At 39.7% G+C, this 288,358-nt stretch overlaps 9 protein-coding genes, 3 long non-coding RNA genes, 3 other non-coding genes and 2 pseudogenes across 27 annotated transcripts; 10 read left to right on the top strand and 7 right to left on the bottom strand.

Moving 5' to 3' along the window:
* Nucleotides 1–46,743: 46,743 nt before the first annotated feature.
* Nucleotides 46,744–49,478, bottom strand: RPS12 (ribosomal protein S12). The gene is made up of 6 exons (XM_045499663.1): nt 49,394–49,478; nt 49,221–49,271; nt 48,926–49,042; nt 47,770–47,872; nt 47,247–47,348; nt 46,744–46,833 (listed from the first exon to the last, which is right to left on the bottom strand). Exons 2-6 carry the CDS (start codon nt 49,232–49,234, stop codon nt 46,771–46,773), a joined length of 399 nt encoding a protein of 132 aa, XP_045355619.1. The 5' UTR covers nt 49,235–49,271; nt 49,394–49,478; the 3' UTR covers nt 46,744–46,770.
* On the bottom strand, nt 46,953–47,082 carry LOC123610070. The gene has a single exon (XR_006718095.1). It is a non-coding gene; the product is annotated as a small nucleolar RNA SNORA33 (small nucleolar RNA).
* On the bottom strand, nt 47,437–47,513 carry LOC123610075. The gene has a single exon (XR_006718100.1). It is a non-coding gene; the product is annotated as a small nucleolar RNA SNORD100 (small nucleolar RNA).
* Nucleotides 48,626–48,698, bottom strand: LOC123610058. Its single transcript, XR_006718084.1, has one exon. It is a non-coding gene; the product is annotated as a small nucleolar RNA SNORD101 (small nucleolar RNA).
* Nucleotides 49,479–49,686: 208 nt separating the features above from the next.
* LOC123609029 lies at nt 49,687–51,720 on the top strand. The gene is made up of 2 exons (XR_006717575.1): nt 49,687–49,938; nt 50,064–51,720. It is a non-coding gene; the product is annotated as an uncharacterized LOC123609029 (long non-coding RNA).
* An 8,916-nt stretch (nt 51,721–60,636) lies between these two features.
* On the top strand, nt 60,637–88,271 carry SLC18B1 (solute carrier family 18 member B1). 3 transcript variants are annotated; one of them, XM_045499660.1, is made up of 14 exons: nt 60,637–60,883; nt 62,053–62,192; nt 66,249–66,344; nt 67,054–67,127; nt 68,408–68,555; nt 71,382–71,538; nt 75,949–76,085; nt 79,102–79,203; nt 81,429–81,520; nt 82,656–82,751; nt 85,422–85,496; nt 86,179–86,272; nt 86,364–86,413; nt 87,079–88,271. In XM_045499660.1, exons 1-14 carry the CDS (start codon nt 60,841–60,843, stop codon nt 87,143–87,145), a joined length of 1,371 nt encoding a protein of 456 aa, XP_045355616.1. In that variant the 5' UTR covers nt 60,637–60,840; the 3' UTR covers nt 87,146–88,271. The 3 variants fall into 3 exon arrangements, with proteins under 3 accessions (XP_045355616.1, XP_045355618.1, XP_045355617.1); XM_045499661.1 differs by lacking the exon at nt 60,637–60,883 and adding an exon at nt 60,981–61,161; XM_045499662.1 differs by lacking the exons at nt 67,054–67,127; nt 71,382–71,538.
* Nucleotides 88,272–91,802: 3,531 nt separating this feature from the next.
* Nucleotides 91,803–94,572, bottom strand: LOC123609955 (annotated as a pseudogene).
* A 365-nt stretch (nt 94,573–94,937) lies between these two features.
* Nucleotides 94,938–101,821, top strand: LOC123609026. 2 transcript variants are annotated; one of them, XR_006717573.1, is made up of 5 exons: nt 94,938–95,848; nt 96,020–96,108; nt 96,542–96,723; nt 98,230–98,363; nt 101,169–101,821. It is a non-coding gene; the product is annotated as an uncharacterized LOC123609026 (long non-coding RNA). The 2 variants fall into 2 exon arrangements; XR_006717572.1 differs by lacking the exon at nt 101,169–101,821 and having other exon boundaries at nt 98,230–98,460.
* Nucleotides 101,822–111,150: 9,329 nt separating this feature from the next.
* On the top strand, nt 111,151–123,325 carry LOC123609024 (vascular non-inflammatory molecule 3-like). 2 transcript variants are annotated; one of them, XM_045499657.1, is made up of 8 exons: nt 111,151–111,817; nt 113,685–113,778; nt 113,893–114,023; nt 117,441–117,633; nt 118,860–119,151; nt 119,957–120,330; nt 121,603–121,776; nt 122,688–123,325. In XM_045499657.1, exons 1-8 carry the CDS (start codon nt 111,783–111,785, stop codon nt 122,814–122,816), a joined length of 1,422 nt encoding a protein of 473 aa, XP_045355613.1. In that variant the 5' UTR covers nt 111,151–111,782; the 3' UTR covers nt 122,817–123,325. The 2 variants fall into 2 exon arrangements, with proteins under 2 accessions (XP_045355613.1, XP_045355612.1); XM_045499656.1 differs by lacking the exon at nt 111,151–111,817 and having other exon boundaries at nt 113,490–113,778.
* A 961-nt stretch (nt 123,326–124,286) lies between these two features.
* On the top strand, nt 124,287–217,137 carry LOC123609023 (pantetheinase). Of its 8 annotated transcripts, XM_045499649.1 has the most exons (11): nt 124,287–124,409; nt 141,861–141,972; nt 152,473–152,616; nt 161,825–162,074; nt 163,616–163,746; nt 177,337–177,529; nt 178,207–178,498; nt 178,942–179,303; nt 187,245–187,415; nt 188,499–188,677; nt 191,233–192,273. In XM_045499649.1, exons 4-11 carry the CDS (start codon nt 161,862–161,864, stop codon nt 191,246–191,248), a joined length of 1,557 nt encoding a protein of 518 aa, XP_045355605.1. In that variant the 5' UTR covers nt 124,287–124,409; nt 141,861–141,972; nt 152,473–152,616; nt 161,825–161,861; the 3' UTR covers nt 191,249–192,273. The 8 variants fall into 8 exon arrangements, with proteins under 8 accessions (XP_045355605.1, XP_045355611.1, XP_045355610.1 ...); XM_045499654.1 differs by lacking the exons at nt 141,861–141,972; nt 191,233–192,273 and adding an exon at nt 217,110–217,137 and having other exon boundaries at nt 124,288–124,409; XM_045499648.1 differs by lacking the exon at nt 141,861–141,972 and having other exon boundaries at nt 124,288–124,409.
* Nucleotides 165,645–185,804, bottom strand: LOC123609027. Its single transcript, XR_006717574.1, has 3 exons — nt 185,793–185,804; nt 169,476–169,485; nt 165,645–165,752 (listed from the first exon to the last, which is right to left on the bottom strand). It is a non-coding gene; the product is annotated as an uncharacterized LOC123609027 (long non-coding RNA).
* A 64-nt stretch (nt 217,138–217,201) lies between the features above and the next one.
* TAAR1 (trace amine associated receptor 1) lies at nt 217,202–218,928 on the top strand. Its single transcript, XM_045499658.1, has one exon. It carries the CDS (start codon nt 217,225–217,227, stop codon nt 218,227–218,229), a length of 1,005 nt encoding a protein of 334 aa, XP_045355614.1. The 5' UTR covers nt 217,202–217,224; the 3' UTR covers nt 218,230–218,928.
* A 24,949-nt stretch (nt 218,929–243,877) lies between these two features.
* LOC123609819 (trace amine-associated receptor 2) lies at nt 243,878–244,848 on the top strand. Its single transcript, XM_045500883.1, has one exon. The coding sequence runs from the start codon at nt 243,928–243,930 to the stop codon at nt 244,846–244,848; it is 921 nt and encodes a 306-aa protein (XP_045356839.1). The 5' UTR covers nt 243,878–243,927.
* A 12,293-nt stretch (nt 244,849–257,141) lies between these two features.
* LOC123609818 (trace amine-associated receptor 3) lies at nt 257,142–258,243 on the top strand. The gene has a single exon (XM_045500882.1). It carries the CDS (start codon nt 257,212–257,214, stop codon nt 258,241–258,243), a length of 1,032 nt encoding a protein of 343 aa, XP_045356838.1. The 5' UTR covers nt 257,142–257,211.
* A 9,083-nt stretch (nt 258,244–267,326) lies between these two features.
* LOC123609022 (trace amine-associated receptor 4) lies at nt 267,327–272,958 on the top strand. 2 transcript variants are annotated; one of them, XM_045499645.1, is made up of 3 exons: nt 267,327–267,682; nt 269,402–269,519; nt 270,456–272,958. In XM_045499645.1, exon 3 carries the CDS (start codon nt 270,514–270,516, stop codon nt 271,555–271,557), a length of 1,044 nt encoding a protein of 347 aa, XP_045355601.1. In that variant the 5' UTR covers nt 267,327–267,682; nt 269,402–269,519; nt 270,456–270,513; the 3' UTR covers nt 271,558–272,958. The 2 variants fall into 2 exon arrangements, with proteins under 2 accessions (XP_045355601.1, XP_045355602.1); XM_045499646.1 differs by lacking the exon at nt 267,327–267,682 and adding an exon at nt 268,333–268,528.
* A 6,072-nt stretch (nt 272,959–279,030) lies between these two features.
* Nucleotides 279,031–281,474, top strand: TAAR5 (trace amine associated receptor 5). Its single transcript, XM_045500881.1, has one exon. It carries the CDS (start codon nt 279,405–279,407, stop codon nt 280,416–280,418), a length of 1,014 nt encoding a protein of 337 aa, XP_045356837.1. The 5' UTR covers nt 279,031–279,404; the 3' UTR covers nt 280,419–281,474.
* A 3,554-nt stretch (nt 281,475–285,028) lies between these two features.
* On the bottom strand, nt 285,029–287,961 carry LOC123609954 (annotated as a pseudogene).
* Between the last annotated feature and the right edge of the window lie 397 nt (nt 287,962–288,358).

Here is a 288,358-nt window from a genome sequence, read left to right as displayed (position 1 = left end):
GTGCCAGGCACTAGTCTAGATTCTTTTCACACATTATTCATTTGTTCATTCAACAAATACTGATTTTACTGAGTATACTCTGTGACACTCACTGTTCATATGTAATACTCACTGAGAATATAGCAGTGAACACAACAGAATCCCTGCTCTCAAAAAATTTTAGACTTAATCATCACGATCGCCTCACTGTTGTTACCATTTTTTTAAAGAGGAAAATACCTCAGAGAGGTTAACTAATTTACCCAAGGTCATATAACTGATCAGGGGTAGCCTAGGCTTCTTAAAATCTCAGACTCTTTCCATTTGGCCACGCTGCCTCTCATTAAATCATTGACTATGGAAAGTGAGCCATATTTTTAGCCAGAATAACACTGTTGAAGAGCTGATAATCACTGATAATCCATGCCAGGACCTTCTCACATATATCAGTTCCTTGATGCATTTCCTATGAATGTAGATTACTTCCCAAAAAGCAATGCTCCCATTGAAACCAATATTGCCTAAAATACTTAAACAATCTTTGAAATTTATCATTAGATTATCACTAAATTGGAAACTAAAAATACTCCACCGTTCATAGAAACAATTTTCCAGGTGTTTAATATGAGATGAATGCAAATAATTTTGTTAAATTAAATCAGGCTGATTTTGTTCTTAATTTAATTCATTTATATATTGAGTGCCTATCGTGTGCCAGACAAGTGTTAGGTGCTAGGGTACAGAAATGAAAAAAAAAAATCCCTACTCTAATGGCATTCACATAAAATATATATTTTGTCATATGGTGGCAAGTACAATAAAAAATAACAATAAAGCATAGAAGAAAGCTGGAGTATAAAGAGCTAGGACTCATAATTTCAAATAAGCAGGTCAGGAAGACCTCATTGAAAAGTGACATTTGAGCAGACTCTTAAAAGAATTACGAGAATGAGCCACAGGGAGATGCAGGCAAAGAACACATCAAGTTCAATGTCCCTGAGGTGGCATATCCAAGCTCTCAGGGGTATCAGAATGAGAAGTAGCAGGCACCAGATTACATAGGGCTCCTCGAGATCATCCTGAGGAGTTTGCCTTTTACTCTGAGCGACATGGGAAGTCACAGAGGAATTTTGAACAAAGAAATGATATTATATGTCTCAATTTCTTGAAAGTATCCCTGGCTGTTATATGGAGAATGGACCATAGGAAGAGATAGGGTGGAAACAGGGAGACAAGTTGCAAGATGTGACAACCAAGGCGAGAGTCGATGGTGTCGTCCGTCAGGAGTAGAAGTGGCCAGATCTTTGGCTGTATTTTGATGGTAAAGCCAGTAGGATTTGCCAACATACTGGATGTGGAGTTTGAGAGAAAGGAAGAAGCCACGGATGATACCAAGTTTTTTGGCGCAAGCAATGGGAAGGATGGAGTTGCCGTTTACTGTGGGAGGGGCTGAGGTAAGGAGTTCAGCTTGGGACAAGTTCAGTCAGGGGCACGAAGAAAGTATTCCAAGGAAGTGACCAAGTACATCAAACACTACTGAGAGGCTGAGTGCTATGAAGGCTGGGAATTGACTACTGAATTCAACAATATGAAGGGCGTCAGTCATTGGGGACCTTGACAGAACTGTTTTGGTGGAATAAAAGGATCAGGGGTGGGGGAGGAGGCTGATTAGTCCACGAGACTATGGAGAAAGGCAATGAGAAAGGATTGGAGGCCACAAGTAAAGTCAAAGCTTCTGAGGAATTTTTTTTAGAAGCAGTGAAAATGAGCAAAACCTGAAGGAAAAGTGAAGTCGAGGAAGCTTTTCTTCACAACAGGTTAGGACTGAAGAAATAACATGTTGGTGTGTGGATGTAAATGACTCAATAGAAAGCAAAGGATAGATGGATGGAGTTTGTTCTTGCATAAGGAGAAAGGATGAGCTATCAGGAAGAAGTCGGTCTCAGAAGAGTGAACCGTTTATCCACATGAGCATGCATGCTATTATGATTGCAATCACGCAATATATTACATGATTTTCATAATTATTCATATACTATTGCTATCGCAATTAAAATTTTTTCAATTTGCTAAAAGGACTGCCTGTTTTTTCACACAAAGTAAATTTAATTTGTCAAGAAAGAGTAATCTTGCTCAATTTTTATCACCATTTTTCTAAATTTATTCAGCAATAAATGTTTCCATGTTTACACTAACGTTTAATGAAGTAGTAATGTATACATGAATGCTAAGAGGCTCATTGTGTATCTAAAAAGGCATGGTTTTCCCCTAGAATCTACCCCCATGCTTCTCGGCTTCATACTTGGTGCCCAATTGATGAGTCAGCGTTCAAGAAACCCTTGGATTTTGCCTTCCGCTTGATCCATTTCCTACCTCACTGACATGTCCCCCCTCGGTCTTCAGTTAATTCTTTACCTCTTTCCATTTTCCATAGGCATGAGTCCATTCTTGGCTGTCTGTATCTTCTCTTTTTCAGCTTACCTCATTAGAGAATTTATGCGGTGAATCACCTCAACTACCCCTTCTATAATGTTTCTTCTCAATTTTACTTCTTGGGTCTCTTAACACGCAGTTGACAACAAAGCATCTACATTTAAAGGTTCTAGGGGCGCCTGGGTGGCTCAGACGGTTAAGTGTCCGACTTCAGCTCAGGTCATGATCTTGTGGTGAGTTCAAGCCCCGTGTCGGGCTCTGTACTGACAGCTCAGAGCCTGGAGCCTGCTTCAGATTCTGTGTCTCCCTCTCTCTGCCCCTCCCCTGCCCGTGCTCTGTCTCTCTCTGTCTCAAAAATAAATAAAAACATTAAAAAAAATTTTTTTTAATAAATAAAGGTTCTCGAATTACCTCAAAGAGACATCTAAAAGCAAACAAATTGGGGCGCCTGGGTGGCGCAGTCGGTTAAGCGTCCGACTTCAGCCAGGTCACGATCTCGCGGTCTGTGAGTTCGAGTCCCGCGTCAGGCTCTGGGCTGATGGCTCAGAGCCTGGAGCCTGTTTCTGATTCTGTGTCTCCCTCTCTCTCTGCCCCTCCCCCGTTCATGCTCTGTCTCTCTCTGTCCCAAAAAAATAAACGTTGAAAAAATAAAAAATAAATAAATAAAAGCAAAAAAATTATCTCTTGGTTTTTTCCATTTGTGAGCTATTCTGCCAGCTTCCTAAGCTTGTAACCTCTAGGGTAGGGAGAATTTCTCTATTACTTCCTCAAATGCAAATGGACAACAGAATGCTTTGTTTGTTTGTTTGTTTTTTAATGCAATTGATTTTGCTCTTTTATCCTGCTCCCCATGACCTTGGCCACCTCTCTAGGACACCACTTCTCACCTTTACCTGCATTCCTCCAATCAACTTCTAAATGGGTTCCTGCTCTCAGTCTCTCCTGGATTCAAGCCAATCTGCACACTAAAGGCCTGGATAGTATCATGAAAATGTAGATTTCATCATGTGATTGCTATACTTAAAAAGCTTTAAAATAAAAAGCAAACCTTCAGCAGTATGTTCAAATCCCTCCATCAGGTGGAAATTTACAAATTCAGCCTTACTGGTCCCATCATATTTATCTTTCGCCATTCTGTCATGTGCATAGTCCACTCAAAAGAGGTCGGGCTCCTTACTTCTCTTAATCCACATCAGGTGTTCTTTTCTTTAGTGTCTCCTTCCCTGAGAGCTATCCATACCCAGCATCTTCTTCATGGCCCAGATTCAAATACACACTCCATGAACTTGTGCTACAATTACCCGTGTCACTCTTCTACTCCCCTGAGATTAGCAGCAGCTTCAACTTGGAGAACCAGGCCTTGAGTCAGCAAAAAAAAAAATTCTCGGGCACCGAGATTTTGTTAACGACAGAAGTTACAACACAGACAAGGCTCTGGGAAAGACCCAAGGTCCCAATTCTTCATTCAAATTCTCTCTAGATTTCAGACAAAATTAGTTTCAGAATTACTTTAAAAGACTTTGGAGGGGCGCCTGGGTGGCTCAGCCGGTTGAGCGTCCGACTTCAGCTCAGGTCACAATCTCACGGTCCGTGGGTTCGAGCCCCGAGTCGGGCTCTGGGCTGATGATGGCCCAGAGCCTGGAGCCTGCTTCCGATTCTGTGTCTCCCTCTCTCTCTGACCCTCCCCCGTTCATGCTCTGCCTCTCTCTGTCTCAAAAATAAATAAACGTTAAAAAAAAATTAAAAAAAATAAAAAAAGACTTTGGATACGTCAATTATGATCAGCAAGAGTCGCCGAGTTTTATGTTTCACACCTTCCCGAAAACTAACTCTTGATAATTACAAAGGCCACAGATTATTTTTGTTTTGAAGTCTTTTAACAAAAAAAAACTTCCAAATTAAAAATAAACCGTTATTTTGAAAGCACAAGAATTTTATTTGGAGATGTGTAAATATGCATAATAATCTTATTTTTTTTTAAATTGGAAAACAAACCTTACACTTTAGAAAGCAAAAGATTGCAGGATCATATATTGTAGCTTTTAAAGTTATATATTTGTTGATTAATCATTGATCTGTTCTCTCAACACCTTAACCTCATGGACAATTCTATGAATTTGATGCTAAAGTGACATTCACTATGTTATAGTTTGACGATAACAATCATACATCATTTAGTCTCTGTAAAACAGAAAATCTTGCTCTAACATTTATAATCTTAGGAGACAAGTGGTATCATTTATTCCCATTGTATAGAAGAGGTTAGATAGATTGCCCAGCTCACACAGGTAGAAGTCCTGGGATTTCAGATCAAGTCTGTGTGATTCCAAAAGCCAGCTAGAAAACATTACCTCACACTGCTACCTATAACATGCTAGTCCTTACTCATTCTACCAAACCAAAATATAATTTTGACACACTTCTCTACCTAGGAAAAATGTATCCACAATAGAACTACAGTTAAAAAAACCCAACGTTTTCCTTTGATAAATATCACTCTATACACATGTATGGATTATACAGAATCCACTGTAGACTATAAAAAAAGTTAATAATTATAACAGTTGCATACTGTTTACTCATTGAGGCCCTGAGTTATGAATTGGGCTTGTTAATAGGAAGAAATTCTTGATAAAGAATTCTTGTCAATAGGAAGAAATTCTTGATAAAAAGTATATTTTGAATTTCAAAAAATTAGATGGAGCCAATGGTAAAGGGACAAGATGAGCTCTTTAAACACAGGAGACAGGTGGACAGATATGAAGAATGTGAAATAGAAAAGACTTAACGCCTAGCATAGAACAGGGGTTTCCCCAGACAAAGCAATGACAGATTGGACCGAGACAGTGTGAGAAGCTAGCCACGTGCCCGTAGAGACACTTAGCGCCATCATGAGTCTTACGGTTACTCAATGAGACCTTTGTAAGATAGGTTTTGAGAAACAAGCTGCCCATGCATTTACAATTAATTTGTACTTATGTGAAGCAATGTAGGCTAGAACCCTGCTACTCAAAGTACGGTCCAGCAGGGACCAGTAATATCTGAATCCCCTGGAAGAGTGTTAGAAATGCAGAATCTCTGGCCACACCATTGACCCACTAAAGCAGAATCTCCAGATGATTCCTTGAGAAGCCCTGTGCCTGTGTTCTAACACTGATTTGATCTGGCTATTTCCTTAACATGTAACTCTAAGCAAATCCTTTCATCTCCAGACCAAAATTGTCCATCTCTAGAGTGGGAAGGATCCCTGCCATACTAATCCAGAGACTGATAGAAGGATCAAAAACAATGAACTGCGTGAAAGCACTTGGTAATCTGTGAAGCACCATTAGAAGTCTCTCTCCCATCAAATGAGCAACTGTGTCCAACGGAACGCCAGGGCCCCCGGGCTGGTGCCTGGAATGTTTTGGCCACTTCCCTCCCAGCTGCCTCCACCATTTCTGTGTACAAAACCTCAGGGAAATGTTTCATTTAGGAAAACAAATGCTCAGTTTTATAACAATGTCACGGCCCTGAATTACCTCAGGAGATTCCTGGGGTGATGCCTGGCCCAGCTGCTCCAACTCAAGCCGAGGGATGTGCCATCATGCCTGGGCACCTACCGCTACTTCGTGACATTCCTAATTACTCTCTCCACACTCTTCTCATCCCTTCTCAGGTGGTGGACTGTTGTGGGAAGGCTGAGGAAACAAGGCAAGGCGGGAGTTGGCATTTCCTGATGTGGGCGTGTCAGGTCAAAGGTTTACAGGCCCTAGATGCTCTGCAACAACGAAAGCAAACTGTCACATAACAAACAGACCTTTCCGTTCCGTTGCGAACTGTCATCTTGGAACTTTCTAGCCGGCAAGTCTCCTTAGAATGAAGTTTTAAAGCGACTGAAAGTTATTTGTCTGAAATTGGGTTTTCCAGTACCCTGCCCCGGAAATGCTTAAGAAAAGGGGTTCCGAGCTCAAGGAAGTTTGGGGTCCTACACACCAGCCCTCCTTCTGAAGGATCACCAAAAAAATCTTGTCTGACTTCGCTGACCATGCATTTTCTCCAAACGTATTTGACTGCAAAACGCTTTCTTACCTATTACCTATTAACAAACTGCACTTTAAATAGTAGTTACGGTAAGAACACCCTTTGGGGCACCTGGGTGGCTCAGTCGGTGAAGCACCCGACTCTTGTTTCTGGTTCCGTCATGATCTCATGCTTGGTGAGCTCCAGCCCCACGTCGGGCTCCACGCTGCCATTTCAAACAAAGCCTCTATGGGATTCTCTCTCCCTCTCTCTCTCTGCTCCTCCCCCATTCATGCTCTCTCTCTCTTTCTCCCTCTCTCTCTGCCTCTCCCCCATTCACTCTCTCTCTCTCTCTCTCAAAAAAATAAATAAACTTAAACTAAAGAACATACTTTGAAAATTACTGTCTTTTTTGGTTACAATATTTAACATAATCTCAATAAGCACAGCAATCCGTAGCCTGGTGGATTTTTTTTAAGTGAGCTCTTCTAGACCAGAAGGTTCTTGACTACAGGAACTCTGTTCCTCATTCTCTGGCATTGAGCACCGTAGAAGGCATTTAGCCATCCTCAGTGAATGTTTGTTAAATTTTTAAAAATCACAACAGAACCCGGTTTGTTTGTTTGTTTGTTTGTTTTGCATAAGAAAATGCATCCTCACTCTTCACCAAAAAGACTCCAAGCGTTCTTGAACGGGTTTTGTGTGATGGATACGTACACCAAAATACTTGGCTCGGGCTGATTATTTGCTACTATAAGTAATACGTAAGGAAAGGCCGTCCTAAAAAAAAGGAATTTATACACAAGAATACTGTCAACTTAGTCTTCTCCGACTTAGTTCCCCAACATTTGGAAAATATCACGTTTCAATGCTTCCAAAGAACCAGAAAATACTTTTTTATAAAGGCAGGAGCCAATGTTGTACTCTATAAAATAGCATGGAAGGTGGGCTGTGAACAGGGCAGCCTCCAGAGACTTGGAATCACCACTCGAAGTTTATAGTCCTTAGTTATCAAACTGCTGGTAAAGCAGAAAATACATCCAGGGGGCCTCGATTGTTCTAAAGTACAGCTGGTTTCTCAGCATCACATCCCGGGCCTCTCTCCACTGCGTCCTGAGAGAGGCATTTTGAATCTGCAAAGCTACCAGAAAAAGAGGAACGGCGGGGGGGGGGGGGGGGGGGGGGGGGGGGGGGTGAGTGGGCAGGAGAAATGTGCATTCTAAACTAAATACAGAAACACGGATGCTGATGCTAACAAAGTTTCCTCAAGGAGAGAACCCTAGGTGAGCACACGTAACTTTGAAGTGACCCACAAACAGCTCCCTTTAAAGAACATTCTCCATCTCGCCCAGATTGTATTTCCCATAACGGGAAATAAAAGCCCTTCGGGCTCTGCTCAAGTGAATGATTTGCCACAGTCACCAGACCAAGCAGCTAAATATTCCTAGCAAGCTCATGTATTTATTGAATCCTGCTTTTAGAGCTTTTTGAAAACCTTGGCCTTGGAAGGATGAGAGAAATATAACCTGGAAGCAAAAGTCCAGTTTTCTTGGGCCCAGAAGGGGACTTGACAGAAACGGCTCTATTAACAAAATGCCCTTTGTTACAACCCCAAGGAAAAAAAGAAGTTGCAAAAAAAAAAAAAAAAAAAAAAAAAAAAAAAATGTGAAGAAAAAAGAAGTGAGCAAAAGCACTTTCTAAAGACTGCCCCAAGGGCCCTACTGGTTTTTCCCGAAATCTCAGGGACTGCCATTCCATTGTGACCCCTCTCTTACTTTCTTAACCTTCTAGTACGTTATACTCAAATGTTTCTCTGATGCTATTAATAATTGAAGGATATTATCTTAAGTCTCAAACTTAGATTTGGCATTTCTTTATTATCCTTAGATTACATCTTTATTATCTTTATATATTACACACACACGTATATATAGATAGTCTTTAATTTTTTTTTTTTTTTTAATTTTAGAGAGAAAGCACGAGCAGGGGAGAGGGGCAGAGGGAGAGAGAGAGGATCTTAATCAGGCTTCACGCTCAGCATGGAGCCCAACACAAGGCTCCATCCCATGACCCTGAGATCATGACCTGAGCCGAAATCAAGAGTCAGATGCAAAACTGACTGAGCCACCCAGGTGCCTATATTATCTTTATATATACATTATCAAACAATGGTGTTTTGAACTAACTTTGGGTTTACAGATATACCTATTCTCAATATAATATTCATAAGACAAATGCCAAATGATAAAGAAAAAAAGTCCAGGGGCGCCTGGGTGGCGCAGTCGGTTGGGCGTCCGACTTCAGCCAGGTCACGATCTCGCGGTCCGTGAGTTCGAGCCCCGCGTCGGGCTCTGGGCTGATGGCTCGGAGCCTGGAGCCTGTTTCCGATTCTGTGTCTCCCTCTCTCTCTGCCCCTCCCCCGTTCATGCTTTGTCTCTCTCTGTCCCAAAAATAAATAAACGTTGAAAAAAAAATTTTTTTTTTAAAAGAAAAAAAGTCCAAAGGAAACCCTATGAAATATGCACTAAGAATACGGCAGATCTAGAAAAGATACTTAACCTCTTGAAACTTCAGTTTTTTGAGCTGTCAGCTGAAGAATAATAGCATCCACAATATATACAGTATAGAACTTACAATAATAGAACCTACATTTGTAAGGATTAAAGAGGGTGTGTTTAAAATACTTGGCCTCGGGGCACCTGGGTGGCTCAGTCGGTAAAGCGTGGGACTTCAGCTCGGGTCATGATCTCGCGGTCCGTGAGTTCGAGCCCCGCAAGGGGCTCTGTGCTGACAGCTCGGAGCCTGGAGCCTGTTTCAGATTCTGTGTCTCACTCTCTCTCTGCCCCTCCCCCGCTCATGCTCTGTCTCTCTCTGTCTCAAAAATAAAAACACTAAAAAATTTTTAAAAAATAAAATAAAATACTTGGCCTCTTGAACGCTAGCTACTATTTTTGACGTTGCTATTGTTTTTACTATCATCATTATTATTATGGCCTTTAAAGTTAAAATGATTCTTAGTGGATCCCTGAAGATTGTTACTCAATAGAAATGCACCTGTGTTAAATATGGAGAAATAAAGGTATACAGCTAACGTCATAGCCTAAATTAGAATGAAGGACAGATTGGGGCCCCTGGGTGGCTCAGTCGATGAAGCGTCTGACTTTGGCTCAGGCCATGATCTCATGGTTCCTGCACTGGCAGCACAGAGCCTGCTTCAGACCCTCTGTCCACCTCTCTCTCTGCCCCTCCCTTGCTCACACTCTCGCTCTCAAAAATAAATAAACATTTCAAAATAAATAAATAAATACTCTATTAAAAAAAAGAATGAGGGACAAATTTTTCTGGGTTCTGAGACTATTCTCAGTTCCATTCTGATCTTTTTTTTAGAACTTAACCAACACTGACAAGTCAACACTTCTGAAAGGAAAAGATAAAGGAATCCACCAAGGGGCACCTGGGTGGCTCAGTTGGTTAAGTGTCCACCTTGATTTCGGCTCAGGTCATGATCTCGCAGTTTGTGGGTTCGAGCCCCACGTTGGGCTCTGCATTGACAGCATGGAGCCTGCTTGAGATTCTCTCTCTCCCTTCTCTCTCTCTCTCTCTCTCTGCCTCTCCCAGCTTGTGCTCTATCTCTCTCGAAATAAATGAATAACCGTTATAAAAAAATATAAAAAATAAATAAAGGAATTCACCAACAAGTAGGTCATACAGGTTTCCTGGTAAGCAAAACTATGTGAGTTGCTGTTCATATAAGAATAGGATTCATCCAAACCATTCAGTTTGAATTTGAGTATTTACATTAAAATTCATGTAAGATACAGAATTATGAAATATATTATAAACTTATATTCAATATATGTTACTATGACTCCAAGCAGGAAAAAGGCAAAAAAAATTTTTTTCAGAGGTAGAAATATATATATATATATATATATATGTAATATATAAAAATGTATATATATAAGTATATATATAAATATATATACATTTCCCCTATACATGATCTTTGCTTTATTCTGCATTGTGTTAGGAAAATTAAATAAAAATAACAATATTCTTATATTAAAAGTTTCATATTTTTTGTTGTTGTTGTTCAGTATCTAGAGACTCTGGAATATGGGAAACTTTCTCACAATTATTTTGGTAAAATAAATACGAACTTTCTGAAAGGCTTTTGCTTCATATGTTATGTTCAGTGGGATTTTCCCTAGGATTTTAGACCAAATACCAAATCTTCCATATGGTACGAACACCTGGCACATAATAAGTTCTCAGCATATATATTTGTTAAAATAAAGAATAAACAATTTGTTGTGAAGGTGCCCATAGGCCCTTGGGGCACCTGGGTGGCTCATTTGGTTGAGCATCCAACCCTTAAGTTCGGCTCAGGTCATGATACCAGGGTCATGGGGTTAAGGCCCAAGTCAGGCTCTCCACTGAGTGTGGAGCCTGCTTAAGATTCTCTCTCTCTCTCTCTCTCTCTCTCTCTCTCTGCCCCTCCCTCCACTTGTTATCTCTCTTTCTCTCTCTCTCTCTCTCAAAAAAAAAAAAAAAAAAAAAAGAAAAGTAAATTCTAAATGACTGCTGAATCTGAATGTTACCACTTCTTTACCAAATGACAACACAGAATTGTAATTAAAGGATTATAAAGTGGCTGGACATCACTCACTTGGAAACCCTTCCAGACTGCATTTACTTCTGTGCTGTGATAGAAAGGTTCATACACACTCCAGGTGGGCCTTAAAGAGCAGATCAGATGACGTATGCTTAACAGTATTTCTCCAGTGCAGGATAATGAATACAGACTTTCCTGAAAACCCCACTTTGAAATACACTGCCCCACCACTGTCATAATAACATTGCGTTTATTAGGTTTTGCGGTTGTGGTATAAAGGGTAATGTTTTTTTTTCCCCCTATATTACACATGATTTAATTTCTTTGCGTTAGAGATGAAAGTGATCTCGGGTACACTTAAGGCAAATGTATGTAAGGAGAGTGATAATGTATAATGATTGATAAATATCATGTCCCACACACGTTTTAGATATCCTTCCATATCTTTTGAAAGTATTAAGGTTGGAACGGACAGTAAATTGACTGAAGGCGGAACACTGGTGTGAAAATTGAACAGTGCTGGACAGAACTGGAGCGCAGGGGTTCTGAAAGACTGGAGAATAAAAACTAGAGGATAAAGACTCACTGTGTGGATGTGAAACACAAAAATGTAACGGAGTTTTCTAAACACAAAGTAATTAGAAAAAACATAATCAAACCCAGAAAAAAGGATGGTAAAGTCAGAAGGATGTCTGACTAATGAGCCAGAATATCAGAAAACTACAGGTATCATCCTAAACTTGAGAATTAAGCTTGCTCCCTACAAACTATGCCTGTCTGAATTTGGTAAAGTCACATAGCTGACACTATCCTAAATTAACAGGCAAGTTGGATCTTGATTGTAGGAAAAGCTCTTGATAAAGCCTTCCAGGATAAATTTGAAATAAAGATCACAGACCGTGTTTTAATCTATTTCTAAGACCTATCATATTTCCTGACATCTAGTAGGCACTTAATAAATTGGAAGAATTAGGAATGTAACCCAGTGAATACCACCTTAAATACATTAGTAGCTGGATCAAATATATTTATCAATCAATGCATTACTATAGTCTCCATTGAAAGCATCTGAGGGCAGAGACCACGTCATATTCTTTATCTTTGCATCCCAAGACTGAGCAAAGGATACATAGTAAGTGTTTTCAGATCAACTGAACTTGGAGGAAAATATCCAGTGGCTTACCACAGAATTCAGATGGGAATACTTTTAACTATGATGTGAATGAATGCCATAGAGGTTTAAGCTGGTCAAATATGTAGATGATACAAAGCTTGAGGATAGTTATTATTACATGAAATGCTGTAACACCTGGTTCATCTATGGGGCACCACCACACGTAAATTCAGCACTTCATGGGAACTATAGGAGCAATATTGAGTAAAGTCCGAACCATTAAAAACAACAGATAAAAGGTAATTTGTGGGAAAACTGTATTGACTGCTTTCAGACAAGACTATTTTTCCCCTCTGGATGCTATTTACACAGATACTGAAAATTTGAAATATAGTCTAAGGAAATGTGTAATGTATTTAGTTATGTCTGCTTTAATATTTTAGGCAAATGTGAAAAAATACTGATTAAAAAAAAAGGTTTGAAGCCTCATCTAAAAGCATATAAAGAAGCAGTTTCCTGACTGTCTCCAAAGAACAACACTGGTTAAGTGGTCACCGAATAAAATGTGCTGAAGGACCATCTAATTAAAAAAAAAAAAAAATTAATTGTTTTCCAGAGTTGTTAAAAATGATAACATAAATAGGTTCTGAAAAGGCCTTTGGCTGGGAAGGTACTAACTTAGAGGACAGTGGTCATCTGGTACCCTTGGAGCCTGAGACAGGGACTTGAAAACTTAAGAGACTCCACTTTGCATGTGAAAACCACTGTACTATGGAAGGAAGGGGATCTCAGGAGACCTCTGAGCCTGTCGCACGGCGAGTTCCCGGACCACGTTCCTGCAAGGGCTTTTCATGTCGCATGAGGATCACAATGATACAGATGCTAGCTTCAGCTTCCACTTGTTTGGGGTTTAAGCGGTTTATTTCCTGCCATTCCCCACAAAATATAAAGACCTATTCAGAGGTCAATTTCTATGTTAGAAATAGAAATATCTGACATATGCAAAAATGTGCCAAGAGTTAGATTTCTAACTGTGTAATTTTATCCTCTGTTTTCAGCAAGAAATTTAAAATTTTCCCCAAACTCATAATTTTCCTAGTACATTGTCATCTCAGTGTGACAGCAACATGAAGGAATACAAACTTTGAAGGGAGGAAAATTAAAACATTATTTTAAAAGAATAAGGACGGCCATGGAATCGTTCGGAGGAGTTTAGAAAAATAGTCCAATGACTAGGATTTTGCCAGATCATTTGCCAAAATGTTGACATGACAGTTCCCTCAAAACTTTGTCTTAGGTTTCCAAAAATGTCACCGGGGAAATTGCTGAAAGAATAAACAATTAGCTCTATTGCATACTGTGAAGAATAAGGTCTATATCCACTGTGCATATTCACTGTTGATAGCTGGGAAGAATTTAAATGACTTTCCTAGCATTCCTTCTTTCTTTTTAAGTATAAACTAACTCAAAAAATTAGGTAAAAATTGATGATGTAGCAATGTTTCTCTGGCTGCCATACAGTATGGGCAATGAGTTCTAGACTCCAATTTATTGGTTTGTCAGAAAGTTTGGTTATTTTCATCAATTTAGCTTTACATTTAACATTCCTCTGCTTAATTGAAACCATGCGGACACATTTGGTTAGCATCCACATTCCTTCAAAAGAAAAAAAGGGTACTTTGTTTAAAATTCTGCACAGTTAACCAGTAGGTTATATTTTTCTTGCAGTAACAATTAAACACGCAGTTGGCACTTAAGAGCGAACCCTTTCTAATCCCCATTATCAATAAGTACAACCCAGCTTTAACAAACAGCCAGTCAGCTTGTGGAGGAAAGAGCATCGTCCATAACTTTGTTTTAATAATTGAATAAATGGTTTTCCGGGGGCTAATCCCAGGGTTTTAAAACATGGCCTTTGGAAAATTATGACCATTTTAGAAGCTTATTCAACCCCTTTCTCTACTTCCTGCCCTTCTGGGATCCTGCCCCCAAGAGCTGGCAGAGGGTAAGATCTGAGGGGTAAGCTGGTAAGTGCTACAGTTGATTACTGCCTGTTCTTCTTTCTTTTTCCATCTCAGTGGGGAAAATTACTCTGGATGGGTTTATGAAGTGAGTTTAGAGAGTGTAGCAGGTTTCTAGGATTTGTACTTTCTCTGCTTTGGCAAAGCAATTCCAAATAAGCCAAAGATACAACAGCAGCATAGCCTGTATAGCTAAAATACAATGTTTTGAGGTTAACTAATTTAAAAAATGATGTCCGTCCCACTTTCCCTGTTAGGAAATGTGCAAAGAATAAGAAGGGAAAAAAGAAGAAGGAAGGATGACCAACAGGATGAATTAAAATGACTCCTAACTGACAATGACAGGGTGGGTCATTCTAGATCAGTCCATGCTCTCTGTGGAAGTTAGAATTGCCCTCTGCTATTTATGGGTAGGTCCACTGTTGGAGACAGAGCTCTCATCTTTCAGGACATATTTACTGAGCACATAGTATGTACTACTCCCCTAGGCACTCTTGCTACCCTTGTTGCCATTTCTGTAGCCATAGAGAGATGGACAAGACAGAGCCATGTCTCCCCCGCCAGGCACCACACCCCACCCCCCACCCTCTTTCTCCTCTTCCTTAGCTTTGTGGCCAAGCACTGAGGCCAGAGCATGGTTGCTCTTCCTGAATTGTAGAGCCCAAGGCAGGGAAGCCACACCCGACCGGAAGAAAGATAGTAAGGCCTGAGTGGCTAAGTCAAGAAAAGGTCCGGATGTCAAAGCAGTGAGGGAGTCAGAGAGAGTGCCAAGTGCAAAAGTAAGGATAGATAATAGGCCACCACGGGAACGGCTTCACTAGAACACCCATTGGCCAGCCTCCTGCCTCTGACTTGCTTGCCCTTCCCCCCCTTTGCACAAGACCAGAGCTTTCCCAGTGTGTAGATATGATCCTGTCACGCATCCTTAAAATATTTTAAGTGACTTCCCATTCATTGTCCTGGAGATAAAAAACCACAGCATAAAATGTCTATCAGAGACTTTTCCGCGGTTCCCTGCGTTCCACCTCTGTAGTCAAAAGTCCAGCCATTCTGAACTAACTTCTCCCCTCTAACTCCTGTGCATTTGCCCATGCTATTCCCTATGACAAGAGCAATCTCCTGCCCCATTCTGCTCTCCCCACCTTCTTGCCTGAAGGTACTAGAATTTCAGGTCTTTGTTTAAACGCTACCTCTTCCAGATAACCTTCCCTGACTCTCTATATCACAGAGTGCCTCAGAAGGCAGACCTGCCGTGCTTGTTTAAAGTATTTAGGGCTCACGCTCTAGTCACTGAATTAATTCTCTGGGCTAAGGTCCAAGGAACTACATTTTTAGCAAGCATTCTATACATATCATAAAGTTTCAGAACTAATGACTTTGGAATGATACAAAAAAATAATGACCCGTATAGCACAGTCATCAACCAATCAAAATGGACATAGCAGCCAATCAGAAATGTGCCGCAACCAATCAGAGAGGACTCTGGCTACCAATCTGTCACATTTACTAGAGTGTACTAACAATAATCAGCTGTCCCTATGCTCTGTTTCATCGTGTCTGACCTTCCCCCCGGATGGAATATACTGGCTGATGTTTACTGAGCACTTCCTTTGTGTCACGTATTTATTGTTTTACATACTTGTCTTCTATTACCTCAATTAACTTTCAAAATAATCTTCTAGGTTAGGTGCTACTATTATTTTCACTTATGGATGACAGAACTGAGACACGAGAGATGTTGTGACCTGCCCAATGTCACACAGCCAGTGAGTAGCAGAGCTAGATTTCAAACGATCTGGCCCCAGAGCCCTATCCTACACGGCACCTATCATGGTATGTCTGAGAACTTTCTTTAATTGCTAAGTCTAGTTATCCGACTTCTTCATTACACTATGATGCCCACACGGGTAAATCTGATCTATAACAGGCTGTCTATAAATGTTGGAGAATAAAATCATGCTAATTTAGTTTAGGATGAAGGGCAGTGGATGGGTGTGAGGCTTTGGGGATTGTAGGGAGACATGGTAGGGGAAGCACTATCCATGCACCACAGTCAGGAGTTTTGATAAAGTTTAAGTGTTATTGTATGTTCTTCCAATGACGCAGGGAAACCACATTCTTTCCCGTTCCATCCAAATGCCCCATGGTTCCCATATTGCTATCCAAGTTGCGAATCTTTGAGATTAGGCTCTGTTCTGTTTTTTCCCCTCAGTTTCCAGAAGAAATGCTTCAAGGATCCAGCTCTGCCTCCAATACTCTGACTACATCTCACCTTAATCCTGGACAGCTCCCGTCCTAGGCCTCTGAGATTTTCCACGGCTGGACTGGACTGGAGTATATTATCTGGTTCCTATTTGGACTTGGTCTTATAATTGGCACTCTCCCAGGGTGGGGAAACAGGGAGAGAAGAGGTTTGCAGAAGTAAAAGTGAGAGAACTCACTTTCCTAACTTCACTGTGACCTGAGAGCCTATTAACTTCTGATTAACCCCATTTCAGCACCTCCATCACCCACTACCAGCCGCCCATCTCCATCTCTGCCATTTGTTTACATCGAGCTTTGGTGTCTGTGCCACCCAGAACTGAGGTCCAAGGCAGTGATGGGAAGGAGCAGAGCCAATCTAGACAGAGATCTAGAGACAAACCAAAACTCAGACCCTTAACTATAGAGAACAAACTGGTGGTTACCAGAGAGTAGGTGGGTGGGGGGATGGGTGAAGTCAGTGAAGGAGATTAAGAGAACATGTACCATTTTGAGCACGGAGTGCCGTGTAGAATTATTGAATCACTGGGTTGTACACCTGAAACTCAGGTGTAACACTGCATGTTAACTATACAGGAATTAAGATAAAATTCGACTTTTTTTAATTTAAAAAAAGAGTGAATAAATAGAGATTTAGAATATTAGGAATAATTGAAATTTAGTGACTTAAACTGGCATAAGCAAATATCAAAATTACAGAATTTTCTTTTGTTTTGTTTTTGTTTTTAAGAATGGGTTGCATTGCTTTTAGAACTAAGAAAGTGTAGTGTTCAATGAATGGAAAAACTAGGGAAGACTTTTAAGTAGCACAGTGACAATCTGGAGAAGTTCCTTAGATAGCTACAAGATTTTTAGTCTGATTCCAAAACACACATTTCCATTATAATCCTGTTCACTGTTTTTAATCAGTTCGTTGTTCATAAAGAGAGCAAAGATTAGCTGAAATGTATTCCATGTTTGAGTTGCCACAGATTTTCTCTCCCTGCTCTAAATCAAAAACATTCAGTGCTATCCAATGAACCAGAGAAACTAAAAACTGGTTGGAAGGACAGTCAATGATAATCCCAAATGTCACTTTGGTTTTCTGGTGATTGGCCTTTCCTGTAATGTCCTCTATCAACTGGAGTCTATGTCTCAAAATTTTCCCTGGCTTACACTTCAGTATTTGGTTATCCCTTTTCAGAAGACAATTCTACATTCAGAAGACATACACATTTAATATGAATACGACTTTTAAAAAGCAAATTATTATAATGAAAAACATATACACTCAAGGATTGCTTATGTGACTCGAGTTTCATCTAGCTAGAGTGTTGTTGACATTGATAAACCATTCAACTTTTGCTTTTCTAGTTTACAAGGTCATTAGGCAAGTTCAATGGAACTTTAGTCTGTATGTGTGGGGGGTGGGGGGGCACATTTGAAGACTTATAATTTGTCAATAATTACACTCCTCCAATGAAATATTTTACATTTCTTAGTGAATTGACTCCCCAAAGACATTCTGATTATATTACCCACTATAAGAATAAAGTCTGGGCAGTTTATCATTGTCAATAGGTTTTTTTCCTCAGAGAATAATCTTTATGGAAAATACTATCACACATTTATGTTAATAACTTGGTTCTGTTAAGATAACAAATGAATCAGAACTTATTTCTAAGTTATCCATGTTAGATAGAGGTGCAATTAAGAAAGTTTTTGTCAATGTGAAAATTCTAGAATGAGGAAAGAAGTTGGAATAAAAGATTAAATGTAAGACCACTTAAAATCTAAAATAAGTGCTTAGCTAACTCATGAAAAAAATGTGCAATATGCATTATTGCCACATCCAGCGTGGATACTTAAATGGCAGCTTTTCAGAGCTATTATTTTGTATATTTTTCCTTGTGTTATTGGCCACTTTACTCTCTATAATCAGGAAATCAGTTATAATATTTAAAAGGATCATGCATAATACATTTAAAAGTTTACTATCTTGAAAATATAATTCCCTCTGGGAAGTTTAGTATGGCTTTCTTGGATTCTTGCCTTTATTTATATTTTAGAAGGGTTACATCCATGAGTGAGGTCTTGGAAATCTGGTAACCAACCAATTTTTCATGACACAGTGTAACTCCCTTAGCAATACGATGCTAAAACCAGGAAAGTGAAATTTCCTCCATTGTCTTTGGCTGTAGCTATGAGTTTCCTTTCAAAGAGACCACAAAGCAGGACTCAACGAGTTTAATAATCCTGATAGAACTAGAGTGAGTGAAAGTAATGAGCACAGACAGGGAAGCTGGGGAAAAGTAAAACAGTAAGAAAGTCGACACATGGAGGCAAAGACAATCAGTCACCAGTATCAATTTTACACTGGTTTATAAACCAGGATATTGGGGAGAGAGGGGGCTGAGAATGAGAGCGGGGAGGAGGGTTGTTTTTAATATAGTGATTTTCCTTTCGGTTTTCCCTTTTAATCCTGTGGTGTTGAAAGCGCAGCTTTCTCAAAGACAATCTGACCTATAGTCAACATTATAAATCACTCCCCTAACCTCATAAGCTGAAGGTCTGCAATGAAGATCTGTAATCAACACTGTAACTCATTCTTCTACCCACATAAGTTAAAAAAGAAGAAGAAGAAAAAGAAGAAGAAGAAGAAAAAGAAAGAAAGAAGAAAGAAAGAAAGAAAGAAAGAAAGAAAGAAAGAAAGAAAGAAAGAAAGAAAGAAAGAAACTATAACATCCTTATGGTCAATTCTAGAAAACAAATACCAAGATAAGGTGTTTTTTTTTTTTTTTTTTTACTCCAAAAACTTTATATTCAACAATACTACTTGAAGCTATTACTTGTTACTTCTGGGCTCCATATCTGAACATGAACCTCACCGACATTTTCTGAAATCAGTAAGTGTAAGGCACAAAGTAATAAGAATATTGTTAACAGTAGGATTAACAATTGAGTTATACCTCGAACTTTAAAACAAAATGAAAACTCTGCTTTTAAAACTCCGATTAACGTCATCAGAGTTTTTCTGGTTATCTTGAACTATTCCCATGTGCAGCCTTCACATCAACCTATCAATTTACTAGTAAATAGTCTGTTTCTGCATAACACAGATACAACCAACCATGAATGTAGGACGGACGATCTGTAAAAATCTAAGATCCAGAGTAGCCCAAGCAAAGTGTCAGAGATACCAGAAAAGTACCAAAGACAACAGTTCTGAGTGAAAAAAAACAACAAATAAGTAGAAAATATAGCATAAGATTGCAAACTAACAGCATGGTTCCAGATTTAGGAAACTTTATTGTCATTATATTCTATATTGGTCAGAACACTGCCCGATAACCTTGACTGTTTCTGGGTGTTACATTTTCAAATGGACAATACAAAATAAGACAGTGCCTACTGAAAACTGCTTGGTTTAGAAAACACGAACTATGAAGACATTTGCCAAAACTAATTGTTGTAAGAACCTGGGAAAGAAAAGATGAGGGTAGACTATGGTAGTATGTGTCAAAGGTCGGACGAGGAGTCTAGCCTCTGTAATTTCAGAAAATACAATCAACATTTGCTAATACAGTATTTCACTCCGCACAGAGCAAACAAAGTGGTAAAAAGAAATAGAGGGGGATACTACCACAAGCGTGCAAGGAGAGATGGTATGATGGTGTGCCAAGGGGGATGATGAGATTATTCTTAGCTTTTCACCCAGCACTGATTTTGTAGATCTCAATGTATGATTCTTTGCCTAACATAACACTTTATTTTGAAATTTTGGAGATCAAAAAGCCAGAAATCACTTAAAAATGTAAATCCTGCATATGTCAAGATGCATATCCAGTCTTTAATATTCATTATGCTTAGCCTGGGTTTATGACACAGTTCAGTGCACTCTAAATATTATCACAAATTATACACTTAAGGTAAAATAATAAGGCAATAGAGTCAGACACCGCTTATATTTTTTTAAACATGTTGATAACAGCCTACCAATAATATTTCCTAGCAGGTGAAGAAATAATATATGCAGTATGGCATGAGAAAAAAAATTAAATATAAACAGGGGCACAGAATTTGAAATTGGCAAGGCTGATGCTGTCACTAATATCGCATAGAAAATTTTAATGTCCTCTTACATCAGGCCATAATTTTAATAAGATTTTCTAATTTATTTAATATTTAAAAATTTAACATATTTGAAGAATTACTTGGTGAAGATTGGCTAGAAGCCTTTAAATGATTAAATTTGGAATGACATATTTGCAGGCATCTCTCTATATTCTACTGGTTATTATATCTCTCATCCCTACATGTTAGCACCTGCTCACAGAGTTGGGTGCAGACTGAGAAGAATCACAGCAGTCATCAGTGTTTAGGACATATATAGCATTTTCCACTTTCTCTGTCCTCTTACCTTGATCATCTTTTTCTTATATCACTTAACAACTCTTATTACATGTCCGCAACCCTTATCCGAAACCCTTAGGACTGCTTGTGTTTGAGAATTCAACTTGAAAAAAAATTTTTTTTATAAAGACCGTATGGCATACTTCCATCAGGGTCGGTGACGGCTCCCCATAATCAAACAGTAATATTTCTTCCACACAGCACATGGGGGTTCATGCGAAGAGAGATTAACAAAGACTACGACTAGCTTCACCTTTCTCCAGGTCAGGTTTTGCTGCCAACTGCGTTAGAGAAGACCTTTCAGTCTGAAGAGCTTTTTGAATTTCAGGACCACAGATAAGAGATTGAGGGCCTGTACATGTTCGTTCCTTGTCTGTATTCTTTCCATCCTCCCAGCTCGGCTCTGGGAGCCATGGAGACCTAATTGTTTCGTTTACCTTCTTCACTGTGTCTCTAAAGCCTAGAATAATAAAACACGCGAAGTCCCGGTAAAGAGCTGTCTGGTGAATGAGTGAATGAGACGGTCTGGCATTTGAGTTCTGTCTAACAGGAGAACTCTGTATTTTATACCAGATCTTCTCTCTTGGGAACTTTATATAGTAAGACACAGAGGGGGATACAAGCTGTGGGTTGGTGTAGAAACTGAAAAACAAGACGAAACAAAACTTCTAATGGACAGAAAAGATATGAAGTGAAAGCAAGGAAGCAACAAAAGCTGTAAGTAAACAGAAGCCATGAGGTAGAAAGAGAGAAGTATCAGAAATAACAGAAACCATGAAAGACAGACAGACAACTGAGTCCACATACTAATAGAGTTAAGACCCAGTACTAGTGATACCCTACACATCCTTTTAAAAACTTTCTAGGGGTACCTGGGTGGCTCAGCCAGTTGAGCTTCTGACTTCGACTCAGGTCATGATCTCGCGGTCCGTGGGTTCGAGCCCTGCACTGGGCTCTGTGCTGCCGGCTCAGAGCCTGAAGCCTCTTCAGATTCTGTGTCTCCCTCTCTCTCTGTCCCTCCCCTGCTCATGCTCTGTCTCTCTCCATCTCTGAAAAATGAATAGACGTTAAAAATGTTTTTTAAAACTTTCTATGAAGTAAAGAGTTATTGTTTGATTTTGTTCCTTGCAACCTGGAACAAACTAAGACCTTAGTTGAATCACGTAATTTCTCTGAGCCTCAAATCTTCATGTATTAAGTGATGAGTTTGGAGAGAAGATGCCAAAATTTCCTTCCACTTAAAATAATTGTGTACAGCAGTGTTTTTTTTTAAAAAATTTTTCTTTAAGTTTATATATTTTGAGAGAGAGAGACCACGAGTGGGAGAGAGGGAGAGAGAGAATCCCAAGCAGGTTCCATGCTGTCAGTGCAGAGTCCAATGTGGGGCTTGAACTCACTAACCGTGAGATCATGACCTGAGCCAAAATCAAGAATCCGACGTTTAACCGACTGAGACACCCAGGCCCCCCTGAGAGCAGTGGTTCTTAAACATCAGTATACAGGATCACCTGAGGGATTGTTTAAACCCATATTGCTGCACCGTCCCCCCCATACACACACACACACACACACACACACACACACACACAACACACACACACACACACAAAGTTTTTGATTTAAAAGGGTTGAGAATTTGCCTCTTTTAGATGAAGGTGCTGCTGCTGCTGTTGCTGGACGTCTGGGGACCACAGTTTGAGAACCACTGCTCCACTACAGAAACAGTATTTATTTTAAAAGGCACATGTGAGCCATTATCCACATTCCAGCGCCCTCTGCAAATTATTTGAGTTTGTCCATCTGTCAAAGCATGTCCAAGGTTCCCATCCACTCTTGATATTCAATTTGATTTTCCATCCTAAAATGCAGGCCTTCTAGCAAAAACCAAAGACAGAATCTCTTCTCACCAAGGAGCGGATTTCATCATAAGGCTCACTGTTTTGAAATCAAGTGAAACTCACATTTAATATTGTTTCATAGACACCCAAGACAGGCCTCAAGTAAGAGAAATTTCAGGATTCTTGTACTCTCTGGACCTACTCACTCACGGCAGCTGCTTATTTTCTGGCAGCCAGACATCTTTAATTACAAATGACACAGCACAGCCAATCTATGTCCCATTGAGTTTCAGGTTCTAACAAGGTTGCTTACTTCCCTGGAAGCAAGTTTTTATGAACTGAAAACTTCACAGAATAATTTTAATTGCTCTTCCAAAGGCAAAAGGCATGGCAAAAGGAAGCTTTGCAGCTTAATTTTTTTTTTTAACATCCAGATCAAAATAATCATTAGGGGAAAAAAAAAATAGTTCAAATGTGGCAGGTTCAAAAGTAAAGTCTTAGAAAATCTAGAACCACCAAATAAATGGAATGACTTTTTTGGACATAATTACACTTCAAAGCAAGTAAATACCATTATTCACTTGCAAAGACAGGAAAATAGGTGTAAATTGCTTTAAGAGCTTCATAGCTCACTAGAAAACTACTTGGCAAAATATTTTATTACCAAATGACACATGGGCAAAGCTACCCACCCTCTTTCCTGTGGGAGGAAGATTGTGGCGGGGTCAAAGCGAGCCTGGGGCAGTATTTTAGGTGATTGATCCTTGGGTGATTAATTATTACATATAAATATGGGTGTGACAAAGCATATAAAAGGCACTCAAAGTACACGTCTGGGTCACCTGATGCTCTTTTAGAAATGAACAATGGATCCCTGAAGACTGAACTATGCATGGTACCATAGTCAGGAAAAAGAAGATGGAAAATGAAGGATTAAAAAGCTTGACAGTGATTTTTTTTTTTTCCTGAAGCCAATTTATTTTTCTTTGAGCTAAAAGGTCTCTGCCTCAAGGCTGGCGTAAAGCAACCTTTCCAGGAAGCCACATTCATCACACCAAGGAAAAGCGCCACAGAGGAGACAGCATGATAAATACCCGGTTTCAGGGTCCCATGATAGAGTGTCCAGAAATGAGGGTAAGAATTTATTTATTTCTTTGGAGCCTGGGCTGTAGCTCAAATAATATTCTCAGCAAAGTTTGCTTCAAAACACCCAATCTATTCATTGGTTTAAGACATTAGATATATTAATTACATTATGCTTTGTCATATTCTAAAAAGGTTTATAGAGTTGTCTTCTAATCTAGGACACACATGCAAGTTATTTGTTATGGTGATTGCTTGCTTTGCAGAGTGTCTGCCCTTGACCCGGTCCCATAGATCAATGTCAGGACGAGTGAGGTCTCCAGCAAAGGACAGCATGAACCCTCTTCGTCAAGGTTAGGCTTTCGAACTTAAAGTTGGTCTGAGATTCTTCCATCAGACTGACTTGGGTTTGAATTTTATCTCCAAACTTAAAGTTGTGTGACCTTAAGTGACTTAACCTCTGGAGGCTTCAATTTCCTCATGCGTAAAATGAAGCTAATTTTAAATCATGCCTCAAAGGATGTTTGTGAGTCAAATGGGACGTATTATGCATAAAGTGTTTATGTCTGGCACATAGTAAGTGTTCAATAAATATCAGTTACTATTACTATTATTATATTATTTTTTGAAGAGTTTTTTAATAAATTTTTTAACATTTATTTATTATTATTGAGAAACAGAGAGAGACGGAGCATGAGCATGCGAAGGGCAGAGAGAAGGGGAGACACAGAATCCAAAGCAGGCTCCAGGATTCGAGCTGTCAGCACAGAGCCCGACGTGGGGCTCAAACCCACAAACCGTGAGATCATGACCTGAGCTGAAGTCGGACGTTCAACCTACTGAGCCACCCAGGTGCCCCTATATTATTTTTTTATAGTGGAGCATCTCTTAATGACTTTCAATTAACTGATTGGCCAGATTAATTCACCATGCTATCCATTCCTTCTGTTAAGCATATAGACTGACACCCACGGCATTCTAAATGTTGTCAACAGATTACACCTAAGAAGTCCTGCTCCTGCCAGTTGAGTTTTACGCTTAACATAAGTCAAATTGGTTTATTCCCACATCTGACTGTGACAGTTGGAATTGTTATTGGCTTCTAATATTTAAAAAATAGTATGTAGGGGCGCCTGGGTGGCGCAGTCGGTTAAGCGTCCGACTTCAGCCAGGTCACGATCTCGCGGTCCGTGAGTTCGAGCCCCGCGTCAGGCTCTGGGTTGATGGCTCAGAGCCTGGAGCCTGTTTCCGATTCTGTGTCTCCCTCTCTCTCTGACCCTCCCCTGTTCATGCTCTGTCTCTCTCTGTCCCAAAAATAAATAAACGTTGAAAAAAAAATAAATAAATTAATTAATTAATTAATAAAAAATAGTATGTAAATGTATGAAACATAGGAGCAAAAATATTGTTCTCTGTGGAACTAAGTTAAGCTCCTTGGAAGGATAGATGGAAAAATGATTTCTGCCAGATTAAGTGACAAAATCACAGGTTAAGAAAAAATCACAATAAGCTAGACAGCACTGCACGTAGATCACTCATAAGTATATTTAAGATCATTCTACATAGCTTGGCTAATGCTGATAAAGCTGCTATAAATATTGGGGTGCATGTACCCCTTCAAATCTGTGTTTTTGTATCCTTTGGGTAAATACCTAATCATGCAATTGCTGGGTCGTAGGCTGGTTCTATTTTTAGTTGTTTGAGGAACCTCCATACTGTTTTCCAGAGTGGCTGCACCAGCTTGCATTCCCAGCAACAATGCAAAAGAGATCCTCTTTCTCCGCATCCTCGCCAACATCTGTTGTTGCCTGAGTTGTTCATGTTAGCCATTCTGGCAGGTGTGTGGTGGTATCTCGTTGTGGTTTTACCAACAACAGCCAAACTGCGGAGAGAGCCCAAATGTCCATCAACTGATGAATGGATAAAGAAGATGTGGTGTAGATATACAATGGAATATTTCTGAGCCACCAAAAAGAATGAAATCTTGCCATTTGCAATGACATGGGTGGAGCTAGAATGTATTATGCTAAGCCAAATAAGTCCACCAGGGAAAGACAAATACCATATAATTTCACTTATAAACAAAACAGGGGAGCACAGTGGGAAAAGAGAAGAAAGGGAAATAAACCACATGAGACTCTTAATGACAGAGAACAAACTGAGAGCTGATGGAGGGAGGTGAGTGGGGGACAGGCATGATAGGCATTAAGGAGAACACTTGATGGGATGAGCATGGGGTGTTGTATGTAAGTGATGAATCACTGAATTCTACTCCTGAAACTAATATTGCACTGTATGTTAACTAACATAAAATAAAATAAAATAAAATAAAATAAAATAAAATAAAATAAAAGTAAAATAGACTTCCACCAAAACAAACAAACAAACAAAAAAAAACACAACACCAAAAGTGAACCCTAACATAAATTGTACACCTGGATTTTGATGATGTGTCAAATGTGATACGTACATCAGTTGTAACAAACGTCCTACTCTGATGGAAGGTGCTGGTGGTAAGGGAGGCTAGGCATGTGGGGTGGGGGACCTGTATGGGGAAGTCTTTGTACTTTCCTCTCAATTTTGTGGTGAACCTAAAACTACTTAAAAAAAAAAATGTCTAAGAAGAAAAGTAAATGACCATTGCTGGTCCCATCTGAACCAGATAAAAGAGTTTCAATAGTGTTATGCAAATACGCTTACTCATTAAGCCCCTTCTTAGAGGGGGCTAAATAAATAAGTTAAGGGAAGCAGTTATGGGTTTGTTCTGTGCTTTACCCACAACCATAATCAGTCATACAAAATAGCACGGGACCCACCCAGGACCAAAAAGTGTTGCATGAGGTAGCAGAAGAGACCATATAGAATAGAAGTTCTCTGGTGCTTCTCTACTAACTAGCAGCCTCAAAATTATCAGGAGAGTTTTCTGAGAGTACAGATTCCTAAGACTCATGTCCGGCATTCAGGTCTGGAGTAAGACCCAGAAAACTGTGGGGATTTTAAAAGTTTGCTAGAGGCTTCTGATGGATAACCAGATCTGAAAAAGATTGACATCGAGCAGTACTGTCTAATCTCCATATAATGCATGATACAAATGTGACCCACATTTTCTGGTAGTCCCATTTCAAAGTTTTCTAGTGGCCTCACTCAAAAAAGAAAAAAAAAATTCTTACTAACACTTTTAAATTTCTTAACAAAACATTTTATTTAATACAATGAACCCCAGATATTACCTTTCCAACATGTAATCAACATGAAAATCATTAATAAGATGTCTTACATCCTTTTTATTTCTACTAAGTGAAACCCAGTGCGTGATTTATGTTTATAGCGCATCTCGATTTGGACTAGCCCCAGTGCAAGAGTTCAACAGCCACACACTCCTATAGGCTGCCATATTGGGAAAAGCAGATACAGAGGGTAAAGGGGAAAACCACCTTAGTGATGTGGGTTGTCTTGATGATGGTAATATATTTGGATGGCTCACAACTACAAAGCCCTTAAGGAGAAGAAGTGATTAGGAGGGTCAAAAAAAAGATAATGAAACAGCATGGAAAATACAAGATGAATACGACAATATGGTTCTTGGAAGCTTCATGTCCTATACATCAAGGGAGTACACATAAATAGTCAAAGGGAAACAAGTGAAACTGATGTCCCTGTGCTCACGAAGGCAGAAAGGAGAAAACGCTCAATTAGACAAGAGTGAACGCCGTCTACTGTGCAACTCGTTTTTTTTTTTTTAATCCAAAAATAGAATTCCCACAGAGTCCATGTTCACACTTCAGAAACCTGGGGGACAGTAGAGTATGGAATAGAAATGCCTTTATAGAAAAAGTAAACTGCCCAGTATAAAGCAACTTGCAGAAGCATTTCCAAATGTTTTAAGCTGTGCACACACTTTTTGCATTTATCACGCTATTATGTTAGTGAAAACACATTTTGGAGGCTGAAATAATAAGTCCGAACAAAGAGCTTAACATAGAACTGATGCACGTTATCCTTTGGGAATTCAACTAATTTTTTTTTTAAGGATTTCAGCAGTAAAGTATTCTAACCAGGAATATCACAGCCCAAAACACTGTAAATCAAACAAAACATTTTTGAAGGAAAGCTCCTTAATTCCTCACCAACACTTGTATCAATGAAAAAACAATCAGAATAGAACAAATTCAATGTCAGAGGTTAATGGAGATGTGTGAGGTATCAGATTACAGACTTTTATTATACAGTATGTAAAAAAATTCTATAGTAGCCCAGTGTTTTGTCTCAAGCCTAACACTGCACCAACATTTAAATGTATTTGAATCTCACATATGAAATACATTTTCTCATTTTCCTCTTACCTGATGAATCAGATGGCACAAAATCAGCTTTTGAAGAAAGTATAGAGTATTTGTAAAATTCTAAGAATTCAATTTAAAACCAAACTCTTTCATATGCAAATTCATAAATACGTAAGGATGTAGTGATGTTCCATGGGGGGATACATTTTTTTACTCATTCATCCAGCAGAAGCACTGGGTTTTCACTGCTCTGTCAGGTGATACTTTTGCTCAGGTTAAAAATGGTCAAGGAGGGGCGCCTGGGTGGCACAGTCGGTTAAGCGTCCGACTTCGGCTCAGGTCACGATCTCATGGTTTGTGAGTTCCAGCCCCGCGTCGGACTCTGTGCTGACAGCTCAGAGCCTGGAGCCTGCTTCCGATTCTGTGTCTCCCTCTCTCTCTGCCCCTCCCCTGCTGCTCTCACTCTGTCTCTCTCTCTCAAAAATAAATAAACATTAAAAAAAAGTGGTCAAGGAAACTCAGGATTCAAACTAGAAATAAATAGTAACTTGATGACATGGACATTTAGTTTCCATACTCACACCCACAAGTCACAATGGCTGTATATGAATGATTAAAGAATTAATAGAGTTTTTGGTAACTCCTTTAGGCAGAGATCTAAAAGATGTTTGAAATCACAGCAATTAAGCTTTTAGCCAAGTAAACAGACACTCACTGTATTTCTTTGATAAGTTTGATAACTGACTATTAATTGGCAATAGTCAGTTAATCCCAAACAAAACAACAATCAGCTAAATGACCAAACATTACACTAAAAAGAGAAGTGTTGACTTATTAATATGCCAGTGGTTTGTGCCCATTTTTCAGTAGATCAATATTTACTTATTCAGTCAACTAATCCTTGCATTTTCAATATACAAAGCCCTCTGTTAGGTGCTGCACTGAGTTAAGCTAATAATAAAAAAAAATAATTTGTTCTTTATGTTCACTTTATGAGCACTGTGCATACTCACAAATACAACTGAAGATCAATGAACACACATAGGAAACATTATGCCTTTTGATCTCCTGAGCGCCCAGTCACTGTTGTCCCCAAGATAGATGAATGTCAGATTTTCTCCTGAAAGTCTCTCTACCACTGTCACATTGGTATATAAATTGCTTCCCAAACTGCACCATCTCATGTTTATTTTCATCCTTCTCTTTATTTTGGGTTCCTCTGGCCACCTAAGTGCCCTCTCACTTATCCTCCACAGATATCTTTCCCTTTAGAATTTTTTTTTTTTAACGTTTATTTATTTTTGAGATAGGGAGAGACAGAGCATGAACGGGGGAGGGTCAGAGAGAGAGGGAGACACAGAATCGGAAACAGGCTCCAGGCTCTGAGCTGTCAGCCCAGAGCCCGACGCGGGGCTCGAACTCCCGGACTGCGAGATCGTGACCTGGCTGAAGTCGGACGCTTAACCGACTGAGCCACCCAGGCGCCCCGATATCTTTCCCTTTAGAGCTATTTTGACACAGGTACACTGGTGATGGCCTGTTAATTTTATTTTACAAATCAGTATCACACAAGAATCACAGGACATGTTAAATACATGTAACAACAAAGGGATATCAAGGTTAGAGGGTGTAGATGTCAAGGAAACAGAAAAAGTGAGCAAGTATCATCACCTTTCTGTGAACCTCTGCCTGGCTAGAGCGTAATACTGAGGAAAGGGCGTCATCGGTCTGTTAGCTTCTTCAGAATGTATCCTAATTCATTTTGCTATCTTTGTGATGATCATCATGGACTTGGCCATTTGACCTCAGGCTGCTTTATCCCCTATTTGCAGATGTCTAATTTCAGTGAGTGAAAGTATTCTCTGTTGGGTGTTTTACACTGAACCTCCGTCCCCTCACATGTCTTTGGGTCTCTGCACAAATTCCACAGAACAGTCTATAATCCCCCTTGTCTTCTTTAGCTCCTTAAAATTACTGTTAGAATATCCTGTGTCCTTGTATCGGTCTGGGTCCCAGTGGGAAATAAATGGCATGCTCAGATAGTCTAAGTGAGAATAGCTTAATAAAGAGATTATTTATAGGGGCGCCTGGGTGGCGCAGTCGGTTAAGCGTCCGACTTCAGCCAGGTCCCGATCTCGCGGTCCGTGAGTTCGAGCCCCGCGTCAGGCTCTGGGCTGATGGCTCAGAGCCTGGAGCCTGTTTCAGATTCTGTGTCTCCCTCTCTCTCTGCCCCTCCCCCATTCATGCTCTGTCTCTCTCTGTCCCAAAAATAAATAAACGTTGAAAAAAAAATTAAAAAAAAAAAAAGAGATTATTTATAAAAAAGAGTAAGCACGTTTGGGGAAACAGTAAGGAGTGATATAGGGTCTTAGGACAAGTAAGACCAGAAAGCTGTCACTACCCCTGGAGAGAGTTGGGACAACGCTATTGTCCTATAGGACTGGGGTGAACCAACAAGAAGCCCCAGTCTAAACACCCCAGCCTCATCCCCTTCCCACCCTGCTGGTGCCTCTCCTTAGTGTGGCTAAAGTGAAGTCAATGAGAAAATAGAGAAAGATCATAGAGAAAGCAGAATCAGAAAATGTAGGGCCTTGTAGGTATTGTAAGGACTGTCTTTTACTCTGAGTGAGATGAAAATCCACAAGGGAATTCAAGCAGAGAAGGGAAATGATCTAATGTAAGTTTTCAAAGGCTTGCTGCAGCTGCTATTGGGGAGAACAGACTGTTGGGATCAAGGGTGGAAGCAGGGACTCTGCTTAGAAGACTCCTGCGGCTATCCAGGTGGGACGTAATACTGACTTGTACCAGAATGAAAGCAATGAAGGTCGTAAGAGATCACCTCACGTTGACTATATCTTGAAGTTAAAAACAACAGGATTTGCTGACAGAATTGAAAGTGGAGTATAAAAGAGAGAAGGCAAGGATGACTCCCACGTTTTTGACTTGAGCCATTAAGAGGATAGAGTTGTGATTAACCACAATGAGGAGGAATCAAGAATGGAGGGAGTTTTTGGAGGAAAGATGAGAAGCTTGGTTGAGAAGCCTTTTAGACATCCAAGTGGAGATGTTAAGTGAGCTGTTGGGTATATGCTATTTGGAGTTCAGAGGAAAGTTCTATTAAAAAGATGTAAATTTAGGGGAGCCTGGGAGGCTCAGTCAGTTGCACATCCAACTCTCGATTTTGGCTCAGGTCATGATCCCAAGGCCATGGCATTGAGCCTGCACTGAGTTGGGCTCAGTGCTGAGCATGGATCCTGCTTGAGATTCTCTCTCTCTCTCTCTCTCTCTCTCTGTCTCTCTCTGTCTGTCTCTCTCCCTCTGCCCCTCTCCCCCACTCATTCTCTCTCTCTCTCCAAAAAAAAAAAAGAGAGATATAAATTTGGAAGCCATCTACAAAAGTATGGATGAGACCACCAAGAGAGTGGGTGTGAATAGAGAAGAGATCCAGGAAATGAAACCTGTGGTCTCCAATATTTAGGTCAGAGACAGAACGACGAACTGGTAATGTGGACCAAGAAGGAGGAGTCAAGGAAGCAATCAAAAACAAAAGACAAGTAAAGGAAGTGTTTCACAGAAGAGACAGCGATCAACTCTCAAGTGCTACCAAGAAGTCAAGAAAGGTAAGGATTGAGAATTGAACATGAAATTTAATAACATAATTCACTGGTGACCCTGGGAAGAGAAGTTTCAGGGGAATTTTGAATGAAAACTGATTGGAGTGGTTTCGAGATGACCTGGAAGGAGAACTGAAAACAGGGAGTACAGACAACTCTTTTGGATAGTTTTGTTATAAATGGGAATTGAGAAGTGGGGACAGTAGCTAAAAAGGATGTAGGAACATATACTTTGCCCATTCACTCTGTCTCTCTCCCGACATCTCCTCTCACCTCAAATTTCCATCACCTCCTCCCTCATCTTGATTCTGGCTGGTGACCTTGCTTCCTTGTTTCAATGAGAGAAACAAAAATAATCAGGGAGGAACATCAACTTGCCACCACAATTTCTAACCTCCAGTCTGCAACATGAACCCAGTTGATTTGGTTGCATGCTTTTTCTGCAATGGCGTCCAGCTGTGTGGGCGTAGGAATGGAGTAGGTTCACTCGTATAGTTTTAACCAGTATTGTATTAACAGTATTGTAATAGCCAAGGTTGTGGTTTTGCTATGTGAGGATGATGAAGGGTGCTGGGAACAAGGACAAAATAATTATAAAATTGTAACGGTGATACCTTCCATTCTTTATGGCCCCTGAGAGCATAAGAACTGCCCTACTGTCCAAGGCTGGGCTCTGCCAGTTCAATAGAACTGCTCAATCTTGGCAGAAACAAGATGGCGACAGCTCACGTTAATTCTAATGTTTAGGGATTTACTCAAAACTTGTGGCTTCCTTTCACTATTCGTTTTACATTTTGCCTCTACACTTATTCAAACTTACTCTTTTTGGCCTCTATCACTCTTAGAGTAACATGGTATCTCCTCAATATGCAAAGTAGCTCTCTGTGTAATTCTTTCATAGATTAGCCTAAATTATAATGGTGAAAAGAGTGTGTTTGCTCAGTCTGCACCACACATGACCCCTGTCATAGAATTCAACTGTCATCTTTCCATAATGAAGAACCTCCATTTTATCCTAATCATATTTGGCAGTGCTTGTATCCCCAATACACAAAATATGACCACAGTTCATATTCATGTTCTCATTTCTTAAATACCTTTTAAATAAAACATCACATTAGGCATCGGGGAAAGCATAGAAGGATGCCTCCTACCTTCAAGAGAGTCTTAATCAAGGGATGCAATCTCTAAGCTAGCGTGGGTGTGCAAATGAGGGTTTAGAGCAGGTAAGAAAGTGCAGGGAGAGAAGCATGCAGAATCAGGGATAAGATTATCTGACCTCATTGTTCAAAGACCTAAACTGTCATTGAAAGAAAACACAACAACAACAACAACAACAAAGCACAACAGACCCAAAAATCAAGGAGCATTCAAGGCAGAAGGCTTAGATTTTGGAAATATTTAAATTTGTTTTGTTCCCTAGGAAACAAAAAAAAAATTCTACACAAATAAAAAGTAAGACATTGTGTTAAACATCCAGTATGCAAGTAGTGTGCAAGAATGGATGTCCCGTTTGAGAAACGCTGTTCAGAGTAATGTCTCCACACAGCCACAGCCAATGCTCTTAACACGCATACTATCTACAGAAGCACAAAGCCAGAGTTGAGGGCTGAAGTCAAGAGCAGGAATCTGAACAGACATAAACTCCCACTGGGCAGAACAGTTTTCTATAATCTTTCTAAATAATCTTCAGACCAGCTTCTATGAACCCCTTAGGACTGGGACCCTAATAAAGTTCATGGCCTTCGAAAGCTATTTATAAAACTTTTCTGAGACGGTTACACAAATATATTGTTTCAAGCACTATGTAACTCAAAGGTATAAACCTATTCCTTAAGGGATATCCAAGTTTTTAACAGATTTTAAAACTATCTTTATATAGCCTGGGGCTTTGCAAAGACAAAAGTGATCTAATTGTATTTTATATACACGTATATTTATTTAAATCTGCTGTGATAATTCTGTATCATCATAATAATAACCACCACCATTTATGTTCTGAACACTGGGCTAAGCAGTTGACACATATCGTTTTAATTAATCTTCATTTAAAAAAAAGCTATAAGATATTATTAGTATTCCTATTTTAGAGAAAAAGGATTGGGGTTTATAGAACCTAAATGACTTCTGTAAGGTCTTACGATCACTAATTGGCAAAGCCAGGATTCATACCCAAGTCAGTGTGGGCTGAAACAACCCGTACACGTGTGTGCGCATGTGCACACACACTCGAAGCCATTGTGTTTGCTTGACTTATCACTTTCCAAATGACTTGATTATGAACACCACAACTTCTACTAACAAATCTGATGCCCACTGGTTGGTCCTCCAAACCTACCAAAAACCTCTGTCAAATCTCATTTTAAAGTCCTTAGTATGTCAAAAGGGATGAAAACTAGCAGTCCCTTTCTTCACAATGTGAAAGAAAGCACATTGAAAAAGAAAGGTGGAACAGGTTTTAAGATTAGATATTCCCTTCCTACTACATATGGAGGCTAGGATAAAGCTCTTACTGAGTTATGATTAAACATCTATGGTTTTCATTTATTCAGACTCACGCTCAAGCCATTATTTCTGATATAGTAACCCTGTCAGTGATATAAGCTGCCAAGTCGTGGACTAAATTTCAAGTTCACCTTTGAATCTCTGGTCAACCCATAAAAGCTATATTTATGTATTTGTTAACCCTGGATTTTAATGGAAAAAGAGTTGGCTTATTAATAAAACGTTCTGTTTAGTACACAGAAGTCAAATTGATGCCATTGTGGGAGGGTTGCTTTCTGAAAATAAAACAAACACAAAAAAAAACAAAACAAAACAAAAACCAAAGCAAAACAAAAAACAACAAGCATGACTCTATGAAGCAGACTCTATGAAGACATGAGGAAATTAAAGCTCATAGGTTTATGAAAATGAGAAATAGAAATCCATATTTAAAGGTAGAGTTTTTTAAAATATGTTTTAAATAAGACATCTAAATATGTAGAATTTTAAAATGAAGGTAAAGGCTGGAATGCAATTCTCCAGTTTAAATTAATCCTTGGAGGGGCTCCTGGGTGGCCCGTCAGTTAAGCATCCAACTCTTGATTTCGGCTCAGGTCTCGATCTCAAGGTTCAAGCCTGGTGTCTGCTTCTGTGCCGCTTGGGATTCTCCCTCTCCCTCTCTCTCTGTGCCTTCCCTGGTCATATTGTCTCCCTCTCTCTCTCAAAAGAAACAAACATTAAAATATAATAATAAAATACAATAAAACAATCCTTGGAATCTTTTCTTTCTTAACCAGGGTAAAGACCTACCATAAGTAGCAAAAAAAAAAAAACCTTCTCTATTTAGGTCTTTGTTTACTCCTTTTTTTTTTTTTTTTTTTTTTTTGTAAAGCCAATAAATTTTGATTCTTCAGGCACTCTTCTAATAGCTGGTTAAAATTCCCAAAGGAAGCTGAGAAAGACTATGCCAAGTTCATCACACATAGAGTGCATGTAGATTGATTTACGGATATGTATCTTTTTCAGGATTGCAGCAAAATATATCCAGGTTGCACGTTACATGTTTGTATTCCTTGAAATTGCCTCCGCCAAGAAAGGTACCAAACAATACTGAAAAGAAGCAGAGGTCCAGAAATGTGGAGGCCCATGGATTTACTAATCTCATCACTTTCTCCCACATTAACATTTAACAAAGCAGTTAGTAGTACTTCTAGTGCTGGTGCATATATGCATTTTTATTGATCTGAAATCCAGGTTCCTTGTTCTTTATTATTAAAGTCTGTTTAGAAATTTGAGAAGAAAGAAAGCAGATACGTGTTTAGTGTTCTTAGAAAATTACTTCTCCAAAAAAAAAAAAAAAAAAAAAAAAAAAAAAAAAAAAAAAAACAGAGATTGAAAATCCCACAGCTGTAGGGCCAAGTTCTTTGTTAGGCATGTACAGCTTCCTAAATCCCATAAAAATCTCAACATCTGACCCATTTCATTTTTACAAAGGAAGGGACTACCACACTGGAAAATAGGCGTAAAATTCTGCAGCATTCAGAGGCATTAAACAGTTTTATTTCACATTTGTTTCCTGTGTATCCTGCTTGATAGACACACGGTAGCACCTGCTACTCTAACTCTACTCTCCATTGGCTCCCAACCTTCTCTTTTCAGAAGGGATTAGCAGCCGTCTTTTCCAGAACGTCTGAAGTAATGCTGCCATCTTCTGTTCATGGCACAGAATGTAATGAAATCACCCTCCAAAGGAGCACAAAGGAATGGAATGGATAAAAACGACCAATTAGAGAATGCTGGCTCTCTCCTAACTTTGCTCACCCAGTAGCTTAAGGCCAATTTTATTCATAATGGCGACGCCACAATAATTTTGTTTTAAATTAGATATGTTTTAGAGAGAAGCTACTGTAGGAGGTTGGGAGTGTTTATCGAGATGTTAAGGTGGTAGTTCTGATTTTTCTAAATACTGCTTCCATTATCAGTTACTTATTTTTTTTTTCAAACGAAACATAAATAAAGCATTTTAAAACTTTAAGAATAACAATTGTATGTGTTGAATTTTAATGGTAAAGAAAGTGTTTTCAAGAAATTGATTTCTCTTCAACGATTCTGAATTTAGAAACACTCACCGGGCAGAGAGCTGGTGGAAGGCAAGTTCAACGGTGACAAAAATTACAGTTTTATTGTGGAATTTTACCAAGGTACAGAGACAAGTGAGCAAATAAACGTTTCAAAAGTTTCTATTCAACGTTAACTTTTAGGATCTAAAAGCATACTCACCAGAGAGTTCCATATTTTCAAAAGTTATTTATTTATTTATTTATTTATTTATTTATTTATTTATTTATTTTTGCTCACAAACCATGAACACTGATGTTTGAATGCAATTGTCTCCTCAGATTTGTGTGGATGGGAACTGCATTCTGGCCTAGGGTAAGAATCCACGTCTCATGCTTGTAACTCAAAGAGATCATTAAGAGGTAAGTTCTTCTTGACAAACATTAGCAACATTCTGCCAACAGTATATTGAAGACTGGATATCTAATCCAGAACCATGTTTATTTTTTATTATTATTTTTTTTTATTTATTTATTTTTTTAATTTTTTTTTTCAACGTTTATTTATTTTGGGGACAGAGAGAGACAGAGCATGAACGGGGGAGGGGCAGAGAGAGAGGGAGACACAGAATCGGAAACAGGCTCCAGGCTCTGAGCCATCAGCCCAGAGCCTGACGCGGGGCTCGAACTCACGGACCGCGAGATCGTGACCTGGCTGAAGTCGGACGCCCAACCGACTGCGCCACCCAGGCGCCCCCAGAACCATTTTTAAAAGGAAAAGTCCAAGTCTCCTACCAATCAGTTATAGATGGTAATGCTCCTTCCTCCTTTAAAGTTATTTATAACCACTTCTGAAAAGTGAGACGAATTTATTTACCTTATTTAATGGCGAGATAAAGTAGCTAGCTGAAACCGTTTGTAAAATGCATCGTCATTATTCACTTTGAGACAAGTTTTCTTCAAGTCACTGTTTTCTGGACAAATATCTCCCCTTATCTTCCCTTTTTTTTTTTTTTTGTTTTTGTTTTTGTTTTTAAAGACACGTCTTTGAATCGGTTAGTTCACCTGTATATCGAGGGCCCAACAAGGGTGTCCACTGTAGATCTCTAGTTTGGGAACCTTCACTACTCTGTATCGTTGTTGGCCTGGATAATATGGAACAAGTGTGGGTCAGAAAAATACCACACAGCCAAACTCCAAGTGCAGAGCATTGTAAAGGGATGGCCTGTGGAAGATTATGCATGCACATTTTAGTTTTGTATAAACAATCTTCCACATCTGTATGTTCCTCTTGCAGGAGCCAACTAAATTGCCATCATTGACTTATTTATCAGGCAGTAAAATGTGTTTATGGACTTATAGTATATTTGCGGTTCTCATCGTTGATATTTTTCACTTACACATAGCAATTTACAAATATAATCCCTCTGCATATTAAGTACAGAATAGTTTAAAAGTGACAAATCCTGCAATCTCTTAGTTTATTCACATATCCAAAGGCTTCTTGGGGCATGCCCTGGGATTTGGGACTGTGTCTTCTCAGCTGGAAAAGGAAGGAATCAAACAAACAAACAAACAAACAAAAACGTTTCTCAGGTCCTTCCACCGTAAAAATTCAGATTCTAACTGCAAAGTGGAGTCTGCCACGGGAAAATGTAGCCACCTCAGGCCTAAACTCCAGACCTAATTCTCTCTGGGCAAGAGAAAGCATCTTCTCCAGAAATATAGGAAGAAAATAGCAAGGTCACATTTTGGTCAGCCCACATAGTTACCTCAATAAAATAACACAACCAGTAATGGTAATAGAGGCAAGGTAGCTACCGTGAGAAAACAATTTACCACAATTGCCATTATGATTACTTTAGATGACAATATTAAAGAAGGCACTTGTGTCATTATATAAAATACTAAAATTCCCTAAATTCTGTACCATTTAGCAATAAGCTAACTTTGGGAGGTGATCATGATAAGTATAATAGAAATATACTTTTTTTTTTTTTTTTTTTGCACTAAATGATTATTCTTAAATAGAGCCCAGAATTATGTAAGAACCCCTTTGGCAGTCTCTCTTCAAAGGACTCAAATCAGACACGCAGCAATTTGCGGATTGCCTAAGATGACAAAATGATAGAATGAAAGAAAGGTCTATTCTTTCTCTGCACAGTTGAACTCTCATCAAGGCATCAAGCCGACAAAGAATCAGAATTAAAGGCTGAAAGGAACAATTTACATGCTCGCCCACTCAACTCTACATATGGGGTTTGTTTTTGTTCTATATTATTTGTGTGTTGGGAAGACTGTGCTTGGTTATTTGTGTTCCGGTTTAAATAAAGTAATATAAATATTATTAAATGTATTTTCTCCTTAAGTAAGAGTTTGTATCACTCATCCAAACTGGCAGTTAATTTCCAAATTTGCCTTACAAGGAAGATGGAGTTAACCATATAGGTAGGATATAATGTTTTATTTTGCTGAGAAGAATTTTTGGCACACAAGTACAAGGGTGGGGACCGGCAATGATTGTGAGCACTTCCATTTCAATAAAAGACCACTGCAGTTGAGACTGTGATCACCAGGAAAGACAAGTACTGGACCTCTAGCCAATGCAATGCAAGTGGGACTGGTCAGCTGATACTCAGCTCATGTATACGTATTTTCAACTAATGACTTACAACGTTAAGTGATTGCTGACCTTCCAAAATCAAAGGCGAATGTCGACATTTTCTCATTTTTGTCACTGAAGAAAATAACGTGTGGAGTAAACTAATAAATTCTTGCCAGGGGCGCCTGGGTGGCTCAGTCGGTTAAGCGTCCGACTTCCACTCGGGTCATGATCTCACGGTTCGTGAGTTTGAGCCCCGCATCGGGCTCTGGGCTAACAGCTCAGAGCCTGGAGCCTGCTTCAGATTCTGTGTCTCCCTCTCTCTCTGCTCCTCCCCTGCTCATGCTCTGTCTCTCTCTCAGAAGTAAAATTTAAAAAAAAAAAAAAAAAATTATAAATTCTTCCTACTACGTTATAACAACATGAACATGTATTTCTCTCCCACTCCTCCCTCCCTCTCCTTCTTCCTTTCTCCCCTCCTCCTGCTTCTTGTTCTCCTCCTCCTCCTCCTCCTCCTCCTCTTCCTTCTTCCTTTTCTCCTCCCTCTCTCTACTTTCTTCCTTCCCTCTGTCTAGGAGGAAGAATTTCTTCTGCCCATCAACGTCCTTTTGGCTGGACCAAGAATCAAATTAACCAAAGACAGATTAACAAGAGAAAATCAAATTTAATTTCTTATGTACGGGAAATCCATACAGACATGGAAATTCAAAACACAGGCAAAATGAGGGGTATATGTCATCCTGAACTGAAGAGAAGGGGGTAGGGGCCCGGGACTCCAAAGAGAAGAAATGAAATGCACAGGAAGATGAAAAAGACTAAATGTTTGGTAAACGACTGTTTGTTGGGCCGCTCGGAAACAATGGGACACAAAGGACTTTGATCAAACAGGCCTTGCCAGTTTCCTCCCTGTTTATCATACCTAGTTCTTATTACATAATGTAGTTCTCTGTGCTGACAGCTCTCCTTGTGGACCAAGCAAGACCTCCATCCGTTTAGACAGTTGTTGGGGAGGGAAAGAGCTTTCCCCTGAATCTACTAGGTCTTGATGGCCTTTAACTCAAAATAATCTTCATGCCAAAGTGTTCCATCTTGAGGCAGTCTGCCCCTGGCCCCTACACCTCTTTCTCCTCTTTTCTTCTGTCTCTTTTCCCCTGTTTCCTCCCCGCCTCCACCTTCCTCTTTCTTCTTCTCTACTCGCACCCCACCCCCACCGAAATACAGCTTGCTTTCACAACGTCACCTTCACTTGCCACAAATAAACCGAACACCTCCTTTCAAGTTGTCTTTATGCGAGAAAGCCCTGGGTCTCCTTGTTCGGGCCGGTTTCTGCTTCATGACAGGAACCCCTGCCCGTTGCTCTCAAGCTATGACAGGGGAAACGCAGTGAGCGGTGTTACTGAAACAGAGAAGCCTCTTTGAAGACCAGCTCGTTTCTTACCTGTTTTATTTTTACTGCCACCCAACCCGATAGTTGCAAACTGTAACTGAATGTTAGCCAAACCTACATCTGTCCTGCACTCTATTTCCAACAGCCCTCCAGATGGCCGCCATGCTACCTGGAATGCTTTGAAGGAGGCGCGCTTCACGTGACAACCGTAGGCAACAATGAAGGTCATAACAAGTGTGAGTTTTATGCCTTGATCAAAGCTACTTAAAAACCTGCAAGCTTTAATAAACCTCGATCGCTCTCCAGACAAAGTTCTGAATCCTCTGTCTGCCCTTCAGCATGGCCCACATGATGTGTGCTATCATTTTCATGTTTTAGAGTAAAATTTCCAGATTCTTTACAGGACGGAAATTTAGAATGTGAGATTTCGGACGGGATGATTCCCGGATTCAGCTCGTGGCAGGGTGTTGGTGGTGCAGTGAGCATTGCTGCCTTCCGAAACGCAGCTTGTGGGTCAGAGTAGGGAAGGTTCTAACTTCTTCTTAAGAATGACATGGGGACTCCCTTCTGAAATACTGGCATAACTGCATCATTTTATAATCCATGTGTGGGGAAGCACCTCCCAGCGACTCACAACCTGCGCCCACTTAGCAAAACATCTGCTGACCCCTGCAACTCACCGAGTATAGCCGAGCATCGGATCCGAAAGCGAAGACAGGGCTTTTAATTTGTAGCCTCTTGTATGTTAATATTTTATTTCCCCTTTATGAATCCCATAGCTATTTCTTTCTTTACGTGCGTTTTGCTCCTGTTAATCTGGTGGCAGTGCTATGAAATGTCACAGGCCTTTCACTCAGTGTTTCTCTAACAAGCCAACCAGGTACAAACAGGATTTTTATATCCATTTGTAAATTTTAGTCGGGGGCAGCTGACTTGAGAGAAGGGAAAATAAAAAGACAAATACTACATTTGTGTAAGGTTTCGTTCACATCGCCTGTACAATACCGTGCTGTTGGCATGTGTCTTAATAAATAGGCTTCAAAAAGAAATCATTGCAATGTAAAAATAGTTTCACCGAACTCACATGCTTTTTACTGTTCCCAGGTCTCAAAGTGGCTTTTAAAGTGATTTCTCAGACTCTTAGAGCTCTGTACCCCATATTGTGATAGGATACATTTCTCTGCCCTGCTCCCTAGAGTGGAGCTGGAGCGAAGGCAGGCTGAGACAGCTTGGCACCGTTCTAGTCTAAAAGAGGCCCCGCTTGAGAGATTGACTACTGTTGCTAGAAAAAAAGGAACATGAGAAATTCATGTGTCAAAAGGGGCTGGGGAGTGTAAGCCTTGAGAAGAAACCCCACTACCTACCTACCTACCTCGCTAAGTAGATTGAAAGGTCAAATCTGTTCATCCAACAAAAAATATTGGAGGGCCTATCAGAGCAAGCAAGGTCCCAGCGATACAGCGCGGAACAAAGTCAATGCTTCCACTGAGTGACTCTGTGTTCTGTAATCTCCAAAATACCTCCGCTGCCCTGATACTCTCCAAACGATGCCCATTTTCCAAAACAGGCCTGAAACAGGCCCGCTGTGGGACAGGCAGCTCTCCACAAAGCTCAGTGTAGTGGAAGAGAAAGGAGTCTAACAAAAGCATACAATTATGGACCCAAACCTTTTCCTCTGGGAACGGTGGCAAGAGTTTCCGTTTCTCGGTTGTACATAAAATAACCACGGTCGCCACTCCTGACAGCCTCCCGGCACATCATGACCTCCCTGCTAGGGACTGTGGATTCTGCAATAGCAAGGCAAAGAACAAATGCAGCCAGTAGTAAACTAAAGCCCACTGATCTTCCAAGAGTGGGAGAAGAATCTTTTCCTATAAGGAGCCTGCTGTAGTTCTCGCCGCTTCCCGAACTGATGTGTCATCCCCGTACAGGGGGTCAGCGCTCGTCTCTGGGTTGTTCCAACTTCAGTCAGTGTGCTGCCGAAGCGAGCACCCTGGTTAGTGCCTATCGGGCTTGTTCCCCCGTTCGTCCCTCACCAGGCGCTAGCTTCTTACTGCCCTCTGCTGGTTAAGTCTGAGGTCAGCCTTTTTTGTGCTTTACCCAACTATTTTACTAGACGAGTCAATAAAGGCACTTGTTTACACAACATTAATTTTTTTTTTAATTTTTTTTCAATGTTTTTATTTATTTTTGGGACAGAGAGAGACAGAGCATGAATGGGGGAGGGGCAGAGAGAGCGGGAGACACAGAATCGGAAACAGGCTCCAGGCTCCGAGCCATCAGCCCAGAGCCCGACGCGGGGCTCGAACTCACGGACCATGAGATCGTGACCTGGCTGAAGTCGGACGCTTAACCGACTGCGCCACCCAGGCGCCCCCACAACATTAATTTTTTAAAAAACTTTTATATTTGTGATACTTAATGTTAACCCTGAGAGAGCCCTATACCATCATTTCCTTTCTTTAAATATGTTTTCTTACTACAAAAGCAACATATGTCGAATGAAAAAAAAAAAAAAGCAAAAAGCCCACATACCCACCTTGTAAGAAACAACCACTAAAACCTCGATGTATATATATTCCTTTATTTTTTTTTTTTACAAAATGTGGTCCTATCATACATTTTTAATATTGCTTTAAAATATAGTAACAAATGTCCTTCCGTACTGTCCATTTTTGTGGCATCATCATATCCCGTTATGTAATTGAAACACATTTTACTTAATCATTCCCCTAGTTCAACCCACAAAAGTATTTCCAATAGTTGTGTGGTCAATATACTAATAGCTATAATCACTCTTTCCTTTGTAAGTGGTCAATAAATGTGTCCATAACTAAGGGCATTCTGAATTGATGTTTATATTTTTTCTCTCCCTTTATCATCAAAAACCCGAAGAGTTGATGGGACCTCTTGGGTTGGCAGGGTCACAGGATGATCACCAGTGCCTCTACCTTTGCATATTTCACAATCTAGTTCAGTTCATAAAGAGATCTGAAAGAGATTGAGTTTCTACCTATAAAAGTACTTCTCTGTCTCCTCTCTGGCACTTTCCAAAGCCAGTTTGCCATAGAAATCAAATTAGGAACGGGAGGATGATGGTCAGTGACCACGGAGCCAAAGAAAAGCAGAGGAATCCTCTTAATACATGCTTCGTGCAAACCAGGAGGGAATTGAGAAGATTGCCCCTTTTGGGTAGATATAGAATCCTCAAGCACCCCTGCTCCCTCATTTTTGAAAGTTTCCAAGGCCAGATTGTACTGCAAGTTCAAGCAGCAGACTGCAGTTAGATTGTGCAGGTTTTAGATAAAAAGCTGGCTTCAACACCTTGCTTGGGATAATGCAGTTTGAATTTAGGTGTGCTTATGCTACTTGAAGCATAAACCATGTTTAAAAAGGACTCACAATTATTTTTGCCTGGGGAGCAAGCACCAGTCTGAATCCCTCTGAACACTCTGATGCATTAATATGTGGCCAAAGTCCCAAATATCACATCACCCTCTGAAAGAAGTGAGACCCCTCTGCCCCCAATAGGGAGTCAGGCTTCACTCAACAGGTTCCATACAGGAAGGTGAGACTCTGATGGCCTCGGTGTTGGACACCTCCTTAGCCCAGCCATCGTGCCCCCATTGCTCTTGCTGGAACTTACTACTAGGAAGTTCTCTTCTGGCTTGTGGATTGAGCTGAGGACCCTGGCTGGGAAGACAATGTCTTATCCTTCTCAGCCTGTCCTATATTCAGTCTGGAGCATTGAAAGTGGTGCTCGTTTCCTCTCCTTGGCTAAATAGCCTCACCTCCTCCTTCCAAGGGTCTCAGGAGTACAGGAAGAGAAACTAAAAGCTTGCTTGTGCTTAACGTATCCCTTGAACCTAACTCTGTATACTTACCTAAAAAGGAAAAAAAAAAAAAAAAAATTTACCACCAACTTAAGGACTACGTTAGCCCTAAATGGTATTTCCACTTCTTTAGGAAAAAAAGCCCAAATAATGGTTCCACTGCCTCTACGATCCAGCTGAAAATGAACAAATTCCTGTTTTTAACACATCCCAACTTAATTCGGCTCTTACAATTCCTCTGTGATGTCCTGGTTCATTTTTTTAAAAGTATTTAGCTTACCAAGAATACATGTAATAGAAGTTTTAATAAAATCAGGACCAAGCAAAAATAAAAACTAAGCTAAGGACAAAGAAAATGGAATATTTGGCTTGGAGGTTTCTTATTGCCAAAGCTAACAGGAATGAGTGTCACTGACCACGAGAGCAAGAAAACAGTATAAAGTGCTTAGCTCAGGGATCTGTTTGGGTCCATGAGGTTAGTCCTCAAGATTAAGTGCACACAGCAACTGGTTTCACAAAACTACCCTTTTCCCCAGTGAAAAATGAAGACAAGACGTCTGCTTCTACCCTGGCACCTCACCATGGTTGAGCTCCCTTGAGAATCCCACAGAAGCTACAGACGAATCCCAACTGTTGGGTTTAAACTGGGTTTTGAAGGATGAGTAGAAGACTGCCAAGTAGAGAAAACTGCACTTGAGGCAGAATGAGCTCACAGATGAATTACAAAGAGCCGTGTGGACTGACTGAATGGAGCCATGACTCACAGCAGTTAGCCGAGGGGCCACCACAATCCCTTGAAGAGTCTGCCATAGCTATACAAGGTAGAGGCTGGAGCTGAGGATGCCCCAGGCCTCCGCCTTAAGTTGGTACAAAGTAGAGGTCAACACTTGGTGCAGCGCTTGATACACACTAGATATTCAAGAACGCTACATCCTAACCGGAAACATTTTTTCACTTTGAGGCATACAAAACTTGAGCTACAAATGGGCGTTCACAGGATACCCCCTAGTGCATACCATTTATCTAGAGCGAATCAAAAACGAAACAGAGAACTCAAATTGGAAAGGAAAAGAAATCTAGAGTAGAAGCTACAGGAGTAGGATGTCCCAGGCCACGAAGGCTGCACGGAAGTAAACAGGACTATAGCCAAATTCTGTTACAAAGCAGCAAAAGGGGCTGAGGACTGAATCCGGCCAAAGTTAAAGTACAGACAAAATTACTCTAGAAAATGCCACCAAGAGGTAAAGAGGAAGGCTGTGAAGCTACTGGATTTGACCAGAAAGAGGTCTTGGTGACTACACTGACATTTTACCTGAGGACAGAAGACAAAAAAAGAGAACAATGAAGTAGAATAAGAGGATGGAAACCATCTCTAGTAGGATTCTGAAGAAGTGCCATACTATACAGGTAGTACTTGGAGGAAGATGTAGGATCAAGGGTAGAATATTCCTGAAGAGATTTGACTATGTTTTGCAGCTGAAGGAACAGTAAATCTGGTAATCCAAAGGAAAAAAAAAAAAAAAAATGCTAACGAGCCAGTGGGAGGGAACATTCAGACTAGCATCAGCGAAAAAATCAAACGCAAAGCTCTATACTCACAGCTGCTTTCCTTCACACTAACTACATTTCACATAAACCACTGAACCTAGTATTTGAAAGATAGGGTTTTCCCTACTGCATCAACAGCTCCAACAGTGCCAGATGCAGAATAAATGTTTCAGATGTTGGCATATACCAGAATTCAAAGTAAATACAAACCCATCCCCTTAAATACCAGCTGGGTCTGGTTGCTTTAATGTTAGCAGATTGACCCCATGCTACATTATCTAAGCGAACTACCCATGATGCTTTGTGAGTTATCATTAGTTCAAATTTCATTTGAGGCCATTCACTCCACCACTGTAGATACCACATGGAGGACAACTAGCCTCCAGCTATACCCGAGATGGCTACAAAACTTAAAGTAGATCTTAGACAAGGGCTTAACCCTGTAAATTCCCAACATGCAGAAGAACACCATACAACTTAGCATTCAACACACCTGGAGCACCTGGGTGGCTTAGAGCCCAACAGTGCAGAGCCTGCAAGGGATTTTCTGCCCTCCCCTGCTTGTCTCCTAAACTTGCAAACCCATCTGGCTCCAGTTGTTTCACATGTGCTCCCATACCTGCATGGCAATACTGGGAAACTATACAAGATAAACTCAAAAGTATACCCAATTTACATGAAATTGTGATGATATTTCCACGAATCCTACCTAGCTTAATAATTCATGCTCAAACCAACATAATCAACTCGTTCCAGGCTTATTGAAATACATGGGTCATCACCAATTCCCCCTGCATATTGTGACTTGAGTATCCTGCTTCTGAGCTTTAATACTTTAGTGTGACCTTCAGTCTGCGGTCACAAGTTGTAAAGACACACCCACCCCTGACCAGCCTCAGCCCATTACTCCAGGTCCTAGGCTGTTCTCGCCTCAGTTGTGGTGAATGTGCACCCACCCAAGAAGCCCTGGCTGTCACGAACTGATCACTGCAAAGCCAACTTTACTCAGGTCATTCTGTTTTCAGTTGTCAACACCGAAGTTACTTACTGGTTGGAGTAGGCCTTCATTTAGACACCAGGAGACAAATAACCTGCTTCTAGTAATTTGGCTAATTTTACAATGATTATCTTTTGTCTTTTGCTAACAGAGACCTTATTTTACTGCCCCCAATAAAGTAAAAATTAAAAAAAACAGGTGAGAAACAAGAGTCAAGTTTATTTGTTCATTTCTTGCATTTGAAGTATTCCTCGATGACATCCTTGGCCTGAGACTCTTTGCCATAGTCCTAAAAAATAAAAAGCAATTTTTTTTGACTAACATTAATAACTCTTGTTAGCATTAGTTATGGTGAAGCTTTACAAAACTAGTTCGTGTCTTATGAAAATGTTTCCCATCACTAAAATTTCTTGTAGCCATTTTCAGGGACCTTAATGACTTCAATGTCTTTAAGGCTCGTAACATGGCGTTCCTATTGCCAGCGTTTTTTAAATTTCTGCAGAAACACATTCAGCTAAGCAGATTCATTGGCCGGCTTCATTACAGCCTATTTTCCTTTTCTGAAAAGCTGAAAACGGACTCCGAATGTTGAAAACCACACATCTTTTTCGTTGAGGTTCTGGACTTTAACAATGAAAACTGAGTACAGAATTATGCAGTTTCCCAGCACAACCTTCAACCCAGAGATAAAAACGGACTTACCTTAACCACCACACAACTGCAACCAACCACTTTACGGGGTTTTCCCTCCCTGTCAATTTTACAGAGGCCGACCCATTCCCCTAGTTTCTTGTTGTCATCAACCTATTGGGACGGAATTAAGAGGGGGGGGGGAAGATCACCATATTAGCAGACATTAATAGTAAGGGCAGTAAGTCAAACAGAGACGGTAGCTGTAGTCAGATAGGGTGACATGGCAGTTTCCTCATAGCAGTTCAGTAGAGGGAGCCAGTTGTCATCATGTACAGCACCAAAATCACCCAGAAGCACTGCCACTTTTTTCTGTACCAATACCAAAATTAGCAATTCATTCTGCACGAATGAAACATTCCCATAAACTAGCCCAAAATACCAAGTTTAAGCCATGTTTTTCACAGCCCCAGAAATGACCCATTTTTATACAGAACTTGCTCTGGTATAATAGCTTTAACCCAAACATGACCCTAACTGGCTCTATTTTCACAAACCTAAAGCATCTCTCAACTCAAAAAAATGGACAACTTACCTTAATTAGGTTGATCTGGTGCTCAGCACAAAGGGCCTCCACCAACTTGACATACATAGGCTCATCGCAGTTGGATGCAAGCACACAAAGATGGGCTTGGCGCCTGAAATGCACAATCCAACAGAAACCGCAACTCGAATCTGAGCCTACTACTACCGACCCTTTACGAGAATTATCTTGGCAATGGCTACACTGGGGGAACACAAGCAGCACCCCCACTGGAGAACAACACAACTGCCTCAGTTTGAGAAGCCGGTCAAAAAGCATATATATTCACAGGTCTTTAGAACCACCAGGCCTGCAGTGATTCCCTAAAAATACCAACTTCACATACAACCGGTTTACCCATCTGTGGCCAAAGAAAAATCCTTTCCGGAGAGCCACTTGCACGTTCAAAAGGCGGTATGAGAAACGAACTACGATATGAGTCGTTACTGGCTACCGGCCTAAAAACTTAATACTGCCCAGCACTACCATTGTACAAACAGCGCAGGGGCTTCACGCCAGGACCTGAAGGGCCTCCGGCAAAGTGCGACTTCGCTGGGTTCAAGAAGCCAGTCTACACCAAGGCGAACTAAGAGATCTTAAAATTTAACCCAGCTGTAAGAAATTCCTAAAGGGCACGGATGCTCCACTCCAATAGCGAACACATACAGTTGTCTTGCCCACTTAAATAACTGAAAACCTAAACGGGTGTTTTTACGAATATTTCGTACTTAAGTGGATTTCTACAGCTACCACTTTCTGAACTCGTTTGTAATTCCAGTTGCTTCTGCAACATTAGCTTGAAATCCTCTAGTTTCACTCGAGGATACCTATCTGCCCTCTAATGTGAAATCAGCCCCACAACCTACAGGTTTGTCAGACTGTTAGGTTTCACTCATTGAAAGAGTGAAGGGGTATCCGACAACTTAAGTCATCATTCAAACACTGTAGTCTTGCTTTAAGAATAAAGCGCTCATCCCCACTCCAAACGAACCCACATAATTTAGGTGGGCCACACAGATCTGAGTTCTGATACCTTTTCCTAGGTTTCCTGTAGAACGGATGCCATTCAGAACTTTTGTGCTAACACCATGAACTTCACGCTTTCTCTCCTTGGCTGCAGTTTTGTTCCGGTTCCAACAACCCACAGTATTGAGACTGATACACGTACTTGTCTAAGGCTTTGGCAGCTTCGCGAATTCCACGTGCCAGGCCATCGTGGATGAGGGCGGTCTTCAGCACCTCTTGTAAAGCAGTATTAACGTCCATTACACCTCCAGCAGCAATGCTGAAAACGGAGCAAGTCAAAACCATCACTAAACTCCCCACACACCACCGGACGGCTTGGGACTCAAAAATCACAAACGAGGCACAGCAGGCGCCCTTAGAAGGCCGCGGCTGACCCTGAGACCCGACAGCAGGCTCGCTGCCCTTCCCCGCCCCCACGGCTCCGACCCTGGACTCACCCTTCCTCGGCCATGGCGGTGGGTTACGGATGGAGCCGAATCTTGACCGCACTGTAATGCAAAGAAAGAAAAAAAGGTTAAGAAACTAAGACAGCAGTTGAACAAACAACTCCGCGCAAACCCAATCCTGGCCAAAAGCACCACAACCACCACCCCAGTACCGTTCAACTCACCCCGAGCCTCCGCCTCCGCGCGACTCGGCGGCGGCAGGGAAAGAGGTCGTGCGCGCCCGCATGACGGTATTTAAGGGCTTCCCAGGACCCCCACCCCTAGGCGCATGTGCACTCCCTTTCACGAAAGAGGTGGCTCTGGTGGTGCCGGGCCTCGAGAATTTCTATTTCCGGATTGAGGCCAATCCGAGGCAAGATTACTCTTAGTCTTCCGACTCTCCGCGGCCGGTCACTGTTACGCGCAACAGGCACCAACGCGGGCAGCCCCACATCACCCTTCCCCGCCAGGGGCGTGGCCTACGGAGGCCCAAAGAGTGGGTTCTACGGAGCGCGAGAAGGGCCAAGCGCGCCTCTGCGTAGTCTTAGCTCCCCGGTTCCTTGTCTTCCTCGTTAAGTCAGTACCTTGTAATTTCCTGTCGAACCCATTAACTGGGCCTTCCTGCACGGCCCGCTTTCGCATCGCTTCTCAGTTACTCTAGACGTCTGCGAGTGTGTCGTTTTGTGCGTGTTTTGTTGTGAAAGGAAAGCCAGCACGTCTTCACTGCTAAGTACGCCGCAAATTCTTTACCGGCGTTGTATGACTAAAGTGGAACCTCTGGTTAGGTGGTTGGTTACAGTTTCTAAATGCAGTTGGTTCTAAAATTGTTTTGTTTTGTTTTGTTTTTAACGCCAGATTGTTACCGAAATTCGTAAACCCGCGCAGATCGGGATTCAGTAGGTGCATTTCATTAGGTGCATTTAAAACGCCCACGACGCGCCAGACACAGGAACTGGGTTCGGGATATAGTAAAGAGAGAACGTAGTCTTTGACAAATCCGGCATGAATTTCGCCATACAGACCTGGAAGAGTTAGGAGTGGAATCTGAGATCCCTGAAACTGACTTTTACTGGAAGCAACATTTTGAATTTTGCATTGATTGGTCATTCTCCTGTCCCCATTTCAAAACGCAAACATATGAAAAACGGCCGCATATAGTCAGTAGTGCTTTTGCCTTTTTTTTTTTTTTTGAACTTCCTCTCCTGATAAGCCCCCAAGCCTGTTGTTGCAGGATTTTTTTTTTTACGTCAATACCCGGGGTTCATCATTGTCTTGCGGCTTTGAAGAATGAAGAGGTGGAAACAAAATAAAATGAGCAGCAGGCAAAAGTTTATTAGAATGTAAGAAAGGAAGAAAAGTATGGAAGCCCTCTTTTCAGAGAGGTGGCATTCGAAAGTGAATGCCCAGGACCGTAGGCAAGGGTACTTGCTTTATGAGGTTCTGGTTGCCCTCCCTTCTCCCTGGTTCTTTCTTTGCTCCTACCCGTATTGGCTTGATAACTAGGCGCTGGGTTGTCCATTCCTGATTGGCTCGTTTCCATTGTATGAGGGGTGATCTAGGGCCATACCCTTCCTGGTGGGTCACAGGGTGTTGTGGTCTCGTTTTTTAGTCAGGCCTTTTGTCAGATTTCTGAGGGAAATCTGGGGGGTGGGTAGTGTCTGTTAGATTCTTAAGAGGACCCTTGTGCCTGAGGGGGTTCGCTGTGGGCCTACACTCTGCATTGTTCCAAAACTTGTGTTTTTCCCCACCCAGGGACCTTAGGTCTTAATCTTTCCCTCTCTGCCTCTTGTATCCTATCTTTTGCCTATCACTGTCAGCAATTATTAGGTGTTTGATAAGTGCCAGCACCATGGATACAGTGAGCAGATAATGTGAGGCTCCCCAAGTCTGTGAAGAAAACAAAAATGGGTAACATGGGTGCGGGGCAGAGTTAACCAGAACAGAGAGAGACTGGAGAGACTGGAAGCTTAATACATTTACATAGTTCGTTTTTAGCTTTGTGTGTGCTTTCAAATTTCCATTTTAAAAGTGTTGAGCTGCTGCTTTCTACTCATAACTCCTCCTAAAAGGATGCTGCTCACTTAGTTGGCGATTTAGTTACCTAGTTAACTTTTGCTTAAAAAAAAAAAAAAAAAAAAGCTGCAGGATTTTTAAGGATGAGATTTATTCCTGCCACTCTCATGTTTGTGGCCAGATTAAGATTTGAACTGAAGATTAGAATACCTAAAGGCCACAGGGAAGGTACAAAGCGGCATGGGGGTCAGAGAGTGGGGATGATGTGGAAAGACAAAGGATTGAAGGCTGTGGCAACATTTGAAACGGGAAAACACAGCAAGAACAATTAAAAGCATCCCAAACAGGGAAGATGAAAGAAATGGAGAGTAAGGGCAGAGGCACAGATGTCTCCTTGGCTGTTTTGGAAGTTATCCTACCACATTTGTATCTTTGAAAGAGAATGCAGTAGTTTCAGCAAATGTGTAATTAAAGTTAATAAAAGTTAATATGCTAAGCATTAGGTTTCATATTAGATGTCTTCCCCTCCCCCCCAAAACCCAAAGTGGGAAAAAAAAAAATGTTTAACTTTTTATTCATTTTTGAGACAGGGAGAGTGAGGGAGGAGCACAGAGAGAGAGAGAGAGAGAGAGAGGCAGAGACACAGAATCCGAAGCAGGCTCCAGGCTCTGAGCTTGTCAGCACAGAGCCCGATGCAGGGCTTGAACCCACAAACTGTGAGATTGTGACCTGAGCCAAAATCCCACGCTCAACCAACTAAGCCACCCAGGCGCCCCTAAATCTTTTTTTTTTTTATGTTTATTTTCGAGAGAGAGTGTGCACGCACGTGCACGAGGGCGGGGGGGGGGGGACAGAGGATGTGACGTGGGCTCCACACTGACAGCAGAGAGCCAGATGTGGGGTTTGAACTCATGAACTGTGAGATAATGACCTGAGCCTGAGCCGAAGTCAGACGCTTAACCAACTGAGCCACAGAGGCGCCCCCCAAAACAAATCTTAGAATGTGAGAATTTGGTAAAAACTCAAGAAACGTAAAAGGGGAAAATAATCATTCCCAAACAAGGTATTTACATAGGGGGAAAACAAGTACCTTTTAGCTTATGTTGTTGGTTTCTGTCTTCTAGAAGCTGGTAGTCTAAAATATCATGGGTCTATGCCTTAATATTTCACCTTATAAATACCTTTTCTATCAGTTATAAACCTCTCTCCTTAAAACCAGAGCTACAATTTTTTTTTTTTGTTTGTTTTTTAAAATTCTAGTAATATAGCTGTTTCTAATCCCAGGAATGAGCTTAAAGGACACACTGGTGATTCAAGGAATCTTTAATATAAATTATCCTAGTTCACTTGTTTAAGTTTACCTCCTTTCAACTTTAGATATTGCCAACAGTTGGAAGACAATGGTTACATAGAGACTAAAGGCCAGTTACCGATTATAATACTTCTAGACTGTACCCCAGTGTGCATCTGAAATACACATGAAAGTTAAATTCTGAAGTTTGCTTTAGGAACAATAAACAATAAGTAATTTTGTTTAGCACTTTCTATATGCCAAGTAGTGTGCTAAATTATCATGTATTTTCTCCCTTGATCGTCCTTGAGAGCCTATGTGGCAGTGGTCTATTTAGCCCCCGTTAACAAAGTAACAAAGCAAGCTCAGAGAGTTGCTGAAGATCACACAGCTGGTAAATATTGAAGCTGGTATTTGAGCCCAGTGGACTTCAAAGTTCATGCTTCCAACCCTACATCCATTCAGATGATTGCCCAGATGTGGATGAGAGGTCACAGAATTCAGCGATGACTCTTCACCTCTCAAGTTGGGAACAAAGTGACTGGTTCTACTTCATCATGCTAAAAAGTTGGATAGATGGAGAAAGGGAATATTGCAGTTTTAGGCAGAAAAAGAGAGCAGTAGAAATTTAGGTTCTTGATCTAGGTGTAGATGTATTAGTTTGCTACAGCTGCCATAACAAAATATCGAAAGCTGGGTGACTTAACAGAAAGTTATTATCTCACAGTTCTGAAGGCAAGAGGTCTGAAATCGGGTGTCTCCAGGGTTGCCTCCTTCTAAAGCCGTGAGGGGAAATCTGTTCATGCCTTTCTCCTGGGTTCTGGAGGCTTGCCAGAAATCTTGGTGTTCTGCTATGGCAATATGAAACACCAGTATTCACGTGATGGTCTCCTTATCTATGTCTGTGTCCAAATTTTTCTTTTGTTTTTCAAAGTAGGCTTCATACCTAGTGTGGAGCCCAATGCAGGGCTTGAACTCACGACCCTGGGATCGAGACCTGGACTGAAATTAAGAGTCAGATGCTTAACCGACTGAGCCACCTGGGTGCCCCCCCAATTTTTCATTTTTTCAGGCTACTAGTTATCTTGAATTAAGGGCCCACCCTATTCTAGTATGACCTCATCTTAACAAATTACATCTAGAACAGCCCTGTTTCCAAATAGGGTCTTGACGTGATTAGGACTTGAACATGTGTATTCTGAGGGAACACAATTCAGCCTGTAACAGATGTCAAAGAAGGAAGAGATGTAGGACAGATTAAATGCTAGAAAAGATCTTGGAGTTGAACTTCAACAAGCTTACTTGGAAAACCAGAGCTGGGAAGAGAAGCTGGGCCAAGGCACATTAAAGATTATACATCTTGGAGAGGTGGGGACCAGCTAGCTGAGCGGAGTCCAAATTTCAGCACACTTTGTAGCCTTGGGCAAATTACTTCCTTTTCTGAGCCAGCCGAAGTGTGATAATACTGTGATATTGTTACGAGGATTACATGGAATGGTTGCTTAAAGTGTTTACCCCTATAGTTATTATCTTATAGAGAACTTCGTATGAAAATAACTGTATATGGAAAGGTTCTTAACTATTACTTTCTCCTGTCCTAAACCACACAGCGCTTAGTAGAATGATTTGCGTGTTGGAATCACTAAACTAATGTGTCCTGAAATGAACACATCGAATGAAATAAGTTTTAAGAAGCAACTGTGTAGATGACATACCTAAAAGAAAGCCATGTGGAGAACTGCAGGCGTAAATGAACATCTCTTAGGACTTAGCTGGAGGCTTAGGGCATCCCAGGAAACCACTATTAATTTGAAAACTTTAAAAATGTCCCCACCTTTGGGGCTAGAAAAAAAGCCCAAAGGATGGAAATGGGAGCTAAGAAATAGGAGAAAACTCAGGAACCATCATCTCGCTGCAGCTCGGAAACATATAGGTCTAGTCTTGGCTTACATAGCATATGGTTTTAAACATACTGCAGAAAATTAGTTGTAGCTGAAGAGAGGTTTGGGCCAAAGAAGATAGAATCCCAGCATATCAAGGGTAAAATCAAAGGAGAAAGAAAGGTTGGCAAGAGGGAAGAGAACAAAAAAGAAAATAAGGAACTAGACGAGTAAGAATGGAATGAATTCATAAAGACTGTAGGTAGTAGCTTGTAAAGTTAATCTGTGAGGCCTTTAATTGGAAAACCTAGTTTATTAAGGGGGAAAATGGTGAGAGGGGAGAAGGGGGTGAGGTGATTGAAACGCTAACTAGGAAGCCTATGTCACTAGGTTGTATATTTGGAAGGTTTTGTGTGATTCTCATCGAACTTTTCATAAGTCTTACTAAGAATGTTTTCTCAGTCCTTATTTTGATTGTTCCCCAGAGTTGTTTGGGTGCTATAGCTGCTTGCTACAGGGCTGATGCAGGATTGTGGAAACTAAACATACTGAGGAAGATAAATAGAGATAATACTTAAAGTTTATGAATAATCTAATTATGTACCCAGCAACACCGGTAATTTATAAATGAAAAAGAGTAGTGGCCAAGAGAGCAGACCCTGATTCTCCTCTCTATCATTTTCTGAGTCTGTAGCTTTGATCAAAATACTTTTAGCCTCTGATCCTCAAGTACCTCAGCTGCAAAATGTAATAGAATGAGATGTTCTTAAGACTTTTGGTTTGGACATTCTATGTCATCATCTTGAAACAATAATTTAACTTCGAACAAATGTCAAACGTTTATGTGGTCTGCTGTATTCATTTTCTGAAATCATGACTTCCTGACATGACACTGAGCTATAGCTGATGCCAGCTTCCCTCCTCTGTATCCAAGTTATAGATGATATCTTTATTTGTAAATGACGGTTATTGGTGGTGGTTGTTGTTGTTGTTGTTGTTTTCTGTATTAGGACAAGAAAGCATGTTCATTGTAGAAAATTTGGATAATATTGTACCAATTATGGTAATTTGGGTACAACCGAATGACCTATGGCCAACATTAAAAAAAAAAATGAATTTACTGGTAAGCTTTTGGATGGCTCAGAGAATTAAAGGGTTTGCTGAGCAATCAGATTTGAGGAATGCCAGACACAGGGTGGTTCTAGGGATCTTGGTTCTAGGAACTCATGAAAAGTCTCAAAGGCAGTGCTTTTCAAACGAACTGACTGTATGGGAGATTTTTCACCCAATACATCACAGGTTATTAGTTTAATAAAATACAGCATAACTACTAGGAGGTTCTGCAAGACTAACCATCTTGCAGATAACAAACGTAAGCCTAAAATTTTTTTAAACAGCTACCTAAAGACACTGAACAGTAACCGAAGGTAGACAGAACTGGGGTGGGGGTGGGGTGGGGGGTGGTGAGGATCGTAGTGATCAACACTTGAAAAAAAGAATAGCAGTGGCTAAATTCCCTTTTTTATGGCTTCTAGTATAAGGGCAGACCCTATGGGGCAACTAATAGCCCAGATTTGTCAGTTTTACTTCCTGAAAACCCAGAAGGCAGAGTTTAGAACAACCACAGCTACTGGAAATGGAGAGGAGGGGAAAATCCCAGAGAGACTCAGAAAGGTGGAGGCCAATATTCTGCCTAAATCTCTGGCTGGCTTGTGGACTACACATGTATGGGGCAGACTCCTAGCATCGCAGCCAGGGACAAACAAAATGCATGGCAATTTCAGCTGCTTCCCACTAGGGAAACAGATACAAGGTTTGAGTCAAGGCAGGTGAACTCTTAGTAAAATTTTTTTAAAAATCAATATTATTGGAAAGAATACAACAGAATCCAGAGTCCCTGTGACATATTACTCATGATGTCCTTGCTATGATACAAAGTTATTACCTATACTAAGAAACAGGAAAATATGACTCATACATAAGAAAAAAGGCAATATGGAGACTGAATCCAAAATAATCAAAATGCCAGGGCACCTGGGTGGCTCAGTCGGTTATGTGTCTGACTCTTGATATCAGCTCAGGTCTTGATCTCAGGGTTGTGAGTTCACCTCCCACGTTGGGCTCTGTGCTGGCACAGAGCAAAAACAACCAACCAAACAAAATAACCCAAACGTTAAAATATCAGACAAGCATTTTAAAGCATCTATTAAAAAGGTACTCCATGGGGCGCCTGGGTGGCGCAGTCGGTTGAGCGTCTGACTTCAGCCAGGTCACCATCTCGCGGTCCGGGAGTTCGAGCCCCGCGTCAGGCTCTGGGCTGATGGCTCAGAGCCTGGAGCCTGTTTCCGATTCTGTGTCTCCCTCTCTCTCTGCCCCTCCCCCGTTCATGCTCTGTCTCTCTCTGTCCCAAAAATAAATAAAAACGTTGAAAAATTAAAAAAAAAAAAAAAGGTACTCCAGAATGTAAAAAAATAATTTTCACAGTGAATGAGCAAATAGGAAAAGTATAAACTACAAACGAGGATCAAATAGAAATTTGAGAATTGAAAAATAACATGTGAGACATTTACTGGAAGGGCTAGCAGTCGACTGAAGATGACAAAATCAGGACTCAATGAATTTTCAGCTAGATCAGTCTGAAATCATCCAACTTGAAGAACAGAGAGAAAAACTAAATACAGCTGTAATGATCTGTGGGACAAAATCTGAAAGGCTAACACATATATAACTAAATGCATATTTCTAACACATATGCAATTGGAGTTCCAGGAGGCAAAAGAATGAGACAGACAAAAACATTTGAAAAAATAATGACCCAAACCTTCCCAAATTTTATGAAACATACACATTTACAGATTCAAGAAGCTCAGTGAACCCCAAGAAGTATAAATACAAATAGACACATATCTAGACACATATAGGGGAACTACTGAAACTCAAAGAGAAAATTCCAAAAAGCAGCCAGGAAAAGAAAAAGGTACGTAACATGCAAAATTATACCGATTTCTCTTGAGAGATTATGGGGACCGAAAGCAGTAGAAACATGTCCTGAAGAGGCTAAAAGATAACGACTTTCTCCTCATACTTCTATATCCAATAAAAAGATCCTCCAAGAGTGAATTTAACTGGGGGAATAGCCTTCCAATGGAATAAAATATTCCATTTTAGTTTGTAAAAAAAAAAAAAAAAAAAAGGTTCCATATGTGTCCATATGTTTATGACGAGTATAAAAAAAATGTGAGTGGATACTTGTGGTAGACTAATAAATGGCTCCCAAAGATGTGTCCACATCTTAATCTCCGGAACTTGTAAATGTTACCTCATTTGTAAAAAAAAAAAAAAAAAAAAAAAAAAAAAGTCCATGCAGATGTGATTCAGTTAAAGGTATTGAGATGAGAGCATTTTGGACTTTGGCTCAGCGAAATTAGTGTTGAACTTCTGGCCTACAGGACTGTGTTGTTGTTTTAAGCCACCAAGTTTGTAGTAATTTGTGACAGCAACCACGGAACACTAATATGATAATATGTTAACCTGTAATACTGACCGTGTGGAGGGAAGGTAGGAAGTAGAGATTAGAAGTGGAGAGAAAGTTAGGAATATGAATATATGCGACAATACACTTTATATAAATGAAAGGTAGATGGATGCAAAATAAGAATACACATTTTATGGGGGGTGCCTGGGTGGCTCAGTCGGTTGGGTGTCTGACTTTGGTTCAGGTCATGATCTCACGGTTTATGGGTTCGAGCCCCGCGTCGGGCTTGGTGCTGACAGCTCGGAGCCTGGAGCCTGCTTCAAATTCTGTCTCCCTCGCTCTCTGCCCCTCCCCCGCTCCCACTCTGTCTCTCTCAAAAATAAATAAACATTTTTAAAAATTTAAAAAAAAGAATACACATTTTGTGAAAATACATACCAACAAAGAAAGAGCTGTATTAAACATACAAGAATGGGGTACCTGGCTGGCTCAGTCGGTAGAGCATGGGACTCTCAATCTCAGGTTGTAAATTCAATCTCCATGTAGGGTATAGAAATTACTTAAAGATAAAATCTTAAAGGATGCAAAAATGATTGCTGATGGAGGGGAGAGGAAAAGAAATGGAGATAGAAATAAATGGCAACAGAAATGAAAAATTCAGCTGAAAGATTGGAAGATAAACTAGGGGGAAACTCCTATCAGGTGGACCAAGAACAGTAAGAGATCAAAAGTAGAAGAGAATAAATAAATAAGAGGGCCAGTCTGGAAAGAGAACAAAAAAGGAAATGTAATCATCAAAAAAATAATGCAAAAAAAAAAAAAATCTCCTTTACAGTTTGGTGTTAGATTGGAGAGGGAACATAGATTGGAGAAGCCAGCAGGGGTTAGATCATAAAGATTCTAGAAAGCCACTGGAAGGAACCTTGCTAATGCTAATCCTTCTGTTTAGTATGGCTCTGAGGCTCTCCTTACCTACCCAGGAATTTTTGCACAAACTTCAAGACCCAAGGTAACCTCTCTTCCTCAGGAAGCCACCCTGGACTGGTTGAGCCAAAGTAAATAGTTCTGCCAATATGCTTCTATTACAGAGTTCATTGTATCATAAGAAATTATTAATAGATGTCTGTTTTACCTGCTAGATGGAAGTATGCTACTTGAGGCTGGTTGGGGCTTACTCATCTTTAAATTCACCATGCCTGGAAAAAGGTGGTCATTGGATAGTCTTTTAAATTGTATCTTGGCCCCAAATCAAAAATTTCCCAGATGGTTAGCTCTTCCCAAGTAGTAAATAATGTGAAGATAAGTGAAGCCTCAGTGTGTGTGTAGGTGGGGTGTGGTGTGAGCAGGGAGTGTTGTGATGGTGACAGTAAGGTGGCAGCTTTTGTGGTCCAGCTCCAAGCACTTTACAGACCTTATCACCAGTGCTCACAGCCACCCACAAGCCAGGCATCAGTACCCCAATTGTGCACATGGAGAAATTGACCTTGTCCTCCAAAGTCACCAACAGAAAGTAAGTGCCTTGTATTGGAACTCAGCCATCTGCCTCGACAGGTGTACTCCCAGCTATGCTTCCTCGACATTCACCATAATTCTTGCAAATATTTTTCTACTCTGGGTGCTTCACATCAGTTAATCCAGTCAATTCATTTCAAGTTCACTCGCGTATGATTTAAGGGATTACAACCACTACGTCGTTTACTCACCCGGAAGTGACCAAGAGCAGTGCCGACGGACACCTCTCGGTGGCGTGCATCCTGTCCCCTTTACCCACGATTGAATTGGCTTTAGCTTGGTTTGTTTCAGAGAGGTTCAAAACGGCTGGGGCCTGAAGGTGGGGTTCGGGTTAGAGCTTCTTCTCCCTCTGCAAGGGGTTCAAGTTCAGGGCCTGAGAGAGTTCTCTCAAGACTTTTCTCCTCTGTAGCACTGCTTTTATAAATACCGTGTGTTTGGGGGTTGATGAGGACTAATTTTATTTTTTTCTCTCTCTCTTTTTTTTTTTTTTTAACATTTATTTATTTTTGAGACAGAGAGAGACAGAGAATGAACAGGGGAGGGGCAGAGAGAGAGGGAGACACAGAATCCGAAACAGGCTCCAGGCTCTGAGCTGTCAGCACAGAGCCCGACGCGGGGCTCGAACTCACGGACCGTGAGATCGTGACCTGAGCCGAAGTCCTACGCTTAACCAGCCGAGCCACCCAGGCGCCTCTCTTTTTTTCTCTTAATGGTTATCTATTTCTGAGAGAAAGAGAGAGAGAGAGAGAGAGAGAGAGAGACAGAACGCAAGCAGGGGGAGGGGCAGAGAGAGAAGGAGACAGAATCTGAAGCAGGATCCAAGCTCTTGAGCTGTCAGCACAGAGCCCCACGCGGGGCTCGAGCTCACAAACTTGTGAGATCATGGCCTGAGCCCACGTCGGACTGACCTGAGCCCATGTCGGAAGCTTAACCCACTGAGCCACTCAGGCGCCCCATGAGGACTAATTTTCTTAGTTCACATTAGCACCTTTCAGTTCAGGCACTGTAGCTCTTCTGTGCCTATATAAGCTTCCTTTCTTACTGCTATTGAAATACATTTTACTCATTTTAAACTTGGGGGTTCAGCTACCTGGAATGTAGATTAGCCCTTACCCACCCCACCCCAAACATATCCAAGTTCGTGAATTACTATGGTAGCCTGTGTTTTTAGGGGGAAAAAAAAAAAAAAAAAAAAAAAAGGCGGTGCTCCACTCCGCCCCGCCCCCGCCCCCAGCCCCGCCCCGCCCTCGCCCCGCCTCCCGGAGCCCCTAGGTGTCCGCCCCGGCTGCCTGCAGCTCCCGGCCCAGCGCTGCCCATTGGGAAGCGACGATGCCTGGGTCGGGCTGAACAGGCGCCGCCGGCTCGTCTGCCCGTGCGAGGTCGAGTCCGAGGAGCGGGCTTGGACCCAGGAGCCCCGGCGCCGGAGTCCGCGCACCGTGCACCGCGCATCGCGCACCGCGCATGGACGCGCCGGGGGACTGCGAGGGCCCACGCCTCCCCGGAGGTGACCGATAGCGGCACGGACGGACACCTCTCGGTGGCGTGGGTCCTGTCCCCTTTACCCACGATTGAATTAGCTTTAGCTTGGTTTGTTTCGGAGAGATTCGAAAAGCCTGGGGCCTGAGGGTGGGGTTCGGGTTAGAGCTTCTCTCTCTCTCTGCAAGGGGTTAAAGTTCAGGGCCCGGGAGAAAGAGTTCTCTCAAGACTTTGCTCTGTAGCGCTGCTTTTATAAATTACCATGTGATTCGAAATGCATTCAAATTAGTATGCCATTAGACAAAGGTAAAACATTCCATTGTTGTTCCTCCCCTTTTAACTTTCACTTCCCTTCCTCATCTACTCCAGAAGTTTTACAGAGATTCTTGAGACTTCCTCATCTTGCACAGATTTCCTTTCTTTCCTTCTTTCTTTTTTTTTCCTGGACCGCAATGACAACCTCTGAAAAGTAGAGCAAACCAAGTATAGTCTTCTTCCTTAAATTTCTTTTTTTTCCAAACATTGAACTTAAAAATGACTGATAGATTCGCTGAATATTTGAAACTGAGTAATTGACCTGTTGTCTTTAAGTTAGATGAAGATTTAGCCTTGGGAATCAGTATGAAAATGATCGGTGCAAAAGGCCAGTTATTAGTGTAAAATGTGTATTGGTTTACCGATTTATGGGACTTGTCTCTCCAGGAGCATTACCATTGTAAGATGTCATTTGCCAATTGAATATTTTAGCTTGTTTTCTCCCACTTACACTTCACTTGACTTCTACACTACTCCAGAATGCTTAACCAACAGCTAAGGTGACGTGTTTGGAACACTGTTAAGTCCATGGAACGTATGAGGCTGGTAACTTCATTATAGTTACCTTATACTGTAGAGAGTAGCACCCTTTGGAGATCACCTGGTTGCCTCATCCTTCTTGAAGGAATTTACCAAAGGTGGAAGAAATAGTGAAGGCAAAACAGGTTTCAGATGGTTTGATAAATTCTGCCCTGGAAATGAGGTGTTTTCAAAATGACAGTGTTGTACCAGATTTTGTGTGACATTTTATCAAATGTGGTATATTCAAAATAGCCCTTAGCTCAGCATATGGTATCTTCACCTTGCACAGAAGTGACATGTGTCAACTTCAATCAGCAGTCCCAATTACATGCCTGTGACTGTAGCATGTTTGCATTTAAGGTGATGGCCCTCCAGGAGGTACAAGAGAGACATCCAGACAGCTTTCAAGAGAACAGCTTTTTGTGCTGATATCGGCAGCTTCCATTAACTTGGGTTCTATGATGTGCTATTCTATCCTTGGACCCTTTTTCCCCAAGGAGGTGAGACATTTTAATATTGTTATGAACTCTAATTTAAAAAAAAAAAAAAAGCCCTTTGCATTATTTCATTTTACAGTATGTGAAACGTGAAACTCTGCATTTAGTAAAGATGATGCATAGAACTTCAGTAAACAGAAAGACTTCTGACAGAATATTTGACGCCAGATATAAAAACAATCCAGTCAGAAAGAATATCCTCTCGGGAAATAACTCACCTAAATATAACTGACCTTCTGAGGATTGCTTTGCTTACCATGTAGTTTTATAAATCTTTGTTTGGTTTCTGCAACTGAAACAAAGGGGGTGCTTTGAGTAACTGAGATTTGAGTGTTACTGCAAAAGGTCTGTGCTGAGACAGGAAGTCTGTCTCCTGGAGTTTTTCACTTATTAATATTTTTGGAATTAGGAAGACATGATCCACTAAATTCCCTTTTTCTGACTTGAATTTCTGATGGTATCTAATGGCAATGGTTTGTCCCAAGGAAGAATTCTGGTTAATACTGATTAGCTCTTTGTAATCATTGCCTTTTATGTGGTGTTAGGGTTTATAGTTCATGGCACAGACTCACAGGGAATTAACCCTTAGAGAATCCACCTGGAATCTGGAGGTGAGTGGGACATAGCCTGAAACTATGGCTTGCAACTGGCTTGGTTGCATGGAGATGATATACCCATGTGTTTATTTTTTATTGTTTAGAATGTTTGTTTGTTTATTTATTTAGAGAGAGCGAGCAGGGGAGAGGCAGAGAGAAAGGGAGAGAGAATCCCGAGCAGGCTCCATGCTCAGCACAGAGCTCAACAAGTGGCTTGATCCCCCAATTGTGAGACCATGACCTGAGCCGAAATCAAGAGTCAGACACTTAACCGACTGAACCACCCAGGTGCCCCATCCGCCATTCTGCGTGTTACCAAGGAGAATGGATATGGTTTCTCTGCCAAAGGAACAATGTGACTCTGTACCCATACAGTACTTTTTAGTTTTCAGTGTGATTTCCCACGCATGTATCCCATTTGGTCTTTGCAGCTACTCCCTAAGGCAGCGTAGTAAGAACGCCATCCGTCATGTTGTCAATGAAGACAAGACTCAGAAGTTCAGCGACTGGCTCAGTTCGGTTCTATTTACTGAGTGGGAGCGGGAGGGGTAACCGTCTCCCACTCTAGAATGTGCAGGCACTGGATGCTTTAGGACAGAAAAAAGATCGGGAAAATGTCCCTCTCTTGTCTACCAGTTGGGAGTGAGACAATATGAAAAAACTTTGGTCTTCAGAAAGGTAGCTCTCAAGGTGAACCACAGAGGCAAGGGTGTTCTAGGAAAGAAATCACTTGAGATAGTCATGGGATTAGCACAGGAAATAGCACGTTCTCCGGGAAAGCAGACAACTTGATGTGTCTTGAGCCTGAGGTGGAGTGAGGTCCAAGAGGCAGCAGGTCTGGGGAGGAGACAGAGCTAGAATGCAGGGGTCCTTACGCGTATGCCGGAGACATTAGTCGGTGAGAAGTTATCAGAACAAGACAGACTAGACTGATCAGTTTTGGGATTTGGAAAATATAATGATGGGTGGAGCCTGCAGAGTTAGGGCAGAGAGGAACTGGAGGAAGTAGAATGATGCCCAGTTAGCAGGGCATTCCCTGGCTGAAAACTGGGCAGCTGGCTCAACCTTCAGGGCACTAGAGCAACTAATGTTAGCTTCTGCTTAGTGGAATGCACACAAAGGAAAACCAGACTACAGATGTGTGTCTTTTGATTTTGTTAATAATTTTTCCAATCCCTTTTAAAAAAAATTGACAAAATGTTGACGTACCATGTTAAAAAAATTGACAAAATGTTGACGTACCATGTTAGTTTCATGTCTACAACATAGCGGATACACAATTCTGTGTATTATGCAGTGCTCACCACGGTAAGTGTAGTTACCATCTGTCAACATACAAAGTTATTACAGTATCTTTTAAGTTTAGTTATTTATTTTGAGAGAGAGAGAGAATGAGCGAGCAGGGGGGGGGGTTGGGGCTGCAGAGAGAGAGAGGGAGAGAGAGAGAATGACAGGCAGGCTCCACACTTTCAGTGGGGAACCCGATGCAGGGCTGGAACTCCGGAACAGCGAGATCACGACCTGAGCCAAAGTCGGATGCTTAACTAAGCCACCCAGGTATCCTCAAAGTTATTACAGTATTATTGACTATATTCCCTATGCTATACTTTTAAGTTTTTGATTTAGTTTTTTTGCTTCCAAGAGGGAAGGCCGAAGGAAAGAAAACAGAGGCAGGGAGAGAGCGCTCTAATTTTAAAAGGTCTAGATACAAAGAGTGGGCTCTTCCTTTTTGTTTCTTATTAGAACCCTGTGGTTAACGAATGCACTGGAAAAACTTACCCTTCCTCCTGCATGCTCTGTTATCCTTCCTTCTAGCCAGAGCTAATTAGGCAAAGGAAAAACAGGGCCCTTCTTAAATTCTAGAGTAAGATTCCTATTTCTAGTCCTCCTTTTTCTGGCATCCTCTTTTGTTGTCACAGGATAACATGTGAACCAGAAACTGCTTTTAATAGCTCCTCTTGCTTACTGATGTGATGCAGGATCCACATTCCAAAAGTCATATTTAGCTGCTGCCGTGGAATGTGATTCTAGGATATCTGAAGTCACCATCCCGTCTCGACGGTGAACATGGGAACCTGCTCAAGATGGAAACTGTCATGGCTTCTGTGACCCTATAAACTTTGCAAGTCTGTACCCTCATCTATAAAATGGGGCCCACTAAAAATATATCCTTTATTTCATTGTTGCTAGAAACCATGTAAAACAGTGCTTAATAATAGCGATTCTGGCTCATAGTGGGGGCCAGTAAATGTTAGTTGTGAGGCCATTCTATAAGTAATGCCAAACTCTAGAATACTTATCAGATCTATTAAGCAAAGAACGTGGATAATGTGGCTTGACCCATGCGTGTTCTTTCTACATCTTTATTGACTCCTTCGATGATACCTTCCCTCTGAGGTACCTGTTTGAGTTTGCTGGTGCTGCCATAACAAAGTACCACAAACTGGGTGGCTTCTGGAGCCACCAGTCTGAGATGAAGGTGTTCACGGGGTTAGTTCCTCCTGAGGACTGTGAGGGAAGAGTCTGTTCCCGCTCCTCTCCTTGGCTTATGGATAGCTGACTTCTCATCCCATCTGTCTACTTTTGGTTTTATTGCCCGAGCTCTTGGTGTCCAATCCAAGAAATCATCGCCAAGACCAATGTCAAGATGCACCTCCTCCCCCATATTTTCTCTGAGGAGTTTGACCGTTTCAGGTCTTACGTTTAAGTCTTTTTGAGTTGATTTTGTGAGTGGTGTAAGATGGGGGTCTGATTTCATTCTTTTGTTGGTGCATGTCTCGTTTCCCCAACGCCATTTGTCAAAGAGACTATCCTTTCTTCGTTGTGTGTCCTTGACACCCTTGTGGAAGATCAATGATCATATATGTGTGGGTTTATTTCTTTTTTTTTTTTTTTTTCCACGTTTATTTATTTTTGGGACAGAGAGAGACAGAGCATGAACGGGGGAGGGGCAGAGAGAGAGGGAGACACAGAATGGGAAACAGGCTCCAGGCTCTGAGCCATCAGCCCAGAGCCCGACGCGGGGCTCGAACTCACGGACCGCGAGATCGTGACCTGGCTGAAGTCAGACGCTTAACCGACTGCGCCACCCAGGCGCCCCATATTTCTAAGGTCTCTAATCTGTTTCATATGTTTGTATTTATGCTGTTTTAATTACTTCAGGTTTGCAATTTATTTTTGAAATCACAAAGTACGTTGCTGCCAGCTTTGTTTTCCTTTCTCAAGATTGTAAAGCTAACAGTTCTTTAGGGGTGTGTTGAGTGAATAGTTTCCATGTCAGAGACTAGGTTTTACCATAGTTTCCCTTCCTTCCCCATCCAGCTTATTTTAAAATAATAATCTTTGAAAATTGCTACACAGATAAAGGTTATAAGAAAACAATGCTCTGATCTGATAGCTCCATTTTTCCTCACTGATGCTAATTTGTCTGTCAAACTTTGTTTCCTTTTTCGTTTCTTTAAAGGCTGAAAAGAAAGGAGCCAGCAATACAGTTACCGGTATGATCTTTGGATGTTATGCTTTATTTGACTTGCTGGCATCTTTGGTATTTGGAAAATACGTGAGTATTAAAGTTCATGGGAACATTTTAAGTTTTGACAGTTGTGTAATGACCTATTCTAATCTATAAGCCTCGAATTTCCATTGATTCAGAAATAACCACCATTATATTTTATGAAATCTGCTCCTGTTGATAACTCCGTTCATAGGGTTGATTGATTTTTTTTGTTTTTATTTTCATTTCAGTTGACATCAGTGTAATATTAGTTTCAGGTGTGCAGTGTGGTGATTCAACACTTCTATATAACCCCTTGGGCTCATCACAACAAGTGCCCTCCTTAGTCCCCTTCACCTATTTCACCCATTCCCCCCCCCCGCCCCCACCTCGTTCCGGTAACCATCAATTTGTTCTCTATAGTAAGAGTCTGTTGTGTGGTTTGCCTCTTTCTTTTCTTTTTTTTCTCTTTGCTCATTTGTTTTGTTTCTTAAATTCCACAGATGGGTGAAATCCTATGGTATTTATCTTTCTCCGAGTGACTTATTTTGCTTATCGTAATGGGTTGATTGATTTTTTTTTGCTTCTTCCATGTTTTTAAACAATGTGTGTTGCCATTCCACTGAAGAATTATTATAATATTACATTAACTATATTTCCCAAACATATGTTTCCCAAATCTTGTATATTTCCTGATACAGTGGGTTTGTGTTTATCTGGATGTAGACTTGTAACAGTCGTCGATTTACCGACTCTTCTCTGACATTTATTATAGCTCGTACATATTGGAGCAAAATTTATGTTTGTGGCAGGAATGTTTGTCTCAGGAGGAGTTACAGTTCTCTTTGGGTAAGTCATGCTCTGATCTGTTTGGGAGCTTGAACAGATTTCATCATTTATCTTCAGTTTAAAATGTTAATGAATTCTTTAAATCAGTCCGTCCCATTGATTGTCTGTCTGTTGAGGGCTCAGCGTGTAGCTATTGGGTGATTTAGAGGATGGGACTAATGAAGGACAGAGTCTTCTAAGGGCTGAGCATTAAGTGGCTTCTGAATCTGTTCATTAGGACTGCTATGAGTGGGAGTGACAGAAACTTAACCCACTTTTCGGAGTCACAGATACATTTTGCCTCGAGCAGAGAAAGTGCAATAAAGAATCAGCTAGAGAACAGCAGGACACACGTATTAAAATACTGCCATCGGAAATCTATCTCAAGCTCCCAGTTTTGCTTTCCTCTTCTTGTGCTTTGTTCACGGACAAGCAGTCTGCTTGTGGTGGCAAGAATTCTCCAGCAGCTCCCAGAGGAAGAGAATGCCACTTTTCCTGGAATTCCAGGAGATTCACAGGATGGAGCCCCTGGCTTGATCTTTGTTGGCGACCTATCCCTGCATCAAGGTTAATGTAGGGGAGGGGGTACTCTGATTGGCCAGGCTTGAGTCATACGCTCACTTCAGAATGGTTCCCTCCATTGCTATTTCCAGGAAAAGGGAAAATAGAGGCAAAATAGCTGTGGAAGTTCTTAAGCTTAAGAGTCCTTAAATCAGCAGCCTAGTGGCAAATAATATGGATGAGCCTACACAGCTTCTTGGGGAACATAGGAGAAGGAAGAGTGCTGTAAGATTATGGTGAAGTAAGCTAGGAAGCCTTCGTGTCAAACTAAGTGGTTTTTTGTTTTTTTTTTTTTCCTTTTCCTTTTTCTATTTTTTGGCAGGGGAAGGGGCATGGTCTTCTATTTTCTGCCCCACCCCCCTTTCCCCCCCCCCCCCCCAAGGTTTGAGTCCTACCACTGAGGGATACCTGAAACTAAGAAGTCTTTCTTTTGTATATGTTCTGGTCAGAGTGACTCTACATATCTCAGAGAAACTAATTTAGTGTTATCATTTAAACGGCCGATTGCATCAACAGAAAAGGGCGACTAAACCGTCATTATGAATCGAATGGTTACCCATCTCCCCCCAAAAAGAGACTTCCCTTTGTATAATAAAGCAATTGAAAACATTCGTATTCTGAAGAGATTTATTATAATAACTGTGTGAGATGCTACTCTTTTCAGTGAGTAGCGGTAAAAAGGAAAACAACAACAACGACAAACCAACTTGGCATTTGAGAATTGTCTTGTTCTTTTTTAGTGTGTTGGACCAAGTTCCAGAAGGACCAGTATTTACCGCTATGTGTTTTCTAGTGAGAATAGCAGACGCAGTCAGCTTTGCGGCAGCAATAACTGCGTCTTTTTCTATTCTTGCAAAGGCTTTTCCAAACAGTGTGGCCACGGTGTTGGTATGTATTTTATGCGTTTTTCCTGTTTTCCTTTTAGCATAGGCTAAAGTATTTGTTTGCCCTTCCAAGTTAAAGCTGAAATCCATTCTTCTAGACCTGCCCTTTTTTTTTCTTTTCTATTTTCTGTGTTTTGGTTACCTTTTACCCCAATTACTGCTTCTAGCAGCGGGCTGTCACTGAACATACCATTAGTCTTATTTAGGTCTCTTCCTGGGTTTAGAGTCTACCACTTAAAAGAACAACACCTGCCCAGTAGTATTTTGTTGTCTCTCTGTAGCCCAGATTGTGGCTGAGCTGCCGGAGGCATTCCTTTGCTTTAGAAAAGTCATCCCTAGTGGCCACTTGAGTATATACTAATGTCCTTCCTCTACTCTTCCCAGATTCGTGGAAAGAATCTTAGAGATCTTAAAGCCTTTCCCTGCCTCTGTGCCGTTTGCCGAGTGCTTTCTTATTTTCCCCCAAACCCAGAACTTGGTAGCATTGTATTAACATAATATATTGGCTAGGTGCCTGGACGCCTGGCATTGGTGACGTACCAGATTTCTGTCCCAGCTCTTGGCTACTGCCTCCTTCACCCCAAGCAGGCTCTCTCCTGCCTGTCTCCTCCGGACCCATGCATTTCTGAAGGACGTGTGGTTTGCATAGTAGACCAAATGCAGCCCTCCCAACAAATAATTGTCCTTGAGACTTCAGGGCTTCATCGACTTAGTACCAAGAATTTCCTCCTTTGCCCATATTAATACTATAGCTTTGGCCATTAAGTACACTATTTGCTGTGGAGATCGTTATTTACTCCCATTTTAATTAAATATCTATATCTACAGCCGGCTAGCTAGCTGCTTAGGTTTATTTTGGGTTGTACAGCCATGTGGCACGCAGTGGTGGCCACTGTGATAGGCGTACTGCTTACATTTCCCAGAAACAACATTTCTCAGAAAGGGTTCTGGAGAACATGAGCCCATTGACGTGCTCTGTAAAATACGGTTTTGTGGGTAAAATGTTTGGAGCACATGTCCCTTCCAACTTAGAGACATCCAGTTCACGGGAGTGTATTAAGACTCCGAGAAATCCTGTAGTAAAGATATTTTCCCTAACTCAATTTGACTGTGGCCACACGTTTTAACTCTTAAAGAGCTGCCGTTCTGTGGAACACTCTGGAAGGTGCTGCCCAAGAAACTCCTGTGACGGCGACAGGAGTCCATTTGATTTTCTGATCGACAGGGGAAATTAATGTTGCCGTACTGAGTTTCTGTATAAAAACTGTGCCCAGAAACTGACACCCTAACACGGTGGTTGTTCTGGATGGCTTCATGGTGCTTAAATGGAGAATTCCTGTATTCTTTAGGAAATTGAAAGTTACCAATGGAGTACTTTCATGTCCTCTCTGAGGTCTGGGGGAGGATGTGAGGTTGTAAACCACAGTCTCTGTTTAACACCCCTAAAGACTACATTGATTTAAAATGGCGCAATTTCTGTAAGAGTTTTTTTAATGGTAAAATATTTTCCATAACACCGTTTTGTTTATTTTAATTTTAATAAACGCCTTCTACATGGTACAAAATTCAAAAGTTATAAAAGGAAATAGAGGATAGAGTGAATGTATTCTATATGTTACTTTTCCTCAAGCTTCATAGACCCACCTGTTGTCCAAGCATCCAGTCCAGCATCGTTCTCCCAGAAGGCAACAGGGATTATCGGTTCCTTCTAGAGTGATTCCATGTGTGTATGAACATGTATGTACACGCTCACACAAGTGCACACACACACGCAGGGCATGATTCCTCCCCCCTTTGTTTTCTTTACACTCGTGGTCGCATACTCTCTACGCTGTTCAGAACCTGGCCGATATGCTAACAATGAAACCATCTTGGAGATCTTTCTATGCCTGCGGGTGAAGAGTTTCTTACTCTTTACCTCCCTTGAGTAGCAGTATACGGTACTTCACTAGATGGAGGTAACATACATCCATAGTTTCTTCAAATTGTCAATGAATATTTAGATTGTCTACGTATTTCCCTGGTGCAAACAGTGCTATAACACACAAGCTTGTGCATACACCATGTCACATCTTTACGGTTCCCTATATAAATTCAATTCCCAGAATGGCATTCTGGGCCAGAGAGTATGTGCGTTTGTAATATTGATAGATTTGCCAAATTACCCTCCTGTGTTCACTCACCAGCCGTGTCCAAACGTGCTTCTTTCCTCACTTTGCTGCCAGCGGAGTGTTTGATGGGTGATGGGTAAAAATTGTTATCTTGTGGTTTAACCGTTTACTTTTTTTTTTAAAGTGAGGGTGAGCTTTCTTTTACATGCCTGAGACGTATTTGCATTTTCTTTCACGTGTCAATAGTCTGTTTGTAGCATTTGCTCATTTTCCTATTGGGTTGTTCATTTTTCCCCCATTGATTAGTATTAGCTCTTCTGATATATTTGGGGAAATTAGTCCTTTGTCAGTATTTTTTTTTTTTTTACTGTTCTTCATTTGTCTTTTTTATGTGCTTAACATCCATAGTTTTTTCACATTTTCATGTAATCAGATTTATGATTCTTCTGTGTCTTCTGAGTTTTATGTCATAATTAGAAAAACTTCCCCACCATTAAAAAAAAAAAAAAAAACCTCCTCCCATATTTTATTTTTCTAGTACTTCTGTGGTTTCAATATGCATGTTTAAAGTTTTGGTTCATCTTGGGTTTGTGTGGGTTTGGGTGTGTAAATTGTAAAGTGGATAGCCTTTTTTTCAATTAGCGTCCATTAAATCTTTATTTGTGAATTCTTCAAACCAACTGTATTGACTCAATTCTCTTTTTTTCCCCCATTTTTAGGGAAGTCTTGAGATTTTTTCTGGCCTGGGACTAGTGTTAGGGCCCCCTTTAGGTGGCTTCTTGTATCAATCCTTTGGCTATGAGGTGCCTTTTATCTTTCTGGGATGCATAGTTCTGCTGATGGTACCACTCAACATGTACATTTTACCTAATTATGGTAAGACTGCATTTATTACTCACTTTAAGAATCTTAAATTGAAGTATTTTTATACATGTATAGGGGACCAAGTTAACAGTACTCACTTTCATCTTGTATGCTCCATGGTAGATTTCTAGAGTACCCTGAAAGAGCTGATTCTCTTTTGAGAAATGTTGCTGTAGGCAGTTTATTGAATTTCTATATATTACAATTTTTTTCTGACCTTTAGAACTAACGAATATTTAATTCCTTGTCATAAAACATCACCATACAAAGTGTCCACCAGAGGTGTTCTTGGACTTAAGTATTTCAGAATGACGAGTTACCAAGGGCCACACATGGCACTGTCTTCCTGGAAGGCCACCAGACGGGAGGGCAAGGCCTGACCTTCTCCCCAGTGGTCCTCCCAGCTGCCTGTGATGCACAGCCCAAGTACAAGGACACAGGGCCACGTCAGGCAGTAATGGGGGTCACTCTGGCTTCAAACCTTCATACCCCATAAGAGCCAACCTATCCTGTAGCAACTCCCTGGACATAGCTCTCAGGATCACCACGAGGGACGCGCCGGGTACAAGAGTCAGAACACTCAGGGCACAAATCATGGTGTGCAGGTTCATGTACAGTTTCTTCTGTACCAGGCAAGGGTTATTCTCACTGTAAGCAAGATTGCCTAGTGACATAGCTGGCATTTTACACTTTCCGATGACGAAGGGAACAGAGCTAGAGAGCTAACTTGAAAGCTAGAGAGGAGAGAGCCAGAGAATGTTTCTAGAGAGGCACCACCATGCTGAAACATGTAAGACGGTGGTTTCTACTTGTGAGAAGTACAACTACTGCTTCTACTGTGGTTTCTGTGGTTGAGCGTCCTGGTTGCTTGGTTTACAGATGAACAATGGACCGATAATCAAGACACTGACACCAGGTCACATTGTCATAAGCAGGGAAAAGAGTCACGTTCGTCCTTTACCACACTGTATGGGGGAAAGACTGTGTTTATTAATTAATGCTAGGGCAGGGTATTTAGAACTTGTGTGCTTAGGCACTGGACTGGCCCCAATATCTGTTTCTCCTGGAGTCCTGGCCTGCTCCCCTCGCCTCCTCCCTCCCCCGACAATCTTTTGCTGCCCCCTCTGGTTGCCACCGGCCTAGTTACTTGATGGTCATTTCTCTTCATTTCTGTTAATCCTCAACTAAAATCCCCCGGCATTTTCATTGAACTCAACAAAGTCCCAGTTAGCTATATTTTTATGAACAAACTTTTTGGCAAACACTGGTTATCTATGGAAGGACCTTCTATTTAGATTGAATGGAAAAAACTGGTATTAATAAAAAGATCCCTGAGATTGATAATGTAAAGCCTGTAAGTATAGGTTTAGGTGTTCTCATTAAGGAATACTTTTTAAAATTAGTGTTTTGGGAGGCACCTGGGTGGCTCAGTTAGTTGAGAGCCCAACTCTTGATGTCGGCTCAGGTCATGATCCCAGGGTGTGGGATCGAGCCCTACATCGGGCTCCACTCTGAGTGCAGAGCCTGCTTCGGATTCTCTCTCCCTTTCTTTCTCTGCCCCTTCCCGATTCACACATGCACTCTCTTTCTCTCTCTCAAAAATGAATACATAAATATTTAAAAAAAATGGTTCATTAAAAAAATAAAAAAGTTAAATAAAATTAGTGTTTTGGGAGAGCTTATGGAGAGAAGCCTGACAATTAAATCGTCTTTTATTTTGATGATATTGGCAGAATTTTGTGTCCTACAAGTTCTACCCCACTCCTTTACCCCATTCTAGACTTGTAGCCAACATGGTTCTAGAGTCAACTTTGGTCCCTCCCTCTCTCTCATCTTTTGTATCTGTGCATCAAGTCCCCTCTCCTGTACTGCTCTAAAGAAATATTTCTAAAGCACAGTCATGGACGTGCCAATCCTCTTATTAAACATCTGTAAATCTGTGAAATGTGAGCCCTATCCTGAAAGCTGTGAGGAAGCTGTTGTGAGATCCCAGTAGAGGAGTCACATGGTCTGAAACCTGTCCCTTTCGCATCCACTCTAATCCCTCCTCATCCTTCAAAACTTAACTTGTATTGCCTCTTCTGGGAAATCCTTCCGAAGCTTCTCGGTCATTGGAATAAATGCTCAGTAATAGTGCTGCAGTGATCAGCATGCTTCCTGCCCCTTCACACCTGAGGGGTTCCCTGTTTCCCTTCCCTGCTTCCTCCCCTCTACCAGTAGCTTCCTGTGGCAGGCCAGGTCAACCAGGGGGTCATGTCTCTCTCAAAGAATATGTCAGAATTGTGGGGAGCAGAGAGAGTAATTGAGTAGCTTGGAAAAGCTCCTCATCTGTCTCTTAAAGCAGATAATCAGCCTAGGTTTTCATTACTTGGGCTTCTGCAACAGTTTAATTAAACTCATTATGTATTTGTTGCTATGGACGTTCTTAACATACTCTCATTATGATTTCTCATCTTTCCCACTTTGGATTTAGAGAAGGGGGCCATTTCTGCCATAATAATTTATCTTATAGCATAAATCCATAATACCTTTTATATGCAAGTAAATATAACCAATTCAAGTTGATCTTTTATAATTTATATCTTAAAGGTGACTAATGAACATCTTTAATAAACAATTCAAAATACTCACCAAATGGAGTCTCCTTGCTGGCCCTACTGCACCGAGCCATATGCTAGTGCTTGTCCCCTTTCTAAGTCTGTGCACTTTCTGTGGTTGAGCATCGTGGACTGTGTTTAGCATTGAATATTTGGCTAATAATTAAGAAACTGACATCATGGTTTAACCTTTATCCCTTGTATCCTGACAAAGTCTAAATGTAGCACTTAAAATACTTGAACCGATCTTTGTGTTTCTTTGAATTTGTTCCATGTTAGATCATTATTCACCAAGAATTAAGTAATGAAGCATGGTGGGTGTTTTTGGAGAAATGAGAGCATAACAGGGGCTAATCCTCACCCTCAAAGATCTTCCTTACCCAGACTGGCCAGTATCATCTCTGGCCTGGCACTCCAACAGCCTCCTAACTGGTCCTCTTGTCTCCATTCTCCACAAGGTCGCAGAGAGGTCTCTTTAAACCACAGATCTCATTCCTACCCCTCGGTTAGAATCCGTAGTGATTTCTCAGGCCTGTTAGCATGTTTTACAAAGTCTTGCATAACATGCTTCTGCAGTATGATCTCTCTCTCCACCATGCTGGTGTCCCCTACTCTAATCTCCATCCTCTAGCTTTGCTTCTCTTCTTTCATTTCCTTCAAACTCAGAATAGTTTTCCTCACTGCTGAGTCTTGGAATGTACCATTCCTGGAATAATATGCCTGGATTGTTCTTTCCTCCTTCTTTGCTTGCTCATCTTAAGCTCATGCTTTGGGCACCAACTTAGATATTACTACTTGAGGAAAGCCTTCTCTATATGGCTTTCTCTGTTTTTGTTGTTGTTGTTTGTTTTTGTTTTTGTTTTGTTTTAGCCAACTATCTGCTGTGCTTTGAAAGATTCCCTCCTAGTTCCACCCTTTTTCTCTCCACTCTTTACTGTAACTTCTCTGTGAGAACAGGGTCTGAGCTTGTCTTCTTTGTCTTTGTCTGCCCAGCATTTTGCATGGTACCTGACTCAGCAAAGACATGGCTCAGTAAATTAATGGGAAGACAGGAAAATCACCAAACAATAGTAAACAATGTAAAATGAAATGTGGTTTAGTTGCTAAAAGGTATGGTACAGAGCAGAAGTGCAGTAGGAAACAGAGGAAGGTAAGATTTGTGGAATAATTAGGGCCAGAGCCAGACCTCACAGAGTGAATAGAATTTGAAAAATTAGCAGGAGAAAAAGAAAGGAATCATAGCATGTGACTGGAGGCTTGGATACAACAGTTCCCGTTGCTGGGAACAGTAAAGAATCTGGGTTACTGCAAGGAGGATGCTAGAAGTGAGGTCCGTGCTCAGTTGACCTTGAATGCCCATGTGATTTATGCATGATTCAGTAACACCCTTCTCAATCTGGTGTTTTCTTTGCCATCAGGAAAAAAAAAAATTTGTCTGTGCCCTTTGATGAACTCAGATTTCTCCCTTCCTTGATAAAGCTTCTGGCTTTTCCCATGCACCAAATCTAACTTCATATAGTCTCTATCTCATTGGGGGGAAGGCCTCAACTTGCTTCAAAGTTATAACCTATAACCTAAGACCCCCCTCTTCTCCTCACCCTCTGATTCCAGTGGATTCTTTATCAATTTGAGAAATTGTCTTTAAGAAGACTGAATGTGGCTTCTAGGTGTGAATAATTTATACACAAATGCGGACAATATGCAATTTTAGGCAAACTCAGAGGTGCAGTTATTTTGATTACCAGATAAAAGATGGCCTTACCAATTTCACTTTTCCAAATAGGTTAGAATTTTAATTACTCTTTTTTGGATTTTTTACCCTTAGACTCTGATCCAGGTGAACACTCATTCTGGAAACTCATCACATTACCCAAGATTGCACTTATAGCCTTCGTCATCAACTCCCTCAGCTCATGTTTTGGCTTCCTTGATCCTACTCTGTCTCTCTTTGTTCTGGAGAAGGTGAGTAGCCTGCTTGTCAGAGAGCTCTGCACTGTAGAAGGTGGGTGCACTTGCTTGCTCTGGGGCCCCACTCTGTAGAAAGACTCCGAGTAGCTGTGAGGAGACAGAATGAGATCGACACCCCAACACAGCCTGTCCCCTCCCTCTGTGACATCCCTTTCACCAGGGGTCTGATTCAGGGCAAGTGAAAGAAGCTTTTCACCAAGTGGCCCAAACATTGGTCTCCTTTTCAAGGTCTTGCTTGAGTCATCACATGTCTGGCTTGGGAATTATCCTGAGTGCTTGACAAGGACACTTTTCCTCTACTTGTTTGAATTCCAGTGAAGCATTTGGGGTACTCCATAGCTCATTTAATGTTCTTCGCTAACAGGTCCCCTGTGGGTCCACTTACTTTTTAGGCTGTTACATATAATTGAATGACTATGAAATATATTAATCTGGGATGGTAGAAAGGAACCAAGACTCTCTTCTTCTTCTTCTTCTTTTTTTTTTTTTTTTTTTTTTTTCAGTGCTGGAAAATAAATTCTGAATGTAAAGGGTTGTTGTAGAGATTTGCTCTTAGATATTTCTTTTCCTTTTCTTCTTTTTTTAATTTAGAGAGAGAGGTTAGAGCACGAGTGAGGGAGAAGGGCTGAGGGAGGGAGAGAATCTTTAGCAGTTTCTGTCCTCAGTGCATAGCCTGAAGTGGGGCCCAGTGTGGGGTTCGATCCCATGACCCTGGGATAATGATCTGAGCTAAAGAGTCGGAGGCTTAACCAGCTGAGCCACCCAGGCACCCCACTCTTAGATATTTCTGAAAAAAGGATTATCAGTGATGTGATAAAGTGTATGACCAACTCTGGTAGTTAATTATACTGAAGGATTAACATGTGTTTATCGAGGTAGAAATCTAATTGCGGCCCGTGCTGACTTTATGTGAGGTACTGGAATTAAAAAAGCAGTTACCAGAAACACAATTCCTCAACGGCACTAGGGACAGTTTTGTGTTTGTGAAATATCCCAAAAGATAAACATGGACACTGTCATTTTGGTGCCTTGCCCAAGACTTAAAAAATAATATAATATCTTGTTTAAGCAGTGAGCATCCGTAAGGTAACAAGAAACATATTTTGTGTTTATGAGGACACATTCCAGTCACATCAACAGTGTATCTCTCCAGGAGTCATTTTTGTATCTTCTTAAGAGTTTCTGCCCACATGAGGAAAAAATATCTTAGCCAAAGTCTGGTAAATCCCAGTTGCACATGTCTATTTCATAAGAAATCTTTACAAGTGTCATTTTCTAAATACACTTAGAAATACATCTTTGAGGGGCACCTGGGTGGCTCAGTCGACTGAGCGTCCGATTTCGGCTCAGGTCATGATCTCACGGTTCGTGGGTTCGAGCCCCGCCTCGGGCTCTGTGCTGATGGCTCAGAGCCTGGAGCCCGCTTCAGATTCTGTGTCTCCCTCTCTCTCTGCCCCTCTGCTGCTCATGCTCTGTCTCTCTCTGTCTCAAAAATAAATAAAACATTAAAAAAAATAAAAAAAAATACATCTTTGAGTTTTCCTGTTTTTTTTATAGAAAGTTTTTTTTTTTTTTTTTTTTTTTTTTTTTTATCCTATTACCATTCTTGTGACTTTACATCATTGTTTGAATTGACAGTTCACTGTCCAGTCACTGGTGACCCAGCCTTTTAGGCTGCGAGGGCTCCATGCTGTCTTGACCAGTTATAAAACCGGAAGAAGACATCTCTGACTTTTTTCTTCCTCCTCGTATCTTTAAGGGACTAATTTGTCATAAAGTTGTTGAAATGTACATGGACTCCTATATAAATCTCACGTGCTTACTTAAGAAAATCAGTTAAGGAAATTAAGGAAACGAAAACAACTCAGTTAACCAAAGAAAGGTGTTTGTATCATGCTGGTAATAGTAACAATATCACAGAGTGATGTGGTTAACTTACTGTTTTAAAAGCCTTTTGTAAAGTGTCATACCATGTAATTCTTTAAATTAGATATTAACATCCCTTTGAAATGGATAGAATAGATATTATCCTCAGGGTTTTTCGCATCAGTATACTGCAGTCCATGGATAGTAAGCATCGCCTAGTTGCTTATTAGAAATCAGATTCTCTGGCCCCATCTCATACCTTTTGAATCAGAAATTCTAGGTCTGAAGCCTAAGAACCTTTTTGTTTTTTTCCATCCCTTGAACCAAGGCATGTTAGCACTTGGATCCAACTAAGAAACCCTTTTAACAAGTTCTCTGGGAGGTGCCTCGGTGGCTCAGTCAGTTAAGGGACCGACTGTTGATTTCTGTTCAGGTCATGATCTCAAGGTTCAAGCCCTGTGTCTGGCTCTGTGCTGCTTGGGATTCTCTCTCTCTCTCCCTGTCTCTCTGTCCCTCCCCTGCTCTCATGCTCACTCTCTCAAAATAAGTAAACAAACATTAAAAAAAAAAGTTCTCTGGGTAATTCTGATGCACATAAAGTTTATGCAGCACTGGTTTAAACGTAAAAATATATGTAAAAATACTATGGTTCATAGAAACAAATTTATACGTACAATATCAAATGCTGCAAAACAAGATATCTAGGACTTTTGACCTCTGATTATATTTTTCCCCCTCATAAAGAAAAAGTAATCCATTTTAAAAAGTAAGACCAAAATTAGGAAGGATGCTAAGTGTTAATAGTGGGCTCATGGTAGATAACAAGAGCTGAAGAAGTGTGTAGAAAAGATTTATGTGTGGGGCACTTGGGTGGCTCAGTCAGTTAAGTGTCCAGCTCTTGATTTTGGCTCAGGTCATGATCTCACGGTTCATGAGTTTGAGCTCTGCATCGGGCTCTGCGCTGATAGCACGGAGCCTCCTTGAGATTCTCTCTCTCCCTCTCTCTCTGCCCTTCCCTGCCCATTCATTCTCTCTCTCTGTCTCAAAATAAATAAATCAACTTTTTTTTTAAAAAAAGAAAAGATTTTTGTTTATGTAAAAAATGACTTAATGGTGTAACTCTAATAAAAAATTTCTTTTACAGTTTAATTTACCAGCTGGCTATGTGGGACTGGTGTTCCTGGGTTTGGCACTATCCTACGCCATTTCTTCACCGCTGTTTGGTTTACTGAGTGATAAAATACCAGTACGTACACTTAACCTACGTTTGAGAAACACCTTTGTGTATTTATATTGGTGAGCTTTCCAGCTGTACTTCTGGAACTCTAGAGGTCCATTGATTAGAATTGACACTCAAATTTTTTTTAAAAATTAGCTTATTACTGTTTAATTGAGAAATAAAATTGTAAGATATTTAAAGTGTGCATCATGGTGATTCGGGATCCGAATACATTGTGAAAGGATGTCCTCTGTCAGGTTAATTAACACAGCCATCACCTCTGTATTATCTCTCTGTTTTGTTTTTTTTTTACTTGAGGGGACGAGAACACTTAAATTGTACTATATTCAGTTTTTGGAGTTGATGGAGAGGTTCCCATGTCTTCCAACCTGCCATCACTCAGAGAACATTCACTTTTAATTGCTTCTTCTGGGGAAAAGGGGTCTGTGCTAACAAGGCTGTTGAAAACTATTGGATTAGACTCTCTAAAGGATGAAACTCACTTGATGCAAAATACACGGATTGGCCTTAATAATTAGGGCAGGGGGCGCCTGGGTGGCTCAGTCAGTGGAACGTTCGATTCTTGATTTCAGCTCACGTCATGATCTCGCGGATGGTGAGTTCAAGCCCCACATCGGGCCCTGCACTGACAGTGCAGAGCCTGCTTGGGATTCTCTCTCTGCCCTTGCCCCACTCATGCTCTCTCTCAAAAATAAATAAGCATTTAAAAAAATAAAATAATTAGGGCAGAGTCCCTAATTAGGACTCGGTCAGACTGAGAGGAGATAATTTAGTTTTTTTTTCTGTGGGAATGAAAGGGGTGGCTACATAAATGTACATTGCTTATCCTGTCGCTATCCTGATAGAAATTCTCTTCTGTTCTCCTTTGCTTAGGTCTAAACCATTCACTCCACATGCTGGTAAACAGTACTAGTAAGTACTGTTAACCAAATACCAAGCTTCTGTGGCTTTAGTGCTTTTTACTTGTTTGCATTTCCTCTCTTTGTTAAACTTGCATAAACATTTATCACAACTTGGGGCGCCTGGGTGGCGCAGTCGGTTAAGCGTCCGACTTCAGCCAGGTCACGATCTCGCGGTCCGTGAGTTCGAGCCCCGCGTCGGGCTCTGAGCTGATGGCTCAGAGCCTGGAGCCTGTTTCCGATTCTGTGTCTCCCTCTCTCTCTGCCCCTCCCCTGTTCATGCTCTGTCTCTCTCTGTCCCAAAAATAAATAAACGTTGAAAAAAAAATTAAAAAAAAAAAAAAAACATTTATCACAACCTAAATTACATAGAGATTACTTAGTAACCCAGCTGACAAAAAGCAAGTGTCTTAAACAGTGATTGGAGCTTGTTTTAAGACAGTCTTACTTAACTGAGCAGCTATTTTACCTCTAGAATTTTCAGCCTGCATTCAAGTAGTTTAAAAGGAGTAATTTTATTGGGTGCTTTTTAAATAGTGTGAATTTTTCAGGTACTGTATCTACCAGGTGGTTCCTTGTGCTGACTGTTTTTTTATTTTTATTTATTTAAAAAATGTTTATATTTATTTTGAGACAGGGACAGAGCATGAGCAGGGGAGGGGCAGAGAGAGAGAGAGGGAGACACAGAATCCAAAGCAGGCTCCATCCAGGCTCTGAGCTGTCAGCACAGAGCCCAATGCAGGGCTCAAGCTCGTCAACTGTGAGATCATGACCTGAACCCGAAGTTGGACGCTCAACCGGCTGAGCCACCCAGGCGCCCCAATTTTATTTATTTTTTTAAATGTTTATTCATTTTTTGAGAGAGAGAGAGACAGAGAGAGAGCGAGTAAGACAGGGGCAGAGGGAGAGAGGGAGACAAAGAATCCAAAACAGGTACCAGACTGAGCTGTCAGCACAGAGCCCGACATGGAGCTTGAACTCATGAACCGGAGCCTAAGTCAGATGCCTAACCGACTGAGCTATCTAGGCGCCCCAGGATGGCTGCTTTTTAAATTGTTACTTTGGGGATAGTTCATCATGTGTAAAATCTACAATACACTCCCTTCCCAAGGAATCCTTGTCCTTAGAAACTCCCTATCTTGGGGTATATTGTCTCGCTTTTCTGTTTACCATCTATCTATTTTCTCTTAAATGTAGAGTTTCATTTTCTTCAATGTATTTGGATTTTTAAATGTCAGGGCTTGTGTTCTTCAGTGATTTTTGTGTATATGCTTTGATTGTGGAGGGGCTTTACCTCTCAGGGGTTTTTCGGACTCTCCTTCTCTTTACCAGCATCTCAGGAAATGGTTTCTGGTTTTGGGAAACATAATCACAGCCGGATGCTACATGCTTTTGGGACCTATCCCGGTCTTGCACATTCAAAGGTAATGTTTTTCCCTTCTTCTGTATTTTTGGCTGAATAACATTAAGAATTACTACAGAAATTTTTTGTGTGCTGCTGGTATGGTTTCGTATTTTGAACCTTATTATTTAAATAACTACCTTGATTTAGGACTCTATTGAATTGTTGGGTTGGACTGGCAGTATTCTACCTTACCAGAAGGTGGCACTGCTACAAGCAGATAGAAAATGTATCATCACATCTGGATCAAATGCGAAAACCGCTTCTCCCTTTGTGTTTCAATTGCACGCTTATTTGTACTTTATTCTGAAAATAGCATTTGTTGCCGCCTCCCTTTGGTTGATAGCTGTTAAAACGTGTTTTTTTTTTTTTTTTTCCTACTCTTTCTCAATCCTTGAGTCTGGGATCAAGTCTTTTTTTTGTTTGTTTCTGTATCATTCTTAGCATGTGGTACCGGCTCATTGGAGCTTGTTAAGGGTAATGTATTTGCTAAAATAAAGGGAGCTTAGAGCTTTTCAGCTGGTTCTGGGATCAAGTGTGACATGGAAAGGGCAAGGATTTCAGAGTCCTTCACATTTGGGTTTGCATTTTGCTTTGCCACTTACTAGGTATGTGAACTCCGGCAAATCATTTAGCTTCCGAGAGCCTTAGTGTTCTTATCTCCAAAAAGGAGCTGATGATGGTGCTTACTTGGCAGAATATTGCTGCAAGGATTCATTGGGGGTAATGGATGTTAAGCCATTGGCACAGTGCAGGAAGCCGAGCAAATTAGTTTCCTGCCCCTTCTTTACCAGTTCCCTTCTATGCCATTTTTTTTCTGTCCATTGAATTTCAAAGCCAAGTGATTGAAGGAGCAGCGTTAACATTTAACCAATTTTGAAAAGATTCCGTATGGTGACAAGAGGGCATGTGATGTATGTGACCAAAGAAATTGAGGTATCGTGGTGAATTGATTCGCCACCCCTCTCAAAGTGGGAGGAGCCAGAGGGTGCTGTCTCTGAATGAAGTGGGATCAGATGGGAATGAGGCCGACTAGTGATGCCATCTCGGAAGCACGCTTCTCTGGGATTCAGCCTGCCCTCCTTAACTTGAGCCCTGTGTCTATCAACATGCTCATGTTGTTTTGTTTTGTTTCTTTTTCCAAAACTCTTTTGCAGTCAGCTCTGGCTGCTGGTGCTGATATTAGTCTTGAATGGCGTCTCTGCTGGAATGAGTATCATTCCAACCTTCCCGGAGATTCTCAGTTGTGCATAGTAAGTTACCTCTGTGCTTGCGGAGCTGTGTTGCAAATAGCAGTGAACATCACAGGCTTTCTTGAATTTCTCAATTTTGTAGGATGTTGGATTTTTTTTTCCACAAGACCAAATCTTCGTGATTTTATGTCACCCAATATTCTGATATAAATACTGCATGCAATAATACTGTAATTGAAATGAAAATACAGTAAAACCTTGGTTTGTGACCAGAAACATGCTTATAATCCAAAGCACTTGTATATCAAATCGAATTTCCCCTTAAGAAATGATGGAAACTCAGATGATTCGCTCCACAACCCAAAAATATTCATATAAAAATGATTATAATACTATAATATAATATAAAATAATAAAGCATAAAATATAAAGAAAGATAAACAAATTAACCTGCACGTACCTTTGAAAACCTTCATGGCTGGTGTGAGGGAGACGAGAGAGGAAGGTTATTGTGTAGAATGACTTTCACTATCACTAATGGAATCACTGCTATCTACTGGCTCAATGGAATCTTGTTTTTTGTTGTTTTTTTTTTGCAACTTTAACAAGGAACCTATCCAATGACACTCGCCTTTGCCTCTTTTTGAGGAAATGTGACATTGCATTGATGATCGCCCACAGTCTTGCAGTGAGAGAGAAGAATCATTGCCTCAGTTGTGATCCTGTCCCATTCATGGTCACATGCTACTCTTGTTGCAAGACAGTCGCTCATTTATCAAGTTAAAATTTGTGAGAAATGTTTGCCCGTCTTACAGAACACTCGTAGAACAAGTTACTCGCAATGCAAGGCTTTACCGTATATGGTAATATTATACAATGATAGGTAAAATGAGTTGTGGATGGAGGCTTGGCTTGGTTGATGCCTAGGAACAGAAACACTTTTGAAAAGCTAAAGCACAACGGAAAGGCCTCAGCACTGTTTCCTTCTCACGGAGAAGGTCCATACACGGGCACACAATGACCAGGTAAAATGATTCTAGTCCCATTTCCAGTGCGGGGTCGGGAGAGGGGGCAGCTCCCACACCACCAAGCAATTCTCCCAAACCAGTTAGGTGTCCTACAATGCAACGCCGTTCTGAGACTATCCATCTGGTGATATCATCAGATCCCACAGGTGAGGGACTCCATCCCACAGATTGCCCTCTGCTTCAGGTGCTAGTTTCAAGTTCACATGTGCTTCCGACTGACTGGCCCTTGCATCAGAGTTTCCCTTGATGACCTCCTTAGATTCAATTAATCTGCTAGAGTGACTCACAGAACTCAGGAATCCAGCGTACTCGTTAGATTCAGTGATTTGTTACAAAAGAGATTAAAGGATACGAATCAACAACCAGACGAAAAGACACGAAGAGTAACCTGAACAAAGGAACTTCTGTCCTTGTGGGTTTTGGAGCCCTGGCACACTGGCATGTGGAAAGGGTCTGGTTTACCAACTCAGCAGCTCTCTCGCCCTGTCCTTTTGGGATTTTTGTGGACGCTTACATACTGCTGATTGGTTAAATCACTCACCATTGGCCATTGATTCCATCTCCAGCCTGGCCCCTCCTCAGAGGTGGGGGGTTCTGGTCTTGGGATTGGAAGTTCCAACCCCTCTAATCACATGGTTGACTCTCTGGGCAACCAGCCCCTAAATGCCACCACATTAACATAACAAAAAAGGTACTTGAAATTGTTTTAATCACTTAGGAAATTCCAAGGGTGTTATGGGTTCTATGCTGCAAACAGGAGGGAGACCAAATATATATTTCTTATTATGAATCACAATGTCGCGCCGGGTATTTGTCACTTGGCCATCGGTGTTGTTTACTAGGCATGATGGTAAAGAACACCACGGGAACTAGAGCAGGGAGGATATTCACTGGGTTGATTCAATATTCTCTGAGGAATGAGTTACCTCCGTGTTTTCTAAAAGTTGCCCATTATTCTCTTTGCATGTTCATCTCATTTTAAGAATTTCTTAGGGGCGCCTGGGTGGCTCAGTCGGTTGAGTGTCCGACTTTTGCTCCGGTCATGCTCTCACGGGTTCGCGGGTTCGAGCCGCACGTGGGCTTGCTGCTGTCAGCAGGGGGCCCACCTCTGAGCCTCTGTCCCCCTTTCTCTGGCCCTCCCCTGCTCACCCTCGCTCTCTCAAAAATAAATAGAACATAAAAAAAAAAAGAATTTCTTAACTATGTATTTTTATGAGACTTCATGCAAATGGTTCATGATTCTTAATATCATGTTTTAGAGATGCAGTAAAATTATTTTTAGAAAACCATGGAGTAGAGGTAACTATGAAAATTCCTTCAGATTAGATTCGCTTTTATCTTAGAGACGGAGTGTTCTGTCTGTTGGTTTTGTTCAGATTATTCCCAGTCTCTTTAAAAAAAAATGTTTTTTTAACGTTTATTCATTTTTGAGAGCTAGAGTGTGAACAGGGGAGGGGCAGAGAGAGGGAGACAGAATCCGAAGCAGGCTCCAGGCTCCGAGCTGTCCGCACAGAGCCCAGCACAGGGGTTTAACCCACTATCCGGGAGATCGTGACCTGAGCCAAAGTCGAACGCTTACCCCAGTGAGTCACCCAGGTGCCCCCAGATTATTCCCAGTCTCTTAATTTATTTGTCACACACTGTTCTTTGCTTTCACGCAGGTTTCCCTGTCCATAACAGATCTACTCTTGTCTCTTTGCAGCGAAAATGGATTTGAAGAAGGATTAAGTACCTTGGGACTTGTGTCGGGGCTCTTCAGTGCCATGTGGTCAGTTGGGTGAGTGGCCATTTCGTTCACACCTGCAAGATGGAAAATACTATCTGCATTTGCCTGAAGAAACTGACACCGAGAGGTCTGATGAGGTGCCCAAAGGCACTTAATTCATTTAGGGCAGAGTTGGAGTCCTAACCCCACACCCTCTGACTCCAAGATCACTGGTTTATACCAGCAGTTTAATACCTAATCAAAATGGTCCTCATATTCTTTGTCTTAAGTGACCTTTCTAAGTTCCTTTAACAGGCCATGTCTCAGTATTCTTCATTCATTTGTTTCGTTTTTATTCTTTGCTATTCCTGAGGAATAAATGTATGCCGGAACTATAGAATATCTCAATAAATATGTGCAGACTTGAGTTATTTTAAATACAATTATTGAGAACAATAAGAATCATATAAGGGTTCTTTTGCGTGCATGTCACGTTTTTAAAATTTTTAGGTAAGGCACCAACTTTTTAGAAGCAGTTATAATTTTAGAATTGTTTAAAAAGCGTTAAACATCATCATTATCGGGTACAATTGGTTTTGTCGCACCCGGTGCTCCGTCCAGGAATTGGCTTCTGTCTTCAGTACTTACAGTTCCAATTTAATGAAGATCTATGATTGAGGGATCATGCAGCCTTTAGGAAATAATTCTTTTTTTTTTTTTTTACACTATTTAATACGCTTTCTTCTTTTCTTAGTGCTTTTATAGGACCCACACTGGGTGGATTTCTTTATGAGAAAATTGGTTTTGAATGGGCAGCTGCTGTGCAAGGTCTTTGGGCTCTGACAAGTGTGAGTAGCCTTTTGTTTTCATCTTCCTGGCATTTGCAGAGAAGTGTGATTTGGAGCATTGGCAGTAACTGCCCCTTTCATTGTGTTAAAGGGATTGGCGATGGGCTTGTTTTACCTGTGGGAGCACGCACAGAGAAGAAGGTATGGTTGGTTCTTGGGCTTATTTTTTTCCCTTTAAAAATCAGCCCTCGAAGCACCTGGGTGGCTCAGCTGGGTACCCATCAGATCTTGATATCGGCTCAGGTCATGATCTCACAGTTGGGTTCGTGAGTTGCAGCCCCTCGTGTGCTCTGCATCGACTCGTGGAGCCTATTTGGGATACCCCCCCCCCCCCCCGCCGACCCTCCCCTGATCATGTGCTCTCTCTCTCTCTCTCAAAATAAGTAAACATTAGGGGCTCCTGGGTGGCTCAGTTGGTTAGGCGTCCAACTTCAGCTCTGGTCATGATCTCACAGCCCATGGGTTTGGCAGCTCAGAGCCTGGAGCCTGCTTCGGATTCTATGACTCCTTCTCACTCTGCCCCTCCGCCTCTCACGCTCTGTCTCTCTCTGACTCTCCCTCAAACATAAATTAACATTACAAAAACATTAAAAAAAAAAAAAGTAAACATTAAAAAAAGAAAAGTCAGCCCAGGGCAGTGGAAAAGAAATAGCCATTTTACACCCTTCCTTCAGGCAGAAGATTTCTGGGCACTGTAAGCCTCATCACTTGGTAGATGGCATTTAAGGGGAAAGGCAGAGGTGTAGGTACTGGGTCTTTTTAAGATGAGAAATAGTAAGGTACTCCTCTTTTTCCCTTCAACGCAGATCTAAACTCCAAAATATCCTTGGCACAGAGGAAGAGCAAACTGCTCTCTTACCTGATGAAATCTAGCCTTAAGAATCCTGGATGGATACCCCTGGGGAGACTGATGGCTCCTGGCCTTGAACATCAAAGTTGAAAGGGGTTTTCTTACTATTACACGTAAAACTCCACAGACCCTACCTACACCACCATCCTGAAAGTCTCAACATATTTTTGGAGAATCCTGTGTTGGGCTTTCCTGAAAAGCTGGCCTGTTGAACCAGCCATGTGTGAGACATTAAGTGTGAGAAGAGCGGTTGAGAATCAGCAAAAGTTTGTGTTTTTAGGTGATCGAATTTGTCCGTCAAGAGGTTATTGACTCCAGGTCTCCTGATTCCTCTGTTTACTTTTTATTCTAAATGCGCTAATTCTGTGAATGTACCTTTTCTTTATTAACAGGGAAATAAATGAATTAATTTGATATGCCTCAAAGTAGTACCAAGATTTCTCAAAATGTATAGAATAGTTACTGTGAAATCAGTTTTTAAAAGGCATGCTTTATCTGTGTCCTAAGCGTTTTGTTCTTTTCAAAAGGCAAAATTCCTTCCTCCCGTGCAAAAGTTGCATAGGATTCCCAGGCCCTCAGCTCTTCTAGAAGTTTCGTTTGTGTGAGAGTTACAAGAATAACCTTACTTTAGATTTTCCCTTTTGTAACGTACTTTATGAATTATGATCTGGATTTATAAACAATACTTAGTATAACATTACTCATTTCCCTTAATGTCTGTATTTCAGTTCTGTCATCTGTTTTTTGTTTTGTTTTGTTTTGTTTTTTGTTTTTTTTAAACCTACTTCTGGTAGATGTATCCCATTCCCAAGCAAGTAAGCCCACAGGATTGCTTACTATATTTCAGGGAAGGGGTTTGTCTGACTTCACGTAAAATCCGTGCTGTTGCTTGAAGTGGGTGAATCCTTACTGTGTAGTTCTCATACCTTCTGCTGTGTTTCCATGGTGTAGTAGCCACGTTTATCCCCCCACCCCCCATTTTTGAAATAGAAGAAGTGTATTAATTCAAAAATATTTATTGAATGACTTCTCTAAACTGACAGTCTGTGACGTGCTAGGAATTGAACTGTGATCAAAATAAACACAATCTCTGCTTTTTGGAACTTGGTGGATGGACAACATATAAATAAGTACCAGACTCTCCCGTTATCTTACAGAGTTGCTATTAAGGGGAAAACGTGGTGATAGGAAAGAGAAAGTGGCTGGAGTCATTAGGTGTGGGGTTCTAATTTAGATAAGGCCTCTCCATGGAGGTGAGACATTTGAACTGAGACCCGAAGGATGAGAATAAGGCAGTCATCCCGAGGGAGAGCCTTCCCTAGCCCGTGCCAAAGGGTTTGTCATGGTCAAAGATGACACTGTGGCCCATGTGGCTGAAATCTAGTAAACAGAGGATGTTGGGGAGGTAGGAAGGAACCAGCTTCTCAACAGGGGATGCCAGAATTTGATTCATGTTTCAGGAGGGCCATTGTCTAGCAACGATGGAGGGAGATCTACGGGAGCTTGGAGACAGAGAGAGAGAGAGACATGAGTAGTTTGGACCGTGGAGGTGGTGGCGGAGATAGAGCATAAAAGATGTGTTTGGAAGGGGAGCCAACAGGACCTGCTCATGTAGAAGGAGGGGAGAGAGGAATTTAGGGGTGACTCAAGGTTTGGGCTTGAGGATGTATGTGGGTGGATGAGAGTGCCTCTTGGTGAGGTGGGGAAGAATAGGAGCAAATCAAATCCTGAAGGGGAAAAATAACCCAGGGTGGGATGCCCTGTAACACCACCACCAGAGCGACAAAAAAAAAAAAAAAAGAAAGAAAGAAAATTAAAAGAATGACGGAGATGGGGATGATGGAGAGCAACCACGTGTTGGAAAATTGGCTTTAACTGCGGAAATCTTCATTGCCCTTCTCCCCCGAAGTCCCTCCGTTGTGGGCACTCCAGAGGGTGGTCCAGTGCCTGTGAGAAGCAGTGGCCGGTCACCCAGCCCCCTGTGCCCCACTTCCCGGAGTGGCACCGGGATGGAGTGTGCCCCTGACCCGCTGCACCCCAGCGCCGGCCCAGCGGCCCAGTTTGCCGCTGAATACCTGCAGTTCCCGCCGCTGCCGCACGGGGCCGCTATTAAATCACTGTGGCGATGGATCCTGCAGCTCCCAGCTGGGGCGCTGCGACCGGGCTCGCGGGGCTGGCATGCCACATGGCTCCGGACCACCAGCGCTGTTGACCGTCACCGCAAAGATTCCAGGCTTTCTGGCGAGAGGTTTCTGCCCCCCTTCCCAGACACGATGCTTCCAATACCTGCCGCCGTCTACCTGTGTATTTACAGACACTTTGTGCAAAACCACCTTTGCTACTTCCTCATTTTATGATTTTGCAAATGCTAAAATAGATGACAAAAATTTTAAACTATGAGAAAAGAGAGAGGAACTTTGATGAAAAGGTGGGTCAAAACTCTCAGGGAAATCACTGTATGTGTGTTTATATTTTTATAGATCTGTATGCCTCCAAATGAAACAAAGATACCCAGCATAAAAGAAACCTTTTTCTTTTAAATGAGACTGAATGTAGAATAATAAATAAAAGGTATCATATATACATATAGACATGCAAATTAATCCAAATGGAAAATAAAATAAGAAGGGCAAATAAAAATTCACAAATCGTTTTTCTGAAACTTTTTTTTTTTCGCCTTGATAATTGTTGGTTCACATGCGGTTGAAATAATACACAGAAATAATACGGAGACCATGTTTACTCCATACCCAGGCTCCCGCAGTGGTGACATCTTGCAACAGGACGGTACAATATTAAAACCAAGATGCAGTCAAGATACAGAACAGTCCCATCCTTCATGTTGTCCTTTTATAGGCATATCCGCTTCCTTCTCACCCTCACCCCCTCCTTAATCCTAGGCAAGCACTGCTCTGTTCCCCAGTTCTATAATTTCATCATTTCAAGAACGTGTTCAAGTGGAATCGTATAGTATGTTACCTTTTGGGATTGTTTTTTCTCATTCAGCCAAATGCTCTTTAGATCGTGTACATATTGGTAGTTAATTTCTGTATATTGATGAGTAGCATTCCATGCTATGGATATGCAGTATGTTTACTTATCCACTTAAGAATCTGGATTGTTTCCATTTTATGATTATAAACACAAATAAACTATGCTATGAGCATTCACTTGCAGGGTTCTTTTTTTTTTTTTAATTTTTTTTTTCAACGTTTATTTATTTTTGGGACAGAGAGAGACAGAGCATGAACGGGGGAGGGGCAGAGAGAGAGGGAGACACAAAGTTGGAAACAGGCTCCAGGCTCTGAGCCATCAGCCCAGAGACCGACGCGGGGCTCGAACTCATGGACCACGAGATCGTGACCTGGCTGAAGTCGGATGCTTAACCGACTGCGCCACCCAGGCGCCCCAACAGGGTTCTTTTTTGTGAACACAAATCTTTACTTCTCTGGGATAAATGCCCAGGAATACAACTGCTAGGTTGTATGATGCTTCATGTTTGCCCCAAATAACCCACTTATTTACATAGGCAATTTGATTTAGACAATACATGTTAAATATCATACCTTAATGTAATATTCTATTTACTTGTTTATTAATTTATCGAGATCCAATATGTTAAATATACCCTCTTAAATCTAGGTGGCAAAAGAAGTGGGTAGTAATACTACACAGCCAACTAATTTTCATTAAATACAGTTAATAAATGAGAAATAAAGAAGCAGATATCTCTATTTACATACAATCGTATCAAAAGGGAATGATCCAAAAATGACTACTAGGACAGTTACCTTTCCTTTGGTATCACTGTCATATGTCCTCAGTTTATGAGATACATGCACAGAAGAGTACGTCTCAGAAACAACATAGTTAGACTGAAAAAATACCTTTCTAAGGTATGAGAAGAAACTAAAGTCTGCTTATTTAGTCTTCATTAGGAAAATTTGCAACTTTGAAATATTTGCCCTAGTTTCCTTCAGAAAATTCACAGCTTCACTTCTAATCCCAGCCTATTTATAGTTTGAGTTATAGGGAATGATCGAGGGAAGCATAATAACTTTTGATTTATGGTTTAGTGTGATTTCGTCATCAGTAGTAAAACAAAGTGTATTTCTTGTTGTCAATGGTTCAACAATAGTGTGACAAATACAAATACAAAAAATCGGTTTTAAGTTTTTGTCATTCAAGATACATTTGAATACCAAATTAGCTGTCACGTTAGTATATATTTTAAAAGTAACGGATACAAGAGCAGTTGTTGGATGAATTCAGATAGAGCTTTCTTTTTGCTTTTAAGAGAAAACCAGTGTAGATAAATACTTCATTTAAAGATAATACTAATACCTTTTCTTTTCTTTTTTTTAATATGAAATTTATTATCAAATTGATTTCCATACAACACCCAGTGCTCATCCCAAAAGGTGCCCTCCTCAGTACCCATCACCCACCCTCCCCTCCATCCCACCCCCATCAACCCTCAGTTTGTTCTCACTTTTTAAGAGTCCCTTATGGTTTGCCTCCCTCCCTCTCTAACTTTTCTTTCCCTTCCCCTCCCCCATGAAATATGGCCTTTTGTAGCAACGTGGATGGAACTGGAAAGAGTGTGATGCTAAGTGAAATAAGTCATACGGAGAAAGACAGATACCATATGTTTTCACTCTTATGTGGATCCTGAGAAACTTAATACCTTTTCTTTGTACACTTGGAGAACTTTGGGCTATACTCATTTCCTCTATTGTTTTCCGTTCTATCACTGTTACTGGTTGGCTTTTGCCTCTTCTATTTGTGTGATAAAAATCAGAGTCACTTGGTTGTTGATGAGTCCATTCCTAAGAGATCCATTCCCTGGATCCAGAACATGGTGGGGAGGGAACGAGGATGTCTGTGAGGAAGCAACCCGGTCATCTCATGGTAAGGTGGCTGCCACATTGGATTACATGCACGCCGCTGCACATTTTTTAAAAGAAAACATGTTCTTGAGGTAAAGCAGCATTATTAATTGGAAAAAAAAAAAAAAAACCTGCCTAAAACAGTAAGATCTGCTTACAATGTCTTCATTCCTGTAGCTAGTGAATTTATCTTCACACGGCTTTCAAGACCACGTTTAGTGGGTTCAGAAGAGCGAGAACTCCCAAGCAGATATTGCACATTAATTGATCACCCATGTAAATGAATTCCGTGTAGCAGGGCTATGACATAAGATTGGGATTCTGGGTGTTCAAAGCAGACAAACACAAACCTGCAGCTTTTTTTTCTCTGTCTTGGCACATGGTCACTTTAGTTACTGGTGTGGCCCATAAGAAACTGAAGAAACATCTCCTAAAGCATTTCTAAATTGGGGTCTCTAAATTCTCCACGCTGTCCTGTCTCCTTTTCCAGAGCAGGGAACACGAGGATAGAGGAGGCACAGTGACCCTGCCCCGCCTCCCTGATTTGTCTGTCATCCCAGAGGGGGCCAGGCAGTGGATAGTTATTTTAAGAAACTGCCAACCTGTTTGCTAGAGTGGCGGGGCCATTTTCCATTCCCCAGAGCGACGCCTGAGTAATCCAGTTTGTTGGTAAGCTGTTTTTCTCTCTGTGTGTGAGGTTTAAACAAAAGAATGAGGCAAGAAATAAGGATAGAGGGCTACTGATCAGAGGGAGAGTCTCTGGTCGTGTTAGAAGGAAAGCCATCCAGATTATCTAGTAGGAATAGACTTGAATAAGTTCAGGAGAAACCATTCTGGTCAGGCTGACGCAGAAGAGATGGAACAAAGAAGGACTTTGTGGAAAGAGACGGAACAATGAGAAAATAGAGAGTGTGGATTAGTTCATGTTCTTTTAACCAGTTATTAGTCAGGGATGGGTGGCCCACTGATTAGCAAGAGTTAAAGATGTGGGTCAAAGATGCGCTGGGCCTTGCCCTCAGAATGAAGCCTCTGTCTTGTAGACCTGAGGCAGTAATAGTGACAGCAAAAATCACTTCGTCCATCACTATTTTGCAGATGAAGAAAACTGTGGCACATAACTTGCTCACGGTTGCACAGCTAGAAAGTGACTCAAGCCTCTGGCTTCCTTAACCGTTCCTCAATACCATCACGACTCATAACTGTAGTGAGGAAAATTCACGTCACCTAAGTTAGCAGCAATTAGATGCAGGACCATACGGAATGTAGTTATCTCCACCCCGAGGAAAGTTCTAGAGTAGATCTGTGTTATAATAGAAGAATAATGTGCTAAAAAAAAAAAAAAAAAAGAATATGACATGAACTTAACAGTCAGCTTAGGCCCAGAGATAGAAATTCCCAGCTTTTGTTGCCCTGTTACTTCTCCTGGCCATTTGGCCTTCGTTCAGTAGAGATCATGCAGTCCCATCGTGCCAGTGTAAACCTGGCCTCCGATGGCTTGAAAGAAAACCCCAGAATCAGAGTTGTCAGGCTAGATAAAACAAATACTCCCTTTCCTGGTCCCTGAGTAGGAGGGCAGAATCCTCTGGAAAGTAAAACAAAACTGAAAGGGGTGATTGGAGGAGACACCGGCTTTGGAAAAAAAGAAGCAGAGGGGATCCAGGGGAACAGAGGGCTTCACTTCGACAGAACCTGTAACTAGTTATCTTGGGCCTCAGACATGCTTTTCCATGTCTTTGCTCACTGAAAAAGAACAAGGCGAATTACGATAGATTAGTGTGGTGCTTTCATATGACTCAACAAAACGATAAATGTACCGCAGCTTGATGGACAGTTTTCTCTTTTCATCTTTTTCCTCTGTGAGTTTCTGAGATTTCACTTTTGTTTTTGTATCATATCCTTTTTTTCTTTAAAAAAATTTTTTTTTAACATTTTATTTTATTTTTTGAGAGACAGAGAGAGAGAGCTTGAGCAGGGGAGGGGCAGAAAGAGGTGGGGGACGCAGAATCCAAAGCAGGCCCCAGGCTCTGAGCTGTCAGCACAGAGCCCGATGCAGGGGCTCAAGCCCATGAACACGAGATCGAGATCGTGACCAGAGCCAAAGTTGGGCGCTCAACCAACTGAGCCACCCAGGCGCCCCAAATATCATATCCTTTTTAAATGCATGTTTCTTCACCTGCCTCATCAATTAAACAAATGACTTCGATCCATTTCCTTTGGATTTGTTTTAGTTGCAGCAGTCACCCTGACCTTGAATCCAGCTGTGTTGGTCAGTTCAGGCTGCTGTAACAGAATACGGTAGACTGCATGGCTTATAAGCAACAGAAATTTATTTCTCACAGTTCCGGAGGCCGGGAAGTCCAAGAACAAGGCCCCCGCAGATTTCAGGTCTGGTGAGAACCTGCTTCCTGGCTGCAAACTGCCAACTTCTCACCGTGTCCTCACAGGGCAGAAGGGGCAAGGGAGCTCTCTGGGGTCTCTTTTATAACCGCAGACCTCCCATTGGTGAGGACTTCACCCTCATGATGCAATCACCTCCCAAAGTTTCCACCCCCTACCACCATCGTACTGGGGATCAAGATTCCACATATGAATGTGGGAGGCAGGGGGGAGTGGGGGGGGGGCACACAGACATTCAGTCTATAGCACCAACCGAAAGAGTTTTTACAGGTCTCTGCTGGTGAATGCGACGAACTTTTGGCAGGGTTGGATCAGAGCAAAAGTTAGCAATCTGCAAGTGACCTCAATAAGAGAGCTCGGTACTGTTTTTCTTCTGAGGAAGTCGGGGCCCTCCGAATGGGAGCATGCTACCTGTTCTCTGCGGCTCAGCACACCTCCATCCTAAACTTCCGAGAACAGAAAGGAGCCGGGCAGGCTGCTGTTGTAGGCCAAAACCAGTTGGCTAGTGGCACCTTCCTGTGGTTTAGCTCTGTCCAACCAGTAGGGCCTGCGGGGAGCACGAGGCTATCGTGCGTCATTATGATCTCAGATCCTGTCTTGGCTTCAGTTGCATTGCGGGTCTGAAGAGAACGCCCACGCCAGGCCAGGCCAGGCCAGGCCAGAGGAGCACCGGTTAAAGTTCAGACCGGCTCTGGTCAAGTTCAGGCTGGTTCTGCTCAAAAAAAGACCTTCCCTTTCACGGAGGCTGATTCAAACTGTCTTGCAAAGGACGCGGGCCAAGAATCCATGGGGTGGGGTGGGGGTGGGGGTGGGGGGCAGGACAGAAACATTCTTTAACTCCATGTTCCTTTTTTGGGGTATGGGATCTTTGTTGTCTTCTTTTTTTGGCATGCGCTATCCAGAGAAAATCGTTTTACAAGAAGGGCCCGAGTTTTCTGTTTTTCTTGCTTCCTATTTTGATGTGTCATCCTGGCTGCCTAGGAGGAAATGCTGTCAAAAATTGTACATGCTGTTTCCAACCCTTTATTTCTTAACTCGCTTATTATCATCTCGTATCTGGGAGAGAGGCCAGACCAGTCCTGTAGCCCGTGTCAGAGCCCAGAGCTGCTCCCTCCTTCCTGTCTTGGTGACTTTGCTGTGCCTGTGACAGCGCCCCCCCCCCCCTTCCCCCGCCGTGTGCATCTGGTGTTCCTGCCTTGGCTTGATACTCTGTCCACAACCTGTTCCCAGCTGTTTCCCAGCACAGCACCCTGAACAGCATAGATGCGTTTAACTGAACAGCAGTAGCTCTGTGAACTTAAAGAACATTGAGCAGTCAGGATCGTTGCATTGCTACATTGGCGCTCCTTTTTGTTAATGCTTGTGATCCCATCGTAATCTTACGGAGGACTTTCCTGTGTCTTTGGCTCTCCGAATAACCTTGTGAAGGCGATAGAGCAGGTATGATGACCTGAACTCTTAGGTGAGAGACAGAGGTTCAAAGAAGGGGAGTGCAAAGCAGAAACTACGCTTCTATTCTTTTCCCTTATTACAGATGCGAAACCTAGCCCCAACTGAGCACCGTTCTTAGAGACAACCAGATTCACAATTATTTTTTGTATGTTTTTTTAGAGTGACTCCTTGACCAAATAATTTTGAGTCGATTGTAACTTTTCACCCTTGCAACTAAGTCCGTTAATCACAAAATGGTAAATCAGAAAGTAGGCACTCTTAGCAGTAAATTATGATTCATCCGTGCTCCTGTGACGGGTAATGTTATTTTATAACTGAGCTAAACTAAAGAAGTTAAGCTTTATTTAATCAATCACTTTAATGAACATGAAAATGGGAACTCTGGAAGTTCTATGTCTTGAATCTTTTACTTCTGAAGATTTCAAGCAATAGCAACTGTCTTGATAGCAAATGTTTGTAAAGATGATTCACTTTTCCTTTCTATCTCAAGGATCTTTCTATGTTTTAATTGCTGTTTTCCATGCCTTTACTTTTGTTACACCTCAATTGTAATGAGACAATTTTGAAAGGCTGCAGAGAAAAGAGGCAACTCCGTCATCCTCTCGACTTCACATCAGAAGCCGTTGCCCTTTTCCCCCTGCAGCCGAAAACCCTATTTAACACCATTTCTCTCTTGCATAGCCACAAAGAAGAACATCGTCCAGGAAACTGGGGGATGCTAAGACGTGAAAGACGGATATGGCTGTTTCTGCTCCTAGCCTCAAAAAGAAAAGGTTGTAGCTCATCTTTGCCAGCTTACCTGACTACTTCTAAGCAAAGGAGATAATGAAATATTATTAGTTAGTGAGTTCAGTCACATGAAGGTAGGTCATGATCCCAATAGTTCTTGGAGAGATGGAAAAGCTTAAGGGTCTTCACTAGGCATTGACCACATCAAGTGCCCATCTAGCACTTAGCAGATTCATGTGAGGTTTCCTTAAGGCGATCACTTTGAATTGAGTTCTTTAAAAGGCTCCGGGGCTCAGACCCTGGGATGCAGGCATTAAATCAGAGCACAGTCCCACGCATGATCTCTTCGATATAAGGAGAAGATTCTGGAATCAGGAATGAGAAGTTGCACACCGTCTCTAAGTTACTCTGCTTCTCTGTGCCTCCGATTCCTGTCCTATAAAGTGTGGGCATTTGGTTTATATGCTCTCTAAACTCTAAAGGCACTCAAAATCTACTGTATAGAGATGAGTATATACCAATTACCTATATTAATATAATAACTATGGACAAACTATATATACAGTACAATCGTATACTAGTAATCTATTGTACAATCTGCTAAAAATTCACAAACATATCTCTCCCCTCACATTGTCCACTAAAGGGCTTGACCATTTTTCTCAAAATTATTCGTGTTGTTCTATTTAAGAAGTTATTTCTTAAAGAGAAAATTCTATTCAAAGCAGAAAATATGAGCAGACTTGTTTATAGCCCTTAGGCCTTTCCTTTACCAAGAATTTTATCTCCGTATGAGGGAAAGCACAGAATAATTTATTCGTTGCTACTCTACAAAAATATTTGAATGGCTTTTACTAAGAGGGCCAGATTTTTTAAAACAACAACAACAACAACAACAACAAAACCCTAAAACAACTGGAAAAACCTCTTGCATGGTAGAATTGGGAGCAGGGGAGTGAGAATATGGATGTCCTAGGAAAAGCATATTCTTAAAACTCTATTATGTGATTAATTTGTCTTTGAGAAAATGAAAGTTATGTCTTCTCTGAGTTATAACAGAGATTATCTTTATGATGACTGGCCTGAGATACTTCTTCCCTTGTATGTACTTTGGAAGGAAGGAAGGAAGGGAGGGAGGGAGGGAGGGAGGGAGGGAAAGAGGAAAGGAGAGAGGAAGGAGGTGAAGGAAAGAAGGTGGGGGGGGGAGGAGGAAGGGAGGGAGGAAGGGAAGGAGAGAGGGAGGAAGGAAGGAAATAGGAAGGGGGGACAGAAGGGAGGGAAGGCAGAATGGAAAGACAGAGGGAGGGAAGGGAGAAGTAAGTTTAGTTCTCCTAGGGCTGGGTCCAGCTAAGCAGTGACCTTGATTTCTCCTCTGGCCTAACACCAGAGAACCTCACCTGCACAATTCATGCTTTGGGCACTGAGGACTTGGCAGTGAATAAAATAGACACAAAATCATGCTTTTATGGAGCACACATACTTAGTCTTTAATAAGTAAGTCAGAGTGTCAATTTGGGTGAATTTTCTTCCCGATGTTGTACCGTAGTGCATTTTCCTAGTAGCAAATATTTTAAAATTGTTCTCTTCTTCTAAAAATATGTGACATATGAAGAAATAATTTTGATTTCGCTTATTTTAAGCGGAATGCTCAAATAACTGTGACTCCAGAAGATGCGCTTTATGGATGGAAAATTTCCAGGGAAACCATTTCTCTTTATCTGAAGGATATCCCGGCCCCTCAGGGGAATTGGATTACATGTCAAAACACCCAGAGGTATATATTTCTTAAACTTAAAAAAAAAAAGTTTATTTATTTATTTTGAGAGAGAGAGAGAGAGAGAGCATGAGCACGTGTGCATGGGAACAGCAGAGGGGCAGAGAGAGAGGGAGAGGGAATCCCAAGCAGGCTCCATGCGGTCAGCACAAAGCCCACCGCAGCACTTAATCCCACCCACTGTGAGATCATGACCTGAGCCAAGATCGAGAGTTGGACGCTTAACCAACTGAGGCACCGAGGTGCCCAGGAAGATATTTTAAATATCCTCATTGTGCAAAAATGCTGCAATTCTCTAAAATGCACATGTTCACCACAGCGACATGATAAATCGTGAATTATCACAGATGTGGCATACGATATTGTTATTTTTATCTTGGCATTTGCTTAAAAATGTGTGCTTAGATACCATTTAATAATCATTTATAAATGGATAGCTTTATTAAATTTGGAGAAAATATGTAAACAAGATATTTATTGCTAGGATTAGAAGCTAAGGGGAAGAGAATCTCATGGAGTCAAGTAATAAATTAATTTCTGAAGTAGACAGTGGGTTGTATTTGGGAAGTAGCCCAAGGTCTCCATTGAAAGTACCATACTTCGGGGGCATCTGGGTGGCTCAGTTGGTTAAGCGTCCCACTTTGGCTCAGGTCATGATCTCATGGTTTGAGTTCGGACCCCGCATTGAGCTCGGTGCTGAGAGTTCAGGTCCTGGAGGCTGCTTCAGTTTCTGTGTCTCCCTCTCTCTGCCTCTCTCTCTCCCTCTCTCTCAAAAAATGAATAAACATTAAAAAAGAAATTACGAAACTTCAATCTTATGGAGTCTTTCTGTTCCAGAATCTACTTCTCAGGCAGAAAGAGCTTACTATGTACATTCTCGTGAATCATAAAACCTTATGCTTTGAAACTTAGTGTTTTCCTAGGCTCATAAAGCTAATTTTCTTGAGGAAAAATAATCTAGAGACTTTCTAATATAAAATATTTAATATATATAACTGCATATTTAATGTATAAATCTTACTGTCTAATAAGGCTTGAAAATTAAATTACTGAGGTACAGGTCACACATTTCTATTTTGGCACTCTCTCTCTCCTGTCAAATCCTCTCTCTTACTCTCTCATACTTTCTCTCCCTCTTTTACCTCAGATTAAGTTTATTAAACATTTATCTGCCATTTTTTTTTTTTGGTTTTACTAGAGAATTATGAATACCATACTTTTTTTTTTTAGGATGCCTGGCTCTTCTGACATTTATATAAGGGTTACCAGAAAACAGCTTTTCTTAGCTCTAAAGAGACACAAAGAAGAAAATATTGGGTGATGTGATAAAAGACAGTTCATCTCTCCATCCTTCGTGTCCTGAGTTGATGCTGTCTATGGTGTTTGTAAATTTTCTTTTGTTCCAGAAAAGAGGTCAATAGCTAGACAGTCTTTCTGCACAGAAGTTTTGAAAATTGGGACAACTCATTTGTTTTTCAACTCGCAGTAGGGTTAAGTTCTGGGTTTCCTGTTAATAACAACGTACGTTGGGGGCGCCTGGGTGGCTCAGTTGGCTAAAGCATCCCACTTCGGCTCAAGTCATGATTTCATGGTTCCTGGGTTCAAGCCCCATATGGGGCTCTGTGCTTGTGGTAGGGTCCCCTCCCTAAGGAGAGGAAAAAAAAAAAAAAAAAACCTCAAGGCAACCTGGCTATCCTAGTACATAACATTCCTCACAACCTTGTAACATGAGACCTGATCAAACTGCACATTTGTGTGTTACCATATATGGGAGACAGAGTAGCAAAAAATATATAGAAAACTATGCCATGTGTCATTCAGGGCTCAGTTCCTCCGTGGGAACCCCACTGAGTCATGCCTGGGGGAATAAAGTTACTTCCTGGAAAGAAAGCCTCCGTGTTGCATGTCACGACTCCCTGGGAGTATCCTGCTACATGCTGACAGCTCAGAGCTTTGATCCTGCTTCAGATTCTTTGTCTCCCTCTCTCTCTGCCCCTCCCCCACTCGTGCTTTGTCTCTCTCTGTCTCTCAAGAATAAATAAATGTTTAAAAAAAGTTGAAAACAACAACAACAACAACCACTACATGTATTGGGGGCATCTGGATGGCTCTGTCGGTTAAGCGTCTGACTTCAGCTCTGGTCACGAACTCGTGGTGCATGAGTTCGAGCCCCGCATAGGGCTCTGCACTGACCGCCCAGAGCCTGGAGCCTGCTTCAGATTCTCTCTGCCCCTCCCCTGCTTGTGCTCTGTCTCTCTCCCTCTCAAAAATAAATAGACATAAAAAAAATTAAAAACAACAACACATGTTGTAAAGTTATGGACTAGTCAAAGATCACAATAGCTATGGAAACTAGTGAAGTTTGGGGGAAAGGATGTCACGTATGGTTAGTAAAGAGCTCTGTCACAGCCCTACAGTAGAAGGAATGAATTTTGACAGAAAATGGGTTTGCATCGTCATCCAGGATAGTCACATTGAATTCACTTAATTTTCACTCATTCAGCCATTATTTATCGAGCATCTATGATGTGCCAGATATTATTCTAGAAATAGGAGATACAGCGCTTAGTAAATGAAGGTTATGCCCCCCCCATGACTTATGAATATTTAGTGAGAGAAGGTAGAGGTAAACAGACTCATTATTATTTAGAATGTTGTGTGGTGATCAGAATAGATATATTTTAGATGTCAAGGTGACAGGATTTGTTGCCGGATTTGTTGTGGGGGTATGAGAGAAAGACAAGCGTCAGGAGTGACTCCCATTTTCGGCCTGAGCAAATAAAGACACGGAATTGCCATTTACAGATATACAGAGCACTGAAGGAACAGCAAGTCTGGGATGCCAATTAGGAAGCCAATTTTGTGCACCTTACATGTAAGCTGCCCTTTCAACATCCAGGCGGAGATGTAAGCCTGCCAGTTGCATATAAAAGTCTGGCATGGAAGGACAAAGTCAGGACTGAGATAGAAAACCCAGGGTCAGCACACAGATGATTTTTAGCACCATGATGGTTCACCTATGGAGTGAGTTACAGAAGAGAAGAGACGTAAGGCTTGAGATCTAGGAAACTCTGATGTTTAGACTCAGAAGGGATGAGGAGGAACCAGCAAAGGAGTATGAGAAGAGCAGCCATTGAGCAGGAGAAGGAGAGAGTGGGGTCCAATCAGCAGGGTGAATTGTTTCTGGGAAGAGGGTGTCATTAACTGTGTCAAATGCTGCAGACAAGTAGGATGACATCAAGTAAGATGTGGAGGTCATCATTGGCATCGGTAAGAGTTGTCAGGTGGGATGATAGAAACGGAAGCTCATTTGAACGCCCCAAGAAAGAATGAGAGAGAACAAGCTGGAAACAGCAAGATGGACAACTCTTTCTATGAGCTTTGCTGGAAGAGGGAGCTGAGCAATGGAGCAGTATTTAGAGGGACATATGGATTCAGGAGAGGTTTTTAATTATTTTTTTTTTAAGTACTAGAGCACATTTGCATGCCAGTGGAATGATCCAGTAGAGAGGAGACAGCCAATGACCCAGGAGAGTGAATAAGGACTTGCCAGAGCAGTAGCTCCGATGTGAAAAAAAAAATCATGGAGTTTAACTTATGGCTTTTAATGATGATCTTTTTCATGAATAGTTTTTATATTGGCTTGTAAATTGACTCACACTTAGATTCTCACTACTGTTTGTTTCTGGATGAACTGAATAAAATACTCTTTTAGGTTATGTTGTTAACTCTAATCACTATGCAGTGCGTTGAATCTCCAGGACATATTTATCTGCTAGCTGCAACTCTGCACCCTTAAATGATATCCCCAATTCCTCCTTCCCCCAAGCCCCCGGTAATCACCATTCTTATTCTTCTTTTATGAGTTCAGCTTTTCTAGATTCCACATATAAGTGCTATCATACAGTATTTATCTGTCTCTGTCTAACTTATTGAAATGTTTCAATTAAAATTTCATTTAGATTTGGTCACACACCAGTACAAGCAAGACTCATCGACCTGGCCAAGAACAATTCTATGTCTTGGCAAATATTGGGAACAAAAAGTCATGTAGTTCCCATGACTCCACATGTCCTCCTGAGGGGGGACCTGGTGGAACATTACCATAAGTAATAGGGAGGAGATATGTAAAATGGAGCCCTGCTGTGAGAGTGGTCAATGCTGTGTTTGAGTTTGATCTTGGGGCACCTGGGTGGCATCTGACTTCGACTCAGGTCATGATCTCTCGGTTCTTGAGTTCGAACCCTGCATCGGGTGTTGTGCTGACAGCTCAGAGCCTGGAGCCTGCTTTGGATTCTATGTTTCCCTCTCTCTCTGCCCCTCCCCTGCTCATTCTCAATCTCCCTCTCAAAAATAAATAAACATTAAAAAAAGTTTGATCTTCATTACCTCTATGATACGACAATACTAGAGATTTTTTTTTTTTAAGTGAGCAATTAAAGAAAATAGCATTTCAGAAAAAAAGTACTCTGGGACAAAATGTAGGCAAAGATCTATTAGAAAGATGTAATATTCCAGGATTGAGATTTTTTGGCATATAAGAAAACAAATCATTTTAATATTGATACAAAAGACAGTAAGTTGACTATAATCTGGATACAACTTAATATCAAAAGGATACAAAGATGTTTCCAAACTGTATGAATCAGTTTCATAGAAGTTAAATTCCTTATTATCTTTCAAATCACAAAAATCATCTTTCTCTTTATTTTCTATAACAGTTCATTTAATTACCCTTTTACAGGTTTAAGGTCAAATCCTAAAATTTCTACGTTAAAGTCTGAGTTTCAAGACAAAAATAACCTTATGCCATAATTTTATACTAAATGGGAGTAGGGAAGTATACTAAATTTTATACTTCAGTGGCGATGTGATGTACATATCAGTGTGAACGGCCTTCTTCCTCCCTATATTTTTTTCTAAGCATCTTAAATTGTAGCCTCAGAATCTTTTGAGTAGAGAAATTGTCTCCTGGAAGTTCCAGTTAAAATGTAAATATCGGCCAAAAGGAATGATATTGAGCCAATGGTTTTCAAATGTTTTGATCATATATCCCTACTGGAAAAATTTTAATGAGTCCTCGGTATGTATATATTTATTTATTTTTGCATTTATAAGTAGAACACAAAACTTCCAAAACCTTTCCTCATAGCTTTGTGGGTTTTGACAATTTCTTTTCATATGCAAGTAAACTTTCATATTCTCCTCAAAAATGTGTCTCATACCAGGAATAGAAATGTCAGCTGTTCTTTTTTTTTTTTTGAGACTATTCGCATTATTAGTATCATTTTTTAACGCACTTTCTTTGCAAGAATCATTTTAAGCTATTCTTCTATTCTGTAAATGTTGATTTAGTTAAAATGGTAGCCTAGTTGGTTAAGCCATTTAACCAGGCCCATGTAAACTGCAGGATGGCACAGTGCAGTGAACGTGGACGAGCTAGTGAGGAATCTGCAGTCATCCTGTGTAAATTAAGGGTCGTTCTCCCCTCTGGGTACCTTGGAGACCATTTGTGACCCATGACCTCTGACACATGGACTTATTAAGAGTACCTTCATCCATCAATTCTTAAAATGCTAGTAAATTTCACTTTCTTTTTATATTTTTTTATATAGAAAATAAATGTAGGGAGACATTTTAATAGTCTCATTCCTAACCTTTGGCATTCCCTATGTTGCAGACCATTTTATTAAACTGTTGACCCTGACTACTGTGTTAAACTAGGTTAGTTTTTAAAGGTTACCTGGAAGGAATCAAAGAGAGTTGAATAAAATGTTTAGTTGCAACAGCAATTTTGAAAGCTGGATAAGAGTCTCTAAAATTACTTTGGATGGAACATATGGTAAAGAGGGAGGTGTTATCCCTCATCTGATTAGCAGATACTTACTGTTCAGGACAATAACATGCACTATTTTCTTTGAATCCCTGATACCTGGAAACATAAAAAAGGTTCTTCAGGTTTCAAGAAACTCATAATCTTCAGGATTCATAGGAAGGTATTTGGCTCCTAACTGGGAGGAAGGAGTAAGGATAAGGTGGGGGGGCATGGAACAGAAACAGAGACAGAAAGAGAGAAACTGCATTTTCCCCTGTTTTCCTTGGAAATTTACTTCCAATCACCAGATTCATACACTTCCTATAGGGTACCTACCATTGACTATAGCCAAACTTAATACTAACTTTGGAGGGTTTCTGTAAATTAGGTCTTCAAGAAACAAGGTTTTTCTGACTTTGTCCTTTACCTTTGTAATAGTACCACCTCTATTCTGAGCCTGTTTGATGCCCCTAAAATGTTAGAGATAGTGACTTTCAACACCATCTTTGAAGGGTGGTATTTTCATATGTTTTAATATAGTTTTCCGTGATTCTGCTGCGACCCTGGTGGAAGATTTTCATGTGGATACCATACTGTTTCCCATAGTTTGGATGAATGTCTTGTCCCATTGGACAGCTATTGAATTCCATGTGGCTTAGGCTGTGGGAATGGGGATTCATTTTCTTGTGACCAACACAAGTCATGTCAGCCTACCTTCCAGAAACTACCAAATACAAAGATTTTTATATTTGGCTTAACTATTCATAATGGTAACAAATAATTCCATTATATTCAAAGTTCACTTGAAATGAGACCTTTGTAATTTTCTCCAATAGAGCATAGGGAAAGTGCTTGAGTATTCAGCGTAACTAGAAGCCTGTGTGCTATCTCAATGTAACTAATATGGTGACATGATCACATGCTCAGTTCTGATGGGGAATCTGGCAGTGTTGGTTTCATTTTTGTTTTTAGAAGATTTCTATTCACAGTCGGTGGTATCTATGCACCATCCTCTCCCAAAGTTTACCATTATGATATGGAAGCAGAGTTGGGAAAGATCTTCCTTTTGGAAGCCATAGATTTTTTTTTTAATTTTTTAATGTTTATTCTTGGGAGAGAGAGAGAGCATGCGTGCCAGCAGGGGAGGGTCAGAGAGAGAGGGAGACACAGAATCTGAAACAGGCTCCAGGCTCTGAGCTGTCAGCACAGAGCCCGACGTGGGGCTCAAACTCACAAACCGTGAGACCATGACCTGAGCCGAAGTCGGAAGCTTAACTGACTGAGCCACCCAGGCGCCCCTGGACACATTCACTTATTAAAAAAAAACAAAAAACGCATATTGCAAGTTATTTAAGAACGTATTACGACAATGTGACACACAGAGGTGTATAAAGGATTGCATAGCAATCACCTGTGGATCTGCTGTTCAGTTTGTGTCATGAAGAAGGCACCCCTTGTATTCCCTTCCAATCACATTCTGGTCCTTTCTTGGGAAATAACTACCTTAAGATTTTTCTAGATCATTCCCAGGACATCCTGGTTGTTTATTACACACGTACTTATTCCTACTTGGTACTTTTTGTATCTTTTTGAACTTTGTACATATGCAGATTTATTGCATGCAAATGTATTGCGTATTTCTGATTTCTATATAAGAAACTGTGAGCTTAATCCATGTAAATAAGCATCAGTCTAATTTCACCCATTTTCGCTGCTGTATGGTGTACAGTTATATGAATGCGTTCGTTATTAAGCTATTGTCTTTCAGCTCCAAACCTACCCTTCAGTATTCTTCTTTGTGATGCTGGGCTAGGACTAGGCAAGTATGTTTCTCCTTGGCCGCCTGGCTCTCTATTAGATTCTGCCCAGAGGGGGCACTAAAGGAATACGGAAGGTTGGAGGAGGGGCAACAGGACCTCCTTCTGTTTGCTCACCAGTCAGTGTTGTCCCATCGGCCCGGCAGCAGACCAGTATGTTCTGATAGCAGGTGCTTCCAGTTTTCAATTCGTCCCCATTCTTTCAGAACCAGTGTCATTGCCTTTCTTCCAAACTACCAGCACCAGCCATTGTCCCCTCAAGAGAGGTGAGTTCTAGCTCCCTGGGGACAGTCCTCTCCGGATCTGTTCCTCTGCTCCAGCTGGAGAGCACACTCTTCTCAGGGGTTGGAGCCTCGGCAACACAGGCTCCTCTGGAAAGCTTCTCGCCCCTAACACCTTCTCTTCCCTCTGTGCCCCCAACACTAGGAGTGGTAGCTGCTTTTTGCAGTTGCTTTGTTACCTAGGTGTTCCTTTCATGTGCTTCAATCATCAAATACCTCTTTAACCAAATCCTTATGTTCTCTGAAAATAACTGGTGTGGATTCCGTTTCCCTAGTTGCACCTTGTCTGGTGCCTGGATGAAAACAATCTTCACGTGTCCTTTGTCTTATTGATAAATAGGGCAAGCACGGCCCGGCTGACTGCACTAACGTCTTGGGTAAACTCCATGATGTAGCAACAAACAAAATGTGCAGAAGTGGGGCAGTGGTGGTTCCACGCATGCTGTCAGGACCGCTCCCCCGGCCACCAGTAAAAAAGCAATAGGCCCATTGTCTGGCTTCCTCTGATCTGCTGTGTTCTTCACTTCACAAGGTCTGTGGAAGCCATGAACTTTGGGTGCACATCTGTGAGAACACAGGCTTTGCGGCCACATGCAAGCAAGTGATTATGTGATTTCTTAGTAACAAGCTGAACCAAGAAGCAACCTTAGCTCACTCTGAGTCATCATTTTTCAATAGTCTTTGTCCCTGAACTTGTTTCTGTGGTTTAGCTTGTTCAACAGATGCTTCGGTTTTCGAATTTTTTTAATTGATTTAGTACAGTTATTGCCACTATTACTTCCTATTTTAAGTAGTTTCTCTGAACGTCCTTGTATGTGTCTCTTTGATCTTAAGTCAAAGAGCTTTTTGGATGCTTACTATCTGTCAGGGAGGCCTTGTGTTGGATGGTGATAATGAATAGAACAAAAGTTCTTTTCTTAAGGATCACAGTCGGGAAGAGGAAACAGAACATCCCTATCATCACTGTCTTTCTTTAGCAGAGTAATAATCAAATTTGAACACTTAGAAAATGCTTCACACTGGGCTAAAGCGTTTTCAAGCATCTCGTTTCATGCTATAATAAAAGCCATAGAATATGATAATGCTGTGACCAATATCAGGGCCAGGAAGGAGTCCATTTTACCCTGGAAGATAAGAAAGGTGACTGAGACCAGCTGGGCAAGTCAGTAAGGGCATTCAGGTAGACTTAGTCATGCATACAAAGACATGGGAGAATAGCATGTTGCAAAAAGAGTCCAATAGATTTGGAGGGGTGGGGTGGGCAGGTAAAGGAGGAAGAGGAAGGGGAAACAATAAGAACATGAGCCAAGGACCAGATCACTGAAGCACGAATAAAATGTAGACCGTATGCTGAGGCTAAGAGGAAACCCATTGAAAGATTTTAGAGTCTAATATTACGGTGAGCTAAAGAGTCTTTAAATCATTGATAGTGGTTTGCAGGATGGAGTAGAAAGGAGTAGAGAGAAATTCTAAATGCAGCGTGGCCGTGTAGGAGACAATTCTCAGGGTAGTGGCGGCAGAATAGCCCATCGCGACATGCTTGAGGAGCAGCAAGGGGACCGATACAGTTGGAGCCACAGGAACCTGGGGGAAGTTAGTCGGAGTTGATGTTAGGAGTAACAGGAGCCCGGATCATTGTGGGGCTTGTAAGCATGGCAAGAACTTGGCTTTTTGCTCTGAGCGAAGTGAGATGCCATTGAAGGATTTTGAGCAGAGGACCGACACAGTTGTTTTTACATTTTAATAGGATTGCTATCGAGCAGAGGTAGAAGCAGGGGCACCAAAACCAGGTAGGAAGTTATTGGGGTAATCCAGGCCAGAGATGATGGCGGCTCGGACCGGGGTTGCAATAGCACAAGGTCTCCTGATGCAACATGTGTAGAGTGAGAGACCAAGAGAGAAGTAAGGAGAACCCCAAAGGCTTTGGCCTGAAAAACTAGAGGACGAAAAGCCATTAACTGAGATCCGAAAGATTGTAGGAGCGGCAGGAGGGGAAGGCTAAAAGCTCAATTTTGTTTGTGTTGATTTGATGTGTCTCTGCAGCCAAATGCAGGTTTTGAGCAGACATTGTGGGCCATGGGCATCTGGAGTCCAGGGGAGAAGTCTGAGCGAAAAGTTATAAATCCGTGAATCACTGAAATATATTTATGGTGTTGAAAGCCATGAAATGAAGGTAATCACCCAGGCAGCGAGTGCAGATAGGAACAGAAGATTTCCAAAAATTGGGATCAGGACGCACTAATGTTAAGAGGTCTGAGGCGGTAAGAAGCAACCAGAAAAAGGCAAATAGATCCACAAAAACATCCAAAGTAAACAAGTGCAGAAACTGAGAAGGAGGAAGGAAAAGGAAACCCAGAAGAGCGTGGGGAGAGAAAGCAGATTGAGAATGAGGTAATGGCAAGTGTGCTAATAAGTCAAGTCAGATGGGACCGAAAACTGACCGATGGATTCAGTCACGTGACGATCAACGATGAGCTTGATAAGATGGTGGAATCATGGGGGCAAAATCTCGGTGGGAGGAAAGGAATTAAAACAGAATGGGCACAAGCCCGTAAAGGAGTTTCGTTGTAAAATGGAGCGGGGAAACGGGGCAGGAACCGTAAGGGAATGTCAGATCAGGAGAGTTCCTTTTTAAGATAGGTGATATAATGGGGTATTTGTATGCTGATTATAATCACCCCATAGGCAGAAATTGATGCTGAGTAAGCGAGAAGGATTCCTAAAGATACATCTTTGGGATCCGCTGCACAAGGACGGAAAGGGGCATGGGCAGTCATTTACAGTGACAGGAGGGGAAGCAGAGTTGATAGGCTAAGATGCTGGCAAGTGGGCTGATGCTTGCTGGGAACTTAGGGAAGTCTCTGTCTAGTTGGATAAACAGGCCTGGAGTTCAGGAGAAAAGTTTGAGCTAAAGGTAGAGACAGCATAACAGGTAGTCGAAGGTATGCAATAGAAAAGATCTGCTATGGGGAAGAGACAGTCAAATATGGCATGAAAACACCAATTAACAAAATGTGGCTTCTGACCATAAGCACATTAAAAGTTCAGAGAAGAAATGAGCAACAAAGAATGACAAGACTTGAGTCAAAGGGGCAGGATTTAGCGAGACATCATTCCAGGATCAGAGCAGTAGCGAGTGTATTAAAAAGCATAATAAGAAGAGTGGTCTGAGCTAAGAACAGGAGAGAGAAAATGGCACCAAGTGGGAGAAAGTTCTGGTTGTCTGCCTTGATTTGCTATACATATAGGAAGAATTTTAGTTAGTGGGAGCAATGGTTAAGAGAACGTAAATGGTTTGCAATACTGATTGAAGATTAACGTGTCAGGGGTGGGATCAACCCTGTAAGTAAGAGGAATGCTTGGCCACAGAGTTAGGACTCTGATAATGGGAATGGGGAGGAAGATTAGCAATGGATATTAGAAATAAAGACTTGGGGAGGGCAAACAAATTCTTAGAGATTTTATTCTAGGGTGCTTTTCCCCTTTAAAATTTGTGCTTTACATATTTTAAAGCAGAATTATATTTATTTTAATACAAAACTCTCCCTAATCCTGCAAGAATTTCAAACTGTCATTCAGGTTACATAGAAACACCTTGTTTAAATAACTTACACCCACAATCCCTATTCTTTATACACATATGAGGCAAAGCCATTGCTAACCACATTTGATAACATTTAATCCGGGTTTCTGTTGATTTCAATATAATAAAAGTTGGTACATTTCCTGGAATTGGGCACTGGAGAGTAAAGGGAAATTCTCATATGTTTTCTTTTGGTTCTACTCGCACAGTCAGGTGAACCAAGACAATAGAATTTCAATTTGAAATATGAAAATAGTTTCCTTTTTCTCATTACAAAGCAATCCATTAGTTTTACAGAATTTCTATGTCACTTTCAATTTTTTTTTTTTTTTTTTTTTGCCAAAATGAAAATTTGCATCTAATGAACATCATTTCAGCATATAAGGACACATGGAAACTCACTGGGGAAACTGGGAGAAGAAAGGAGTATTCAGATAATGGAAAACGGTTACTGGAATGGAAAGATTTTGAACTCTAGAACCAACCAACCAAACAAATGAGAGGCATTAATAATCTCCAAAACCTACTGGTTTCTCTATGTCAGATGATTAGAAAGAATCCCGGAGAGAGAGAGCAAGTACCAGTATTAATGATTCTAGAATCAGAGATGTAAATCTTAAAAAAAATTCCTTTACATGAGCTCACTTTCAAAAAAGGGGATTCATTCCAAAACTAGGACAGGAAATTGAGTTTAACAAATCAGAAAACATTTACAGAGCTTAGCACAGTACAAACCTCCACAGAAGCAGCAGAGAGAATCAAAATGTGGCCCCGTTCTTAAGGAATTTATAAGGATAATGCATCAGAAAAATAAAAGAATTAAGAGACAATTTAGAACTCTCTTTGAATTATCTAATAGTCTGGAAGTAGGAAGCAAGAAGCAGGATTGGATTTATTGTTCTAAACCGTAGAAGATACATGATGTAAATTGCATCTCAGTGCAAGAAAGGGTGTTCTAAAAATTTGCAGTGTTCAAACATGAAACAGACTGAAGTTTCAGGTAGCTGATTTCATTCAACAATCATTCATGTATCGGGCTTCCTCACCTATTACACATGTAGGCTGGAGTGATGAGGTTCATCAGTCAGCAAGACGCTTTCTTATCCTCCAGGAGTCACACAACCTTGGGACGCATCATCTATAGATAATTATTTCACATGGATGTTCTGGAAAGATACAACAAGATTCTTTTTTAATATCTTTTAAGAAGACAAGACATACATATACAGAACAAAATATCGGAATCGGATTTAAATTGAAGGTCAAGACAACAGCAAGCAGTGAGTGGCATTCACCAGGACAAGAAAAATGTGCTCTGATGGCTCAGAAATATTGCTTAGGACTAGGGGTAGGTTTGAGAGAACTGTACACGGAGTTAGAGCTTAGACAGCGAGCCGGGACATTTCAGGGAGAATTGGGCCGAGAATCATCTAGGTGGAGTAGTGCATGGCGTGTTCGTTCAGAGATCAGGGAATGATTCAACTTCACTGAATAAAGTGTTCATAAAGGCAGCTGTAGAGATAAATCCAGGTTGTAGGAGAACTTGAACAATGTCAGCTTTTCCCAAATTTCAGGAAATCATGTCATTATGCCATTGTCTTTATGATTTTTGTATTAACCATATACCATTTTACTTACTTGGTAATCTTTTAAGACGGATGGACATCTTTTGTGTTGCCTCATCCTAAACTCTACTATCCATGGGTTTAAGAGTCTTAAATTATCTAATAAACATGATAGTTAATCTGTAACTATTAAAAGTATTTATCTGTATATCTTGCAAAATCAACCCGCTTTCCCCTCACGGAGCACGGACCACGTTTGGAGAATTAACGTTTTAAATAATGGAAAATCACGCTTTAAATAATGGAATTTAAGTGACATAACAGGAGCTGAATTTCGGAGAAAATTCATCTGGTGGCTATGTGTCGAATGAACAACTTTGGCCATTGTGGGAGGTAGGAAGATCAATTAAAAAGCAGAACCTGCTTTAGCATAAACAATCAGGACAGGAAGAGATATTTTATTTATTTATTTATTTATTTATTTATTTATTTATTTAATGTTTATATTTGAGAGAGAGAGAGCATGAGTGTGGGAGGGGTGGGCAGAGAGAGAGGGAGACACAGAATCTGAAGCAGGCTCCAGGCTCTGAGCTGTCAGGACAGCATGCACGAGGGGCTCAAGCTCACTGACCATGAGATCATGACCTGAGCCGAAGTTGGATTCTCAACTGACTGGGTCACTCAGGTGCCCCAGGGCAGGAAGAGATGTTTAAAAGAAACTTTACAATGAATTAGATGTGGGAGCAGCGGGAGAGGAAAATGTCTGAGAGTCCAGTTAAATGGATGACACCTATATCTAATATTTTAAAGATGTTCAGCTCTTTAGAGGCACAAGGAAATCATTTCCTGAAAATGAGATTTTGGATGATGTAATAGTACAAGTATTTAGGGAAGAGGACTTCACTTAAAAAAAAATGGGCAGATTTGGGGCGCCTGGGTGCCTCGGTCAGTCGGGCGTCTGACTTTGGCTCAGGTCATGATCTCGCGGTTCATGAGTTCAAGCCCCGTGTCGGGCTCTGTGCTGACAGCTCAGAGCCGGGAGCCTGCTTCGAATATGTGTCTCCCTCTTTCTCTGACCTTTCCCCACTCACACTCTGTCTCTCTCAAATAAATAAACATTAAAAAATTTTGTTTTAAATGGGCCAATTCTATAAAGATGAAGAAATTGTATGATCTGAAGCCTAACTTCTTGGTTTTCAACACGTGAGCTCTACAGCAGTAGCCAGATTCTGGAGACGCCCAGAGACTCAACTCAGTGGGCACTCATTAACTTATTGACCAGGTTATAATCTGTGTTTTGCAAAGTGGTCAGAGAAACTTCCTACATTTCAGACTATTTTATAGTCTTTCGGAGGGAAGCCAGCAACTGTGGTTCCTGCTGAAATCCTTTTATAATGCAAAAATTGAGGGCCACTGGTTATGAACCCAATCATAAGCAGGTATATCTATTCTCCTTTGGCATTTTATGAGCTCTGTTGAAACTGGAGCTTGTCTTACGCTCTGTTCTGTTTCTGCTACAGCCACATGTATAAGTTCTTAGCACATTGTTGTTATGCTGGGTGCCTTCTAGAAGAGTTGAGTATTGGCCTTATTAATGGAACCACTGAGCTACCAGGAAAATATATTTTATTTAAAAAAAAGCGTTCAACAGGGGTGCCTGGGCGGCTCAGTTGGCCAAGCATCAGACTTCTACTCAGGTCATGATCTCACGGCTCATGAGCTCGAGCCCTGCATTGGGCTCTGTGCTGGCTCTCTCTCTCTCTCTCTGTCTCTCTCCCTTCCCCCACTCATGCATGTGCTCTCTGTATCCCAGAATTAATAAATAAACTTTAAAAAAGGAGTTCAACAGCCAGTGTTTTGGGATTGGCTTGAACTCATCTGATTCACTCACTAATTTCACTTCTAGAGTTGAATAAACCTCTGAACCCACTGTCAACAAGAACATTGCACACTTGAGTCAATGTGATTTTGTACTTCTGGCTGTCAGTTTTCTTGCGCAACATTCTTTCTTAATGTGTTGTGTAATGTTATTTCTGTGAAAATATAAATACCCGGACGCAAGCCGGGTTTTACCCTAAAACTTTCTCCAGTGATACCAAATATGAGAGTCTGAGTTTATCGAAGATCACCAACTTCTAGCTATGATGACATCATATTTTCCAAAATATGTGGCGCTATTTGCCATCTGTGTCCTATGTGTTGGTGCACCGGACACTTTCATTGCTGCAGTGTATGAACACGCTGTCATATTACCAAACAGAACAGAGACGCCAGTTTCCAAAGAAGAAGCTTTGCTCCTGATGAACAAGAACATAGATGTTTTGGAGAACGCAGTTAAACTGGCAGCCAGGCAGGTATTGTCCTTTCTTACGCTGGCTGGGATATTGCAGAGGAAATTTGCAACTTGGAAAGAGCGTGGGTATTTGGAATTTGTGAAAGACTGTTTTGCTCGTACTTGTTTTGAGCAGGGTGCACATATCATTGTTACCCCAGAAGATGGAATTTATGGCTGGGTTTTCACAAGAGAGACCATTTACCCCTATCTGGAAGATATCCCAGACCCAGAGGTGAACTGGATTCCATGTACGGATCCCCAGAGGTAATGTCATTACCCTTTGATTTTTGAACAAAAAAAATTGTGATATTGCAAAAATACAAATAACAAATCCATTAAACTTGACTCGTTCTCTTTTCTGACAATCAATTTATGGCTCCGGACCCACAAGCCTCTTCATACTGTGTGCCGTCTGGCATGGCTTGAGATGATGATTCTTGGTTGGTTATTTATTGTGGCTTTCTTTAATGAATGGCCTGTGTGTACATAGTTTTTTTTATAATAAATACACTCCATGGGGTTTCAACAAAGTGAAAAAGTTGTACTAGCTAGGCCTTCTGTCCCCAAATAAAGTAAGCTCACCCATGAATACCTGCCTCCTTTGCAGGAATGGTAAAAAGATAAATGAACTTATGTTACGATTCCTTTTGGAGTATGGCAATTCCTTTTTTTTTTTTTTTTTTTTTTTTTTCACAAAAATAATTGGATCTGGGGGCGCCTGGGGGGCTCAGTCGGTTAAGTGTCCCGCTTCGGCTCAGGTCATGATCTCACGTTTGTGAGTTCCAGCTCCACATCGGGCTCTGTGCTGACAGCTCAGAGCCTGGAACCTGCTTCGGATTCTGTCTCCCTCTCTCTGTTCCTCCCCCACTCTCACTCTGTCTCTCTCTTTCTCTCAAAAATAAATGATTAAAAAAAAATAAAAATAAAGGATAATTGGATCTGAACTTCTTTGTTTTCTTGTCTTTGAGAAATTTAAGCAATTATTAATAGGTATAGTTTAAGCATAACTTTTCAATGTTTATTTTTGAGAGACAGAGAGACAGAGCATGAGGGGAGTGGGGCAGAGAGAGAGGGAGACACAGAATCCAAAGCAGGCTCCAGGCTCCAGGCTCCGAGCTGTCAGCACAGAGCCTGATGCGGGGCTTGACCTCACAAACTGCAAGATTGTGACCTGAGCTAAAGTCGGACACTCAACCAACTGAGCCACCCAGGCACTTCGTTTAAGCATAACTTTCTTAGGGAACATCTGTATAAAACACAAGACAGATTTATGAAATTATTTTAGATGTATTTACTTTTTAAAATAGTTTATATGTAATTCCTTTAAAAGGCAAAATCTATGCATTAAAAAAAATTTAATTTGCTAATTTTAAACTTGCAGGCATCTGTTCCGAACTATATCTATTGTACAAGAAAAAGAATGTCTTCAATAATTTTTTAACATTTGAAATTGACGGCGGGGGGGTGGGGGGGGTCAAGTCGTTGCAACATAGGAGTTCTACTGTGTGGGTCAGTTTCGCCCAGGAGTTCCACCTTTGAAAAAATAATCTAAGTGTTGCATCGTCTATGTTTACAGTAACCGCATTAACTATAACTCCATCTGAGCCCTGATAACTGGTAGACTTACAGCACCTGGATGCACCATATTGTATTTGAAATCACCAGTGACGAGTGAATCCACTCCTTTGACAGAATGTTCTGGTTGCAAACATTTTTTTCTTTTCTGCATATCTGTCTCTCTATAACTTTAGTCTTTGTACTGCCTTTATTACTTTATATATTATCATTGTATATATATGACTCACCTCCTTCAGATTAGAGCCTTTCAAGTATTTGAAGCCACCTATCATTCCACCTATTTTGTCACCTCAATGTCTTCTTATTTCTTGGTTAATGTCCCCAATGTAGATGGATTTGGCAATACTTTGAGAAGCAATTTCATAGTCTGTATTTATCTCAGGGTTTCTCATGAACACCCTCGCAGGCAGGCAGGAAGTAATTATGTTGTACTGACAGATAAGGAAACTGAGGCAACACAGTGAAGTCCCTTCCTTCCTTCCTCCCTCCCTCCCTCCCTCCCTCCTTTCTTTCTTTCTTTCTTTCTTTCTTTCTTTCTTTTTCTTACTCTCCTTTTTTCTTTTCTTTCTTTCTTCCTTTTTTTTCTTTCTCCTTCCTTCCTTCCTCCCTCCCTCCCTCCTTTCTTTCTTTCTTTCTTTCTTTCTTTCTTTCTTTCTCTCTCTTTCTTTTTCTTACTCTCCTTTTTCCTTTTCTTTCTTTCTTCCTTTCTTTTCTTTCTCCTTCCTCCCTCCCTTCCTTCCTTCCTCCCTCCCTCCCTCCCTCCTTTCTTTCTTTCTTTCTCTTTCTTTCTTTCTTTCTCTCTTTGTTTTTCTTACTCTCCTTTTTCCTTTTCTTTCTTTCTTCCTTTCTTTTCTTTCTCCTTCCTCCCTTCCTTCCTTCCTCCCTCCCTCCCTCCTTTCTTTCTTTCTCTTTCTTTCTTTCTTTCTCTCTCTTTCTTTTTCTTACTCTCCTTTTTCCTTTTCTTTCTTTCTTCCTTTCTTTTCTTTCTCCTTCCTCCCTCCCTTCCTTCCTCCCTCCCTCCTTTCTTTCTTTCTTTCTTTCTTTCTTTCTTTCTTTCTCTCTTTCTTTCTTCTTTCTTTCTTTCTTCTTTCTTTCTCTTTCTTTTTCTTACTCTCCTTTTTCCTTTTCTTTCTTTCTTCCTTTCTTTTCTTTCTCCTTCCTCCCTCCCTTCCTTCCTCCCTCCCTCTCTCCTTCCTTTTCTTTCCTTCTTTCTTTCTTCCTTCTTTCTTTCTTTCTTTCTTTCTTTCTTTCTTTCTTTCTCTTTCTTTTTCTCTCTCTCCTTTTTCCTTTTCTTTCTTTCTTCCTTTCTTTTCTTTCTCCTTCCTCCCTCCCTTCCTTCCTTCCTCCCTCCCTTCCTCCCTCCTTCCCTTCCTTCCTTCCTGAAATATTTCAAGTACATAATGATGCATTTGTTCTCTATAGAAGACGATTGACATAGGAACAACTATTTACTGCTTCCTAGTAAGAGTATGGCTAGCATTATAGAAAAGGTCCTTCCCATTAAAAGAGTGTGTTAAATTTCAAGCCCTTCATTTGCCTGCCTAGAAGCACTTTATAAGAGAAAGCTTTCCTTCTCTTCTTTCTCCTCTTCCTCCACCATCTTTCCAGTGTTTCAGTCTCACACTGCAACTGAGAGTCTGGCACATTAAAATAGGTTAGCCTTCAGGGGAGGCGGGGGGATGGGCAAGATGGGCAAAGGGGAGTGGGAGATACGGGATTCCCGTTATGGAATGAATTAGTCATGGACTAAAAGGCACAGTATAGCAAATGTAGTCCATGGTATTGTCATAGTGTTGTATGGTGACAGATGATAGCTACACTGGTAGTGAGCATAGCACGACATCGAGGACTGTCGAATCATTAGACTGTACATCTAGAACTAATGTAACAATGTGTCAACTATACTTCAATAAAAAATAAACAAAGTAAACTAGGTTAGCTTTCGTAAATATGAAGATTATATTGCGTGTGGAATTTTAGATCTTTTCTGATTTGATTCTTAACCTAGAGCTTGTGTTCTGAGTAACAGGCAAATAAAGTATGTTCTGGAAGATTAGAAATCACTCAAGTACAGTAAGTTTAAGGCCATATCTATTAAATCAGGTTTGGCTACACCCCAGTGCAACAAAGGCTCAGCTGCCTGGCCAAGGACAACTCCATCTACGTTGTGGCAAATATTGGGGACAAGAAGCCATGCAATGCCAGTGACCCTCAGTGTCCCCCCGATGGCCGTTACCAGTACAACACTGATGTGGTGTTTGATTCTGAGGGTAGGCTGGTGGCACGCTACCATAAGGTAAGAATATCTTCTTGTGTTTGTTTGTGGTATATATGTACGTTCATTTGTTGAACATGGCCGAAAGAACTGTTATGAACGCGTCTCTTGATTATTACGCTTTAGTTGAAAAGGGGGTTTCATTTACTCTGGTCTCATATAAGGGTTCTGAGTTTGAATTAAGCATAAAGTAGAATTTGGCAGAATATTGAATGTGATAATAGTTTCACAAAGATGTTAATAGTCTCTGAGAAAGAAGGAGAAATGCTGTTATACCCTAGTTAGTGTTTTGGCTCAATTCATTGACACTCATAGCATGACTAAGCTTTAGCAGAGGTAGTCTGTCCCTCAGAGGCTCAAAAGATGTCAGCCATTCCTCTAGCTCTCTTAACCTGTGTTACAGCTTTTACTGGAGCTGTGCTTTTAGAGACCCCATGGTGCTCAACATAAAGCTCACATTCTGTAGGAGCAAAATCCAGAGGAAGAGTGTATTTTTGTCCTGCCTCGTAGACCTCGTCATCACGCCTTGACTCCAGTTAGGCTACGTGCCTTCCTTGAGCCGATCCCTGCGGGACGAAGGACAAGCTTCCACCTGCGTGTAGGGTACAGGAGCAAGTGACCCTCACTGAAGGGGAGGGGGTATTGCCAGAGCATACATATGTACACATCAAGCCTCATGGTACATAGTATCTGAGCAAGTACTCTTGACCCGGGGCAAAGTGGAGTTGGGGAGCAATAATCAAGCTGGAAAAAAATTACCAATGGCTCACTGATTAACAAGTGTGAGCTATTACCTTGCCTAACTTTACTTTAAATGTACTTCACTTCTATAAACCCAGCAGTATCAAAGGGAGATATGACAAAGTTAATTTTATTACTACATGCTAGGTTTCACACTGGCAGTGTTGTTGGTATTTAAAGAATACAGTATTTAAAGAATACAAAAAATCTGAAGTTTATAAGATTCAGATTTTCAACCTGTGATGTTAAGAGGAATAGTCACCTTTCAAATATCGTTTTTAGGTATGATTTCGTTCGTTAGTTGTGGAAAGGTGGAGTTTTCTGACCAGCACCGTCGTAATAAAACTCCTAGACAGTGGTATACTGGGTGTGATTTCTGCAAATTTATGTGCAATAGTTTTAACTATGCATGTCAACATGGCTGGGAAAAAAATTTGATGGGTATGAAACACCTCTCCTCGGTAGTTTTCTCATGAATTTCCCCCTTCTTTGCTTTTTGTTAACAGTACAATCTTTTTGCGCCTGAGATTCAATTTGATTTCCCCAAGGATTCAGAATCTGTGACTTTTGAGACTCCTTTTGGGAAGTTTGGCATTTTCACTTGCTTTGACATTTTTTCTCACACCCCAGCTGTGGTGGTGGTGGATGAGTTTCAAGTGGACAGCGTTCTCTACCCGGTGGCGTGGTACAACACGCTGCCCCTTCTGTCGGCTGTTCCCTTCCACTCTGCATGGGCCAGAGCCATGGGAGTCAACTTGCTTGCTGCGAATACCCACAACACCAGCATGCACATGACAGGTAACTCACACGTGTCCTGCACCGACTGGCCATGATAGTCTTAGACAGTCTTCATTGATTTCCAAGCCACACTTGTCTTTAATAATTCCTTTATTAATTCTAATGTCACAAAATTAATAATAGCATGGCTTTCAGTGCCAATATGTTTTAAGGACCATTATCCCTATGAGTACGGAAGGAGGTAAATGCTATTATCTCAATTTCACATGAGGGAACATTGGAGTTAAAGAGAAGTCAAGTCACATGAACAAACAAACAAACAAAAACAAGCAAAAAAAGAAAAACAAAGCCAGACCTAAAGAACTTTGCTGCCAGCATCCATCAGTAATAGTGAAATAAATCTTTGTGGTTAAGGTGACAAAATCATTTTAGACTTAACCAGAGTTTATCCTTCATTGCATCCATGTTCGAGGTAATACAAGCTCCCCTCTTGACTGCTTGGTTATTCATTGATCCAGATGAAGAAACTTAAACACAAATAAATTAGACAGGTCAGCAGAGAGCTAAAATTATTCTTCGTGTTGGGGAATTTTCTAGTTGTTTGTTAAGTTGGTTCAATAAGAGGTAGTTTAAGTAAAAAAGTCAATTGACCCAAGTCAATTGATCATTTCAGTGCAAGCAGAACTTAATGGAGGACACAGAGGCAAATGGGAACTATGCCAGGCTAACAAGCTATCTCCTTAACTGTCCTGAAAGTGCTTATGCTTTCATAAAGCCATATCGAATTTCTCTGGGGGATGATTTTATGAGTTTGTAACCATGCAAAATTTGGAACCAATACTTGTGTTGCCTTGTGTCGCCATAGGGAGTGGAATCTACGCACCGGAAGCGGTCAAAGTGTATCACTATGACATGGAAACAGAGAGTGGCCAGCTGATGCTGTCCGAACTGAAGTCCCGGCCGCGAAGTGAACCCACCTATCCTGCAGCTGTTGACTGGAGTGCTTATGCCAGAAGTGTCAAGCCATTCTTGTCTGAACAGTCAAATTTTCCGGGGATGATTTATTTTGATGAGCTCACCTTCATTGAGCTTAAGAGAAACACAGGAAATTACACAGTTTGCCAGAAAGACCTGTGCTGTCACTTAACTTACAAGATGTCGGAGAAACGAACAGATGAGGTTTACGCACTAGGTGCTTTTGATGGACTGCACACAGTAGAAGGTCAATATTACCTACAGGTAAACAATAGTGACGTAAGTTAGAATGGATTGTTTATTAGTTTTTCTTCCGGATCATCGCTGCATTTCTTTAACAATCGGGCTGGATTCAGTTACTTGGTAGCCCGTTACAGTCATCACTGAAGTTTTCCCCCAGAACACTTTGTTGAGTCTTAGCAAGAACAGAATGTCTTCTCTTGGCTGCAAGGTAAAACATAAAGCGAGTTGATGAGCTCTCAGCCAGCTGGATTCAAGTTGAAAGGCTGCAACCTCCATGCCTTCTCGTTTTGTGTCAGGTCACTTTAGAACAGTGCTTTTCGAACTGTCTTCAACAGGAGTCCAGAATCAGAAGTCCGTTTCATGTTACGATGCTGTGTGGTCAAGATGCGTGATGGTAATTGAAACAAATATTTTATTTATTACTTCGATTACAGTTAGAAGTAGCCATAATTATGAGCAATAGCAGTCTGACTTTTAAAATCCAATTTATTGCATTTCACTTTATTTAAAAGAGACAGAGAGAGAGAGAGAGAGAGAGAGAGAGGGAGAGAGAGAGGGAGGGAGTTAGTCCTGACCTGTTGAACTGATTTTCGCATTCACTAATAGCCTCTGACCTCCAGTTTGAAAAGACTGCTTAAGAGGTGTAGGGGATAAAGGCAGACCACCCCAAGAGGAGCCATTTGGGCATGAAGATTATTGTGAATTAAAAAAGCAATTAAAAGCCAGAAGATTCAGAAAAAGCTCTTTACCTCCCCCACAACTGCCTACAAGAATTTAGGTAGAGGATCTGCTTCAGAAAGAGAGCTATCAGCATAAGTAAGGATGTGAGGACAGGAACCAGGTGTAGCAAACAGGGAGGAGCCTCACAAGGCCTGTTGGATCAAAGGCCTCCACATTCCAGCGTTTCTAAGAGGCCCGGCAAATATTTGTGTACCAAATGTTTATTCTTTCTCCTCTTACTGTAAATTGCATTCCTTCCCTTTGAAGTCCCAGACCCCTACACCCTCCTCCTTATTCCAGAATGATATGCGCACCTCATTTTGCCTGTCTTGGGAATTGCCATGTCTGTGTGGATTCCCAAATGTACAAAATTCAATTTGACGTTCTCCTGTTAATCTGTCTCATGTCCATTCAATTCTTAGTCTGGCCAGAAGGACCTTGACGGGGACAGGAAATTCTTCCTCCCTGACAGATGCGACTTAACAAATCTTCCTCTATTCCTTGAGATTGTGTCTTTCATGGGGAAACTATTTCCAAGATCTCTGGCTACTTCTCTCTCCTTTGCCTACACAGATATGCACATTGCTGAAGTGTCAAATCAGTGACCTGAGAACTTGTGGGGAGCCCGTGGGGTCAGCTTTCACCAAGTTGGAAGAATTCTCCCTCAGCGGCACCTTTGCAACACGTTATGTTTTCCCACAGATCATTCTCAGTGGAAGTCAGCTTGCTCCTGAAAGGCATTATGAGGTAGGAGGAATTCAGGATGATCAATTTCTTTGAACAGATGGGGTAGACTAGCACCATGGAAATCTTTGAGATTATGACACAGTGTTGCAGTGCTGTGGTTCACATTATACAGGCAGAGCTTTAAAGACACGGGAAGCTTTAATATGGAAGAGAAATTGTGGTTCTAGATGTCTTTAGGCTGTGACAGAGAATTTGGGGCTCACTTTTTCTACATAAATGCGATGCTGAGATCCAAGGCAACAGTAGGGTTATGGACGACGGCAGCTAATGTTCTCTTTATTTGCATAAATAAATAATTTTTTTTAATGGTATGGAAGGCCCAAGTTAAACACATTAAACAATGCACCTACAGCTTATTTCATGGGTATGTTATTTTGAGAAGTTGTTCTAATGATGGCAATTATGAGAGTAATAATGGCGGTGCTTCATGAGTTAAAAGAATTTTTTTTATACGTCATTTTTTTTTTTTTTTTACAATTTTTTTTTTTTCCAACGTTTATTTATTTTTGGGACAGAGAGAGACAGAGCATGAACGGGGGAGGGGCAGAGAGAGAGGGAGACACAGAATCGGGAACAGGCTCCAGGCTCTGAGCCATCAGCCCAGAGCCTGACGCGGGGCTCGAACTCACGATCGCGAGATCGTGACCTGGCTGAAGTCGGACGCTTAACCGACTGCGCCACCCAGGGGCCCCTATACGTCATCTTTTTAACCACCTGTGCGGTAGTTTATTTGCTGCACTTTCACCCAAATCTCTCTACCCTTCGACCTTTAGATCTGACACACGGGTCTTCTGACACCAAATCCCGTGTGCCTGTCTGTTACTATTTTAGAATGATGCTGTCAGAGAAGGCCTCTGGGCTGGAAACCAAAGCTCTGCATCGGAGTTAAATCCTTTGCTCTCTCTGATCAGGTCTTGAGAGACGGACGTCTGAGGAGCCGAAGCAGAACCCCTCTGCCTGTCTTAGTTTTGGCCCTGTACGGAAGAGTGTTTGACAAAGACCCTCCGCGCTTGGGGCGAGGACCCCGGAGATTAGAATGATCCCTTTCCACTGGCACACTTTCAGGATTACCCTGGCAAAGAAAGGGAGAGGGGGAAAAAAAAAAAAAAAAAAGCTTCATGTCTGTTTAGAAGAGATGTCACAAATTGGCCGGAACAACAAACTTAAAACGTGAAAAGCAGTGGATGGGTTTTATATGTTTTATGTTTTCCGTATTTGATATATAGCACCAACTCATTTATGGGAGCTGCATGTGGGATCCGTGTAGGTGCAATGTAAGTGTATGTGAGTATGTGTGTGTGTAGCAGAACATGCAGTTAAATGGAGGGGGACTTAGAAAACTCCTTTTGTGTTAACTACTCTGATATATGTGAATGTTTGCCTATCATTTGTAAATACACAGGGGGCACCTTAAGTATGCAGAGGGCTTTTGATCCTCGTTGATTACGATATAGGAAGTAAAAAAACAAGGGCATCTCCTAAAGTAATTATGAGTAACTTTTCAAAAAATTTTGAGCAACTTGTTAACTGATTAAAATTCTTCTATTATCTGTTTATTATACTCTTAAGTTCTAATTGTGTGGAAATCAGATCCTTAGGATGGAAACAAAAAAGAAAAAATGATCTCCTTCAGACCACACCCTGTTTCCTTCTGGAAATATTCTATCCTAAAATGTATCCAATCCTGATTAAGCCCCCTGGATCCTCAGATTTGTTGCAGTCTGTGTTACACTGGGAGCTTCCTTAGAAAGGGCCACCCTGTCACCTTTCCCCCAGTTACCATTGGTCTCTCAGCCCTGTTACCGCTGAGCTCTTTTTTTTTCAGGTGGTCACTGATTAACACTGGGAAGAGACACACAGGAGAGCAGGGAGCTTTCTGGTTCATGCGGGAGTGGTTGGGGATCACTCTGGGCTGGGGACATCTTTTTCACACAGAAGATGACAGTTGCTCTCCTAGGCTTCTCCCAGATGCTTATTTCCATTCCATTTAGTTCAACCCAGTTCCAGGAGGCTGGAGATGTTCTGAGCAGCAGACGATCCCCTTGATCTCTGCTCCCGTCATGTCCGGATTTCCTCTCCAGGGGCTATGACATTCAGATCCCAAGATTGTACCAGTGCCCCGGACTCTTCCATGCGGGACACGGGCATCTTCCGTCCTGATGGTCTTGTGCTGGTTTTTTCTAGAATTCTTCCCTCTCTTTCCTAGACATTTGTCTGGTGACAGCATTAGTACCTGGTGGCCCCAGCCTCTTAACCGCCCTTCACCCCATGCATGTTACGTAAGCGACCTCTGCCCCCTTTCTCTAGCATGAGGAGACCACAGAATCACCAGATCCTGTGAGTTTCTCCACTCCTACTCACGATGACTCAACAAACAAGCTGTCTCTCTGGAAGTTGTTTTGATCCTTATCTTTTAATACCACATGTTTTTTATTTCTTTGACCTCTTTAGTCTCTCTCCTATCTCCCCCCCCCCCCCACACACACTTTATTTACCATGACTTATAAATGAGGAGCTCTGATAGACTCACTCCTCAGAGCAGGGACTTCCTCTTCTAAATTCTTTCTTTGGAGAGTGAAATCCTTCTTTTGGCTTCAGCTAGTATTCCTGAGTCAGCAGAGTATAATCTACAGGTGAGCAAAAATATTTTTTTCTTTTTATGGGAGCCAATTTAGCCACAGAACAATGGTTAGGACTGATAGTTAAAAAATAAATGTTTTATTAAGTTCTGTGGCAAAAATATACACATTCTTACAATGTAAATAACTGTACCAATCAGATTCACGTCCGTCCATAGAAAGTTGGAAGTGTTCTAGTCAGTAGGTATTAAATAACAAGAATTCAACTGAGTAAATTTAAAGACCAAATTGGCTTCATTCGGTGATTTATGAGTCCAGCAGCATTTCATCTAGGGGGGAAAAAAAACAAAAACAAAACTCCATTGAGGTTTAGAAAAAGGAAGGTTTTTAAAGGCAGAGAGAGAGTGGAAAAAGAAAAATTATTATCAAACAATGCATTATTTTATTCAAGGTGGCTCTCCTACGGGGAGCTTAAGGATTAAGTTCTAGTACAGCCCAGGAAATTTCAGGTTGTCTGGTTAAAGTTCACATTTCTGGGAGAAGCTGAAGCTGCCAGTTAGGTTACGTATTAAGTCTTGGTGGGGTTTAGAATAAGTGACTCCATTTTGGAACTGCTGTCTTCTTTTTAACAATATTAATATCTAGGCATATATATTTAGTAGCAACACAGAGGCAGATTTCTTATCTTTTATCATACATAACATACTATAACTCTGACTCCAATCCCACTTCTGATCACCACCTACAATTCTGACACCCAATTCTGAGGTGGGGGAGGAGGGTCCCACACCATTAAGCAATTGTCTGACACCAGCTGGAGGTCCTACAATTCAACTCAATTCTGATACTATATACCTAGAGACAGTGTTGGGTCCCACAGTTGAGGGGCATAGCCCCACAAAACTGCCCTCTCCCCACTTTAGACGTCAAGCCCAGATTGTCACCTGTGCTTCTGACTGACTGGTTATACAAAGGAGGGTCCAAGGACCCCCTCCTTCGGTTTGGTTAATTTGCCCTAGTGGCTCACTAGAACTCAGAAACATTTTACTTACTGGATTACTAGTGTAAAAAAAACAAAATTCAACCGAGTACATTTGAAGATCTAATTGTCTTTGGAAATGATTCATGAGTCAGGCAGGCAGCATCCCATTGCAAGTGGAGGGGAGCTCCCCAGAGCTAAACAAGAAAAAGGTATTTAAAGGCAGAGAAAGGGCATAAAAATAAATAAGTAGAAAAATAAAGTAAAATAAAATAAAATAATATAAAATAAATAAAAACGAAGAAGAAGGAGAAGGAGAAGAAAGGAATTTATTAGCAAGGAATGCATTGTTTAGGCCAAGTTGCCCTTCTAAGTGGAGTAGTACGTACCACTCACTACTCCAATCCTGGTCTAGAATTGACCAGGAAATTTGATGTTGACTGGTTACAGGTTACACGGGGTAACATTTGGGGTGTTGCAATTGCAGTAGGTTAGGTAGTAAGTCTTGGTTTACTTGTTGGGGTTTTGGGGTGATGATGGGCTGGTCCAGAGCCAATGGCCAAGGAAGAATTCTTGAAGACATCTTTGGTGCAAAAAGGTGATTTTATGAAAGCACGGGGACAGGGCCCGTGGGCAGAAAGAGCTGCACTGGGGTTGTGACGGGTAACTGATTATATACCATCAGGTTGGGAGGGGGTCAGGGGTAGAGTAAGTCTCTAAGGTATTTTGGAAACAAGGTTTTCAGGACCTTGAGGCAGCTGAGCTCCTAGAGGGAGGTCACTCTGCCTGTTTCAAGGACTTGTCGATGGGCTGTAGGCAGTAAGGGGATTTACTTTTTCATTTGCCTTTGTTTCCCACATCATCATGGCAAGTACTTAAACCCCCTTCCATCTTTTTTTTTTTTTTTTTTTTTTTAATTTTTTTTTTTTTTTCAACGTTTATTTATTTTTGGGACAGAGAGAGACAGAGCATGAATAGGGGAGGGGCAGAGAGAGAGGGAGACACAGAATCGGAAACAGGTTCCAGGCTCTGAGCCATCAGCCCAGAGCCCGACGCGGGGCTCAAACTCACGGACCGCGAGATCATGACCTGGCTGAAGTCGGACGATTAACCGACTGCGCCACCCAGGCGCCCCAAACCCCCTTCCATCTTGATGAGGGTGATAGTAGGGCTCCAGGAAACAGAGTCTACAGGTTTCTGGAGATTAAGCTATGGATAAGATTGCCTTTTTCTTGCAGTTTACTAAGTTATCTGTAAACCGAAGGAGACTCCTGTCCTGCATGACTATGATCTCTATCAGTCAACCATTTGCTTTCTTTCCTTTCCCCTGTTCTTGGGCAGCCAGGGGTGTCTGAGAAATGTCACTCATATCCCACCTAGTGATGGCAGGGGGTTCTGTTGGCCTGTTCTTTGCCCTCAGCTTGCCCCAGGCTCCCTCATCCTACTTGACTTGGGGCCTTAACCTAAGTGATGCCATTTTGGGTCTGTGATTTTCTTTTTAACAATCCCCTCCTTTTGATCAGACTTTCAGTTTACCTGAGAGATGTGATCAAAATTTAAGGCAGTAATGCCACTGCTCTGAAATTCTTGAAGCTTTTGTTGATTCTTTGTGTGGCATTCACAGGTCATGACTTTTTTCTTTACCTCTGTGATATCTGCGGATTATGAGTTTAGGTTTGCACCCTGTAAGTCAGTCATCCTTGGTTCCTTTGCTGACGCATTTAAAAATTTTGAAAGAATATCAGGTACCAGGAAGGCTGTTATGATTACTATAAGTGGGATAATTCCCAACGTTTGGAGTGTACGTTCGGAGTCATGGTCCCTGCTGTCGGGTCATTGAGTGCAACAGTCAAGAAAAGAAACCTTGAAACATTTTTGGTGCAAAAAAGGTGCTTTTATTAAAGCCAGGGACAGGACCCAGGGGGCAGAAAGAGCTGCACTTGTGATTGTGAGGTGTGACTGATTATATATTTTGGAGTTTAACACGCAGGGATTTCTGTATGTTAAAGAAAACTTCTAGGATCCCGGAGGTCTGGCTATTGTCAAGCTAAGGTTGCTTTTCGTCTCTAGCAAAGCATTAACATTAAGGCAGTTTGTGAGTTCCTTAAGGAATGTCACACTCTGCAGGTCTCAAGTATTTATCAGTGGGCTGCAGGTTGTAAGGAAATTTTATTTGCCTTTCTTTTGCCTTTGGTCTCTTCATTATTCTCTTCCCACCCCCACTCTCCACACACCCCCCCCCAACAATTTTGACCCTTAAATCTTTGAGATTGCTGAGGTGGAAGGGCTTGTCTTCTGTAACCTTTTCCTATGTAGAGATGTCCCTACCTATGGGTCAACATTGGTCAGTTGGGGAATTTATATAAAGGAGTTACGAAAGGCAGAGGCAGTCAAATCCAAGACAGACAACATACATGAATCTCTTTCATCTGTCAGCTTGAAGTCACGGAAGTGAAGGAGCTTAGGCACCAGGCAGGGAGACACTGGAAGAGACCACAAATTAAGATCAATATCATTGTGAGAAAAAGAAGCCTAATAAAGAGACCTGTGGTAGTTGGACTGAAATTTTCCTTCCGTCCAGGAGCTTGACCAATCATTAAGGGAGAGAGAAGGATGATGTAAAGTGCCAATTTGGGGATTCATATCTTTTAGCAATCTTGTTACGTTTTTGTGATAATCTGGAGTATATCTTTTAAAAAATTCTGGAATATATACACTACATTCTGTTTTGATAATGGCACATGTAACTACTTGTGCAGCTGTTAAAGCATGTAAGGTCATTTAATTTTGTAGAACTGCTTTACATATCTGCTTAATGGCAGCATTGAGTAAGGAAATACTGCTTTGTGAGTCATTTAGTGCTTTTACAGTTTATTGATTAAGGGCTTCCATATGCCAAATGACATTCTCTAGTCCCATTGATGGAACAAAGATGGACATTAAGTGATCATATCGGTGAAGTATTGATCGTGTCCATTGTTGTTTTAAATTTGGAAGATTAGCCAGGGTTGTCATGGTTTTGATAATACACCCATAAATCCAAGCAAGACTCAAGGGGCAATGACCTATTATCCATCCTGGAGGAAGCCAGGGCCATAGGTTAGATCCACATAACCATTGGATCCCTTTTGGAGCTACCCATCCAATTCTGAGCTACCCTGTCCAATCAGTAGCAAACCAATCAGAAGCAAACCAATCAGTAGCCTGGAATACAATGGTTTGAGAACAGATTTCTAGAGATAGCCAGCCCAAACGTCGTGTGCTGTTTGTCCAGGTATCATATATATGGTTTCTTTGTTTCCAGTGTAAAATTGCCTTTTGACTGAGTTGTCCAATGAAGGGGTGTGAGCCATAAATATTAATCCCAGATTTGGTATATATATTGTCCTGGGTAAATTGATAAGTAGAGTTTTATAATCTAGGCCCTCCTTGATGGGCATTAACTAGTGGGCTTGTGAATTCAATTAAAACCTTATAGTTGGAGGGTATGAAAAAGTCTGGTTATGACCTGGAAAGTTCCAAGTCATGCTGATCATGGGCCAAGAAGAAACATTATGTCTAATGATAGAATTATCACGATACATGCTAGTGTTAGGATTATGTATTATATCTAAAACATAAGTGCATAAGCAGTACTAAGCAGTGCCTTGTAAAGGAGAAACACATCAGGGTAACCCAGACATACGTGACATGGGCAAAACTCCACATATCCAACAATCTATTTGATTCTGAAGTCCAGTATAATGTTGTGCCCATTGTAGAAAGGAATTGTCTATTAAAATGGGTGCACAGAGAATGAAAAGAAATTATACAACCTTCATCGTCATTTGACATCTTCCGCAGGTCCACAAGAGTAAGAAGTCACGTTAGTTTGTTCATTGTTTCCTGTGAAGGAGTTACCGGTTTTATTCTAGATATACGAGTCCAGGAAGAGTGTCCCTTTAATTGTATTGCAGTGGGAGTACATAATATGGCCTGATATGGACTTGGGGTTTAAGCCCTCTACTATATTTGACTTCCAATATTTTAAATAAACCATGCCTCCAGGGCTTGCATGGGGTAAGCTTTCAGTTATAGTTAAATTAGATTTGGGGAGCATACGTTCGGTATATGAAGTAATTTATGAATTAACCTGGCTTCAAGTGAGTAATTTAATAAAGTATTATAATCTTTATCTAATAACAGGTCCACTGTAAAATGGTTTTCCATGTAATAACTCAAAATAGCTTAGTCCTATAAGTTGTTTTGGAGCAGTCTTCATTCTGAGATGTCCTATTGGTAAGAAAGTAACCCAATTTTTTTGGATCTCCAGACTAAGTTTAGTAAGGTGTTGTTTTCAAGTTTGATTAGCTTGGGGCACCTGAGGGGCTTTGTTGGTTGAGCATCTGACTCTTGATTTCGGCTCCGGTCATGTCTCAAGGTTTGCAAGATCGAGCTCCCTATCAGCTCTGCACTGACAGCATGGAGCCTGCTTGGGATTCTCTCTCTCAACCTCTTTCACTCTGCACCACCTCTGCTCATGCTCTCTCTTTCTCTCTCAAAAAATAAAAATAAAAATAAAAAATAAAAATAAATATAAAAACATTTTTAAAAACTGAAGTATGATTAGCTTTCTCTACCTGTCCAGAGAATTGTGATGCCAGGCTGAGTGTAAAAAATATATAATTTTTAAGCTCATGCTATTTGTTGAGTTATTTGTGCAGTAAAAGAAGGGCCATTGTCACTTTGAAGGGCTCATGGAAGGCCAAGTCTAGGAGTAATTTCTCACAACAGGACTTTGGTCACTTCTGTGGATCTTTCAGTTTTACATGGAAAGGCCTTGACTCATCCAGGGAAAGTATCAACAAACACTAGTAGGAACTTACAGCCTTTGCAAGGAGGCATCTGTGTGACATCAAGCTGCCAGTCCTCTTCTGGATATGTTCAAGTCTTCAGACTGGTTTGAAAGACTGCACCTTCCAAATTTACTCCTGCACAAACAATATAGGATCTACAGAGCTATTTCATAGTAGTTGTTAAATTTATTCCATCATATATATATATATATATATATGTATATATATATATATATATATATTTTAATGGTTATTTGTTTTTGAGAGAGAGAGAGAGAGAGAGAACATGAGTGGGGGAGGGGCAGAGAGAGAGAGCGAGGCACAGAATCTGAAGTAGGCTCAAGGCTCTGAGCTGTCAGCACAGAGCCTGATGTAGGGCTTGAACTTGTGAACAACGAGATCATGACCTGAGCTGAAGATTGGATACTTTACCGACTGAGCCACCCAGGAGCCCCAATCATCAAATATATTTTTAATTAAATGTTCTAAAGCATTTATGCCCAAATGAGTAGCCTGCTGTAAACCCTGTACTACTTTTCACTGGTTATTTTTGGATATGAAGATTTTTTTCCCCTTGTTATTAGTAAGCCAGTCCCATGTATTTTTTTATTTTTAAATATCCTCATTCCTGGACTATGTGAATTTCTTGGTCTGAATGGACTGGAGTTATGGATTGTATTAGAATGAAGACTGGTATATGTTCATTTTGTGCTGCCTGCTTCACTTGCATGGTTTGCCAAATTGTTTCTTTTAGACTCTAAATTCATACCCTTTTGATGTCCTCTAGGTGAATTACAGCTCCCTCCTTAGGCAGGTGTACAGCCTCAAGAAGGATGATTATTTCAGGCCCATATTTGTTTGGGGAATTGTGATTTGATAAAAATCCCCTTTCCTTCCAACCTGCCCCATGGTCATGTAGCACCAAGAAAGTGTATTTAGAGTTAGTATAAATATTAATTTTTAGGGCTTTGGCTGATTGAAGAGCATGGGTACGTGCTCTTCATTCAGCCTTTTGGGCAGTTATTCACTGGAAGGGCTTTTGCCTCAATGGTCTTAGTTAAGATCACTACAGCATATTCAGCATTTCTTTCTCCCTTATCCGGGAAGCTACCGCCATCAGTAAACCAACCATCGTCTGCATTTTTTTTTTTTAACATTTATTTATTTTTGAGACAGAGAGAGACAGAGCATGAATGGGGAAGGGGCAGAGAGAGAGGGAGACACAGAATCGGAAGTAGGCTCCAGGCTCTGAGCCATCAGCCCAGAGCCTGACGCGGGGCTTGAACTCACAGACCGGGAGATCGTGACCTGAGCCGAAGTCGGATGCTCAATCGACTGAGCCACCCAGGCGCCCCCATCGTCTGCATTTTCAATAGGGGAGTCTTTTCAATCTAGTCTGCTGGAATCAACAAGTTTGATAATTTCTGAGCAGTCATGTTCTAGCATAGAGGCATGATGGTCACATCCAAGAATCAGGGTAGCTGGGTTTAAAGTTTGACAGGTTTTAAGTATTATTTTGAGAATATCTAAAAGCATAGCCTGTATGTTTAGTATATTCGTCTCCTGTTATTTTCACTGTTTCTTTGGTGGTCTTTGGTCTCTAGGACTCACTGGGCCTGATGTGATGTCATTACTGTCAAGGATTGTCCCACAGTAAGTTTCAAAGCTTCTTCCTCTTGGTGAGCTGTTGTAGCCACTGCTTGAAGACAAGATGGCCGCCCTTGCGCTACATTCTCAAATATCTCTGAAAAATAGTCCACTGTTCTTATTTTATTTCCTAATTTCTTGATAAGAACTCCCAAGGCTTGTCCCTGTTTTTCGGCTACATATAAAGGAAAAGGTTTTTCTAAATTTGGTAAAGCCAAGGCTGGGGTGGACAGCTGTCAAGTTTTTAGTGCTTGAAAGGCTGTCTGTTGGGCTTTAGTCATTAAATCATACAGTGGTGTGGTTAAGAGCCCAAATCCAGGAATCGATAGGTGGCAAAAACTTCCCATGTCTAGGGAAGTGTGGAGTTGCTTCTTTGTAGTTGGGGGCTCAAGATCTAATATAGCCTGTTTCTTGTCAGTAAACGGTGTCCAGTGATCTGGTGTTAATTCATATCCCAGATATTGTACCTTCTGTTTAGATATTTGTGCCTTCTTAGGGATGATGCAATACCCCCATCTGCCAATACATTAAGTAAAGTTATAGAATTACTATCAGACATTTCTCCGGTGGGACTGCAGTTTAAAATATCATCCACATATCAAATTATTGTTCTTTGAGGCAAGGATATATCACAGAGGTCTTTGCTAAGTGCAGCCCCTGAAAAGGTGGAGACTGTCTCTAAATTCCTGTGTCAAAACTGTCCATGTTAATCGAGCAGCCTGTGGGCTGAAAGGTGAGGTCCATTCAAAAGCAAATAGTGGCCGTGTTTTTGCACTGAGAGGGATGTAAAGAAGGAAGCTTTTATTATTTATTATTTTTTTAATGTTAATTTATTTTTAAGAGAGAGAGAGAGAACATATGCAGGGGAGGGGCAGAGAGACAGAAGGACATGCCTTCTGAGACAGAAGGACATGGCCCTACTGGAGAGCATTTGTTTGGACATTCCTTGCTCCAGTATCTGATGGCCACACCTCTAGCATGGGATCTTACCTTGTCCTTTGTCTGATACCTGCTTTTTCTTTGGCTCCTGGTTAGTCTGGCATTGCGGCGAATCTGTGATAGTGGCAGCCAATATTTGAGCCTGTATTTGTCCCTGCAATTTAGCTCTTCAGTCCTTTTCTTGTCTTAAAACCATACTGCTATTATTAAAAATTCCAGTATTCCTACCTCAAGAAGCAAGAAAATTCTCATATACACAGCTTAACCTTACACCTAAAGGAGCTAGAAAAGGAACAGCAAAAAGGAATGCTGAGGAAACTCAGCAGAAAGGAACTAATAATGATTAGAGTGGAAATAAATGATATAGAAACAAAAACAACAACAAAAAGCCCAGTAGAACAAATCAGCAAAACTAAGAATTGGTTCTTTGAAAGAGTTAACAAAATTGATAACCCCCTTGCCAGACTGTCAAAAAGAAAAGAGGAAGGACCCAAATAAATAAAATCACGAATGAAAGAGGAGAGAAATTGAGCAATCTGGAAGAAATGGATAAATTCCAAGAAACATACAAATTTCCCAAACAGGAAGAACTAGGAAGTTTGAACAGATCCATTACCAGAAATGAAAGTGAATGAGTAATCAAAAATCTCCCAAGAAACAAAAGTTCAAGGCCAGATGGTTTCCTAGGAGAATTCCACCAGACATTTTAAGAAGAGTTAATTTTTCTTAAACTGTTCCAAAAAAATAGAAATGGAAGGAAAACCTTTGTTCCAACCTCATTATAAGAGGCCAACTTTATTTGATTCCAAAACCAGACAAAGCAAAGTTGGAGGCATCATGATTCTGGACTTCAAGCTATATAACAAAGCTGTAATCATCAAGACAGTATGGTACTGGCACAAAAACAGACACATAGATCAATGGAACAGAATACAAAACCCAGAAATGGACCCACAGCTATATGGTCAACTAACCTTTGACAAAACAGGAATATCCAATGGAAGAATGACAGTCTCTTCAACAAGTGGTGCTGGGAAAACTAGATAGCAACATGCAGAAGAATGAAACTGGGCCATTTTCTTACACTATAAACAAAAATAAGTTTAAAATGGATGAAAGACCTAAATGTGAGACAGGAAACCATCAAAATCCTAGAGGAGAACATAGGCAGCAACCTCTTTGACCTTGGCCATAGCAACTTCTTACTACATATGTCTCCAGAGACAAAGGGAAACAAAAGCAGACATGAACTACTGGGACCTCATCAAGATAAAAAGCCTCTGCAGAGTGAAGGAGACAATCAACAAAACTGAAAGGCAGCCTATGGACTGGGAGATGATATTTGCAAATGACATATCTGATAAAGGATTTGTATCCAAAATCTATAAAGGACTTATCAAACTCAATAGCCAAAAACCAAATAATCCAATTAAGAAATGGGCAGAAGACATGAATAGACACTTTCCAAAGAAGACATCCAGATGGCTAACAGGCACATAAAAAGATGCTCAACGCCACTTATCATCAGGGAAATGCAAATCAAAACCACCCTGATGAGATACCACCTCACACCTGTCAGAATGGCTAAACTTCACAACCCAAGAAACAACAGGTGTTGGAGAGGATGCAGAGAAAGGGGAACTCTCTTGCACTGTTGGTGGGAGTGCAAACTGGGGCAGCCACTCTGGAAAACAGTAGGACGTCCCTCAAGAAAGTAAAAATGGAACTACTTTAGCATCCAGCAATTGCACTACTAAGTGTTTATCCAAAGGGTACAAAAATACAGATTTGAAGGGGTACATGCACCCTGATTTTTATAGCAGCATTATCAAGAATAACCAAACTATGGAAAGAACCCAAATGTCCATTGAATGATGAATGAATAAAGAAGATGTGGTATATACATATATAATGCAATATTACTCAGCTATCAAAAAGAAGGAAATCTTGCCATTTGCTGTAATGTGGATGCAGCTAGAGTGTATTATGCTAAGGGAAATAAGTCCATCAGGGAAACAAACCAAAAGAGACTCTTAGAATAGAGGACAAACTGAGGGTGGTTGGAGGGATGTGGGTGGGGGATGGGCTAAAGGGGGGATGGGCATTAAGGAAGGCGCTTGTCTTGTTGAGCACTGGGTGTTATATGTAAGTGATGAATCACTAAATTCAACTCCTGAAACCAATATCACACTACATGTTAACTAAGTAGATTTTTTTTTAAAATTGGAGAAAAAAATAAAAAAATAAAATTTACCCTTTCCCCTCGGAAAACTAAAACAAACAAACAAAAAAACTAAAACAAAACAAACAAACAAAATTAAAACAAAAAACTCCAGGAGGTACCTCTAGTAGACACTGGGTGGAGGTTTGAGGCCCTAAAGCCACTTTAGTCAATTTTTGACAGATGTCAGGTGCCAAATGATTTTTTATAAAATGTACGTTTAATGTAGTTGTTCACTCAGGTGAGGTTGGGTCCAGATTTATATATTTAAGGATGGCTTCTCCAAATGACCCTGAAATAGAGCTGGATTTTCATCAGCTCCTGGAGTAATTTTCTGAATTTTAGCAAAGTTTACAGGTTTAGAGAATCCTTTTTTTCATTCCTACTATTAAACAAGTGATCATATGGTCTCATGTTTTCCTTCTCATCCTACCCTCCTGGTAATTCCAATGTGGTTTGGTATTTGGGCCAGCATTACCCTACTGCATAATGATCTTTATCTCTGGGTGCTAGCTCATCAGCAAATTCTTGAGCCCTTGCCCAGAAGGTTCTTTTCCTGAGGGGTGCAGCCATGAGTTAATGTGATATATATATATATATCTCAATCTTGCCAGGTCAAGTGAAACATAATAGAAACTTGTTGAAAACCCTCAATAAATTGAGAAGAGTTTTCAGAATATCATCCTAATTGTTTTGTATGAGTCAAGTCTTCCATGAAGAATGGGACGCGGGTTCTAATAGTGCCCATTTCTCCATTAACAACGTCCCTAAGGGGATATAGTCCAGATGTAGGAGAAGCTCCTGGAAGATGGGGGATTCTGCTCCTGTTATGTCCAGCCAGGCTGGAAGCAGGAGAGTCCTTAGGGTTTGTAAGGAGGAGGGATAATAACAGAGCCAATGTTCTCCTTGTTTGAACCGGCCGGTGATTCCTCCAGTAGCCCAGGTTTGTTAGGAGGAGGGGGCCTATTTACACAATCATTATCCAATATGTCAAGAGTAAACCTTAAAAGAAAAAAAAAAAAAAAAAGAAGGAAATCTTATGTTCCTATAAAAGTGGATAAGTTCGTTACCATAATTGCCTCCCCTCCCCTGGCTCCTGGGTTGCATCCCATTCAGAATAATGTCGAGGGTTCCTGGTGTTCAAAGCAACCGGAGGCATCCCTCAAAAAGCTGTTTCGAACACCAGTTTGTTTACTGAAGTGATGTTGACGTCTCTTTGCTTCCCTATTTTTTTTTTTCCGGGACACAATAGGTGCCAGTAGATGGACCAAAGACAGACTGCCATTTTAACCCATGGAGATGCTAAGAATTTGCAAGAGCAGAAGTACCTAATATTACAACTTAAGTACTCAGTAGGGGACATTGATGAGGAATAATAATAAAGTGGAAATCCATCACGGTCTAAGCGACATTCCAACACGTGTAGTCTTTAACACTGACTTCCCCACATAACACTCCCTGGTTGCAACGGTTTTAAATTCAGTTGCATACTGGTTTCAGCTGGCTCTAAGCAGAGGTCTTTTGGCCAGAAGTGACTAGACTAGAGATGTGGAGGGGATTGCAGTGACCAATGAGGAGGAAAACTGATATTGGAGTCTTAAGATCGGCAACCATCTTAGTGACTTAGGTGACTGTCCTGTGCCCAAGAAAGACAGCTTTGTATAAGAATAGGAATGAAGAGAGGGCATCAAATATCTGGATAAATATCTGGTGTAAAAAGGTGCTTTCGTTAAAGCACAGGAACGGGACCTGTGGGTATTGAAAGAGCTGCACTGGGGTTGTGAGGCATGACTGATTATATATTTTGGAGTTGGGGTGGTAGAGATAATGGAAGTCTCTAAAAGTATTTCTGGATGTTAAAGAAACCTTCTAGGATCCTGGAGTTCTGGCTATTGTCAAGCTAAGGTTGCTTTTCGTCTCTAGCAAAGCATTAACATTAAGGCAGTTTGTGAGTTCCTTAAGGAATGTCACACTCGGGCGCCTGGGTGGCGCAGTCGGTTAAGCGTCCGACTTCAGCCAGGTCACGATCTCGCGGTCCGTGAGTTCGAGCCCCGCGTCAGGCTCTGGGCTGATGGCTCAGAGCCTGGAGCCTGTTTCCGATTCTGTGTCTCCCTCTGTCCCAAAAATAATGCTCTGTCTCCCTCTGTCCCAAAAATAAATAAACGTTGAAAAAAAAAAAAAAAAAGGAATGTCACACTCTGCAGGTCTCAAGTATTTATCAGTGGGCTGCAGGTTGTAAGGAAATTTAACTTTATCTACATTTCTCTTGCCTTTGTGTTCCTCATCAGTCCCCTAGGCCCAATCTAACCAAAACCAAATAAAAAGACCTCACGGAAGGAGTCACCTTTTTAATCCAAATGGATCGCTTTGTGACCTTATGTAACGGAGTTTTAACTTCCGCAGAAGTGTTAATCCAGGTATAGCAGGAGAAATTGGTTACAGCAGACACCTCCTTGCTCAGCCAACAGATGATCAAGGGCTATCCTGTTATCAAGAACAACTTAAGCCAGACAGTCTAAGGATCTTTGTTGGGCAGTTATTGCTTTCGCAGTGGATTCTGCAACAATTTCAAGAATTAAAGAGGAGCTCCTGATCACACCCTCATTTATATTTATCCCTTGCCAGAGAAGTCGGAACCTGCCAAAGGAGTGAGTCCCGAATCACGAGAGCCTCCTGGTAGGCCTTTTCTAACTTGATGATATAAATTCAGGGGAGTCAACCAACGAGATGTAGGGGGTCATTTAGATTTCAGCTTCCTAGCCTGAAATAAAAGGTTGTTGTTCTCAATTCCAGAGGTTACCCATCTCAGAAATGGCCTGGGAGATAAAGATGAGGGGGTTATTTTTCCCAGCCAATTCCAGAGTGAAGGAAGGGGAAGAAGTGAAGAGGAGTGAAGAAGGACAAGGGGTTTCATGTTCAATTAAAGGAGGAAGTAGATCTGGCATCTTGGGTGGAAACAGTCTACCTCAGCTACTTCTCTTCCCTGTCACTTTGATTCAGAGCTCTCCAGTGTCTCCAGGACCAGGGGTCAGATTGACTCTTCTTCACCTGTGCAATATGTACCCAAGGCTCTACACCTTCTAGTTTTGTAGCTGTGTCAGTGGTCAGGAACACCTGATAAGCTTCTTTCTAATGGGGCCGGAGGTCTTGCTCTGATGACATATTCAGAATACCCAATCACGGGGCTCTAAACTGGGACCAACGGGATCCTTTGAATTGGGACCCAGGAAGGCTTCTTTATCCTGTTGATGACAGGCTTGAGCATAAGGCATTAGAGACTTACAGTAGTAGTGGCCATAATAGCATGAGACAGCAAGGAATCAGCAAAAGGTTATATATTGATAGAATTCAAGAAGTTTGCAAGGTTTTCATTAAGGCTCAGATGCTTCCACCCAGTGAGGTGGGTGCCTTGATCACTGGAGATTAAAGAAGGTATACTCAAAGTGGGAAACACAGTTTTTAGCAGCATCCCACCCTCATTCCATGAGAGCTTCGACTCATCTGGGAAACATGCATACAATAACAAGGACATATTGGTAACCCCTATTAAGTGGCCATTGAATGAAGTCTAGCTGTAGGTAGGGGTTCAAAGAGTCTACGAGGAGATGGTCTGAGGACACTGTAGACAAAAATCAGTTTTTTTCAGGATTATGGGTCTGACACGTTAGACATTTTGGTAGACTGTTTTTGCAATTTTAGAGAGGCTTTCCCACTAATGTCTATGTATAATTTGAGTCATCTTAAATGCACTACAGTGGTCGAAGGAACGCAAAAATCAAAAAACGGGGTTTGTCAAGGACCTGGCAAAAACGAAGCAACCATCTTGGGTTTCCGATGGCCCCAACTATTCGTTTAATTTACAGCCATTGTCTACCCACCTCAATTTCTCTGATTCAGGGGCAGACTGTTGCCATGTTATACGGATATCAGGATGACAACAGCCTGGCAGTGAGAAACCATTTTTGCAGAAGCAGAATGGACCTCATCCAGATGTGCTATAATCATTATGGATTCTGTTGCTGCAGCCTTGTCACGGAAGCCAACTTGATCACATATTGAAAGTTCTTTCCAAATTCCTTTTTTTTTTTTTTTAATATATAAACCTTCTATAATTTTCTTTCTTTAACTCAGATTTGTCCTAGGTTTTCCCTCTTTAAATAACCAGCCTCACTTTCGGACAAAATTACTTTATTTTCCCTCAACAAGAATGCATCTCTGTATCTCATAATTTTTTTTCACTGAAAACATCCATCTTATTTTCTTTGCATACAAAGTTTTTTCCCTTATTATTTCCGGTGGTCTAATACATTACATTCATTAGAATTTTTAAGTCTTAGAAACCTTCATTTCTAGTGAACATTAAGTAGTGATTGCGAACTGTCTGTCTTAGCACAATTCTTCAGATTTGCACATTTATGAATACATTTCATGATTTTTAGAAGCATATGCCTTTTTAAATTTTCCAGTGAAGCATGAACAGATCAGGATATCTTTTAGTTTCTCTGTAACTAGAAGTCAAAAATACATAAACCTATGTTTAGTAATTAATGTTTTAGTATCTTGTTTTATTTGGAAGTGATCTAGATATTTAATGAATTTATGTATGTATGTAAGTATGTATTCTCCATACCCAGCATGGAGCTCAGTGCGGAGCTTGAACTCATGACCCTGAGATCAAGACCTGAGGTGAGATCAAGAATCAGACACTTTTTGGACTGAGCTATCCAGGCGCCCCGATATTTAACAAATTTAACTGAACTCATCGTTTAACCTAACTCAGCAACTTTTTAAGGTTCTAGGTGACCAGTAAGATTTAGGAAAATTATTTAAAAGTTTAGCTTATTTTTTTTTTATTTTAGTTATGCTTATTCAATTTACTTGTTCTCAACAATTTATGCTTAGGTTACTCGTAAAACTTTGTGATACATCAAAGTCCGTCTTCCAAGTTATTTTTCTTTTTTGTTAATTATTTTATTTTATTTTTTATTCTTTTAGAGAGAGAGAGAGAGAGAGCACAATCGGGGAGAAGGGCAGAGGGAGAGTGAGAGAGATAATCTTAAGCAGGCTGCATCCTCAACATGGAGCCTGACACGGGGCTTGATTCCATGACCCTGGGATCATGACCTAAGCTGAAACCAAGAGTCTGATGCCCACCCAACTGAGCCACCCAGGCGCTCCTCCAAGCTATTTTTTTTTAATATTCTGTAACAGAGATAATATTGATTTATAGGACTTTAAGTAAACCCAGGCAGAATAAAAGTTTTAATTTTATTGCTGATAGCTCTGAAGACATGTTTATTTCAATCAAACCAACAACCTTAAACCAGCTTTCATATCGAATATTTTCCTGGATCACATGAACTGGAAAAAACACTTGGGTTAATTTCTATCTTTTTCGGAGGTTTAGAATGGTCAGTCCTTATTAGCACTGGTCTTCAAACCAACTAAATAGAGCTCTTTTGAAAATTAATTTTGCTACAAATATTTGTGGAGATTTTTAACATTTGTATTTGTTCCTAAATTAATCTTAAGAAAGCTGTGCTGAAGTCTGGGCACAAGAGCCCTTTTAGCAGTTACTTTTATTTATTTATTTATTATTTTTTTGAGAGGGAGAGAGAGAGAATCCCAAGCAGGCCACACATTCCCACATTCTGTGAGACATACACATGTCATATTCTGACATGGGGCTCCAATTCACAAACCGTGAGGTCATGACCTGAGTCGAAATCAAAAGTTGGACGCTTAACCAACTGAGCCACCCAGGGGCCCTGGCAGTTTATTTTAAAAAAGACTCTTTTTCTTGCCTTTTTTTCCCCTTCAGTCTCAGGTAGTTTGGGGCTATATTTACATTGCAAAGACATGATAAGATGTGTAACTTTAAGGGGAAGAGAAAAAAAGGGAGTTCTCCCAAGAAGGACTTTGATTTTCTAAGGCCGATGATTTACAGGGTTTTTCAGATAAAGAAGAGAAGTTTTGGGATTGGTAAAAGAATAGGCGAATTTGAATAGCCTGTAGACTGACTTTTGTTTTGTAAAAGATTTATAAGAATGTTGTTTTTAATTCCTCAAAGAACTGGGTTATAAATTAAATGACTTTATAGGTTAATCCATCTATCCTACTACATTATCCTCTTTTTTTTTTTTCTTTCCCTCTGGATACATAGCTTTGTTGTTTTTTTAATCCCAGTATAATTAGCATACAGTGTTATATTTGTTCCATGTGTACAGTATAGTGATTCAACAATTGTATACATTACTCAGTGCTCATCGTGATAAGTGTACTCTCAATCCCCTTTATCTATTTCACCCATCTCCCCACAGATCTCCCCTCTGGTAACCATAAATTTGTTCTCCATATTTATGAGTCTTTTTTTTGTGTGTGTGTGTGTCTTTTTTTCTTTGTTGGTTTGTTTTGTTTCTTAAATTCCACATGATGAAAAGACATACTATTTGTCTTCCTCTGACTGACTTATATAAGTTAGCATTATACCCTGTAGATTCATCCATTTTGCTGCAAATGTCATTCTTTTCTTATGGCTAAGTTACATTTATTGTGTGTGTGTGTGGGGGGGGGGTATCTCACTTCCTTATCGATTCATCAATCGATGGACACTTGGATCGCTTCCATAATTTGGCTATTGTAAGTAATGCTGCATGGGTACATAGTTTTAATTTTAAATATTTCTGGCAGTATTGCATAACATCTCATGGGTGTCCAGCAGGCCCCCAAAGAGGGTGCAAAAGATCCTATCTTTCTTAAATCCAGAGTCACTCCCACAGACAGCCAAAAGAAAGAAACAACTTGCATGTACCAGGCAGGCAGAAAGCCTAGCCTATTCACGAAAAATGAGACAAGTAAGAAGGCAATTCCTATCCCTTGGAGAGAAAAGAACAATACACAATGGGTTTGCATTTGGAAATGAAGGGACAACAGTGAGATTTCATTTTCCTCTCTGGACTGGGCATCACAGACAGAGATTCAGAAGAACTGATTCTGGTAAGAATTTTCATCTTTCACTGGCCTCTGACAGTTTTTCCAGAATCCTGTCTGCAGGCTCTGACATCCACCAGTTCCCTCTTAGCTGTTTAAGGGAAGAATGTGGCAGTTTACCAGAAAATTCCTCAGTTTCTTCAACTCTGGGAGGGGGCCCCATGGGGGCCCTTCTCTGAAGGTAGTTACAGGAGTGTCTGTAAAAGCATTAAATTGGCAGACTTTTGCTTTTAATTATGTAGTCTTTCCAGAGCGGGAGAACAATTTAGACAGAGGATTAGTAGAATGGAGTACTCAGAAGAGGACAGAGATGAGCCATGAGAGTTACATCAGTCTAATTGTCTTCTGCTGTAGGTATATCAGGGAGCACGAATTTCCTTTTCCTCTCAAGGCCCATCTAGCCAGATTAGGGATCAAACTGACATGAGACAAATTAACAGGAGAAAATTGAATTTGATTTCGTATGTACTGGGAATCCACATGCACATGGAAATTCCAAAGATATCAGGCAAAATGAAGTATATCTGTCACTGTGAAGTAAGGAGAAGAGGGTGGGGCCTGGGACTTCAGAGGGAAGGAATGAAATTCACAGGGAGATAAGAAAGATTAAATGGTTGGTAAACAAATGTTTGCTAGGCCTCTCAGGAAATGTGAGACAAACAGGACTTTGATGAAACAAGTCTTGCTAGGTTTCTTCCTGTCTGCCACACCTAGTTCATGTCAAAACATAGTTATCTAAGGTGATAGCTCACGTCCTGGAGCTGATCCTCTATCTAAATTCTTTTCAGGCAGTTGTGGAGGAGGTAAAGAGCTTTTCCTGAATTTGCTGGATTTTGATTACTTTCTTTTCATCAAATTTTTATTAAGTTCTAGTTAGCTAACATATAGCGTAATGTTGGCTTCGGGAGTAGAATTGAGTGATTTATCGCTTGCATACAACCTCCAGTGCTCATCCCAACAAGTGTCCTCCTTAATACCCATCCCCCATCTAGCCCATCCCAAGGAACACCTCCCTTCCAGCAACCCTTAGTTTCTTCTCTATAGTTAAAGAGTCTCTATGATTTGCCTCCCCCTTTCTCTTTTTTTCCTCTTTTCCCTGTGTTTATCTGTCTTGTTTCTTAAATTCTACATATGAGTGAAATCCTATGGTATTTGTCTTTCTCTGGCTGACGTATTTCACTTAGCATAATACACTCTAACTCCATCTATGTCATTGCAAATGGCAAGATGTCATTCTTTTTGATGGCTGAGTAATATTCCATTGTACCTATATACCACATCTTCTTTATCCATTCATCAGTCAATGGACAATTGGGATCTTTCCATAGTTTGGTTATTCTTGATAATGCTGTTATAAATATCAGGGTCATGTACCCCTTTGAATCTGTGTTTTTGTATCCTTTGGATAAATATCTAATAGTGCAATTGCTGGATTGTAGGGTAGATCTATTTTTAGTTTCTTGAGGAACCTCCATACTGTTCTCCATACTGCACCAGTTTGCATTCCCACCAACAGTGTAAGAGGGTTCCCTTTATCCACATCCACGCCAACACCTGTTGTTTCTTGTGGTGTTAATTTTAGCCATTTTGTGGCTAAAGATTTATCCACATCTTTCCTTGTGTCTGTTAGACATCTGGATGTCTTCTTTGGAAAAGTGTCTATTCATGTCTTCCTCCCATTTCTTAATTGGATTATTTGGTTTTTGCCTGTTGAGTTTGATAAGTCTTTTATAGATTTTAGATATTAACCCTTTATAAGATATGTCATTTGCAAATATCTTCTCCCATTCCATAGGCTGCCTTTCAGTTTTGTTGATTGTCTCCTTCACTCTGCAGAGGCTTTTTATCTTGATGAGGTCCCAGTAGTTCATGTCTGCTTTTGTTTCCCTTTGCCTCTGGAGACGTGTCTAGTAAGAAGTTGCTATGGCCAAGGTCGAAGAAGTTGCTGCCTATGTTCTCCTCTAGGATTTTGATGGTTTCCTGTCTCACATTTAGGTCTTCCATCCATTTTGAATTTATTTTTTGTGTATGGTGTAAGAAAGTGGTCCAGGTTCATTCTTTTGCATATTGCTGTCTAGTTTTAATACCACTCGTTGAAGAGACTGCCTTTCTTCCATTGGATATTCTTCCTGCTTTGTCAAGGATTAATTGACCATACAGTTGTGGGTCAACAATATTTCTGGGCTTTGTATTCTGTTCCATTGATCTATGTGTCTGTTTTCGTGCCAGTACCATACTGTCTTGATGATTACAGCTTTGTCATACAGCTTGAAGTCCGGAATTGTGATGCTTCTGCTTTGCTTTGCTTTTTCAAACTTGCTTTTGCTCTTTGGGGTCTTTTGTGGCTCCATACAAATCTTAGGGCTTATTTTCCAGCCCGTAAAAAATTCTGGTGGTATTTTCATAGGCATTACATTAAATATGTAGATTGCTTTGGCTAGTATAAACATTTTAACAATGTTTGTTCTTCTAATCCATAAGCATGGGAAGTTTTTCCATTTCTTTGTGACCTCTTCAATTTCTTTCGTAAGTGTTCTATAGTTTTCAGAGTACAGATCTTTCACCACGTTGGTTAAGTTTTTCCTAGGTATCTTATGGTTTTTGGTGTAATTGTAAATGGGATTGATTCCCTGATTTCTTTTTCTGCTCGTTCATTATTGGTGTGTAGCAATGCAACAGACTTTTTTCTTTCTTTTTTTGTTTTATTGTCAAGTTAGCTAACATACAGTGTGGCGTTGGCTTCAGGAGTAGATTCCCATGATTCATCACTTACATGCAACACTCAGTGCTCATCCCAACAAGTCCCCTCCTCAATGCCCATCACCCATTTTCCCTACTCCCAACTCCCAACCCCATCAACCCTCAGTTTGTTCTCTGTATTTAAGAGTCTTTTATGGCTTGCCTCCCTCTGTTTGTATCTTATTTTTCTTTCCCTTCCCCTATGGTCTTCTAATAAGTTTTTCAAATTTGATATATGAGTGAAATCATATGATATCTGTCTTTCTCTGACTGATTTACTTCACTTAGCATAATACCCTCCAGTTCCATCCACGTTGAATGCAACAGATTTCTGTGCATTGATTGTATGTTCTGAGACTTTGCTGAATTAATGTGTTAGTTCTAACAATTTTTTGGTGGAGTCTTTGATTTTTCTACATAGAATACCATGTCATTTGCAAATAGTGAAAGTTTGATTTCTTCCTTGCTGATTCGAATGCCTTTTATTTATTTTTGTTGTCTGATTGCTGAGGCTAAGGCTTTATTTCTTTTTCTTGTCTGATTGCTGAGGCTAAGACTTGCAATACTTTGTTAAATATGGTAAGAGTGGGCATCCCTGTCTTGTTCCTGACTATAAAGGAAAACCTCTCAGTTTTTCCTCATTGAGAATGGTATTAGCTGTGGGTCTTTCATATATGGCCTTTATGATGTTGAAGTGTGTTCTATCTATCCCTATGTTGTTGAGGGTTTTTATCAAGAATGGACGCTGTATTTTGTCAAACATTCTTTCTGCATCTATTGAGGGGATCCTATGGTACTCATCCTTTCTTTTATTAATGTGGTGTATCACGTTGATCAATTTGTGAATATTGAACCAGCCCTGCTGCCCAGAAACCAATCCTACTTGATCGTGGTGAATAATAATTCTTTTAGTGTACTGCTGGATTTGATTTGCTAGTATCTTGTTGAGAATTTTTGCTGCCCATAATTCTCCTTTTTAGTGGGGTTTTTGGTTTTGGAATAAAGGTAATTTTGGCCTTGTAGATTGAGTTTGGAAGTTTTCCTTCCATTTCTATTCTTTTGAAACAGTTTGAGAAGAGTAGATATGAACTGTTCTTAAGTATCTGGTAGAATTCTCCTGGTAAGCCATCTGGCCCTGGACTTTTGTTTATTGCGAGATTTGTGATTACTGATTCACTTTCTTTGCTGGTAATGGATCTGTTGAAATTTTCTATTTCTTCCTGTTTCAGCTTTGGTAATTTGTATGTTTCCTGGAATTTATCCATTTCTTCCAGATGCCCAATTTGCTGGCATATAACTGTTCATAATATTTTTTTGTACTTGTTTGTATTTCTGTGGTGTTGGTTGTGATCTCTCCTCTTTAGTTTGTGATTTTGTTTTCTTGATTTTTCCTCTTTTCTTTTTGATTAAGTCTGGCCAGGTTCATCAATTTTATTAATTCTTTCAAAGAACCAGCTCTTTGTTCCATTGATCTTTTCTACTGATTTTTTTGTTTGTTTCTATATAATTTATTTCTGCTCTATGTTTTATTATTTCCCTTCTTTTGCTGGCTTTAGGCTTTATGAGGTAAGCCTGGATTGCTATATACTTCTCTTTTATGACCTCCTTTGCTGCATCTGAAAGGTTCTGAACTGTCATATTTTCATTTTCATTTGCTTCTATGTATTTTTTTTTTATTTTTTCTTTAATTTTCTGGTTAACCCATTCATTATTTAGTAAGATGTTCTTTAACCTCCATGTATTTGTGGTCTTTCCAAATTTTTTCTTGTGTTTGATTTCATGTTTCATAGCATTGTGGTCTGAAAATATGCATGGTATGATTTCAATCTTTTTGTACTTGCTGAGGCCTGATTTGTGAATCTGTATGTGATCTATTCTGGAGAATGCTCCATGTTCACTCAAAAAGGATGTGTATTCTGCTGCTTTAGGGTGAAATGTTTTGAATATAATTATAAGTCCATCTGATTCAATGTGGTATTCAAAGCCATTGTTCCCTTGTTGATTTTCTTTTAAGATGATCTGTCCTTTGTTGTAAGTGGGGTGTTAAAGTCTCTTACTATTATTGTATCATTATCAATGAATTTCTTTATGTTTGTGATTAGGTGATTTATATATTTGGGTGTCACCACATTGGGGGCACATATATTTACAATTGTTAGATCTTGTTGGATAGACCCATTTATTATGATATGGTGACTTTCTTTATCTCTTGCTACAGTTCTGTTTAAAATATAGTTTGTCTGATATAAGTATGGCATGGCTACTCCAGCTTTCTGTTGATGTCCATTAGCATGATAGGTGGTGCTGTATCATCTCACTTTCAATTTGGATGTGTCTTTAGCTCAAAGTAATCTTCATGCCAAAATGGCCCTTCTTGGGACAGCCTCCCTTTTGCCCTACAGTCCCTTTGTCTGAAACTTCCCTGAAGTTTCACACATTAATAAATTGAGTTGGTAGATGATTTCATATTTTCAAACCAGTCTCTTAGTCCTGACAATAGGTCAATTTAGTTAAACTCATTTCAGGAGGTCATGATAAAGGTATATTCTCAAAGTTTGGCCTTTGGTATAAACAGCCAGATATTAAATAAGAGACATTTTTATGGAAACAAAAGAAAACAATGGTTAAGGTTTGTATCAAATTATAAACCAATTTCCGAGTTTTGAGGGTAGCCAATCAAGAAGATTTTTATATGTCAGGCTATCTTTTTTTTTTAAATTTTTTTAATGTTTACTTATTTTTGAGAGAGGCAGAGACAGCGTGTGAGCGTGATCGTGACCTGAGTTGAAGTCAGATGCTTAACCAACTGAGCCACCCAGGCTCCCGTCAGACTATCTTTTTGAGCGGTCCACAGAGCAAGAGGCCTGAAGATTGTTTATACATGAGCTATTGTGGTGATTTCTCTAAAATTTATACCAAGTTGTTTATATTGTTTGTAGAGCTTCAGAAATAAAGGCAGTTTTAGTTTTTAAACGATTTCAAGTCAGAAAGGTGAGAGAAAAAAAATGTTAGTTTGGAGAGTCATAACCAGGCATTGGGGAACACTAGAAGAAATCAGAATCTGGTCCAGTTTATAAGACGCAGTATTAAAATCCAATACAGTAAAACCTTGTGTTGCGAGTAACTTGCTCGTGAGTGTTCCACAAGATAAGCAAATATTTCTAATACATTTTAACTTGATAAAAGAGCAATGTCTTACAATATGAGTAGCACATGACGCTGAATGCCACATGATCATAAGTGAGCCAATGGTTCTTCTCTCTCTCTCTCTCACTGTGCGATTGTGGGTGATGGTCTCCCATGCTTGGATGCTCAGTCTCAGGCCACGGTGTTTGGCAGAAATCAGTGGTTTTTCAGAACATTAGAAAGTGCCCGTAACTGGCACTGGTGTGTTTTTTATCACTTCATAGCAACTATGGACAGTCCTCTACTTTTCCATACAAGAGTAAGCTTAGGAACGCTTTGCTTCATTCTAGGTCAGGCTGCTTGCAGATATAGACCCTTTCCTCTGCTGCCTTATTGCCAGTTACATTAAATACAGTATATGACACTGTCCTGTAGTGAACATCCAGTGAAAGTGAAAGTCATCCTATACAATAACCCTCCTCTCTCTTGTCTCCCTCACACCAGTCACTAGGGTTTTCAAAGGTAAGTGCAGGTTAATTTGCTTATTTTTCTTTATTTTTTGTATTTTCTTTATTATTTTGTATTATATTACAGAATTGTAATCATTTTTATATGAATATTTTTGGGTTGTGGAACAAATCATCTGAGTTTCCATTACTTCTTATGGGGAAATTCGCTTGATATACTCATGCTTTGGATTACAAGCGTATTCCCTGAATGAATTATGCTCAGAAACCAAGATTTTACTGTACTTACAAAGATGTGTTGAGGAGGAAGAATTTCCTCTGCTATTCAAGGTCCTTCTAGCTGGACTAAGAATCAAATGGATATGAGACAAATGACAGGAGAAAATCAAATTTAATTTCATACATACAGGGAATCCACACAGGCATGAAATTCCTAAAGATACAAAGGGAAGAAAGATCATCAGCAGGAAGCTGAGGACATGTTTGGAAAACAATGCTTGCCTATTGTGCTGATAGATTTATTAGGTAGAGAGAAATCTCTGTTAATACCTGTTTTCCTGATGCAGGCAGTGGAGGAGGAGGTAAAGAGTTTTCCTGAATCTGTTGGGTTCTTTTGCTTTTAACTCAAAATAATGTTCATGCCAAAGTGGCCCATCTTGGGGCAGCCTGCCCTTGGCCCTGGCAGGTAGCTCATCTAAATTTAATTTTTCATTATCCTTTTGCAGTGGATCTTCCAATGAAACTATTTTGAAATTTTGAAACTTTTTGCAGGCGTCTGCTTGCCAATTAAAACAGGTATCCCATTCTGTTTACTTTGGGAACGCTTACTTTCAAGTGTACTGCTTAGATGGCCTTACCTAATTAAAACGTTCTGCATCATGGCCATCATAATTCTATGTTGTTTTTATTAAAGTTTTACCATTTCTATAGATAATCACAGCCCCCAGCACCATAGTTTTTAGACATAAAATAAGCGGGTGTTCCAGAAGGTGACATGCTTGACTCTTCTGATTTTAAGAATCCCATTAGCTAAGTGTTTGTTCACAGGACACAAGACAAACAAACATGGGCAACTTAATGCACCAGCAGTAAACAAAAGTTGTCACTGTGGACTGGCCAAGGGAAGGTTGTGCCCACCACTAGCAATTCCCACTGTGGACTAAACCAGCAGAATTCATTATGGAGACTGCAGACTGGAACTGGGGAAAGGAATAAACCAGGAAACCCCAGTAAATGGGGACTTCAGTGTGGAAGTTAAGAAGGAATCCCAATGTGGAATTGCAGACTGATCAAAGGGCTTAGGACTGGCACTCCATTAAAGCTTCCTATCTGTCTAGACCGACCTGTTGACCATGGACTGGAAAGCCAATTAGGTCAGGAGCTCAAATGCAAAAACAGCAGAGCTTAACTGAGAGGGACTTACCAATGGCCCTCAGAAGAAGCAAGACAGTGAACTCAGAAGTGTTCACAGAGCATTATACCTGTGTTTCTCATTGCTCCCAAATACAGTCAGAATTGTGCTTCAGATCCTGACAGTGTCCCCAAATCTGTTAAAACAAAACAAAACAAAATAAAACAAAACAATTCAGTCGAGTATATTTGAAGATCTAACTAGCTTTATTAAATGATTCATGAATCAGGCAGCATTCCATCTAGCAAATAGACGGGAGCTCCCTTGAGGTAAACAAGAGGCAGGTTTTGTCACTGAACCAACGTTAAGTTTGCTCCTTGGTGAATCAGAAATTGAACTGGGTTGAGTTGGCACACAAAGAAAGATTTATTTGCAGCAAATAAGGACATTACAGGGAATGACTTCCAATGCAGTGACTCTCCAAGCAAGGGTGAATGGATTCTCTTTATTTAGATTCAGGGTGAATATTTAGATTAGGAAGCCTCCCCTTTGTATGTAGAGGTAGTCATAAGGTCATGCACATGCCTTAGAGAAACATGCCTATACGTGCATTGTGTGTTATGTCAATGAGGTCTGTGCTCTTCCTTGGGCAGAGATTTTAGTATTATAATGAGGTAAAGGTAGTTTTTGGTCATTCTGGAGGTCACTCTATGGTCCTCCTGTGCAGGTGCAAGTCAGAAGTTAAGCTCAAACTGGTCTTGTTGGTCTGGGCTAGCTGGAGGTCTTGTCAGGGCAGTCACTATGGCCTGAGGAGTGCTTTTGGTTTTTATTTGTCTGAGTTAGGAGATAAGCTGGAAAGAAGAGCTTACGGAAAAATGTGGGACAAAGGTTGGTGAGTACAAGCAGGTGGGGAGTGAGGGTCAGGTCTTGGGGGTCTTGCAGGTAACACTTTTTGAAGGGAGAGAGAAAGCATAAAAAAAAAGAAAGAAAAAAGGAATTTATTACCAAGGAATGCATTGTTTAGGCAAGGTTGTCTTCCTAAGGGTAGTGGTAGGAACCTATCAGTAAATTTTCTAGATTTGACCAGGAAATTCCGTGTTGGCTGGTGAATGGTTACATCCTTGGGGTGTTGAAATTATATACAGGTTAGGTATTAAGTCTTGATTTACTGACCTGGGGCCCTAAGTGATGCCATTTTGGGGCCTGTGGCTTTCTTTTTAACATTAGTTTCATTAAAAAGGATACATGGAAAGGATGCACAGGGCAAGGTATGGGGAAGGGGCACAGAGTTTCCATGCCCTCTCCGAGCGTGCTGCACTCCCCATACTTGCATGTGCTCGCCAACCCCAAAGCTCTCCAAACCCCTTCATTACACAGGCACCCATGATTAAATCATGGTTCTCTTGCATTGACCTCCCTTGGATCATCTGAAACAACTGGATTAGCTGCAACAACTGAACAGATAACCAATGAGGGAAGTAAATTATCCAAAGTTCTATCGAAAGCTGGTGGCAGTCCTGGGGTGATCCCTTAAATGGCACATTTGTTAGGTCTTTTGTGTACCAGGTATTGTGCTGGGTATTGGGTACATAGAGAAATGCAACAGGCAGTACCCACCCCATTCGGTCTTTGTTCTCCTCTCCTTTCTCCTGTTTCTGGTTCTTTCCACTTGGGCTGGGCAAGATGTGCTGCTGAGTTCCTTTTGGCGTTTGCTACCTGGGTTGCTGTCAGTGAAACCCCAGATGCTGGAGGTCTTATTCCAACACCAGGCAGTGGGATGTTACATATTTCCTCTCAGCGGGTAATCATCTCTATCCTTGCAGGTTTGGTTGGATGTCTGGTGGTATTAATCAAGATTTCTCTCTACCTAAAAGTTTTGTTGGGGTTGGGGAGGAAAGTGGTGCCTGGGTGGCTCAGTCAGTTAAGCGTCCAACTCTTGATGTGGACTCAAGTCATGATCTAACGATTTGTGAGTTCAAGCCCCTGGTCCCTACGGAGTCTGCTCAGGATTCTCTGTCCCTCCCCTGCTCATGCTCATTCTCTCCTCTCTCTCTCTCTCTCTCAAAATAAATAAATAAACTTAGGGGCGCTTGGGTGGCTCAGTCAGTTGAGCGGCCGACTTCAGCTCAAGTCATGATCTCACAGCCTGTAAGTTTGAGCCTCGCATCGGGCTCTGTGCTGACAGGTCAGAGCCTGGATCCTGCTTGAGATCTGTGTCTCCCTCTCTCTCTGCCCCTAACCCACTCACATTCTGTCTCTGTCTCTCTCAAAAGTAAATAAAAACTTTAAAAAAATTTTTTTAAATAAATAAACTTAAAAAAATAAGTTTTGTTCAGACCAAGGGCAGGCCACTCCAAAGTGTGCCACTTTGGCATATTTTTTTAAATAAAAATTACTTAAGAAACAGCCAATGCAAAAAGAACAGTCTGACTCCTCCTTGTCGTGAGAAAACAAGACGGCAGATCTCTTGTGTAAAAGGTAGTCTCTCTGTGCCTGGAGGTAAATAGATTCTTATCACCAGAGATAGGACATTTAGAACCAAAAAGGCTGTTACTTTTTATTTAATTTACTACCGTAGTCCCTAAATTCTGTTTAGAATTCCTTACTCATTGAAGTTTCCAAAGTTATGTTTTCTTTGTCCTGTCAATTCCTCACCACAGATTTACTGCCCCTTTGTCTAAAAAGTTGAGAAACTGCCTGCCTTGGTAATTTCTTTAGGACTCAATTTCATTAATGGGACTCTGTGTGCACGTATTAGAGCTTTGGCTCCCCCCCACCCCCACCCCTCCCCGTTAATCTGTCTCATGTTCATTTAATTCTTAGACCAGCTGGAAATCTTTGAAAGCAGAGGAGGTTGTTCCTCCCCTATGGTTGGCGTGGCCAGCTGGATCAACTTCCGCTGGATATTTGCTCCGAAGATTCTGCAGCTTTGAGGTCTTGGGAGATCTGACGTACAGCCGGCAGAAGGTAAGGTTTCTTACCATGCCAGCCTCCTGGAATCTGTGAGGTCTGGTGGAGTGAGAGTGATGACAGCCTTTCTCTCTCTCTCTGTCTCTCTCTCTTTCTCTCTCTCAGATTAGATTAGTAAGAGAAAATATTTGTCGAACTAGTTTCTTTGGCTTAGTGACTCTCGGTAAAAATTTGGTAGAGTACTGTTTGGTTAGTGATCCCTTTCCTCCCAGAGGTGGTCTTTTTTTTCCCCCTTGGTCTGTGTCTTTTGTGTTATTTTTCTTAAAAGGGATTATCGTAGAGAAGAACTCAAGCATAGACCCTACCAGCCTGCTGTGCAAGCTGATCCCACTGAGTGATGAGTTCATCAGACAGTGTCAGTTCGGACGTACTTTGCTGTGAATCCCCTGTGTAATAACCGGATGAGGGTTTTCCTTTCATCTTGTTCTATGTGCTAAGAGCTTGGTTTTGTGACCAGTGAGAACATTCTCTCTGGCATTCGGAGGGTGCATTTACTGGGGTGCACTTCAGTGGCCAGTTGAATACAGTGGGGATCTGAGACACCCACTGACGAGGAGCACTCTCTTTCTCCGCTGTGCCAGCTCTCAGGGGAATTTGTCATAAGAAAATGTCTTATGTCTAGACCATAAGGACCTTTGTTCTCTCAACTTTCATTGCTTGTTAAGTGCTAGAAAAATCCCATTCTGGCAGCACCTGCCTGCTGACACAAATTAGTGGGTCAGGAAGCTTTGCACCTTTGTGGGAGGCTGGAGACACAGGATATACCACGTCATTCTTCCCTACTGTCCCCCAAGGCCTTTGCTTTCTTAGGCTATTCTTGAGAGTAGACTTTTGGATCATGGGAACTTCATCAACTATGCCCTCTCTAGGGATGCCTTTTGTATCTTTGGTTAAGCCATGAAAAGACTTACTGGTTTGAGTCACTATTAATAGTAAGATCTTACTCATCAATGACCAGAAGATGAATCTTTTAAATTAGCTAAATTAAAAAAAAAAAATCTTTATAGAGAGCTCTGAATTATCTTATTAGTATAAGGCTATCCTTAGGGACTCGCTTAACAAGACAAAGAACAGAAATTAAACTTTCCACTCCATACAAGATTTGTAGACAGCATTCCAGCTTAATCTCAAGTTCAAAGTATACAAATTACTCATAAATGCTGAAAGCCAAAAAGTAAATTTAGCAGAAGCACCTGAGACAGGCAGTAGGGCTTGCTTTGCTCTAATCAGGCTCTGCCACCTTTAGGCATTTCTATGCAATGACCCTGCCCCCAAGAACCATAGAGAATTCATGTCCCTTGAATAGCAGCAGATCTTTTAAGTTATAATGCCCCTTTTCTTCCACTTTCAAAAGACCCTACCAGCTTGGATTAAGTTGGCTAAGCATCCAACTCTTGATCTCAGCTCAGGTCTTGATCTCATGGTCATGAGTTCAAACCCTGCATGGGGCTCCACCCTGGGCATGAAACCTACTAATATTTCAAAGAAAAGATCCTACCAAATTTAGAGGAATTGGCTTAATGGCTAGTCACAGCCTCACTCACAGAGAACTTGACTGGTTGCTAAGGGAAGTTTCTTTCAGCTCATGATTATATATATGGTTATTAGGCATGACAGAAGGCCCCCTGGAACTCTGCCCCCCTTCACAGAGGAAGCAGAAGACCAAAATTTCTCCTAGGCCCTCCTTCAATTAATCAGTGGAAGGCTGATTCTCAAGGCTTAATATAATAAAAGCTCAAGGTTAAATTTTGTACTTAGGGGAAAAAAAAAAAAGGCTTTTATTAGACTGCTTTATATAGAGTTTACACAGGCATATTCCTATTTTAGTTGATCATCTCCCTGGTATAAATATATAATGTTTAGCTAAAAAGGCAGGATGGACGTCTGGGTGGCTCTGTTGGTTGAGCATCTAACTTCAGCTCAGGATGTGATCTCACAGTTCATGAGTTTGAGTCCTGCCTCTTTCTCTCCCCCTCTCTCTCTCTTCTCCTTCTTTCTCTGCCCATCGTGCGATTCTCCCTCTCTCTCTCTCCCTCTCTCTCTCTCTCTCTCTCTCTCTGCCCCTCACTCATTTGTGCTGTCTCTCTCTCTCAATCTCTCAAAAAAAAAAAAAAAAAAAAGGGCAGGTCAATCCCTTGATAGTCAGGGTGCAATCCAAATCTTTGGGGGAATTAAAAACAAGTGTCTTTATCTTATAAATCTCTACAAAACTCTAAAAGCAAGTCAAACCCACCGATCTTTACTAATCTCAAATCTCAAAATCTTTCCTATTCCTCTCAAAATGCTTATAGATATTATAAAAGATCAGGATATTGGAGCAAAATTGTCCTAGGAACAGAAATAAATTTTAAATAGCAATTAGCCCACATTTCTTTAAAAAACAAAACAAAACAAAACAAACTTGCATTCTTCCTCTGTCCCTTAAAATTATAAATTTTTATCATACTTTTGAAATGTAAACACAGCCCACAATTGCCTGAGACTGAAGGAAAAAGGCAGAGAAGAGAAAAGGTCTTTTAAAAATACAAACTACTAAAATGCCTCTTGTGCCCAGGCTCTAACATCTCTGATAAGAGGACAATATGTCCCCAAAAGTCCACGTTGGAGAAATCTTGGATACTTTCTCTATGTCTTTGTGATGTCAATTTTCTACCGAAAAGCTATCCTTTGAAATACAAACTCTAAAAAAAAAAGTTTCTCATCAGAAGGAAGACAGAGAGAGAGAGAAAAGGTATGTCAAAATCAGACCCATGATGTTCTCTCCACAAAACAAAAACGATAAGATCTTTGTTTACATCTGTAAGTATGTTTGTATGTATGTCCATACTGTTAAATCACGAAAATCCAACAGAGCAAATTTTAAAGATCTAATCGGCTTTATTAATCAATTCATGAATTGGGAGCATCCCATCTAACAATTAGAAAGGAACTCCAGGGGCGCCTGGGTGGCGCAGTCGGTTAAGCGTCCGACTTCAGCCAGGTCACGATCTCGCGGTCCGTGAGTTCGAGCCCCGCGTCGGGCTCTGGGCTGATGGCTCAGAGCCTGGAGCCTGTTTCCGATTCTGTGTCTCCCTCTCTCTCTGCCCCTCCCCCGTTCATGCTCTGTTTCTCTCTGTCCCAAAAATAAATAAACGTTGAAAAAAAAAATTTTTTTTTAAAAAAGAAAGGAACTCCAGAGTGCTACAGAAAAGGAACTGTTTTTGAAAGTAGAGGTAGGGTGGAAAAAGATAGTTTTTAGCAAAGAATCCATTGTTGTAGGCTGTGTTGCCCTCCTAAGGGAAATGGAAGAGGTCTATCAATGAATTTCTTGTGCTGACCAGGAAATTCCATGTTGACTGGTTAAAGGTTGCATTCCTGGGGAATTGAAATTGCAGTTAGTTCAGGTATTTAGTCGTGGTTTACTGACTTGGAGCCTTAACCTAAGTAATTCCATTTTAGGCCTGTGGTTTTCCTTTTAACAACACATATGTTGTAAGTGTGAGATTTTTTCCCTACATCTGGATGGTATTACTAAAATTAATTTGTAAAAGAGCCCTATTTAGTTGGTTTAAAGGCAAGCGCTTATTTTCAGGTTCATATGATCTGGGAAAATATTCAGTGTTAAAGGTAATTTAAGGTGGTTGGTTTAATTAAAATAGACATGTTTTAAAATTATCACCATTAAAGCTAAAACTTTTATTCTGCCTCAGTTTTAGTTCAAGTCAAGTAAGTGGATACTACCTCTGTTGTAAAATGTTTTAAAAATATAATTAGCTTGGGAAGATTTTAATGTCTCGTGTAGTTTTTATTGGTAACCTACGCATGACTGTTAAGAACAAGTAAATTGAAGAGATATAACTTTTAAAAGTTTTTAGGTAAACTTTTAAAGTAGTTTCTCCAGGGACACCTGGGTGGCTCCGTCGCTTAAGCAACCAACTTTGGCTGGGGTCATGATCTCATGGTCCATGAGTTTGAGCCCTATGTTGGGCTCTGTGCTGACAGCTCAGAGCCTGGAGCCTACTTTGGATTCCGTGTCTCCCTCTCTCTCTGCCCCTCCCTACTCACACTCTGTCTCTCTCTCAAAAATAAATAATAAACATTAAAAAAATTTTTTTGAGTAGCGTTCCCAAATCTTTTTGGCAAGTTGAAACCTTGACGTTTTGCTAAGTGATAAGTTAGGTTGAATTCATTGACTATCTGGGTCATTTCCAAATAAGATAAAATAGTAAACATTAAATACTAAACATAAGTTTATCTACTTATAATTTCCTTATTATAGAGAAACTAAAAATAAATTTGGATCTGTTAGCAACCATGTTTTGTGCTTTATTAAAAGATTGCACTATGAAGAAACACATGCTTCTAGAAGCTATGAAATATATTCAGAAAATTGCCAATCTAAAAAATGCTGGAGAAACAGACAATTCACATTTTTCACTAGAAATTAGTTTCTAAGGGTTAAAAGTTGTGATTAATACATGTGATTAAAGCTGTTAAAAATTAGGGCACTTGGGTGGTTCAGTTGGTTAAGTGTCAGACTCCTGATTTCGGCTGAGGTCATGATCTCACGAACTGTAAGATCAAACCAGGTATCCAGCTTGGCATTGACAGTGTAGAGCCTGCTTGGGATTCTCTCTTTCCCTCTTTCTCTGTGCCTCCCCTACTCTCTCTTTCTCTCTCTCTCTCAAGTAAATAAACTTAAAAAAATTGTAAATGGCTAAGATTAGAATACATTTATTTAAGAATAAGTTTTAGTATCAAAAGTACACTCATGGAAAGAAAATTAGAATTTGGTTTTTTCCTCTGTTAAAAGAAAAAAGTTTCTTAGGTGATTTGTTTGCTTTTTATTAGAAATTGTAATAAAAAATTTCTTTACCTCTAATGTAATCTGCCTAGAAAAAGATTTTGTGTTTTGTTTTAATCAAATCTTTGATCGTTCAAGAACCAAGTCTTCTTAATATTAAAAGAGCTAAGATTTGTTCACAACTACGTAATCCTCTATATGTGCCTTTAAAATTTTCTGTTGTCAGAGGGTGCCTGGGTGGCTCAGTTGGTTAGGCATCTGACTTTGGCTCAGGTCATGGTCTTGCGGTTCGTGAGTTTGAGCCCCAAGTCGGGCTCTGTGCTGATAGCCTGGAGCCTATTTTGGATTCTGTGTCTCCCTCTCTCTCTGCCCCTCCCCCTCTGATGCTCTCTCTCTTTCTCAAAGAATAAATAAACATTAAAAAAAATTTTTTTTAAATCTTTTATTGTCACTTTGTTTAAACTGATAAGTAGTTTTATAATGATCTATGATCATTCTTTAATTAAATGTTTGAAACTTTTGATATTTTTTGATGACCTTCCCAAAATCAAAATTTTTTTAAGATTTTATTTTTAAGTTATCTCTACACCCAACATGGGGCTCGAACTCACTACCCTGAGATCAAGAGTCACACACTCTTCCAACTGAACCAGTCAGGCACCCTCCAAAATTGAGCTGTAAAATAGTGTTTTGACTACAAGCTAATTGAAATGTTCCAGAGGGCCCCTGGAATAGTTTGATGATTCTATTTCTCATCATAAAAGAGAGATATTAAACTACTTAGGCGTTCTTGGTATGTTAAATTACATAGGAAGTATTATCAAATAAGTAATACTAAACTGTCTTATATTTGTGTAGATATATGTTACTAAAGTCAGTACTCTGGAAATTGTATGAAACGCCTAGAAATCTGATATGTCCTGGTATGTTATTATCTTAAAATGTTATGTACCAGAAAAATAACCAAATTTCCTTACCAATTACATTGTAATGATTTCTAATCACATCTTTAATCATGGATTTTTAAGGTCCTTTATCATTTACAGACAGTTATACTTTTTCTCAGACGCTTTTACAACAGTTTCCTGCACATGTATTTTATCTCCAGTGAGACTCATGGAAAGAACTCTGAGTATATGTTTATTGTTTTTAAAGCTTTTTGTTTAATTTTTTTAATGTTTGTTTCTTTTCGAGAGAGAGATGGACTGGGGGAGGGGCAAATAGAGGGAGACACAGAATCCTAAGCAGGCTCCAGGCTCTGAGCTGTCAGCCCAGAACCCGATGCAGGGCTCAAACTCATGGACCATGAGATCATAACCTGAGCCGAAGTCAGATATTTCATCGACTGAGCCACCCAGGCACCACCAGGTTGTGTTTTAGCAACCCTAAGACGTTAAAACTAAACTTGGTTTAGTGGGGAAATTGGATTCAAGCAGAACACAAATTAATATCATGAGACTAAATGAACTGAGGATGATTATACTTTTTATGACTTTTTTTTGTTTGAAACATTGCTGATCTCTTAAGGTTTTGCTTTTCCAGATTTAACTAACTTTCTCTTAAGCTAACTATGACCTACAGCAATTTGACAAAATAAAACTTTTCAACAAATTAAAACATATACCTTTTTCTTCTATCTGATCCCCTCAGAATTTTCAGTGAATATTCTTATATTTTCATGGCAATGTATCCACTTGCATAAGTTCAGTAAGAACCGGTTCCTGTAACAGAACATAATTGGAAACATTGATTGTACTACTGAGGCTTTGACTGGAATGTTATATTTGAGGGAAACCTGCAAAAACTTAGATATTACCAGACAGCTTTAAGGAACCAGTATTAATGATAGGGAGCCAATAAAGCTCCTTGGGAAAACAGCCCAATACCTTGCTTATGGGGTTGCTAGCAACCTTACAGGTAAAGAAGGTCACTTCTTGGCCGGTGCAGGAACCTCAGGATATTTTGAGGACTTCAAGAAGAGAAGAATTAACCTAAATCTATAAATATTAAAGGCAGAGTCTGATGTCAAGGATTTGACTTGGCTTCTGGCCGTCAGAGCCTGTTAAAAGTTGAGTCTAGAGGTTCTTTATAAAAAATTCCAGCAAAGCAGATTTAAAAGAGTCTGTATGATCAAATGCTATTCTTGCTGAACTTCTATAAAGAATCAGGCCAATATTTTTAAACTACGTTTATTTTATAAACAAATCAGTCTTAATTTGACTATCTTTGGTAAAATGAGGGTGCTTATAAAAAGAAAATTATGTTTCAGTATCACATCTTTATAGATATTAGATTCTAAAACAGTTCATTATAAACGAGATTAGATCCATGGGGTGCCTGGGTGGCTCAGTCAGTTAACCATGTGCCTTCGGCTCAGATCATATCTCCCGGTTTGTGAGTTCAAGACTCACGTCAGGCTCTGTGCTGTCATCACAGAAGCCCGCTTTGGATCCTCTGTCCCCTCTTCTCTCCGCTCCTTCCCTGCTTGTGCTCTCTCTCTGTCTCTCTCAAAATAAACAAATGAACTTAAAAACAAACAAACAAACGAGACCAGACCTTGATTTTTTTCTAGTTTCCTTCAGTGTCTGGTTACAACTCTGAATGAACAGTTCCAGTTTTTTCCCATCATTTTGACTTGGAATCATTTTGTAAATAAAACTTCTCCTTTTTCTGAAGCCTTACAGACTGAATAGAAACAACTTGATGGAAACTCCAGAGAAGTCACCACAACAGCTAATATGTAACAATCGGCATGCCTGTTGTGCGGGTTGCTCAGAAAGGTTACCAGAGACGCTTGTACAAACCGAAACAGTCTGCCAAATTGTCACTGCCTGCACTAACCTTATTTGAAGATGCTTGTAGCCTGCCATCTAGAAATCTTTTTAACTGGCTACTCTCAGAACTCAAAACCAGTTTTATAATGTATCTAATCTTAACCATTGCTTTTTTGTTGTTGCTGTTTCCATAAAAATGCCTCGTCTCTACTATATGATTATTTGAACCATCGGCTTCACTCTGAAAATACACAAGCAGCACAGCCTTCTAAAGTTCCTTTAATTTACACTAACCCATTGTTACAACCAAAATACTGTTTAGTGACATAAAACAATCTGCCAGCTCAACTTTGAATGTGCGAAACTTCCAGGGAAGTTTCCGAGGAGGAAACTATAGGGACCAAGGACAGGCCACCCCAAAATGTGACCACTTTGGCATATTGATTATTTTATCTATTTATTTTTATTTTCTTTGCTACCTTTTTCCAATTTTTATTATTTATTTATTTTTTTAAAATATAATTTATCGTCAAATTGGCTAACATCCAGTGTGTAAAGTGTGCTCTTGATTTTGGGGGTAGATTCCCGTAGTTCATCGCTTACATCCAACACCCAGCACTTATCCGAACAGGTGCACTTCTCAACACCCATCACTCATTTTCCCCGGCATGTTGATTACTTTAAGTAAAAGTGACTTAAGAAACAAGGCAAACAAAACAAAACAAAACAAAACCAGCTCTGGCACCCCCCCATCTTCACCTCCAGAAAACAAGAAATACATCTCCCATGTGAAAGGTAACCTCTCTGTACCAGGAGGTAGAGAGATCCTCATTACTAAAGATAGGAAATTTAGAGCCAAAAAGACTGTATGAACAGCCCTTGTTACTTTTTGTTTAATTTACAACTCTAGCCCAGATTCTGGAAGCCCTTACTAATTGAAGCTCCCGAAGCGTTCTTTGTCCTGTCAGTTTCTCACAGGTTTATTGTCTCATTGTCTAAAAAGTAGGAAAACTGCCTGCCTTGGTTATTTGCCGGAGCATCTGGCAATTAGTCAATGACAGTTAATGTGATCATACCAATTCTGGCTCCAACCACTTGTACCTTAGAATGTGACCTCATTTGGGAATAAGATTGTTTCAGATATAAGTTAAGATGAGGTCATTAGGGGAGTAAGGTGGGCACTAAATCTAATGACTCCCGTCCTCGTCAAAAAGGGAAGTTTTGATTCAGACGTGCGCACAGGAGGAATCCATGAGTAGACACAGGGAGAATATCACGTGTAGACACAGGGAGAAGATAGCCGTCTACACAGAGAGAAGCCTTGCCTTCCCTTATAGCCCTCAAGAGGAACCAGATCTGTTTTCCTCTGAAACTTCTTGCCTCCAGAGCTGTGAGACAATAAGCTTCTGTTGCTTAAACTCCCCAGTTTCTAGTCCTTTATTATGACAAGCCTGGCAAACTGAAACATACATTTCCTCATCGGATCCTCACAAATCCCTACAATAAGACTCCTTTGTTATGTAAGATTTGTTTGCATCTCTATGATGTAAAACCACACGGCTTGCTTATAGTAGATTTTAATTTACTTGTAAGGTACTAAGTCCTGGGAATCACATGATTTATTGTGTTTTCTCTCTGTACATATCAGGACTTGCTCTGTTTATCAGCAGTCATTGGACTTCAGCATGATTACTCCCCAGTTGCTGGCTTATGTGGCAATTTCAGTTTCCTGTGTCTTAAAAGTCAGCTCCCTGGATACCTTCATTGCAGCTGTTTATGAACACGCCGTGATATTGCCTAATACCACCCTAATACCAGTGTCCCGTGAAGAGGCATTGGCGTTAATGAACCGAAATCTGGATCTTTTGGAGGGAGCGATCACTTCAGCAGCAAAACAGGTACCATCTCTCGAGTGTGCTAGATTCCATGTAGAGGAAGAGTTGGGGGTCTTAGGAGACAGGGTCACTGGCAGGTTCAGTTATACTTTTGGATGACGTAAGTGTCAGGGTAGCCAACAACTTTTGCTGTACAATCAGAGTCCTACCTCCTTCTCAAAATTATTACAGCAAGGACACTATTATGCCTCCCTGAGTGAGACCAAGTGAGGAAAAGAATGGCTTCCTCATCATTAAGGCTCAGCACGCCTTTGAGGAACTTGCTGTGAATTCCACAACTTTGCTCCCGTCCTTTTGCTGCACATAAAGGGTGGAAGATAAATGGGTCAGGACCAGGTGCTGTGCTTTAATTTTTTTTTTTTCAACGTTTTTATTTTATTTTTGGGACAGAGAGAGACAGAGCATGAATGGGGGAGGGGCAGAGAGAGAAGGAGACACAGAATCGGAAACAGGCTCCAGGCTCTGAGCCATCAGCCCAGAGCCCGACGCGGGGCTCGAACTCACGGACCGCGAGATCGTGACCTGGCTGAAGTCGGACGCCCAACCGACTGCGCCACCCAGGCGCCCCTGTGCTGTGCTTTAGAGTGTTAGCAGCCTTGGTATACTTTTGTGCTCTTAAGTGGGTGCAGGTTTTCAGATTAGTTCATAACACCAAAATAAAGTTAGTTGCAAATTAATATGCATTATGTACTTCATACTTCATTCTAATTACAGGATAAAAGTATATGTTGATGCATAGTAAGTCCTTGAGTTCAATGAAGGGTTAAGTTTAAGTGCGTGGTTTGAATGGGTATGGTTTAAATAAGGCATTTGTAGATCAGGTGTAGAGGAGGGATATGTAAAGTGTGATGAGTCGTGAATACATACGTATAACGTACACATCACATCTCACACTTCATCAGCACACGTTCTTATACATACAAACATTTTAAAGGCTGCAAGAATTCTGAGGTCCTTTTTCACCCTTAGTCCAGCCATTTTCTCAAAGGCTACAGTAGCTTTCAGGGTGATTGCCCGGTCTGAAGGTGCCCTGGTTAGCGTGGGGTGTACCTCTGGGCTTGGCACACTTCAGGGAAGCAGGGTCTGAGTGCTCTCCTTCTGAGAAGCCAGAGTCACTTTTGCAGGATACGGAGCAGGGAAGGCTAGAACGGAGGAGGAAGTAAAACCAAGACTTTGAGTATAAATCAACCCGGTGACACTCAGACACAACATCTGACTGAAGTCCAGAAAAGGGAAGTGATTTTGAGAAGACCAGGGTTTACAGTTAACTGCAGTGGATGGCAAACATGTAAGGCTATTGATGTTTATGGAAGAATGAAAAAGTTGTATAGAAATGGTGACGGTGGGATTAGACAATAAAAATGGCTGGGCCAAGAAAATAAATTCTAAAAATAGTGAAAACAAAGGATTAGGATTGAAAGGGGGGGGGGAGAAAGCCTGGATGGTTGTTTCTCATCCACTCAGTTGCTCAGGTCCTCTTATAAACCCTTCTTGGATCCTTTCCTCAATTGAGAAATATTTCAATTAAGCTACATTTTTCACAGGGTGCACATATTATTGTGACTCCCGAAGATGGTATCTATGGCTGGAATTTTAACAGAGAAACTATCTATCCATACTTGGAGGATATCCCAGACCCTCGAGTGAACTGGATCCCTTGTAATTATCCCAACAGGTAAAGAAACAGATGGTGGACAATTCAATCATGAACATGAACTTACTGTACCTGGGAGAACTTTGTAGAAGATCAGTGCATAAGATTCACTAGCAACTCGAAGCTCAAGATGATTTTATTATTTTTCACCTCCTATGGGTACATTTATTAGGGAAGCGAATATGAATTGTGAAATCACAGAGATCAGTGTTGGAAGGTCTCATAGAAACCACCAAATTGCGAATATATTTTCATTGAGAGAATGAATCTGGAAGACAATAGCGTAACTTGCTTATGGTTTACAGGGGTAGTTGGTTAATGGGAGAACCAGAATCAAACTCTAGTCTCTGACTTCTTACCAGTGAACAAAAAATTGTTTCCCCATGTGGGCACTGTAATCTGAAAACTGTGAGAAAATGGCAAAATAGAGTCACATGTTAGTTTAAGATTAAAAATTTCCCTTTTACATCAATAAGATAGCTAAATGAGGTTAATGTGAATGAAATCCTGAGAGCTTAAGGTAATTATTGGTGTCCTAGAACTGTGTGAGTGGTTTAAGTCTGGCGTAAACTAAAGAAATATAATGTATGATGAAAGCAGCACTATTTTTTTTTAACGTAAGCAAAGCAATACCTTATAGATTTAAGAGAATTATCTCTGTTAACTCACTTCTTTCCAAATGTGCTATTGCTAACATCATTAGGAACTCCCGTTTTGGAAATGCTCTCAAAACCATGCAAACTAACCACTGTAACTGCGTATGGAGGCACCTTGATTTTGACACAGTTCAGTATTATTTATCTTAATCGTCTACTATCTTCATATTTCATTGTATCGTAATTATTTTTTCTTTGACCACCTCTCATGCCAGATTTTCGGTTGTTAAAGGGCAACACTCTGTGTTCATTTCCATTATGTATTGACTTCACTTGCTTCTGAATGACTTTTTCCCAGAACCACATTTCCAAGGGTCTCCTGGGAATCCCCACCAGGCCCTTCCATACATCTCATTTCAAGAAATCTGGTTGCCCTTCTTTTTTTCCATCAACTAATGACATCTCCATTCCTTGCCTTCACTCATCTATTCAACATTTTGTGTGTGTGTGTGTGTGTACTAATTATGTTCAGGCACTCACTATTCTGGACAGTAGAGTAGACAAAATAGATTAAAAATCTTTGTCTTCCTGGAGCTTATATTCTACTGTGGGGAGATAGTCAATGAAAAAAAGATAATATCTATTTAGCTGTTATCTATCTACTGCTCTATGCCATGTAGCAAAGGTAAATGTCACAGAGAAAAACAAAAGCAGGACCGGTGAATATGGCGGAAAGCATGGGGCTTAAATTTTTGGTCATCAGTCGACTCCATGGTAACATCTAAACAGAGACTTGGAAGAAGTGAGTGAGTAGGTAATATGGGTGTATTTTCTAACAAAGCATTTTGAAGCCTTTCCTGGATAAACAGTCTGAAAAATGTGGTTTAAATGTAAATATTTTAGAATATCTGGTGTACTTTCAAGATTAATAGACAGGAGGGAAATATGTAATCGGGACTGTTTAAGAAATCCCAAACACCAGGCTTCTATCTTAATATACTATTCTACCATTTGTGGAGATCTGAAAAGACTTGGGCTAAATATGTTTCAAGTGGTTCAATGTGTTGTGTTTACATCTATGTTGTTCAGGAATTAATTGAAGAAAACAGGGAGAACAACTATCAAATAGTTGTTCTTTATATAAATGCATTAAAATAATAATTTTTACATGTGGTTTATCATCCTCATTGGTCTTTTTCAAGGATATGTTTTGTAGATAATTGCTTATGTTAATTTTACCAATTTGTAGATCAAACAGTATAGATTTGATACTCAAAGAAAGCTCCAGCAGATGGCACCAATATCCCATTCATTCAACAGTAATTTTACCCTTCTCAGCTATTCTTGAATAACCCAGTATTAACCGTTGAATATTTAAGGATTGTGCCAGTAGAGTACATATGGCTATATGTTATATATTCTGAGGTCTCACTTTTGAAGATTGTATTTTGGTTGATTTACTGGGACAACTTGGTAACATGATAAAGAATAAAGAAATCAAACATTAACAAATGTTCCAATATTTCCAGTTTTCCATACTGTCTGGCATCGCCCTAGCCCAACCCTTGTTGCTTTTAACTTGAACTATTCCAACAGTTTCCCAACAATTCCCTACACTTAGTCTCTCACCATTCTAGTATATTCTATACCCTAATGCCCTATTATCTGAAAAATAATTGAGATCACGTTACTTCTGTCCTTAAAACCTTTAATGGTACTTTTCTGTCTGTTAAATTTAAAATAAGCTTTTTAGCTTCTTGTGCTGAGCTCTATCTTTTATGACCCCAAAGGCATCTTTTTAAATTTCCTCTTCCCTTTTCTTCCTTAAGGATGCCTCTGCACCAACCAGATTGACTAGTTCCCTGAACAAGATTTCCCTTTTCTTAGCCTACAAAAGGTTACTTTTTTCTAATATTCTTTACTGGGGTAAAATACACATAACATAAAATTTACCATCTTAACCCTTTTTAAATGTGCAGTCAGTAGTATTAAGTCTGTTTATGTTGTTGTTCGACCATCGCCATCATCCACCTCCAGAACTCTTTTTTATCTAGCAAAACCCAAAACCTTGTGGCCCTTGCACAAGGATAACATGCAAATTCCTGAAGCATGCCATATTTTTAGAAATGAAAGAGGAGACATTATGTTTACATGATATCAAAGAAGTACTACAGATCATAAGACACTACTCTGAACAATTATATGTCGACAAATTGGACAACTTAGAAGAAATTCATAGATTTCTAGAAACAGGCAACCTACCAAGACCAAATCATGAAGAAATAGAAAATCTGAACACACCGATAATGAGTAAGGATATTGGATCAGTAATCAAAAAACTCTCAACAAAGGAAAGCCCAGAACCAGATGGCTCACAGATAAATTCTATCAAACTTTTAAAGAATAATTAATTCCAGTTCATCTCAAACTCATCCAAAAAATTTAAGAGGAGAGAATAGTCCCAAACTTATTTTATGAGGCCAACATTACCTTAATGCCAGAGTTAGGTAAGGATACCACAATAAAATAAAACTACAGCCCAATATCCCTGATGAATATAGATGTAAAAATTCTTACCAAAATACTAGCAAACCAAATTCAACAGCATATTAAAAGGATCATAGACCATGGTTAAATGGAATTTGTCCCTGGGATGCAAGAATGTTTCAACGCATGTAATCGAAGCATATGATACACCACATTAATAGAATGAAATATAAAAATCATATCATTTCAATAGATACAGAAAAATCGTTTGACAAAATTCAACATCCTTTCATTTTAGAAACTTTCAACAAAATGGGTATAAAAGGAACATACCTCAACATAATGAAGGCCATAAATAGCAGGCCCACAGCTAACATCATATTCAGTAATGAAATTTGAAGATTTTCTCTCTAAGATCAAGAAAAGACAGTATCAGTACTCCTATTTAATTAGTACTGGAAGTCTTAGCCAGAGCAATTAGGCAAGAAAAAGAAACACATAGACCAGTTGAACAGACTCGAGAGCCCAGAAATAAACCATGTGTATATGGTCAATGAACATTTGACTAAAGAGCCAGGAATACTCAATGGGGAGAGGACAGTCTGTTCAATAAATGGTGTTGGGAAAACTGTCTATTCACATGCAAAAGAGTAAAATTGAACCTTTATCTTACACCATTCACAAAAATTAACTCAAAAGGGGTTAAAGACTTAAATATAAGACCTAAACAATAAAAATCCTAGAAGAAAACATGGGGGATAATCTCCTTGAAATTGGTGTTGCCAGGGGCAGAAACTTCCTGAGAGAAAAAGCTCAGTGAAGACCAGGCAGGCCCATAAAAGGACAGGTCCTGTTGGCCATAACTAGGTTCTCATCCTTGAAACAAGTAGAAGCTCTTCATCTTGTAACAAGTCTCTGAAATACAAAGGGAAATAATAATCTGGCCAAGCACCTCTGATGCAAATCAAATCACAGGAGGGGCACCTGGGTGGCTCAGTCGGTTAAGCATCCGACTTTGGCTCAGGTCATGATCTCACAGTCCGTGAGTTCGAGCCCACGTCGGGTTCTGTGCTGACAGCTCAGAGCCTGGAGCCTGCTTTGGATTCTGTGTCTCCCTCTCTCTCTGACCTCCCCCGTTCGTGCTCTGTCTCTCTCTCTCTCAAAAATAAATAAACTTAAAAAAAAAAAAAAAAGAAAGAAAGAAAATCAAATCACAGGAGCAGCATCGAGACCCTGAGCTTGTTTCACTTCTGAAACACAGGCAGATCAGCTCCAAACCATTTTGAACACCTAAGAAACTGATCTGAGGATTAACCAACAATCTGCATAACTTGAGCCACAAAACTCGGCAGGTACATGGCATGGAAAGGTGAACAGGGGGAGAAAAAAGCCACAGAGGCTAGGGAGCTGTTTTTGCAGAGAGAAGACAGAGAGAAAGGGGGAGAGTGCAGCACATCGGATTGTGCAAGAAAAGTACTCCCCCAAAAGTAGCTGGAGAGAAAGAGAGGGAAAGAGTGAAAATACTTGCAGGGGCCTGATCAAGAAATCTGTTCCCCAAAACCGTTGATGGGAAGAAAGGAGAGGATTACCACCAGGATTCTATAAACAGCGGAGTGCAGAGTGTGAAGTTTCTGAGCTCAATGCCTGGTGGTACTCTGGTGAGGAAGTAGCGTGAATTCCCAGGAGCAGGCAGGGGGGTCTGAGGGGTCCATGTGCCACACAGGGGAAGCAGTTCCCTTGCTTGGAGAGCGTTTGGTAAAGGCCATACATTCTCCCCATAGGCAAAGGTCCCAGCAGACGCTGGAGAGCAGCTACGTTTGCTGGTATTGGGACTCCAGAGTGCAGTGAAATCTGGCACTGGCTGTGTGTTGTAATTTGCCATAATCTCTGAATCTCTGCTATTGAACAATTGCACAGATGTTTTCTGGGGCAAGCCAAGACCTGGCCAATGCTCAGCAAGACCCTTCCCCAGAGAGTCAGATGGGTCCAAGCCACGGGGGTCTCTGAAGTGTGGGATTTTGAAACACAACCCCATCTGAGATAAAACTCTGGGAAGAGATGTCACCTGGCAGGTGGACAGCTTGGACACGGACAAGGTAGAGGTGGGGAGTGGACAGAGGCCTCAGACAAAGGAGTGGTGCTTGACTGTAAGTCGGTAAGAGCACAGAGTTCCTGTTTTAGAGATTAGGGAGCTGGGTGAAGCCATTTCCACCTTTCCCACACACATGCAAGTGCACATGCACATGCATGCCACACTGATCCACCCCAGTAAGCTAAGCAGCACCACCTAGTAAAGAATGGAACCATTACACCAAGCCCTGCCCAACTGCCCCCTCCAAGCACATCCCCTAGAAAACCAGCACAAGCCACTCCACCTGTTTAGTGTATGGACTATAGAAGGTTTCATAGTTTCAGTTCTAGAAGAAACTGGATGTAACTTCATCCAGAGTTTACTCTGTTTGCTGATTCATTTATTTGTTCCTTTTCTTTCCTTCTGTTTTTGCTTAAATTGTTTTCTCTTTTCTTTTGTTCCATCCTCTTTCTTGGATACAGAAAGAGAAACATTTATTTTTATTTATTTTTTACATTCTTTTTTATTTAAAAAATTTTTATTCTATTTCATTTTATTTTATTATATAAAATATTTTATTTAAAATTTTTTCTTACCTTTTTTTTTCTTTCCTTTTTTTACTCTATTATATCAAGCTTCTTTCAACAAGCAGACCAAAACACACAAAACAGCTAGGATCTAGCTTCCTTTATTTGATTTTTTGCTTTGTGTTTAACTTTTTAATTTTAATTTTTAATCTTATTAATTTTTTTCTTCCTCCAAAATGACAAAATGAAGGAATTTACCCCAAAATAAAGAACAGGAGGAAATGACAGCCAGGGGCTTAGTCAATACAGATATAAGCAAGATGTCTGAATTAGGATTTATAGCCACAATAATAGGAATATTAGCTGCTTTTGAAGAAAGCATAGAGTCCCTCTCTGTGGAGATAAAAGAAATAAAATCTAGTCGGGATGAGATTAAAAATGCTATAACCAAGATGCAATCTTGAATGATGCCACGATGGCAAGGATGGGCAGAGCAGAGCAGTGAATCCATGGTAGAGAAGATAAAATTATGGAGGATAATGAAGCAGAAAAAAAGGAGGGAAACAAAGACAAAAGATCATGATACAATTAGAGAACTCAGTGACTTGTCAACAAGGAATAGCATCCAAATCATAAGAGTCCCAGAAGATGAATAGAGAGAAAAAGAGGCAGAAGATTTATGTGAGCAAATTATAGTGGAAAACTTTCCTTAATCTGGGGAAGTTCACAGACATCAAAATCCAAGAAGCACAGAGAACTCCCATTAGATTCAACAAAAACCAACCATCACCAAAACCTATCACAGTCAAATTCACAAAATACATAGACAAGGAAAGAATTATAAAAGTGGCCAGGGAAAAACCGTCCTTAACCTATAAGGGAAGACAGATCAGGTGCACAGCAGACCTATCCACAGAAACTTGGCAGTCCAGAAAGGAGTGACAGGATATATTCAATGTGTTGCAGGATATATGCAGCCAAGAATTCTTTATCCAGCAAGGCTGTCATTCAAAATAGGAGAGATAAAGAGTTTCCCAGACAAACAAAAACTAAAGGAGTTTGTTACCACTAAACCAGCCCTGCAAGAAATTTTAAGGGGGACCCTGTGAGTGGAGAAAAGACCAAACAAAACAAAAAATACCAAAAGCAACAAAGACTAGAAAGGACCAGAGAACATTACCAGAAACACCAATGCTACAGGGAACACAATGGCACTAAATTCACATCTTGCAGTACTCACTATAAATGTCAATGGACTAAATTCTCCAATCAAAAGACATAGGGTATCAGAATGCATAAGAAAACAAGACCCATCTATATGTTGCTTACAAAAGACTCATTATAGACTTAAAGACACCTGCAGAGTGGAACTAAGAGGATGGAGAACCATCTATCATGATAATGGTCATCAAAAGAAAGCTGGGGTAGCCATACTTATATCAGACAAACTAGATTTTAAAATAAAGACTGTAACAAGAGATGAAGAAGGGCATTATATTATAATTAAGGGGTCTATCCACCAATAAGATATAATGATTGTAAATATTTATGCCTCCAATATGCAGCCACCCAAATATATAAACCAGTTAATCACAAACATAAAGAAACTCATTGATAATAATACCATAATGGTAGGGGACTTCAACATCTCACTTACAGCAATGGACAGACCATATAGACAGAAAATCAACAAGGAAACAATGGCTTTGAATGACACACTGAACCAGATGGATTTAACAGATATATTCGGAACATTTCATCCTAAAGCAGCAGAATACACATTCTTTTCAAGTGCACATGGAACATTCTCCAGTATAGATCACTTACTGGGACACAAATCAGCCCTCAACAAGTATAAAAAAATTGGGATCATACCTTGCATATTTTCAAACCACTTGCATAGTTTCAAACACTATGAAACTTGAAATAAACCACAAGAAAAAATTTGGAAAGACCCTGAATACTTGGAGATTAAAGAACATCCTGCTAAAGAATGAATGAATTAACCAAGAAATTAAAGAGGAAATTAAAAAGTACACGGAAGCCAATGAAAATGAAAACATGACAGTCCAAAACCTCTGGGATGCACCAAAGATGGTTATAAGAGGGAAGTATATAGCAACCGAGGCCTTTCTGAAGAAGGAAGAAAGGTCTCAAATACACAACCTAACCTTACACCTAAAACATTTGGAAAAAGAAGAGCAAATTAAGCCCAAAACCAGCAGTAGAAGGGAAATAGTAAAGCGTAGAGCAGAAATCAATGATATCAAGAAAAAGCAACAACAGTAGAACAGATGAATGAAACCAGGAGCTGATTATTAGAAAGAATAAACTGATAACCCCCTAGCCAGATTGATCAAAAAGAAAAAGGAAAGGACCCAAATTCATAAAATCACGAATGTGGGTGCCTGGGTGTCTCACTCAGTTAAGTGTCCAACTTCAGCTCAGGTCATGATCTCACGGCTTGTGAGTTCAAGCCTCGCATCGGGCTCCATGCTGACAGCTCAGAGCCTGGAGCTTGCTTCAGATTCTGTGTCTCCCTCTCTCTCTGCCTCTTCCCTGCTTGTGCTCTGTCTCTCTCTCTCAAAAGTAAATAAACATTAAAATTTAAAAAAAAATAATGAATGAAAGAGGAGAGATCACAACCAACACCACAGGAATGCAAACAATAATAGAATATCATGAACAATTATATGCCAACAAATTGGACAATCTGGAAGAAATGGACAAATTCCTAGAAACATAAACTGCCAAACTGAAACAGGGAAAAATAGAAAATTTGAACAGATCCATAACCAGTAAAGAAAGTGAATCGGTAATCAAAAATCTCCCAAGAAACAAGAGTCCAGAGCCGGAAGGCTTTCCAGGGGAATTCTATCAAACATCTAAAGAGTTAACACCTATTCTTTTGAAGCTGTCCCAAAAAATAGAAACAGAAGGAAAACTTCCAAACTGTTTCTACAAGGCCAGCATTACCTTGATTCCAAAACCAGACAAAGACCCCACTAACATTTTTGCATGAACACGTATGCAAAAATTCTCAATAAGGTCCTAGCAAACCACATCAAACAATACACTAAAAGAATTATTCACCACGATCCGGTGGGATTTATTTATGGGATGCAGGGCTGGTTCAATATCTGCAAATCAATCAATGTGATACATCACATTAATAAAAGAAAGGATAAGAACCACATGATCCTCTCAATAGATGCGGAAAAAAGCTTTTGACAAAATATAACATCCTTTTTTTATTCCTTTAAAAATTTTTTTATTGATTGATTGATTGTTTAATTTACATCCAAGTTAGTTAGCATATAGTGCAATAATGATTTCAGGAGTAGATTCCAGTGATCCACCCTCTATGTGTAACACCCAGTGCCCATCCCAAGTGTCTTCCTTAATGTCCCTTACCCATTTAGCCCATTTAACCCCCTACCCAACACCCTGCCAGCAACCGTCAGTTTGTTCTCTGTATATAAGTCTCTTATGGTTTGTCTCCCTCTCTGTTGTTATATTATTTTTGCTTCCCTTCTCTTATGTTCATCTGTTTTGTTTCTTAAACTCCACATCTGAGTGAACTCATATGATATTTGTCTTTCTGTGACTAATTTCGCTTAGCATAAAACCCTCTGGTTCCATCCATGTAGTTGCAAATGGCAAGATTTCATTCTTTTTGATTGCCAAGTAATACTCCATTGTATATATATACCACATCTTCTTTATCCATTCGTCAGTCAATGGACATTTGGGCACTTTCCATACTTCAGCTATTGTCGATAGTGTTGCTATAAACATGGGGGTGCATGTTCCCCTTAGAAACACACACCTGTATCCCTTGGATAAATACCTAGTAGTGCAATTGCTGGATAGTAGGGTAGTTCTAGTTTTAATTTTTTGAGGAACCTCCACACTGTTTTTGAGAGTGGCTGCACCATCAGCAGTGCAAAAGAGATCCTCTTTCTCCACATCCTCACCAACATTGTAGTTGCCTGCGTTGTTAATTTTAGTCATTCTGACAGGTGTGAGGTTTTAATTTGTATTTCCCTAATGATGAGTGATGATGAGCATATTTTCATGTGTCTGTTAGCCATCTGGATGCCTTCTTTGGAAAAGTGTCTATTCACATCTTTTGCCCATTTCTTCATTGGACTATTTGTTTTTGGGTGTTGAGTTTGATAAGTTCTTTATAGATTTTGGATACTAATGCTTTATCTGATATGTCATTTGCAAATATCTTCTCCCATTCCATTGGTTGCCTTTTAGTTTTGTTGATTGTTTCCTTCAAGGTGCAGAAGCCTTTTATCTTGATGGGGTCCCAATAGTTCATGTTTGCTTTTGTTTCTCTTGCCTCCAGAGACATGTTGTGTAAGAAGTTGCTGCGGCTGAGGTCAGAGGTTTTTGCCTGCTTTCTCCTCTAGGGTTTTGATGGCTTCCTGTCTCAAGTTTAGGTCTTTCATCCATTTTGAGTTTATTTTTGTGTATGGTGTAAGAAAGTGGCCCAGGTTCATTCTTCTGCATGTCTCTATCCAGTTTTCCCAGTAACATTTACTGAAGAGACTGTCTATATTCCATTGACTGTTCTTTCCTGCTTTGTCAAAGATTAGCTGGCCATACGTTTGTGGGTCCATTTCTGGGTTCTCTATTATGTTCCTTTGATCTATGTATCTGTTTTTGTTCCAGTACCATACTGTCTTGATGATTACAGCTTTGGAATACAGCTTGAAGTCCAGGATTGTGATGCCTCCATCTTTGGTTTTCTTTTTCAGGATTGCTTTGGCTATACGGGGTCTTTTCTGGTTCCATACAAATTTTAAGATTGTTTGTTCTAGCTCTGTGAAGAATGCTGGTGTTATTTTGATAGGGATTGCATTGAATATATACATTGCTTTGGGTAGTATCAACATTTTAACAATATTTGTTCTTCCAATCCATGAGCACGTAATATTTTTCCTTTTTGTGTGTGTGTGTCTTCTTCAATTTCTTTCATAAAGTTTCTATAGTTCTCAGTGTATAGATTTTTCACCTCTTTGGTTAGGTGTATTCCTAGATATTTTATGGCTTTGGTGCAATTGTAAATGGGATCGAATCCTTGATTTCTCTTTCTGTTGCTTCATTATTGGTGTATAGGAATGCAACTGATTCCTGTGTGTTGATTTTATGTCCTGTGACTTTGCTGAATTCATGGATCAGTTCTAGCAGTCTTTTGGTGGAATCTTTTGGGTTTTTCAGGTAGAGTATCATGTTGGTTGCAAAGAGTAAAAGTCTGACTTCCTCTTTGCCGATTTGGATGCCTTTTATTCCTTTGTGTTGTCTGATTGCTGAGGCCAGGACTTCCAACACTGCGTTGAATAACAGTAGTGAGAGTGGACATCCCTGTCATATTCCGGATGTTAAGGGGAAAGCTCTCAATTTTTCCTCATTGAAGATGATACTAGCTGTGGGTCTTTCATATATGGTTTTAAGATCTTGAGGTATGGTCCTTCTATCCCTTTCTTGAGGGTTTTTATCAAAAAAAGAACAGATCTACCAGTAATATTGGCCATTTGTATGGCCTTTTTTTTTTTTTTTTTTTTTTGAGAAAAGTCTATTCCAGTCTTTTGCCCATTTTTAAATCAGGGTTTTTGTTGTTGAATTTTAAGAGTTCTCTGTTGTATTGTGAATATTAATATACAATGCTCTTCTCTGTCTCTTATAATCTTTTTTTTTTAATTTAAAGTCAATTATGTCAGATATTAGCATAGAATATCTTAATTTTCCCCCTCACATTTGAAGGACAGTGTTGCTGAATGTAGGATTTTTAGTTGAAAGTTTTTTCTTTCAGTGCTTTAAATATATTGGCCCCCTGCTTTCTGGCCTCTAACGTGTCTGATTCAAAACTGTGATAATCTTACTGAGGATTGGTTGTATGGTATCAATCACTTATCTCTTGTGGCCTTCAACATTCTTATTTTGTCTTTGGCTTTTGATAATTTGATTAGAATGTGTGTTGATATGGGTGTCTTTGAGTTCATCCTTCTTGGAGATCATTTAACTTCTTAGATCTTTATAGCCATGCCTTTATTCAAATTTGGAAAGTTTTTGGACATTATTTCTTCAAATAATCTCTCCGTTCCCTTATCTCACTCTTCTTGAACTCCTAGAATGTGTATATTTGTCCACTTGGTGGTGTCCTACAGCTCCCTTAGGCCTTGTTCACATCAGTCTTTTTCTCTTTCCATTCTTTCAACTCGATCATTTCAATTGCATTACCTTTAAGTTTATTGATTCTTTCTTCTGCCAACTCAAATCCATCTCTGAATCCCTTTAGTAAATTTTTTATTTTAAACATTGTAATTTTCAGCTCCAGAATTTCTTTTTGGTTTATTTTAGGTTTTCCATCTTTTTTATTGATGTTTCCTTTTTGTTCATACATCATTTTCTTGACTTCCTCTGCATTTGCTTTTAGTTCTTTGAGCATCTTTAAAACCGTTGTTTTTGTCTTTGTCCAGGAAATTTGCCATCTGGTCGTACTCAAGGATAGTTTCTGTAGGTTTATTCTTATTTTCCTTGGAATGGGGACACCCTTTCCTCTTTATTTGTATACCTTATGATTTTTTTGTTGACAAGTTGGTATTTGAATCTTAAAATGTGATAATTCTGGAAGTGAAATTTTCCCCCTTCCCCAGGGTTTACTGCCTTTTGCTTGTTTATCTGTTTTGATTGCTGTAGGTGTTTCTGTGCTAGGCATAAGCTTGAGGTATAAAATCTTTTGAAGCCTTGTCTTAGCCTTTATTTTACCCTGAGCATATGTGGTGACTTTCTACAATCTCCTATATATATGATTGCTTTTGTATATCCTAGTCCTTCAATGTATGATTCCCAAAAGAAAGGAAAAAAAAAGCAAAATTAAGGAAGGGGGAGAGAAGAAGACTCTAGCTTTTTAAATCCTCTAGAAATTATTTCAGTTAGTGGGGGAAGGACTGACAACATTATAGTGGTGGAGATGCAACAATGGCTACCTGTCCCTGTGTCTGCACCTCCAGGATAAGAAGCAGTTATCAGTGATCAGAATATAGTTTCCTGATATTTAGAGGACAGGGTTTCTATTGTCTAACCTGATCCCATAAACTACCTACACAGTATTGCAGGAACACTTGCATGGCTGCCTGCCATGGGGCTTGGGGTGGGGTAAAGCATGGGTAGCCACTACTGAGATAAGAGCTGAAATTGACTGAAACTAACTGAAATTTAGTGAAATTTAGTGAAATTACTGAAGTAGTTAGCTTAGACAGACTAAATGTTACTGTGAGTTTAAAATAGCAATAGCAATCATGCAATCCCTTTTCACTTTTCTATTTCAAATGCCATTTCCAACATCACTTTCAGGAAGCGGCATCTATGCACCTTCCAAGCCTTCCCCCTGGAACTCACAACCCTTGGAATAGACTCCAAAATTTCAGTTAGATTCTGCCAGCACAAATATCATTTACGTGGAAGGATGGATTCCTGGTGCTTTGTACTCAGCCATCTTCCCAAAATTCTCTTAATTCCAAGTTGTTCTTATTTCAATTGAAATATTTTTTTTAATGCTTCTTTTCTGCCAGGGTTAGTGAACAGAAGATGTATATCTTTGCCCAAAATATCTATGAGATATGACACGGATCATAAGATAAACACATAATGAATGCTGATTATAGATGATGATAAATGCTGTGAAGAAAAAAGATACATGACCTAGAATCTTATCCTAGAACAGTTTTCTACAACCAAATTCCCACAAGTGTGTACTTCCTCCAAAGTCTATTCTTGTTTTAATCCTTCCCTTCTATTGTGTTATTTAGAATTTAGTTTTGTGTATGTCACATAATAGCTTCAGGCAATATAACGCTGAATTTTATTAAGAGGTAAGCTTGATTTTTGTTTTCCTCTTCCAATGAACACATATTAGGTTTGGCCACACCCCAGTGCAAGAAAGACTCAGCTGCCTGGCCAAGCACAACTCTATCTACGTTGTGGCAAATATTGGGGACAAGAAGCCATGCAATGCCAGTGACCCTCAGTGTCCCCCCGATGGCCGTTACCAGTACAATACTGATGTGGTGTTTGATTCTCAGGGAAAACTGGTGGCACGCTACCATAAGGTAAAATTAATTTGCACACAGTTCAGATACTGAATGTTTAACAAAATAAAGTGGGGAAAAAGGGGGAAAAACATTAATGTTTATAATAAGCATACTTTAGAAGCAGAGTAGAGACAAAGCATAGAAAACGATGATTAGGTGTGGTAAGCTCCTATAAAGAGGCTCAAGAGGTTTTCTATGTATTTAGGAACACAGGAATGTATCTTTGGAAGTATGTGAGAATCAGCAGGAGGTACCTGCACTGAAATATAATGTTGCCTTTTAGACTTTGTCTTTTTAAGGACATGCCCTGGCAATGGGTCAAGACTAGAACAAAAAAAACTACCTACCAGATAGACTTGGTTTTGAAGAGAAAGGAGCAATTTTGTCTACAGAAAATATTTAGGTGTTCTTGGCAAATAGAAGTTATCTATTTCACTCTTAGGTCTTGTAAGATTCAATAGGGTCTTAATACATAAGGATTCCCTTCTACAGATCTCTAAAACGTAGAGATTGAACCAAAGGCTCCTATCAGCCATAGTAATCTCTGATTCTGTAACACTTTTTCCCTGTGAGGACGGTGGTTATGGGTGAAATTGGCACTAAGAGATGTTGGCTTGCACTTTTTCAGACACATTGACACCCAGGCCAACTTCTGAAAAGAGACTTTTACCCACTTCATCTTCTCTTTATTACAGTACAACCTTTTCATGGGTGAGGATCAATTCAATGTACCAAAGAAGCCTGAGGTTGTGACTTTTGACACCATCTTTGGAAGATTTGGCATTTTCACATGCTTCGATATACTCTTCCATGATCCCGCTGTTACTCTGCTGAAAGATTTCCATGTGGATACCATAGTTTTCCCAACAGCATGGATGAATGTCTTGCCACATTTATCAGCTATTGAATTCCACTCGGCTTGGGCAGTGGGCATGGGGGTTAACTTCCTTGCAGCCAACATACACCACCCCCAGAAGAGGATGACAGGTAACGTGTAATCTCTAAGATGTACAAACTTTATGCCATAACCAAAAAAGCAAAATAATGATTTTTTTCTAGCTAACGTGTACTCCTTAATATAATGTTTTCCAACTCTTATATTTTGCACCTCTGGCTGGTGACATACCGTAGAAGCCATCTCAATGTAAATTGTTTTGTAGATTTATTTAGTTCTATTCAACTTACAGGCACACTTTTTTCCCCCTCAAGATTGACCACTTCTGACCCGAAAGTTTCTCTTATTGGCTTCTCAGTATCAAACCCTGTTGGATTTCCTCTCACCTGTTTCCTTGTCAGTATATCTTACTGAAATTACTGAAATAGTTAGCTTAGCCAGACTAAATGTTAATGTGAGTTTAAAATAGCAGTAGCAATCATGCAATCCCTTTTCACTTCTCTATTTAAAATGCCATTTCCAACATCGCTTTCAGGAAGCGGCATCTATGCACCTGACTCTCCAAGAGCATTTCATTATGACATGAAGACAAAGGAGGGAAAACTCCTCATCTCACGACTGAATTCTTCTTCATACGACCCTGGAGTGGTAAATTGGGCTTCTTATGCCAGTAGTATAAAAGCATTCTCCACAGGAAATCAGGAATTTAAAAGTAATGCATTTTTTGATGAATTCACCTTCTTGGAGCTCACAAGAGTCACAGGAAATTACACAGTTTGTCAGAAAGAACTCTGCTGCCATCTAAGCTACAAGATGTCTGAGAAGAAACCAGATGAAGTTTATGCCCTAGGGGCATTTGATGGACTACATATTGTCGAAGGGAGTTATTATCTACAGGTAATGCTTGTTTTGTTGGCAGGGGCATTAACCAGGCAAAATATAGGACACCCAGTTGAATTTGACTCTCAGATAAACAATGACTTGTTTCATTGTAAGTGTGTCCCACTTCAAGAAAAAAAAAAATGGGTCCCACTTTTGAGGATATATGCACACTAAAAATGTTATTTACCTGAAATTCAAACTTAGTTGGGCATCCTGAATTCTTATTTGCCAAAACTTGCAATCCTAGATGTCCAATTTTAAACTGGCTGGAAAAAGGCAGAAGATTTATTTACAGTACCCGCATTTAAAATGATACAGTAATCAAATTACAGATGATTTTAAAGGATGATTAACCTCTGATAGTTCTTCCCTGAACAAACATACCCATTTTCTTGATATGTTCGCTAAGGCTTTTTATTTTTATTTTTATTTTTTTTCAATATTTATTTTCGAGAGCAGGAGAGACAGAGCGTGAGTGGGGAGGGGCAGAGAGAGAGAGAGAGAGAGAGACACGCACAGAATCCGAAGCAGGCTCCAGGCTCTAGGCTGTCAGCACAGAGCCCAACACGGGGCTCAAACTCACAAAGCGCGAGATCATGACCTGAGCCGAAGTCGGACGCTCAACCGACTGAGCCACCCAGCCCCCTCCCCCCCCCTTTTTTTTTTTTTTACTTAAGAACTTGACACTAAGCATGTCCTGGAGACATCTAGGGTTGACCTCTGAGACAAGCAGTAGAGTAGTTTACTGGTGCAGAGACTTGGTATCTCGCACCCCTCAACATCAAAGGAAGAGCTATGGTGAGTTGCAACAAGCAACTTTCATGTTCCTCTCATTCTGCTCTCCTCTTCCTTGATCTGGCTCTTATCCTATGTCACCCAGACTGTGCAACATCTGAACAGGGCTTCCTGTTGACAGTTTCAGCTCCATCCCATCCACTTCCCATACTCTAATCATACCAATTACTAAAAGTCATTTCTGATTATTTCCCTGCCTTGCTTAAAAGGCCTCACTGTCTTCTCATTGGCAAATCAACTTCCTCACCAAAAAGCTACTCAGAAATGCTTGACATGTACCTCTTCCTACTCTCTGTTCTCTTCTCTCACTTCTACCCACATGTGCCCTGGGCTCCTCTCATGTTGAGGCATTTCTTCATCCCCAGTGTGCCCGCATCTGCAGAACCTCTGGATGTTTGCACAGGTTGTCTCCTTTATCTATGATGGCCCCACCTCCTCACCATTCATGGTGCTTTTCGGGTGTTATCTTCACCCCGAGGGCTGCCCTGACACTTCCTGTAGCACCAAGCCCACCTCCCCACCCGAGCTAGGTACCTCAGGCATCCTACGCTCAGCTTTATTAAGGACATATTATGTGAAATGATGCACATCCTTGTGCATAAGTGCTGGAACTGTACCCAATGTGCAAAATGTTGTTTGCTGTATGATAAGCACCGTCTTAATGCATCTTTACCTGGACACTTGTTGAGTGCCTACTACATAGTAGGTGTATATAGTCAGTGCTAATGATATGAAGACGAATAAGCCAAGGCCCTCCTCTTGAAGAATTTAGCAGGGGGGAAAGACATAGGACCAGGTAATGTCAGTACAAATCGGCATGTGATAGAACATAGAGTGCACGTTTTGTTGTAGGAAATACTAAGGAGCTATACCTAGCCTGATTTGGGGATTCAGGGAGGTTTCTGGAGACATGATGTATGAGCTTATGCTCATGCTATTCTCCAGATGAAAAAGAGTGGGAGGAAATTCTAGGTGGAGTGGAGAGTGTGAGCAAGGGTGAGGACATGTCAAGAAGTAGGGTATACGGGTCAGTGTCACTAAGGCATAACGTAAGAAGCAAGGATTGGTGGAAGATGGGCTTAGAGGCAGGATCACGTTTGGCAGGATCTTACCCGTCATTCCTAAGGTTTGGGCTTTATTCTCTGGGTGCCAGTCTTCTGTGGGAAGGTGTTCAGCCAGGGAATGATGTGATCAGATCTGCTGTTGCGTTAGATCGCTGTAGCAGCACTGTGGAGGGGGGAGCGAGGGCACAAAGACTGGTTAGATTTCAAAAATAGTCCTATTAAAACCTGTATCAAGATTATGTCAGTAGGGGTAAGAGCAGGGAGTGGAGTCTGGCAATATGTAGAAGACTAAACTTAGTCGCTAATTGGATACAGAACAGGAAAGCAGAATGAAGGGGCTAGAATGCCAGGTTTCCGACAAGAGTAGCTGGGTGAATGTATGTTTCAGGATGTTAGAAGGGGAGCAGGCTGGCAGTGGAGAGATGCTCAGTTCAGCTTTGGATATTCTGGTTTCAAAGTATTTATGGGACATTCAGCTGGAGCCCTGGTACCTGACATCACCAGCAGAGTCTGGAGCAGCACCCCAGATAAAACGTGTTAATGTGTCTGCTGGAAAACATGGGATTATGCACCCTAAATAACTTAAAAACAGGATAGCCTTATGTTAGTTCAAGTTAGGTTTCAATGTCCAATGTGCTACAAAAGCCTTTATTTTCAGAGAAGTTTGGTCTTGGAATTAAGAATGAGGGATTTGGGTATTGGATTATATTCATAATCCTTCATAGTCTAACTGTGATGATAACTAATGCCAGAAAAATCTCTATAACACCAACATCTAGTTCTTAACTAAGAAGAGAAGACAAAAAAAAAAAAAAAAAAGGAAATAAGGGTACAATAACTCTGCATCTTGCCACGGAGATTTTCCAAATGTTCTATAGTGAATTTTAAGGACGTAGGGAAAGAAGGTGCTTGTAGCATTTTCTAGAGTAGAGGATGGTAAAAGATTGGGTAAAAATTTATAGCAGTGGTTATAGGAGAGTGGGAGAAGCAGCCTACATATTTTAAAGAATCATTGAGTAAATCAATTAATAAAGAAGGGATAAACTAAACAAAAGTTCATTCCCTTTACCCCATATAACCTGGGAGATCTTCCTCTTGAGATTATTTTCTGTACCCTTTGTCCTCTCCATTTCCTCCCACCAAGGTAAGAGTCATCCAAATCACCAGCCTCTCTCTTCTAGAATGTGAAACTATTTCCCAACAGGGTAAGAAATTAGGGATATGACATGGTGAGAACATAGATTCTGGAGCCAGAAATTCTGGGTAAATCGCTTCTTAACTGTATAGTGGCCACCTGGCCCTGGGCCAACCTCTTTAAATCCCTGGTTCCTCATCTGTAACATGTGGATTCATTTTCATTCACCAAATATTTATGTAATGTTTTCTGTGTGCAAGTACTTGGTACAGCCTGAGGATATTAAGATGAGCAAGACAGATACTGTCACTGTCTTCATAGAGCTTACTGCTGGTGGTGACACAGGCATTGAAGAGAAAACTAAGGAAATCACTAGTTGATTTTAGCTGGGACAAATGTTACCAAAGGAAAGTACCACGGACAATTAAACCATACAACTGGAGGACCTAACTTAATCCTAGGAGGGAAGTAAGAATGATGACAACTGGGGCGCCTGGGTGGCGCAGTCGGTTAAGCGTCCGACTTCAGCCAGGTCACGATCTCGCGGTCCGTGAGTTCGAGCCCCGCGTCGGGCTCTGGGCTGATGGCTCAGAGCCTGGAGCCTGTTTCTGATTCTGTGCCTCCCTCTCTCTCTGCCCCTCCCCCGTTCATGCTCTGTCTCTCTCTGTCCCAAAAATAAATAAACGTTGAAAAAAAAAAAAAAGAATGATGACAATAATAATAATAATAATAATTATTATTATTATTTATGGCATTTGGGGGAACTTTGATTTCATAAATAAATGTAAACAGGGACACCCGGGTGGCTCAGTCCGTTAAGTGTCTAACTCTTCATTTTGGCTCAGGTCATGCTTTCATAGTTTGTGAATTTGAGCCCCACGTCTGGCTCTGCACTGTCTTCCTTTCTCTCTACCTCTCCCCTGCTCGTGCTCAATCTCTCTCTCTCCCTGCCCCCCCCACCCTGATCAAAATAAAGAAATAAACATTAAAAATAAGTAAATATATAAGCTAACAAATAAATGTAAAGAATTCAGCACCGTGCCTACACATAAAAAGTCCTCAATGAATGTTAACTTTTATTATTGTTGTTGTTGCTGCTGCTAAAAAAAAGTAACATAAACTTTTCTTTTAGCTGTCAGACCTATACGACCAGGTTTGCTCACGTGAACACTGGCTGCATTGCAAGCAGGTCCTGAGTCAACTCCTTTGTTTCTTGAGTCCTTGTCATATGCCAGATGTTCTCTCCCTTCCTACCACCTGGATTGCCTCTATCACTTCTTTCTTCATTTTAATAAAAGTAATGCATGGGCACACCTAAGAAGATAGCACTAAAACCTTGTGAAACACCGGTTTCTTCCCTAATCCATCTTGTCCTTCTTTCTGAAGGCAAACGCTTTTGAATCTTTTCACTGTTTCTTCTGAAATTTACTCATCTGACATCATCTACCAGGAGCTAAAGCGGAGTCCACAGACTCAGGGCTCCGTCCCACAAGACTGGTCCCCTCCCTATTTGAGACTCCAATCGCAAGTCCAGGTTGTCACCCATGCTTCTGACCTGACTGACCGTAAATCAGGGGCTCCCGCGATCTCTGCCTTGGGTTTGCTAATTTTCCGGAATGGCTCATAGAACCTAAGAAAGTGCCTTATGTACTACTAACAATTTATTACAGAGGACATTTCAAAGAATACAAATGAACAGCCAGATGAAGAGACACATACGGCAAGGTCTGGGAGTATCCCAAGCATAGGAGTTTCTGTCCCATGGAGTTTGGGGTATGCCACCTTCCCATCATGTAGATACGGCATTCTTGTTCACCAACCTGGATTCTCTCTGAACTCCATACTTTAGGGATTTTCATGGAGGCTTAATTTCATGGACATGATTGATTCAAGTTATTGACCATTGGTGCTTAATTTAGCCTCCAGCTCCTCTTCCCTCCGCAGATATAGGGGTGGGGATGGCGACGCTGAAAATTCCAACTCTCTAACCTGGTGGTTGGTTTCCCTGGTCACCAGTTTCCATCCTGTGGTTATTTAAGGCTCTCCACAAATCTCCTCATTAACATGAACTCAGTCGTGGTTGAAAGAGGCTTGTTATTAGTAACAAAAGCCCCTCTTTTCACATTTCACCTCTCATCACTAAGGAAATTCCAAGGATTTTAGAGCTCTTCTTGCCAGGCACTAGAAAAAGACCAAATATATATTTCTTACTATATTTTCTTACACAGTACCACCCACCTCCTTTGTTGTTGGTGGTGTAAGTTCCTGGAAGATCACTCTGAGTGGGTGATAAAATATTTTCAACTTACAAGTCTCAAAATGCCTTTCCTTTCATATTTGATGGAGGATTTCCCTAAGTATAAAATTCAAGGTCATTGTATTGCTACTGAGAATTCTTGAGTTATTTTGATTCCTGGTGCTTTGTATGTGTATCCCTCTTCCTACTGTTTCCTCAGAAACCTTATAGAATTTCCTCCCCTCCATGGTTTCCTCTTCTGGAACTCCTATTTTTGGAATCATGTGTTTTTTGGGTTGTCCTCTAATATTTTTGTATCTTTTCTTTGTTTTCTTTCTCTTTCTTTCTTTCTTTCTTTCTTTCTTTCTTTCTTTCTTTCCTGCTCTTTCTTTCTTTCTTTCTTTTTTCTCTCTTTTTTCATTTACTCCTCTTGATCTTTCAAGCCTTACATTGAGTCATTATTTTTGTTGACATGTTTTTATTTTTCAAGAACTATTTTTTTTGCTCTATGAATTTTTTTCTGTTGATGTTGTTTTGTGGATCCAGTATTTTATCTCTCTGAGTCTGGTAAGGAATTTTTTTCTTTTTTTCTTTCTTTTAAATGTTTATTCATTTATTTTGAGAGAGAGAGAGAGAGACAATAAGGGTGAGTGGGGGAGGCACAGAGAGATGGGGGAGAGAGAATCCCAAGCGGGTGCTGCACTGTCAGTGCAGAGTTTGAAAGGGGGCTCAATCTCCAGAGCTGTGAGATCGCAACTTGAGTCAAAATCAAGATTCAGACACTTAACTGACTGAGCCACCCAGGTGCCCTACAGAAAATTTTTTCTTGAAGCTTCTTCTCTGTAAATAGTCTCTTTTTCCCTAAAGTTTCTTTTATCTACCTGTTCTGCTCTCTCTTTCATGTTAGAAGCTTTCCTCAGAAATATAGTAACCCTTTAACCTTACCAAAAACTAAGTGAAGGGCCCAGCATGAGTGATATTTGCCCACTTAAACTTCAAAGTAGGGTGATCTAACCAGGCATTTTGTTAGGGGAAACAGTAAGTATATTTGGAGTAAGTATATTTGGAGACTTCCTCTTGGGATGGGTCAGGTTTCTCAGTCTTTAAAATTCTTCTAATTCTCTTCCTGAATAAAGTTATCTAATTTAGCAAATTGAAATACAGGGTGCCCTAGTAAATTCAAAGTTTGGATAAACAACAAATATTTAAAAAATATAAGATTGTCCCATTCAATATTTGAGACATACTTACACACTAAAAACCATTTTTGATACTATTAGTATATTTAAACTTCAAATTTAAATTGGGCTCCTGTCCTGTATTTATCTGGTAATTTTATTTCTGAAGGGTAAATTCATTGCTGACAGCATTTAGAGAACCAGGTGGGAGCAATGACCTTGCTGGATGCATCCATGGTGGAGGGGGATGATCTCAACAAAATTTCATTCATGTAATCCCCTTCAACCAGGTTTTTCAAAACCTCTACTAAAAATCATCTGCCTTACCCTCTCTGGGAATAAATGCCCCATCTTTCACTGGAATAGAGGAAGGAGAGTTGCCCATCCATGGCGGGGGACTCAGAATCTGAGGCATCCTTAACAAATTCCTACCAATTTTCCTTACATTAGCCACCACAACTTTACCAGTTCCTGAGGTACCTGGTGCTCCCAGGGGTGGAATCTTCTGAGTATTCTGCCTTGTAGATAGGGTTGATTCGTGGCTCTCTTATTGCCAGATTAGGACTTGGCTTTCCTTAGGCTTGGAAAATCAGTCACTACTTTTGCATCAACCGTCCCAACTTCCAACATTAAGCCATGCTCTAGCCTCCTGCTTTCCTATCCTTATGGGTTCATGTCTTAAACAAACAAACTGAGTTTGGCTTAGGTAAGATACAGGGAATAAAACAGACGCATGTATTCATTGCTCCTTTATCTGAAAGCTATTTGTATCCCATCTTAACATACTTGCTCTAAAGCTCTTACTCTCTGACTTCAAAAGTAGAAACAGGGAGACCAGTTAAAGCTGTGGCTTTAGTCAGGCAGGAGGTAAGGTGGCTTGAAATAAGGTTTGGAAGATGCAGTACAGGTTCAATGAATATGGATCTCCCTTTTGGGGACTTTGCATCTGCATAGTGAGATGATTCCTATACTTAGATTTTACATTTACATTTACATGTACATTACATTTCCATTATTATGTAGTAGAGTAGAGTAGAATATAACTGTGTCGTATAGTGAGAACTATTTCAGTTCTTGCTCAGATATAAAGTGTGTGACTTTTCCCATTCACAGGGATGGCCTCTAGATCAACTCTAGGGTTCATTACAACTTTAAATTTCTTTTGTTGCGGGAAATAGGCAAAAATGTAGAGATGAAACTAGATTTAACCTTTTGGGAAAAAAAAAATGGAAGTCAATGATTAAAAGCATTGCCAGCTTGAGAACAATGAGGGTATAGTTGTTCATCGCTATAGACCAAGGGTCTGATTGTCTCTTCATGATATTTAATCTGTTTGACCGTGAATGGCAGAAAGCATTAGGGTCTGAAGTCGTTTGTTTTTATTACTAGTTGAATTAGCTATCCATCAATGAATTGAATTAATCGAATGGAAAAATAACATTATTTTATCAAACAAAAGAGCAAATATTGCAGCGGCAATATTTGTAGGTCAGAAGGGTGCATCAGTTGGCTTTCTTAGGACTCACTGGTTTGCATTTACTTTCCTAGATTTGTACTCTGCTGAAGTGTAAAACACCAAACTTACGCACTTGTGGTGATGCGGTTGAATCTGCTTCCACCAGGTTTGAAATGTTTTCCCTCAGTGGCACTTTTGGAACCCAATATGTCTTCCCTGAGGTGTTGCTGAGTGACAGTCAGCTTGCACCTGGGGAATTTCAGGTAAGAATCTTTGCTGAATATTGACAATTCATTTCATGTAAGAGGGAGCACTTTTTGAGTATGAAACCGACTCAAGTGTTTACAAATATCACAAAAATCTCCATTTGGAAAGGATAAAATTGTTCTTAGGAATCAGGAAGCACACTGAGCAGGTTGAATTTTTTGTCTGGAAATTCTTACTATAGTAATTAGTGTCCTTGAGAATAATATATATATGTATATACATATATATATTATGTACATAATATATATGTATATATATTATGTATACATATATACATATATATATATATTATGGAGACTACTGGGAGGAGGCTGGCTGTTTCGGATCCCCTGAGTAGGAAGAAGACTCCAGAAGGGTTTTAGGACCAGTCCCACCAGAGGGAACCCCTTCACATCAAGAGCAGTGATAGCCTAGCAAAATTAAAGGGAATTCCTTTCATTGTTGTGTAAAGACCTTCTGTGATCACAGGAGGAAAAAGAAGGAAGGAAAAGCTGAGGAGAGAGAATCTGATGGTAGCTGAAATTGTCAAGAAACAAAACACGTCTGTTTTTTTTTTAAAGGCCAGAAATAGTTCCTTACTGTATCAGCTCTGCCCAGCCACATTCTTCCCCTGGCTTTCCTGCAGGTTCTGCTCTTACTCTGTATTCCTTGTAGGAACAGCCACTGTGGGGCATTGCGTCAATGAACATGGTGGGGGGCTGTGGTGAGCGGGTGACGGGGTTGACAGAGGCCCAGCTCAACCCCCTCAGTCAGTCCCTTCTGTCCACTTGGAAGAGCCTATTTTGTCTGAGAGCATTAGATTTCCCAAACCCATTGCTTTATGCTTGTTTCCTCATGGCATGCTTCCTCAAATAAGTCAATTATAGATATTGATTGTAGCCATTTCAATAATAAATGAATCCATGCCAATTCCACACCTCCAATTTTTCCCGTGATCTGCACCGTTTCAAAATTTCTGACAGAAGGTAGCCATTATTATTTTTACTGTTTCTTCATCCAGTTGCCCTGAATTTCAAAAGCGTGTTAGGGGTTGTAGAACTTGCAGGGAGACCCGGTTAACTTCTCTGTGCTTTAATTAGGTGTCAAGTGATGGACGCTTGTTTAGCGTGAAGCCGCCATCGGGACCTGTCTTGACCGTAACTCTGTTTGGGAGGTTGTACGAGAAGGACTGGATATTAAAGGCTTCATCAGACCTCAGGGCACAAGCACCGGGAGTAATGCTCGTAGTTATAGCACTGACTGTGTGCTCATTCAGTTGGTAAAATAGTCCTATTTCCCTTTTTATTTTGCATGATTTAAAAAATGATGGGTGACAACAGAAGCATGGATCTGGGCTTTTGATAAGAGTGGTCATGGTCTTTTGTACAAGTGAATACAATTATTTATACGTATATATTTCTCTGTTTTTAGACGCATACACACACACACACACACACAGACACCAGATAATAGAAGCCAGATACACAGTGACATAATTTTGAAAGGAAAAATCCATAAAATGAGAATAACAATTATACCCACATTTTAGGGATTTTTTGGTGGGGAAAAAAAAATACACTTACAGTCCTTAGACCAGTTACTGCATCATGGAAAGGACTGCACGTGTGCTAACTATCACAACTGTGAATGGCTGTCACAGGAAAACCATGCACGATATATTGACTGCTAAAACTATATCACTCTAATTGTCTAAAGTGCAAACATTTTCCAATGGTTCAGTCACCCTGCATATTTCAGTTAGAAAATCAGTGAATTCGGGGTGCCTGGGTGGCTTAGTCGGTTAAGCATCTGACTTGAGCTCAGGTCATGATCTCAAAGTCCATGAGTTCAAGCCCCGTTACTGCGCTCTGTGCTGACAGCTCAGAGCCCGGAGCCTGCTTCAGATTCTGTGGCTCCCTCTCTCTCTCTGCCCCTTCCCTACTCATGCTCTGTCTCTCAGAGCATGTCTCTCAATGAATTCAACATCAGCTAATTGGCTTTGGCTTGGTACCTAGCAATGAGGTATTCTAGAAGGCAGCTGGGCTTCCACCTAGGAACTTGTTAGAAGGCCTTCATGTTTTTTGTGGTTTTCAGCGTCTCTTTAGTGTTTTGTCTACCTTGTCAGCCTATAAGTATAGTAATAAGGAGGCTCTAAGACATTTACCAAATCTGGCCTGTAATCTATTTTTGCATAGCCCGTTAGCTAAGAAAGGGTTTTATGTTTCTAAATGGTTGAAAAAGAGGAAGAATCCCAAGAAGAAGAATATTTTGTGATACATGAAAACGATCTAAAGTTCAAATTTTAGTCTTAATACCTAAAGTTTTATTGAACACAGCCACGTTTGTTTAAGTATTGCTGATGACTGTTTTTTTTTTTAATTTAAAAAAAAAATTTTTTTTAACGTTTATTTATTTTTGAGACAGAGAGACACACAGCATGAACGGGGGAGGGGCAGAGAGAGAGAGACACACAGAATCGGAAGCAGGCTCCAGGTTCTGAGCCATCAGCCCAGAGCCTGACGCGGGGCTCGAACTCACAGACCGCGAGATCTCACCTGAGCTAAAGTCGGACGCTTAACCGACTGAGCCACCCAGGCGCCCCTGCTGATGACTGTTTTTATGCTATGGTAACAAAGTTGGGTAGTTATTACACAGAAAAGCTGTTATGGCCAGTTATGGCCAGTTATGGCCAGAAAAGCTGCAAATATTTACTGCTTGGCCCTTTCCACAAAAAGTTTGTTAACTCCTGCTCTGAAGTATTAAATAACTACAGATGTTAGTATTAAAAGCCTTTAAAGCAATTCAGTGGGCAAATTGCCTGTGTCTTTCATAAAAAGAGAAATAGAATATCTTTATTTGCTTTGTATTATATACCATCACTCACACATGTGCAAAGATTACCTTGATTAACGTATGGCGAAATGTGCTAAATAGATTAATACCCCAAATAAGATCATTTTTATAAACATGGTTGATATCCATTCACTGTAAGATACCACATCACAAAGCCTTTTGATGGATTTGGTATGTTCTCAAATTCCTGGGAGAAAGCACATTAGTTTTTATTTTCAAATTTTTCCTGGAGATCAACTAAGAACTATTCATATGAATACACTATCTGGTATTTTAACTTCGGCAAACTCACCAGCTTGCCTTAGAATGATTTTTCTTAAAATTAAACATTACAGGCAATGAATTTACTTTTTTAAAAATGGTATTTACAACATCCATACCCAGATCTGATTACTTTTTCACTGTGCATTTCTTTAACACATGCGTACGTATTTTACGATAGTTTTGATGTGCTTTTTAACTGTGATTTTTATTTCTTTTGCATAAAACATTTGTAATACTCTTTTAATACAAACAACCCAATTCCAAAAAAGACCAATGCTCAAATATATGTTCCTTAATCTCTTTATTCCTTGATCAATTTGAATGGTCCTGTCTATGGCCATACCACCCTGAATGCACCCGATCTCCTCTGAATGGTCCAGAGAGCAATTTTTGATACTTCCTCATTTAAAGATATCATTTGTTATCAACTTCATGATGATGATGTAACCACTTCCTCTCTCACTGTAGTAGCCTTTTTCCAAGCTGGTCCCCAGTGATTCCCACCCAGGCTCCATGGAGAGATTCTCCACGATTGTTTTGTTGCTATTGATTCTTATATTAATTTTTATATAGCTTCTGAGCCTTGTCACTTATAATAAATATGAATTCATTCTTACTTGTATTATAACACATATGTGTTATTCAGCTCTGCTTAAGTGTTCTATTGATTTTACTTATTTGGTCTTTTAGTTTTTTTATCGAAACAATCTATTTCAGGTCTCCTATAGGCTGAATTATGTCCCCCCTCAAATTCATGTATTGAAGTCTGAATTCCATACCTCAGAATGTGATTGCATTTGAAGATAAAGTCTTTTAAGAGGTAAAATGATGGCATTAGGGTGGGCCCTAATCCAATATGACTGGTATTCTTATAAGAAGAGAAGATTAGGACATAGACACTATGGAAACTATGTGAAACTATGTGAAGACACAAAGGAAGATGGCCATCTACAAGCCAAGGAGAAAGGCCCTCAGAAGAAATCAACCCTGTTGACAGTTTGATTTGGATTTCTGGCCTCCAGACTCTTGAGAAAATAAATTTCTGTTGTTTAAACTAATCCGTGGTACTTTATAATGGCAGCCCTAGAAAACCAGTACAAATTCTAATCCCCTCTCCTCTCCATTTCTACCATAAATTGAAGCTTAAACAGAATGGTTACCTAGTTAAGAAGATCCAGCTAGCCTGGTTCCATGAGACTCAACTAGATACTCTCAGAGAAGCATTGCTGATGAACTGATGCTGAAACCATCAGACCATCTGGATGTTGGGAAAACAGAAAGTCACACGGATGAAATCATGTAATTGATCTGTCCTTAAATATTCTTTTTTAGTAACAAAAGAATCTGTTGATACAACTTAGTGAAACAAAGGACATCGTTGAAGTCAAAAACATCTCTCAACCGGTAGACTATCCACATAGCCCCGAGATCAGCCCCACACTATACGAAGCATGCCCTTCTGCAAAGGAGAGCATGATCCATACCAGTAATATATCATTTTGAAATAAACATTTTTGTGGTAGATACTTTTCAAAAAAAATACTATCTCATCCAATAATATTTGAGTAAAATTCACCTTACACTTTTGGGTGATGTTAACTACCTTTTAAAAAGGGCCCATTAGAAAATAACCCCCTATGTATTTAGGGACCGCAATCATTATGGCAAGCCTCAATACTTCATACAATTTTAATTTAAAGAAGAAAATTGTTGTAACGGTGTTAAGTTTAAAGTATTAAAGCCTTTGATAAACCCTAAGGGCTTCTTTGCTATTCTATTTTGGCAAATATATCACACATCCATTGTAGCACAGCAAATTACTGGCAATGTAACAGCTTAAAACCGCAAACATTTATTATCTGACACAGTTTCTAGGAGTCAGGATCTGGGAATGGCTTAAATGGGTTTTCTGGCTTAAGGTCTCTCTTAACATTGTAATAAACCTGTCCCCAGGGTTACAATCATCTTAAGTTCCTCTGGGCCTGAAGACCCCACTGCTAAGATCACTCACATGGTTGTTGATGGTCCTCAGCTCCTTGCTGGAAGCTGGCTGTGGCCTTTTTCCTTATGCATGGGCTACCTGAAATTTTTCACAAAAAAGCAACTGGTGTCTCCAAGAGTGAGTGATGAGATAGACAAATATATCTATCTATATCTGTATCTATATCTATATCTATATCTACATCTATATCTATATCTATCTATATCATTGATATCTATATCATCTATATCTATCTATATCCATATCATGTGTATCTGTATCATCTATATCTATATATAGAAGGGTGTGGATATTTCAGTCTTTTATAGCCTAATTTTGGAAGTGACATCACTTCTGCCATACGCTATTTGTCACACAGACCAACAGTGGTACAATGTGGGAGAGAATCACACAAAGGTAAGAATATCAAGAGACAAGGATCTTTGCAGATCAATTGGGATGCTGGCTATTATGATAAGTATGTATTTATATTTATATGTATTTCTATATAGTTTTAAAACATAAGACCGTTTCCTTTTCTTTTTGCTATATATGTAATATGTCTTTCAAAATATACTCCCAATATTTACATCTGAAAAGTATTGTGCCAAAGGACTTTCTACAATTATTTTCTATGCTAAAGATTAAATAATTTAATGATTTCTGCTCTTGGTAAAATTTAAATTGGTTGGATTAACTCATTTGTGGTGGCTTCATCTTCTCCTGATACACACCCGTGACTTTTACATTCACTTCTTAGAAGTCTACTTTATAAAAGCATACACATTAAAAAGTAACATAGAATTGGGGTGCCTGGGTGGCTCAGTCGGTTGGGCGTCCGACTTCGGCTCAGGTCATGATCACGAGGTTCATGAGTTCGAGCCCCGAATTGGGCTCTGTGCTGACAGCTCAGAGCCTGGAGCCTGCTTCGGATTCTGTGTCTCCCTCTCTCTGCTCCTCCCCCACCCATGCTCTCTCTCTCTCTCTCTCTCTGTCTCTCTCTCTCTGTCTCTCTCTCTGTCTCTCAAAAATAAACAAAGCTTAAAAAAAAAAGTAACATAGAATAAACACCATAAGTTCCAGAATCATTAATTCATGAAATGACACTACTAGGAAAAAGGGTCTTAAGAACATCAACATATTAACTGTTTTTTTTTTTCTTTTTGAATCAGCAAGGATTTTTTTCTACTAATCTATAAAAATATAAAACAAATGGAAAATAACAACTGAAGTGTTCTGAATATGGCAACAATCAACTAGAAAGTCATTATCAATGTCAAAAGCTGCTCTGAAATCTATCACTTGGCTCTTACATTGAAAATTAACCTCGCATTCCCCACATTCTTCCAATTCTCTATTCTGGATGTCTTGAGTGTATTCCAAATGCATTACCTTAATTTTGCTTTTGTAATCACCGAGTCTTGGATGGGGAAAATACCTATATCCACGAGTAATACTGTAGCATGCTGCCATAATCAATAAGTTTAGTGTTTTAAGTACAGACACTACAAAACCAAATTTCTTTCACTCTGCTATACTTTTTCTTTATCGTGTGTATTAGTCAGGATAGGCTAGCTTGTGGCGTAGTAACAAATAAAACCAAAAATCTCCTGGCTAAATAAGATGAAAATTCATTTCTCACTCAAAGTCTACTCCAGGGCAGCTAGCCTCTGTGTCAAAGCTCAGAACCTCAGGCTTTTTCATTGTGTGTTGTTTCCTTATTACCAATGCTCCCATAATTTCTGGAGCATGACAGAAGAATATGGAGAAATTGCACACTGTCTTTTAAATGCTTTTATCTAGGAGCGACCGGGTGGCTCAGTTGGTTGGGCATCTGACCCCAGCTCAGGTCATGATCTCGTGTTTTGTGAGTTTGAGCCCCACGCTGGGCTCTGTGCTGTCAGTGTGGAGCCCACTTCAGATCTTCTGTCCCCCCTACCCTGCCCTTCCCCTGCTATGTGTGCTCTTTCTCTCTCTCAAAAATGAATAAACATTTAAAAAAAATGCTTTCATCTAGTGATACTTGTCATTCCCATTTGTATTTTCTTGGCCAAAGCAAGTCCTATGGACTTGCCAAATTTAAATGTACAGAAAGCATAATTTCCCTGTGTGTCCAGGAAAGGGAAAGGATTCATAAATATTGGTTAGCACTAGTAATATCTATCATTTAATGAAAGTCTTCAAAGGCATGCATCTTACGTTCTTTTTCCACTTCCATTTATTTCCACCCAATAAATGTCTGCCACGAGTCACCAGCACTGCTATTTATCATTTATTTTCCAATGTATAGTGAGACTATAATCCTTGCCTCCTCTCCATACTTTGTTGACAGCCCCATGTGCCTGCCAATTGCAAGTCAAGATGACCACTTCCTTCAAACTTTACTTGCCCTTTCCATTAATCTGAAGGCAACTTCGCCTGTGTCTTCTTACCCAGAGTATGCAAAGACATCACTAATGTCTTACATATAGTGTTTCATAGTTTACAAAACATTTTCAGATACATTTTCTATTATTTCACAAAGTAGGTACTTTTTTTTTCTTCTTCCATTTTTTACCTTACAGAGCAAAGTGTTGTTTTCTGCTCTTCTTAGTTGGGTGTATCAGATCCTCAAAGGGGAATCTTTTAATTTTATGTCCAATGATTTTTCTAGTATTACAGGTTACTAATGGTTTCTTACACACTAGACTGTGGCTTTCTGAAAGACTCAGTGTTAATCTTGTTGATCCAAATGCTGGATACTGATTATTTGCTTAGTGAGCTGGACACTGATTATTTGCTTAGGATTATTATTATATTTTTAAGAATATTTTTTAAAATTTTTTAATGTTTACTTACTTTTGAGAGACAGAGAGAGAGAGAGAGAGAGAGAGAGCAGGAGAGGGACAAGGAGAGAGGGAGAGAGAGAATCCCAAGCAGGTTCCATGCTGTCAGCATAGAGCCTGATGTGGGCTCAAATTCACGAATTGTGAGATCATGACCTGAGTCAAAATCAAGAGTTGGAAGCTTAACCAACTAAGCCACCCAGGCACCCCTTTGCTTAGTGATTATTAAAGCCAGATTTTAATTGCATCCTTACCTTTACAGGAAAGATATGCCACATTCTACATAGTCTCATAGCTTTAATAGCTCAGACTTTGACAGAATGCAGGATGAGAGCTAAGGTGAAAGTACACGATTAATATTAAAGCATATATATCTCCTGGAACAAAGATTGAACTTAGTTGGTCATATTTGTTGACGTGGCATGGAGAATAAAATTTTGCCTTGAAAAATTAGGAGAAGATTATCAAAATGAAGAGTGGGAATTTTTCAGTCTTGAGAGGTAAGTTTAGAAGCATCAATGACTATGTGTTAACAGAAGAGTGAGCTCTTTTAATCTTTCTATTTTGAAATTAGTTGCATATGGTGGTCTAGCCACAGAAATATGGCAAGAGCTCTTATCAGTGGTAGCAGCTATTCAGCTATCAATACCTTCTAGAAACTTTGAACTCCTGCCAAGGCAAATAAGGCCCACCTGTCAGTATGGTGGTAGATTACCTAATAAAAAGTTAATGTTTGGGCAATGTGCTTTGTAGACATGTTGATTGGATAAACTTTGAATTGAGTTGTGAAAATATTAGTAAAACAAAATACTCTTTTAACAGATTGCAGTGTTGACTTAACTGAAATTCATTGTGAACCAGCTGATTTTTTTCTTTCTGTCTATGATAAAATTTCATCTTGTTCTATCAAAGACAATTACTGAGGGTTTATTTGCTGTTGCAATATGAATAAAAATTGATTGAAAAGCCTGCCACTGTGTACCTAGTTATAGGAAAGTAGTTGTTCTAGAGGTAGATTATGAAAGCACTATGGCAAAAAAATAAAATAAAATCTAAACACTGAAATTATTCCTTAAGGACATATATAATTTAATTTTAACTGAAATAAAGATGTGAGCATTATCTTCAGAGACTGTTGATAAAAATATATTACAATGATGTTAGTTATTAAGACAATTACAAATACTAGGTTGAAAATGTTCTGATACTACTATTTAGTTTGTTATAACTTCACCTTGCTTAGCTTGTAATTAATAAGATTCCCCAACCCACTGATCCATAGATGGATGTTAGCTGAAATTTTCATTAAGGTAGAAATTATCTCAGTTTTCCCTATCCAGCTATTTGGAGGGTATTGGGAATAAACCAGAGAGATTTCATGTAATGCCTTTTGCCCAGTGACTGGTCTAAGTTCAGTAAGTTTTTCCCCCTCCCTTTCTCTTCTCTTCCTCTTTCTCTTTTTTTCCTCTTCCTCCTATATTCCCTCCTCTTCTTTCTCTTCCTCCTTCACCACTGCTCTTTACCCTTCTCATCCTCCTTATAATTTCTCTTTATTACTATTGACACGAACCAAGCATTGGCTGTGCCCACACGAGCAGATCTGTCTTCAAGATCCTAAAATGTGAGAAAAGGTTCTGAGAAGCACACTGTGGGGGAATTCACTATTTTAAATTGCTGCCCTAGTTTATTCCTCCTCTCGCCTCCAATGGAGAAAACAAACAAAAAAGGTGAAAGAGATGAAGTTACTTTATACTGGGTCTCTCCATTCTGGGGCCCTGAGGAGTAGAGATCTGGTATAAAAACCCAAAGGTTGCCTTCTGTAGGTTCAAGTGAATATACTATCTGGCTCAGAGATTCAAGTTCAATAAGAAACTAACATTCAAGGTGACATGTCTTAGGATAGGTTCAAAAAGAGAAAATATCCTTCCTAAAATATATAAATAAGAAACTAACATTCAAGGTGACATGTCTTAGGATAGATTCAAAAAGAGAAAATATCCTTCCTAAAATATATAAGCTGAATGCCCCTTACATTCCATTCTTCTCTTTGTAGTGGCCAAAGAATAGATATACAGACAATCCTCTAAAACTCATGAAAATATTCAGGGTTTATGGCATCAGGATGATTTTATTTATCTGTCAACCTATTTTCTGAAAGCGGTTTTAAGAGATTTATGAGACTTGCTAGCATTTGGTCTATCCTCAGGACTCCGAACTGAACACAGTTTTTGAAGCATCACTTGCTATTTAGCTTCCTTACTATTATTAGTTTCCAGAACTATTACTTACTGGGTTTGACCCCAGAGGCTGTACTCGGCCCTTAAGATATAAATGCTTCAGGGGCACCTGGGTGGCTCAGTAGGTTAAATGTGGGACTTCGGCTCAAGTCATGATCTCCCAGTTCACAAGTGGTTCACGAGTTCGAGTCACACGTGGGGCTCTGTGCTGACAGCTCAGAGGCTGGAGCCTGCTTTCTATTGTGTGTCTCCCTTTCTCTCTCTGCCCCTCCCCCGCTCACATTCTCTCCCTCTCTTTCTCTCTCTCTCTCACTCAAAAATAAACATTAAAAAAATATATAAATGATTCAGATACACTAAGGTATTTAGATAGAAGTGGCCTCAGATAGAATATTCAGCTCTAATGTAGAGATTTGCATGGAATTTTCTGTAGAGTCACTTGCTTCAGTAGCTACTGGATTCCATGCCCTTGGATGGCCTCATGCTTTCACAAGGTATCATGGTCACATCCTGTACTTATACACTGTCTGCAAATATAGTCAAGAGATTGATATTGTACAAAGTTGCCCTTTTTTGGAAGGGAGACGGTTCTATTCCCTGTCTGTTCTCTATACTGTAAGCTCTAAAACTCAGTCTCAGTGTCACCAGAAAGGATCAGCCTCTGGGAAACTGAGCCACTTTAACTAAACTCACCAAAGGCAATTTATAAATCGGAGAGTGTCTAGTTGTCTGTAAAACGGGAGAAATAAAATGGCAGCAGAGAGAAATGGAACTTCAGAGTTAGACCTTCCTTTGATTCCTGGCTTTGCCACTTTCTGCTATGAAACCAAATTCCTTAGTTGCCTTGAGCGTCAGTCTTTTTAAAGGCAATAGGGGGGCGCCTGGGTGGCGCAGTCGGTTAAGCGTCCGACTTCAGCCAGGTCACGATCTCGCGGTCCGTGAGTTCGAGCCCCGCGTCGGGCTCTGGGCTGATGGCTCAGAGCCTGGAGCCTGTTTCCGATTCTGTGTCTCCCTCTCTCTCTGCCCCTCCCCCGTTCATGCTCTGTCTCTCTCTGTCCCAAAAATAAATAAACATTGAAAAAAAAATTAAAAAAAAATAATAAAGGCAATAGGACAGTACGTGTCTGGCATCCAGGAAGCACTCCATAAATCATTGACTGCGTCTTACCAAACCAGTTGGATACTCATGTCAGAACAGCAGCATCTTTCATGATACAAAGCTTGCTTGGGAAACCCAAATACAGTTGATCGTTGAACAACACAAGTTTGAACTGTGTGGGTCCACTTATACTCATATTTTTTTTTAAATAAATGCTGTACAGAACTGTAAATGTATTTTCTATTCTCCAAAATTTTCTTAATAAGATCTTCTTTTCTCTAGCTTATTTTGAGAACACAATATGTAATACATGTAACATGCAAAATATATGTTAATTGTGTTATCAATAAGGCTTCCAGTCAACATAGGCTATTAGTAGTTAAGTTTCTGGAGACTCAAAAGTTATACACAGATTTTCAACTGTATGAGAGGTCAGCACCCATAACACCTGCATTGTTCAAGAGTCAACTGTAATACATATAGGTTTGCTTGCTAAAAATCAATTAAAAATTATAGTAAAAGACATTTGTATTCGCGTGGAATATTTTTCAGGAGGCCATGATAGTTTGCTGGGTCAGTTTTCTTTCACAATAGAAGGAGTACTGCCTACCTGACCATATACATGTCCCATGTAAGGAAAGGCTTCGTCCTAGACAATGCCAGGGCTATGCTGTGATTTCAGGGGCTTGAAGCCACATTCTTTATACCAAGATCTTTGTCCCATCTGCCCCAAATTCCATAAGTTGAGACATTCTTTTATGCATTGAAGACCTGGTTTGTTTAAGTCCTTTCAATGGAAGCATCTCTGGGCATAGCCATATTTGTTTTGCTGTTGAAAAGTTGGGGTCATCGATGACCATTCACTGGAAAGATGGGTTCTAAAATGGAAAGAAGAGGGAGGGCATCTGAGAATAATGAAACCATCAGAAAAAAATCTTTGCTACATTTACAGTAAAACATTTAGGGGTGCTTAGGAAAGGGGAAGGCTCTGAATATCAGAGATTTCTCCGTAAGTCTAAGCCATTTCTGGAATAGTTTCCAAGTAATAACCAATCTTGCCTATGGTAACTTTATAAAGAGGTTTATATTACAGTTTCTTGCTGTAACAACATTGCTTTCTTTTTATGTCAGTAGAAAACATCCCCAAATGTAAAACTCAAATGGAATTATAAAGTCTTTCCTTTTCCTTATTTTGCCTCCATAAACTGATTTTTCCCCCATTGCAAGTGATATCTCTACCCTAGTTATCTTCTGTATTTTTAGCAGAATGGAGAAAATGATCTTACCAGTAAAATGGTTTTGAATTCCCATTATTTTGCTTTGATTGATGATATGAACCCCCATAATATCTCTTCTATAGTCCGTATCAGGGGTCAGTAAACTATTTCCTGTAAATATAATTTTATTGGACACTGATATACCCATTCATTTATGTATCATCTATGACTACTTTCATGTTACAATGACAGAATTGAATAGTTGCCACGTACCTATGGCCTTCAAAGCGTATGGCATTTACTATCTAGTCCTTTACAGAAACAATTTACTGATTCCTCATCTACATGGTAAGAAAAACCTCTATGAATCTAAAAGCAGACACTTTACTCCTTGCCTATACATTTCATGACTTATCATCTTTTCTAAAAATTTGATTCATTTATGGTGCTAGCTGGCCTTAGTACTTATCTTTTTCCATCATATTGGAAAAGAGTATTTGCGCCAACTACATTCTTCCCTGATGAAAAAAGAAATATTAGTTTGATTTCTGGCTTTGCCATTTGCTAGTAATATGACATTGGAAAAGCTACTTAAGTTCTCCCAGACTCATCATAACCTGTAAAGTGGAAATAATGAGATCTACTCCATTTGGTTATTGTGAGGGTTAAGTGAAAATATTACTTTAGCACTTAGCATAATTCCACTCATAATGAGTGCTCAATGCGTTTTATTTACATATAATAGAAGTAACTTTGAAAACATATTTTGAAAATATCAACATACCCACAGAAACATGCCATTTATAAAAATGATACTAAGTAATTCCCAATACAAACAAAGATACCTTAGTTTTGTTCTTTGCAAATAAAACAAGAGGGATAAAGCTAATCATTAACTTGGAGTTCACTGAGCTTTGATAGTGAGAATGAAGACATTTGTTAATTTCTATTTTTTAAGTGTGTGTGTGTGTGTGTGTGTGTGTGTGTAACAAGAAGAAATTAGAAACTAACTTGAATGCCTACAGTACACAGTCAAAACACTTCTGTTGATAAAAAAAAAAAAGGTGCTGGAATAAGATAATAAAAATGTAAAACATGATTGTTACTGATTAACAGATTTTAATTGTCCTCTATGAAATTATTTCCTTAGGATTAAATATGAAGTTTTTGCATATGTTTCCCTATTCTAAATTTAGCCTGTCTGTGAAGTGCTCTGAGTCCTTCTTTTCTGTTTCAGTTTATATGCGACCTGCAGGCAATCTTTCCTAGCTACCGTGTGTGGGTTCCAGATCTGTCTTATGTGCTCCCATAACTCAACCTTTCTGTTTTTATTCAGCCCTTTCTATATTGTACTTTATCTGTTTGCATGTCTAACTCACCATTAGCTACGTATTCCTGGAAAGAAGAATCATAATTATATTTTATCCTGCACACTTACCACGCAGTGATTGTCAGTCAGTTAAATAAATGTTCAGGTTAAAAGAAAGAACGTGACATACATAAAATGGAAAGAAGGCTTTTCAGTACAGTTTTATAATTAACGCTGAAATTATGAGAATTCCATATTCATGCAATATTCTGATTTTAAAAACTTTAAAAATGAAAAACGAACTCAATTAGTAATTTAGTATCATTCAACCAACAAATATTTATTGAGCAAATGATTTGCAGGCACTATTTTAGGTGATGGGGAGACAGTAATGAACAAAGCAGATAAGACCTCTGATTTCCTAGAGCATCATAAACTCCCATACATGAGGCATTGTGCTTGCTTGCAAAGAAAACTCACTCACCAAATGACAGATGTATGTGTTATTGAGGCAAACTCTGAACTCATGTTTGGAAAGATGAATGATATTTTCTATTCACTGTTATAAGCCGTGAACTTGGATGTTATTTCTTGAACCATCCTTTAATATCTAGAAATTTCTGAAGCAGGAGTTATAATCGCCTAGTAAAATGTCAACTTCACTTACGTAAAGCATAATTTTCATTTTATGCGGTTTCTGTTTTTGCTATCAGTTTTTGTTAGTGACTATTTAGGTCACAAGTGACCCATCCTGTGGTATCAGTGTTTCTCTGTGTCAGTGTTTCTGCAAGGTGGGGGAATGGGGTAATAGATCTCAGTGGCTCCTTTCAGAAAAACAATTAACACAGCAATTTATTGCCATGAAAATTCCGTATAGCAAACCACCCTGAAACTCATTGGACCAATGGGCTTCACTGGGGCTTGGTCTTCTCATGGGAAAGCATGAAGGACATTCATAAATATAGAATTCTCCCAATGACACGGCCTAGAACTGGCACACTTTTATTTCTGTCCATATTCTTTTGGCTAAAACAAGTAAAGTAGCAAAGCTCAAGTTCTAAGGACAGGGTAGTAGCTTCCATTCTCAGAGAAGAAAAGACACAAGTGTAGATGCCAGGAGAGTGAAGAACTGGGACCAACAGTAGTCTATCACAATAATCCTATGATTTACTATGGCTGAGTAACAAACAGAAATGGATGAGAAATTGTACTTAAGGTAGTCATTTTGCTCTACTGAAGGATCTGGTTCCATTTTGGAAGTTTTATACAGAGGAATTAAAAAATTGATGGACCGAACGTATGTGACCACCTACCCTCAAAACCAGTGTTTCTGTAATTGTGATTAGTAACATTATTGGGGGGATAAATCCCACTAATTAAACAAAGAAATAAAATAGAAAATACCAGAGTGGGTTGAATGAAGTAAGCACTTTGTTTAATGAAAACGTTTGCTTCTGTTATGGAGGCATACCTTCATGTGTACTGAGTCATGATGCAAAATATATTTCTTCCTATTGTGGTTAAAACAAAGCTTGGGAAAGCCGTTGTTCTAACTTATTTTCTATCTGTAAGATGTTATGGGGTTTAAGTACATTCTAATTTTTCAAAATAGTCCTTGGGCAGGCGTGTCATCTGTTTTGAAATTGAACCGTTTTTTCAGTGCTCGTTTTTTCCTTTGTAAAGATATCTAATACAGGAGTACTTTTCTTTCAAATCAATCAACAATTAAGGCAGTTTTAATGGACACGTGTTTTTATATATATGCTGGTAACACCTATGACTGTGGTTACTGGTGGCCCATGTTTGAGATTATTTTAAAAGTAATGGTAATATTTACCTTCTCTATTTAGCTTGCTCACTGCCAGCTTCCTGATGCTGGTTTAGAATAAAAGCACTTCCCAGTTATATGTATCAATAATATACTGTTACCTTGCTTCAGAAAGATTTATTATCAGCTTATCTTTTCCAGATTTCAATATTTGCGTCATCTGTCTAGGTGAATTGTGGCCTACGGTAACACAGCAGTGGCTCTAGTCAGTAGCTGTCCAGGGGACACATGCGGAGGGGGCCTCCTCCCCAAAGGCAGTGTTTCTGCAGCCGGCTTGTCCCCTCTCTGGTCACTCTTACCTGAGAAGGTAGGTCTGAATGCTCATAGGGACTAGCCTGAGGGCGTAGGTAATCTTTCACTGAGAAAATGCTGATAGCCAGGAAAGTTATCAATGGTTTGGTACTTACTAATACATTAAAATTTAGGATTATTTAATAGAAAAGTTAACAAGGTTTCTGTAATTTAGTTTCATAAAACCTGAGTTAGTAAGAGAAGGTAAAAAATAGTGACATATTTTTAAATAGCATGCTTTACCTGTGCTTTTAAAATGTTTCACGTTTATTAAAAATTCACCTATGAAAACCTAGGAAACCTGAAAAGTTGAAACATGATTTTTTTATCTCCATTTCTCGTAAATGAAGGAAATTCCTTCTGTGTATGTTGGCTAGTGTTAGCATTATAAAAACGATCCCCACAGAGATTTGTATACATTTTAAAATTAAATCGCATGTTATTGTTACTATTTGCTCAATTACAAAACTAAAATCTTATTTGCACAAGTATTATTTGGTGGGAAAAATCCTGGCCCTTTGCCAAATGACTTCACTCTTTAGCGTGTGTGTGTGTGTGTGTGTGTGTGTGTGTGTCTGTTTACGTGCCATATATTGGATTGATTAGATTAGGAAGTTTTTAGTTATGATGACCTAAATTTGATACATATCATCTTATGCAAGTCTACATACCAGAAAAATTTTCCAGTATAGTTGATTTACCTGCTCATAATATTGCTGAAGATTCTTTTTTCTCTTTTCAATTGGAATGGGTTGATGGATAAGCAAACGAATGGAATTTGCCATGCTTCCTGTTTCTTTAAGATGGAAAAGATTGCTTCCAGTCATATCACCTTCTCAAGACTCATGACTTAAATATTTGAAAAAGTTGTTTCTCCTGTCCCTTCTTTCTTTCTCTCTTTTAAAATAAGTGTTTTACCCTAGAGGAGAAAGCAGGAAAAGACCTCTCTGACCTCAGTCGTAGCAATTTCTTACTTGACACATCCCCAAAGGCAAGGGAATTAAAAACAAAAATGAACTACTGGGACCTTATGAAGATAAAAAGCTTCTGCACAGCAAAGGAAACAACCAACAAAACTAAAAGGCAACCAACGGAATGGGAAAAGATCTTTGCAAATGACATATCGGACGAAGGGCTAGTATCCGAAATCTATAAAGAGCTCACCAAACTCCACACTCGAAAAACAAATAACCCAGTGAAGAAATGGGCAGCAAACATGAATAGACACTTCTCTAAAGAAGACATCCGGATGGCCAACAGGCACATGAAAAGATGTTCAACGTCACTCCTCATCAGGGAAATACAAATCAAAACCACACTCAGATATCACCTCACGCCAGTCAGAGTGGCCAAAATGAACAAATCAGGAGACTATAGATGCTGGAGAGGATGTGGAGAAACGGGAACCCTCTTGCCCTGTTGGTGGGAATGCAAACTGGTGCAGCCACTCTGGAAAACAGTGTGGAGGTTCCTCCAAAAATTAAAAATAGACCTACCCTACGACCCAGCAATAGCACTGCTAGGAATTTACCCAAGGGATACAGGAGTACTGATGCATAGGGGCACTTGTACCCCAATGTTTATAGCAGCACTCTCAACAATAGCCAAATTATGGAAAGAGCCTAAATGTCCATCAACTGATGTATGGATAAAGAAATTGTGGTTTATATACACAATGGAGTACTACGTGGCAAAGAGAAAGAATGAAATATGGCCCTTTGTAGCAACATGGATGGAACTGGAGAGTGTGATGCTAAGTGAAATAAGCCATACAGAGAAAGACAGATACCATATGGTTTCACTCTTATGTGGATCCTGAGAAACTTAACAGAAACCCATGGGGGAGGGGAAGGAAAAAAAAAGAGGTTAGAGTGGAAGAGAGCCAAAGCATAAGAGACTCTTAAAAACTGAAAACAAACTGAGGGTTGATGGGGGGGTGGGAGGGAGGGGAGGGTGGGCTATGGGTAATCAGGAGGGCACCTTTTGGGATGAGCACTGGGTGTTGTATGGAAACCAGTTTGACAATAAACTTCATATATTGAAAAAAATAAAAATAAAATAAGTGTTTTACAAAACACTTTTGGTATTGTAATAAAGAATAGTGGATAAATTAGAGAGCTGCAAACCTATTTTTAGAATAAAATTATTATCAAGTTTATTTCTAGTTTTATTTCTAAATCTGTATAGAACAAAAACAGGATATGAGGGCATTTCAGAAACTTTAGGGCATTTAGCAAAACTTTAATTTTAATATAAGACTAATGTAGATAAATAACTCATGTAAAGAATTATATAAGCACAAAAAGCACAAATTGTATAATTTCTTAATAATTACTCACCAAGAGGTTTTTTTTAAAGTATGGTTAAAGTTTTGTTTGAAGCAATTCATAGACAATACATTTAATTTTATTAAATACTTTTTTTCTGGTTATGAAAGTAAAACATTCTTATAGTAGAAAACTTGGAACATGTAGAAAACATAGAGAAGAAAGTAAAACTTTCCTGTTCTTTCACGACCCAGGAAATTTTTTTGGTAAAATTTGGTATTATTTTTCTTATTTGCTGTTGTTTAATTTTTTTTTTTTTTTGAGTTTCAATCTCACAACCTCTGAGTTAATGATATTAAGCATTTAGAGTATACCATTCCATACCTATTTTCCATGCTTATACAAATGTGTGTGTGTATGTGTGTGTGTGTGTGTGTGTGTGTCCATACAAGTACTTTGTTGAAAATATTTTTTTCTTTACTTGACAAGATATCATTGCCATCTTTCTATATCTCCAAATATTTTAATTTTACATCTTACTGCATATCTGTCATATCTACTGATGTGTGTATATCTGTTAGAAATTCAGACTGTTTTAGTTCTTACTTAAGTTGCTGTTATGAAAACTACTGCTGGGTTGAACAACATAGGTATTTTAACTTGAAAAAATACTGCTAGAGAAACTTGCCAAAATAAATGATTAGCTATATATCTTGTCATCTTGTCAAGAAGTTTCATTTGCCTGCCCCTCACCATCCTGAGAAAAACTGGGAGACATTGAGATAGTTGCAAATTTAAGCTCCAGGTTAACATTCAGTTTTCTTGAAATACATATTTTTTCATTTCAAAAATCCTTTTTTAATAAGCATTGCATTGTGTTATATGATCATAATCCTTTTTAGTTTACACTAAATCTTAGTTTAAATAGTGTTACTTACTGATGTTGTTTTTATTCTTCATCTCTTGCTATTTAGAATTTTTTGTTTTGATTTCATTTTTATATTGTTAGAGTATTCCCTAGAGTTTCTCAGAAGGTGGTCATAAATGTATATTTGTCTTTCTTTTGCCTTCATCTGACTACTGTTTTGGCTGAATATAGGATTGTTGAGTTGCCATCCTATTTCCTTAATAGTTTCTAAACTTCTTCTACTGCCCTCTGGCTTCCATAATTGCTAGCCCAATCATCTTTCCTTCTTTGTGTGTGTGTGTGTGTGTGTGTGTGTGTGTGTGTGTGTTTAAGCAGCATTGTTGAGATATAATTGATATGCAAAGAACCATACACATTTAACATGTACAATGAAGGAATTTCTAACTGGATGGCTAGAAGATTTTCTTCTTTATCTTTGAAATCAGAACCAAGCTAAGTGTATGTGCCGTACTTTATAATGGCCCCAGGGGGCACAGAAATGAACTAATGAACTCCTTAGTTCATTTGTTCATTCATTCAATCCTTTATTCATTTTTGTGCTCAATGTTCTAGACATTTCCCAGGCCCTGGAGCTATAGCAATGAATAAAACACCCCATTCCCTTATGACACACTCCCTTCTTTGATTCATTTCATCTTGATTTTTCCCTGTTCATCCCCCTTTTCCCATTGCTTTCCCTCTGCCTATAGTGACCTTTTAGAATGTACCTTTTTAAATGTTGATTTAAATATATGTGTATTCTTGTAAGAGTTTCCTGATGCTTTTTTATATATTCCCTTAACATGTCTATAACATTCCTCTTGGATGTTTACTTATTTGATAAACTATGCACAGGATACTATTGTAAGTAAACACTTTACAAATGTTAACTCATTCCAGCCTCATAAAACCTCAAGAAATAGATTTTTATTTATTTATTTATTTATTTATTTATTTATTGCATAGGAAAACTATAGGCCCAAGAGTTTGGGTAGCCTGTCCAAGGGCACAGAATAGGTGAATGGCCAGACCTGCCTGGACTTGAAAGGCCACACTCTTCAGCACACAGCTCCAACCTCATAAATTCAAAACCCAACTCCTGATTTCTTCCTGTTTCTTGCCCTTCTCCAATCACCATCTTTTTCATCTCCTTAAACGGGACCCTCCACCTTCAAGCTGCTCAAAACAAAAGCCTTGCTATTTCCCTTGATAACTTCCTCCCAGCCCACACTCAGTCGATGTGCAAATTCTGCCTGCTGTATCTTTAGAACATTTCCAAACTTGACCACTACTCTCCACACTCACTGCCCCTGCTATGTCCAAACCATCATCTTCCCTCACCAGGTTACAGTGACAGCGTCCTAATCATCTCATCTTTGCCCTTACCCTCTGCCTCTGTTCTCAGCACAGTTGCCAGGGTGGATCTGTCAGAACCTGTCAACTCATGGTCCTGGGTTCAAAACCCTCCAGTGACTTCCTTTTTTCACTCAAGGGCAAATAAAGCTAAAATTCTTACTGTGACCTGAAAGGCCCTATTCAGTGTAGTTCTGTACAGCTTCCATGTCTTCCCCATCTATTTTTTCTCTGTGTTGCTAGCTTTGTGCTATCCCCATTGACATCTGCTAATTTTGCAAACACACTAAGCATGTTCCCATCTCAAGACTTTGGAGTCTGCTCTATCCCTTCCCTGGATTGTGCTTCCCTACATATCCATGTGGTTAGCTTCTCGGTTCCTTCAGATATATATATATATATATATATATATATATATATATATATATATATATTATTCAGTCAGCTTTTTATTTAAGTTTTCCATGGCTACCTTATCCTGAACCTCAATCCTCTCCCCAAACCTTGCAGTTCTCTCTTCTTGGCTTTATTTTTTCTCCTTAGTAACTATTGCAATCTAATTTCATGTTTATTGAGAACATGAAGTGTCCCCCAACCCACACCTGAATGTAAGTTCCTGAAGGGCAGGAAGTTTTGTTATGTCTTTTCACCCCAGTACCTGGTATCTGACAGAGGGAAGGCATTTACTCAATATTTATGAAAAAGGATTTGTGAATTTCTATTTCTTTGTATTTTAGCTTAATGTATGTAATGTTCTTCCACTTGATTCACAAGGTCAGTGATTTGGTCTTCAGTTGTGACTATTCTCTTTTATAACTTCTTTATGGATTTTAAAAATACACGAGATAATTTCTTTTGCTTTCAGAACCTTTTTCCGTGCTCTAATTTGATCTTCTTGGGTGCTTTTGCTAAATTTTGTTTAAAGCTCTCATTTTTCTGCCTCTAGAGTAGTTTTTCTTTTCTTTTCTTTTTTAATTCAAATGTTTATTTATTTATGGAGAGAGAAGGAGAGAGAGAGAGCAAGCGTGAGAGGGACAGAGAGAGAAGGAGAGAGAGGATCCCAAGCAGGCTCTGCACTGTCAGCATGCAGCCCAATGTGGGGCTCAAACTCACAAACTATGAGATCAGGATCTGAGCCAAAATCAAGAGTCGGATGCTTAACCTACTGATCCACCCAGATGCCCCAGGTCCATATTACTTTTTAAAAATTCCCTCCCTCACATCAGTCAGAGTACTATATACCTCAAAGTTTCTCTTATAAATAGCCATGGATAGTTCTAGAACAAAAAATGAAATCCTGGGTTACAAGGTCTTATATCTCTATTCCGAATTTTGCATTATGTATTAACTACAAAGTCACCATCTAGAAGAAATGGAAAGTCACTTAAATGAATCCAAAGAAGCCAACAAAGCATTGAGACTGGCTTCTATCTAGGCCAAGGACAGCTATTTATTCTTAGTTTCCTTTAAGGTATCAAGCAGTCCTTGCCTTGAATTCCCTGGTAATTTAACTGCTGTACATTTCCTCCTTGGAAACTGCTTTTGTATTTCTACATTTTGTACATTTCTACATTTGTGCATTTTGCTAAGGACATACCAGAAGATTCTGCACTGTTGTAACTCCAGGCCATTTTACTATTGTTTCCTTGAATAGCTGCCAGTTCCCTTGGGGCAAAGGTCTTGATATCTCTCTAAGTGTGCCTTGGAATCAGGTGACTTTTTCCTGTAGTGTTTGGGAGTGCTGAGAAATTCCTTATCTAAGCTTGTGTAACTTCTGCTTCTCCCTGGTTCTGTTCACCTGGATACTAGTGATTGCAGCTTTATTAAAATAATTTTTTTTAATGTTTGTTATATATCTTTGAGAGAGAGACAGAGTGCAAGTGGGGAAGGGGCAGAGAGAGAGGGAGACACAGAATCTGAAGCAGGCTTCAGGCTCTGAGCTATTAGCACAGAGCCCAATGTGGGGCTCAAACCCACGAACCATGAGATCATGACCTGAGCTGAAGTTGGATCCTTAGCCAACTGAGCCACCCAGCTCCCCAACAGTTTTATTTTTAAAAGCTATGACTTTTCCACTCTATTCTCCGTGATTATATTTTGAAGGGGCACAGTGGGCCTCCTTTCTTTTCACTTTATAACTAATTATTACAACTGATGGCAAACAGAATGAATTTCTCTTTGCTTAACATTGTCTGTCAGACATACTTTCCATCCCTTTCACATAATTCACTCATATTCTTTACTTTTTACGAAAGAGTGGTGAGGAAGAAACCAATCCACTCCTTGGCTTAGAAGCTATGTATTCAAGTAAAACAGAAAGGAAGGGAAAAAAGAAAAGAATCAGGGAAGCCAGCTAGGAGGCTACTAAGTTGACAGTGTTTGGTGGCTCGGACTATGAGAGCTGGTCCAATTATGGATATATTTTCAATGAAGTGTCAAAATATCTACTGATGGGTTGGCTATATTGTTGAGTGTAAGAAAGAGTAGTCAATGATTACTTCAAGGAATAGGACTGAGGATTTTCAAGAATAAGTTGCCATTTTCTAGATGTGTAGGAAGGAAGAGGAGCTGGACACATGTTGTGAAGATTTGAGGCTTTAAACATAGTCAGTGGTTATATTCTCTAGGCAGCAGGAGATGTTTGTCCAGAGTACAAGCAGGAGGCCATGGCTGGAGGTATTTATTTGAGACCCATCAGCATATAGATTAGCCTAAAGCCAGGAGACTAAGAAATCACCTAGGGAGCTGTTCTAAGTAGAGAAGAGAATCAAAGACTTGCCTTAGGGCAAGTGACTTGACGAACTAGCAACGAAGACTGAAAAGAGTAACCAGTGAGGTATCAGAGGTTTAAGAGTGGTGACCTGGGAGCCAAGGAAAGAAATTGTTTCAAGAAGTACCTTGGGATACTGAGCATGATGAGTAGATGAAGTCTGAGCATTTATCACTGGGTTTAGAACAGAGAACAACATGATTAAAATTTGTTTTGCACTCTCAGCATCAGTGCCATCTTCTGGGAGACCTCTGTGCCACAGAGCCAAGGGGAAGAAGCAGTGGATGAACAGGCTGAAGCGAAAAAGAAGAAAGATGAGGCAGAGGTCCAAGTAAACTGCCAGCTTGTGCACCCACGGAAGTCACAGGAACAGAAATAAGGAAAGCCAGAGGTCAGGGATGTTTGTACAAATTGTTGGAGTGCACGCCTACTTTCTAGAACTTGATCCAGTGGATCTAGACATCCATCATCATTTGATCACAATGACCACCTTTGAGAAACCCACCTTTCTCACACCAAAACAGTCCCTTTTGATCCTTTGCCAAGGAGCCTTGACTTCCAGGACTCATTCTGTTTTCATCTGTGGCTGAATGTAACACATGTAAAATAAATCATCTCTTCTGCTGTCTTAGCTGAAGAAAAAAGCTTTTAATGAAGTGCTGACAGTAAAAGTCTCTTTGGAGTGTATTCAAAGCGTTAGTAAGAGGGGCACCCGGGTGGTTCAGTTACTTGAGTTTTAGACTCTTGATTTTCGGCTCAGGTCATGATCCCAGCGTCAGGGGCTCTGCACTGAGTATGGATCCTGCTTAAGATTCTCTGTCTCTCCCTCTGCCCCTCTCCCCACCCCGCTTTCTCTCAAATAATAATAAAAACAGGTTATTAGGAGAAGAAAGGAAGACAGGGAGTGAAAATTACTCTTTTGAAGAAGTTTTGTTTTTCGAAGTGAATTTAAAAATAATTGCTTTTTGTGGAATTTATTCTTTTTATGGAAGAGTACTACATATTTGGGTACTGCAGGTAATTATTTGCAAGGGAAATACTAAAGAGCCAGGGAAGAGAGGAGAATTGTAGGTTATGTCCTTGAACAGGTATGAAGAGATGCTTACTGGGCATGTGCAACGAGACATGGTTGGTTATTTGCATTAATAAGACAGAGGATTAAGTATACAAACAGATGTAAGCTGGGAGGTAAGTGAAGAGATACAGTGTGGACATTCTCTTCTGATCGGGTGTGTTTTTTCAGTGAAACAGGATCAAGGCCATCAGAGAATGAAGATGAGAGAGAAGGTATCTGAGATAGAAGGAGGGAGCAGGTGTGAAACAGTCATCTCAGAGAGTGGGAGAACAAAAGTAATAGAAGGAGGGGTAGGATCTTTGAGCAGTTCTAGTGGCCAATACTTGTCATGAATTTAACAGGAGGCCCCTTGTGTGTTTTTCTTCACCACACTCAGCTGCATGAATGCAGGAGGAGAGCAAGAGGAGAACTGGATTGGACAAAGGTTCAGGTTTTGCTAGGAAAGTTTGTTAATGAGAAGGAGTTGTAAGATAATGTCAAAACCTATTGGAATCTAACTGGGTAAACAGGGGTGCCTGGGTGGCTCAGTCGGTTGAGCATCTGACTTCAGCTCAGGTCACGATCCCACGGTCTGTGAGTTCGAGCCCCGCGTCAGGGCCCACGTCGTTGGAGTCAACGAGCTGAAAGCTCATTACTGCATCATTATGTGACATTAAAATTATCAAGAGTTTTGGCAGGAGTAAACTTGGAGAGAGTGGCGGTAGGTCAGGAGCTAACCTTTGCAAGAAATAAAGAGAAATGACTTGGGAGTCTGTAGATGTCTACAAACGAAGGAGGTATAGTTTGAACACAGAACTTCAAACTTTCAAGGGGTGGTGGTTAGGAAGGATGGCGGCACAACGGTCTGCAGTGGCAGTCAATGCAAGGGGAATCTACTTTTCCTCTAAGCTGTATGGTACAAAGGGGATTAAGGATGCAGGAGAGACAGCAGCCACCTTTGACAAGGCTCCGGGTGATGAGGTGTACTCAGGGGAGAGATGGTTTTGGTTAGAACAGAGTGAGGGAAATATTTGAGAAGAGTTTGAGGAGTAGGGTGATGACCCAAGCTCCAGAAGGCACACTTGGAAGGGTTTTGTGAGTAATGGCAGATAGGTGCAGATTAGGGAGTTGTACGGAACAGAGACTGAGCCGTTAGAGGTGGAACCAGGGACCAAGGGCATGGTGGGATTAGTGCAGATGGTCTTTTACCGGGAAGTGGGAACACTCGACCACTGAGTTCCTATCATGTCAGACAGATCTATTTTAAACTATAACTCCTATCAGTATATTTTTAATTCATATGCCATTTTCAAACATTAGGTGATCAGATCGTTTGTACAGAATTGGTTGTTTAGCGAGCTAATCAAAGAGATTCATTAACTTTCCATATTACTATCTTGCATTATTTGTATATACAAATAATGATTATTTCTAGTTAGCTAAATTCTCAGAGCTGGAAGAAAAGAAACGAAAGTACTATTATGTCACGTTCTTAGGTAAGCATTTAACGCGTAATATCATCATACGCCATTTATTTAAGCAATTAAATCTGTTTAAAGGCAAATTATAACACTTTAATCAATACTTGCTATAAATTATGTGTAGTATTCTTTAAGATAAGCAGGAAAAAGTTTTAAGTGTTTTTCAATGTTTATTTATTTTTGAGAGAGAGAGTGAGAGAGAGAGGGGGCACGAGTGGGGGAGGGGCAGAGGGAGAGGGAGACACAGAATCTGAAGCAGGCTCCAGGCTCCAAACTGTCAGCACAGCTCTTTTATTTTTTTATTTTTCATTTATTTGGAGACAGACAGAGACAGCACGAGTGGGGGAAGGGCAGAGAGAGGGAGAGAGAGAATCTGTACTGTCAGCGCAAAGCCTGATGTGGGGCCTGAACTCACGAACTGTGAGATCCTGACCTGTGCCCAAACCAAGAGTCAGATGCCCAACCGTTGACTGAGCCATCCAGGCGCCCCAGTAGGAAAATTTTTCTACTTGTCATTAATTTATCAACAATTTCCAAGATATTGTGCTTAACACTCTATTTCTCTGAAACCAGTATGTACAACTATGAGAAGAAAGCCTCTGAGTCCTTCGTTTTTTATCTAGGAACCGAATATTTTGATTCACAAAGAACAAAGTATACAGAGTTGTCAGATGACTTTCCCATCCTCTATGAATTTCATATTCAAAAACTGAACAGCAAGTTTGTTCCCCCTGCGCCGCCCCCCACCCCACCTTCCCTTACTTCTTTTTGGACTCTGAATCCGTATTTAGCATATCAGGTAAGGATGTGATTTTGACTGACAGAAACTAATTAGCAAACATTCCTAAACAGTGATTAGCGTGTGTTGCTTGATTCCTTTAATATGTCAAAAGCATACGTAAAAGAAGGAAGGAAAAGGGGGAAATAGACAAAAAGTCTACGTAGAAGATTTATAACTTAAGTGATAGAGTATATTTGGGTGCACATTTAAATTACATAGTAAAAACCCATCATTCTTTTCGTGAAATCTGAATTATAATTCAAATGTTACTAAGTTCAAATAACCTAACTAGTTGTAACTTGCTATTTGTTCTGTCATGGAAGAGGCCTGGGTGTCTGTTGAAATGCATCTTACAGATTCATTTGGCATAAATATGTTTCTTTCCGGGAATAGAGAGCAGGAAGGAATTGGGTAGCGGTGTTTCAAATTTATTAAAATATGCATTTTAGTACCTAAATATTTTATTCCTCCAATTCTAGTTCTGGATACATTTAGTTTTTTTTATTTCGTTTTGAGAGAGAGAGAGAGAGAGACAGAGACAGAGAGAGAGACAAAGTGCGCACAAGGAGAGGAGGGGCAGAGAGAGAGGGAGACACAGAATCTGAAACAGGCTTCAGGCTCTGAGCTGTCAGCACAGAGCTTGGCACAGAACTCAAACCTGCAAACTGCGAGATCATGATCTGAACTGAACCAAAGTCAGGTGCTTAACCAACTGAGCCACCCAGGCACCCCTGGATGCATTTAGATTTCTATGTAATCTTGATCTAAACTGTCAGCCCAGGGGCGCCTGGGTGGCGCAGTCGGTTAAGCGTCCGACTTCAGCCAGGTCACGATCTCGCGGTCCCTGAGTTCGAGCCCCGCGTCAGGCTCTGGGCTGATGGCTCAGAGCCTGGAGCCTGTTTCCGATTCTGTGTCTCCCTCTCTCTCTGCCCCTCCCCCGTTCATGCTCTGTCTCTCTCTGTCCCAAAAATAAATAAACGTTGGGAAAAAAAAAAAAATAAATAAATAAACTGTCAGCCCAGAGGGAAATGCAGGAGATGGAAAGGAAAGCAGACTCCTGGAATTCCAAGTCTTGTTGCTATTTTCTAGCATTTCAACCTAGTGACGGGTTGTTCATTGACAGCAGAAATTCACATATTTCTCCCTCTCTCTCTCTCCATGTATATGTATGTGTGTGTATACATATACACACACACATATATTTGTGTATATATATATATACTACATATATACATATATTTTCAAAATATATTGAAAATTCCAGAATTTAGCTGAGAATTGCAGAATCATATAGAAACAGAGGGGACATTTTTAAACTCGGTCTCATGGAGACTTGGGTTTTTAATGAGGCATGAGGAAGAAGGAAGTGCCATCTCTGTTTTAACAAGATTTTACTTTTATTCGTTTTATAAATTGGGATTGCATGAAAAAAAAATTTTTTTAAATCAGTTTCAGAGCTTTAAAGAAAAAGCCAAAACAGGCTCCAGTGCCGTGCCCACAGCCCACACCGAAGCTCAGTTTCCCTGGGTTTCTCACCTCAGCCGTCTTTTCTCTGGGCCACATCATTTCTTACCATAACTTTGGTCCGTATATTTAAAATCCTTAATACTTTGGACCACAACATAATACTTCACTGGCGGGTACCACTTTTCAAGACAGCCTATGTTCTCACATGAAAACTAAAAGCTTAATATTCTTGAAAATAATTCATCTGTGTTGGTCCTTTCTGCCGTGGAAAGAAAATATGGATTGGTAACGATGAAACTGTACAAGTAATTGAGACCTCGGATCATATTCCAGCCTTAATGGTTTCGTGAACTAAACCTCGATTTCTTGCCAGTATAATTACACTTACAAAACATGCCATGTCCTCCTTATAAGGAACAGTGTTTATATTGTAGATGCGAAATGTTAAATGACGTAACACTTGGAATATTATATTTCAGTGCTTTGCAAACTGGAAGTAAAGGTATGTACTTGCAATTCATTCTGTAATTAGAAATAACTTATATGGGGCACCTGGGTGGCTCAGTCGGTTAAGCGTCCAGCTTCGGCACAGGTCATGATCTCACAGGTGGTGGGTTCGAGCCCTGCATCGGGCTCTGTGCTGACAGTTCAGAGCCTGGATCCTGCTTCAGATTCTGTGTCTCCCTCTCTCTCTGTGCCCCTCCCCCATTCATGCTCTGTCTCTCTCTTTCTCAAAAAAAAAAAAAAAAAAACATTAAAAAAGAAAGAACTTATATATTTTTTATAAAAAAAATTTTTTTTTCAACGTTTTTATTTATTTTTGGGACAGAGAGAGACAGAGCATGAACGGGGGAGGGGCAGAGAGAGAGGGAGACACAGAATCGGAAACAGGCTCCAGGCTCTGAGCCATCAGCCCAGAGCCCGACGCGGGGCTCGAACTCACGGACCGCGAGATCGTGACCTGGCTGAAGTCGGACGCTCAACCGCCTGCGCCACCCAGGCGCCCCAGAACTTATATATTATCAAGTGCAAAAGGAGGCACTAGGGGATATTACCTGTGTACAAGAGGCACACGTAAAATATTTCACTTTTTCTTCTAAAATTTCTAAAATTTTAATTCTAAAATTTCTGGGAACTTGTATCTACCCTTTAGAATATAAAGCTCTCCCTCAAGACTGTCTTTTGAACAAAGACTATTTCCATAGATTAAGCATATAAAGAATTCATCATTTGACCTTCTCTGGCCTCAAAAAGGTGTTGTTTCCTATACTTTAACCTAATAATTCAACTTTTCATTTCTAGCACAGTATCCGACATCAAGTAGATGTTTAAAAAAAATTATTGAACTGAACCATTGAATTAAGCTTAGAAATGAAAGCTCTTTCTAAAATAACGATTTGGGGGGGGGGGGCACCTGGGTGGTTCAGTCGGTTGGGCAGCCATCTACAGCTCAGGTCATGATCTCACGGTCTGTGAGTTCGAGCCCTGCGTTGGGCTCTGTCCCGAGATCTCAGAGCCTGGAGCCTGCTTCGGATTCTGTGTCTCCCTCTCTCTCTGCCCCTTCCCTGCTTGCATTCTGTCTCTCTGTCTCTCTCAAAAATAATAAACAATAAACAAATTTTAGAAAAAGGATTAGTTTTTTAGCAAGAAGTAATAGGTAAATGTGTTAGAAGTTAAAAGAATCAAATTGCCAATGATTTGCTCTCTCTTTTTTTTTCCCCTCCCAGGTTTCCGGAATAGGTTTATGGAAAGCGAAGAAGAAACTCTAACCTGAGTATGGATTTTGAAGAAAGATTCCTCAACACGCAAAGGAAGAAATAAGCTGGTGGATAGCCCTCAGGAATGATGTCGTTTTGCCACAATGTCATTAACATTTCTTGTGTGAAAAGCAGCTGGTCAAATGATGTCCGTGCTTCCCTGTACAGTTTAATGGTGCTCATAATTCTGACCACACTCATTGGCAATCTGATAGTCATTATTTCCATATCACACTTCAGGCAACTTCATACCCCAACGAATTGGCTCATTCATTCCATGGCGACCGTAGATTTTCTGCTGGGGTGCCTGGTCATGCCTTATAGTATGGTGAGATCTGTTGAGCATGGCTGGTACTTTGGAGAAGTCTTCTGTAAAATTCACACCAGCACTGACATTATGCTGAGCTCGGCATCCATTTTCCACTTGTCCTTCATTTCCATTGACCGCTACTATGCTGTGTGTGACCCACTGAGATACAAAGCCAAGATCAGTATCTTGGTTATTTTTGTGATGATCTTCATTAGTTGGAGTGTCCCCGCTCTTTTTGCATTTGGAATGATCTTTCTGGAGCTCAACTTCAAAGGAGCTGAAGAGATATATTACAAGTACATTCACTGTATAGGTGGTTGCTCTGTCTTCTTTAGCAAAACATCTGGGGTACTGGCCTTTATGACTTCTTTCTATATACCTGGATCTATTATGTTGTGTGTCTATTCCAGAATATACTTCATAGCTCAAGGACAGGCAAGATCAATTAATGATGCAATTGGATTGGAAGAGAAAAATGGAATGTCACAAAACAAAGAAAGGAAAGCTGCAAAGACTTTAGGGATTGTGGTGGGAGTTTTCCTAATATGCTGGTGTCCTTTCTTTGTCTGCATGGTCATGGACCCTTTCCTGGACTATGCTATTCCACCCACCTTAAATGATGCATTGGTTTGGTGTGGATACCTGAACTCTACTTTCAATCCAATGGTTTATGCATTTTTCTACCCCTGGTTCAGAAAAGCACTGAAGATGATTCTATGTGGTAAAATTTTCCAAAAAGACTCTTGTAGGTATAAACTATTTTTAGAGTCACATCCATAGAATTATTATGTTTACTATTTACTGCTTTGCAAAACAGCTGGTGATCATAATTTTGAACACAACATAATTAACCACATGCACCAATTGTGGGGTCTTTTATCAAATGTTTGAGCCAAAGAATGGATAGTGACATATAATGCTTTTACTTCACTTCCTTTTTGGGACACAGTGGATGTAATCCTTGCCATGCTTACTATTACATAGAAGCTTTGCAAGTCCAGAATTTAAGGCCTTACGTTAAGAGCCTTTCTTGCCCTTAGCTGAACTGCCATGAATTGACAATTGTTCAATGCTGGAAATTATGGGGCCGCAATTGGATATGCAAATTAGAATTACTTTGTCATCCATTTGCTCGAATATATATGTCTTTTTGTGAATTCAAATAAAGTGCACATTAAATGATATTAAATACTTTTTATACATAATTTGCTATTTATCATGAATTCTTATTAATATATATTCCACTTTTAAAATATTTTGATTTTCATCTTTTTATAATATGCTTTCTTGATTCTCATACTTGCAGAAATTTGGAAAATAAGGGAAAAATAAAAATAAAATATCGTATAGAAACAAAATGAAAATAAAGATATCACTCATAGTTCACCTCCTGAAAAAACTTAAAATTCTTGACAACATAATTTTTTGGTAACTGTATAATGTTACAACGTATGGATGCACAAAGATTTTTTTAGACCATTTCTCTGTTGACCACTTAGACTTCAGTTTCTTTTTTGTTTTGTTTTGTTTTTTAATAATGGAAATGAAACCAAGTTTCTGTCTGTTACCTGCTACTGAAAGTTAGGAAAGTGTCTGAAAGGATTTCACTGTATTTCAAGGTTGTGCCTGGAATGGCAGGACTCAAAATACAAACCCTAGGAAGTAAGACAAATCCACTTGTTGGGTTCCAGGCTGCATCGAAAGAGAAACAGCCATCCATCAGCGCAGCTAAGCATGAGGGATTAACAAAAGGTACAATCAGAATAGACATGCCATGCCTGTTAAGATGGCATCCACACAAAGAAAAAAAGGAACAGGGGAGCCTGGGTGGCTCAGTCGGTTGAGCCTCCGGCTCCGGCTCAGGTCATGATCTCACAGCTTGTGAGTTTTGAGCCCCGCGTCGGGCTCTGTGTCACCCTCTCTCTCTGCCCTCTCTCTCTTCCCCAACTCATGCTCTCTTTCTCTCTCAGGAATAAATAAACGTTAAAAAAAAAAAAAAAAGAAACAAAAAAAGAAAAAAAAGAACAAATGATAGTTTCAAATAAGATTCCCTAACAGGAGTGGGCAACTATTCTAAATTATAAGCACTGATTTCCAGTTGAACTGTTTCTCATACAGGCTTCAAGTAGTCTGTTGCATGGGGAGTAACCCTAGGGATTTGGATTTATTTATTTAATAAAAGTGACTTATGCTCATGAGTACATTAGGGTAAGGAAGCTAATTTTATTTTTTTTTTTAATTTTTTTTTCAACGTTTATTTATTTTTGGGACAGAGAGAGACAGAGCATGAACGGGGGAGGGGCAGAGAGAGAGGGAGACACAGAATCAGAAACAGGCTCCAGGCTCTGAGCCATCAGCCCAGAGCCTGACGCGGGGCTCGAACTCACGGACCGCGAGATCGTGACCTGGCTGAAGTCGGACGCTTAACCGACTGCGCCACCCAGGCGCCCCAAGGAAGCTAATTTTAAATGAAATTAAAACACACCTTCTTGCATGCAAATGTGTGTTCACAAACTTGATGATCTCCGAGGATATGTTAAATCCTTCTAGCTCTCACAGTCTATTTCAAGACTACATGTTTTGTTTCATTGATCTGACTAGAGTTTTGTTCTGGTACATTTAAAAAACACAAGTTACCTTTTCATTGAGTGTATGATAAGACAAATTGTCATTATTTACTCCTAGTGTCAAAAATTACCTTGACTTTTTTTTAGCTGAGACGATTCTGTCAGATTCTAAAAAGGGAACAAAAGCATTTAGACAGCTTTCTGTACATTATAGCAAGTTTCTGTGGTGTTCTCCATTTGCTCCCACACATTCCTCTTAAAATTATTCCTAGACATTTTGTACTTTTGTGTATGTGTGTTTTGCCTATTGTGAATAAATCTTTTTTTTAAGCCACTATGTTTTTTGGTACCCATTATTGCTGGCATGCAGTAAAATTGATTTTAGCTTTTCTGTTGATTTGTTTGGGCTTCTACTCTATAGTCATATTATCCTCAAACAATGCTAAATTTTATCTCCCGTCCAATAGTTATGATTTTTATTTTTATTCTTTGTTATACTTTATTAGTCAGAATTTCCAAAGAAATACTGGTAGTGGTAATAAGAGTCATCCTTGTCTTACATCTATTTTAAATTAATACTCAGGTTTTAATATTGATTCCACATTTTTCTTGGGACAAGTTCATGACTCAGATAATTCTACCTTTTTTACTCAACGTTATGGCCTCATAGCCTATGTTTTTAATACTCATAATAAGAGAGCCCATAACCCACCCTCTCAGTGAAACAAGAAGAAAGACTCATTTTGTCTTTCTATATTTCCAGCTTTATTCCAGCTTTCACTCCTTCATGAAGAAAGCATTTTTGTCTTTTAGCTGTCCAGAATCCATTTCCCAACTGGCATTCAATTAGCTTTTGAGAAATGTCGCATTCCAACATCGTTACGGGTATCCATAGTTCTGGATATAGTTTGTTGGAACTATAGGGAAAAGATAGACCCCTGCCGTTCCCCCTAGCTAAATAGACAGGTTGGTAAACAAAGCTAAGATTTTCAGAAAGCCTTTCTTTGGAATTTGGACCTTTACCAGAGTGAGAAAGACAGTGATCTTTAGCAGAATCGTTAGTAGAAAACAGTGAAAACATGTGGATTTCCATGACATCTACATGGTAAAATCATGATCAGACTGCTCTTGGTCTTACTGGGGTTCTTGCTTACCAGACCCTGGAGCTGCCTCACTGTCCATTTCCAAATTAACTTCTCCAGTCTCTCGTGTATTCCATGAATCCCAGATAACCTTCTGATAAATCCTCTTTGAGAATAATTCTTGGTTGCATCCACGGAAAGAATCTTAACTTGATATACTGTGTTATGGTAAAGGCCAAGAAAATGACTGCAATGGCATAACATTCCTTTCCTCAAGTCCAGCCAATTTCCAATCAAAACAGTCTCCTTTTCCACTCTCCTCTCAAAGAGGAGAATTTTTATAAAGTACCACTAAGGAAGAGATAAAAATAGACACACTAGCAAGGAAGCGTGTTGGAACTTATTTATTATTGATAATAATAAAGCCATCTTAAGAGATCAATAGACTAGAAGACCCATTCCCATTTAAACTTGATTCTTAAACTCAATAATCCAGTCTTCAGAGAGTCATAAATACTTGCCAAAAACATAAGGCAAACCATATGAACTCTAACCCATTGCAGATTCTGGTGAGTCATAGTTTCTGTTTAGTTGAACATTGTCAACAAGAGCTTGAACTTTAACTTCAGTGTGTAAAGATGTATGAAGAATGATTTGTTTTTAAATTTAGCAGACTATTAAGTGTACTCATAAAATAACTCTCCAAAGAGATATTTTGAATGCTGCACTCAAATAATCTAGATGACATAAGAATCAGACCGAAGTGGTTTTTTTTTTTTTTTTTTTTTTAAGATAGGGTACATGTGCATTTTCCAATACAGGTTATTGAGTATATGGTCAGCAGTAAAAAGTATTCAAAGGACATAAATTTATCTTTGCCAGGTCCTGACCATCTTTTCTGCATCACTCCTTCTCCTGAAACCCCTTTCCCAAGTCATTACACCCCCAGCGATTTCATACACCATTTTAACTTGGTTGAGGCTGGTTGTCCTGTGAAGTCATAACAAATATCAGCATGTAATTTGTTTCTGTCTTTGATTTTTCCTGGGAGAGAGAAATCCTTGACTCATACAAATTAAAAGTTCTTAGCGTATATATCAACTTAAGTGACTTTGAAGCTTGAAGTGAAGCCACTCACAATGGTTTATCAATGGTAAACTGTCTTCTTCCTGAATATACAAGTCAGATAAACAATGATAGATAGATGATAAACTCTAAGATTTGTTTATTGGTCAATGTCTTCACTATGCGATGTGTTAAAAAGTAGAGCCTCTCAACCCTGGCTGCTGCTCAGGGAGCAATAATGTAGAATAAGTAGTGTGGATACTCGGGTCCTATGCCAAGAAAACGATCCGCGGTGGAAGGGGAAAGCTTAGAAGCCAGCCACTGTGGGTTTATATTCTGGAGCCCTATTTATCAGCTATTATTTGGACAAAGTTATTTAAAAACTCTAAGCTTTAGTTCACTCACCTACAAAAGGAGCCCAGTGATAACACCCACCCCACTGACTGCTGATTATTGGGTGAACATGGGGCCTTTCCAGAAAATGCTCAGCAAACATACAGTATTAGTATTATCCTTGTCATTTTATCCGCATACGCTACGGTGATGCTCGCTCAGAATATGCTCAGGCAATGTACACAGAGAAGTTGACACAGGCAAACAGTCCATAGCAGGTTGTTTTGTGGGGTTTTTTTTAAGGTAGTGCAGAATTACGTCATCCTTGTTCCTAATAAATTTCAAAATTACAATTATGCCACAGAATAGCAGAAGATTTATTTCCAGGTCTATACACAGAAGGAAGTTGAACCTGGTGTTTACATTTTTAGATTGCTGGTCTGTGGCGTGTCGGTGTTGGGCATACAGTATGTTTGAGAGGCTATGGGGATTTTTATTTCTTTAGAAAATAATTCATATAAAAATGTGTGTGTGTGTACCATACCTATGTATTTATATATACATATATGATACTGATATTTGCAAAATAACTATTATCTGCCTATCTAATAAGTTTGAATGGATACTTTGTGTAAGCCCTGGTGCACATTGGCGTAAAACAGAGTCCTGCAGCACCCCACACATGGGGGTGTCTTCAGGCTTTGGAATCGGGCAAACCTGGGTTCAAATCCTAGCTCTCTTTGTAGTCCCTGTGCTTTCTCTCCTTCGTGCCTTTGCTTCTGCAGCCCCTGATGCCTGGAATGCCTCCTCCCTAACTCCACCTCCCTTTGCTGGCTGACATTTACTCATTTTAAAGGACTCATCTTGAGGGGAACCTCTCCAGGAAGCCATCTTTAATCCTTCCAGATCAGGTAAGTGTTTTTCCCTGAACTCCCAAATATCCTACGCACTTCCTTGTTGGTGCACTTATTACTTGTGTTAAGATGTCCTTTGCCCCAGAGAACTTTGAATTGCTGAAGTAAGAGAGTATGTTTTAGTCATCGTTGTACCCTGTGCTTAGCACAGTGCCTGGCACAGACAAGCCACTCTATGCATGTTTTTAAGAGGGAGTAAATGAAGATGGGATGATTAGGTATCCAAGGGGATCAAGCTTATAAAAGAGACAGATTTGAGCCCCAGTCTGTCTGGCTACAAACTCCACCTTCCAGGAAGCCTATTTCAGAAAGTGGAGCCAACTATAGGGAAACTATAAGGACTCATAGTTTTTAAAAAAATTTTTTTTAACATTTATTTATTTTTGAGACAGAGAGAGAGAGAGCATGAACAGGGGAGGGTCAGAGGAGGAGGGAGACATAGAATCTGAAACAGGCTCCAGGCTCTGAGCTGTCAGCACAGAGCCTGACGCGGGGCTCGAACCCACAGACCGCGAGATCATGACCTGAGCCGAAGCGCTTAACCGACTGAGCCACCCAGGCGCCCCCAAGGACTCATAGTTTTATCTCCAGTCAACTCTAAGCAGATGTGCCTAGATGGGTTTAATTTGGGTAATAAATGCGTATTCATTGTGAATAGAAAGGATTTGAAGAGTTAAGGTATTAAAACTTGTATTCTGAAACTAACTATGTTTAGCTTACAGCTACTACCTAAGGCAATGTTTGAAGCCCTAACCGCCCTGGAAGTTTTGGGGGATGTTTGGACTGAGACTGAGGAATCTTTAGTTTCAACTAGCAACCTAGGTCCTTTGAGCTACATTTCTTCTAACAACCATGGACTTGGATCCTTAAGATAAAGGTATTCTGAATTTTTCAGTTCATATAGTACAGTGAAAACTTAGATAATAAATACTATACCATGTTTAAAAAAGAGCTCAGAAACCCTGGCGTGTTCATCTCCAGCACCTGCCACAGGGCAGGTTTGTTCAAGGACGGGAGAGAAGAAAGATAAGTGATTAGAATGTGGCATTTTTAAAGCAGCAAGAAAGATTATTTCTCAAGTTATCTCTTGAAATTTAGGCATTTTATTTTATTTATTATTTTTTTAATGTTTATTTATTTTTTGAGAGGGGGGCAGACAGAGCAAGAGCAAGGGAGGGGCAGAGAGAGAGAGGGAGACAGAATTCAAAGCAGGTACCAGGCTCTGAGCTGTCGGTACAGACCGCGAGATCATGACCTGAGCTGAAGTCGGACGTTTAATCAACTGAGCCGCCCAGGTGGCCCCAAATTTAGGCATTTTAATGTCATTTTCTCAAAGTAACGGTGCCTTGGCAGTCTGACTCAGGACTTCCCAAGTCCTCTCAGTCTGTGGATTAGTGCTGGATATGACAAACATTTTACAGATCATTGTGAAATAAGAAAATTACAAGGTAGTGAGTTTTTCATTTTGGAATGCTTATTCAACTTAATAGATTTTCTTTCATCTAAGATCATGGCCTTGCTAAATGTTCAGGATTAAGATGTTTCTTTTCTTTTAAGAAAATATGATAATAATAGATGGGGGTTTTTAAAATGACTATTTGATAACCTGACAGTTACCCCCATGTTTTTAAAACTTTTTATTTATGAAATTTCCAAACCCACTATTCTGCCCGGTTACTAACCCCACACCTCAGCTCTGGTTGGCTGAGGTGTGATGTTAGTTGAATGGTTTTCCTGAGACTTGTGAAATCTTCCAGACGGTGATTCTTTGTTTTTTGGGTTTTTTTTTTTTTTTTTTTTTTTGCTCATTATGCCAGCTCTGTAAACATATTTACATCAAATAAGAAAATAGACTAAGGTAGAAGTCACTGTTTTGCTTTCTTGCATCAACTAAAGTTTTCTTCCTCAGATTTACACTTTGCCTTTGCTTAATAGTCTGAGAATTCCCCAAACATTTGGTTCCTCCAATAAAGTTCTCTGATAAATGTTTTCCTATCTCTACTAAGTACAACTGCTTCCCTAATGACTTACAGTGTGAAATTATCTCCCATCATGACCGAGGCAGAACAGCAGATGTGTTAATGATGCCCTCTGGTCTCTATTTACCTGAAAGTTTGGCAAAGGAAGACGAAGTAAAAGAGATGCTGCTTACACTTGTCTCTTTGGACTGTGGACTCAGATCGCACCTTTAGAGTGTCAAACTGTAAATGAATTGCGGTGGGCATTGGTAAGTATCCAATCAACACATTTAATTACTATTATTAGCAATTCTCATAAGGCTTCGAGCAAACAGAAGAGTTTCCAAACAGTGATATCATACGCTTGAAATACGTCAGCTTTATTTTTTAAATGGTTTAGGGTTTCATCTTGTCTGTATATCGTCCTAAGCATGGAAAACTATAAAAGTTTGGGGAATAAGGAAAAGCCCATAAAACATCCATTGGTTTTCATTCCACGGTTCATATTACAAGGAATAATAAAATAAAACACAACAAAACAAAACAGGGCAGTGACCCCTATGTTACTACCAGGTAGTAGACTAGATACGGAATTACCACAAGGCTAAACTTGATCATGGACAGCAATGTGACAGGTTAGTCCTATATAAAAAGATGAAGTGAAAAATGGTAGTCATTACCTGGGTAGGTGAGTCCCCTAAACTCTTCTTCCTGGTTCCCGTTTGCATCATCAAATAAAACCATAACCAAAAGAGACCAGAATCATGGTTTGTGATGTCACTGGAAGCATATTAGCCTGAGTTTATATTCAAATACTGTTGATTGTCAACTGTTTAGCAATGTTCAACAGCAGAGAGCAATTTACTAAACCTCTTTAAATTTCATTTTTGTTATTGACAAAGGGGTAGTATGTAACTTTCAGTGTATTGTGAAGATTTTTTCATTCATTAAATCCCTTATCCGTTCATATAACAAGTATGAATTATTGAGCCCCTGTTTTATATATATCCAATTATTGAACACCTGTTATATATATCCATTCATAGAACAAGTATGAATTATTAAGCACCTATCAGAGCCCATTGTGTTAGCTGCTTGCTAAGGGTACAGACGGGAACAAGGCCAACACGTTCCCTGTCCCTCTGGAATTTTTGTGGAGATAAAATGCAGGTTTTGGAAATGAAATGAGATTGTATTTTATCACACATTGGCACGACGTACAGTACATGGCTCATATCACACAGTCAACAAGTTGGTTATTATGATTATGATTATGATTTCCAATTCACTTAGGCATTGTCAGCCTTGTCCATGCTGCAGAGAGAATTTAAAAATATATCCCTGACTATCCATTTTGAGCTCAGATCTCTTTCTGTTTAGCTGATATAACAAATCCTCAAAGTCATTGTGATCATACTCTCACTGCCCCCTCCTCGTTTCTGTTCTTGTCTGGCCAACTTACATAAAACACACTGGTGTCTTTGTCTATTGGGAAGCTCCCCTTCAGCAGGTGCCAAAATCCTGTGTGTGCCTAATTAAACTAAGTTGTTCCATTATCCCATCTTCTCCTATGTTCTCCATTGAAAGACACCCGCTATCCTTGCAATTGCTCAAGCTGAGAGTCTGGGAGGAATCCTTGGCTCTTCCTCATCCTTACACCCCACTTCCTGTCAAGTATGGGCCACGCATTGTAATTCCAGACGCAACTTTCTCTCCATGGACTCTGGATAAATCCCACAACTGGTTTCATTCCTCAAGTCTTGACCTCTCTAGTCCAGTAGCCTCTCAGCGCAGCAGCCACCGATTCCTCTAAAACCCATATTTGGCCCCTTGTCGAAATGTCTTTCTGCTGTTGAACATCCTTAAGTGTTTCGTAGTACTTTTTATATTACTTGCGCCACAACGCCCAAGTTCCTGGCTAACATAAAAGACCGTCTGTTGTCTGTGCCGCCTACTTTTCTCTCTGTATCTCCTACCCCTCTTATAAGCATATTATATTTCAGCCACACCAGGTTACCTACATTTCCTGAAAATTCTGTGTCTTTTTGGAACCAGGCTTTTCAAAACCCAGGCTTTAAACACTCGATTTCTGCTATTCAGAATGCCCTTCATCAAATTGTTTATGTCCTCATTCTCAAGGCCTTCTCACCGCAGAACTTTTTGCTAAAGCTCAGCTGATAATGCCTCAGACCCAGGTGCTACTTTCTTCTCTGATCTCCAAAAGACACTCAGGCATAGTTCTATTACGACATGTGACGCATTGCAGTGTAAGGATCTGTCTGTACAAGCAAATTAGTTTTTAATAAATATTGCGCAGAATATTTGACACAGTATATGTAAGGTACAAACGTTAGGCATAAAAATCACTAAGAGCATGCACACAGCTTAATTCTCACTTTAGGAAAAATAACATTATTTTAAAAAATTCCATTGATTTGTAGTTCTTTGCATATTCTTATTGCTAGCTCTTTGCCAGGTACACGTGTGACAAATGTCTTCCCCCAATTATTAGCTTATTTGTTCAGCTTTTTTTCTGATGACGTATTGAACAAATTCTTTATCCTCATGTAGTCAGATTCATTAAGCATTTATTTTTTGTCCTTTTTTGGTGACAGCGGTAATCCTTTTATATAATGAAAGCATAAAGATATTTTCCTATATGTCTTCTAAGCATTTTTTTTTTTTTTTTAATTTGAGAGAGAGAGAGAGAGAGCATGGGTGGTGGAGAGGGGCAGAGGGAGAGAGAAAGAGTCTTAAGCAGACTTCACGTTCAGCATGGAGTCTGCCGTGGGGCTCTACCCCACGACCCTGGGATCATTACCTGAGCTGAAATCAAGAATTGGACGTTCAACTAAGACACCTGAGCCCCTCTGGCTTCTAAGAGTTTTGTAGCTTTGTCTTTCATATTTAGGTTTTTAATTCACCTTAATTCTGGAATTGATTGCTGTGTGTGGTTGAGACAAGACCCAATTTCATTCATCTTTTCTTTTTCAAAGTCTTGGAAATGAAAAAAATGTTTTTTAATGTTTATTTATGTTTGAGAAAGGCGGTGGGGGGAGGGAGACACAGAATCGGAAGCAGGCTCCAGGCTCCGAGCTGTCAGCACAGAGCCAAATGTAGGACTCAAACCCACAAACCGTGAGATCATGACCTGAGCCGAAGTCAGTGGCTCAACAAACTGAGCCACCCAGGCACCACTCATTTATCTTTTCTGTGTAACTAATTGTCCTAGCACCTCTAACCATTCTCCATTAATCTGTTGTGAGCAGTATCATAACTCACATTTCCATATATATATAGGAAGCCATATGTTTTTGGGATCTTTGAAGCCTTCATTTACCTATACCAACACCACATTGTCTTAATTACTATAACTTTATATTAAGTCTTTGAATGAGATAAAGGAAAATTCCCTTCATCCCATTTTTTTCCTCCTTCTCCTCTTCTTGCTTTTTCTTTTTCTTCATCTGGAGACTTTAGGTTTATGAGGACCTTCATAATTTCTTATACATTATTGAGACAACTTGTCAAGTTGCGTACACACACACACACACACACACACTTGCACACCCTCTGAGATTTTAATAGAGAATGTATTAACTCTATAGATCATTTTGTGGAAAATTAGTACCTTTATTACAATAATTCTTCTAATCCCAGAATACGGTATAGTTCTTCATTTATTTAGGGCTTCATTTATGCCTTTAAATAAAATTGGAAACTTTTTCCATAAAGAACTTTCACATCTATCTCTCAAGGTATTTTGTATATATTTTTTGATTATGTTGTAAAGATAAGCTTTTAGAAAGTTATGGTTTTTACTCCTTTTTTGATGTTGGAAAGCAATATTTCTGTACACTGGTTTTTTAAAAAATACAGCAAACTTTGTTAACCTCTTTTATTGATTGTAAAAATGTAAACATATATTTTGAATATTTTACAGAGACATTTGTATCATTTGTCAATAATAACAGTTTTTCCTGTTTCTAATCTTTATACATTTTTCCTCTGCTTTTCTGCATGGCCAAAGCCTTCAGCAAAAGAAGGAAATGAAATGATTTTGGAGTGTTTTCAGGAGGTTTGCCTCATCCTCAAGAGAATCATGTCTCATCAGTAAGATATCTCTCGAAAACTTTTCATTTTTTGCAGAGATACTCTTAATTGGGTTAAGGAAATCACTTTTCTGCCTGGTCTACTGCAAGTTGTTTTTTTTAAATAATAAGTAGATTTTAATTTTATCATGTGTCTATTAAGATAATAAAATGATCATCCACTCTTATTCTGACATGGTAGTGAATGACTGCAAGTCATGTCTAATGTCAAAACGTCAAACCATGCTTACATGGTCCGATTTTGGCTCAGGTCATGATCTTGCAGTTTGTGAGTTCGAGCCCTGCATCAGGCCCCACGTTGGGTTCTGTGCTGATAGTTCGGAGCCTGGAGCCTGCTTCAGATTCTGTGTCTCCCTCTCTGTCTGTCCCTCCCCTGCTTGTGCTCTCTCTCTCTCTCTCTCTCTCTCAAAAGTAAATAAACATTAAAATTTTAAAAAATAACTCAGAACTCTATAGACTGTTACATTTGTGTTTACGAGTAAGAATAAGCTTTGATTTTCCTATCCTGCATATCCTTGTGTGGATTTGGCACTCTCATATGAAGTTTATGCTAACCTCATCAAATCAACTTGCAAACTGACTGTTTTCTGTATTCTAGATAGTTTGTGTAAGACAGGAATTATTTGGTCCTTGAATGTTCAGTAGAGCTTGCTATTAAAACCATCTGGACCTGAAACATTCTTTATGAGAACATTTCCAACTATTCATTTTAATGGTCACAGACTGTTTAGTCACAGATGTTTCTGTTTTAATGCAATGTGTGGGTACCTGAGAAACCAATGTTATTAAAATTGTGCTCTGTGAATAATAGAGCTAATGGGAAAAATAGGATTACTGGCAGACCACCCAAGTCCCATGTAGCACTGGAACTGGGGTTCTAACAAAAGCAAATATAATCCTAACAAAAACATCAGTAGAGTAAATTTCCACTGGAATCTGCACTCAGCTTCACAGTGAACTTCTCTGACAGGGCTTCTGCTCGCTCCTTTGCATTCTGGATCCGTGAGCACATTTGTTTCCAATAGAGATCCGTTTAATAACAAAATAAAATTAAAAATCTAACCTTGGGCATGCTATGGATCATTAATTAGAAAAAAAAAAGTTAACATCAGAGGAAATAACTGCCGCCTTTTCATATGTACCCTCGGCTTCCCCAGAGGGATTAGAGCTGTGGCTAAGAGAGCCGTTTTCAAAACCACCAAAACCGCTACCTCTCGCTTCAGGAAGATCCCTAAGACCTCTATATATTGCTAAGACATTTTTTTTTTCTAGTTGCAAGGAAGCCTGTCGTAATTATTTCAAAACTTTCATGTGTTAGGAAAGATCACATAAGAATCAAAATATAATTCTGAATTATGCTGACATCATCTTACTACGGATCAGTCGGATATGAGCTCATGTGTATTCTGGAAACACACACTGTAGAACAAACTGTCTTCCTTTTCTCCTTGAGTCAGTTTTTATGAACCATATTTTTCCAGGAGTCTGTTTCACAAGGGTTTTCAGATTTGTGGTGTAAAGTTGTCCATGATGCCCTATGACCTTTTTTAATATTTGTTGAATATATAGTTACACATATTCAGATGCCTTTTATTTCTGGTATTATGTATTTTCTCTTTCTCTCTCTTTCCCAAAAATAGCTAGGCTTTATTTAGCCTTTCTATTATTGTATGTTGGTTTCCTTTATCAATTACTGCTGCTATTTTATTATTTTCTCCTTCCTTTTCTTTCTGTATTCCATTGCTCTTTTGCTTTCTTGTTAAGTTTTTATTTATTCCTTTTGAGAGAGAGAGAGTATGAGCAGAGGAGGGACAGGGGGAGAGAGAGGGAGAAAGAGAGAGAGAGAAGGAGAATCCCAAGCAGGCTCCACACTGACAGCATGGAGCCCAACGTAGGGCTTGAACTCACAGACCGTGAGATCATGGCCTGAGCCCAAATCAAGACTCAGACGCTTAACCAACTGAGCCTCTCCACTGCTCTTTTTCTAAATTCTTAATATGGATGATTATTTAGCTAATTTTCAGCCTCTCTTCTTTTATATTAGCAATTAAGGGAAAATTTATCCCATTCAGTTTTATTTTTAGATGACTCTTTCAAGCCTTAATACATTTTTTTTCATTGATTCGTTCAAAATAAGTTCCAATTTCAATGTTTGATTCCTTTTAGTCAATGAGTGATTTAGAAGTATGTTTTTAATATCCCAAGACAAGGGGTTTTCTTCGTTACTTGTTTCTGGCTTAATCGCTCTGTGTTTTGACAACCTGACACATACAATGTCAGTCCCTTGAAATTAGTTGAGACTTTATGTTATATCCCAGTATTTTATCAATTTTTATAAATGTTTTGTGTATGCTTGAGAAGACCATGTGTTCTGCAGTTGTTTTGTTGTATTGTACTTATTTACTTATTTAAAATCTTACTGATATTTGTATTTATCCTTTTTCTCCTTACAATGTGGTTTTCTTTTTCTTTTTTTAAGTAGGCTCCACGCTCAACGCTTGGTTCAAACTCCTGACCCTGAGATCAAGAGTCACATGCTGGACCAAATGAGCCAGCCAGGTGCTCCTGGTACTTATCCTTTCATTTATTGATAGACGTGTTAAAAGATCCCACAAAGATTGTGGATTTTGTCTATTTTTCTTTGTAGTTTGGTTAGTTTTTTTCTTTATGGATTTGTAGACTGATTGAATTTACATGCATTACATTATCTTGGGAAACGGAACTCTTTTTTGTTATGTATCCTTTTCATTCGTAATGCTTTTGCTCTTAACATATATATTGTCTTATATTAATATAACTACACAAGTTTTTTTTTGATTTAACTTTATTTTTTATTTTTTAAAATGTACATCCAAATTAGTATATAGTGAAGAAATGATTTCAGTAGATTCCTTAATGCCGCTTACCCATTTAGCCCATCCCCCCTCCCACAAACCCTCCAGGAACCCTCAGTTTGTTCTCCATGTTTATGAGTCTCTTTTGTTTTGCCCCCCTCCCTGTTTTTATATTATTTTTGTTTCCCTTCCCTTATGTTCATCTGTTTTACACATGTTTTATTTTGATTTATATTTGTTTGGAATATTTTTTTCTAATTTTTGTTTTAATTTCAAAATGTCTCTATCCGTATGTTTTCAATGCATCTCTTTAAAAACAGCTCATAGTTGGATTTGTTGCTCAAATATCTGATCCTTTTTTTTTTTAAGAAGGAAAGTTACAGAAGATGAGACCAAATAGATGGCCAGAATGGCTGACCTTTTAAGCTAAAATTAGGTCTTTGAATGTTATTCTAAGAAAGGAAACCACTGGGGAGTTTTGAGCATGAGTGTATCATGGGTCTCTTTCTCCTTTCATGCCTCTCTCATTTCTTTTCCTCCTTCCTCCTTCCTTCCTTCCTTCTTTCCTTCCTTCCTCTTTCCTTCCTCCTTCCTTCCTCCCTTCCTTCCTCCTTCCTTCCTTCCTTCTTTCCTTCCTTCCTCCCTTTCTTCCTCCCTTCCTTCCTTCCTTCTTTCCTTCCTTCCTCCCTTCCTCCCTTCCTTCCTTCCTTCCTTCCTTCCTTCCTTCCTTCCTTCTTTCCTCCTTCCTTCCTCTTTGCTTCCTCCTTCTTTCCTCCCTTCCTTCCTCCTTCCTTCCTACTTTCCTTCCTTCCTCCCTTCCTTCCTTCCTTCCTTCCCTCCCTCCTTCCTTCCTTCCCTTAATTCCTTTCTCTTTTGTCGTATAAAAAATTATTTGCTTAAAATCTACTTTGCTGGCACATGTTTGGGTTGGGGAAGGATAAGGGTCAAAATAAACTGGAAACAGAGTACAGCAGTGCAATATACACTGACACTTTCAATACAAAGCATGTGAGTGACAAGTTGCCACAATGAGAGCTTTACTAATTCAGAGTAGTGAGAAGTCATTATCAGACTAAAGTAAAGCTAATCCTATTTTTTTGCGGATTAAATACACATATATTTGTAAAAATCTTTAATATGAATTTGGATTTCAGAAACAGTAAGAAACCATTAAAGCAAAGTCTCAGTGATTTGACTAAGTAATAAACTATGGTATTTATTTTCTAAAAATGAATACTAACTACCATAAGGCTACTTTTTGTGTCTGAATAAAAGACAATCAGGAGTTCCCAAACAGTTTGGAACCATATCATCTCTAAAAGATCTTTTAGTTCCTAGGAACATATAAACTACCAAAACTTAAACAGGAAGAAATAGAAAATTTGAACAGACCCATAACCAGTAAAGAAAATGAATCAGTAATCAAAAACCTCCTAATAAACAAAAGTCCAGGGCCAAATGGCTTCCCAAGGGAATTGTACCAGACATCTAAGAAGAGTTAATACCTGTTCTCCTGAAACTGTTCCAAAAAATAGAAATGGAAGAAAAAATTCCAAACTTATTCTACAAAGCCAGCATTACCTTGATTCCAAAACCAGACAAAGACCCCACTAAAAAGGAGAAATACAAGCCAGTATCTCTCAGGAACATGGCAGCAAAAATTCTCAACAAGATACTAGCCAATCAAATTCAACAGCACATTAAAAGAATTATTTACCATTCAGGCAGTGCCGGGGTGGCTCAGTTGGTTAAGCGTCTAACTCTTGATCTCAGCTCAGGTCATGATTTCACAGTTTGTGAGTTTGGGCCCTGTATCAGGCTCTGGGCTGCCAGCATGGAGCCTGCTTGGGATTCTGTCTCTTATTCTCTCTGCCCCTTCCCTGCTGGCTCTCTCTCTCTCTCTCTCTCTCTCTCTCTCTAAATAAGCTTAAAAAATGAAAAAAAGAATTATTCATCATGATCAACTAGGATTTATTCCTGGGCTGCCAGACTGCCAGAGTGGTTCAATATTCACAAATCAATCAAGCTGATATACCATATTAATAAAAGAAAGGATAAGAACCATATGATCCTCTCAAGAGATGCAGAAAACATTTGACAAAGTACAGCATCCATTCTTGATAAAACCCTCAACAAAGTAAAGATAGATGGAACATACCTCAACATCATATATGAAGGCCATATATGAAGGATCCACAGCTAATATCATCCTTAATGGAGGATGAGAGGTGTTTCTTTACAGTCAAGGAATGTGACAGGGATGTCCACTCTCACCATTGTTATTTAGCATAGTACTGGAAGTCCTAGCTTCAGCAATCAGACAATAAAAAGAAATAAAAGGCATCCAAATCATCAAGGAAGAAGTCAAGCATTCACTCTTCACTGATGACATAATCTCTATGTAGAAAACCTGGAAGACTCCACCAAGAAAAAAATTGCTAGAACTGATGCATGAATTCAACAAGGTCACAGGATACAAAAGCAAGATACAGAAATCTGTTGTATTTCTATACACCAATAATGAAGCAGCAGAAAGTGAAATAAAGAAATTTAACCCCATTTACAATTTCACCAAAACCCATAAGTTATCTAGGAATAACCAAAGAGGTAGAAGATCTGTACTCTGAAAACTGTAGAATAGTTAATGAAGGAAATTGAAGAGGGCACAAAGAAGTGATAAAGCATTCCATTCTTATGGATCAGAAGAACAAACATTGTTAAAAAGTCTATACTACCCAAAGCAATCTACATATTTAATGCAATGCCTATCAAAATACTATCAGCGTTTTTCACAGAGCTAGAACACACAATCCTAAAATTTGTATGGAACCACAAAAGACCCCAAAGAGCAAAAGCAATTTTGAAAAGGAAAAGCAAAGCAAGAGACATCGTGATTCTGGACTTCAATCTGTATTACAAAGCTGTAATCATCAAGACAGTGTGGTACTGGCAAAAAAACAGACACATAGATGAATGGAACAGAATAGAGAACCCCCACAAATGTATGGCCAACTAATCTTTGACAAAGGAGGAAAGAATATCCAATGGAAAAAAGATATATCCAAGAATATCCAAAAAAGAATATCCAATGGAAAAAAGCCTCTTCAACAAATGGCGTTGGGAAAACTGGACAGCAACATGCAAAAGAAGGAAACAGGACCACTTTCTTACACCATACACAAAAATTAATTCAAAGGGCGCCTGGGTGGCTCAGTCGGTTAAGTGGCCGACTTCGGCTCAGGTCATGATCTCGCGATGCATGAGTTCGAGCCCCGCATCAGGCTCTGTGCTGACAGCTCAGAGCTTGGAGCCTGTTTCAGATTCTGTGTCTCCCTCTCTCTCTGACCCTCCCCTGTTCATGCTCTCTCTCTGTCTCAAAAATAAATAAATGTTAAAAAACAAATAAATTCAAAATGGACGAAAAAGCTAAATGTGAGACAGGAAACCATCAAAATCATAGAGGAGAACACAGGCAGCCACTTCTTTGACCTTGGTGGTAACAACTTCTTATGAGACATGTCTCCAGAGGCAAGGGAAACAAAAGCAGACATGAATAATTGGGACTTCATCAAGATAAAAATCTTCTGCACAGCAAAAGAAAGCAATCAACAACGTTTAAAGACAACCTATGGAATAGGAGAAGATATTTGCAAATGACATATCTGATAAAGGGTTAGTATCCAAAATCTATAAAGAACTTATCGAACAACACCCAAAAAACAAATATCCAGTTAAGAAATGGACAGAAGACATGAATAGACATTTTTCCAAAGAGGACATCCAGGTGGCTAACAGGCACATGAAAAGATGCTTAACATCATTCATCATCAGGGAAATACAAATCAAAACCATGATGAGCTATCACCTCACACTATTAGAATGGCTAAAATTAACAACACAGGAAACAACAGATTTGGTGAGGATGTGGAGAAAGGGGAATCCTCTTGCACTGCTGGTGGGATTGAAAACTTGGAAATAGCCACTCTGGAAAACAGTATGGAAGTTCCTCAAAAAGTTAAAAATAAAACTACCTTACGACCCAGCAATTGCACTACTCAGTGTTTCTCAAAGCATACAAAAATACTGATTCAAAGGGGCACATGCTCCCAATGCTTATAGGAGCATTAGCAACAGTAGCCAATCTATGAAAAGAGCCCAAACGTCCATAGACTGATGAATGATAAAGAAGATATGGTATATATATATATATATATATATATATATATATATATATATATACATACACACAATGGAATATTACTCAGCCATCAAAAAGAATGAAGTCTTTTCATTTGCAATCACATGAGTGGAGCTAGAGTATATTATGATAAGCAAAATAAGTCAGTTAGAGATAGACAAATACCACATGATTTCACTCATGTGTGGAATTAAAAAAAACAAAACAGGTGAACATAGGGGAAAGGGGAAAAAAAGAGAGAGTGGCAAACCATAAAGACCTTAACTCTAGGGAACAAACTGAAGTTTGCTGGAAGGGAGGTGGGCAAAGGATGGGCTAAGTGGGTGATGGGTATTAAGGAGGGCACTCGTGATGAGAAGTTATATAGGTGTTTTATATGTAAGTGATGAATCACTAAGTCCTACTTCTGAAACTAATATTACACTATATGTTAAGTAACTAGAATTTAAATAAAACTTAAAAAAGAAAAAGAACAGAAGACTTTTAACAGTCATAACAAGTATGAGTTTTTTTTAAAAGCTGCTTCATCATTTTGTAATTGTACCTTAATCAACACTGTTCTAGAGGTCTTAGCACAATATGTTAAGAATAAGGAACTGAAAGCCTAAAGGATTGAAAAGGAGGAAACAAAACCATAGTTACTTATAGATAGTATTATTAACCACATAGAAAATCCACAAAAATCCACAGAGAAACTTTTAAAATAATAAGAGAATTCAGCAAGTTTCCCCATTCTTCCTGGTCTAAGAGGGTTGATGAGAATTGTTCTTCTAATCACATTTTTGCTAGGGAAAAAAGAAAAAGAAAAACAATGGATGGTAAGGCCTCTTCTCAGTGGCTGGAATGTGAGACAAATACGAACTGTGACAATCTCAGATTTTCCTAAAGAGTTGGAGGACACATGTCCATTTTTCTACTGGAATCATTGTGTGGTTGGGATCAGCTTCCTTAGGGCCACCTGAAATGCAACAGGTCAGCTGCATTTTTATAGTCATTATGTAATAGCAAACTTAGGGACCAAAGGTTCAGATGATGACAACTTAGGTAGCAGAGATTCCTGAGAGGATAGAGGAGTGGTTTAGGCTTATTAAGCTGTTAGACTTTAGAAAGCAAGGTTTGTTTTTGCTTTTTTCCCCCTCTCTTAAGTATTTTAGTCCCAATTCCCTTGAGATTAATTGATAAATTCTAGAATAGCACCATTCACATAGTGCAGGTCTTCTAGTTCCATATAAACATTCACAGTGGTTAGAAAAGAAACAAGGAAATAAAGGTCCTGCTAGAAGGAGTTTGATTAACAATGGCCTCATCTACAATACAACAGGTATGTGGAGAAGGGATTAAGGACAGACCTGTGTGTTTTCTCTTTCCTGAGGTTTTGTTAGGAAGTAAACTGTCATTCGTATTATGCAACAGCATTATTCATGACCTGATTCTTCTTTTTTGCATTTTTGTCATGTGCAGAGAGAACGTGTAGGAATATAAAAGATAGTAGGTGCACAATTCAATATGAATTTTTAATAAAAGGCAGAGTCTTTTTATTATGTGAACGGGATAATATGCTGCTCTGCCATATAATACGTTTCTTGGGAAGAAGATATAGAATCCTGGAAAGTGTTACCTCTTCACAAATGGCTGAGTAAATTATCACTGTCATTAACCTAAGTGAAGCAGAGGATTAAAGCAGACCTCAGATTTTACATACAACCCCAATCCTTTATTTTTGTAGGAAAAATATTTTCTGGTGAAATATATTCTTGAATGTTCATCCCAACAAAGAAGGAAGAAAGATGAAAAGAAAGTCATCTTGATAGTGTTCTTTGTATGTCAGGCATTGTGCTAAGGCTGTTCATGTGTGTTATTTAATATGTTAAGATTCATTACCATTGAATATTTGATAGAAATTGAAAAACTGAAAGAAAACAAAAGCTTGGATAAGGGCAGAATAATTCCAGAAAGGTAGAAAGAATGATTGGCAGGAAGAAGGACTTTTAAAGTCTGTTAAAAGTTGAAAAAATGGTTGCTAAAGCAGAGGAATGCTTAATATGGAAGCACTTACCAATTTAATAAGGTAAAGAGACGAGATTACATTAGAAAAATCAGAAAATACTTTATTATTGCAGACATGGTCTTGCAATTTAATCACTTTCTCAGGAGTGTAGAAAGCACTTTTATTTTTAACAATACAGTGGAATAAATTTTAGGCATGGTATTTATTAATTATTCGTGAATGTGCAAGCAATTCATTGTGTTCTGTGTCTTTAGTTTTTGTTCTTCTTGTAGATATACCAACAATGGAGAAAAGATTATGCTTTAATTCTATTAACATCCATGTAGCTATATATGCTTATATTAACAGGTTTAAAAATTTTTTTAATTCATTTTGAGAGAGAGAGAGAAAGAGAGAGACAGGACATGCTCCAGTGGGGGAGGGGTAGAGAGAGAGGGAGAGACAGAATCCCAAGCAGGCTCCATGCTGACAGCACAGAGCCTGTCATGAGGCTTGAACCCACGAATCATGAGATCATGACCTGAGTCTAAATCAAGAGTTGGACACTCAGCTGACTGAGCCACCCAGGTGCCCTGGTTTAAAAAAATTTTAATGATACTTGAAGAATATAGTCCTGAAAGAATTGTTTTATGCATTTAGCATTCACAGACTATCACTGCAAAAGATGTGAAAGATGTGACCATTGAAACGTTTGAATTGTTGATGGATGTCACACGCAAGAAACGTGCCAAATACACCATACAGGACAATGATGCTTAGAGGGAAGTTACTTAAAAGTCCTATTTGATGAAGTCATCAGATAGTCATCCACTGTGCCCCTTTCTGCTCTGTGGCAGGGGTATGAGGAACACCCTTCATGACGTATACTAACATACACATCATGCTCTGCATTTCAAAGAACTTTATTAAGGTTCCTAGAGCTTGTTGGCTATGTAAGTTTCCTGAATATTAAAGGGAGGTGAGCTCTGTACCCTATGATCTGAAGCTTAGAAGGATTGAGTATGACTTTCAAAAATGGACAGTAAGCTGATTATAATAGGAAAGTCACTAAACCAGGAACACAAAAAGTTTGCAATTAAATCCTAAAATGTATTGTCATGGAGTTGCCTTTAGCACAAGAATACTCTGTGGTGTGTGTGTGTGTGTGTGTGTGTGTGTGCCATTTTCATTAAAATGAAATTATTTATTTCTCTTAGCTTTCCTTTCTAAGAAGTAAAGTGGCTTAAAAATAAGCCAACAAGATAGAACTTTCCTTTCTATTTCATAGTACAGTTGACCCTTGAACAACTTGGGAGTTATGGGCACCGAGCACCCCTACTCAAGAATACATGTATAACTTTTGACTCCCCCAAAACTTAACTACTAATAGCCTACGTTGACTGGAAGCCTTACTGGTAACATGAACAGTTGATTAACACATGTTTTATATGTGATATGTATATATGCTGTATTCTTACAATGAAGTAAGCCAGAGAAAAGAAAATGCTATTAAGAAAATCATTCAAGGGGAGCCTGGGTGGCTCAGTCAGTTAAGTGTCTGACTTCAGCTCAGGTCATGATCTTGAGTTTGAGCCCAGCTTTGGGCTCTGTGCTGACAGCTTGGAGCCTGGAGCCTGCTTTGGATTCTGTGTCTCCCTCTCTCTCTGCCCCTCTCCCCCTTCTCTCTCTCTTTGTCAAAAATAAAAATTAAAAATTAAACAGAAAAGAACATCATTAAAAAGAAAGACTACATTTAAACTAACTATTGAAAACAATCCACATATAGGTAAATCCATCTGTGCAGTTCAAGCCTGCATTGTTAAAGTATTTTCTTCTGTGCTGATACTTAACTGGTAAGCACGTGGGTGACTAAAGTAATTGGTTAAAAAACTTGGTACCAAAAGGGGGGGGGGGGACTCCTTGCCTGTTGTTTTTCCTTCTACCTTCTTTCCTATGAGAATGTCAGGATGAATGTTACATACGTAATAGAAACTGCTACAGTAGCTGCTAAAACTGAATGTAACTTGTGAACCAGTGGTACACATTTTAAAAATCTGGGGATGAAAATGTTTTGGCAAAACTGTCTTTCAAGAATAAGTCTGTCGTTTCTGTAAATAGTCGTTAGGGCATTAGCTGGCAGAGACCCCAAATGCAGTTTGGTAGCGTTCCTCTGTGGTTGTAAACAGTCGTGTTCCTCCTTCTCTAACTTTAGCTCCATTGCTAAAATGTGTCCCATCTCACAGTTAGGCTATTAGTTCTGTCTAGGGGGAGATAGAACCCCAGAGTAGGAAGGATAAGTAGGATATAATTGCTTTGGATTCAACACTTAGCATTAGTTGGAGAATTAACATCCAGAATCTCAGTTGGAAGGTGAACAGCCAACTCATGCAACTCAATATCAAAAAAATAAAAAAAACAAAAACAAACAGAAAGAAAAACAACAACAACAAGCCCAATCTAACTAAAAAAATGGGCAGAGCACTGGGTATCATATGTAAGAGATGAATCACTGGATTCTACTCCTGAAGCTAAGACTACATTGTATGTTAACTAACTAGAGAATAAAAAAATAAACAAAACAAAATAATAAAAGAAAAATGGGCCGAGGACTCGAATAGACTTTTTGTTTTCCCCCAAGAAAACAACATACAGATGGCCGACAGGCACATGAAAAAATGCTCACCATCACTAAAGGAAATACAAATCAAAACCACAATGAGATATCATCTCACGCCCGTGAGAATGGTTATTATCGAAAAGATAAGAAGTGACAAGTGTTGACAAGGATGTGGAAAGAAGGGAACCCTTGTGCACTGTTGGTGGGAATGTCAACTGGTGTAGCCACTACAGAAAATAGTACCGCGTTTCCTCAAAAAATTAAAAACAAAACTACCATATGATCTAGTAATTGTCCTTCCAGGTATTTACCTGAAGAAAACAAAAACTCTAATCCGTAAAGACATATGCACTCCTATGTTCACCGCAGCATTATTTACAATAGTTAAGATATGAAAACAATCTAAATGTCCATTGATAGATGAATGGATAACGATGTGGTCCTTATATTTACATTGAAATATTATTCATCCTTAAAAGAGAAAGAATCTTGCGATTTGCAACAACTTGGATAGACCTTGAGGGTATTATGCTAAGTGAAATAAGTCAGGCAGAGCCAGACGAATGCCATATGGTTTCGTTTATATGTGGAACGTAAAAACCAAAACAAGTGAACGAATAAACAAAACAGAAACCGATTCACAGATACAGAAAACAAACTGATGGTCATCACAAGGGAGATGGGTGGAATGGACAAAATTGGTGAATGGAATTAGGACGTACAATCTTCCAGTTATAAAATAAATAAGACATGGGGATATGATGCACAGCATAGGAAATATACTCAACAACATTGTAGCAACTTTGCCTGGTGACAGATGATAACTAGACTTATTGTAGTGACCATTTTATAATGTATAAATATCAAATCACTACACCTGAAACGAATAGAGTCTTGTATGTCAGTTATTCTTCAACAAAAAGAGAATCAGTTGGAGAAAGCTTTTAATTTCAAATCTGCACTCATTCTCCTCCTGCAGCTATCTTAATTGCTTTCTTTATTTTTTCTTTTTTAAAATCACTGCTTAACTTTGAGAAAAATGGGAAAGCTCCTTGACTACCTACTGGCTAAGACCACTGGCTTGGGGGCAACAGTGAAACTAGACACCCTCCCGCCTCCCACTCTATCCTCTCCCCAACCCTCTATTTTCTCTGTTATGTTCTGGAGACCCTGAGAATGACTTTCAAAAATCTTCAACCAACCTTGAGCTCTTCCTTCACCTTTTCTTCTGCTTATAACCGGCTTTCTTTCTTCTGTTTAAATCCCACTCACCCACTGAGAACCAAATGGAAAGTCCCAACCTCACCGGAGCATTCTTGTCTACCCCAGCCTGAAATTCCCTCACCCATTTCTTTTACCTTTGCACATTTTGCTTAGACTCCTTTTAGATCAGTTAATCTCCACAGTTGGTTTTTATCTGTGGTGCAGAGTCATTTAGGTTTTAATTTCTGCCTCTTCAGTTGTTTTGTAGAATCTCTGAGGCCAAGGACTGGCCCAAGCTTTCTTGTTCCTTTCATTGTGTCTTGCGTGTTGTGGGCACTCTGTAAACAGTTGTGGCTCAGTGTCTGATGGTGCTCACAGGGGCTGAGAATTTATTGGTTTATCTGTTAGTAACTGGTCAGGTCTGATATGTGTGAAGTCCTTGATGGCCACAGACTCTTGGCAGTATTAACAGTTATTCTTTTTGTATTAGTGTTTTCTCCCCCAATGTACTTTAAAAAAAAAAAAGGAAGGTTATCCTAATTCATGAACATGTTACCTTCCGAATATACATGGAAATGGCATCATGCAGATTTTTATATGCAAAATGAAGATACTGGGCCAACACAAGGAAGGAGTGGAGATGCCTAGCTGTCCTGAAGCTCGCTAACCACCTGCTCCTATAGCTTTCTCTGTGACCCACACACTGAAATGTATTCGGCTTTCATTTTGCATGATGCCCGTTGCCCAAGGCTCTGAGGAGAAGCACCATGGAGGTATACTTGTTCTTCCCAAAGAAGTGAGGGTGGTCCAATTCTGGCCTCTGCCCATGTCTGATTCAGCTGCTCTGGCTGGTGAGATGCTTGGCAGGGCTCCATGACTGGCTGAAAATGATTCTACCCAGTCATTAGCCATCCTTAAATGATTCTTCCCCTTTTAAACAACCTTGGCATGAACAAAATCAAAACACCATGAAAATAATACAACACATGAATGAAACAATTTTCAAATAATAATAACATCCTGGTCCCACAAGGCAGTAGACTGTACTCAAATAAAAGCTGATTAAGTGTTCCGGACTTATTTGAGGAAGAAGTGAATGTATTGTCTAATATATATCCATTCTTTCTATGAACATAGGAGCATCAATTATAATAAAGTAGATAATGAACTTGTTGCTTCTTCTCTTCCCCTCCTTTCACCTCCCAGTTCTCTCTCTCTTCCTCCTCTCTTCCTTCTTTTTCATTTCTGGCCCTGGAATAAAATAAGAGCCTACTAAATGTTGGTGGTATAATTTGAATCCAGGAAAGTATAAAGCAACTAAATCATTTAAACCCAGGTTAAAATTCTGTGAAGTTGCAAATGAAAGTTAAGATAAATAAATGAGAAAGATTGTAATTAATATTTCAGCATAAATTAATTATCTTCCTTGAGTCTTCTAGATTTTTCTTGAGTTGTTCTGTGAAAACTTACATAAAATATAGAATATTTGATTAATATCTGACAAAATTTCATGTGTTCTTGCTTTTTCTGAAGGAAATATTGGATTGCTCTGGATATGGAAATGGATCTTGCCCGGAAAATGAAAGGCCACTGGGTGTCCGAGCTGCTATGTATTCATTTATGGCCGCAGCCATATTCATCACGGTGTTTGGCAACCTCGCCATGATAATATCCATTTCCTTCTTCAAGCAGCTTCACACACCAACCAACTTCCTCATCCTCTCCATGGCAGTCACTGACTTCCTCCTGGGGCTCACCATCATGCCCTACAGTATGGTCAGATCGGTGGAGACTTGCTGGTATTTCGGGCTTACATTTTGCAAGATTCATTACAGTTTTGACCTGATGCTTAGCATAACGTCCATTTTCCATCTTTGCTCTGTGGCTATTGACAGATTTTATGCTATCTGCTACCCTTTACGTTATTCCACGAAAATGACGATTCCCCTCATCAAGCGGTTGCTATTTCTCTGCTGGTCGGTTCCCGGAGCATTTGCTTTCGGGGTGGTCTTCTCGGAGGCCTACGCCGACGGGATTGAGGGCTACGATATACTGGTGGCCTGTTCCAGTTCCTGTCCAGTGATGTTCAACAAGTTATGGGGGACCACCTTGTTTATGGCAGGGTTCTTCACTCCTGGGTCTGTGATGGTGGGGATTTATGGCAAGATTTTTGTGGTATCAAGAAAACATGCTCGTGCAATCAATAGATTGCCCGAAAATCAAAATAATCAAATGAGGAAAGACAAAAAAGCGGCCAAAACTTTAGGAATAGTGATGGGCGTTTTCTTACTATGTTGGTTTCCCTGTTTTTTCACAATTTTATTGGATCCCTTTTTGAACTTCTCTACTCCTGTAGTTCTGTTTGATGCCTTGACATGGTTTGGCTATTTTAACTCCACGTGTAATCCCTTAATATATGGTTTCTTCTATCCCTGGTTTCGCAGAGCGCTGAAGTGCATTTTACTAGGTAAAATTTTCAGCTCACGTTTCCATACTACTGATCTGTTTACTCAAAAAGAAACTGAATAGACTTGTGTATGAGTGAAATGAGGCAAAAGCACAGGAATGTAGAAGAATAAAGTCACTTAAAGCATGTGTATATGTGTGTGCATGTGCGTATATGTGTGTGCATGTGTGTATATGTGTGTGTGTAGGTGTGTGCGTGATTTTGGCTACCAAGGCAAGCTTTTAGTTTCTAAGACTTGAGGGAAAAAGAAAAAAAGAGTCTTCTCTTTGTACCCAAATCCCTCTTCTTCAGAATATTTCATGTACCTATTACTTCTAGGGAGAAAAGAGGAAGTAACTTGGAAGGATAAAGGGAAGATGAGGAAAAGCCAGGAATGGTGTGAAAAGAACACACAACCTTGATACTGTTTGGAAGGGATCAGAGCATAAACTGAGCTTAAAAACTCCTGCTGCCTCTTACCACCACGAGCACTTTGTGTGATTCTTCCATTCGTTTTTTGTTCTTTCGTGTCTGACCGGATGTAGTTTGAAATGTCAGCAGCTAATAATTATAGGCAAATAAATACAGAAATAATTTCAAACATGCATATTCTGTCAGGAACCAGTCACTGGTTAGCTGAGAATTAAACCTTTACTAGAATGTACTATTGTGAGGTTAAATCTTTCTTTCTTTTTTTTTTTTTAAGTAAAGTTTATTTATTTTGAGAGAGTGAGAGCAGAGGAGGGGCAGAGAGAGGGAGAGAGAGAATCCCAAGCAAGCTTTGCACTGTCAGTGCAGAGCCCAGGACTCGAACTTGTGAGCCATGAGGTTTTTATTCAGCATCTTTTTAACTATAAGTTGAGGCCCATGAGTAACTTGTGAAGTGAAGTTAGTGGTCTGCAACCAGGGGTGTGCTGCTAAGTGTTTGACACCTGACTCTGAAAAGGAAGAAAAAAACAAAGAAAAAAAAGCCTTGATTTGCAGAATTTGACTATAAATATACATATAAACTCAATATATATATATATATATATATATAGAGAGAGAGAGAGAGAGAGAGAGATTATATATATATGTATGAAAATTATGATTCCAGTACATATATATATATATACATACACACATACATTTATTTAGCAGAATGAATATATACTGTTCATTTAGCTGAAATCAAGCTATAAATGTGATGTCAACTGGCTCTCAGAAGTCCTGAAAAGTTAACCTGTTCTTGTCAGTGGGCATGAGAGGTGCCAGTACACCACTGGCTGCAAACAGCATTTTTCATGAAAAGCAAACAGAAGAAAATAAATCGTCTCAGAATACGTTGCTTGCATTGAGGGTAAGTAACGCCTTATAATGTTTTAATTTTAGTTATGTGAGTGTGTGTGTAAGTGAACTGCGTTCCACTAAAATTTTTTGTGGTTCATTTCTTTTTTTTTTTTTAATGTTTATTTATTTTTGAGAGAGACAGAATGCAAGCGGGGGAGGGGCAGAGAGAGAGGGAGACACACAATCTGAAGCAGGTTCCAGGCTCTGAGCTGTCAGCATAGAGCCTGACACGGGGCTCAAATCCATGAACTGTGAGATCATGACCTGAGATGAAGTTGGACACTCAACCAACTGAGCCACCCAGGTGCCCCTAATTTCTTTATTTAGAAAGTGATGAACTATATTGATGAACAAATTAGCAATTTCTCCTCTTTATGGAAAAGCTTACATCATTGCCCGTAAATTTGCTTTGATCTTAGTTAATTGCACAAATCACAATTAAGCAGTGACCATTCTGTGGTCAGCTGAAATATTAGTTTTGTCTACCTGCCCAAAGATGGCCCTGCCACATGTTGTCTACACCGTCCATCCCTGCTAGCGTGCTGATAGGTTGGTGCCTCCCCGTAGCCTTAGAGTAGAGGAGAAATGGTGGAGATTCTTTGAGATGGTGAAAGAGATTGCAAGTACAAAATAAGTGGAAACACTGATTTTCCAAGAAGAGAGGAATTAAAGCCAGGTGCAATGATGAGAGCTAATATGGTGTGTTGGATGCTATTGTGGCTTTTTGGCAATTCTTTTTAATGAAATACAGTAAAACCTTGGTTTGTGAGCATAATTTCGTCCAGAAACATGCTTGTAATCCAAATCACTTGTATATCAAAGCAAGTCTCCCCGAAAGAAATAATGGAAACTCAGATGATTCGTTCCACAACCCAAAAATATTCATATAAAAATGATTACAATACTGTAACATAATACAAAATTATAAAGAAAGTACAAAATATAAAGAAAAATAAGCAAATTAGCCTGCATTTACCTCTGAAAACCTTCATGGCTGGTGTGAGGGAAACAAGAGAGAGGAGGGTTATTGTGTAGGACGACTTTCACTATCACTAACGGAATCACTGCCGTCTATTGGCTCAAGGGAATCTTTTTCTTTTCATGCAACTTTAACAAGGGACCTATCCAGTGGCACTTGGTTTTACCTCCTTTGGAGGATTTCGGGGAACTGTGACATTGCATGGTCATTCAACAGATTCATCCCTCGCACTGCTACAGACTTGTTCAGGTGGTGTTTTTCCACAAAATTTTGCGTTGTTTCACACATTTTACACATCTTCCTAATCTCATTTGAAGCGAGCGATGCCTCCGCCTTTGTCTCCCCCTCCTCTGCAAACAAGATGCAGACATAGACTTCTTATAACATCTTGCAATTTCGGCAACCTGCATGCGTCATTTGTACTTCTCAGTGATTTCCTTCTTAACTTCCACTGCGATCATCTCCTTATAACTGCCTTTCTTTTTAACCTTTTTCCGCACGGAGGCCATTGCGTATGCTAGCACAGATGTTGACCACAATCCAGTATTCATAAACTCTTGTCATATACTGTATTTAATGTAACTGACAATAAGGCAGCAGAAGAAAGGGTCTGTATCTGCAGGCCACCTGACCTAGAATGAAGCAAAGCGTTCCTAAGCTGATTCTTGTATGGAAAAGCAAAGGACTGTCCAGAGGTGCTTTGAAGTGACAAAAAATTCACTAGTGCCAGTTGTGGGCAGCTTCCAACGTTCTGAAAAATCACTGATTTCTGCCAAACACCACAGCCTGAGACCGAGCGTCCGAGCATGGGAGATGATCACCCACAATCCCACAGTGTGTATTGTGAGAGACGAACCACCGGCTCAGTTGTGACCATGTCATATTCGGCATCATGTATTACTCGTATTGCAAGACATCGGCTCATTTATCAAGTTAAAATTTATTAGAAACGTTTGCTCATCTTGCGGATCACTCACAGAGCAAGTTACGATCCAAGGTTTTACTGTACTGATGTTTATGCTGCTTTGGTATTTGAACACCCCCCCTCCCACACACACACACAGATGTTCCGTTTTTATTTAAAAGACCAATTGCTAAAAAAAAAAATAATAAGTAAAATCGAATTTAGTTTTACTGGAAAGTAGAAGTATCTTGAATTAATTTGTATTAAATTTCCTCCCAATTCCTTAACATATGACTTTAGAAAAGAAAACTAAATATCTTGATGTAAGTTTGTCAACAAACTTACAACAAATTCGGTGGAGAGGGTTAGACATTGCTCTTTTTTTTTTTTTTTTTTTTTTTTTTGGCCAAAGGATAATGTTTGTGATGGTGGTTCTTGTTTGCCAGTGCTTACAGATGCAAGAAAATGTTAGTAGCCCTACACCATATAGTTCCTTCTAATACTTCTTTCCTTCTTCTAGATCCTATTCGTATTTGAAAACATCAAATAGCCCCGTGTAAAGTTCTGCTCAGTTAGTCCCCTTTCATTGAAACAGATAATTTTCTCTATAGGTTTTCATGGCACTTGTTGGTTTCAGAATGTAGTCATCCTGACTTGTTTGCTGTGGAAGAAAGTGATCCAGCCTCCTACCTACTGTCCACCTTCCATCATTTCCCAGAGTTAGTAAAATAGCCTCCTTTCCACACCCAGGATTTGCCAGGTGGCAAATGAGAAAACTGAACCCAGAGATATTAAATGATTTGCCCTGAATTTTACAGCTAATTATGAAAACCGGAACTAGAACCCAGCTCTATTGACTTCTCATTCAATGTTCTTTGTTCGCTGAACTGATTTTTTCAAGATTTGTGGCACCTTAACTGGCTTTTCTTCTTCTTCTTCTTTTTTATTAAGGATTTTAGTCAGACTAATATAAATCACTAAAGCAAAAATAAATACTTCCCTCTTACCCCAATATCTTATTACATTCAGGAGTCAAACTGTAAACAGCAACCTTCTCGGAGTCAATTGTCCCTCCTTTGGATGTCAGCCAATGTTTAATTTAGCCTACACATATTTATGTGTTTTTAATACACATACACATATCTGTGGTACCTTATCTTGCCAGAATGAAGCCCAAAGGACCATGAAATTGATATGAAATTGTCCTTCGTTTGGAAAAAAAGGAAACTGAAAATACTCGGGACATTAAAAATACACAGAATATTTTGATATCCTCCAAGAAAGAGAGTTAGAAGAGTAATTCCACGGGGGCTCTGCAGTTAGCTACTCTCTCAGAGCTCCTGGATCTGAGCTCCCCACTCCAAGTCTCTTGAGAGCAGAGGCAAACTTATATGAATCAGATATTTCAATCCTCAACCCTACACTTCCTAGAACTTCCTGACCTCATACCTGCCAAGTCACCAGAAAAGACTCAATGATTCACAACTAACTTTTCAGGAGATGGAAGGTACTGAGTCCATAAAGAGAATTGGAAATGTACTATTGTTTTTTTAAATATTGCTAATTTGTTTGCATTTTCAAAATAATTGAACAGAGAGAACTCAATTTGGTGGAAAACCAAAAATTGTTGCCATAAAAAAGGTAAGGCATTTTCCTAACTGGAAAATGATAATTATTATAACATTTAAGTGAATGAAACTTCTTACATTTTCCATTAAGTTTTGTCTGGCAAGTTTTGTAAATTTTTGTGTGGTGGCCTATAAAAAAATGTTTTTGTGAAATTCTAGAATTATTCCAAGCATGATTCAATAAATGTAAGGTACATCTATGTTTCAATAATGTTAAAATGCTTTCTCCTCTTTAATATTATATTTTAATAAGCAAATCCTGTTGTATACTACTTAATTCACTGCTACTACTTAATTCACTACGTATTTCATTTTTGGTATTTTTCTCTTGCCAGCAGCATTTACTTAAGGTATTCAGTTGCTCTTTGCTCCTCAAAATTATTCACTCATTTCAGATACAAAGAGTGTCCGAACTAAAAATGCAGTTTCTCTATTGTCTGGAATTGTTCTTCTAGAATTCGTTGGGCATACAAATAATATAGGTATCTTGCTAAGATGTACATTTTGGGATGGCTTAAGATATTTCATTTCCCAAAATATTCCCAGGAGATGATGATGTGGCCGGTCTGGGGACCATATTTTGATTGGTGAGGCCTACTAAGAGAAACTATAAGCAGACAAAGCTGTAGAAAAGGCCTAGATTATAATGTTGTTTTTCAGCATTTAGTGGCAATATCTACCTCAAGGCCTTAGTTATAGGGGGGATGTGGCTTTCAAGTAATTTAGAAACTTTAAGGCACCCAAAATTTTAATTGTCAGCTAGGTTTCATTTAGAATACTGTTTATTTGGGGATTAACAACATTTACTGTTTTCCTAATGTTTTAAACTTTCCCAAACCAGAGGTTTCTAACACCATGAGAGGAGATGCTTATTAACCAGGTTACATCATGTGCTGGGATTAATTTCTTTGCATTTAATCCAACAAGCTGTTACTGCACAGTCCCCAAACACACAGCTCTGTATTGAGTATTGCAAGAGTAAGAAGGTTAACGGAATGGGTTGAAAAATTTGTACAGTCAAGGTGAAGTCATTTTAAAAAAACAGTTATGTCACTTGTTGGGAGCACTGGGTGTGGTATGTAAGGGATGAATCACTGAATTGTACTCCTGAAACCAATATTCACTGTTAGCTAACTAGAAATTATATTTAAAAAACTTAAAAGAAAAAAGAACTTTGCTGAAAAAGGAGACAAAAGTATTTCAACTCGAAGTCAGCTGTGAGAAGAGGAATTGGAACCGCTTATCTCTATGATCTTTGGCCACCCCAACGGTCTGGAATTTCATGAGATTAACTCCAACTGGGAGAATCAAAAATAGGTTCCTGGAAGGAAATGATATTTTTGTAGAGCCTTGAAGTGCTCAGAGATGAAGGGATGAGCAATCAGGAAATGGGGTTGGCCAAGCCACGGAGTGGGCCTTTGTAGGGCAACATGGAGACAACTGTGGGCAAAAGTGACTGCACTATTGCAGACTGAAGGGGGGGCAGGTGACAGACAGATGCTGAAAGCGTAAATTTATGGCATGCAGGATTATGCCAAGGTATGTTGTCTCCGACTTTTCCCCTTGTATCCACTGAAAAATGTACACGTGATCTTGGTAAAAGGTGTATTTAGATCAATTCCTCTTGGGCTGTCTACTTCTGACACATTTTCTGATGCATAGTTTTAGTAAAACTTCCTCTGTTCTGCTGGTTTTCAAACATGCCATCATTTATAGCTAATTATAAGAAAGATGTTTTCCTTTGCTCTTAATTTTCACTCTTCTTTCTGCCCCCGCTCTCTGAAATGAAAGGTGCTCTGTCTGTTCTCCATGTGTGTTTAATGTCATTTAAAATGTTTCCTGATCCCAGCTGCCTTTGAGAAGACAACATTTTCAAGATGTCATCTCTGCCTGTTGCCAGCTGCTACGTGGCGTTATAAGGCTTACTTAAGAACCATGAGCCACTTGGGGTCAACCAGTCATTTACACGCTAGGTACCATTTTTACTTTTTGATGTCATGATGTGTAAACTGCTAGAGATAGTTGTAAAGTCGATTTATAGAAAAAATAATCTTTTTCTTCTGTTTTGTTTTCAGTGTTACATTTGAATATAGCCTACTTATTATCATCCCTGAAACGTCTTCCAAGGGTCTTTGTGATTGTAGTCTTTAAATATTCATTGTAGTCTATGTTAGATATTAAAGAATTAACCAGAAAAGATCCAATATCATGAATTCATAAATTTCAAACCTTGGCTTATTTTTTTCTGTTACACTATGTACACTATTTACGCCCTGCTCTCTTGATTTAACAAGTTTAATAGAAAATTATCACAAATCTGCTCTTCGGGTGGAATTTGTTTTTTTTTTTTTGTTTTTTTTTTTTTAATTTTTTTTTTTTTTCAACGTTTATTTATTTTTGGGACAGAGAGAGACAGAGCATGAACGGGGGAGGGGCAGAGAGAGAGGGAGACACAGAATCGGAAACAGGCTCCAGGCTCTGAGCCATCAGCCCAGAGCCCGACGCGGGGCTCGAACTCACGGACCGCGAGATCGTGACCTGGCTGAAGTCGGACGCTCAACCGACTGCGCCACCCAGGCGCCCCTGGAATTTGGTTTTAGGCCCAGAATGATTTTGGAGCTTTAAAAACGGAATTTATATCTGAGACTTTGCAGTTTGGGATCAATTTCTTGGAAGATTATATGAAAATTGACGTTATCTTCTAACTTGTGGCAAGAGAAATGAAATAGTCATTTTTAGTGTCAGTTCTAGGCCTTCCCATTGGTGCTGGTTTTGATAAGAGACTGTCTTAACTGGCACACCATGAGCAGGCATTCAGAAGAGCCTATGGTTTGAGAGGCGAGTTTGAAATTTTACGTGGTTCTCTCAATGAGTTAGGTGATCAGCTGAAATACTTTAGACTTCAGCCTTAAATTCCAGGGCGATCAGAATTCAAAGGAGAAAGAGAAAGCACATTATTTATGATCATCATCCACATTTGTGTGCAAATAAGAGAGAAACTTTAAAGTCTCCTTCTTATTACACTTAATTTGACTCAGAGTATTACAGAACAATAATACTGACTCATATCTTCCTTTGCTGATCCTTTATACCTGATATTTTTTCAACAATTAAAAATGAGAAAAACCTTAATTGGTATTAATTTATGTATATGTACACAGACATATATACATAGGAGGCGATAGCAATTTTAAGTTCTTTACCAAATAGGTTCCAGAAGAGAATGTGTTTTCTAGCAATGGTGATACTTATGTACTTATGTTAGTTGGTGCTTTGTTAATAGCATTTGCAAATGTATGTCTCCTTCTATTAGAACCATGGATTATAAATGCCCATTTTCTACTACATCTCATATGATATTCATATTTTAAGGCTATGAAAATTAGATTCTGAACCTAAATTTTGTGTTGGACCACTTTTTCCTCCTACTAAAATCATGTGTTCGCATGAAGATTTTCTTCAAGAAGCTTTAACTCCATGTTATAATCTTGCACAGAAAATCTGACATCCTGCACATGTATGTGACTGGAGATATGCCAACCTTGTTATCAGTCAGTGCTTGGAACTGAAACCTAAGGGGAAAAAAGAAAAAAAAAAAAACCTAATGTAATGTACCTAATGTAAATTATACAAAACTATTAATATTTTAACATTTTAACTTACAAAAATGGCAATTTCATAGAGGCGTGTGGTTCAACATAATAGATTACATGGAAGTACAAAATAAAGAAAACTTGGAGGAGATGCCATAATTCTTATGCAGAAAATCAAGGAGGAAGGTAAAAATAATGCTAATGGTCTTAAATATCTTCACAGCCAACTCTCCCATTTTATAAAAGAGGAAACTGAGGCTCAGGGACACTGAAAAGTTGTCCAGAGTAATATGGTTGGAAGTGCTACAGCCAATCATCACACAAGGTTGACCTGATTTCAAAGTCATCTTGTGGGATGTAAGATAGCCAGGAAGCTGGAAAATGCACAAAATCACATGCTATGTCTTTGTAAACATTCCATTTGAGGTCTCTACTTCTGAAAGTGTGTGTGCAGTTTCCCTTATATAAATAGTAATGTGCATAGAGGAAAATTTGATCTCATGTTAAAACACCTCCTAGAATCCTCTCAATCCTTAAAGAAATGGAGCAGTTATTTATATACAGCCCTCATATGATGTTGTTTCAATGTCACGGCTGTCATCATTAAGGTCATATGGGCAACTGAGGTGTGACAGGGAGTTTCTTGGGCAACGCTACACCTTAAGCGTTCATGTCTTCATGGACTTACACACTGTATAAGGTCAATGGGAAGTCTGTGCTTTCCAGATAGTATTTAATTTATGAAAGTCTGTGAGTTTCGGCAGGAAGAAAATCTTCAACCCCCCTCAGTGGTAGGTAAGGTTCTAAACATTGTAAAAGGGGCTGAAAAGGGCCAGTATAACCTCATTTTAACGTGTTCATGAAACACCAATGGAGTTTTATGCCACCATCACCACCACCTCGTAGGTGCATTTAACTAAAACACTCAGCAGCTTTTTTTTTTTCTTTTACTGACATCTTTGTATTTATCTGAACTTCCTATCTTTAACCCTCTTATCACTAGCCTAAGGGATCAATAAAGTATGTCTACAGCAATCCCTCCTGTCTGCCTGTCTAAACGTTGTCTAAATAATGAGGGATTATTTTACAACACCATCAGAAGCAATTGAATCCTGGAAGGTATGTTCACAAACTGTGCTCCCGGGTCTAGTCCATTCCTTTACAGCAAAGTTTCAAGCACATTGAAGCAACTGCTTTAATTGGAACAATGCAGATATTTTTTAAAACAGACATAATTTGCCATTTATTTTTACTTTTATTTGTTCAAAAATATGTACCTAGTGTCTGCCACAAGCACTAACCAAGGTGCTGAGAATCCAGGGGTGAATGAGATCCGACAGGTTCCTTGCCTCAAGGTAGTATATTAAAAAAATTGTGTCTGAGGGGCGCCTGGGTGGCGCGGTCGGTTAAGCGTCCAACTTCAGCCAGGTCACGATCTCGCGGTCCGTGAGTTCGAGCCCCGCATCGGGCTCTGGGCTGATGGCTCGGAGCCTGGAGCCTGTTTCCGATTCTGTGTCTCCCTCTCTCTCTGCCCCTCCCCCGTTCATGCTCTGTCTCTCTCTGTCCCAAAAATAAATAAAAACGTTGAAAAAAAAATTAAAAAAAAATTTGTGTCTGATAAGATTTAGCTGTTACTTAGAGTTGATTATAAAGGCAAGAAAAGACAAGATGCGAGCTGATGTATATTTTAACACAGATAATACATTCAACAACTGTTTATCGACTGGTATCACTTATATGCTAAAATGGGGCCCCGGTTAGATGCTCACAACCTTTCCTTGGTGAAAACCAAAGAAGAAAGAGAGGCAATGAGGAGTGGAGGAGCATCTACAGTGGAGAGAAACAAATCCGTGATCTTGGTCAGATGTGCCTCAGGACTGAAAGTACTATTCAATGAATTCCTGCATTGAGCCACATCCTTTATTCTATGTTTTCCTTTCATCTTGTTTCTCTGTTTTTCCACTTTCTATTTTTTTTAGGAGAAGATAATTTAAAACCAAGGACCTTTCGGGTACCAATCATTCACAGATTTTCAGAGCCTCTGAAAGGCCATCGATTCTAGCACACCTCCTTTTCCCGGGAGCTCACAGCTAGTGAGAGGTAACACTCACACCAGAAGAAGAACCCCTAATCCAAGGATATTTTGCCCCCTCTCCTTTGGAAGTAAGTACGTCCCTAACCCAGAGCAAACAAGAGAGCCACATGGAGCAGTCAGCTCAAGAAGGGTCCCTCTAAGACTTTCTGAAGAGAAGCCTTCCTGAGACTTGGGAAAAGATGCTTCTCCAACTCGCATCGAACAGGTTTTTCTGTCATGACCAGGTTCTTTTACTTTTCCCTGTCAATCAGGAAAGAGAGACAGAATCAGAAGGAATGAAAGGAACTCCTGACACTTTGAGACCAGTAAGGGACCTTTCGTGCTGCTCTTCCTTAGGGTTCTAAAGGCAAAACTAAGTTGAGTCTGCCTAAGTAGATGAACTTGCCAAATGTACACTATGGTTGAATCTCTGTGGCTTGGAAGAATCTGACGTAGGGCAAGAGTGTCTCTTGTGTCTGACTCAGACAAGATTGGACTTGTCTTTCTGTAGCTTACTAAGTAGATTTGATGCTTTGTGAGAGGCACGGTGTCTAGCTTCTCCAGAACCAGCCAGTGGTTTTTCATGGTGGCGTCCCAAAGTAAAGAGCAGGGAGGTGCAATAACTTACTGAGAGGTTGGACTTATGCAATTTGTCCATCATCTCTTATTCAGCCCACTGTGACCAACAGCAGTTACGTGAGATTTGACTCACCCAAGTCTGTGAATATGAAATTTGTGATACTTCTGAGTCACTCGGGGATGGCATATATGTCCAGTAGTTAGAATTTCAGATGAATGACAACACTCCAGAAATACAGGGGAGGGGAACAAAGAAGGAAGGGCAGAAAAGAAGGACAGAGGAGAGGAGAGGAAGGGAGTAGAGAGTAGAGAAACTTTGAAGCGTTAGCCCAGGGGCATGGTTTGACCCATAGGTACGTGGTTTTCCTTGTATTTCAACAGCTGTATGCCATTTATAACTCTTACAACATCTGCAGACTCTTTAAAATGAAGAGTTTAAATTATTGAAAGAATACCTAATGAAAAACACAGCGATTTCACTTAGCTTTTGTGTATTAAGTATTTTTATGATGAGAGATGTTAACTTGTTGTAGTTCAAAGGAGTTTCTAGAAAAGTGGTTGCTCAAGGTAAAAGTTGACTATAAATTCTTTTTTTCTTAAACAGCTTTATTGAGAGGTATATTGATAGACAAAGAACTGCACAATTTGATTAGTTTGGACATCAAACACCTGAGATACCAGCACCATAGTCAAGGTAATGGACAGACCCAACAATTTCTGGCCCTTTCTTTTTAGTTTTAGTTGTGTGCGTGTGTGTGTGTGTGTGTGCGTGTTAAGAACACTTACGTGAGATTTACCCTCTTAACCTATTTTGAAGGACACAATACCATATTATTAACTATAGGCACTCTGGTGTACAACAGACCTCTAGAATTTATTCATGTAGCATAACTAAAACTTTGTATCCATTGAACAATAACTCCCCACCTCCCCATACTGGTAACCACTATTGTATTCTCTGCTTCGTGGGTTTGACTATTACAGATCCCTATACAAGTGGAATAAACTCTTAAGAAGCTCTCAATACCTTAAAAAGAACAGAGCCATCAATAGATAAACCCAGGTCGAATGAACAAATGGATGAGTGGAATAGAATAAAATAGAACAGGAAAGAATAAGTAGCTGAAACTTTTCCTGCCCTAATGCAGCAAATAACTCAGAGCGCAACCACAATTGGCATAATTTTAAATATTTAAATAAATGGAAATTGAAATGAATTCATAACAGATGTCTTTTTTTATGCAATTAATGCTTTTTTTTTTATGGAATTAGGAGCTGAAGTTTCCTGGAATCATTTTTAAGAGGAGAGGAAACACAGACTCATCTTCCTAGAAAAGGGACTTTTAAGTGATAAAGCACTATGGATCCAATTTATATTCCTGAAGACTTATCCGGTTGTCCAAAATTTGGGAATAAATCTTGTCCTCCCGTAAACCGCTCTTTGCATGTCCGAGTGATAATGTATTCAATTATGACTGCAGCCATGTTTATCACTATCTTTGGAAACTTGGTTATAATGATTTCCATATCACATTTCAAACAGCTTCACTCTCCCACAAACTTTCTGATCCTCTCCATGGCAACCACCGACTTCCTTCTGGGTTGTGTCATCATGCCATACAGCATGGTGCGATCAGTGGAGAGCTGCTGGTATTTTGGGGATGGCTTTTGTAAATTCCATGCAAGCTTTGACATGATGCTTAGCCTAACCTCCATTTTCCACCTCTGTTCCATTGCTATTGATCGATTTTATGCCGTGTGTTACCCTTTACACTATGCGACCACAATGACCACCTCCATGATAAAGCGACTGTTAGCATTTTGCTGGTCGGCACCTGCTCTTTTTTCATTCAGTTTAGTTCTGTCCAAGGCCAACGTTGCCGGCATGCAGAGCTACGAGATTCTTGTTGCTTGTTTCCATTTCTGTGCACTTACGTTCAACAAATTTTGGGGGACGATATTGTTCACTACATGTTTCTTTACTCCTGGCTCCATCATGGTTGGTATTTATGGCAAAATCTTTCTTGTTTCCAAACGACATGCTCAAGTTATCAGCAACATGCCTGGAAACACAAAGGTGGAAGTGAAAAAAAACTTATCTAAGAAAAAGGACAGGAAAGCAGCTAAGACCCTGGGAATAGTAATGGGGGTGTTTTTAGCATGCTGGCTGCCTTGCTTTCTTGCTGTCTTGATAGACCCATACTTAGACTATTCCACTCCCATAATAGTACTTGACCTTTTAGTGTGGCTTGGGTACTTCAACTCTACTTGCAACCCCCTCATTCATGGGTTTTTTTACCCATGGTTTCGGAAAGCTCTTAAGTACATATTGTCAGGCAAAATATTTAGCTCTCACTCAGGAACTGCGAACCTATTTCCTGAGGCACATTAATAAAAAAAGCTATTACAAAAGTGAAGAGAGTATTGAAAATGAGACTTATCATTTTGGCCTCATGCCTCGCATTAATGATACTATTGAATTTCAGTAATCCGGATAAGTGTCTCGTAACGTGCGCAACAGTTACCTTCGGTATCTTTGACCCATCAGGCGTCAGCCGTGTATTAACTGTGAACTCTATCTAATCAACACTCCCATCTGACTGGGGGAAAATACACAAAAGAAGTATAAAACATTTCAGAATAGGTTGGCCTCTACTTACACACATGAGACAATTATAAACCCATAAAAGAATCAATGTAAGAATAAAGAAAATAAAGTGCTAATGGTTTTGGTTGCTGACTCCACTCTAGGAATTCAGAAAATAGATTATTGAGGCCTGCGGACCCATGGAGAAAGTGTGACATAAGGTTGGTCTATACTACCTACTAGCAGTCAGTCTCCTTTATTGTTTGGTTTGGGAGAATTATTAACCATCATTATATGAATTATTCAGTCATTTCCTGACACCCTGAAGCTTACTACAAAGAGCTGCCCATTGGAGAAGCAGTTGATTACAAATCATCATATGCAATTTGAGCTTTTATCCTTGTGATTTCTCACTCCGTGGTTTATATTTGAAATGACTTCCTGTTTCTTTGTCCCCACCTTCTTCCTCTGCGTGCTGTCTACACCACCTGCCAGCAATCACAAAGCCTCTCCCTGTACTCGTTTAAATCATTTTCTCTGTAAGTTGCCCTGCCATCCTGCCAAATAAATTTCATCCGCCCCACAATGCCTATGATTTAAGTCAGATCATTAATGTTTGGTGAGAATCCTTCCAGTGATTCTTCTGTGAAACATTAAGAAAAAACAGAAACTTCCTTTTATCTGATAGATTGGAAAACACATGCGTACGTGTAACAACCATGTGCACATCCTGTCCTACGTTGGATTAAGTTGTGGGATGGAAAAGAGGAGGAGCAGAAGGAGGGCAGATTGCTCCTGAATCCAAGTTCAGCTTTAGGTCAGACTTTGAATAGGCAAATTTAATTCTGGCTTTTTTCCCGACTCTCTTCTAAGCCCTTCTCTCCCCATACCCTGACATCCATGTTCTAGGTCCAGCTATGGACAATCATTGGGCTCCACTTGTGCCTTGAAGGACAACATGATTCCATAAGGATGATTCCTCTTCACCATCATTACAGTTTTCATTCTCTGTACTTGTTGGTAGAAAAGCAAAGGGGTGTAATAAATGCATAATTGAATGCCTGCCAAAATATTTACTAATGCAATGCAACTGCTCGTCTTGAGATGAGAGGGAGAGAGATTGGGTATGAGTAGCACTGCCTGGCTCCTTCTTCCTGAGAGTCCCAAAAGACTGTGGACACCACCCAAGTATACCCCTTCCCTCACAGTTGACGACCAGGGGGCCTGGCTGGCTCAGTCGGTAAAGCATATGACTCCTGATCTCGGGATCCTGAGTTTGAGCCCCATATTGAGTGTAAAGATTACTTTTAAAAAATTATCACAGATGAAGACCTTACAACTGACTTGCTGACTGTAGATAGAAATCTATTCTAAATATAAATGGAATAATCTATTGGAATAGATTCAGCTAGGCAATGCATGTAATAGATAGCTCTAAGGCTATAGGAAAAGTCTCTGTTCGTTGATATAGATATTGAGTCCTCAATAAAGGATATAAATATTCATCATATGCCTTCCCTCCCATCTGTGTTAACTAGTGTTCTTGCCTCAGGTTTCACAGCTTTCTGATCTACTCTACACAGTTTTCTGAAGTTAACAACTTTCTTCTTAAATGTCTTCCATTGTTTCTATGCTAGATTCCCTCTATTTACACTAGTGGGGAGCACAGATTGAGATTAGGATTAAGGGGGTCCCTTGCTGTGGGGTGTCCAATGGCATTCTACCAATGAGAAGCACCGCAGGAGATCGAAGGATGGACAGAAGTTGAAATCAGGGTAACGCAGATAATCTCTCTGCCACATTGCCCTGGAGTTGGCTGACTTCATACAGGAAAGGACATGTGGAGTCCCTCTCCATACAACTATTCTCTCAAGTTCCCATAGCCACTCCCTCTCCCTGTCACTTAGGGCCCCACAGGGTGGTGACTCCATGCTATTGCTGCCCCTGGATACTAGGTTGTTTCTTGCTGGTTTTCTTAATGCTGCCCACATCATTGTAAATAGTCCCTTTATTAAACTCTCCTCAGTCACCCAGGTTGATTGTGCCATCTGTTTCCTGCTAGACACATGGTGAGTGTAGCTTTCATTGCTCTAAGACAAAGTTTTGAAATTCTTCTCAAAAACATCAAGTCTGTCCAAACCCAACTTGGCCTTTCTTTGTGTTTTCACATTTAGTCACTTCTCTGAAGGGACTGTTGGTGTCCAATAAATCATTCTTCTGTTAGTCCTACCTAGGGGCAACTTGCCTTTCTCCTCTACCTGACAAACTTTTTATTTTTAGGATCAGTCATTAATGTAAGATTTATGGTGTCCTTTTTGTGTATAGAAAAGATTATTTGAGGTAATTTTGGCTTCTAAAACTAATCTTTCACTTACAAAATAATAATATTGAAAAACGTAGCTCTTCCTTAAAAATCTTATTTAACTTATAACTTTTATTTAATGGTAACATATAAACTATAATTTATAAACAGAATATAGTTACTCTATTTCCACAGTTAGTAACTTCTAACATCTTTAAGGGGCAAATACAGCCTATTTAATTGAATTATCTTAATATTTTATTTGTATTTATCAAATTAAAATGTTCAACTTCTCTTTTTTGTAGTTTTTAATTTTTTAAATTTTTTTAAATTTTATTTAATTTTATTTTAAGTAGTCTCCATGCCCAACATGGAGCTTAAACTCACGACCCCAAGATTAAGAGTTCCATGCTCTACCAACTGAATTAGCCAAGAGCACCCCTTAATTTCCCTTTCGAAAATTTGTCAGACTAATGCATAAAACTTTTCCTAGTACTTAGAAACTCTTGTAGACTTAATGACTTACAAATATGGTAATTTTAAGATTCTTTTGTTTTATTTTATTATTTTTTTATTTTAAAGAGAAAGAGAGAGCATGAGCAGGGGAAGGGGCAGAGGGAAAGAGAGTGAGAGCATCCCAAGCAGGTTCCACGCTCAGTATGAAGCCTGACACAAGGCTCAGTCTCATGACCTGGGATCATGACCTGAGTTAAAATCAAGAGTCAGATGTTCAATTGACTGAGCCACCCAAACGATCCGGTAATTTAAGATTCTTAGCAATTATAATATCATTTATAGACTTACCAAACTTTTCTTGGGCCTTTCAACTTAAAAATCATGGCTAAATTAATTATTTAATAACAGATTTTATACAACAGAATAAGAGGCTTCTGCACAGCAAAGGAAAACAATCAACAAAACTAAAAGACAACCTACTGAATGGGAGATTATACTTGCAAATGACCTATCCTATAAAAGGTTAGTATCAAAAATGTTTAAAGAACTTACACGATTCAACAGCCAAAAACAAATAATCCAATTAAAAAATAGGCAGAAGACATGAACAGACATTGTTCCAAAGAAGACATCCAGATGGACAACAGACACACTAGATGCCCAACATCACTCATCATCCGGGAAACGCAAATCAAAACCACAGTGAGATATACCTCACATCTTTTAGAATAACAAAAATCAAAAAAAGAAAAAAAAACAGAAGAAAGAACAAATGTTGGTAAGGATGTAGAGAAAAAAGAACCCTCTTGCACTGTTGGTGGGAATGCAAACCGGTGCAGGCAGTCTGGAAAACAGTATGGCTTTTCCTCAAAAAGTTAAAAACAGAAGTACTCTATGATCCAGTAATCTTACTACTGGGTATTTACCCAAAAAATACAAAGCCACTAATTCAAAGGGATACATGCATCCCTGTTTATTGCAGCATTATTTATAATTGCCAAATTATGGAAGCGGCCCAAGTGTCCATGAATGGATAAAGAAGAGGTGGAATATACATGTATATCAATATTATTCAGCCATTAAAAGGAATGAAATCTTTTTAATCTGCAACAACATGGATGGAGCGACAGAGTATAATGCTAAGCAAAATAATTCAGTCAGAGAAATACAAAAGCTATATGATTTCACTCATATACAGAATTTAAGAGACAAAACAAAGACAAAACAAGAAGAGAAAGAAAGAGAGAGACAAACCAAGAAACAGACTGTTAACAATAGAGAACAAACTGGTGATTACCAGAGAGGAGGTAGGTGGTGAGGGGATGGGTGAAATAGGTGATGGGGATTAAAGAGTTCACTTATCACGACGAGCACTGAGTAACGTATGGAATTGCTGAATCCCTGCATTATCTACCTGAGACAAATATAACACTACATTTCGACTACACTGAATTAATATTTAAAAACTTAATGAAAAAGCCCTAAAGAAGTAGGAAAATATTCCATACTAATGGGTTTAAATTCTCAATATGGATTGAAGATGACAATGCTCCCTGTCGATGTATAGGTTAAATGCGATCCCAATCAAAAGCCCATCAAGATGTGTGTGTGTGTGTGTGTGTGTGTGTGTGTGTGTGTGTGTAAGTTGAAGGGCTGATTCTAAAATGTTCATGTGGAAATGCATAAGATATAGAAAACAATCTTGAAGAAGAACAAAGAGGACCTTCCACTACCAAATATTGATTACTACTACCAAGCTATAGTAAGACAGTGTTATAACGGTGAAAGGATACAACGGAATAGAAAGCCCAGAACCAGTTCCATATATATTTGGTTACCTGACATAAGATCAAGGCACCGCTGCATTTATATATACTGTGATTCCATTTATAAAAATAGCAAGAACAGGAAGGGCGTCTGGCTGGTTCAGTCAGAGGAGCATATGACTCTTGATCTTGGGGTACTGAGTTCAAACCCCATTGGGTGTAGTGATTACTAAATAAAGAAAGAAAGACACTTTTAAAAAAATTGCAAGAACAGGAAAAACTAATTTTTGATGAAAAAAGTCAGAATAGTGGTTACCCATATGGGAAGAGGTGACTAGAAAGGGGCACAAGAGAACCATCTACATACAGGAAATATTCTAGGTCTCTCCTGGATTATGGCTATACAGGTCTATATGTATTCAAAATCTCATAAGCTGTATGCTTGATATTTGTGCATTTACTGGGTTTGTGTTGTACTACAATAAAAAGTTTTAAGAATATAAAAAGAAAAAAAATAAAAACACATTTTAAGTGGGAATCACAAAGCTATGGTGATAAATGCCCTAACATACTAAATTCTTTTAAACATTACAAATACTGAAAATGACACGTATACAAAGATTACTTTTAAACTGAATGTAAACTATATTAATACTACGAATTTGAATTACAGATCCTTCACAAGCATGAATATAAGGGTTTTTATATGCAAAATTTTAATTAATAAATTTAAATGATATAAATAAAGTAAATATAAGTGATAAAAATAAATAAATAATACATTTAAATGATATAAAGAAAAACTTTAAAAAAATCTTTTGAGGGGCGCCTGGATGGCTCAGTCGGTTGAGCGTCCGACTTTGACTCAGGTCATGATCTCACAGTTTGTGAGTTCGGGCCCCATGTCAGGCTCTGTGCTAACAGGTCAGAGCCTGGAACCTGCTTCAGATTCTGTGTCTCCCTCTCTCTCTGCCCCTTCCCTGCTTGCACTCTGTATCTCTCTCTCTCAAAAATAAATGAACATTAAATTTTTTTTTAAATCTTTTGAAAAAATTTTAAAGAGACTGCATGCATATTAAAAAAATGCAAAAGGAAGCAAGAATTGTGCACTAAAAAATAAATTTCCCTCTAATCTGTCCTTTTGGCTTACAGACTGCTTTTTCAGAGGCAATTACTTTCCTGTGTATCTTTCTAGAAATACACAGGCACATCCACAATCATATATGTACACATTGTTCTCACGTACTTTTATTGAAGATGGCAAAATACTATACATGCTGTTCTGCAACTTGATTGTTTCACTTAGTAATATTAGGGATTCATTCTCTATCAGGAAACAGTTTTTCCTAATTTTTCAAAAGCTCTATAAAATGTTCCATTATTTGGAAGTATCATAATGTATATAACTGGATTTCTATCGTTTCTGATTTCTGCTGTAACAAATCATGCTGCAATAAATATCCATGTAAGCACGTATCTATTTATTGAGTATATCAGCAAACACCTTAGTTGTTTGCTTTTTGATGTTTATTTTACTGCATTTCCATGATTGCATTATATCACTTCTCCCTTTGTGGTTCAATACAGTGCTTAGTTATCAATGTCTACCCAGAGGGATACAGAACAGAACATAGTGATAAGCTAGAACTAAACCCTGTCCTCTGGAAATTTGAATCTTAGTGAGGGAAAAGAAAACAGGGCAGATGAACACATATTTTGCAAAGTTTTTCAAGTATAATATACCTGACCTGAACCATGTAAATCTTGCGTTTAATTTAGATCTATTAGTTATTTAGTGTATGAAGGAAATCCTTCTGAAAATTCAAGTGTGCAATTTATAGGTACCTGTTGATCTGGTTTGTCTTTTCCTTCCTTACTTCCATTCTTTTTTCTTTTTTACTTTATTCTTTGATCTTTATTTTAGTCTCTATAACTTGATTCTTATGTCTTTTATTTTACTTACTTTATTCTTATTTATACTTTATCCTATATTACTTTATTCAACTTGGGGGATAAGCCACTGAGAGTGGGCTGCTGGTAAATTAATGCCAAGGAAAGAAAAGAGAAAAGATCTTCTTAAGGTCAAAAGGATGCAATTGTTTTTCCTTTTGCAAATTAAGCTCTTTTAGTAATAATTAAGTCCTGGGGCTCCAAAAGTCCCTGTGCCCCAGGAGAGCTGGGATGATGGATTGGACAGCTCAGAATCTGACTGTAGCAGTTAAGTGTGTGCTTTATGCTTCATCATCTCAGAAGCTCACTGAGGAGTAATCTTCATGCTAAATAATTTTGCTTAGTCAAACACCATTGAAGCATTCGAGCCTTGGTTTGAGCCTGGACAAACTGTTGTTGTTATTGTTCTTTTAATGTTTATTTTTTTATTTTGAGAGAGAGAGAGAGAGAGAGCAATCAGGGGAGGGCAGAGAGAGAGGAGAGAGAGAAAGAGAGAGAATCTCAAGCAGGCTCTGCATTATCCGTGCAGAGCCTGAAGCCAGGCTCAATCTCATGAACTGTAAGATCATGACCTGAGCCGAAATCAAGAGTTGGCCGCTTCACCGACTGAGCCACCTAGGCGCCCCTCACCTGGACAAACTCTTAAAGCCACCAATAGGTCATAAGTCCTCCACTAGCTCTTAAAACAACTTCACAGTTGATTTCTCTCTGTTAAAACAACAATGTACCTTTCTACTTTCCTGAATGGACCCTGCCCGATAGAATGAGAATTTATAAAAATATGCCATGAAGTTGTTAGTTCTATATCTAGGAAGACATTTGGAAAGAGAAGTTTTATAAACCCAGATGAGCATTGAAGGAAAACCCAACATCTTCTAACTGTCCCCATTCACCAAGGGTTTTCATTTTATAAAGAAAAATCCCCAGAGGATGGAATAAAGTTAGTTTTTGCTAGTTCTAAATATGAATAATTTGATTCAATGTTTTCTAAATACCTAAACTCTGATGCTCTCTAAAGCATTGAGTGTTTAGATATAACAGTTTTATGTCCCTGATGGGTGAGAAAATTATCCATGTAAACGACTTGAAGCTTAGTGTTTAGAACTGTGGTGCCCTAATAGAAGCACCTTCCCCCAGGGATCATGAAAATACCCACATGGTGAAAGAAGTTTTCGCTTTTCGTTTGGTTGGTTTGAAGCAATGGTTCTTATTGCTTTTGGCGTGGTTAGGATCCTCATTTGGAAAATTATGGACTTCATCGCAGTATGAATATCACTGACCCATGCATGGTAGCATAAGGAAAAAATACCGATAGGAAAAGATAGGATTCCGTAGGCAGAGAGAGAGAGGGAAAGGATAGGACCTGAGGTCCCTGGGTGGGGAAAAACACATTTTTTGGAGCAATGCTGGCAGGTCTGACCACAGCGAACCCCCTCAAGGAGTAAGGGTCCTCTTAAGAATGTAACAGACCCCACCTACTCCCCCTCAGGTTTCCCTCAGGAATTTGAGCAAAGATAAGTAGACTCAAAATAAGTAGACCATAAAACGTATGACTCACAAGGAATGGTATGGCTATAGACCACCCCTCAGACAATGGAAATGAGTCAGTCAGGAATGGACAACCCAGCACCTAATTACCAAGCCAATAAGCATAGAACCTGAGAAGAAATATGGGGGAAGGGAAGCAGGGGGCGACCAGAACCTTACAAGGACTCTTGCCTATAGTCGTCAGGCATTCACTTTCCAATGTCCCCTCTCTTTAAACAGAGCTGTGAAAGCTCTCTTTATGAAACTATTCTTCCTTACTGATCTCATACTCTAAAAGCTTTTGCCTGCGGCTCATTTTGTGCCCCCCTCTTCATTCTTCGAAGAGACTAGACAAGGAATCCCCCGTACTGAGGTAAGAAATCCTGCAACAGTATAAATGAGTCAACTTTTCATTAGGGATTAAAGAACTCAGTGCTTCAAAACACTTGTCATTTGGTAATAAGTGGAGTGAGCACTTTTTTAGATCTTAATCAAATTCTCTCCTTTCTCACTCTTTCTTCTTTGCTTCCTTATCCCCCCCCCCCCCCCCCACTTCCTCCTTTCTTTTCACTTTTTCTCATTTGTCTCCACTTTGGCCTTGTGCTAGCCAATTCCATGCTGTTCCTCTGAAGCCAAAGGGACAATAGGACACTGATTCGCCCTATCAGAGCCAATTCTCTGGTGACCTGCTGTAATGGCTTTGCCGGCAGTGCATGGAAGGTTGTTAAAGGACACGCCTGTCAAAAGCAGGACAGAAGGAGGTGATGCAGTCTCAGGAGGCATATTTTGTGTGCACACGCTGATGACAGGATAGCCTGCCAGGGCTCCACCTATAAGAACTTGAGCCTAAGTGCCTTTTCTGGTCGGGTGTCAGCAGAGAGGGGAGCCGCGAGACACAATGAGCAGTTGTGTGGTAAGAAACCTTGGCACAACAGATATTTCATCTCACAGTGACTTTAGCTCCAAATTACCTAATTAGCCAGACGAGTTCTGGTAAACAAGAGGAGAATATATTAAAAGAAGAAAAAGATCAGATACATTCATCCTTTTTTTAATTTACGTTGAAAGGAATCAAACTTAAAACACTGGTCTAAAAAATAAAGCCAGATCACTTTTTTTTTTTTTAATCACCGAAATTCTAAACAGGCCATGATAGGAAAACCCACAGCAGTTCTTTCTTGAATTTGATTCACAAGCAAGCTCCCTTACCTAGGAAACTATTGCGTAAGTGATGTACGTCAAGGTAAGATAAAATCATTTTTCCCCACAGAAATAGTCTCAGAAGTAAAGCAGCTGAACTATGTCACTAGCAAGAGAAGAAAAATCAGGCCTGATTAAGCAGGTTTGATATGTCCTTTCCTAAAATTTCCACTTTATTTGTAATACATTATTGAGCTAGATGAATATTTTCCTTCTTATTTTGGAGAAATAAATATATATTAATAGAATTTTAGGTATTTAATGCTTGGGGAAAATTATTACGTGAGTCCTTTTTCATTTTTTCTTTGCAATTCTGAGGGACTTTTGTGTTTTTGAAATCATTATTTCAGTCCTTGTTTGTTTCCTTATTATGTTATCTTTTCCCTTAAATAATTAAATTTCAACTAAAAGACAATGCAATGCTTACTCCTCTCCAGAGTTGTTTGCAAATGTTTCTTTTTACTTCTTAGGAAAAAAAACTAACAATTTTCTATGCTTGCATTGGGTGATTGTTTACAATGCTGTCATGCATTTGGCCCCCGGAAATGTAACTGGTAAAAAGAAAAAGAAGTGTAATAATATCCTAGGTTGAAAGTGAGATGTCTTAGTGGGCTTAACTGTATTTAATCTTATTAAAAATTACTGTATATCTTTTGGAAGTGAGACTTCAACCTAAAGGAATCTATTCTGTTATGTTCTTAAATAACAAACAAAAGCCGGACTGCACTTGATTTCATGACAATTTCCTTATTTAACAAAGCAGTAGACCAGCAGCCATATTTGCATTTGCTTACTTGCTTTTGTAATTTGGGACCAAGAGTTTATGATAGGGGCTTAAAGCACTATTACCTTTGACATTACCTTCACAATTCACACGCGTAGTGACTTTGTAAGTAAATAAGTTTAAACACTTCCCTAATATAGGTAACCATGCATCAGAAACATGAGATAATGCTATTAAGTTTGGGCAGCTGTTTCATACCCTGCTTCCTCCCACAAAAAGTAAATAAGATGAAATAAATGATATTCACTTTACACACCTAGGAGGTTAGGTTGTATCAATTCTTTCAGGGACTAAATTTTCAAAAATGAAACTTCAAACTCCAAAAATTATACCATAAACAATTGAAGAGTGTCTATTTTGTATGAGAATTCTGTCTGTCTATGGATATGCAGTGAAATGCTTAAGAAATTTTTTGGTACCTGTCAGCTATCTTTAAGGATGATTTTTTAAAGAATTAAAGAAAAAAATTAAATTCACAAAAATAAGATGAAAGGCAGAATAAAGTTAATTTGTTAAAGAAGTTAATTGAGCATTTAAGATTTCATCATTTCAGTATTTAAGATTTCATGGCTAAAGTGATAAGTAACCAAATAATTTGTGCTGTATGTTCCAAAATTGATAAGCTACAGTTTAAAAAGGATTTGAATAAGTCTTTGTCCTTCTTACCTGTGTTTGGTTTCTCAAGTTCAAATCCATTGCACAATATTTGATTGACAAAATTAAAACATACCTAAAGAAAAATGTTAATTTGAGAAATTAACTTATTATATCCAGATCAAATAAAATGTGCCATGATGTTAAAATTTCAAATAATACACATTGGAAAAAAAAATGGCTGAGCTATAGTAGCAAATACTGTAAATATTATTTTCAAAGGTAATTGTATTCTCATTTAGTGTGTTTTCCAAGTAAATCTCATGAGGACATGATTGTGGGTTTGTTTTTACGATGGACCAGTGAGTTTTCATTTCTTCTCAGGCCAAAGTCCACTCTACCCACCTGGCCTTAGAGCTCAGTAATGCTTGTCTTTGGTCATCAGAACTACACAGCCAGTCCGGGCACTGGAAAAACAAATCCAACCTCTGCCATACTCTGGGTGAGTCAGTCTCATTATTTTCACATTTTTAAAGGCAACAGCATAAATTATGTAACGTGACCGTTTAAACAGTGAGCACGCCCATGTGTCAAATTTGTTCCCAATATAAGTCTTGCAACCTGTGGACCAGGACACCTCAACTTAAATTTGAATTCATGGATGGAGTTGCTAAATGAAAGGAGGTAACACACGAGATTTACAGAATTTATCATTTCAGTATCTGCCCTGCCTTTTTTGGAGATTATTCATGTATAATTTTGTAGACTTTAGCACATTTTTAGTCGACCACAAATTGCTCTAAAAATCTAAAAACTTATTCTTCACATTGGAAAGAAAAATATTCCCTTAACTGAATAGTATGTATTAATCAACAGGATCCAAAGCATTTGCAAATACCCACAAGAAATTAAGGGGGAGGGGAAGCACAATCTTTAGATTGTAATTATTTTTGAAGCTAAACATTAAATAAAAGTTCCATAAGTCTTAGTAATTCTTGACAGGTTTTATCCATCAAATTGGTTAATATAAGTGGGATAGAGAAAATTCTTGATCTGCCTATAGATTTGGAATCCTAAGTAAGGGCTACATATTAGTGCCCAGCACATGGGCATCTACCTGGGTTACTTAGGTGGTTTTAACTGGGTTACTTAGACATTGGATATTCATTCAGTTGTCTTTAGTCCCTTCCTACTTAAGGGATAGTCCTTAGACTAACAGCATTGGCATCTCCTGAGAGCCAGACTCTTAACCTCCACCCCAGAAACAGAATCTGTATTTTAGAAAGACCCCTGGGGGATTTGTATGTACATTAAAGTTTGGGAAGCAGTGCTCTTGGTCGGTAGGAAGTTCAGTTTAGGACTGGAAATGCAGCTACCTGGGCCTTTCTGAAAATTTGCCCACCAGGGATTTTTATTGTTTTTCTTCTTTCTCTCACAGAAAGGAGAGGAGCACAGTAATTTTGCAAAAGATTAATAGTACCCACAGGACAAAGACGATGAATTCACCTGAACTTTGGAATCCTCCGGAAGTCCAATTTTGCTTTGCTTTGGTCAACAATTCATGCCCTAGAAATGTGAGGTCTGTGCTGAGTGTGTGTGCCATGTATGTTGTCATGACTGGTGCTATAGTGATGACCATGTTGGGCAACCTGGTTGTGATCATTTCCATCGCTCACTTCAAGCAGCTCCAGTCCCCAACCAACTTCCTGATTCTCTCCATGGCCACAACTGACTTTTTGTTGAGCTGTGTGGTCATGCCCTTCAGTATGGTCAGGTCCATTGAGTCTTGCTGGTATTTTGGAGACCTCTTTTGCAAAGTCCACAGCTGCTGTGACATCATGCTCTGCACCACCTCTATTTTTCACCTCTGCTTCATCTCAGTGGATCGCTACTATGCTGTTTGTGACCCTTTGCATTATGTCACCAAAATTACCATCCCTGTAATAGAGGTCTTTCTACTCATCAGTTGGTCTATTCCAATTTTTTTTGCCTTTGGCCTGGTATTCTCAGAATTAAACATAGTTGGTGCAGAAGACTTTGTTGCAGCCATTGACTGTGCAGGTTTGTGTGTATTGATATTTAACAAGCTCTGGGGGGTGTTGGCTTCCTTTATAGCCTGCTTCCTACCTGGGACTGTAATGGTGGGGATTTACATACACATTTTCAGCGTAGCCAGGAAGCATACTAAGCAAATTGGCATGGGTCCTACCAGGAAACACGTTGGGTCAGAAAGCAAAATGAAAGTATCATCCAAAAAAGAAAGCAAGGCCACCAAGACTTTAAGCATAGTCATGGGAGTGTTTGTATTGTGCTGGCTGCCCTTTTTCATCTTGACAATCACAGACCCTTTCATTAATTTCACAACTCCTGAAGATTTGTACAATGTCTTCCTCTGGCTGGGTTATTTCAACTCCACTTTCAATCCCATCATATATGGCATGTTTTATCCCTGGTTTCGCAAGGCCTTGCGGATGATTGTCACGGGAACCATCTTCCACCCTGACTCTTCTACCCTAAGCCTATATCCTGCAGATACTTAGGCAATACTCTCCATTCTGTAAGATTCTTTCCTGGTAAGGAATCTTGTTGGATGCTTCTCCTCAAAGGTAAGGCCATAAACTTACTGGATAAGCATATTCTTCCAGTTGGTGTTATGGACATCTATCTAAGTAGGAGCAATCGATCTAGCGTTCTGGGTTTACCAGAGCTACCAAAGTGGTTAATTTCTGGAGTTCTGGGGAAGGCATCTCCAATAAAAAACTCTGTCCCATGGCTTGCTGATTCCTGAATTCACAAAATTAGAGATTTAGAATTTCACTCCTTTGACTTAAATGGAGATCTTATTTTTTCTTATGAACATCAGAAGAGGAGACAGAGTTGGTCTTCACACTTATTGACAGCCAAGCAGAGTTTATCTAAATCTTTCACGAGACTATTGTTCTATCTTAGGGGAGCCAGGGAGAGAGCTTGAGAACATTGGGAGTCTGGATTATTTAGCATGTGATTGACTTGGAAGGGGAGAAGGAAGCAGACAGTTGTAGCTAGTCTCAATTTTTTTGGTTCTGACTTAAACCTCTTCTAAAAGCATTGATGTGAATTTTGTAATATTTTGGTAAAATTGGACTGTCTTACTGAATGAGAAGAATGAATAAATAAGAGTTTAGGAATATATTCTTTCTCCCTCTCAATGTGTAATTATATATGCTGTATATATTTACAGCCTGTGTATATACACATAGGTGGTATTTCCATGTCTTTGGGTGTCTGTGTGTACATACTAATTATTCACTAAGGTTGAGTTTCATTCACAACTGAAGTTCTTTCCCTACCCCATAGTTTTAAGATAATACTTAATGCTGCACATGTCTCTTCATGTCTTTTTTTTTTTTTTTTTTTTTTGTCTTGCTCTTGCTTCTCCTACCCCATAAACTTATTTTGTCCTTTACAACCTTCTTTTCATCCTTCATACCATCCCTCTGTCTCTCTAATCTGGTGGTTCTCAATCAGGGACAGTTTTGCCCTTTGTGGCCATTCAGTGTCTGGAGATGTTTTTGGTTTTTACAACCAGGGAGGGATGCTACTGACATCTAGAGGGTAGAGGCAAGGAACACTGCTAGAGTCCACAATGCACAGAATATCCCCCACACTAAAGGATTATCTGGCCTAAGACTTCAATAGTTTCATCATTAAGAAATCCTGCTTTAACCTTAGTTAACCTCACAGCTTCAATATTCATGTCTATATATCTTTCTCTGAAGTATATTTATTTGCAGCCTATCATTTCTTCCAAACTCAAGCCCCTCATTTCTTACTACCAATAGACTGCCATTTTGAATGTTCTACCAAGATCGCAAACTCAATGTAACCAGCATCTTCCTTCTATGCACACCCACCACCCCAAACCCATTTCTCTGACTCCTGCTTTGTGCCAGAGTTGAGTATGCACCAGTGTGTTGGTTCCTCATTAGATTATAAGCTTCTTCTGTGGGACACTATGTCTTTATATTTTCCATTTTGTATCTCACAGTGCCTGGGATGGTTCCTTTCCCATTAAAATCTCTGAACATGTTCACTGGATAACTAAAACATACAAACTTTGAAGAACATGGGAGTTACTCAAATCCACCAAGATAAACAACTACAAAGCAAAGAATTCTGGGCAAGTAGGGACTCCTTTTCTTGGGAAAGAAGACGGAAGAAAAAGCCTATTTGTAAAGTAGAAATTGAACTGAATTTAATTCCTGTTTTCTTTGGTCACATGTGCACAATGTTGTACTGGGGAACGGGGGACAGAGCCAGAAAAGGCACATAGTGGAAAAGGACTTACTGACTCAGAAACATTTGCAACACTCAAAATGAAGCTTTCATGCTCATATAGTGAGATTCCCGAGAATAGAAGTCAGATCTTCCCTTCCTTTCCTAATGCCTCAGTGGCAGAAGTATTTTACTGAAAGTTTTGGTTATGTAGAAATATTGTTGATTATCTAATAGATTGACAGATTGGGAAATTTCATAAATGGAGATGTTCAATAGAAGGACTCTTCCAGCCAAATAGACTATATCTGCAAATAGTTTGTATGTGGCTGATGTGATTTATTTATAACTTTTGCTTATTTTTGCAGGAAATAAGGTTGCTTTTCATAACTTTGAGACACTGGTATGTTGCAAAGAGAAATCTTGTTACCATTAGCATAGGCTTTAATATTAAGTGCATTTTATTGCAGTAATTTATTTTCTTTTTTTTTGAGAGTGGGGGGGTGGGGGGTGGGGCAGAGGCTCTGAAGTGGATTCTGTGCAGACAGCCCAGCTGATGTGGGGCTTGAACTCACAAAACAGTGAGATTATGACCTGAGCCAAAGTCAGACGCTTAACTGACTAAGCTACCCACGTGCCCCTACAGTAATTCTTATAGTAATATCAGAATATTTGGTTAATCAACCCCCCTCCATTCTTTGACCTGGCTAAATGATATCACACATCCATGCAGGACATCTTAATACTTAAAGTTTCTAATGTCCATATACATATATATAAATCCTAAATGCTGTTTATGAACCTTTTTGCTTTTTTGACTCTATCCCCACTCTAGACTATCTATTAGGAACTACTCATTATTCCAAAATACATTTAATAACATCTCTATTCAGTTGAGAATTCCCAATACTCTCTGGATCTACATGTTCTGTTGAATATTTATAGCTTCCTGAGGCCAGTACTTGTAATTTAATCATTTAGATATAGCATATTTAGATCCTGAGATGTTTTGGCAAATTATTATTATTATTATTATCATCATCATCATCAAAGGACAGTATTTAAAATCATAATTAGGTTTTAAGATGCTTGGTAAAGTATTGGTTTATTCTTTAATGACTACAGTCATTTAATCCTTCAGGAGGAGATTTCTTCTGCCCCTAATCCCAAACACGACATTCCAGAGGCTAATGGTACTCCTTCCTTTTGAAGACTCAAAGAAACAGGAGGAGTTCCTTGGTCTTTAGGCCAACATAGCCCTCCTTCCTGGGTCAGATGGGTCAATAGATAGAGCACCATATGATGGAAAGAGTATTTTACAATCTGCTTCCCATGATGAGCCTCTCTTCCTTTTTCGGGATTCAACAAGGTTATTTGCACTGCTAGAACTGAGAGACTGAATGAGAAGGGCAGCCATTTACTCGGTATATGTGCATTTTCTCATTTGACCCTCAGCATAGCATAAGGATGGGGCACCTGGGCAGCTCAGTTGATTAAGCATTTGACTTCGGCTCAGGTCATGATCTCGCAGTTCACAAGTTCGAGTGCCATGTCAGGCTCTGTGCTGACAGCTCAGAGCCTGGAGTTTATTTCAGATTCTGTGTCTCCTCTCTCTCTGCCCCTCCCCAGTTCGTGCTCTGTCTCTCTGTCTCTCAAAAATAAACAAAACATTACAAAAATTAGAATTACACAAAATGGTTGACTTAGTATCAAGGAACTCGGATCTGTGGCCACAGGCCACATTTTCTCTTGCCCACTAAAAGCATAGCTAAATAGAGGAGAAATGAAAGAGCATATGGAAGCTTCTGCTGCAGTCATAATCACTCCCTACCTCCGTAAAGCGCTTCTGTAATTTACAAAGGATGTCCATGAACGTCAGCTCAATTGTTTCTCAAAACAGCTCCACCTTCTCTTCCCTAGTGGAAGGTGGCTAGTCCAAGGAAAAGTGAATCATTCCATTATTATTACAAACCCAGTGCTCTTCTTTCCAGAATGTATTGAGGTTGAATAGAGCAGCCATTATCCCAGGAGGATGGTGGCTGCCATGGACAGCCTATATTAAAAGCCACTCAGTTCAACAAACATTTACTGAGCATCTACTATGTGCCAAGTACTACTCTGAGTGTTTTTTGTTCAGAGACACATAAAGCTGAAATCCTGGCCTTAAGGGGCTCGTGGTCTAATAGGAGAGACATAGCCATTCAATTACCCTGCATGGTAATATATCTTATGATAGAGCCAGGCACAATAAGCTACGGAATATGGAGGAGGAAAATTTTGCCTGGCTTGGGGTGTAGGGAAGACTGCATTTTAGGCCAAAGGAATGTGTCATCACATTGAGTAAAGGAGATGCTTCCTACCACTGAACTACCTAATCTTCCTAGCACTCTCTATAACCTCTAGCTTAAATCCCCTGTTCAAGAGATTAGGCAACTTTTCCAAGATCATAATATTCAAAACCTGGTGTATCTCTTGGTAAAGCCCACATTTTTTTTTTGCCTCATCTACTGCTAACGTAGGTTTTCCCTTTCATATGCATTTAATTGATCTTGACTGGATTGCAGAGGGGCTACGAAAAACAGGAAATCTTGTTCTGCAATTGGTTTTTTATTTGTGTCCTCAAGGGAATTGCTTTTATTATTCTTTCTGTTAAAAAAAAAAAAAAGAAAAAGAAAAAGAAAAACCTCACTTTCCTAGACCTTAGTCATCAATGGTGATTACTGTTTCAGATTGCAAATATGAATAGAGGCAATTCTTAAAAACTTACTGACTGCCTGTCTCAAATATTGCTAGCATTTATGGGTCCCTTGGGTACATTCAGCTAGATTATTTTCTTTTCTAGAATATCTCCTAGTAACCTTTATCTCTCCTGGACCAACACTCACAGCTTATCTCAAAGGAGTCAGACATTGCTTTGGGGGAGGGGGGAACATTAATATTCTTGTCTTATAGCCTATTCTAGTAGCTTTAACATTGTTAAATAGCAAAACTAATTGTTAAGATCCTAAATCTAAACAACACTTTTGACTACCTTATAAATATTCCACTTTCTCTTCTGTCTTGTTTCTAAAATATAAAGCCTCTTTGATGAAAACTGTACAAATGGAACATCAATGAATCCCAAGATGAGCAAGAAAATCTAGAGGATCCAAACCCCAACTAGTTTTGCTCCCAGTTGTTATGTACCTGGAGTGTATTTCTGAAAGTCAGTCTGGGAGAGGGGATCAGAGCCCTAACTTGGGAGGATTAACACAGAATCGGGACTAGTATCTATTCCCACTCTTGTCTGTCCAGGTTGCCATGTGACAGGAACCATTCTTAACACTCATCCATCTTCATGACAAACTTGTGGTTGTAGGTATTGTATTATATTCAATTAATAGGTTAGAAAACAGGGCACAGAAGGTTAGGTAATCTCTGACAGAGGAATCACACATGTGCTTGCATATTGCATTTCAGGTTTGATGCACTATATCCCCCAAACAAACAAAACACAAGACCCTTTTTGAGAGTTTCCCTCTTAGGCCTTCTTTTATTTGGAAGACATTTGTCCTTACTTTCCACAACCTCTTGGTCAGATTAGATTTAGAGCCATGGGAATCTCTGCCTGATTGCAGGGTGGATTATGATTTATGAATCAAAAGGTGTCACGGTATGTGATAACGCAGGATCCTTCCTGGTCTGATCATCAAGTTCTGGAGTTAAAAATCTATTTCTATGCACGTGGACTGGATACAGTGCAAGTTTCCAGTGATGATCACTGGGTTTGGCCCAGGCTTTGTGGAGAAGGTGGAGGTGTCTGTCAACCTCCTTCATTTTTTTTTTATTTCATTCCTTCGACCCCTATACTTCCTACTACAGGCCCCATTGACAGATGTAATCTTTTGTCACCTTTACAGTTATGTGGTTTTTGCAACACCGGATTGATTTATTTTGAGGAATGATCTCTCCAAGGCCATAAAGAGGCATCCCATCCCCTGGAGGTTTGGTACCAAAAATCAGAGAGAGCAGAATATGATCGAATGTGTTATTTTCCTTGGTAGTATCCACATAAAGTATGGACATATGAGTCTAATTGTAGGTACTCTTACCAATGGGGAGGCAGAGGGACAAAAAGGGTAAGGGATGACTGAGGGGGTAACAGAACAAGAATCTAACTCAGCTGTATTCAGGGAACTGTTTCATGTACTGTGACTTCTTTAACCAACACGAAGTGAACCTAAGGGCTTATGATCAATTATTCTCAACTATTTTGTTGAAAGAAATGTGCACAAATAATTTTTTTTAATATTTAACGTTTATTTATTTTTGAGAGAGAGAGAGAGAGAGAGAGAGATACAGAATTCAAGTGAGGGAGGGGCAGAGAGAAGAGAGAGACACAGAATCCGAAGCAGGCTCCAGGCTCTGACCTGTCAGCACAGAGCTTGATGCAGGGCTTGAACTCACAAACCGTGAGATCATGAACTGAGACAAAGTCAGACCCTTAACCAACTGAGCCACAGAGACACCCTGTGCACGAATAATTCTAAAGCAAGTGGGGTGCCTGGGTGGTTCAGGTCATGATCTTGTGGTCTGTGGGTTCAGGCCCCACGTTGGGCTCTGTGCTGACAGCAGCCTTGAGCCTGCTTCGGATTCTGTGTCTCCCTCTCTCTCTGCTCCTCCCCCACTCATGCTCTGTCTCTCTTTGCCTCTCAAAAATGAATAAATTAAAAAAATTTTTTAAGGGGCGCCTGGGTGGCGCAGTCGGTTAAGCGTCAGACTTCAGCCAGGTCACGATCTCGCGGTCTGTGAGTTCGAGCCCCGCGTCGGGCTCTGGGCCATGGCTCAGAGCCTGGAGCCTGTTTCCGATTGTGTGTCTCCCTCTCTCTCTGCCCCTCCCCCGTTCATGCTCTGTCTCTCTCTGTCCCAAAAATAAATAAACGTTGAAAAAAAAAAATTTAAAAAAAAAAAATTTTTTTTAATAAAAAATAAAGCAGAAAGGATATACAGAACTCACTAAAAATAAAATTAAACAAAAGGATATATAAAACTGGTGTCTTCAATTTTCATCTCTAATTAATTGGCAAGATAAATGATCTCGTGCTGAGAAGAAGCTTCAAACTACTGAAACTTGTGAATAGTGCAAACTAGGTCCCTTGGAGCACTTCCAACACTCATTTGCATGGCATACCACCCTGAGGACTAGTTTCTATTTGGAGTATAAAATCATTAACTGATTGCACATCTGTCGTCTTTGCTGATGGAAGAGAATTCTACATACCTGTGTTCACCTGCTACAAGGACTTCTGATGAAGTGATCCTGATTCCTACTTCTGTAAGTAGTTTAGAAACCTTGAATTCAATTTACTGGAACTTGTTTAAAATTGCAGACCGGTGTTAAGATAGAAAAATACTTTTTCACAGCAGATAGTTCTTCCAGGATGTATGAACAATGTGTGTTCTCTTTAGGAATTGTGCCACATGCAAAACTGAGATCGGTAATTCTCTACTCTTTTAATTATTTGTGCTTTGAATTATTCTCTTGGTTGGCATGTAATTAAACAGCTCAACCTGTTGGTTTTACTGTTGCTTTATTTAATTCTTGAAGAGAGGAGCCAGATGTTATTCTTTCCCCAAGCAATGATTTATTACAAAGACTTAATTCTTCCTTGTTTCAGACTGATAACTTGAAATCTCACTTTATGTTTGACAATAGGTCAACTTATTAAAATGGAAGAGATGGCCTCTCAATAATTGTATAGTACCTACCGTGGCATAGCCTGCTTTGTCTCTGAGGGAACAGTTAGCTTACATTCTACTTCTTTTCCCTTAAAGATACAGTCTACACTAATTTCAAAAGTGCCCAGTTAGAGAAACCAGAGCTAGCAGAGAAGTGACTCTTATGAGACCCTAAATCTCACATTATACTGATTTTTGGACAATATTTGCTTCAGTACCTAAGTAAATTGTACTAGGTTACAAAATGCCCTTCAGTTTCTCCTCCACATCTTTTTGTTTTGTTTTGTTTTGTTTTGTTTGTTTGTTTGTTTGTTTTGTTTTGTGGTTTTTTGGGGGGGTTGTTTTTTTGTTTGTTTGTTTTTTGGGTGGTACAGGTGGCCAGTTCCCAGAGAGAAAGGAAGAGTAGGAACCATAAATGAGTGCTGTCCTCAACCAAGGTGCTGAAGAACACCCCGCAGCATTCTGCTACCAGGTGAATGGATCTTGCCCCAGGACAGTCCATCCTCTGGGCATCCGGTTGGCCATCTACCTGGCCGGTGCAGTAGGCATGTTGATTACGGTCCTAGGAAATTTGTTTGTGGTGTTTGCTGTGTCCTACTTCAAAGTACTTCACACCCCCACTAACTTCTTGCTGCTTTCCTTGGCCCTGGCTGACATGTTTCTGGGTCTGTTAGTGCTGCCTCTCAGTACCATTCGCTCAGTGGAGAGCTGCTGGTTCCTTGGAGACTTCCTCTGCCGCCTGCATACCTATCTGGATACCCTCTTCTGCCTCACCTCCATCTTCCACCTCTGTTTCATTTCCATAGACCGCCACTGTGCCATCTGCGAGCCCTTGATCTATCCCTCCAAGTTCACAGTCAGGGTGGCCATCAGGTACATCCTGGCAGGGTGGGGGATTCCAGCAGCTTACACTGCCTTCTTCCTCTACACAGATGTGGTAGAGAATGCGCTCAGTCAGTGGCTGGAAGAGATGCCTTGTGTGGGCAGTTGCCAACTGCTCTTCAATAAGTTTTGGGGCTGGTTAAATTTTCCTATGTTCTTTTTCCCCTGCCTCATCATGATCAGCTTGTACGTGAAGATTTTTGTGGTTGCCATCAGGCAGGCTCAGCAGATCAACACCTTGAGCAAAAACCTGGCTGGGGCTGCCAAACGTGAAAGAAAAGCTGCCAAGACCCTCGGCATTGCCGTGGGCATATACCTCTTGTGCTGGCTTCCCTTCACCATCGACACGCTGGTTGACAGCCTCCTTAACTTCGTCACACCGCCACTGGTCTTTGACATCTTTATTTGGTTTGCTTACTTCAACTCGGCCTGCAACCCTATCATCTATGTCTTCTCCTACCGGTGGTTCAGAAAGGCACTGAAACTCTGCCTGAGTCGAGAGATCTTCTCACCTCGGACACCCACTATTGACTTGTACCAAGAGTGACTTCTTTGAATGCAGGCGAGGGGTAGGTCCCTGCAGGAAGGATGAGTGCTCTGTGGCAGGGGCGGTGTCATGAGTTTGTGGGCATGCTTTTAGGGCACCATGGTTTAAGTGGAGGAGAAAAAACAACCTCTTAATTCGAAAAGAAATATAGTACTCTCTTAATTCAATGTTTCTGTAGTAGAATGTAGCACTCTCTTATTCAATGTTTCTGTAGAGAAGGAGGGAATGAAATCAACCAAGTATTTATTGGCTGCGTTAAACTTCTGTGAAAATATTTGGCTCCTTGTTATCACTTCCTTGAGACTGAGATACAGAGGTGGAGAGAAAAGAGCGTGAGGTGGAGATTTCTGAGTTCTCATACTGGTTCTGCCTCCTGGCAGTGCTTGGGTGAGACTATTTTGACAACCTTTGAATTTCTCCCCATCTCAGAGTGGCAGCTGGAAAATTAGGGTTTTGTACTGTTTGTTCAGGTAACCTGAAGCTCAAATATTGTATAATAATTTAACTTTGGAAAAAGCTGTTTGACATCACTTTTCATAATTGTAGTCAAGTGTTAGGAGTACTTCTTTTTCAAAATGTCCACTTTAGAATCCCTGTCTCCCTAAACAGGATTGTAAACTACGTTTGTCCATTTCAATGATCACTGAGTAAATGTATTGTATTCTTGAAGGAATATTTTCTCGCTTTTCTTTAATTATTAAAACTTGGAAATGGTGAAATGTTTGTAAAGTGATAATGATCCACATCTGGCCATTGTAATATTTTTCCTTTTAAAAAAAAATTACCTAAGTTAGATCTACTATCTTTCCAGGGATACCAGTACATGATTTTCTTTGGAAATACAAGTACTTAAGCCACATGCTTGTTCAACACTGAACCAAGTGTTTCTTAGGACCTATTACTAGTAAAGGTACTGACATCTTCTATGTACATTTTGCCTCTTTTTTCTTCCTAAATCTTTTCCTACAGGTCTCTAATAACTCCCACATTTCTTACTGACTATTTTTCAAATTAATAATTGCTGATTTGGAAAACTTATTTGTAAGTTAATTTGAGGTCTCCAAAGTACAAACATATGGATAGAAGTAATATATATATGAATATAAATCAATCAATCTCCATAAATAAAAAAGTAATGTTTTATTTTGTCATGGAAGTTAGCTGAAATGAATTCATTTCCTTTCCTTCCTTCCCTCCCTCCTTCCTTCCTTCCTTCCTTCCTTCCTTCTTTCCTTTCTTTCTGGCTAGAGAGATAACTTTTATTGACTTTATTGTTTTTCTTAATTAAAAAATTATTTATTGTAGGGACACTTGGGTTGCTCAGTCGATCGAGTATCTGACTTTGATTTCGTCTAAGGTCATGATCCCTGAGTGGAGTCTCCAGTCAGACTTCATGCTAAGCGTGGAGACTGTTTAAGATTCTCTCTCTCTCTCTCTCTCTCTCTCTCTCTCCTTCTGCCCCTCTCCCCCACTCATGCTCTCTCTTTCTCTCTCAAAAAAATTATTATAAACATATTTTTCGATGTATTTTTTAATGCTTCTTTTTTCTTTCGAAGTAATTATTCTTTCTTTTCCAATTAACTTTTTGGTATTATTACATAATTAAATTTAAAAAGAATTATAAATTACAATTTATTCTAATATATGCAATTTTGAGATATCAAGGAACACTGTGCCTTAGATATAAGAATAAATAAAAATTGCAAAGTATAAATCAGTCATTACTTTAAAAAACACATTTTCAGGGCACCTGGGTGGCTCAGTTGGTCAAGTGTCCGACTTCAGCTCAGGTCATAATCTTGCAGTTTATGAGGTCGAGCCCCATGTCAGGCTCTGTGCTGATAGCTCAGAGTCTGGAACCTGTTTCAGATTCTGTGTCTCCCTCTCTTTCTGCCCCTCCCCCGCTCATACTCTTGTCTCTCTCTCTCTCTCTCTCTGTCTCTCTTTCTTTCTCTCAAAAATAAATTAAAAAAAATTTTTTAAACACATTTTCCTCTTCTTAGAGATAAATCCACACCTCTTCATAATCCACTGAGTATGTCACTGTCTGTCCTAGAAGGACGCTCTGCTATATCACAAGGTGGAACTCTGCATAAATAATTTTTATGTGCATATTTAAACGACATTAAACAGGTTTTTGTTGAAACAGGACTTCTCGGAGTCTTTACTATGTCATGTCTAGTGTTATTCTCCAAGAGCAGGCTATTGTATGCAGCAATTCCAAAACGTTGGGGATGCAGGAATTTCTTTCCCCTGGAGCATTTCGTAGGATGACTGTTTGATAAAACCTCATTTGGGAAATGTTGGCTCAGAAGACAATGAGAATCAGAGGAGTCAAAACCTGAGCAAAGCAGTGGAGGTAAGAATGCCTCCAAATTAAAGTGGGGTATGCCTGGGAAGATGGAGGGAGAGGAAGAGGTGGAGGGGCTTGAATGCCAACCTCAGGGAGGTCAAAAGGGTGACGACTCCCTTGGTAGTTGTTTAGCTGCTTTATCTCCATATTTCCTGAATACTCTGTGCACTTTCTCAGTTTTTTTGGTCATGCCATTCCTTCAGCCTGAAAATCCATTTCCATCCTTTCCCTCCTGCAAAAACTCTGAATCTCATAAGGCCCAGCTGAAGTGCCACTTCTTTAATAAGTCTCCCTGATCTTCCTTCGAGAAACCAAGTTCTCCTTTCTTTTGTGCTTCTCAAACACATCTTTTATCATTTAAACTTCCATGCATTCCAAACCATAAAAATTGTTGATTTTTTTCTATAAGATAGTCTAAGGTTTTTGTTTTGCATTCCTAAAGCTCTGAACCAGAACCCAGAATGCTAAGTTTTCAAAGGTATTTGTGAAATGGATCAATGAATCAGTAGTATAAGGATCAATGCTCACTGTCCTCACATAATTGTGTGCCCTATATTTTAAAAATAAACATTTTATCTTAGAATATTTTAAATTTACAGGAAAGCTGCAAAGATAGTACAGAGAGTTTCTATACCCTACACCCCATTCCTCCTATTATTAACAATTTAGATTAGTATCATACATTTCTTACAATTAATGAACAAACATTGATATATTATTATTAATGTAACAGTAAGAAGTCCATACATGATTCAGATTGCCTTAGGTTTTCCTTATGTCCTTCCTCTGTTCTAGTTCCCCTTTAGGACACTACATAACATTTAGTTGTTATGTCTCCTTAGGCTCCTCTAGACCTTGACAGTTTCTTTTATCCCTTATTTGTTATGACCTTGACAGTTTTGAGGAGTACTAGTCAGGCATTTTGTAGGATAGTCCTCTATGAGGGTTTGTGTAATGATTTTTCTCATGATTCCACTGAGGTTATAGGTTTTTTGGGGGAAAAAAACATTGAAATAACATGCCATTCTCATCACATCATGACAAGGGCACACTGCTATCAACATGACTTGTCACTATCGATGTTAATCTTGATCTAGTTGAACTAGTGTTTATCCTTTTAAAATTTTCACAGTTAACAACATTGCTTCTTGCCAGAGTTACAGATTCTGAAACATAAAGGTAAGATGGTATTACCATTTTTACATAATCTAGCACTGATTCGGTACAATGTGGGCATGTGGTTCATACGTCATAAATGAAAAACAAGGTGAATATGTGAATGTCTTTATTGATGTATATTTCACTTATCTCCTAAAACTAGCAAATTTTCTGTTGAAATTAAGTTTTGTTATAGAAAAGAAAGAACTGAAGACTGCTTTCAAAAAAGAATTACCCTGAATGGGAAAGCAATATTCAATGAGTTTAAACAGAAGAGCATAGCATAGAGTCCTATCCATACCAACCATTTACACAGTTCTGAGTTGTAACAGCAGTAGCGAGAAGAGCAGAGAAATAATCATCCTATCATCGTTTCGGGAAGTACAGTGGCTTCTGCTTCCTACATCGGGGGAGGAAATAATTACACAAGATGACAGTAATCTGTTTGGCCATCACAACAGCTTGGTCAAAACGATATCTATGCTTGCAAATGCCCCCCAACCCCCAAGAGATCTCCACTAATTCTAAATCAGACACAGTGGCTGTGTTAGTCTACACACAATTTATAGATAAATATTTCAGATCTCTCTCCTCAGACATTAAGCCCAAGACAAGTAACTGCTCCCCAAAAGGCTCCCTCCGGAAATGAAGCAAACCAAAAGAAAGCAAGAATCTTGGGATGCAATTCACAGGTGAAAGTTTTGACTGGTTGCTAGAGTTAAAAAGCTTTTTAGAAAAGAGGAAAGTGAATCAAAGAATGAAGATGTTTGTAGATGACATATCAGAACAAAGGGAAGAGTCAGTGAACTGAAAGGAATGAGGGAGAAAAGTCTTTTTAGAAAGTGGGATATGCTGAGCTCTGAGGTAGTTAGCAAATAAAAATTTAACACTTATTAATAAAGTACATGCTTTTGGAGAAGTGACATGGAAGTTCACATTTTAACAAGTGGAAAAAAAATTTCCTTTTACTCATAAATACATTTACCCTATTACATTTGAAGAGTAATTTGTTTTCTCCTCATTAATAGCCTTAGTTGATTTTTAAAACTCGTTTCATTTAGAAATTGTAAAGATTTCTTTAACTTCCCAGTCCAATTGTTTACGTTTGTTCAGAGAGCAAATTCACGGTAGCTGAACTGTCCTTGAAAAGTCAACCATTCACAACAACTTTTATGGCTTTCCGAAACCATGGGTAAAATAAAACATAAATCAAAGGGTTCATGTCTGAGTTATAACAAGCACACCAATAGCAAATCTCATAAGTTTTGGGAGGGGTTATGAGGCCTATAAAAGAATCAATTAATGAGTCAATACTATATGGTGACCATGAAATCATAAATGCTACCACAGTAATACCCAGGGTTTTCACTGCTTTTCACTCTCTCTTGGCCACTCCGGATTTATAAGTAGCTGATGACAATTCTATTTTGCCCCCAGTATCTTCAATCTTTTTAGCCTGTTGTCTAGCCACATGAAAAATATTGCTATACAGAGTTATTATAATAAGAATAGGTAAGAAGAAAGATAGAAAATCTATCAACACCCGGTTTTGATTTACAACGGTCTGAAAACCTCCTACACAGTTGAGGGCACTAGATAATTCCTCTAGCCCATCATCATAGGCACCTGTGTAGAACAGCACCACTGTATACAAGGGGCAGGATCCAGGAGATGCCGATGCATGTCCCCCGACACGGACACCGTGAACTTGGTAGGATAGACCAGAGGCTCAGTAACAGCGATGTACCTGTCGATGGAGATGAAGCACAAGTGGAAGAGGGAAGAGTAACAAAATGCCACATCACAGCACATGTGGAAGGTACAGAAACTTGGCCCAAAGTACCATCAGCCCTCCACAGACCTGACCATGCTGAAGGGCATGACGGTCACCCCCACCAGAAGAAAGTCAGCGCAGGCCAGAGAGGCTATGAGAAAATTGGTTGGAGAGTGCAGCTGCTTGAAATGCAGGATTGAAATCACCACCAGGAGGTTTCCAAAAACGGCCAGCACAGCCCCCAAGCTGAACAGTGTGTAGAGAATGAGCCGGGGTCCGGGCGAGTAGGGGGCTTTCACGCAGGATCTGGTCAGAGTCATGTTCTGGTAGCAGAGCTCTGGGCCGCAGGTGAGGACAGGTGCTGCTCCTGATGCTGCTGTTTACATGTGGAGGATTCTGTGTTTCTTCATTTTCACAGAGGAAGTGGGACTTTACTTCTCAACACATCTGGGAAAAAATCCACAAGGATGTCTAAAGGAATGATCAGATAGGATGTTTATTATATTTTTCAATCTACCATTTTTATGATAAATCTTTTGATTTCTATAATAAAATTAAAATTATATAATAAAAGATTACTGAGGGGTTGATGTCAATTAAAAAACATTTGGTTGCCTTAATTTGATAAAATTTCCTTTTAGTCATAAATATCTTTATTTTCTACCTTTAGCATTTCTCTTTGCAACAGTCATTGATACGGTATGTAACTCTGGGACTGAAGGATCACCTCTTCTTATCCTTATCTCAGCATTGCTTTACTAGGACATGTAGTCCTTCCAGATAAATAAATGCCATCAACGGGAAAGTCCCTGCATGGAATCCCTATAGCATAAGGTGTGTGAACTTGGTAGGTTATTTTCGACAGTGATTTTTAGGAATGTTTTCCTTTATTTATTTTTTCATGTTTTCTTTATTAATTTGAGTGTGTGTGTGCATGAGAGGGAGAGGGGCAGAGAGAGAGGGAGAGGGAGAGAATCCCAAGCAGGCTCCACGCTGTCAGCACAGAGCCCAACGCTGGGCTCCGTCTCAGGAACCGAACCCTGAGATCATGACCTGAGCCTAAATCAAGAGTTGGACCCTTAACTGACTTACCCACCCAGGTGCCCTGATCATTAAAGCCTTTATAACAAATAACTGACAACCTTGAATTCTGAAATTAGCATAAATACCTTTCAAAATTGAATGCAAAATAAAAATATTTTTAGATAAACAAAACCCAAGAATCTTCGTTGCCAGCATACCCACACAAAAGGAAGAAGCTAAAGGAGTTTTCAAGGCAGAAAAAAAACAATCCCAGAGGAAACACTGTAGTGTGGGAAGTAATGAAGTGTGCCACAGAGTGTCAATATCAGAAAAATAAAATGAATGCTAAAAGTAAAAATAAATGTCTCTTTGACTTAAATTATACGCAGAATTAAAATAAACGACCACAGTATCAATAAAATGGCCTAGACAAATGGAGTTAAAGTGTATATTGAAATTTCTGGCAATCTTTTGCATTGCCCTGAATTGGCAAAATTATTAACTTATTGGAGAATTTAATTAATCAGGGATACATATTAAAACTCCAGGATTCCAACAGAATAATGTTAGTCCAATTTATAATTTCATAGGAGAAAGAGTGAATAATAAAAAAGTAATTTAAAATGAGTCCAGATTGATAAAAGAACAAAGACAAAATGTGAAGAATGAAGAAAAATACTAAGATAGTTGACTTAAACTCAAATGCATCAATGATTATAATAAAATAGGAGAAGACTCGTTCAAATTGGTAACAAACTTTTAGGCCTGGATTTCAAACTTCAGGACCAAATCTTTGGTTTTATTTACCCTGAGATTTGGAGAGAAGTCAAACAACCTAACTGCTCAGGAACTACAGGGTAGCTTCTCCGCCACAAATGTGTTTTCAAGATCAGCCTAAACTTAAAATTGAGGTATTTGTGAGATGTTGGGAATTTTCCGTGTTTTATGACATGGGATACGGTGTGTGAATATGACATCAAATTTGAAAAAAGTCTTCCTCAGATTTAACCAAACATTGCTTAAAGTGAGCTTTTCCAAGCATCTGCCACAGACAGATTTACTGACGTGGTGAACAGACCTACTTCCTACTGCTGATTCTGCCCACTTCTTGTCCTGTCACTTTTCCACTTCCCAGCCTTCTGAGGGTGTGATTTCTTGGTATTTTCACCTTTCACAGTTACCTCCCTGTTACTTTCAATGCTCATATTCTTCTTCCTCTTCTCTATTAATGTCATGTGCTCTTGGCCTTCCCCTAGACTCTTGTGTTTTTCGGCCAACTTTCATTCCAACATTTTCTTTTGCTGGAGTTCTTGTCTTAAATCTCCTCAGCTCCCTCTGTTTCATGCTCTAGCGAGGAGTTGAGTTCCTCTTGTTCGCCAGTGCTCTTCCAACAGCAAGGGAATCAGACATCCAATTCAGATCTGACTCAAGCCTGAGATTTGATGTTTAAGGGACATTCTCCTTAGGCCATCTCTCCATTGTGAAATTGACAAAATGATGTATTTATAACAATAACTATCTTTCCAACATGTTTATTTCACTTCACTTCTTCAACATCATGTGGGAATAGCTGCCTGTCATAACGTATTATAAATATTGTCACTGTTGGTTATAATGCAAACGTACAATGTC

The sequence above is a fragment of the Leopardus geoffroyi genome, chromosome B2 (genome assembly GCF_018350155.1).
Source record: "Leopardus geoffroyi isolate Oge1 chromosome B2, O.geoffroyi_Oge1_pat1.0, whole genome shotgun sequence".
Lineage (NCBI taxonomy): Eukaryota > Metazoa > Chordata > Mammalia > Carnivora > Felidae > Leopardus > Leopardus geoffroyi.
This window is presented reverse-complemented; position numbering and strand designations above follow the sequence as displayed.

Coding starts and splice junctions, on each gene's coding strand:
- RPS12 (XM_045499663.1), bottom strand. Junction 47,349..47,769: donor ACCAGATCAACCTAATTAAG/GTAAGTTGTCCA, acceptor CCGTCCCAATAG/GTTGATGACAACAAGAAACT. Junction 46,834..47,246: donor GCAGTTGTGTGGTGGTTAAG/GTAAGTCCGTTT, acceptor TTTATTTTTTAG/GACTATGGCAAAGAGTCTCA.
- SLC18B1 (XM_045499660.1), top strand. CDS start 60,841: ATGGACGCGCCGGGGGACTGCGAGGGCCCACGCCTCCCCGGAG. Junction 66,345..67,053: donor CTTTGGTATTTGGAAAATAC/GTGAGTATTAAA, acceptor CATTTATTATAG/CTCGTACATATTGGAGCAAA. Junction 86,273..86,363: donor GTCTTTGGGCTCTGACAAGT/GTGAGTAGCCTT, acceptor ATTGTGTTAAAG/GGATTGGCGATGGGCTTGTT.
- LOC123609024 (XM_045499656.1), top strand. CDS start 113,566: ATGATGACATCATATTTTCCAAAATATGTGGCGCTATTTGCCATCTGT. Junction 120,331..121,602: donor AAGGTCAATATTACCTACAG/GTAAACAATAGT, acceptor TTGCCTACACAG/ATATGCACATTGCTGAAGTG. Junction 121,777..122,687: donor CTCCTGAAAGGCATTATGAG/GTAGGAGGAATT, acceptor CTCTCTGATCAG/GTCTTGAGAGACGGACGTCT.
- LOC123609023 (XM_045499649.1), top strand. CDS start 161,862: ATGATTACTCCCCAGTTGCTGGCTTATGTGGCAATTTCAGTTTCCTGT. Junction 177,530..178,206: donor TGGTGGCACGCTACCATAAG/GTAAAATTAATT, acceptor TCTTTATTACAG/TACAACCTTTTCATGGGTGA. Junction 178,499..178,941: donor CCCCCAGAAGAGGATGACAG/GTAACGTGTAAT, acceptor CATCGCTTTCAG/GAAGCGGCATCTATGCACCT.
- TAAR1 (XM_045499658.1), top strand. CDS start 217,225: ATGATGTCGTTTTGCCACAATGTCATTAACATTTCTTGTGTGAAAAGC.
- LOC123609819 (XM_045500883.1), top strand. CDS start 243,928: ATGTATTCATTTATGGCCGCAGCCATATTCATCACGGTGTTTGGCAAC.
- LOC123609818 (XM_045500882.1), top strand. CDS start 257,212: ATGGATCCAATTTATATTCCTGAAGACTTATCCGGTTGTCCAAAATTT.
- LOC123609022 (XM_045499645.1), top strand. CDS start 270,514: ATGAATTCACCTGAACTTTGGAATCCTCCGGAAGTCCAATTTTGCTTT.
- TAAR5 (XM_045500881.1), top strand. CDS start 279,405: ATGAGTGCTGTCCTCAACCAAGGTGCTGAAGAACACCCCGCAGCATTC.